Raw genomic sequence first — 288,358 nt, forward strand, 5'->3', positions numbered from 1 at the left:
CTGGAATTAGAAAAGGCAAGAAGAATAAACACATAATTATAAGCAGCATTGCCTGACACCGTCCTATGTGTCATCCCATGTAATCCTCTGAACCATACTACGATCATAATATTATGATCTCAGGTACTACTATCCACATCGTATATATGAGAAAACTGAGGCTCTAAATGATTATAAAAGCTGCCTTAGGACACTGCTAATAAGTGACACAATTGGGAGAGAAACCGCCAGAACTATCTAGATGCAAATAGTTTTTCTAAGATTCTCTGGAATTAAGGAATAAAGTCAGAGAATCACAAGAAAACACACAAACTTATCCTCAGTGGTTACCTTCTTGGGACTTCCCTGGTGATCCAGTGGTTAAGACTCAGCTCTTCTAATGCAGAGAGTCCTGGTTCCATCCCCTATGGGGGAAACTAACATCCTGCATGTCACGTGGAACAGCCAAAAAAAAAAAAAGGTTATCTTCTTTGGAATTCAGTCACTCATTCCTTCAATAACAGCTTGCTATTTACCAAGCTCCTGGATTCTTTCTGGAGGTGGAGATTAGGAGATGAATAAGACATAATCCTTTCCTTCTAGGAGTTCACAGTCTAGCAGGAAAATCAAGTCATACATTATTATTTGTTACAAGTGCTTTAGGTGAAGTTGATTAAAAATGCTATGGGGTGTCAGCAGGAAGGATGGAACAATGTATCGCACCATATGTCTCAGTTTTAGAGTATGTACATTAAAAGAGCTGTGGGAGCTCAGAGGAAAGTTAAAAGGTCCAGGAAGATCCGGGAAGGCTTCCCTGAGGAGGTGAGATAAGTTCCCTTTCTATTCCCTCTCAAGTCTCTGAAATACAGTTGGCTTGCAATCATGTTCAAACCGATGCCTCACTAGAGCACTGAGGTCCCTATTCACGCTGATGGTCCTTCCTAGTGCCTTCCTTTCCTCTGTACAGGCTTTCCATTACATTGACAGAATTCTTCAAGCTCTACCTGTTCATCCTTCCTTCAGTGGGAATTTCTTCTACATCTGAATATATTTTTTGTAACCTTTTAAAAATCACTATTTAATAGACATTTTTTTTTTTTGGCCACACCACATGGCATGAAGGATCTTCCCTACGAGGGATGCAACCTGGGCCCCCCACAGTGGAAGTACAGTGTTAACCACTGGGCTGCCAGGGAAGTCCTTTAATAGACATCTTGCATGAGAATTTTCACATCTTCCCCATGTTTAAGGCTGGGCCAGGGTCGGGGAGAGTCAGTCCATGTAAAAGAAGAGGTGTGCTAGGGGCTGAGTGTCAAGGCGCAAGGGGCGTTATCCTGTGACTTGTAGCATGGTTTTGCAACACACTATGGTTGCACCAGAGTCACATGCTTTAAAAACAATGCTGATAAGGAAACCATGGCCTAATGCCAGGATCCATTAGGTTGTGTTATTGATCAGAATGGGTTCAGAACAACAAATAGTGGTGGAAGCATCCAAGGGGTACCATGGAAGGAGCATAGGTTTGGAGATGGGCTGGGAGGAGCAAAGTCCTAACTCTAGGTCCTGGAGGAAGGAGCATTCATCTTTAGAACAGGAATTGCCCTCTCGCCTTGCCCCTCCCTGCCCCGCACCACTGTCTGGATCTTAATATCGTTGAGCTTTGAGAAAGTCATACTATTTTAGCTAGGCTGTTTTTGAGATGTGAAAGGAGCCATTGCTCTAAGGCCGTTAGGGTTGAAATAACAAATGGAAAGAAAGAAATCCTGTAAGCTGAGGCAGGACGCACTGATCAGACCACCACACAGGTCTGTTTACAGATTTTGGACTTCACACTAATTGGAAAGAATAGAAGGGGGTTAAACACAGGTCAATATGATAAAATTTATAGTTTGACATTCTGCCACAAAGAAGAGTTTTTGTTAGGAAGAGTGGATGCAGGGGATCAGTTAAAGGCTATTTATAGACATCCAGGGAAAACATGGTGGAAACTTGGACTGTAATGAGGGCAGTGCAAGTGGAGAAAAGAACTGGAGGGTGGATGGGTTTCCAGGGGAAGATTATATGCTTGGCCTGAGATTGTTGTGGTGAAATGTCTATGTGAGGCCAAGCCGAGATGAAGAGAGGGTGATTAAATATAAGGATTTGGAACTCAGAGATGTCAGGATAGGGATGCAGATGTGTACAACTTTGCCTACAGAGTTGATAACTTGAGCTGTAGTCCTGATGAGATTTCCCGGGAAACGATTATACATGGAGAAGAGGAAAGAGGTTCAACTGAGCCTTCGGGAACTCCAAGATATTTAATGGCCTGATGGAGGAGAAAAAGTCTTGAAAGGAGACAATGAATATCCAGAGTAACAGGGGAAAAAGAACCTAGAATGGGAGTGTCCAGAAGTAGAGGGAAGTGAGTGTGTCAAGAAGGAATGTGTGAAGTCAAGTAAGGATGGAAAAATGTATACTGGATTTCGTGACATGGTAGTGATCAAGATCTGATTAAGAACTGTCCCAATGAAGGGAAAATGGAAGCCAGACTGGAAATATAGGAGATTATTTCAAGAATTTTGACTGTGAAGTAAAAAAAGAGAAATAAGGTAATGTGGAGGAGAGAGGGAGCTCTGTGAACTCTTGTTTAAGAAGATTGAGATTTGGGAATTCTCTGGCAGTCCAATGGTTAAGAATTTGCCATTCAACGTAGGAGACGCGGGTTGGATCTTGGTAGGGGAATTAAGATCCCACTTGTAGAGCAACTGAGCCTACACTCTGCAAGCACTGAGCCTGTGTGCCCCTTCAAAGATCCCGCATGATGCAACGAAGATTTGAAGCAGCCAAATAAATAGAATAAATATTTTTTTAAAACAGGGATGAGACTTGAGCAAGCTTAAATATGAAGGGAGACTTGGATGTGCTTGTGGGTATACTGGCAACATTTATAAGGAAGCTCCCATTGGATGACTTCAATTTTCTTTGTGAAGGAGGAAATCTGCTATTAGCAAGGGAGGAAGTAAGAAGGTCAAAAGACTGGGGGAAAATGATAAGAATGAAGAAGATTTAAAATAAATGTTGAATTTACCAAAGAGGATTACAAATAAGCACATGAAAAGATGTTTAACATCATCAGGCATTAGGGAAATGCAAATTAAAACCATGAGAAGTGACAAAAAAACCACCCCAAAACCCATGAGAGAATTCTTGTTTCCAGGAAATTGGAATAGACATACGATTCCTTGTTCTTCTTGCCAAGTATAACTAAAAACCCCAGACGTTATGTATAAAACAAACAAAAGAAATCAGCAAAAAGAGGAGAGAAGGAAGACTGCTTAGAGACCTCAAGACCAAGAAATGACACAGCCGTAAGTTCCCTGGGTTTTCTTTCTTTTTTTTTAAATATGGAGGAAATCAGGGTGCATGATTGGGTCTTGTGTGTGTGTGTGTGTGTGTGTGTGTGTGTGTGTGTGTGTGTGTGTGTGTGTGTGTGACTGCTCTGGGTCTGTGCTGCACAGGCTTTCCTCTAGTTGCTGTGAGCAGGGGCTAGCCTCTAGTTACAGTACACGGCTTCTCATTCCTCTGGCTTCTCTTGTTGCAGAGCATGGACTGTAGGGCATACAGGCTTCAGTATTTGCAGTTTGCGGGCTTTAGGGCACAGCCTCAATAGTTGTGGTGCGTGGGCTTAGTTGCTCTGCGGCATGTGGGATCTTCCTAGAGCAGGGATTAAACCCATGTCTCCTGCATTGATTGGCAGGTGGATTCTTCACCACTGAACCACCAGGGAAGCCCTCCCTGGGTTTTCTTTTTGCTTCCTGTATCACAGATCCGAAGCTGAAGAAGCTAGCAACCTAGTCATGACAATTAGTGAAGAAAAAATAGAGCCCCAGTGTAACCCTGCTCTCTTTAGCCAAGTCAACAGGAAAGGTGAAAGCTGGCAAGACAGAAAACATTTAGAAAATAACCACCCCAATTTAATTAATACCATGGAAAGTTATATTTAAACACATAAATTTCACGACTTAAATTTTACCAATTCTTTAAAAAGTGCAAACTACCACAACATATTTGGTATGAAACAGATCATTTAAATAACCCTGTAACTTTGAAGGAAATTGAGTTTATAGCTTAAAAATTCCTATTAAAGAAATCTCCAGACCCAGAGAATAGCATTGAAACATGTATATTATCTATGGTGAAACAGATCACCAGCCCAGGTGGGATGCATGAGACAAGTGCTCAGGGCTGGTGCACTGGGACGACCCAGAGGGATGGGATGGGGAGGGAGGTGGGAGTCAGTATCAGGATGGGGAACACATGTAAATCCATGGATGATTCATGTCAATGTATGGCGAAAACCACTACAATATTGTAAAGTAATTAGTCTACAGCTAATAAAAATAAATGAAAAAAAAAAAATCTCCAGACCTAGAGAATTCTACCAAATGTTTAAAGAAGAATTAACACCAGTTGTATGCAATCCCTTTTATATAATAAAAGGGAAGCCTTCTCAATTCATTTTATGAAGCTGTCATTACCCTGATACCAAAACCAGACAAAGATAGCACAAGGAAACTACAGACTAATCAGTTCAGTTCAGTTCAGTTCAGTTGCTCAGTCGTGTCCAACTCTTTGCAACCCCATGGACTGCAGCATGCCAGGTCTCCCTGTCTATCACCAACTCCCTCCTGGAGTTGACTTAAACTCCTGTCCATTGAGTTGGTGATGCCATCTAATCATCTCATCCTCTGTCATCCCCTTCTCCTGCCACCTTCAATCTTTCCCAGCATCAGGGTCTTTTCAAATGAGTCAGTTCTTCCCATCAGGTGGCCAAAGTATTGGAGTTTCAGCTTCAGCGTCAGTCCTTCCAGTGAATATTCAGGACTGATTTCCTTTAGGATTGACTGATTGGATCTCCTTACAGTCCAAGGGACTCTCAAGAGTCTTCTCCAACACCACAGTTCAAAAGCACCAATTCTTCAGTGCTCAGCTTTCTCTATAGTCCAACTCTCACATCCATGCATGACTACTGGAAAAACCATAGCTTTGACTAAGATGGACCTTTGTTAGCAAAGTAATGTCTCTGCTTTGTAATATGCTGTCTAGGTTGGTCATAACTTTTCTTCCAAGGAGCAAGTATCTTTTAATTTCATGGCTGCAGTCACCATCTGCAGTGACTTTGGAGCCCCCAAAAATAGTCTGTCACTGTTTCCGCTGTTTCCCCATCTATTTTCCATGAAGTGATGGGACTGGATGCCATGATCTTAGTTTTCTGAATGCGAGTTTTAAGTCAACTTTTTCACTCTCCTCTTTCACTTTCATCAAGAGGCTCTTTAGTCCTTTGCTTTCCGCCATAAGGGTGGTGTCATCTGCATATCTGCGGTTATTGATATGTCTCCCGGAAATCTTGATTCCAACTTGTGCTTCATCCAGCCCAGCGTTTCTCATGATGTACTCTGCATGTAAGTTAAATAAGCAGGGTGACAATATACAGTCTTGAAGTACTCCTTTCCCAATTTGGAACTAGTCTGTTGTTCCTTGTCCAGTTCTAACTGTTGCTTCCTGACCTGCACACAGATTTTTCAGGAGGCGGGTCAGGTGGTCTGGTATTCCTATGTCTTAAAAGAATTTTCCACAGTTGGTTGTGATCCACACAGTCAAAGGCTTTGGTATAGCCAATAAAGCAGAGATAGATGTTTTTCGGGAATTCACTTGCTTTTTCGATGATCCACCAGATGTTGGCAATTTGATCTCTGGCTCCTCTGTCTTTTCTAAATCCAGCTTGAACATCTGGAAGTTCCTGGTTCACATATTGTTGAAGCCTGGCTTGGAGAATTTTGAGCATTACTTTACTAGCATGTGAGATGAGTGCAATTGTACAGTAGTTTGAACATTCTTTGGTGTTGCCTTTCTTTGGGATTGGAATGAAAACTGACCTTTTCCAGTCCTGTGGCCACTGCTGAGTTTTCCAAATTTGCTGGCATATTGAGTGCAGCACTTTGACAGCATCATCTTTCAGGATTTGAAATAGCTCAACTGGAATTTCATTGCCTCCACTAGCTTTGTTCATAATGATGCTTCCTAAAGCCCACTTGACTTCACATTCTAGGATATCTGACTGTAGGTGAGTGATCATACCATCATGATTATCTAGGTCATGAAGATCTTTTTTGTATAGTTCTTCTGTGTATTCTTGCCACCTCTGCTTAATATCTTATGCTTCTGTTAGGTCCATACCATTTCTGTTCTTTATTGTGCCCATCTTTGCATGAAATGTTCCCTTGGTATCTCTAATTTTCTTGAATAGATCTCTAGTCTTTCCCATCCAGTTGTTTTCATCTATTTCTTTGCACTGATCACTGAGGAAGCCTTTCTTATCTCTCCTTGCTATTCTTTGGACTTCTGCATTGAAATGGGTATATCTTTCCTTTTCTCCTTTGCTTTTCGCTTCTCTTCTTTTCACAGCTATTTGTAAGGCCTGCTCAGACAGCCATTTTGCTTTTTTGCATTTCTTTTTCTTGTGGATGGTCTTGATCCCTGCCTCCTGTACAATGTCACAAACCTCTGTCCATAATTCTTCAGGCACTCTGTCTGTCAGATCTAATCCCTTGAATCTATTTCTCACTTCCACTGTATAATTGTGAGGGATTTGATTTAGGTTATACCTGAATGGTTTAGTGGTTTTCCCTACTTTCTTCAATTTAAGTCTGAATTTGTCAATAAAGAGTTCATGATCTGAGCCACAGTCAGCTCCCAGTTTTGTTTTTGCTGACCATATAGAGCTTCTCCATCTTTGGCTGCAAAGAATATAATCAATATGATTGGAGATCAATGGAGAAATAACCCCAGGAAGATTGAAGAGGCAGAGCCAAAGCAAAAACAACACCCAGTTGTGGATGTGACTGGTGATAGAAGCAAAGTCCGATGCTGTAAAGGGCAATATTGCATAGAAACCTGGAATGTTAGGTCCATGAATCAATGCAAGTTGGAAGTGGTCAAACAGGAGATGACGAGAGTGAATGCCAACATTTTAGGAATCAGTGAACTAAAACGGACTGGAATGGGTGAATTTAACTCAGATGACCATTATATCTACTACTGTGGGCAAAAATCCCTTAGAAGTAATGGGGTAGCCATTGTAGTCAACAAGAGTATGAAATGAAGTACTTGGATGCAGTCTCAAGAATGATAGAATGATCTCTGTTTGTTTCCAAGGCAAACCATTCTATATCACAGTAATCCAAGTCTATGCCCTCACCAGTAATGCTGAAAAAGTTGAACGATTTTATGAAGACCTACAAGACCTTCTAGAACTAACATCTAAAAAAGATGTCCTTTTGGTTATAGGGAACTGGAATGCAAAAATAGAAAGTCAAGAGATACCTGGAGTAACAGGCAAATTTGGCCTTAGAGTACAGAATGAAACAGGGCAAAGGCTAATAGAGTTTTGCCGAGAGAATGCACTGGTCATAGCAAACACTCTCTTCAAGTAACACAAGAGAAAACTCTACACTTGGACATCACCAGATGGTCAATACAGACTAATATTCTTCATGAGTATAAGACACAAAAGCGCTTAACAGAATATCAGCAAATAGAAATCAACAACACTTAAAAACAATTATACCTAAAAACATGATCAAGAGGAGTTTATTCCCAGGGACATAAGGCTGGTTCAATATGGGAAAAATCTATCAATGTTACTGTGGACCAAGAATGTCATCTGCCCTTTCAGTAAACGAAGAATGCTGACTGCTATTCCAATAAACAGCAAATGTTGCCCACCATCAAGCCATCAGCCACTGCAGCTGCTACCTCCCTACGGTGCACCCTGAGGGGAATTCAGAATGGAGAAAAACAAGATACTGGCCCTAAATAGCTAAGTTGCATATCTAAGGAATAATTTCAGTGTGGCTCAAACTCTTTTTTTTTTTTTTAATTTACTTATTTTTTCAGTGGGTTTTGTCATACATTGACATGAATCAGCAATAGATTTACACACATTCCCCATCCCGATCCCCCCTCCCACCTCCCTCTCCACCCGATTCCTCTGGGTCTTCCCAGTGCACCAGGCCCGAGCACTTGTCTCATGCATCCCACCTGGGCTGGTGACCTGTTTCACCATGGATAGTATACATGCTTCACCAGAGATAATATACATGCTGTTCTTTCGAAACATCCCACCCTCACCTTCTCCCACAGAGTTCAAAAGTCTGTTCTGTACTTCTGTGTCTCTTTTTCTGTTTTGCATATAGGGTTGTCGTTACCATCTTTCTAAATTCCATATATATGTGTTAGTATGCTGTAATGTTCTTTATCTTTCTGGCTTACTTCACTCTGTATAATGGGCTCCAGTTTCATCCATCTCATTAGAACTGGTTCAAATGAATTCTTTTTAACGGCTGAGTAATATTCCATGGTGTATATGTACCACAGCTTCCTTATCCATTCATCTGCTGATGGGGGCTCAAACTCTTGTATCTTCCCATACATAGAAAAAGCACTAAAATCATCAACTTGAGATGTCTGGTTTTTTTGTGATTCAATTCAGATCAGTTCAGTCGCTCAGTCATATCCAACTCTTTGCAACCCCATGAACTGCAGCACGCCAGGCCTCCCTGTCCATCACCAACTCCCAGAGTCTACCCAAACCCATGTCCATCGAGTCGGTGATGCCATCCAGCCATCTCATCCTCTGTCGTCCCCTTCTCCTCCTGCCCTCAATCTTTCCCAGCATCAGGGTCTTTTCAAATGAGTCAGTTCTTCCCATCAGGTGGCCAAAGTATTGGAGTTTCAGCTTCAACATCAGTCCTTCCAATGAACACCGAGGACTGATCTCCTTTAGGATGGACTGGTTGGATCTCCTTGCAGTCCAAGGGACTCTCAAGAGTCTTCTCCAACACCACAGTTCAAAAGCATCAATTCTTCGGTGCTCAGTTTTCTTTATAGTTCAACTCTCACATCCATACATGACTACTGGAAAAACCATAGCCTTGACTAGACAGACCTTTGTTGGCAAAGTAATGTCTCTGTTTTTTAATATGCTGTCTGGGTTGGTCATAACTTTCCTTTCAAGGAGTAAGCGTCTTTTAATTTCATGGCTGCAGTCACCATCTGCCATGATTTTGGAGCCCAGAAAAATTAAGTCAGCCATTGTTTCCACTGTTTCCCCATCTATTTTCCATGAAGTGATGGGACTGGATGCCATGATCTTAGTTTTCTGAATGTTGAGCTTTAAGCCAACTTTTTCACTCTCCTCTTTCACTTTCATCAAGAGGTTCTTTAATTCTTTTTTACTTTCTGCCATAAGGGTAATTTTATGACCTTCAACTACATACTGATGTTGTTTTTCATGACAAACTCCTATCTATCCTGGCTTCTCTCTTACCTCTTAGGAGCAGTTCCTCAGAGCTGTCTGAAAGGCCGTCTTTCAGGCTTTGGTCCTCAGTAGGGTCCCTGAATGAAACATGACTCAGAAGTTTTAGGTTGAGCATTTTTCTTCAGTTGAAATAATCCACCATACTAACAGACTAAAGAATAAAAATCACATGATCATACCAATAGATGCAGAAAAAGCATTTGATGAAGTTCAACACCCATTCATAATAAAAATTCTCAGAAAAATAGAATAAAGTTCTTTAGGCCAGACAAATATCATTTCTTAATTTGGTAAGACATCTACAAAAACTTACAACTAACATTCTACTGTAAGGTGAAAAACTGAATGCTTTCTCCCTAAGATCATGAGCAAAGCAAGGATGTCCTCTTTCACATGTCCTGTTCAATATGACGCTAAAACTTCTCCCCCTTAAAGTCAAACTCAAGGAAAGGATATAGTTGGCGTAAAGATTGAAAAAGAAGAAATAAAACTACCTCTATTTGCAGAGGAAAGGATTGTCAATGTAGAAAATACCAACAAATATATAAATAAACACCTGGAACTAATAAGTGAGTTCCACAAGTTCACAAAATAAAAGAAAAACATAAAACAATTATAGTTCTATATACTAGCCACTAACATGTGGAACTGAAATTAAAATACAATACCATTGATAATTATTCAAAGACAATGGAATACTTAGTGGTGAATCTAACAAGACATACATAGGACCTGTTGATTTTTTTAAAATGCACAAGAAAGTTGCAAGTTAAGTTTTATTTGGGGCAAAATGAGGACTGCAACAGAAACAGCAGTTCAGATAGCTCTGAGAAACTGCTCTGAGGAGGTGTAAAGGGAGAAGCTAGCGTATACAAGAATTTTGCAACAAAGGGAAGGTAGTCAGGAACATCAAAAGATTACTGTTAAAGAAAACCAGATATCCTAAGTTAAGGAATTTAATGTCTTTGTATTTGTTGTTTAGTTGCTGTGTTCAACTCTTTTGTGACCCTGTGGACTATAGCCTACCAGGCTCCTAGGCAAGAATACTGGAGTGGGTTGCCAGGCCCTCTTCCAAGGAATCTTCCCAACCCAGATATCGAACCTTTGTCTCTACAGTTTTACAGTCAAAGGAGAAGTGGGGAGGGGGAGAAGACCTTCTTTGTCTTTCTCAAGTAGACTTCATGCTTCCATCATCATCAGTGCCTCCTGCAGGTTGGGCAGGGGAATTTTTTTGTCCCTACATGGTCAAGCTAGGTCCACAAATTATTGGGGTTTTTTTTTTTTTTTTAATGTGTTCAGAGAGCATGCCCTAGGGATCGCTAATTTACTGAGCTCCCTGGGCAGGATGTGGTTCTTATGCCACCACTGTTTTGTTGTTTGGGGGCGTGTCTCACACTTCTGTTGCATGGTTTTGTTGCTAAGCAAGCCAGCTTGGTTTTGTGGTTAAGCAAACCTGACTTCTTGAATGATCATTAATTTACAGGGGTATCCCATATTTTTTCTACTTACAGCCCCCTAGTGGGATTAACTATATAATTACCTCCTTTGTCCCTTCACTGTATCCCTATCAAAACAACCAATTATGACTCTCTCTACGATATTGCATCCAGCCCCACCCCTCACTTCCATCTCTGGGTAATTAGAATGTATTCATCTGTGCCTTGTGGAAGTCCAGATACCACTGTCTAAAGTAGTTCTTTAATCTGCCTTTCTAGTGATCCCATCACAAATGGCTCAATTGAGCCTGGCACGCCCCGTGCTTGGTGTGATTTTCTACACAGTACACTCATTATGGGTGGATAAGACAAATGATCTCATTAATAAAGAAAGCTACAATCAAAGCATTTTGTCCAAGACTCGGTAACCCCCATTAGAAGGAAAATACATTTTCTGTTTGAGAAACCTTGGATTTAAGTCTTCCATTTGGAGGATGGAGAGTATAAAGAACGGACTCTGTAGCAACAAATTCATCCAAATGTTTATACAAGGTAAAGATTTGCTACCAACCTATTGTTTGGAGCTCTTCATATTAAACTTTTAAGTGGAAAGCAGTCTGGGGTGTCAAGGTGACAGCATCTTCCTGCCTCAGAACTCCTGTGTGCCCTTTATATTATCAAGGAATCAAGTGTTAATAATCATAAACACTTTGTGACAGAAACCACTTTCACCCCTCTTGGCTTCATTACACACTGCTCTGAAAATGTTTCAAATTCTTCCAAAGACAACTGCCTGGGGAGTAGTCATAGAACATTCTCCTTCAACCTGCTTATTAACCCAGCAAGCAACAGCTTCGGAATTATGCACCTGTGATCAGGCCAAATGTGGTAGGAACATTATTTACCCCTGTCTCCTCAGAGACAAACAAACAAACAAACAAACAAACTCTGCGTTGCACATCAGCCTCATTTTTTTTTTCCTTGCTTTCTGCCCAGAGATCCAGCCCCACCCCTTAAAAGGCTGTTTATTCAGTCAGAGAGACACACATAGTTGGCTTGTGCAAACCAGGCGTAAAAGACACAAGAGCAATTTATTCTGGTTAATAAGCTGGGAAAAGACAGTTAGAGGTCAACTGTATGGTGGGCACAGAAGGGTGTCTTGTTGGTGGGTGTCTAATGTCATGGCAGATACTGTTAATTGTTTACATACCCAATAGCCACCCCCCACCCGCCTTCTTTATTGACTAGAAAAGAACTATTTGCTCCAGGTATCAGGCAGGTGGCCCTGGGATTTAGGAAAGAATGATTTGCTACCGGCCCTGACAGATGAACAAATGAGAATTTCTCTACACAAATGTTGGGAGGCAGCTTCGAGATCCTCAGGTGATTGTCAGCTCCTGGTCATCTTGCCCTTGTGTAATCGTCTCCTGCACTGAACCAGGCTGATGTGTGAACAACAGGCTACTGTGGAAATGGCAGGGAACACTGGCTGGCAGAGCTGAGGACCCCTAGAAATAAAACTCTTAAGACGAAACAAAACCTGAATCAGCCGAGGCCCTCTGGTCTAATGAGAGCTGCCTTTGGACCCACATAACCTTGTTAGCCAGGAGGAAGAAAAGAGTGGATACTCTTACAATGTATATACTCTGTGTTGTTACTGGACTAAGTGCTTTATTAAAATTATTTTAGTTCATTCTCACCACACTATGTGTGGGCATATGATATGTCGGCATTTTCCTCCTGATGAAGGACCCAAGGCACAGAGAATTTAAGTAACTTGCTGGAGGTCACCAATGAGCTAATCAGCAGTGGGGAAAGAAATTCATTCCAGGTCTCTCTCAGCCCAGAGCTCCAGCTCCTTACACTCTGGATGTTGCTATTTCCAAAAAAGTAAACAAACACAGTGGACCCTTGACTAATCTAAGAAGAACTAAAGAGCATTTGGATTAGATCATAAATATTGTGGATTCTTTATTCTTACAGTACTCTGCTTGAAGTCAGGAGATACTGCTCTTTCCATACCCACATCTTCAGCCTTCAAGGAAGCCCTTCTAGGTGCCAAAAAAAAGTCTGGAAATAGCAGTTTTGGAAAAAAAAAAATGAGACCATTCCTGAAAACTTGGACTGGCAATGCCCTGGAAAGTGACTTAAGCCAGAGAGCACCAGTGCTTGACTGCAACCTTGGGGTTACCTGGTGTGTGGTTATGTGCCAGTGAGCAGAAGTGGCTTCACACACTAGGACTTGAAGCCCATCTTGAAACCATTCCTGAGATATGGTCAGTTCAGCAAATAGCACACTTTGGTATAAGCCTTTTTTTTTTTTGGTATAAACCTTTTATAGTAAGATAATAGCCTGGTGGTTAAGTGCCAATTCAGGGTGTTTGCATGCACATTGTTTCCACTAGTGGCATAATCTGGGGTGCATTTGTTTAGCCCATAGGCCTCAGCTTTCCCATCTGTGAAATGGGGATAATTGGGTTGCTTGTATGCAATTATGTATGTCTTATGCTTGACTTATGGAAAGTATTCACTCATCTTTACGTATCTTTATAATCATCATTACTGTACAGTGACGCAGGTCACTGAAGGAAGAGGCAGGGTTTCAACAATAAAAGGGAGACAGTCCTTACTATGTCTCCATATTCCTTGAAGCAGAGCTGGAAAGACAGGATGGACTTGGCCTCCCTGCTGCCCTAGGCCCTCCCTGTTGGATTGTCATTCCTCTGCAGAAGCAGCCCCACCCATCTGCTGAACATTCCCAACCAGGACAGGAGGCTATCATGGCCTCAACCCTGCAGCTGTATCACAGCTGAACCTCTTGCCAGATTTCCAGTGAATCCCAGGCCACCGCTTCTCCCATCGTTGTCCATCCGACCTGGCTTCTGACTGGTTTTCCTTGCTGAACACTTGTGTGGGGCTGTGTCCCCAGCATGGATCTCACGGTCCCCTGCCCAGAGGCTGGGGGAAGAGGCTCCGACACGCTTAGATGACAGCTGAGCCCCGTCCCCTGTGAGGGCCGACTGTCGGAAGAATGATGGCCCTCTGTTTAACGGAGCAGTTGCCACCCTGACTCCCTCACCCGACGAGCACATGCCCTGCCCCCGCGGATCACCAGCTGCTTCGTAGAAAGGTTCTCCAGTCCTGTGATGACCTAATCTGGCTTCCTTATCATCCCCAAAATATGATACCGCCGAGGTCCCTGTGGATCTTGCAGATATACTGACAAATGACATTCTATACACAAGACAAGTTGCTTATAATTAAACAGACTTGCTTTTCAGTTCCTGGGCCCTACTTCACGACAGATGGCAGCCAGCCATCTGGCTTAGCCACATAGACCAAAGGGATTCAGAAGCTTTCCCACTCATTAGAGCTATAGTCTTCCATTCTAGACAACACCCCTTAGTGGATCTACTAAAACACAATCTCTCTGCTCCACCTGTTTGGTGTACCCCAGCAAGCCCATAGGCTCTTCTTGATTTCAGTTCCTATTACTGATTGCTATAGGAACACGGGAACTAGTAACCACATGAGAAACTGAGAATGCTCAAACTACCGCACAGTTGCAGTCTTATCACACGCTAGTAAAGTAATGCTCAAAATTTTCCAAGCCAGGCTTCAACAGTACATGAACCATGAACTTCCAGATGGTCAAGCTGAATTTAGAAAAGGCAGAGAGGAACCAGAGATCAAATTGCCAACATCCGTTAGATCATCAAAAAAGCAAGAGAGTTCCAGAAAAACATCTATTTCTGCTTTATTGACTATGCCAAAGCTTTTGATTGTGTGGACCACAACAAATTGGAAAATTCTTCAAGACATGGGAATATAAGACCACCTGACCTGCCTCCTGGGAAATCTGTATGCAGGTCAGGAGGCAACAGTTAGAACTGGACATGGAAAAAAAAGACATGCAAAAAAAAAAAAAAAAAGAACTGGACATGGAATAACAGAGTGGTTACAGATAGGGAAAGGAGTACGTCAAGGCTTATCTTGTCACCCTGCTTATTTAACTTATATGCAGAGTACATAATGAGAAACGCTGGGCTGGGTGAAGCACAAGCTGGAATCAAGATTGCTGGGAGAAATATCAATAACCTCAGATATGCAGATGACACCACCCTTATGGCAGAAAGCAAAAAAGAACTAAAGAGTCTCTTGAAGAAAGTGAAAGAGGAGAGTGAAAAAGTTGACCTAAAACTCAGCATTCAGAAAACTAAGATCATGGCATCTGGTCCTATCACTTCATGGCAAACAGATGGGGAAACAGTGGAAACAGAGAGAGACTTTATTTTCGGGGGCTCCAAAGTCACTGCAGATGGTGACTGCAGCCACAAGATTAAAAGATGCTTGCTCCTTGGAAGAAAAGTTATGGCTAACCTAGACAGCATAGCTATGATATTTCCAGTAGTCATGTATGGATGTGAGAGTTGGACTATAAAGAAAGCTGAGCACCGAAGAACTGAAGCTTTTGAACTGTGGTGTTGGAGAAGACTCTTGAGAGTCCCCTGGACTGTAAGGAGATCCAACCAGTCCATCCTAAAGGAAATCAGTCCTGAATATTCATTGGAAGGACTGATGTTGAAGCTGAAACTCCAATACTTTGGCCACCTGATGGAAAGAACTGACTCATTTGAAAAGACCCTGATGCTGGGAAAGATTGAAGGTGGGAGGAGAAGGGGATGACAGAGGATGAGATGGTTGGATGGCATCACCAACTCAATGGACATGAGTTTGAGTAAACTCCGGGAGTTGGTGATGGACAGGGAGGCCTGGCATGCTGCAGTTTCTGGGGTAGCAAAGAGTCAGACACGACTGAGCAACTGAACTGACTGAACTGAACTGAACTGAGAAACTGAGCTTGACTCTGGAATATTATAGAATCCAAATTTATAATAAATGGTCTTGGGCTTGGGTCTGTATTATTAAAGGGAAATGATTAGTGGATGCTTGTTAAAAAACAGCAAGACAGAGTTTATTCAAGACTATTGCAACAGAAGAGAGACTAAACTCAACTTTGAATATAAATGGAGATAGGAGGGGATTTATAACCAGGGCAGGATGAAGGAGACACTTGAGGAACTTGATGAAGTATCAAGAGTTGGGAAGAAGAGGAATTTGATTGGCTCTTGATAAAAGTGGAGCAAAAGGAGTTAGATTGGAAGTCAAGGGGTGATTGGGGAAAATTCTTCATAAACTGGCTTAGAAGGATTATTTGGTGAAACTAGACTTAGCAGGCCAAGGATGCACTCTAGTCAAGAAGATCAAGGAGGGAGTCTTTGTCAGTATCAGTCAGAATCCCTAGAGAAACAGAAGCAACAGGATATATGTATATGGAGAGGGGATGTGGGATGAGAAGGAGGGAGAGCAGGAAGGAAAAAAAAGAGAAAGAGATTTATTTTAAGGCATTGACTCATGTAATTATGGAGACTGGCCAGTTTGAAATCCATAAATCAGGCCAGCTGGCTGGAAAACCCAGGCTGAATGTCTATGTTACAGTCTTGAGGCAGAATGTCTTCTCTGGGAAATCTCAGTTATTTGCTCTTAAGGCCTTTCATGGATAGGTTGAAAACCACCCACATTATGGAGGGTAATCTGTTTGTTTATTTATGATTTTTTTTTTTACTGTACCACTCAGCATGTGGGATCTTAGTTCCCAGAACAGGGATCAAATCTGCACACCCTACTTTGGAAGTGCATAGTCTTAACCAGTGGACGTCTAGGGAAGTCCCCGCTTCATCCCTGCTTTATTTTTGTGATCTGCCTTTTTTTTCCCCAAGTCAATTCATTGTAACTGTCAATCATTATCTATAAGTCACGTTCGTAGCAATATCTAGACTAGTATTTAACTGGAAGACTGGCATCCTCTTTGAACCACCTTGACATAAAATCACAAGGTTCAAAGAAAGTACAGTATGTGGAAGGCCAGTGGGCATGTCCAGTCCCCTTTGACTTCTGAGGGGTGCTCACCAGCCTCCTGATCCCAGTTTTAGAGAAGATGATACAGAGGACCCCTCTCTACAATGGTCCTCTTTATAGCCCAGAGATTAAAGTGAGGTAGAGAATACTTATGCCTTTACACAAGTGGACATCTTTTGTTCGGGCACCCACTGTTCTGGGAACATCTGCCTCCCTCAGCAAAGGTGTTTTGAGCTGTTTCATACAGATGCACTGCCAAGGAAAGGGAAAAAATAGTCACTTGAACCTAAAAGCAAGGCCTCGTCCCTGAGACACTGAGGTTTGGCAAAAATGCTAAGAACACTGATGCAGGCACCACAGTGTTATTTAGAGGTAAGAGCAAGGAAGGATTAGGCCACAGACCTAATGATCAGGGACGATTGAAATGAAAAATCTCACTTCTCATATATGCTACTGTCTCCTGACTCAAAAATTAGCTTCTAGACTTGGCAGGTGGGAAAAAACACACAGATAGAAATGGCCATCATCCTCCCCCAAATAGGAAATTGGCATGAAGCATCTTACTGGTCTGCTGAATCTTCACAACAATAATCCACAGGGTGAAAGCTAAGCCGCTCAGGACCAAGTCCCCGTGGCTGGCTGGCTGCTGCTGCTGCTTCACCAGACACTTCAACTCCAGCAGGACGGGCTTGACTTTATTTCGCGGTGAGTCCCTCTAGTCAGAAGACTGAGATGGTCTTCAAGTAAGCAAGGGAGTGAATATAATTTTCCATCTGTGATGGATTTTCTTGCTGTTATTATAAAGCGGGATGTTTGTCTTTAGAAACACAGCTCCCTAGGCTTTACTTGCTACATCCCGTTCTCCCGGAACTTAGACATTAACAGTTGGGCTGAGGGACAAAGCTGAGAGACGCCAGGTCTGGCTCCTTCTTGATAACCAAGCCTGATTGGATCAGGCTAAACCTGTGGGAATGCCTCCCCTCTCATTCACTCACAAAGGCACTTTTAAAATGTATTTTGAATGCTTATTATGCACCAGGCACCACTCTGGGTGCTAGGCCATCAGCAGAGACCACACAGCCTCTACCATCCTGAACTGACCTGTCTTGTAGAACCTCTGCTCTCATGACCCCAGGGGTCAGATGTGTGCACATTGGCCTGTTTTCAGCCTGTTTTCAGTCCAGACTCAAGATGGGCTTTCTCACCCTAGCTATGTTTGAGCCATAAAGCAAAGCATGAGAAAACTTCCCCACCAGGAATGGAATCTGCACCCCCTGCAGTGGAAGCTTGGGGTCTTAATCACTGGAGCGTCAGGGAATTCCTTGCATATTTTAAATAATATTTTGAAAGATTTGTCAAATAGCACTTCATGGTATATAGAGATCTTTAAAATAGGAAAATGCAGAATAGTATAAAAAAGAAAAGTAATCCTTCCCATTGATACATCCATACCCAGAGATAACAACTATTAACATTAGTATATCGGTATATTTCCTTCCAATTTTTTTCCAATATGTATAAAATTGAAAACATACTACCCATCTTTGTAGTGGGAAGAATTGGCTATTATCTCCATTTCCTCCAGAAGGACTTGGAGGATCAAAAGCCCTTGGCTGAGGATGAAGCGAAGGCATTGTTAGAAGCATCATTTCACAGCTCTTTTCCGAGTAACCAAGGGAGCTTCCTCTGGGGCATAATGTGGCTCCTTTAGTTTTCAGGCCAGGCCCAAGGAGAGGCAGGAAATAAACCAGGCATGACACAGCCTGACAATGTGGCATACAGACTCCCAGGAAATAGGGAGGTGCACTTCTAATTAGGGAGCTGCTCAGGGAAGAAGTCCCTGCTCATTGTGGGTTTGGACACTGTCTCTGACTACTAGCATTGCTGTTTGTCCTTGGGACATATGGGTGTTGACGCTGGGTTTAACAGCTGCTTCATTTGAGGAAGCTGGATGTAACAGGTGCATCCCTGGTAGGAATGTGGCAAAGGAAAGCTGACCCAATGACGGCATCCACCTCGACCCTTGACATCTGAGGACCAAAGTCCCTCCCGGCCCAGGATGTGCAGGGGACTAGATTATGGGGTAGGAGCTCCCCATCATCCTTGCAAAGCCCAGCGGATGACAGACTTGGGCCTGGGGAAAAGGCATGGGTGTGGGGAGTGAGAGGGCTTCCTCAGTGGCTCAGCAGTCAAGAATCTGCCTGCAATGCTGGAGATGCAGGAGACTCAGGTTCAATCCTTGGGTGGGGAAGACCCCCCTGGAGAAGGGCGTGGCAACCCACTCCACTATTCTTGCCTGGAGAATCCTATGGACAGATGATCCTGGCGGGCTACAGTTCATAGGGTCGCAAAGAGTTAAACATGACTGAGCATGCACGTGTGCATGCACACGTGGGCAATGGTATACTGTTCCTCAGATGGGAGCTGTGTTGCTCAAAAGTTGAGTGGGGGTTTAAAGAAGGAGGCATCACCACAGCGTGGTGCAAGAAGGGGACCTAAAGCTAAATTAGGACCTGGGTCATGCTCTGAGGGGCCCCTCTGTGAGCAGCTCCTCTCTTTAGTACTGTTTCTTTGGATTCTGGGGAGAAATGCTAATTACCACCTTCCATGAGACAAATCCTCTTCTTTTATGCCCTAATCAAAGGCCCTGAATGACATCAGGGGTCAGGAGGCCCAGGTCAGAGTAGACAGATGCCATTGCAAGGAGAAGGCTCTGCCTTCTGGAAAAAAAAGGAGATAACTGCATACCTGTACCACAGAAGCCTTGCTTTTGTGGTTACTGTTTAAAAGAAGAAAAGAAAGAATGTGAGGACTTCAGGAAAGAAAGACACAAAGAAAGGAAATCTACTGATAACATACTCCCCCTCTAAGGAGAACATTGTCAACATGGACATAATCAGGTAGCCTGTTTATTGATTTAACCAAAATAGTAATGGAACTATATTGGGAGAATGGAAGGAGGGAACGATGACGCAAGAAAGCTAAATCATGATCCGAAGGAAGTAAAGAGAGAATGTCTAAAATTAATAAATGATGATTAAAAGTGCTCGTCCAGGGAGAGCTGGGCTGTGGTCAGTGGCGGTGCAAGATACTGCTTTATCATCCTCCCCTTCCTTCTCCTTCTCCTCTTAATTCTCTTAGCCATGTTTGTGCATAACTTTTACCAAGCAATTACAATCTAAGAAATTATTTGGGAAATGGAAATGTGCTTGTTTATATGGCTGGTACATGGAGAGAAAGTCTTGGGGACTACAGGAGGGAGGTAGAAGAGGGGGCTTCCTGCATGACTCCCCACCTGCCAGCCCCCATGTGTGAGCTGTCTTGGAGGACGACCAACAAGCAGCCACCTAGTCGATAGAATCTAGGAACAGCTCGAATGCTGAGGACGTCCAGCAAGGACCCCTCCTGAGATACCCAGGTCAGACCTTCTCCTGACTTGTGTAAGTGAGAGGAAGCTGGTCTTAGATGGGGAGGTTGAGGCTGACCCTGATGTTTCACATAACTCTATGACTTGCTTTTTTCACTTATCTTACAGGCATTTTTTCATTATATATATATATATATATATATATATATATGTATGTCCACTTATCTTTTCAAATTTCCCTTTGGACATTAGATTGAAATGATACCTGGTCTCCTGTTGTGACTATTCCATGTTCCTGGCAGAGCCCAAAGCAGCTCTGCTGGGTAAGAGCGCAGGAGTACCAGTCCCATCTTCTGGGCTGCAGTCCTGGCTCTGCCACTTTCTAGACGTGTGACTTTGGGGACACAGCTTCAGTTCCCGCCTCTGTAAAATGACCTACTTCACAGGGCAGTTGTGAGATTTAAATAAACGGATACATGCCAAGTGCTTAAAATAGCATCTGTTCCATAATAAGCACTCAATAAATTGTAGCTATCACTTTAAAAATATTTAACCATCCTCATTTTTAAATTTAGGTTTTTTTTCACTAAAACTCACTTTGATAAACATCCTTGTACAATTTTTTTTGTGAAACAACACAATTAATTTATATATATTATAGAAAAAATCAACAATGCGGATGAACAAAAAAAGGAAAAAGAAAAGAAGAAAAGCTGCTTGTAACATTATGCCTCAAGACAACCAAAATATGTTTGGTAGATAAATTTCATGTGTTTTTCCTATATATGTGTACACACACACACAACTCTTTACAAAATGAATCTTGTGATACTGTTTTATGATTTTCTTTCTACCAATTAAGAATAATCATGAACACTTGTCAGGAAAAAAAGGCAACCACCTAGTTTTTATTAGCTGCCTAGTATTCCCTTGTATATTTATATCATTCTTTATTAGCACTCACTGTTTCAATTGCAAACAACATTTTATTATTCAAATTGTTTATATATGGTGGGATAAGAAGATAAGCAGTCTCCTCAGGTGCAGAAGAATACAGTTTAAAATTTTCTCTTTAATTATCACAAAGTAGTCTCTATCAAGTGGAGCAATGACAAGAATTTAGACCTGCCATTTAAAAAGTTCTGCCATCTCTTCTGGTCTGTATCTCTTATTAGAGGTATTAATATATTGCCAGTCAATATTTAGTCATCTTCTGAAATGGGTATCTGGGTTGATGGGAGCATGGTGTGTGTTGGGAGGAAGGGGCTAGTTCTGAGGCAGACCTTGGAGCTCTGTTTAGCATGAAGCCTCTGGGGGTCCCTCTCTACCACCTGAGCCCTTGACCCCTGACTTCTGCAAACCCTCTGAGCCTAGCCACTTTCTCCATTAGTCTCCTGGACAGTCTGTCTTCACCAGTACTCATCAATCTTCAGTACATAGAGCAATTAACTGGAGAGCTTGTCAAAACAGATTCCTGGTATCACACCCAGAGGTTCTGATTATAGGTCTGAGCTAGGGCCGAGAGTGTGCATTTGTAACAAACTCCCAGGTAAGGCAGGTCCAAAGCCCATAATTTGCATAGCCCTGGTCCACATCTCCATTACAACCTCTGCTTTGGGGTCACTTTGCGAGCAAAGTTGTCCTATGGCTGGCTCATTGATTTCCAGCTCAGCTGCCTACCCCATGTGTCAGTGCATGCCTGCTCAATCACGTCCTAGTCTTTGCAACCCCATGGACTGTAGCCCACCAGGCTTCTCTGTCCAGTGGAATTTTCCAGACAAGAATACTGGAATGGGTTGCCATTTCCTTCCCCACGGGATCTTCCTGACCCAGGGATCACACCCACGTCTCCTGAATTGCAGGTAGATTCTTTATCATCTGAGCCAACAGGGGAGCCCAGAGAACAGTATGGAGGTTCCTTAAAAAACTAAAAATAGAGCTACCATGCATGCATGCATGCTCAGTTGCTTCAGCCTTGTCCAACTCTTTGCAACCCTGTGGACTGTAGCCTGCCAGGCTCCTCTGTCCATGGGATTCTCCAGCTAAGAATACTGCAGTGGGCTACCATTTCCTCCTCCAGGGGATCTTCCTGATCTGGGGATCAAACCCAAGTCTCCTGCATTGGCAGGAGGATTCTTTACCACTGTGCCCTGGGGAAGCCCACCCCATGTGTTAGTGGGAACTTCAGAGGATTTCTGGATTCCTTGCATTCTACAAGAGAAGCAGGAGATGGGGCTGGGGACATGCTTCCTCTAGCTCCCCCTTGGATGAGCATTCCGTGCTGCCTCTTCTCCCTAGAATGAGGGGGGAACTCCCTCTGAGAAGCATCCTTACAAGGTACTAGTTGGGAGGAGAAACACAAGCTCCCTGTGCTTTAGGCTTTTGAACAGAAGAGGCAGTTTATCTCAATGAATCTTCCCCCATTTTAACATTAAGATCAAATGTAGGGAGGGGTAACACAAGGACCCTGGCATTGTTTGTATCTCTCTCGGTCCTCTCCTTTCCTCCTCGTCCTTTTGAAAGAACCAAAAAGGTCTTTTTTTCATTTCTCCCTTTGTCTGAAAATCACTTTCCCATTTCTAATGCCTCCTTCTTCCTATGGTGGACATTTGACTGCCTTCCCTTGGGCCATAATGGCAGAGTGGCTTCTGGGAAACATGAATTAGAGAATATTAAAATATATACAGTTTAATGTTTTCAAAAAAGATTGTCTCTGATACAAGCATAATTGTGTTGTCTTTTTTTTTATTACATTTGCCAGACATTTGTCTATTTGTTTATGCTTCTTTATTTGGTTTGATTTATTACTTCTACTTTTTTTTTCCTATTTTCAAATTCAATAATACTGTTACTTTTTTTTTTTGGTTGCTCTGCGCAGTTTGTGGGATCTTAGTTCTCTGACCAAGGATGGAAACTGTGCCCCCTGTAGTTGAGTCTTGGTGTTCTAACCAAAGGACCACAGGAAATTCCCAATATTTTTACCTTTATGACATTCTTCCATTTTATATTTTTATTTATTTTTTTCTAACATCTTGAACAGAAAGCTTAGTTTATTAGATTTCACCATCTTGAACTTTAAAAAATATATTTCAGTTACATATGGTACAATAGATGGGATATGTCTGCATACGGTGCACAGATGGGATCATGTCACATGGACACCATCTCTACTCCCCTCAGTTACATCATGCCTTTGCATCAGCCTGCATCCCTTTGCCTTTTTCTTCTTATAGAGCATCTGAGGCTAGAAGTTTATCCCTTTAAATAGTTTTGGTTTTATCCTATTAGTTCAACATATAGCATTCTCACTGTCTTTAATTTCTATAAGCATTAAACTCTAGCTGTAGGTTGCCACATAAATAATGTGAATTTGAACATAATGCAAATTTAGATCTATTGAGATGGTGCTTTGCTCCTCCCTTCCGCTGAGCCCTCTTCTTCCTTCTCAAATAGGGGGCAGCTAGAATTCTTTCACTTTGCACCTGGCTTTTTCCCCTTGACATTGTGACTTAAAGGAAGCCCCATTCCAACACATGGAGACTTGCTCATTGCTATTAACACCATTACATTTCTTTCACCTTAACTTTTGGAAAGACATCTTGGGTCATTCTTGGAAACCCCCAAAGCTGCCTCCTGCTCCCCACACTGTAGCTTCCAGTAAGAGATACCCTGTGCAGTCCCCGTGCCCTCAGGGACTGGCTCACCCTGGCTTTCCTGCCACTGGTGGAGAGGAACGAGCCAGTTCTAGCCACAGCGCTCTATTTCTCCCACAGAACAGATCAGCTGAAAAGGGAAATGGCTTTTTCTGGAAGGGAGTTTGTGGACCTTCAACAATGACATGCTGACGCCTGGCAAGGAGCCCAGAGTCACAAATCCTCCCCAGTCATAGCAGGCAAATAGTGTTTATATGGGGAGGGCAAGCCTCAGTAATATCAAATCAGCAATCCTTTCTGCTTTATCTGCGTGTTTATCCTGTAAGAAAAACAAAGGGTCACTTTCCACAAGGACCTGTCAGCATCCTTCTCAGGGCCCAGAGCTGCAGAATAGCTCAGTTTCCTGACTCCTTGATCATACAGGTTATTGTGTTCTCACTTCCTAAAAATCAGCCTTTTTCTACCTAATTCAACAAATATTTTTGAGTACTCACTATCGTATTCTAGGCATCAAGAATATACCCATACAGGAAGATCTTTGCTTTCAGTCTAGTTTCCTTATTTTTTAATTCTTCAGACTTCTCTCTTACATACTCTAAAACCTGTTGGCCACTTCTTTTTTTTTTTTTTTTTAATTCGCAACCCCATGGACTGTAGCCTACCACGTTCCTCCGGCCATGGGATTTTCCAGGCAAGAACACTGGAGTAAGTTGCCATTTCTTTCTCCATGTTGGCCACTTCTTGTATGATACGTTCATGAAGTGAAATGAAGTGTTAGTTGCTCAGTTGTGTCCCACTCTTTGCAACCCCATGGTATGTCCATATCCATAGAATTCTCCAGGCAAGAATACTGGACTGGGTTGACATTCCCTTCTCCAGGGGATCATCCTGACCTAGGGATCAGACCCAAGGATCAAACCCAGGTCTTCTGCATTGCAGGCAGATTCTTTATCATCTGAGCTATCATAATATGTTCATTGGAAAGTAATTTCGTGGGAAGGATTAAAAAACTTTGTTCAATTTCCTGCTTGCTTTTAGTTCCTATGCCTTCTTCCAGACATGTCCTTGGATCAGGTTTTTCAAGCAAAATCTCCTGGCTTTCTTGGCTTAGTGCCTTGGTGCTCTGGATGATGCAGAGGAGGAAGCTGAAGGGAGAAGGGATCAGACACTTCACTGAAGTTGCCTATGGCAGAGATTGCCTCTAATACACATTCTCCTTTTCTTTGTAGGCATAGATTTTTTTTTTTTTTAATCTGAGCACAGAACTATAGAGAGGAATGAATGCATTTGCCAGCCTCCCTACAATTAGGTGTGGTCAGGATCTAAAGTTTGGCTGAGGAAATATAAGAGGAAGTGTCCTGTCCACTTTCCGGAATCTTCCTTAAGAGACTGCTGGAGCAGGGATTTGCCCTGTCTTCATTTTTTTCTCCATCTTACTGTTTAGAACACAGTTGTTGACTTAGATCTTGAAGATGGGAGCCACATCCTAGGGATGGTAGGGGAACTTCAAGAGAAACTGATGGTGCCAAGCCCCCATACCAGCTGATACTGGGCTACATACACCTTGACTTTTCCTTGAAGAAGAAAGAAATTCTGGTGTAGTTGTAACCTCTGTCAGGTTGAATTTTGCTGATTTTTTTTCCTGTCCCTACTGTATTCTATATCATAAACTGCCATCCACTCAAAATTCTCGAGAAATATATTTTCAGGTTTATTTTTAAATCTCTGCTATTACTAATGGCAAGGGTTGATTTATAAATGTTGATTTAAAAGCTATCAGCTTGGGACTTCCCTGGTGGTTCAGTGGCTAAGACTCCACACTCCCAATGCAGGGGGCCCTGGTCAGGGAAGTAGATCTCACATTCTACAGCTAAAGATCCTGTGTGCTGAAACTAAGACCCAACACAGCCAAATGAATAATCAAATAAATAAAAAAATAATAAAAGCTATCAGCAATTCTCAGCCCCCTGCCTTTCCAACCTATTCAGTAAATTCTCCAACTTGAAACCTCAGGCCTCACCTCAGTCTTACCCAGTGTGGGTGAGCCTGAGAGGGGGGTATGGAGTGTTCCTGTGGAGCAGGGCAGGGAGTACAGAGGAGTTTGGAATTGTCTCTTTCAGAAGCTTGGATTCCAGTTTGCCCAGGTTACTCAGGTGATACTCTGGACGCCATGTTCTCAGCCCAGCGCCTGCCTGACCCTTGGTGTTTTGCTTTTCCATCATGGGCAAGTCACTTACTCCTCAAGGGTGCACTTCCTCTTCCACGTCTGTTGTAAGAACTAGCTGCCGGTCAGTGCCCTCGGATGGGAATCCTCTCCATGACTGGTCCTGAGTACCAGGGAAATTGGAAACAGAATTGACACAGGAGCCAGTTGGGGAGAAAGGAAGAAGGCAGCCCATGGGTCACTAAGCAGACGGTTTCCTATCAGTGGCACATTATTGGCTGGAGGTTCATGGGCCCTTTTACCCAGCTGAAAAGTCCAGGCTAGCTTGTATAGTTTCTGACAGAAGCCTCTATGGGTTGTTGGTGCCTGGTCCCTGCACTCTGCCCAGCTCTAAACCAGATGGGTCACTTGGAAGTGCTCAGATGCTGCCAACTGGCTTAGAGTGTCCATGTTGTTTAGAGAAGCTGCTTCTGGGCTCCATCACTATATCAGAGTGGGATGGATGCTAGCTCAGAATGTAACTCATATTTGCTCTTTACTGTGTATGCTGATTTGGAATCACTGCTCCCTGTTATTGGAAGTCCTCTCTACAATGTCCTCAGTGACCTGAGCCTTGGGATTACTCATCATCCCTTTCCTTCCTGATGCACTGTTGAGCCAATTGCCCGGGATCACAGATTTTAGAAGCTCTGTGGTGTTTGCAGGAGCTGAGGTGAAGCCAAGTCATTCAGAAAGAGCTACTGAACCCGAACAAGCCAAGAGGACTGTATCTCCTGCTACCTAATCTGGAGTCTTCCACCTGGAAGGTTAAACAAGGGATATAGCTCCAGTGACTAGAGAAGGCAGGAGACAGCATCTTTGAAGACCCCAATTCTTCCCCACGACCATAAGGTCTTAAAAGCTATAGCCCCCCACCACCATCCCCCATAAATTCAGATACTTTCTTACAGAGAGAAGCAGGGAATGGATGCTGCCATTGAGATATTGGGCCTTTTAACTGAGAGATAATCAAGGTATTTAAAAGATCAGCTATGTCCAAGTCTTAAGCAGATTGATAATTTTTTTCCCCTAAAACAAGCAGATAAGGAGTCAGAGGAAAAGTCAGATTAGTTATAATCAAATAAAGGAGTTGAACTTTCTCTGCTATTATGGGTTAAATTGTGTCCCCCTAAAATTCATATGCTAAAGTCCTAACCACAGTGCTGAGTGTATATGGATTGGTAAGTAAGTATTAATCTGTATTTAAAGTGGTAGTGTATTTCCAATAAAATGATTTCAGTTAAGGTAAAATGAAATCATTAGTGTGGGCCCTAATTCAACATGCTGGTGTGCTTTTAAGAAGAAGAGAATAGGACGTAGACATAGAGGGACACAGGAAGAAGATGATCTACAAGCCAAGCAGCCGGGCCTTAGAAGAAACCAACACTGCAGACACCTTGATCTTGGACTTCCAGCCTTCAGAAGATGAGAAAAAAATTTTATTGTTTAAGCCACACAGTCTTTAGTACTTTGTTATGCAGCCCTAGAAAACTAATATATCTACACATCTGAATAACAGTGTAAATAAATTTATATTCCCATAACAACCTTAATTTTTATGTAAATTGAAGTGTGTTATAATAACATCTAATTATTTAACACTTCCTCTGTGTCAGGCTTTGTTCTAAGGGCTTACATATATTCATTTTATTCTTTTTTTAAAATTTGTTTGCAATTGGAGGATAATTGCTTTACAATGTTGTGTTGGTTTCTGCCATATGACAATGTGAATCAGCCATAAGTATACACATGTTCCCTCCCTCTTGAACCTCCCTCCCACCCCCAACTCATCTCATTCCTCTAGGTTGTCACAGAAGAAAAGGTTCATTCTATTCTTATAAGAATAACCTCATTTGATCTCTGTTTACAGATAGGAACACTGAAGGACCAAAAATGTAGCTTCTAAAGCCCCACAAAGTATCCGTGGCATGTGACAGAGCCAGGATTCCAAGCTAGATAGTTAGGCTCCAGAACTACTGCTCCATCAGCATGGGGAAACTTGGTTTTTCACTGAAACATAATGCTTCCTGGTAGTTTCCCATGTCAGTACATGCATACCTATTGTGTTTATTTAAAGAGCCACATGAAATTATAGTCTTATTCTAGGGTAGGGAAATTAAAGCTGCATTAGTGTTTTTGCTGCTTTAACAAGTAGCCTTTTGTTCAGTCTCAGGAACAGTGATTCATCCGGAAAGACTTAAGGTATTTTCTCTCAGCCTGAAGGAGCAGGGTGGCTTTTGTGCTGCTAAAAATTGGTGGACCCTGGCTTCCCCGCTGCCTCAGCAGTAAAAAATTCACCTTCAGTTTAGGAGTCCCGGATGATCCCTGGGTTGGGAAGATCACCTGGAGAAGAGCTTGGCAACCCACTCCAGTATTCTTGCCTGGAGAATGCCATGGACAGAGGAGCCTGGCAGGCTACAGTCCACGGGATGGCAAAGACTTGGACACGACTGAAGCGATGGAACACGTATGCACCTTCCCTTTGCAGGGCTCCTTTTTGAGAAGCTTTGCTTGAAAGGAATTTAAACCATATTATGACAAAAAAGAAGCAAAATAAAGATTTGTAGGAGAAGTCCTAGATGGATTTTTCTGGCACCCTGAGAAATGCCTGGGAGCAGGGGATAGGAAGAAGTCCTTTGAAAGGTCTTGGGGCCCATACTTGTATGGTCCTATCTGTGGCATATAGTCTGGAGAGAATCAGGTTTAATGTGAATGGGGTCAGAGGACTGTAGGAGGTTCTGCTGGAATGGCCAGGGTGGATGTCAGACTAGAGATGTGCTATTCTGCAACAGAGGCAAAAAGCCAGGGTGGGCCACACAGGTGGGGTGTTTGTCCTGTCTGGGTGCTAAGATACTGCCTGTCCAGCCTCCTGGGAGAGTCTATGAAACCCACATTCCCCAGTGAATCATTTGCCAGAGAGGGCTTCCTCTTCATACTCTAGGAATCTGGCATGCCTTCAGGAGATTTCATTGAATTATTTAATCTCTTGTCTTCAATCTTTTTCTTCTTTCATCAATTTCTGAGCAGTTTCCTCAACTTTATTTTTTATCCCTTTTACTGTGTTTTTTTCCTTGGTGCTATATCTTTTTCATTTCCAATGACTCTTTAAGAGTTTTTTCAGAACATTTCTTTCTTTATGACATGTATTCTTGTTTCATGGATGCAATGATATTTCTTATTTCTCTCCTAATTCCTTAAATATATTATTTATACTTTTTTAAAATGAGGCAAGTGAATGGGGGATAGTTTTTTCTTTTTCTCCAGAGTTTCTGGTTCCTTTCAGGTCTATTTGTTTGAGTCTCTGTTTTCTGTGTTAGAGGTTATCTTCCAGTATCCTGAAATTTTGGTTTCCTGTTCATTGTTAAGCAGGAAGGGGCAACTAAGGAATCCTATAAAATGATACTGAATTCTATACCTATAGAAAATATAACTTTTTTTGAAGTGCACAATGGAAAATTCAAGAAAATTACCCAAATATTAGGATCACCAAGAAAATCTCAAGCAATCCTAAAGAATAGAACTATACAAATGACATTCTCTGATCATAATGCTGTAAAACTTTGAGAAATTAATGACAATTTCTGAAAAATAAAAAATTCCCTTTAACCCATTAATTAACTACTGGATTGAAGAGAAAATAATACATGAAATTGCAAAATTTCTTGAAAATAGTAATGAAAACGTGACATAGAATCTCTGTGATACCACTAAGGCAGTTATTACAGGAAAACTTAGAGCTTTAAAACACCCTGATTGCAATAGAAATAAAAACATCAATATAATGAATTTAACATCCAAAATGGGAAACTAGGAAAGTAAGCTAAAAGAAAGGAGAAAGAAGTTAATAAAGATAAAATTATAAAATAATGATTTGGAAAACAGTGAAGAGTAGAACTAATAGATCCAAGGGCTTTCCTGGAGGCTCAGACGGTAAAGAATCTGCCTGCAATGCGGGAGACCGGGGTTTGAACCCTAGGTTGGGAAGATCCCCTGGAGGAGGGCATGGCCACGCACTCTAGTATTCTTGCCTGGAGAATCCCATGGACAGAGGAACCTGGCGGGCTGCAGTCCATGGGGTCACAAAGAGTCGGACACGACTGGGTGACTAAGCACAATAAATCCAAAAGCAGGTTATTTGAAAAACACAACAAAATACATGAACCATTAGCTAACTTAAGCTTTATAAAAGGAGAAATGGCTCAAGCGATAGAGAATCTGCCAGCTAATGCAGGAGCATGTAGGAAACACAGTTTCAATCCCTGGCTTGGGAAGATCCCCTGGGGGAGGAAATGGCAACCCATCCTGGGATAATCCCATGGACAGAGGAGCCTGGCAGGTTACAGTCCCCAGAGTTGCAGAGAGTCAGATACAACTGAAGAGGCCAAGCATGCAAGCACACACCAATACAAGAGAGAAATTGCATTAAAGGGGATAAACCGTTAGCTAAGCTACGATTTAAAAAGAGAAATCACAAAAATAAGAGGAAAATCACATAAAAACAGAGAAAACAATTTTTAAGAAAAAAGCACTTTGTGCAACTCTATGCAGGTAAACATGAAAACTTAGAAGAAATGGGTATGTTTTCAGGCAAAGAGAAGCTTCCCAAATTGATCCTAATAGAGACAGAAAGTCTAAACAAGTGAATTACTATAAAAGAAATGGAAAGGCCAAAGAGGTATTGCATAAAAACTAACACACAAAAATCACTAAGTCAAATGGTTTCGTAAAGAGATTCCACATAATCTTTAAAGGCCAAATAATTTCGTTGTTACTTAAATTACTTCAGAGAGTTTCTTTTTAGGAAGCACATATAATCTTAATCTCCAAGCCTGATGGAGACTGCCAGATTTTTATTTCAGTACATTTCAACTTATTTGGAATAAATTCCAAAGATTTTTAGTCCGATAAAAGGAAACCATAGACCATTTTCACTTAAGAATTTCCTTATCTATTCATCCATGTTTTGGTTGTTGTGAATTATGTTGTGACTAACACTGAAGTACAGACAGAGCTTCACGATAGTGCTTCAGTGTCCTTCAAATATATACCCAGAAGTGGGATTTCTGGGTCACATGATAGTTCTATTTTTAATTTTTTGAGGAAACACTGTAGTTTTTTCCATACTGGCTGTACCAAGTTACATTCCCACCAATACTACACACGTATTTTCTTTTCTCCAAATCCTTGCCAGCAATTTTTTAATCTGATTTTTTCTTTTTTTTGATAATAGCCATTTTAAGAGGTATGAGGTAATATCTTATTGTGGTTTCGAAGTGCCTTTCACTGATGATTAGGGATGTTGAGTATGCTTTCAAAGATAATAGTGTGTATTATAGTCCTTGAGCAATAAATTAATACAGAAAGTCCCTAGGAATACTAACTCCAAACTAGTAAAACATATTAAAATGTCTATAAAATTAAGAAAATACACTGAAATATTATGATTGCATCAAGTGTGTTCATTATTGTATAATATTATTGTATTAAGTGTGTTTGAGAATTGTGAGAAAAGTCTTTGCTTTATCTGTTATGATTCTACTATAGATACTTTTTAATCTAATAAACATGCATGGTAAAAATATATAAATATGCTTGCTGGTTCTTCTCTAGATTCATTCCCATACAGACATCCATAAGTCAGACACCTCACCTCCCAGACATTCTGTGTTGTCATACCATTTTTCTTAATAAGCAAGTCCAGACTGCAATTGGAAGGATCATCCAATTCCCTGTTTCTGTGCCCTGATAGCATTGGGTCCATCCCACAAAACAAGGAAGGTTTGTCACAACACCAACATTCCCACCTCAGCATTTTATACACCCACCCCTGACTCTTCATCTCCTGTTCTATTCCTCCTGCTCCTGGGGCTGGGCTCATACCCTGGACTTCTCATCTGTTCTCTGCTGCCTAGCTTGTGTTGAAGGCTGTTACAGTTATGATATTTATCCACATGATAACACATGATGCTTAAACCTTTGTCTCTCATCAGTGATTCATGGGTTCCTGGGAGATGGTCATCTCCTACCTGAGTAGGATGACAGTTGCATAGATTGTTGTTAGTAACAATGGTTCTAAAGGTGTGGACATTATTCCTTCCAGGAACTTATTAGAAATACAAATTCTTGGGTACCACCCAAGCCTTCTGAATCAGAAACTCTGGGGGTGGTGACCAGCCATCTATGGTTTACTAAGCTCCCCAAGTGATTCTGGTGCATGCTAAAATTTGTGAACCACTGCTCATCTTCATCTGCCCTCTCACCTTTAACCTCTGTCATAAACTGGCTTTAGAGTCTCAGAGGTTAGACTTCCATGGATATATATAATAAGTATATACAATATATTTGTATTTGATATTAAAAGCTTTTCTATATATAGCTTATGTGCCTGACAGAATTAATGATAACAACCAAGTAAATGAAATAGGGATTTAGAGTAAACAGCACTTTTCCCAGTAAGGAAAATTAGATGAAACTGGGAACTATTCATACATAGCAAGCACTCAGTAACCTTTGTAGAGGAGGAAGGGAAAGGGGACAGTACTTAAGAGCTTCCAAACAAAAGAGAAAACATGATCAACTCAAGTCTTTAGAGAATCACAAGAGAGCAACCTAGCAGTTTTGAGAAGCATAGCTCTTTCTGGTTTTTAAAACTGAGAGATGTTCCTTTCCCTGGCCCTCGAATGCATACTATCGAGTATGTAGCATTTTCCCCAGTTCCTATGTATACAAGCCATGAGGAGCCATTTTTTGTACCACCTCTCAGTTTAGCTGATGGCATAACTCCCAAAGCACATGTTAGTAAGTGCATCTCTTGAGGATGTTCTTGAGGGCTGTGTTCAAGGGTTCAGTCTGGTGTTTGTCTCGTTACCTTACTTAATCCAAAGATAAATTACAGAGTGTTTAGATCTAGTCTTTCTAAACATTTTAAACATACATCTTATCATCCAAGAAATTCAATCTTTAACTTTAGGGGTTGATGTTAAAAATGACACTTTATTTTCCAAATATAAAAGTGTTAGATCATATTAAGAGAAATGTGGTTCTACAAGTCAGGCATGCTCCCTGGTATCAGTCTGGCAATTTTCATTCCCTTTCCCCTTGGAGTATCACTCATCTGGAGGATGGAAGAAATAAGTATTTTTCCAAGAAATTCTTCTTAAATATTATTTACAGTGGAGATGTTGATAAGGCTGGCCCCCAAGAATTTCAGGTAGAAGCTAGCTTATTGCTACATAAGGGCAGCTCCAGGGCTTTTACATCCAGTCACATCCAGGGCAGAGGTTTCCAGGCGCAAGGACACTAACAGGCCCAGCCATCAAGAAAGAAAGGAGAAGAGAAGGCCTACGCGTGATTTAAGTCCCAAAGGGAAGGAGGACCTGGTCCCAGGCAAAGGAAACCCAGATTGATAGTGTCCTGAATTTGTTTCCATTCTCAGCACTCCGGTGTGCCTCTTCCTTCCCCTCAATCTCAGCAAGATCTGGCAGAGTGTGTGGTTCTGACACTACCCAGAGCAAGCACGGGAGGGAGGGCAGAGAACACGGATGGACTTAGAAATACAAACTGTTAGAGGTGTCTTGTCTATCGAAAGGTGGGAGAGGAGCCCATGTCTGACCCAAAGCTCAGACTACTCCTAACTTCTCAGGATCAGGAGGTTGAATTGCCGGGTTTGACCGCGGTCAGGCGACAAATGTTGGTTCAGGAGGCCGGCTATAGGTGGGTCATCCTGTTAGAGGCATCACAGGTTTGGATCCAGCAAAGGCCTGAGTCAGGGGGCAGAGAGGCAAGGTCAGTGGAAGGGGGCGGGTCCCGAGTGGGGGCGTAGCCTGGGAAAGGCTGGCGTGAGGGCGGGGGCGGTGCCAGAGGTGGGCCGAGGCTGGAGTCAGACGGCGGGGGCGGGCCCAGAGGCGGGGCCTAGCCCCAGAAGGTTCGCGCCTGCGCATGGGGGTTCCGGGGGGGCGGGGCTGCGCGCGCGCGGTGCGCGGGCTCCGGAGGGCGGAGTCCAGGCAGGCGCCGGCCGAGGGAGGGGGCGCGGTGGCTTTGGAGTCCTGCGCTCCCTCAGGCCGTGGAGGCGATGGTGGCTGCTGCGGGGCAGGCGGTGGGACCGGCGTGGATGTGATGGGTGGCCCCTTGCTTCACCTGCTGTCCTTGGGCCTGTAGGTCGCTGGGCGACCCATAGCCGGGCCGCGGCTGAGGAGGCAGCGCGACCTCCGCACGGTGAGAGCCGGGGTCGGGGCGAGAGCCTGGGAGCGAAGTCGGGGGCGGGAGACGAGGGGCGGCGAGCCCCCACGGCAACGCTGAGCAGGGGTCGCGGCCCTGGGCCCAGACCTGGGCTCTTGGGATGGGGCTGTGGCGTCTTCCGGCCTCCTGCCTTCCGGAGGACCCTCTGGAGCCCCCGCGAGCCGCCTGAGGCCGGGCAGCTGTGGAGCGGGGAGGCCAGACGCCCCTCGCCCCTGGGGCTGTGACAGGCTCATCGGGGGCCTTGGGCCGCTGGGGTTGCGGCCCTTCGCTCAGGAGAAATCAGGGGGAAGCTGAGATACCCAGTGATTTCAGAGTCAGGATGCTTGTGAGGGCTGATAGGGGAAAGTACCGGGGTGCCCCGAATGACTGTGGGTTTTTTTTTTTTTTTTCCTTTTTAAAATGACTGGACCCAAACAAAGACACACCCTAAAAACACATCTTGAGGAAAAACTTTGGTGGCCCACACCGTTGCATAGGTTCAGATTCTTCTCTTCTTTTTACACATCTACTGTTTTTCTATATATATGTTTTTAATGCACCTTACTTTTTTTGTCAGGCAAAGGGAGAATGAATCCTTTGGGGGAGCGTTTGATAGCCAAGCTTGAGTTTGAATTTCAATAATTGCAAATTCATCTTTGTAGGCTATCCAGCCAATTAGGGTTGCTGTTCCTAGGCTAGGCCTGAGCAGTGTGGAAATTACTGATGCAGGGACTCTTTGCAGTCCCAAATTGAAGTGTGTATGTTTCACTTCCACTGGTAAAATAACTGGAAGGTAGCTTTTTCAAAATATTATTTTGAAAGACATTCCTTTTCACCCCCCCCCCCAGCGTTGAAATATTAATCGAACCTATTAATTTTGCCATTTAAAAAATTTTAAGTGTAATCTTTTAGACTAGTTTAAAGAGAGTTTGGTTGTGGCACTTCTTTAACCTAAAGGAATTTAAGATACTTGCTTTCTGCAGAAGATAGTCACAAAAAACATGTTTTATCTGTAATTGAGTTATATATTACAAGAATTTAAGCATTCCTCCCCGTTTGGCCTGAAGTCAGACGTTATTATTGTTTACCTCTTCATTTACTACTTAGTATATTTAGTAGTTTCTTGCTTGTTTTCTTTGGTGGTTCATCAACAATGATGTCAAATAATCTTTAGGTAACACACACACTTTATTGAACCTATTAGCTGTAATTCATACTCTTTTACTTCATTGTTGTATTAATATGCCATAGTAACAAACCGCTGGAAGCCATCCTGAACAGCAGGAGCTCTCCATTTAACAAAAACATAAGACTATTTATTCTACCTTTCCTCACTCAGACCTATATTTTCTGTTTGACTCAACTTTGAATGGGGGAAGAAGGGGAGACTTATTAATTTCATGTTTAAAAATCCATCATGTGACTCTTCATAATTTGTATTTGATAAAAGTCAGAGTCCTTCACAGTTTCTGGTACTTGTCTATATTTCTGATTTCATTTTCTACCATTTTGCCTGCCCTCTCTGTACAAAGACTACTTAGAGTTTTCTGAAGATGTCCTCTTCCTTTGTGGTTTTACCTCTATTGAGAATTTACCTGTTGCCTCTATTGAGAATTTTTCTCTAGTGAACAACTTGCTCTTCAAGACCTGACCAAATTATCACCTCTGAATCTTGTCCAGACATCTTATCCCACTTGTCTCCACTGATCCATTAGTACATTGCAAAACTAATTCTGCAATTAGTACTTGTCAATTGGTAGTTAATGATTTCTTAATATGTCTGTGTCCAGTAGACTTTTGGGCTTAAGGGAAGAGACATTTGCAACTCCTAACACATGCTGTTGTATGGCACAGGTGCTCACAAACTGTTCATTGAATGAATTTTTGAGGAATGCTCCTAATCTTGAATATAGTTTCTAGGCAAAGCATGTTAGCTACCTCTTTCCATATTAGAAAACTTAGAAGAGATGACTGCACAAGGTACTTTAAAATTTCTAAGAATAAAGTGAAACTTACTGTTGCTAGTTAGGAATGAAACCCTATTTATGAAAACCCTATTCATAAACCCTATTAGGAAACGCTTTATAAAAAATGCCAATGTGTTTTATGATACAAGAATGACAAAGAGTATGACCAGTAAGGATTGCTGCTTTTTAAATTTAGGCCTTTATTTTAAGACAAATTTGGCCAAGGTCATGCAGGTAGAACGGGACAGAACTGGGATACAATCCAGGTCTTTTGACCATCTGTGTCCTTGCCCCCAGTTTCTTCTTTCTAACTCTTGTCACAATCGGAGTAGGAGATTTTGAGAGGTTTGGACGTATTTAGTTAAGGGAGTCTATTCGTGGAATATTGTACGTGAAAGAATTAATAGATTATTTGGTTCAACTTTAAAATTTTCACTCATTAAACAACTAAAGCCCCAAAGGGCAAGAATCTTACTTGAGGTTACTTAGAGTTACTTGTATCCCATATCTCCTGACATCATGCTTGTGTATTTTTTATTATTCCATGGTGCTCTAGGGGAAAATGAGGAAGTTACCAATTTTCAGAGGGAGAGCAAATCAGCTTCAACCTCCTTGACTGCTTAGCTGCCTGCCACTCTTAGGGTCTTAGAACCCTTGAGGCTAAGAAACATGATGATTCATTTGGGAATATAGGAGAAACCTAATCTCACTATTCCATTTGTCTAGAGAGTTTTGGATTTCATTGCTTGACAGAGTGCCCTATAATAAGTGGCTTCTGCTCACCATATGGAGACCCCACATAAAGTTATATTTTGATGGTAAAATAAGATTTAATAAAATAAGGTTGCAGCTGGCTAATAGCATGGTTAAAATTACATGTGTGGCTAGCTGTACGTGAGAAGAGCTATCTGATTACACCTACATGATAGGTTTTTTGGGAAAGAAAAATTGGTTTTATGCCTTTGAAAACTTAGTTTCGAAATGTGTACTTAGTATAATAGGCCTGATCAATATCAGCAGGCTACTTAATGGTCAAGAAATTAAAAAAAAAAATTAAAATAAAGTTTTTTTCTCATTTGTTACATATACATGATTTTGTACTGTAATCAAAGCATAGATATAGTGTTTAATATTTGCTTTTGTATTTAATGTTTTCTTATTGTTATGGTTTTTATGCATTTAAATTATTATACAGTGTTACAGTGAATTTATTTATTTATAATAATTGGATATCTAAGCTGCTTCCCATTTTTCACAGGATGCAGTTAATTAACTTGTAGAGGTCCTTTGTTTTGCTTCTTACCTTTAGGCTAAAGTTTCAGGAAGAGGATTATAAGGTCAAAAGGTGTGAAGGTTTTTGTCATCTTTGAAAAATATTGCTAGATTTATTTCTGAATGTAGTATTTATCTACACTGCTTCCAGCAGCTTGGTTGACCAGTTTTATTTTTAGATTTTACAGGCTTTTGTTTTTAACTTTTTTTCACCAAATAAGAGTATCTGGTGTCTAAGATCACTGTTCACAATAGAAAAGGAAGTGCAGTGTTTTTCTCATTGTATTTTCTTCTTTGTAGGATTGATTGTCTTTTGCCTATAAGTTTGCTGGAATCTTCTTACTAATTTTCATTAGCACTTAGCCTCATAAATATATTATTCTCTTGAAATATGTTTGTGATGCGTTTTATTTTTGTTATTTTTATTGCTGTAGACTTTCAGTTGGTTTTTTTTTTTTGACTTTCAGTTTTAAAATTATTGAAATCATTGACTTAAATTTTTTTGTGTGAGATTTCATCTTTTGGTTGTGAGGTCTGAGAAAAATGTCATTCCACCATGTGATGCATATTTTTATTTTCTTAAGCTTGTAGAGTTTGTTTTGTTTTATATATATATATATCTTTAACTGTAATATATGCAGTTGTAATTGCATTTAAGTTATGTGGATTTTATACTAAAGAGAATCATCACATTCTTATGAATATCTGAGTTTCTGTTGCTAAACTACTGTCTTTTTTCTTCTTGAACTTGGATAGGAAACAAAATGAAGCTAATGTAGTTATGTTTTTTTAATGGATTTAAAAAAAATAAAGTATATTTAGATCAAAAATTTCATGAAAGCAATATTTTGGTTAATTGAAATTTTTCTTGGTTCAGGATTAACTAGAAGATCATTTTCGATTTAACTTTTATTGTTAATCGTTCTAAAATATATGAAAATAAAATTTCGGTTACCTTCTTTTGGGAGTAAGACAGTCTAGATAGATGAGACAATCTTAGCATAATAGTTAACATTGATTGCCGGTACTTTGCTGGCACTTGAATAGAACTTCTTACTTAATCTTCATAATGATCCTAAGATGTGGGTTCTTTTCATATTTTCATTTTGCAAATGAGAAAGAGAGGTAAGGTGACCTGCCAAAGGTAACACAGCTAGTAAGCATTGGAACTAGAACTCAAGCAGTCTGCCTGCTTTTGAAGTTCATTTGAAAAATATATTATTTTCCCTGCTAAGGATTTGAACTTTATCTTTCAGGTCCTGGAAGCATATTAGATGTTTCAAAGCAAGGGGATGATACAGGATGTTAAAACTTTTAGGGAGATGTCTGCTGTATCATTGGATACATGTTGACATACGTATGTTGACATATCGTGGATATATATTGAATTGTGTTTCTGTTTTTTTTTTTTTTTAATTAATTAATTAATTTATTTTTTTCAGTGGGTTTTGTCATACATTGACATGAACCAGCAATAGATTTACACGTATTCCCCATCCCGATCCCCCCTCCCACCCCCCTCTCCACCCGACTCCTCTGGGTCTTCCCAATGCACCAGGCTCGAGCACTTGTCTCATGCATCCCACCTGGGCTGGTGACCTGTTTCACCATAGATAATATACATGTTGTTCTTTCGCAACATCCCACCCTCATCTTCTCCCACAGAGTTCAAAAGTCTGTTCTGTACTTCTGTGTCTCTTTTTCTGTTGTGCATATAGGGTTGTCGTTACCATCTTTCTAAATTCCATATATATGTGTTAGTATGCTGTAATGTTCTTTATCTTTCTGGAAGATGAATTGTGTTTCTGATAGGAAGTAGTTGAAATAGGTCTAATGAGAAATGAAGCCTAAACTGTAAGTTGGAAGTAGAGATCAAGGGATATTATGGAAATATATGGAGCTTAGTAACTGATAAGAGAGTGGGAAGCTGGAGTGTTGATTTGGACGTTATCGAGTGGGGTAATGACAGACGACTGTGTGCTCACAGCACTTTGTTCTGTTTTGTTCGTAGCACTGACTGAGATTTATTGTACCGAACTTAGTGACACATCTGCCTCCCCTATTGGGTTATGTACTTGTCAAGGACAGGAACTGAGTAGAAGGCATGAGCTAATACGGGAAGATGACAAGAAACTGAACTGGGGGTAGGAAACATGAAATCACCAAAATAAAAAAGTGGCTGCAGGAAGAGAAGCTCTAGAGAGTGAAAGCCATCAGGGAGAAGGGGGAAAAGCCATCAGTGCAGGATTAGGTGTGTTAAGGACAGGGAAGTGTTAGTACTGAAGTGAATACAGAATGCCACCTCCAGCTAGAAATGGTTTTGGTTTGTGTGCCCTCTTGTGATTTGCTGGTGGCCAGTGGCTCTATGGAATTAAATAGTCTTTCCTTTGTTTCTGACCTTTTCCCCTCCTCGGTACCTTTTTCAGAGTATGCTGCGTCTTCTTTATAGCTTCTGCCATCTGCTTGCTGCAGGCGCTGATGCTAGGGCCTGACTCAGCCTATAGAGAGCAACCAATCAGAATGGCCCTTTCTTTTTAAGTGAATTGACCAAGCAAGAGTATGATAGGTGTAGTATCTTGAGTTTTCAGTTCTTTTCTCCTGAGTTGGTTGCCTTGAATGCTTCCAGAATTACCTCTCTGACTTGGTTACTACCTCTGATTGGTTGAGATTTGGAGTCGTTTGGCAGCCAGAGGACTCTTAAAGCCTGCATCCATGGAAGATTTTCACATTTTCCACATCAATCAGAAAGTTAATTTGAAAATATTTAGATCATTTTTGAGGATTGTTGACCATCATTCCAAATAATTAAGAATCTGTGTTCTCTTGGTATAGTTCTATCATTATCTAAGGTGTGGGAACTTGTTTTAAATTTCCGTGATCAGTTCCTAACTTACTTCATTTGTCTGTTTTTTGAAGAGTCACTTAGAAAAGGAATTTGTGCATGATGTCGTCTGCTGCCATTTGCTTCAGAGCATCCTTTCCTTCACTGTCTGCACTGTCCTTTCTCTTATCCTTCTGCCCAGTTTCTGTACTTGGTAAGTAGAATAGGAAGTGGAAAAGAGAAAAAATATGGGTAATTATTCCTCCCTCCCGCCTTTCCAGTTGTTACTCTTTTCCCTCCCCCATTACTGCTCCCAGCTGTCCATTTTGGCGTGATCTCCTGCCCCATCTCTTCAACTCTCTGTGTGGTAATGGGAGATGCAAGACAGCTCTTTAATTGAGGGGTGCTGGATTTCTTAGGGTTTTGGTTCCTTTGTGATCTCTGTTTTGGTGTTATATTGAAGAGCCTAGGTGACATCTTATATCTTAACAGATGTTTCAATTCCCCAGCAATCTACTTCTCTTTAAAATGGAAAAAAATAAATGCAAGTCCTGTTTCTTTGACTCCCTCCCGCCTCCCTCCCCCCCGCCCCCCTCCCCCCACCCCCAACACATACACCCGTCCTCCCCTATCAAGATGCCAGAATCTTTTGATGATGGAGCCCCTAGTGGATACACTAGAGACAATGAAGATAGGCAGTCACCAGAAGCTACTTTGAATTGTTGTTGTCATTATATTAATGAGACTTGGTTGCAGCCTGAGTGCTTTGGGGAAATTTGAGAGCTTTCTCTGACCATTATGTCTTGGCAGCCAGTGTTAGGGTTGGGAGTTACAATTTTCTCAGAAGACCATAGCTCAGAAAAGCTGGGACTATTCATAAGAGCTGTTGAAGTGTATAGAATGGATCTGGTGATATTTTGATCTGAATTGATAGGCCAGCCTACAGGAAACATATCCAGGTGGTGTTTCCTTACAGGGAGGCAGGGATGGCCATTTCTTCTTCGTTTATTTAAATATTTTATCTCAGGCTTATTTTAAAATAGTGTGGACTTGTCAGCCCTTATTTATAATTGGCATCAGCTAGAGATGCAGATTTGGTTGTTCTTGTGGCTAGTTTTGCAGTTGACTTTTTTTTTTTTTTAATGACGTGAGGATTTCTTCATGGTAAGGTTCCTCAGCCCAGACTTTGAGACCAGTTCCTGAATCTGGATTTTCTTCATTCATGCCATCTAGCCATTCAACAAATACCAGCTGGGCGCTTGCTAGTAATGTTGCAGTGAAGAAAACACATTTTCTGATCTTGTAGGAACTTACATTCTAGTAACAAAATACAGGAAGTATATATGTAACATGTCAAGTACTTTTGTTGTTGTTGTTTAGTTGCTAAGTCATGTTTGACTCTTTGTGACCCCATGAACTGTAGCCTGCCAAGCTCCTCCATGCATGGGATTTTCTAGACAAGAATACTGGAGTGGATTGCCTTTTCCTTCTCCAGGGGATCTTCCTGACCTAGGGGTCGAACCTGAGTCTCCTGCATTGGCAGGTGGATTCTTTACCACTGAGCTACCAGGGAAGCCAATCAGCTACTATATTGCTGTGGAAAAAAGCAAAGCAAAATAAGGTGGAAAGAACATGCAGGGGGGGATGCTTCCGTTTTATTTAAGGTGGCTAGAGGAGGCTGCAGTGATGAGTGGTGAACAGAGATGTGGAAGAAGTGAGGTTGTGATTAATTTGTGCTTATATTAGGGGAGAGAATTTGAGGAAGATGAAATAAGAGCGCAGTCTTTTGTCTGAAGCATGCTTGTCCTATTTGAGGAGTTGAAGGTAGATCCTTTTTTTGTTTTTGTAGTGTGGTGAGGAACAGGGGTGCCTGGTGTGCTGCAGTTTATGGGGTCGCAAAGAGTCAGACACGACATAGCGACTGAACAACAACCACAAGTAGATCATTGGAGGCATTGAGGGAAAGGACATGAAGGTGGACGGTGAGGTCAGAGAGGTGGGGGAGGGGCCGAAGGGATGGCAGTGGGTGTGCGAAATAGATCATATATGACGTTGTAGGCCAATAGAACTTACCAGTTTTTACCCTGGAAGTGGGAAGCTATTGGTTGATTTTGACTTGTTTTAAATAGACCTCTTCAGCTGCTGTGTAGAGAATGTCAAAGGCATAATCAGATAATTCAGCAGGCTCCTGCAATAACCCTCAGTGGGAGATGATGGTGATTTTAGGCAGGGTTGGGAGAAGTGCGCATGTTCTGTATACAGTACATTTTGAAGGTAGAGCCAACAGAATTTGGTGGTGGATTGGATGTGGGTTGTAGGTTTTGACCTGAAAACCTGAAAGAATGGCATTGTCCTTTACTGGCATGGGGAAAACTGCAGGAGAAGCAGGTTTTAGGGGTAAGTAATAATGAATTCAGTTTTGGATTTGTTAGCAGTCCAAGTGGAGATACGGTCTAGACAGGTAGGTATACTTGAGCCTGCAGTTCAGGTCAGAGAAGTGACTGGAGATAGAAGTTTCCTGTCATTGGCATAGAGGTAGTATTTAATACTATTAAAACTGATTGAGATAATCCAGGGAGTGAGAGACTTCTCCACTGGAGAAGTCAAGAGACTTTGCCTTGGCGTCCTGTAACGCTGTTGGAGAGAGAGGGACCTAGAGAGGGAGAGTTAGTGCTAGAGTTAAAAAAGGAGAGTGGATCACAAAGAGTCAGATATGGCTGAAGACTGAGGAGGTGTGTGTGCACACACACACACCCAATTTTATCCTAATCTGTGACCCTAAGGTCTGTCATTATCATGTATGTGTCTTTATGTATTGACCTATTTTTTTCCCAAGTGAAGACAGTGGCTCCTGGAGAGAGAGATAAAAGAGTGTCTCTTCCCTCCAGTTTGGTGAGTTTTCTTCAGTTCAAAACTGTAATTTTTGTATGTAGGTAGCAACATTTTTAATGAGTTACTAGGAATCTGTTAAGTTTTTTTTTGGTTGTTGTTATTTTGACCAGTTTTTCTTTGGTAATTTTTACTAATTATCATTCTCAGTAGTTTTGCACAGTGCTAGCCGTGTGGTTTGTGTGTTAGTCGCTTAGTCATGTCTGACTCTTTGCAACTCCATGGACTGTAACTCAGCAGAATACTGGAGTGGGTTGCCATTCCCTTCTCCAGGGGGATCTTCCCAATCCAGGAATTGAACCAAAGTCTCCTGCATTGCAGGTAGATTCTTTATTGTCTGAGCCACCAAGGAAGCCCTTAGCCATGTGATAGGTTCTGAATTTTGATTTGTTTTTTTCTGTCTGGTCTTGTAGTTTTATTATGAAGTACCTTAAATTTTTTTTTAAGTAATAAAAGCCTTTTAAAGTATAAGCAAAATGCTTCTAAGGGAAAAACACAGTGGCCACTCTTTCTCCTTTTTTTCTAACGTCTCTGGTTGCACTTGTACTGTAATTGTTTCTGTTTATTGAGTTATCTGAGATGAGTTCTGAAACTCATGTTGAAAGCCCATTTTACAGTTATAGCACTTTACCTCTTTCTGTGGTTCACTTATGCTTGAGTAAGTAGTTGTCAATATTTAGTGCTGGAGCATTAATGCAGTTGTTTCTTAATCTTTAGTTTTCTTCCAGATTTTCTTTCCTAAGCCACTGATCCATGCTACTGACTTGGATTTCTGAAGTAAGTTTTGTAAATATTGCTTAAAAATCTTCTGTGTCTCCGCCCTGTGTTTTTCTTTTTTTCCTTCCCCTGCCGGCACTTGCACTCTGCTTTAGGGATTGAGAGTGCTCCTTAGGGAATTCTAATGCACATTTGAGGTTTCTTACCACTGGACGACAGGGTGAGGGTCAGATTCCTTATCAGCGTACAGAAAGTCCTTCATGAGCTGTGGCCCTCACCTCTGTCATGGTTCCATGAAGATGAGAAACTCTTTGACCTCTCCATGCTTTTGCATATACTATTTCTTATTTTTCCAGAATACTATTCAACTTCGTAGCTCTGTCTTGTTAAGTGACTTCATCTTTTGAAAAGCTCAGCATAGACATCTCCTTTTCCAGGATAGCTTCTAGGTCTATTTTTATCATGTCTCCTCTCCCCATCCTCCATTATCTTCTCTGTTCTGTTACCTGTGTTCCTTTACATTTTGCAGTTATTTTGTTGTAGTATTTGCTGTATGTTACTTTGCTTTTTGTCTGGTCTTCTTTGTTCTAATGCAAACTGATAGTCCCTCAATAAATTTTTGTTGAATGAATGATTGAATAAAGCAAGTAATTATTCAGTATTGACCCAGTTTAGATTGACCTATTTGGTTGGACTTTTCAGTTCAGTTCAGTCACTCAGTCATGTCCGACTCTTTGTGACCCCATGAACAACAGCACGCCAGGCCTCCCTGTCCATCACCAACTCCCGGAGTTCACCCAAACTCATGTCCATTGAGTTGGTGATGCCATCCAACCATCTCATCCTCTGTCGTCCCCTTCTCCTTCTGCTGTCAATCTTTCCCAGCATCAGGGTCTTTTCAGATGAGTCGGCTCTTCCCATCAGGTGGCCAAAGTATTGGAGTTTCAGCTTCAACATCAATCCTTCCAATGAACACCCAGGACTGATCTCCTTTAGGATGGATTGGTTGGATCTCCTTGCAGTCCAAGGGACTCTCAAGAGTCCTCTCCAACACCACAGTTCAAAAGCATCAATTCTTTGGTGCTCAGCTTTCTTTATAGTCCAACTCTCACATCCATCCATGACTACTGGAAAAACCATAGCCTTGACTAGACGGACCTTTGTTGGCAAAGTAATGTCTCTGCTTTTAATATGCTGTCTAGATTGGTCATAACTTTCCTTCTAAGGAGTAAGTGTCTTTTAAGATTTCATGGCTGTAGTCACCATCTGCAGTGACTTTGGAGCCCAAAAAACTAAAGTCAGCCACTGTTTCCACTGTTTACCCATCTGTTTGCCATGAAGTGATGGGACTGGATGCCATGATCTTAGTTTTCTGAATGTTGAGTGTTAAGGCAACTTTTTACTCTCCTGTTTCACTTTCATCAAGAGGCTCTTTAATTCTTCTTCACTTTCTGTCATAAGGGTGGTGTCATCTGCATATCTGCGGTTATTGATATTTCTCCCGGCATTCTTGATTCCAACTTGTGCTTCTTCCAGCCCAGCATTTCTCATGATGTACTCTGCATGTAAGTTAAATAAGCAGGGTGACAAAATACAGCCTTGACGTACTCCTTTTCCTATTTGGAACCAGTCTGTTGTTCCATGTCCAGTTCTAACTGTTGCTTCCTGACCTGCACACAGATTTCCCAGGAGGCAGGTCAGGTGGTCTGGTATTCCTATGTCTTGAAGAATTTTCCACAGTTTATTGTGATCCACACAGTCAAAGGCTTTGGCATAGTCAATAAAGCAGAAATAGATGTTTTTCTGGAACTTTCTTGCTTTTTTGATGATCCAGAAAATGTTGGCAGTTTGATCTCTGGTTCTTCTGCCTTTTCTAAGTCCAGCTTGAACATCTGGGATTTCATGTTTCACGTATTGCTGAAGCCTGGCTTGGAGAATTTTGAGCATTACTTTACTAGCTTGTGAGGTGAGTGCAATTGTGCGGTAGTTTGAGCATTCTTTGGCATTTCCTTTCTTTGGGATTGGACATCAGTTTAATTTTGACAGACTATGCAAATAAACAATTCAGACAGCATTGTTAAAGCCAAAGACTCACCCTCATAGTGTCTTAGGAAGTAGACATTTTGTTAAATATTTGTTCTTATGAGCAAATAATAAGATTTGTTGAAGATTTCATTATGTAGCTCAAATTTCTCTTCTTGTCTGAATATCAGAATGTAGCTGACTTGCAGAATACAGGTTTGAACTGCGTGTCCACTTATGTGTGGAATTTTTTCAAAAGTAGATACTGTAGTACGGTACCATCTTGGTTGGTAACATCTGCAGATTCAGAGGGACCAATTATAGGGAAAGTTGACTTTAAATTGTACTTGATTTTCAGCTGCATGGAGGTTGGCACGCTTAGCCCCTGTGGTTTCATTTTTTTCTCTTTGATGTTTCTGTTTGGATGTTGTCCTTAGACACCTCTCATCTGAACCATATCTTAAACTCATTCCCTAGACTTTATCTTGACTTCTCCATTAGTGTTTTCTATATTACCATCTTGTAGTCACTTAGGTTTCTCTGTGCTAACTTTGAGTCATCCTTCTATATCTTGTCATTACTGAGTTCTTTTGTAATTCAACAAAATTTTTTTGGCCACTTCCTGTGTTCCTGTTTTGTTCTAATCGTGAGAGGCCTAATAAGAGAGGGTCCCAGTCCACAAATGATTATGATGCGATGTGATGGGTATAATAATTTAGTAATAGTGGAATATCTAGGGCACCCTGGGATTAGAGAATATCTCTCTTTCATGTATCTCTTTAATTCTTATTTTGTCTACTGCCAGCATCTTTCAGGCCCTTATTATTAACGTTTAGATAAGACTGCTTAATAGCTTGTAACTCTCTTGTCATTCCAGTTCATCATGAAATTTGTCACCAGGCTAGTTGTTTCAAAAAGAAAAAAGAAAGCTACTTGTCTTTCTTTTTTCTCACAGAAAAAAATCTAAAATAGAATAAAATCTGGAATGCGAAGTCTTTGGCCCAGACTTCCTTTCTTGTCTTCTGCTACATGAACCTTTAATTCCAGCAAAACTCTCCCACATTCTGTTCCAAATTCACTTTGCACTCTTCCTTTTCTGTTTCCTCCTCCCAACAATGTTTTTTTTTTTTCTCTTGCTCCTTCTACTTATTGAGATTGTATCTATCCTTGGACATGATTACTAATTGTTAAATCCTGTGTGAACTGTTTAGATGATCACACCCATATTCTTGACACCCTCTTTTTCTTGGCTTCCGTGATATCACTCTCTCCTGTTTTTCTTACCTCTTCTTTCTCAGCTGTCATTAACTAACTGCTGTCCCTTAATGTTCATGTTTTCTAAAGTTTCAGCCTGACCTCTTTTTTTCTTCATTGTTATACTTTCTTGAAGACACATTATTTTTTGTTATCTCATATGTGTTCATTTATTCACCCTGGTTTCTCTCTTGAGCACTCCAGTCCTTAAGTTTGCTGTTTAGAATGTCCACCTGATTGTTCAGCAGAAAATCTGAAACTTAAAACATCAAAAATTTGTACATGGTCTTCTCCGGACTCATGTATTTACTTCATTTCCTGACTTGGCTAGTGATGTTGCCAGTCACTCAGTTACCCAAGTTATAAACCTGAGAATCATCTTGACTTCTGTTCGTTTTCCTGTGGCTTTCAAGTTCTGCTGATGGAGCTTTTCCTTCTCCATTCCCCTGACTGTTTCCTTGGGCTAGGTTCTAATATTCTGAGTAGACCATTGTAAAAAGTCCTTTTGAAAGTGATTCTTCTCCTTGTGTCCTGGATATTCTACAGGAAATGCATGTTGGTTGTATCCAGCAGGAATGTCAAAGGCAAAATCATTTTGAATCTGCCATCCTAGAATAGCACTTGAACCAAGGACTAAACGTTGTGTATCCATTAAAGGTCTTTTTCCTAAATATCTCTGTTAGGTGACATTGTTATATGCTTTTTACAAGAAATTTGCTTAAGGGTTAATAATATAATCTGTAAGGATTAATGGGAAAAAGCAAGAAAAGATACATGGATAAGTGCCAGATATAACTTATAGGACATTTTCTTAATGAGGTAGGAAAAGAGATTAAAAGTTTGAAAGTAATACTTGCTGCTCTGTGTCCAAATGCCAGTTAAAGAACAATTGAGTTTAGGAAGATCTTGAGGCTGTGGAAAATAGGAGCTTTAGTGTGGAGAATTGTAAGCTAATATATTTGAGTAGTACTTTGAAGAGATGCTGTTTAACTGTCAGTTAATACCCAGAAGAGACTGCTGATATCATTGTTGCGTGTTCCTGGAAGATGCTGGCCTAATGTGCTGATGCTGCAGATAGGATAACATAACCAATATACCTCTACATCCTTTAATATGATTCACAAGCACAAGTTGTTTAGTATTGAATCATCATTTTCTGAACCCAGATATAGCCATAGAAGAGCTCTTTAGTTTCCTGAACTTTTTCTTGATTTGCTAACAGATTTTGTAAAATTTTATGGTATTTGTCTTGCTTGTAACATTTAAAGAATTACACATTTGCAGAAGAAAGTATTTTAGAATTTGAATCCTTTATATTCTGGATGCTTTAGTACATATTTCAAAATAATTGAATTTTACATGTTGGTGAATATTTTGCAAAAATATTAAGTGTATTTTTATTAGCCTTTGCTGTTGCTACGTTGTTGATCTTTATTTACTTTTTGGATAAATTTAGGGTTTGTGAGGCTGGCAGTAGATTCTCACTTGAAAATTATGTTAGAAAGTCTTTGAGCATCTGTAATGTAGCATTTTGACATTTAGAGTGGGGTGTGTGTATCATTTTGGCTTATATTGTTCTGCCTAGAGGGTACCCTTGTGGAGGAAGTAAAAAAGAAAGGTAAAAAGTCTTCAGAGAGAGTCCCTAAGGTGGACCAAGGTGAGTGAGTGGGCATTTTGAGCCAAGGTGGGTAGTATGGCTTCAAGACTGATAAAAAGTCCTGAAAGATCATAGTATTGTCACAGATCCTTGGGCGGTTTGGTATAAGTGGAAGACAGGGTTTATTGTGCAGTGATGAGACAGAGCTGCTGCAAGAGAATGAAAGCCAGATTTTGAAGGGTTTTTTGTCTTAACTGCATTTTCTTTTAATTTTTATTTTTAGTTGGAGGATAATTGCTCCACAGTGTTGTGTTGGATTCTGCTGTTCAACATCGTGAATCAGCCAGAGGTATACACGTATCCCCTCCTTCCTGAGCCTCCCTCGCAGGTGAGGGAGCCTCTCTCCCTCCCTCCTCACCCCCTAGGTCCTCTCAGAGCACCATGCTGAGCGCCGTGTGTTATGTTTAGTTGCATTTTCTTAGTGTCTGTGTGTCTATGGATAGGTAGTGTGATTTCTCCAGTTTCATTTTGCTTAAATTTGCAAAATGAGAATAATGAAAATATCTATATTGTGGGATAGTTGTGAGGTTTAAATGAGGTATTGTAGGTACCTGGGATACAAGTCCTCAGTAGATGTCACCTGCTGTTGTTAGTACTGTTTTAAAGGGTTTGTTCTTTGGAGGGCCATTGAAAGAGTTTGAGTTGAAGAGGGAAATGATCAGATTTGTGATTTTAAATGTCTGGGAAAGCTATAGGGATGAAATGAAGGGGAAGAAATTGAAGGTAGGGAATTGGGAAAAAATTATGCTAGAATACTGGCTAGAGATGGTAAGATTCTAGATTAGGAAATGAGGTAGTGTTGGAGAAGACAGGATGGAGTTGAGAATTATTACAAATTGACATGCACATTGTATTCCATGAGTTGGAGAGACCTAAAGAAAACTAGGAGAACAGACAGCCATCATAGAGTACCCAGCTGAGTAGGAAGCACTGTACTCTGCTACTCATAAGAGAGTGCAGAGAGGGTGGTTAGAAGCCAGCACTTGTCATTGCCAAGGAGCTAATGACTGAGCTGGGTTGCCTACTTTTCCTCAGTGGGGCTGGAGCATTTGGGCAAGTCTGGATGAGTCCAGAACAGTGACTCTGGGCAGCTCACTGGGATAATGTGCCTACTGTCAGGAAACTCTCATGAGTGGAGAAGAATGACATTGACTATAAGTAGACCTAAGTAGTGGGGCTTCCCAGGTGATGCTAGTGGTGAAGAACCTGCCTACCAGTGCAGGAGACATAAGAGGCATGAGTTTGATTCCTGGGTGGGGAAGATCCCTTGGAGGAGGAAATGACAACCCACTCCAGTAATCTTGCCTGGAGAAACCCGAGGACAGAGAAGCCTGGCAGGCTACAGTCCGTAGGATCGCAGAGTCAGATACAACTGAAGCAACTTAGTGTACATAGCCCTAAGCAGTACCAGGTATGAAACAGGAAAAGAGCTAATTCCTGAGGAGTTGGAATGACTAACTGACAGTGTTGTGCTGTATTATTATTTGGATTTTCTAAGTACTAAAAGAGGATCACACCCTACTAGAGACTCACCGAAGGTGGTTTTGTTAATTTTGCAAGCCCAGAAGTATCCTTCAGGCATTTGGTATTTTAACATTTGATAGTGAGACCTTTTGAAGTATTACTTTATAGTCATTTTGGGTAAAGATGTATTTCTGTTTTTTAGTTGTGTTTTTTCGGAAATACTTTATGCTGTTTATGTTTGTGTATTTTCGTTTAGTTGTGTTGTGTCTGGCAAGTTTAATTGTAGCATTTGAAAAACTACCTTTCACAGTAAAATGATTAGTTTTTAATTTGTTTACTAACTTGACTATTCTTACCTGACATAATTTTACTTAAACGTTCTTTCGTAACAGAGAACAAAGTTCTATCTAGAATCTTATGACATGTATTTTCTTGTTACTGAACTATGCGTTGTATTGACCAGTTGCCAGTATAGGTTAAATATAAATGTACTTTGATTTTAAGGTGTGGTTTTAAGACTTCAGACTTGTGTGGTTTTAATACTCAGACTTCAGCCTTTAACTTTTTTCAGTCATAGTTTATGAAATTATCTACTGTTTGTGTCTTTAAGGTAAACATGATTTTGGGATTGTTCATATAGTGATATTAATATTTTCATTTCTTTATCAGCAACTCCTAGTTGTTATGTTTCTTTTGCTATGGAATTAGAATAAGACTCCTACATATTGCTATGTCCAAGGTAAAAAAAACCAAACAAACCCAAAACACCCTTTTACTAGAATTGTAGTCATAACATATTTATTTTCTTCAGTAACTTTCATTTCTTCACTCAGTAGCTTTTACTGTTTTTCCTACATCTTTAAGAATGAAAATTATTCAAATATGTTGTGGTCCTTGTTTTCAAGGAGCTTCCAGTCTAGTAGAGAAAGTAGAATACATGTAGACATGATTTTAAAGATAAAATAGTGTGATACTTGCTATATACTTAGAGAGGTATGGGAGTGTTTAGGAGGAACAATTAATCCGGGTAGAGATCACATGAACATGCTAATTCTACAGTAAGGTTTATTATTTATATTACATGAAAAGAGAAAATACAGAAGCATAGAGCTGTCATGTAGTAGCCTGATATAGATTAGAACATAAGGCATAGAACATTCCAGAGAGCAGAAGTATAGATATTGTACTTCATGTGAGGTTACAAATTGCAAAAACCCTGTTCTGGTCCTTCACCTCTTCTCATGCCATCTCTTTGTAGAGCTGTGTATGCTTCTTGTCTCCCTGATGGGGATACTGCTCTGGGTAGTAGAAGAGACAAGTTGGCTTATTGAGGGGAAATAACATGTGAGATGGGTTGATTATTTAGCATGAATAAGAGAAATTTAGGACTGACTGCTTAAAACTTTTTTTTTTTTTAATTTGGTAATTTCATACTCAGAAAAGTTACAAGAATAAGAATAATACAGAGACTGAGTAGTCTTTATCTAGTAGTCTTTATGTTGTTAATATTCTATGCCATTTGCTTATCATTTGCTCTCTCACATATGGACATAAATACATATATGTATACATATGTCTGTGTATGTGTATGTGTTCTTGCACATGCCCACATGTGCTAAGCATCTGGGAGTAAGTTGCATATGTCATGTGTACGTGCTGAGTCGCTTCAGTTGTGTCACTCTGTGTGACACCATGGACTGTAACCCAGCAGGGTCCTCTGTCCATGGGCTTCTCCAGGCAAGAATACTGGAGGGGGCAAGAATAGTGAATATAAACTACTTCACTAAATTTTACATTGATACAATAATTTGATCTACCATTTGTATTCCAGTTTTAAAAAAATTGACTGAGTCTCTTTTATAGCTTTAACCCACTTCCACAGACTGCCTTTTAAAGAGCAGAGGATGAATCTTGAGAGATTTTTGGTAGCAGTTTTCTATTAAAGGTCTAAAGGAAATCATGGAGACTCAAGTTGGATTCCCCTTTTATTCTGCATCTTGTCTTTGCCCCGGTCTTTCTGTCTCAGAAAATGGCAGCACCATTAGAACAACCATAAGTTGTTCCATTTAATCTATCACCAAATGCTATGGCTCCTATCTCCCCGGTCACCTTGAACTCCTTCTGTCCATCTACTTCATCCTGCCACTCCATATTTCTCATCTGAATCCTTCCTGCCTAGCTTCTAAACTGATTTCCTGCTTCCATCTTTTCTCTCTTACTATTCATTCTCCACATAACAGCCAGAATAATCTTTTAGAAATGCAAATTGGATTGTGTCACTCTCTTGCTTATAACCTTGATTGGCTTTTCATTGCATCAGACTGCTAGCTCCTTTTGGGTAACAACTTAAATATTATCCCTCTAAGATGTTTTCCTTGATGCCCAGTCTGCTCTTTTCTCCTATAGCATTTCACTGTTTTCCTTCATATGATTTATGATTCATAATTGTTTACTTGTGGTTTTTTTTTCTTTTTCTCTGTTTCCTACACCAGACTAATTGCAAAAACCGTAACAGTCATGTCTGTTCTGTCAACTTTTGTATACCTAGCACTTAGTATATTGCTAGGATCTTAGCAAGTCATTAATAAATACTTGAATACTCCAGTAAAAGGAAACCTGTGAGGTTTTACTGCCCACTCAGTGTAAGAGTCTGCACTGTCTCTGGCAAGTGATTATCTATCTTGTTTTTGAATGCATTAACTTGTTGAGTAAATTCTGACAGTTTGAAAAGTTTTCATTGTTTTGGACTGAAAACTACCTTTCTGTTATTTCCATCCACTGATCCTAGTTCTGCCTCTTTTTGGCTTAAACTACTTGACAACAGTAATAATACATTGTCTTGGTTTTGCTAGGCTAAAACATTTGTAAATGCTTTGTTTTTCATCTTGACATGATTCTTCACCCTTACACCAGGGTAGCTCTAAATAAAAGTAATTTTTGAAAGATAAATATACTCATAATTGGTACAGTAATTTGTGGTAAAATATAGCATATAAATTTGGTATAGTATATTGTAGCCATTAAAATAATAACTATAACTGTATATATATGGGGATTATTTATAAAATAATGATATTTAAAGAGTAGGAAAAAAGTAGAATAGTAAATTGTTTCTAGATATTTATCATAGCTGACTTTGGCATGCAGATGTAATTGAAAAGAGAAATAAAGTAATGAGAACAGGGGATTATTTATAAAATAATGATATTTAAAGAGTAGGAAAAAAAGTAGAATATTAAATTGTTTCTAGATACTTATCATAGCTGACTTTGGCATACAGATGTAATTGAAAAGAGAAATAAAGTAATGAGAACAGTTTTGTTAGGGTAGTAGAATTACAGGAAGACGTTTTTAAGAGTTAATAGTAATAGTTTAATAAAAAAGGATAGAATGTGCTGCTCATAATGTCATTCCAACTAGAGTTAATTCAGTTCAGTCGCTCAGTCGTGTCAACTTTTTGCAACCCCAATGACTGCAGCATGCCAGGCTTCCCTGTCACCAGCTCGTGGAGCTTACTCAAACTCACGTCCATCGAGGCAGTGATGCCATCCAACCACCTCATCCTCTGTCATCCCCTTCTCCTCCTGCCTTCAATCTTTCCCAGCATCAGGGTCTTTTCTAGTGAGTCAGTTTGTCACATCAGGTGGCCAAAGTATTGGCGTTTCAGCTTCAGCGTCAGTTCTTCCAATGAATATTCAGGACTGATTTTCTTTAGGATTGACTGGTTAGATCTCCTTGCAGTCCAAGGGGCTCTCAAGAGTCTTCTCTAACACCACAGTTCAAAAGCATCAGTTCTTCGGTGCTCAGCTTTCTTTATATCCATACATGACTACTGGAAAAACCATAGCTTTGACTAGACGGACCTTTGTCAGCAAAGTAATGTCTCGGCTTTTTCTTATGCTGTCTAGGTTGGTCATAGCTTTTCTTCCAAGGAGCAAGTGTCTTTTAATTTCATGGCTGCAGTCACCATCTGCAGTGACTTTGGAGACCCCCAATATGTAGTCTCTCACTATTTCCATTGTTTCCCCATCAATTTTCCATGAAGTGATGGGACCGGATGGCATAATCTTAGTTTTCTGAATGTTGAGTGTTAAGGCAACTTATTCACTCTCTTCTTTAAGAGGCTTTTTAGTTCTTTGCTTTCTGCCATCAAGGTGGTGTCATCTGCATATCTGAGGTTATTGATATTTCTCATGGCAATCTTGATTCCAGCTTGTGCTTCATCCAGCCTGGCATTTCGCATGATGTACTCTGCATTTAAGTTAAATAAGCAGGGTGAGAATATGCAGCCTTGACATGCTCCTTTCCTGATTTGGAAACAGTCTGTTGTTCCATGTCCAATTCTAACTGTTGCTTCTTTACCAGCATACAGATTTCTCAGGAGGCAGGTCAGATGGTCTGGTATTTCCATCTCTTGAAGAATTTTCTACAGTTTGTTGTGATTTTCACAGTCAAAGGCTTTGGTGTAGTCAATAAAGCAGAAGTAGATGTTTTCCTGGAACTCTCTTGCTTTTTTGATGATCCAGCAGATGTTGGCAATTTGATCTCTGGTTTCTCTGCCTGTTCTAACTCCAGCTTGAACTTCTGGAAGTTCACGGTACACATACTGTTGAAGCCTGGCTTGGAGAATTTTGAGCATTACTTTGCTAGTGTGTGAGATGAGTGCAATTATGTGGTAGTTTGAATATTCTTTGGTATTGCCTTTCTTTGGGATTGGAATGAAAACTGACCTTTTCTAGTCCTGTGGCCACTGTTGAGTTTTCCAACTTTGCTGGAGTATTGAGTGCAGCACTTTCATAGTATCATCTTTTAGGATTTGAACTAGTTCATCTGGAATTCCATCACCCCCACTGGCTTTGTTTGTAGTGGTGCTTCCTAAGGCCCACTTGACTTCGCATTCCAGGTTGTCTAGCTCTAGGTGAGTGATGACACCATCGTGGTTATCTGGGTCCTGAAGATCTTTTTTGTATAGTTCTTCTGTGTATTATTGCCACTTCTTCTTAATACCTTCTGCTTCTGTTAGGTCCATACCATTTCTGTCTTTTATTGTGCCCATCTTTGCATGAAATGTTCCCTTGGTATCTCTGATTTTCTTGAAGAGATCTCTAGTCTTTCTCATTCTATTGTTTTCCTCTGTTTCTTTGCAGTGATCAGTGAGGAAGCCTTTCTTATCTTTCCGTGCTGTTCTTTGGAACTCTGCATTCAAATGGATGGACTCAATCTTTGCTTTTCTCCTTTTTCTTTAGCTTCTCTTCTTTTCTCAGCTATTTGTAAGACCTCCTCAGACAACCATTTTGCCTTTTTGCATTTCTTTTTCTTGGGGGTCATCTTGATCCCTGCCTCCTATACAATGTCAAAAACCTCTGTCCATAGTTCTTCAGACACTCCATCAGATCTAATCCCTTGAATCTGTTTGTCACTTCCACTGTATAATTGTGACGGATTTGATTTAGGTCATACCTGAATAATCTAGTGCTTTTCCCTACTTTCTTCAATTTAAGTCTGAATTTGTCAATAAGGAGTTCATGGTCTGAGCCACAATCAGTTCCTGGTCTTGTATTTGCTGACTGTATAGAGCTTCTCCACCTTTGGCTGCAAGGAATATAGTCAATCTGATTTTGGTATTGACCATCTTGTGATGTCCATGTGTAGAGTCTTCTCTTGTATTGTTGGAAGAGGGTGTTTGCTATGACCAGTGTGTTCTCTTGGCAAAACTCTATTAGCCTTTGCCCACTTCTGTACTCCAAGACCAAATTTTCCTGTTATTCCAAGTGTTTCTTGACTTCCTACTTTTGCATTCCAGTCCCCTATAATGAAAAGGACATCTTTTTTGGGTGTTAGTTCTAGAAGGTCTTGTAGGTCTTCATAGAACTGTTCAACTTCAGCTTCTTCCACATTACTGGTCAGGGCATAGATGTGGATTACCATGATATTGAATGGTTTGCTTTGGGAATGAACAGAGATCCTTCTGTCATTTTTGAGATTGCATCCAAGTACTGCATTTTGGAGTCTTGTTGACTACAATGGCTACTCCATTTCTCCTAAGGGATTCTTGCCCACAGTAGTAGATATAATGGTCATGAGTTAAATTCACCCCTTCCAGTCCATTTTAGTTCACTGCTTCCTAAAATGTCAACGTTCACTCTCACCATCTCCTGTTTGACCGCTTCCAATTTGCCTTGATTCATGGACCTGACATTCAGGTTCCTATGCAGTATTGCACTTTACAGCATCAGACTTTACTTCCATCACCAGTCACATCCACAACTGGGTGTTTTCTTGCTTTGGCTATTTCTCATCCTTTCTTTCTGGAGTTACTTCTCCACTGATCTCCAGTAGCATATTGGGCACCTAACCAACCTGGGGAATTCATGTTTCTGTGTCCTATCTTTTTCCCATTTCATGCTGTTCACGGGGTTCTCAAGGCAGGAATACTGAAGTGGTTTGCCATTCCCTTCTCCAGTGGACCACATTTTGTCAGAACTTTTCACCATGGCCTGTCCGTCGTGGGTGGCCCTACACTGCATGGCTCGTAGTTTCGTTGAATTGCAGGAGGCTATGATCCATGTAATCAGTTTGGTCAGTTTTCTGTGATTGTGGGTTCCATTCTGTCTGCCCTCTGATGGAGAAGAATAAGAGGCTTATGGGAGTTTACTGATGGGAGAGACTGACTGAGAGGGAAACTCTTTTGTTCTGATGGGTGGGGCCATGCTCAGTAGATCTTTAATCCAATTTTCTGTTGTTTGTCAGTGTTGTTTGACCTGAGCCCACACTATGGTGGAGGTAATGAAGATAATGATGACCTCCTTCAAAAGGTCCCTTGCAGGCACTGCTTCAGGCCACTGCTGAACCCCACCTCCACCAGAGACTCTGGACACTCACGGGCAAGTCTGGAGCAGTCTCTTTGGGGTCACTGCTCCTTTTTTCTGGGCCCTGATGCACACCAGGTTTTGTTTGTGCCCTCTAAGAGTCTATTTCCCCAGTCCTGTCTAAGCTCTGGTGGGTCTATGTTGGGTTAATGGCGACCTCCTCCAAGAGGGCTTATGCCATACCCAGGTCTGCTGCACCCAGAGTCCCGGCCCCTGCGGCAGACCATTGCTGACCCTTACCTCCCCAGGCTACACTCAGACACAGTTCTGTCTCAGTCTCTGTGGGTTCTCTGGGTCCTGGTGCACACAAGGTTGTCTGAGCCATCTGAGGATCTCTGGCGCGTGTGGGGTTTGATTCTAAATGTGATTTCACCCCTCCTGCCATCTTGCTGGGGCTTTTCCTTTGCCCTTGGACATAAGTTATCTGTTTTTGGTGGGATCCAACATTCTCTTGTCAATGGTTGGTCAGCAGTGAGTTGTAATTTTCTAGTTCCTGCAGGAAAAGATGAGGACACATCCTTCTACTTCGCCATCTACAAAAAGCAGCCCAGAAAGCCAGCTTCCTAAGTTAGAGTTAATAGTTTGCATTAACTCTTCTGCTTTATGTAGTGCATTTCTTTTAGTGGTCTTCCCTGGTGGCTCAGAGGTTAAAGTGTCTGCCTCTAGTGCGGGAGACCCAGGTTTGATCCCTGGATCGGGAAGATCCCCTGGAGAAGGAAGTGGCAACCCACTCCAGTATTCGTGCCTGGAGAATCCCATCGACGGAGGAGCCTGGTAGGCTACAGTCCACAGGGTCACAAAGAGTTGGACTGGACTGAGTGACTTCACTTTCTTTTAGTGCAGTCTAAGATTACCTGTTGTATGGCTTTATCACATTGTTAACCCTTTTGAGCACATCAACTGAAATTGCTAAAGTTAAACTAAGGCCCGACTTTTATTTCCTTGAAATATAAACACATTTTAATTTTTCTGCAGTAATGTATTAAATTGGCTTAGAGACTTGAGATAGTTTGAATGACTGAGATTGGTGGGTATTCTTTCCTGTCTAAATTGTTTCTTGAAGGTACCAAGACAGACTGCTAGTACATTATTTGACTTTTTCCTATCAATACTATAATTCCTACTTTCCTGAAATAGGATACTATTTTGATATTACTTTCAGTTAAAACTAATAATTAGGTGGTAATTATAACAAAAGTTTAGAAAGCTTTTTTTTCCTGAGAAAAATCTTATGTAACTAACATATTTGAAAGTAGACTTAAAAATAAATGCATACTTTGTTTTTACAGAGACATGTCTTAGAATTGAATTATAGTAGTGTCCAAACTTCAAGATGTTTATTTGAATACTTAGAAAGCTGTTTTCTTATAAAACATTATTTTATGTTTGTACAACCCAAAATAATAGACAGTAACACCATTGGCTGTTAGTAGTTAAATTCAGAAAGTAAAATTGATTGAAATTATTCTTTTGAATTAATATGTGAAAAGAATCAAGTTTTATTAGATGAACATTAAGGACATTTAAAGAGAATGAGGGAACTGACAAAGGATTAATTTCCAACATACACAAGCAGCTCATACAATCCAATACCAGAAAAACAAACAACTCAGTCAAAAAGTGGGCAAAAGACCTAAACAGACATTTCTCCAAAGAAGACATACAGGTGGCTAATAAACACATGAAAAGATGTCCAACACTGCTCATTATTAGAGAAATGCTAATCAAAAACTACAATGAGATATCACCTCACACCGATCAGAATGGCTATCATAAAAAAATCCACAAACAACAAATGCTGGAGAGGGTGTGGAGAAAAGGGAACCCTCTTGTACTGCTGGTAGGAATGTAAATTGATACAGCCACTGTGGAAGACAGTATGGAGATTCCTTAAGGAGCTAGGAATAAAACTATCATATGACCCAGCAATACCACTTCTAGGCATACACTCTTGAGGAAAACAAAACTGAAAAAGACACATGTACCTCAGTGTTCATTGCAGCACTATTTACAATAGCTAGGAAATGGAAGTAACCTAGATGTCCATCCACAGATGAATGGGTAAACTTTTTGACCAACCCAGTATAGTTCTTTACATTGGCCATCATGTGACAATGTCTACTCAGGTCTGGGGAAAGGGGAAGTATGAGGGGAGCAATTCTCTGGATGACTGACAGCCAGTATGTGAAGTTTTATGTATATGCAAAAGCTTGTTGGTAGGGTCTTTACATTTTAAAAGTTTCTAAGACGTTGCAGTGAAATGTTTTATCCTTGTGTATTTTAACATATAATGTTCAGAACATTTTACATGCTGCATACACACACAGATGCGCATAACTGAAACTATAGTGTCATGAAATACTTCCATGATGCATGATGCCTTCTGCTCTTTTCTGTTCTATTCTTATTGTTGAGTCTGTAGCGAGGGCATCGATTAAGTAGAAAAAAACTGCTTTAGGACTATAATAAATCTATAATTTCTAAAATTTAATATAAAGATGACTCTGAAATGTTGCAAAATTAATTTAAAAAAATCCAGCTGAGCTTTATAAAAACTGCTGAAGCTGTAACTATCTTGGGTTCTACATTGATTTTCCTTATATGAGACACTTACAAAACAAAAATGTTTACATAAAATAATTACATTTTATAGTACTATTTCAGGTGTTAAAAACATTGAAGGCATGTTTCTTGGTCTAAATCCGCTGAATGTGACATGCCTCATTTCTTTGACCTGACAAATAAGACCATTACTACCCACAAATGGTATCACTCCATAGGAAGAGTCTGTCACCATTTTACAGTCTTTTTCTGCCTTAGTCTTTCATCAGCAGCTTGATTATAGAATTCAGATAAACCCTTTTGAGGTTATCTGCAACTTCTGTCTTCCTTTGCTGGCATATTCCCTCACGGTGGTCCATTCCAGTATTATTTTGCTGTTGTTCAGTCGCTAAGTTGTGTCAGGCTCTTTGAGACCCCATGGATTTTGTAATTCATCCCAAATAACAATTGTTTTTCACCTTCAGACAGTTTTGATTTTTATTTCTCAATTATATCAGTGTGAATTTCTATTTGCTGTTTTTCTCCTTTAGTAATCATTGCCTGCTTGTATTTGTATTCTTTTCCAACGTCTCCTTGCCTTTTATTTATTCTTTAATAAATTTTAGATTTCCCTGAAGTTCACCTACTACTTCTTGGCAAAAACATGTCTTCTTTCATCTGTCTTGTCTCACTTAAAATTTCCCAGTTGTCATTTTATAACTTCTTTCTTTATTTGTTCCTTAATTTCCTTTTAATGATCAAGCTAACTGGCTTCCAGTTCATTATCTCTCCTTTTACTTAAGATTTCTTCCCCAACTGCTTTTAGAATTTCTTTCTGCATCATTTGAATCAGACAGTTCAACTTCCAGTGTTCTAATGGCATGTTCCTATATAGAGAATTGCTTTTCATTTTCCTGTCTTGGTTTCTTAGCCAGCTCTGATACCTTTAGGTGGTGAGAAGTATTTCTTAGACTTAAGTACAAGTGTTGAGTTCAGCCTATCAATCATGTCTGACTCTTTGTGACCCCATGGACTGCAGCACGCCAGGCCTCCCTGTCCATCACCAACTCCCAGAGCTTGCTCAAACTCTTGTCTATTGAGTTGGTGATGCCATCCAACCATCTTGTCCTCTGTAGTCCCCTTCTCCTGCCTTCAATCTTTCCTAGCACCAGGAGCTTTTGTAATGAATCAGTTCTCATCAGGTGGCCAAATTATTGGAGCTTCATCTTCAGTCCTTCCAATGAATATTCAGGACTGATTTCTTTTTAGGTTGGACTGGTTTGATCTCCTTGCAGTCCAAAGGACTCTAAAGAGTCTTCTCTAACACCGCAGTTCAAAAGCATCAATTCTTTGGTGCTCAGCTTTCTTTATAGTCCAACTCTCACATCCATACATGACTACTGGAAAAACCATAGCTTTGACTAGATGACCCTTTGTCGAAAACTAGAAAAAAACCCAAACTATTACCTTTATATCCTCTCAAGTTATTGCCTTTTTCTTTCTAGTCTTTGAAAGAATGGGTCACATTTCCTGACTCCATTTTTTATCTTTTATTTACTCTTGAGATTTCTATAGTTAGTTTTCTGTGCCTCATCGTATCCCCTGAACCTCCTCTGGCAAAGGTGACCAAATTTGCAAACTGCCAAGGGGTGATCATTCATTTCAGTATTTAGTTTTTCTTTGCTTATCCGTGAAATTTGACACTCCTGCCTTGTTATCATTTTCAGATTCTCTTCCAGTTCTTTTCTTTGCTCTGGATTATGCATCCTCAGCTGCCTTTTTGTTCTTGCTGTTGTTTTCCTCTCCGTTTCTTAAATGCTGGTGATACCCTGGACTGTGCCCTCAGTCTTTTTTTCCTTTTCTACATTTTCCCCAGGTGACCTCACCTGTTGCTGGTGGAACATTGACAGTTATCTCTACAGCCACAAATCCCAAATCTTCATCTCTCATTTGGACCTTGCCCTTGCATTTCATACTCCTTTCCATGGCTAGTAAACACCCCTACTAGCACCCTCTGTAGGTCCCTCAAGGTCAGCTTGGCATGCTAAGTTCATGGTCTGTTTCCCCATGTATATATAATACTTGCCTTCAATTAAAGGTACCACCCTCTGTTCAGCCAGACAGACCTGGAATCCTGAATCCTTTCCTCTCTACATCTAATCAGTCAATCAGTTATTCATCCATTTCCATCTCCTATACCTAATCAGTCAGTCAATTATTCATTAAATATTGTGCTCTCATTTTGTGTCTACAATTGTGATAAAGTTCTCAAAATTCAGTATTGCTGCTGATAAGTCACTTCAGTCGTGTCCGACTCTGTGCGACCCCATAGACGGCAGCCCACCAGGCTCCCCTGTCCCTGGGATTCTCCGGGCAAGAACACTGGGAGTGGGTTGCCATTTCCTTCTCCAGTGCATGAAAGTGAAAAATGAAACTGAAGTCGCTCAGTCATGTCTGACTCTTAGTGACCCCATGGACTGCAGCCTACCAGGCTCCTCCGTCCATGGGATTTTCCAGGCAAGAGTACTGGAGTGGGGTGCTCAGTATTGCTAATATCTTTTTTATTTGTACCTTTCCCCCTAACCTTTTTGCTAGAATTGTTGCCATCTTTCTTACGTTAAAACCTCTTATTCTGTCTCCCTTCTTTGATCCAAACTTCATACTGAAATCTGAGTCAGTTTTCAAAATTCAGATCAGATCATTGTTGTTTTCTGGCTTAAAACCCTTTGACTTCCTAACTGCCCATAAAGTGAAAGTGAAAGTGAAGTCGCTCCGTCCATGGGATTTTCCAGTTCAGATTCTTAATATGGCATTTAAAGCCTTTCACAGATTGTATTTTCCCCATTCACCTTCTCTTTTTTCCTGTGGCATCTTTGAACCCTGTTCACTACCCTTGTTTAATAAGTTTCCTGAATGTGCCATGCTGGTTCTTTGCTTTTGTTTATGCTTCTAGGCTGTATTGGTTCTCATATTAAGTGTCTTTTTATTATTTTCTATGTATCATTCGAGATTCACGTCAAGCATTGACTTCCTCTATGACACCACTTGTGAAAAGCCCTTCTGCCAATTAAGTGCTTTTGTTTTTGTGCCCCGATGGTATGCTCTCCTGTAGCAATTATAGTACTTTGTTGCCTTTTTCTTGTCTGTATGTCTTTTCTCTGTATTGGAATGTCTGTTGTATCTACAGCCTCTAGCACAGCCTGATTTGTAGTTTGTTTCAGTGAAAGTGAAGTTGCTCAGTTGTGTCCTACTCTTTGTGACCCCATGGACTGTAGCCCACCAGGCTCCTCTGTACATGGAATTTTCCAGGCAAGAATACTGGAGTGGGTTGCCACTGGGGATCTTCCCGACCCAGGGATCGAACGTGGGTCTCCCACATTGCAGGCAGACACTTTACCATCTGAGCCACCAGGAAAGTCTTTAAAAAGGCTTTCAAAACATGTTTGATGACTGAATTAATGTGTTCTAAGTTATTGCCATGATGAAAACTTTCCTTCCTTTGCCAGAGCATAAGCTCCTCCTGGCAGGCATTATATCTTAACCTATATACCTTATCTTGTCTCATTGATGCTTAATAAAAATGTGTTGTAGTAATCTGAGGTGGAGGTATGCAGTGATATAAGTGGGGCTTCCCTGCAGAGGAAGAAGTTGAATTGTGTTAGTCCTAAGCTCAATAAGATTGCTCTTATATTCACTGGTCCTTATGCCTTACCTCATAATCAACTTATAGATGCAAATACTGTAAAATTTGGAGTGCCAATACCTCAGGGGATTGATTAACTGCTGTTAACTAGCTTGAGGATTTTTACTTTTTAAAAATGTTAAAGGAGTTCCCTGCTAGTCCAGTGGTCAGGACTTCACGCTTCCACTGCAGGGAATGTGGGCTTGATCCCTGATTGGAGAACTAAGATCCAACAAGCTGTGCGGCCAAAAGGAAAAAAAAAAAGTTAAAATATGACTATCCTAGTTCTATTAAAAGTTTTAGAGTAATTATCTCAAATACTTTGTAATTAAGTCACAAAAAGAGTCAGCATTTAAAGAGTACAGTCAGACTAAGACTGATTGTGTCATCCCATTTCTTCTGTAATTTATTTATTTATTTATTTTTGTAATTTTTTTAAAATGAAGTTTTAGGCCAAAAGTTACAGGTTCCTTGGAAAAAACCAAAGAGTTAGGTATACATGGGTATGGATAGGGAATGAGATTCCAAACTGGAATAAATTCTTAAGAAGAAATCTATCAAGGAAGAGATTGGCTTCTTTACTGGGTTTAATAACGAAGTGTGGTTTGAGGAGGGGTGGAGAAAAAAGCTAGTGTCATGAATTTGGGTACCTGTTCTACCTAGGAAAGTAGGAGTTTATAAATAGAAGCTTACATTTGTGCCACGTTGTATGTTTTATACACATAGATGTTTATATTGTTGATTTGAGGTAAAACTTAACACAGTTCTCAGAAAGTCACTGTTAAGGAATATGCTTTTCTTGCTTTCAACCTGCATTTATAAAATGCCAGTTATGTGCCAGCCACTTAATTTAATTTCCTCACTAAGACCACAGTGAGGAAACAAATGAGTGAAAGGCATAGTTTGTATTCTTAAAGAACTTGGTCTCCAGTGAAGGGAACATAAACCTGGAGTGGTCTGAGGAATGCTTCTTGGCTTGTTGATAAGAAGTAGGAGTCCACCTTCATTTGGATACCCTATGCAGTTATTGAGTTTTATCTGAACTAAATAGTAAAATTTGGAGAGAGAACTTTTGTGGTTTGGCCAAAGGAGCTTGCAGTTAGTTCTTCTTTACCTACTAGTATTCTCTTTGTTCCTTAAATTTAAGTTTCAGGAAGTAATATACTTAGTATCTACATTTAATAACATCATTTAATGTTCTTAAACCACAAATTCATTTTGAGACTTTGAATCCCAAGTTGCTTTGATCCCCATCTGCCTGAGAAAAAGTTGTAACTTGAGGACAGAAGGTTCAGCTTGACTTAAAAAACTGTGGAGTTTTGTGTTGAGCTTGGTGTGCACTCTTTAAAGCCATGAAGAAGCTGGAATGAAGTTGTATTGTTTTAAACCTTTATTTTTGAGGATGCCATTTTTGCTTATTTAATTGCTGTAATCAAGTCTTTGAATCAACTTGACATAGATGACAGCCAGAAAAAAACAAGGGAGAAGGGGATTTGGTTGAGTGACACAAGGTAAAAAAAAAAATTCTTTTTAAAAATTAAGATGTAGTTATCTGAATGTGAAAGCAAGTTTCCAGAATTGACTGGTAGGGGCAAGTAGTCATCAGCATTGTTGTTCAGTTAATTGCTCTTGGACCCTGGAATGAATTTATGCCTATGTAAAAGCTCTGAAATGCATTCAAATTCATACCTTCTAAAAAGCTACTTGAAAAACTAAAAAAAGAATTTGAGTAGGTGGTTCCTCAGATGATAGGGTAATGGATATGAAAGGAATTTGAAAAAGTGAAAGCTCTTACTTGTTTCTCTCTCTGCAAAAACTTCTTTGATCATTACCTACATTCTTTGCGGTCTTCATGCTTCTCCTCTAACCTCCGCTGTCCGGTGCCTTCACTCTTGTCCCAAGCTATCAGTAGACTTAGAATACTTCATTCCTTTGTCTGGAAGGCAGTCTGCATGGATCCTGAAGTCAGGTGGACTTGAACCTGAATTCTCTTCAGTAATTTATGAACTTGTGACTTTGGACAGGTGTTTCAGCTTTTCTGAATCTTGGTTTATCTATTTAAAATAGGATGAAATCTACCACCTTATAATATTAGGAAGATTAAGCAATTAACAGGGACAAAGTGATAAGGATGATACCTGTCATATAAGTGCTCAGTAATATTAGCTCCTTCTTTTCCCCTCTTATCCAATTGTGGATTCCTTGTGAAAGCAAAAAACTTTGATTTGCAATTTTTTAAATTAGGAATTTATAAGTAGTTTTGGGAATTCTTTTAAATGTGATTTGTTGTTCAGTTGCCCAGTTGTGTCTGACTGTTTGTGACAACATGGACTACAGCATGCCAGGCCTCTCTGTCTCTCACCATCTCCCAAAGTTTGCCCAAGTTCATGTCCACTTCATTGGTGATGCCATCCAGCCATTTCATTCTTTGATGCCCTCTTCTCTTTCTGCCCTCAATCTTGCCCAGCATCAGGGACTTTTCCATTGAGTCAGCTGTTTGCATCAGATGACCAAAATACTGCAGTTTCAACTTCAGCATCAGTCCTTCCAACGAGTATTCAGGGTTGATTTCTCTTAAGACTGACTGGTTTGATCTCCTTGCTGTCCAGGGGACTCTCAGGAGTCTTCTACAGCACCAAAGTTTGAAGGCATCAATTCTTTGGTGCTCTGCCTTCTTTACAGTCCAGTTCTCACAACCATATGTGACCACTGGGAAGACCATAGCCTTGACTATATGGACCTTTGTTGGCAGAGTAATGTCTCTGCTTTTCAACACACAGTTCGGGTTTGTCATAGCTTTCCTGTCAAGAAGCAAATGTCTCTGATTTCATGGCTGTAGTCACCATCCACAGTGATTTTAGAGCCCAAGGAGAGGAAATCTGTTACTACGTCCACCTTTTCCCCCTCTATTTGCCTTGAAGTAATGGGTCCGGATGCCATGATCTTAGTTTTTTTAATGTTTGATTTTAAGCCGGCTTTTTCACTCCCCTCCTTCACCCTCATTAAGAGACTCTTTAGTTCCTCTTTGCTTTCTGCCATTAGAGTGGTATCAGCCATGTATCTGAGTTTGTTGATATTTCTCCCGCTTATCTTTTTTTTTTTTTTTTGCTTTAATGCATTTCATTTTTCATTTATTTATTTTATAATTGAAGGATAATTGCTTTATAGAATTTTGTTGTTTTCTGCCAGATATCAACATGAATCTCATTTACCTTGATTCCAGCTTGTAACTCATCCAGCCCGGCATTTCTCATGATGTGCTCAACATAGATTAAACAAACAGGGTGACAGCAGACAGCCCTGTTGTACCGCTGTCTCAGTCTTGAACCAATCAGTTGTTCCATACAGGATTCTAACTGTTGCTTCTTGACCCACATACAGGTTTCTGCCATACAGAATTACCATACTTTAAATGTATTATACTTAAGAAAAGATTACTCTTATGGAAAGTAACTCAGAAAATCTCAGACATTTCCAAATCCTGTACCATGAATTATTCTTAGTTCAACATTAAATTAAAACTCAAAGACAACTGTTAAGTATTTCAGAGATTATATCATTAGATTGTGTAGCCAACATGGACTTTTTCAAATCGTTATGACTGCCTTTTTAAATTGCTTAACGGGGACTGCGTATCAGGTAAAGTGTATGAAAGACATCACAGCTCCTAAAGTGAAGCCGACTCACAATGTCTGCTTCAAAGTTATAAACAAATATAGGAGAGAGTTTCATGAATATTTGAAGACCAGAAGTTAGCTTATCAACAAGTGAAGTGATGGCATTCATAATGCAAGCAAATAAGGAAACTTTATAGCTGAGCTGTCAGATTAGCTTTGGAGAAGGCAGTGGCACCCCACTCCAGTACCCTTGCCTGGAAAATCCCATGGATGGCGGAGCCTGGTAGGCTGCAGTCCATGGGGTCGCTAAGAGTCGGACCTGCTGAGCGACTTCACTTTCACTTTTCACTTTCATGCATTGGAGAAGGAAATGGCAACCCACTCCAGTGTTCTTGCCTGGAGAATCCCAGGGTTGGGGGAGCCTGGTGGGCTGCCATCTATGGGGTTGCACAGAGTTGGACATGACTGAAGTGACTTAGCAGCTTAGCAGCAGATTAGCTTTGTCTTCAGAAAGACCAAGGTCCAAGATGATTGATATCATTTATGTTCCAATTATTTGTGCATTTAGAAATCAATAAATATTCTTGGTAGGAAGTAGTACATTCAGGTTCTAATCCTTTTTTTCCCCCAAGTGGAAGCACCCTAAACATTCTGTAGTAACAGTGTCTTTCTTGTGGACTTGTGCCTGTCAGTTATTAATTCTTAAGATGTTCTTGGGAGATAACATATATTACCCTTATTTCCGACTGCCAAGTAGAAGTATAGAGATGTGAAAGAATGTTCCGTTCCTGTCTACTCGTGACTGGCAGGAGAATATTAAAGCCACTCTGACTCACAGATGACTCGCCAGAGGACAGAGTCATTAATGTGGGTTCTCTAATGATTTGCAGGATGGCCCTGATATCTGCTATTGTTACCAGTGTTCTTATGGTCATCCTGAAAGGATTTGTACGTGTGGAGTGTGTTTTGTGGTAAAGGTTATTATCAGAAAATGGGGATGGCAGTCAGCTGGCATAGGTATGCTGTCTCTTTTCCTGCTCATGGCAGATATTGCTGTTTGATCACAGATCTTTACTGCAGAGTCTAGATTTCACCTCAGAATCCTTCTGAATGGATTGCTCAGGGCCATTACCACAAAATGAAATGATTACTTTTCAGCCTTGACTTACTATTTATTAAATTAATTTTCACTAAGATTATGAGTTTACTTAAAAGTTGAGGATCTGTCATATTTGTGCTCCTATAGTAGGCACCAGGTATGCCCTCATACCTTCTTATGGGTCAGACAGACATGCATGCAGTTAGAAGACAGACTCAGCTCTATTAGTGGTGTGAAGGGAATAGAGAAGGATGCAAGATTAGTTTTAACTGGAAAGGTTTGTGAGTGTAGTGCTGTTTTACTTGGAGGGTGGGGTTTTCCAAGTGGTTTTCGCAACTTTAGCAAGGGCATAGAAGGTAGAAAGTAGAGGATAGATGTTGAGGAATGATAGAAATGTATCTTGGCTTGAATGTACGGTACTGCAGCGATAGGGTAGAACCTAACAGAGAAGCTTGATCTCTGTACAGTGGGTTTGGGTTTTATTTTATTGTTCCTGGGCCACTTGTGGTTTTTAATCTGTAGAATGATATGATCAAATCTGTGCTTTGAGAGAATAACTGTTGACAGTCTGTATAGAAGTGAAGTGGAAATGTTGATAACGGAGGAAGCCTTTGTAGTCATGCAGAAAGAGGTGAGGGTAAGAACTAGAATTGTGAAATGGAAATGCTGAATTTAGTATAAAATTTTAAAGATAAAAATCAATGTGAAACATTAAATTGAGGTTGAAGTTTGAAGAGCTTGAAATGGTATCTGTTGACTAAAAGAACCTTTTCTGCTTTTTAATTCAGACTTCTATTTTATGTCTTTTAAAGTATATTCTTGTACTATTAAACTTAATTTTAAATAATTTTTAAGAACTTGTTTGATACTGAATAAATTTTTAAAAAATTTTAATGCGGTTTTTTGGTTAAAGCATTTTAAGTGGCAAATATATGGGCATATCTAAAGTACATAAGCAATAATGATTAAAAGTAAAAGAAGGCTTCTTTCCACCAAATTCTCACTTCCCTTATGGTAGTCACCATTAACAATTTTTTTGTGTTTAAATATACAGGTGTACACATATCTCTATGTGATATCTTTATCTGTTTATCATGTTACTTTTATAAAAATGGGAATCACTGTACAGATTCTGTAAGTAACAGAAATGAACATGTTCATTTACATGCCCAAAGATAGAGTCTTTCTGTAGCATACAATAACAAGAAGCAAAATATGCAAACTTGAAATTATTCTTAGTAATCAAAGTTTTAGTATTCTTACTTAGAAATGGTGTAGCAAGCCAATGATTATCCATTAATTAATTTAGTTTGCCTAAGCTTTTGTTACCTTAAGTTTCTTGGAAATTATCTGTAAGCTGATGTTTAAGTATATATTTTCTATAAACATAATTATTGTTGAAATAAAATGTTTGTTGGAATAGTCATTCAGTTTAAACAGTTTTGCATTTTCATAATCTCAAACATTGTGTATGAGTAATATTGGCTTATTTGATCAGTAAGCCTATATACATTTTAGAAAGTTGTTCTAATGTGATAGTCACTCTGCCTGCTTCAGCTTAGGTTTCAAAGCTGTGCTGATGATGTTTTCCTGGACTTTTCTAGGGCATGCCTGATCAGGTCTTTCCATCCAAACTAGAGGATATTTATTAGTTTCCAAGTTTTATTAACTCACCAGTTTTCTCTCATTACTCCTTCTAGGCAGTGTAATCAGGCTAGGAGCAACCACACTATACGGAATCTTTTTCTGGCCACTACTTTTTAAAGTTTAGAGATTTTTTGTTTAAGCAATTTCTTGTTTGATTGTAGCTGGTGGGTTTTTGGCTGAAAAATTACACACAGACAAACATACATTTTTGTATACTCTGTCCCTTTTATTTATTATTGGGGATAGGAAGTTCTGTAATTCTGTTTCACCCCACTATCTTTTATTTATTTATTTATTTTTATTTAAATGTTTGTATGATTTTCTAACTATGTACATTTGACATGACTAATAACTAACACATACATACTTTAGAAACTCTAATTCTTAAGGTCAGAAATTAGAATCAGTTTTTTTTCATTGAAAAAATAAAACCAACAAATTAAAGACAATGTCTAAGATACATAGTTAAAAAAAATCAGTGACCCTAAGGCATGTGTTTTGCTTTTATTTGAATTTTGCTCTTGTATGTGGTCTTATAACCACAGAGATCATATAGTGGCCATATTAAATTTTTGTTAGTGTTGGGACATCTTAATATTTTTAATATTTAATATTAATCTCAGTTGTAATGTCATCACATGACATATTGTAGTATAGTAAATAATTACTCAGATAGAGGACTCTGTTTCTGATTTTATGCTCTTGTGTGTACTTTGAACCTTTTTATTGTTTTTTTAATTACCTTTAAAATAAATCTTAAGAGGTTGAGATTAATGGATTAGCCAATGTTACTAAATGATTTTGCTTCTCACTCTGGCACTAACTGTAGTATATGTTTAATATTCCTGGATAGATATACTTTTGAGATACTTTTAAAATGACAGGTGACATTTTATTCCTTAATGCCAGAATAATTTTTTTGCTGCTATTGGATTCTTTATCTGCATCCTTCCCATGAACTTTAATAATGAAAGTTTAAAGTTTTTGTAAGAGCATGTGTGCTTAAAAACAACAACAGAATCACACATTTTTATTTTTAAAGGAGATGTTGTTGTTTAGTCACTCTTTACGACCCTATGGACTGCAGGTTTCCCTGTCCTTCACCATCTCCTGGAGTCTGCTCGAACTCATGTCCATTGAGTTGATGATGCCATCCAATCATCTCATCCTCTGTCGCCTCCTTCTCCTCCTGCCCTCTGTCTTTGCCAGCATCAGGGTCTTTTCCAGTGAGTTGGCTCTTCGCATCAGGTGGCCAAAATATTGGAGCTTCAGCTTCAGCATCAGTCCTTCCAATGAATATTTAGTGTTGATTTCCTTCAGGATTGACTGGTTTGATCTTGCTGTCCAAGGGACTCTCAAGAGTCTTCTCCAGCACCACAGTTTAAAAGTATCAATTCTTCAGTGCTCAGCCTTCTTTATGGTACAACTCTCACATCTGTACATGACTACTGGAAAAACCATAGCTTTGATGCTATGGACCTTTGTTGGCAAAGTAATGTTTCTCCTTTAATGTGCTGTCTAGATTTATCATAGCTTTTGTTAAAAGGAGCAAGCATCTTTTCATTTCATGGCTGCAGTCACTGTCTGTAGTGATTTGGAGCCCAAGAAAATAAAGTCTTCCTAAACAGAAAAATAATTTGGATTAGAAATTGGAAGTTGTGCTATAGAAATGTTATTTTCTATACAGATTTGTAGTCTAATATTATTATTTCTGGATTTGCTATCATCATCCATAGCCAAAGTTTATACAAGTGCTTATAAAGATGTTCTTTATTTTCTTATAATATTGTTATTAATTACTGCATTCAGTAGTTATTAAGAGTTCTATAGGAATCATGAGTAGCATTTGGGCTTTCCTGCATATAATTATTTAAGAATATGCATTCATATTATGTGATAATCCATGTTATTATCTTTATTTAGGAATGTTTAATCTATTCTTTTGTCTCCTCAGATTCTGTCAAATTTTAAGAACAGATGCACCGTGTAGCTCATGGAAGAGAAAACACAAAGCAAGACTTTTTTGGGTTCCAGGTTGCCAAAGTATGGAACAAAATCTGTAAGAAGTACACTGCAGCCAATGCCAAATGGGAAACCTGTTAATTTGTTGGGAACTTCCAAGAGTAGCAGCGTCAAAAGTTACATCAAAAATAATGGCTCTGATTGTTCATCATCCCATTCATTTAACTGGAGAACAGCAAATAAATATGAGTTTAGTGCACAAAGTCCTGAAGAGCTTAATAATACTCAGAGTTCACATGCTAAAGTAATTGATCCTGAAAAAATTGTACCTACTCAAGGAGTGTTTGATAAAAATGGGATGAAGGGAGGTTTGAAAAATATTTCTCTACTCACATCAAAGTTAGCAAAGCCATCTACTATGTTTGTGTCATCTACAGAGGAGTTAAACCAAAAGTCTTTGTCTGGACCATCTAATTTGGGTAAATTCACCAAAGGCACATTGTTAGGAAGGACTTCATATGCTTCAGTCAGTGCTCCAAAATCTCAGTTGAATGGGTTTTATGGAAACCGATCAGCCGGTAGCATACAGAGGCCTAGAGCAAACTCCTGTGCCACCAGAGGCAGTTCTGGAGAAAGCTTAGCACAGTCTCTAGATAATATCAAATCGCTTGCTTGTGAAAAAATGGTAAGGTCACAGAGTTTTTCACATTCCATTCAGAATTCATTCCTTCCACCTTCATCTATAACCAGATCACATTCCTTCAATAGAGCTGCAGATCTTACAAAGCCTTATCAGAACCAACAGCTACCCATTAGAGTGCCTCTGAGGTCAAGCATGCTGACAAGAAATTCCCGGCAGTCAGAAGTCCTCAATGGGAATGAACATTTAGGATATGGATTTAATAGGCCTTATGCTGCTGGTGGAAAGAAGTTGGCTTTACCAAATGGCCAGGGTGTAACTACCACTTTTGGTTATAGGATGGTTCATCCCGCTCTTCTGAAATCTAGCCGACCTCCGTTTTCTGGGACTCTCACAGTTGATGGTAATAAAAATTCACCTGCTGACACATGTATAGAGGAAGACGCTGCACTTGGGGCTAAGGACAGAGCTGTGGATAAGGACCAAGAACTAATTGAAAATGATAGTTATAGAACAGAAAATGACCAGACCATGAAGCGTGATGCTAAAATTAGATACCTGAGTGATGATGTGGATGACATTTCCTTGTCTTCTTTGTCATCTTCTGATAAGAATGATTTAAGTGAAGACTTTAGTGATGATTTTATAGATATAGAAGACTCCAACAGAACTAGAATAACTCCAGAGGAAATTTCTCTCAAAGAAGAAAAGTGTGAAAATGTGCCACCAAAAGATATATTTGATTCCCCCAAGGAAAATGAAAAATCCTTCAGTAAAACTGATGAATGGATAGATATAAGTGTCTCTGGTAAATATTAATGTCCTTAATTTTTTTGCTTTCTTCTAGATAGTATAGCTGAATTTATACTTAGGATTATCTTCTGATTAATTTCAAAATACTAACAATTTCATGGAAGGATGGATCCAGACAGAATTGGAATGGAGCAACATTTACTTTCCTTGTGACTTTTGTTCCTTGTCCTATTTTTCATGCTAAAACAACATCCATAAAACATCCATTCCCCTGTAGTATCTTACCTTTGTTCTTTGTCATACACATGCTTTTTCCTGCTTGTTTCAAAATTATTTTTTTCCCTGCTTCCTCCAATCAGTGGCATCCTATTTTAAACCATCTCTTCCCTTAGGAACTAGATCACTGCTGTGTGTTGAGTAAAGCTGTACCGCAGGTTAAATGGACTCATAGACCTTATGTCCAGTCTAATGAATTTTTTTATCCTAGACAGTTTTCATTTTTTTAAAGGAAGACTTAGATTTTCTTGCTTAGCAAATCTAATGGTTATACTTTTGCAGGAACTTTTTTTTTAAATGAGAGGAGAGAGGTAGCACCTGTTTGACATTTCTTACACTTGGTCATCCTGGTGCTGAATCCTGGAGAAAATATATCTCTTTGCCCATCTGGTCTTGAAAAAAGAACAAACTATAGAGGCGTATAGTCTGATCAAGGGAGTAGGCCATCCCTGAAGATAGGTATAAACTCTTGACTGTCTTGAGGGTCTTCTAGTTAGGAATGACTGCTGGAGCAGTTTATTTCCTTATTAGGAAGCAACTGCAAGATTAAATGATGAATACAAGAGTAAGGAGTTTCCTGGGCAGTGCTTAAAAATGAATACCCTAGGAACTATTCAAAGAATATTAGGCTTTATTTACATTTCCAGAAATACTGCAGAAGTGAAAGATGGCTCAATGAAATTTATTGGGAAATATTTCAATAGGTTATTTTTAAGATTTTTACATCTTGATTTTTTTATTGTTTAGATTTAGAATATACTAATTATGAATACTTTTGCCAACTCTTTTGCTATATCAATTTATTACAGTTTATAGTTTTGAAACAAATAATTATATTTTGTGAACTAATAACTTTTTTTCCCCCTTCTCTTTTAAAAATTCAATTGAAGACAGGAGTGAATGTTCAAAACATGCCTCTGGAAATAACTTGATTTCACCAGACACAGATTACAGAGCTGGTTCTTCATTTGAACTCTCTCCATCTGATAGCTCTGATGGAACATACATGTGGGATGAAGAGGGCTTGGAGCCCATTGGAAATGTCCACCCAGTTGGGAGCTATGAGTCCTCCGAAATGAACAGCATAGTATGTATGGATTTATGTACCATTTGGAAACAGTTTGTTTACTTTGCTGTAGAGAGACTTGGGATGTTTGGATTTTTGTAAGTTTATGAATTAACTCTTCTAGTCTGAGAAATGGGAATTGATATTTCTTAAGGATCTACAAAATATCTGGTCTTAAATACATAATAAAGCATATATTTGTGTCATATAAAGATTGAGTTAATTATGGTCTCATATACATTCATAATATAGTTGACCTTTGAACAACATGGGTTTGAATTATGAGGGTCTACTTATCTGTGAATTTATTTCAGTAGTAGAAACACTACAGTACTACGCAGTCTGGTTGGTTGGATTTGTGGACACGGAACTGTGGATGTGAACAGCATGTATGGGGTGCCGGCTGTAAGCTGACCACGGATTTTTAGCTGTGCTGAGGGTCAGCACCTCTGCTTGTGTTGTTCAGAGGTCAGCTCTACATAAATAAATGTGCATGCATATATTCACACAGGCATGTTGTATTTTTCAGTTTCTCAAGGTAGGGGAAGGCAATGTCTAGAGATGTTTTTGTCACATTGAGGAATGCTGCTGGTAACTAATGGGTAGACACTGGGATACTGTTTAACTTCCTGTAATACACAGGACAACACCCACAACAAAGAATTATCCAGCCCAAGATGTCCGTAGTGCTGCTGTTGAGAAACCCTGGGCTAGGCTGTGCTGTGGTAGCATTCTCAATGCCAGTTTGCAGTGACCTAACAAAATGAACTGAACCGAACAAAATGAAAGTTTATTTTTTACTCTTACAAAGTCTGTTGTAGCTCTGGACAACTCTGTAGGGCAGCTGTCTTCAGTGTTCTGAGCCACTTTGATCTAGGGGCTTCATCGTGGCCTTCTGAGACCCTTTGTCCCTCTGGTAATGAGGATGTCACACAAGCAGTTTACTGAGAGGATTTACACATGCAGTTACTGCTTTGGCCTGCAGATGGCATATGGCACTTTTACTCACAATTTACTAAACTGAGTTAATCTCATGTATTGAGTGGGCAGAAAGTGTAATTTTCCTGTGTGCCTGGTAGGCAAGGGAACCAGACATGAATGGGCACTGGAAGACCTACCATATATTTATACATGCATATTTTAAGAAAATTTGCTAGTAATGTGGATTATATGCAATGTGAATAAAGTATAATTGGTGTGATTAAAATTATTCTCTATGATTACTTAGTACATAAAATACAATTTTCCAATAGTTGTAAGGAAAACTGGTAGTCCTTGTGGATATATTAAATTCCAGGAAGATTTTAGGTGATGGAATTTTCTATCTCCATGTAAACCTGTGACTTGGAAAAAAAATAAAGGTCATTACCAGAAGCTTGTTAAATTGCACAGACATGGAACGTACACATACTTAATTTAGAGGCATCATCTCTTATTTCTTTAGATAAAGGAAGTTCAGAAAAGGTTACAGTTTAAGAGCGTTATGGGCTGTCTTACTAGATAGAACTTTTTAAGCGAGTATGATTTGAGTTGAAATGAGCATTGAGTCCAGCAGATGGCAGCAGTCAGCCACCTGGTACTGGACATTTTTCAGACAGTTCATTGTTCTTATTACTTAAATGATGAGATAGCCTCTGGAAGAGTTCAGTACATATCTGAATTGACCATTAGTCTCTACAATTCACGAATTTCCTTCTTGGTTATTTGGCCTGTGTATATGAGATGGTAAACAACAAAAATATTCATTCTGTGCTTTGGAGTGGAATTGGTGTCTATGTGTCATTCTCTTTGGATCTAAGAGGAAAACAGTTTGAGAAAGAATGGAGAAGTGATTAAGTTGAAAAGACTGTGATAGTGGGTTTATCATTTTTCTCTAAAAGTCTACCAACTTTTTGCTTTTTCTACTTTAAATGAATTTTATTAGGTGTATACTTGTTTAGGGTTGTTTCCTTGGTAAAGTGGACTTTCAGTCATGGTGTAGTGCTCTTCTCTAACCCTCATTATGCCTTTTGTCTTAAGGCCTCTTTTTTTCAGAATTAGTATATTTTACCAGTTTTAATTATATTTTTGTTGCCTTTATCATGTATGGTTTTAGATTTTCGTGTAAATAAGTTTAGTAATGTTTTTCTTTACAGCTTTTATTGTGTGTGTGTGTGTAAGACATCGTTTTCTGGTCCTGGGGCCACACAAAGTACTTAGTATGTTGAGAGCAGCTGCTGCTGCTACTGCTAAGTTGCTTCAGTTATGTCTGACTCTGTGCGATCCCGTAGATGGCAGCCCACCAGGCTCCCCCGTCCCTGGGATTCTCCAGGCAAGGACACTGGAGCAGGTTGCCATTTCCTTCTCCAGTGCATGAAAGTGAAAAGTGAAAGTGAAGTTGCTCAGTTGTGTCTGACTCTTAGCAACTCCATGGACTGCAGCCTACCAGGCCCCTCTGTCCATGGGATTTTCCAGGCAAGAGTACTGGAGTGGGGTGCCATTGCCTTCTCCGACTATGTTGAGAGGCAATATAGCAAATAATTAAGAACCAGGACTATGAAGCAAATTAGATTAAAAATCCCATTACTGTCTTGTACTAATTGTATACCTTTGGATTCTCTGTTCCCTTTTTTTTTTTTTTTTGTAATAGAATGGGGATAATAACAGCACGTATCTCTAGGGCTAATATTGGGAAGTAGATGCCTGAATGTTTTAACAGCCATGTGATAGTGGTTGTTGAGTATTTTTGAGTGTCATCTCAGACTACCCCATGGGATTGCTGTGAACCTTAAATAAGGTCATACATATAAAATAATTAATGCCAGGGAAATAGTAAGAGCTCAGTAAATGTTATTTATTTTTATCCTGTTGTTTTCATTTTTTTTTTTTAACATTTAAGACTTCCATCTGAAGTTGGTATGAGGCATAATAATTTACCCTCATTAATATTCTTTCATAATATACTTGGGGTGCTATGCAGAAAAAAAAGGCTTAATTAACATAGCAGCTGAGATTGCCTATCCTTAGAAAGGCTGACCCTTTGCTGGTAAACAGTTCCCTTACTGTGATACAAAGCTTTCCCTTAAGTGGTAAGAGTGGTTCACTGTGCCTCAGCTGTACTATGTGGTTTATGCTGTGTACCTGCTTTATTTCTGGGGTTCTGAAATTTTCGTATATCATAGGCAGAGGGTGCCCATGTCACCAGCCCTCAATTAAAAACAACTGAATTTCTTAGGGACGTGTGTAACAGACAACACTTTTCATGTGTTGTTGCAATTTGTTGGAGGGATTGAGCATGTGCATTGATTCTACTGGGAGAGGACTGAAAGCTAATGCTTCATTTCTTCAATTTTGCCCCATCTGACTTTTCCTTTTCTCATTTTGTTTCATGTCCTTGTGCTGGAACACATCTTAGTTGTGAATATATATGACTGCTGAGTCCTGTGAGTCCTTCTTGTGAACCATCTAACTTTGGGGATGGTCTTGAGGACTCTGACATAGGTACTGATTCTAAGTTATCTTTGTTCACTGCAGTATCCTTTTTATTTATCATCTTTTCATATTTCTATAATAATCCTTTGAAGTAGCTATGGACCAGTTAGTAACTCTTTCTTCAGATTTGGTTGAATTTAGGTGGGTTGAGTAAATTGATACTGAGGTTGGGAACTAGCTTACTGACTATTGTACTCAGTCTGGTATTCTTGATTTTCAGCCTTATGTCTATTCAGGATAACCGAGCATTTTAAAACTCAGTAAACTTTTAGTTGATATTTAACTTTTTTGAACAGGAAATACAGCCTTTTTTTTTTTTTTTTTGCTAGTAAATGTTGTCAGAATCATACTTTATGTGCACAGGTTTGAGCGGAAGCATTTTCTGCTGTTGTGAGTACAGCGAACCATACTCAGATCATCTTTGCTGTGGTGCTGTGACCAATATAAGAGCTCCCATTGCAGGGGAATTGAATTAAAATGTCACAATGACTGATTTCCTGACCCTTAAATATTTAGGGATTGATAATTTTAAATCATCACATGGACTGCTTTTATTTTTGGAAGGATTTTTATGGAAGACTAAAGAAGTGGTTGAATCAGATGTTCCTGGCTTTCTTTTTCTGTTCTATCAGCCTTGACTTATCTTCATATAGTAGACAGGTTTAACATCTTTATCATTTAGATAGAACCTTTTTCATTTTAAAATGTAAATTCAAACTCTAGCTTGGAAGCTTTTGACAATCAGTAAGTAGTTCCGACTCATGATGCCAACACCCTTTATTGCATGTTTCTTTACCTGTGCATTTGTAAAGGAACAACTGGCTAGGTTTGGGTTGCTACCTTGGTGACTGATGTTACTAGACTTTATTGAAACTTAAATGTATGCTAAATGTCATAATATTCCTTGCAGTAACTTACATGGGAATGGGACTCCGCTCGGACTCCCCTCGGTTTTTTTTTGCATTGAATTTTGAAATTACCTGTGGCCTAGAAATGTAGCAGAGGAATACCAGAATATCAATTTGGTTTGTATTTGTCATGTTTAGTTTCACTGTGCTTTGTTTAATCTCTGTGTACTGTTTCTTTGGGGTGTATTAACAGGAGTCAGCAGGCTACAGCCTTGAGGCTGTCCACTCATTTTTGTAAATCAGTTCAGTTCAGTTCTCAGTCATGTCTGACTCCTTGCGACCCCATGGACTGAAGCATGCCAGGCTTCCTTGTCCATCACCAATTCCCATCGAGTCGGTGATGCCATCCAACCATCACATCCTCTGTCGTCCCCTTCTCCTCCTGCTTTCAATCTTTCCCAGCATCAAGGTCTTTTCCAATGAGTCAGTTCTTCGCATCAGGTGGCCAAAGTATTGGAGTTTCAGCTTCAGCATCAGCCCTTCCAGTGAATATTTTTGTAAATAAATTTATGTATATTATATATGTAGATAAACTTTTGTAATAAATTTACATGTGGTCTGGCTGCTTTTGTGCTACTCTGGCAGTGCTGAGTAGTTACAACAGAGACTGTATTGCACACAAACCTAAAATACTTACTCTCTGAGCTTTAAGAAGAAGTTTGCTGACCCTTATATTAGAACACTGCAAATAAATTTTAAAGATTCAGAGATTAACTTTTTAAACCAAATAAAAGTCTATGGAAACCTCTTAGGCATTCAGTTTTCTCTGTGTTATCCTTGCTAAGCCATCATCCTCTGGCTCCCAGTGGGAGGCATCCATTGATACATTTAACATATTTGACTGTCATGGGCAGAGCACTGTGGATACAATGATCCAGAGGGTTGCAGGTTCTGTTTTAGTGCTTACATTCTGTTGAGGCACATGTAGTTGAAGGATGTAGCTAATTCATTAATTATCTTCAATTGATAAGTGAGGAAAGTGCTGCAAAGGAAAATTACCAAGTGAAAGTATATTGCTGGAACTCCTGGTCTGGTGTGGGTGTTAAATAAGGCTATTTTAGAAAATAATGGTTAGGCTTAGTTGGCCCAGGGAATACAGTAAGTTGGTTAAAAGGATATATGTGATTGGAAGAATGTTGGTTTTAAGCTGGAAAGGGGCATAACTTGATTTACATGTTCAAAATAACTTTGTATAAAGATTGAACTAGAAGAGAAGCCAACAGTATGCTGGAAGCTGCCATTCATGTGAGGGGTGGTAGTGCTTGGACTAAAGTGGTGGCAGAGGGGAGCTTAGAGGAACCTGCAGTTTTGAAAGTGGATTTAGAGGGTACAAGTGATTAAATTCCATTGCTCGTTGACTGTAAGGGAGAAAAGTGTTACCTCCTCACTTTGAAAGTTATGATTAGTACTGCTGCTCTCATTCATTCTGCCAGAATCATCCTAAATTGCCAGTTTGACTTATTTTCCTGATGGTTTTCCCATTCCTTATAATGTCAAACCTAAACTACTTGACTGGCTCTCCATGGCCTGTTCTACTTTATACAGGTCTATCTAGTTGCTTTTAATCTCCAGATCCTACTACATGTCTTGAATATAGTGATAACATCTCTATCACATCACTCTTCTAGGTTTCTGGCACTAAATAAGGACTCAATATATACTTGTTGAAACAGTGCCATGATGATGTGCCATTTAATTCAAAATAAATAGAAACACTTAAAACTAAATAAAATGTTTAATATTATTCAATAGTTTTTCTGTACACATTGTGACATAACCTATTTACAGAGTAAGTTTCTAAGGTACCACGTGTCATAATAGCAAGTTGCAAGTAGCTAAAAATGTGACATTAGCATAGACTGATAGTGGAGGGACAGCTTACAGAAAGTTGAGACTGACCTAATATAGGTAAATGAACATGTCAAACTGACAGTGATACTTTCAGTATGCTCTGATACAGAATGCAGAACTTGAACTCATGGAAGGGATCTATTACAAATAAGGGGACAGAATGAGTTGAGGAAACTACATTTTTCTTAATTTCCTTTTTATTGGCTAGACTAGTGAATCTACCATGCCCATTTAATTACTAGCATAACTTCTTGGCCTGTTAATGTAGCTTTCAGGTTTAAAAACAAAGTTTAAATTTATTTTATATAGTTGTTGTGACCCTTTAAACATAATATTTTTCTTCATTTTGTATTATTATTTCTTGTAGATTAAATCTCTTTAATATGAAGTTCAATTCAGTAATGATTTATTGAGCTTCTGGTATGTCTCAGGCATACTGTTCAGTGCTGAAGTTACTGAATATATGTAAGGCTGTCTTTATTCTTTATGGATTTGAAATCTAGTATGATAAGCGATTATAAATATATAGTCATAGTGTAGTTTTTAAGTGATATAATGCATGCTGTGTTAGCATATTTATGATATACTATGAGGAAGTGACAGCTGGGTTGAGTTTTGAAGAATGGATACAAAGTGGACCAGTTGGTCAAAGAAAAGGGAAGGTGAGTGTTTTGGGCTAAAGAATAGCATGTACGTGGAGGGACCACAAAATCATGATGTATGAGAGGAATATCTGCATTGCTAAGAATATGATGTGTGAAGTAGAGAGTGGTTAGAGATGAAGCTATGAAATTAAGAAAGTGGAAAGGAAGAAAAATCTTGTATCTCAAATCAGAAAGACACATGTTTACAAATCAGATTTTAGAATAAGGCAGATAGAATTTAAATTTTATATCAATATCTGTATTTCAGATCTTTATATACACTTCCAGTCTGTATATTAAGACCATGAGTAGAGTGTTTTTTCTGCACATTTTTTCATTTTTCATAAACATGGAATTACTGGATTATCTAAAACTTCTGGGTCAAAGCCCCCATTTCAGAGAAAAAGTGAGTGAATTTAAAAGTAGTTTGTTAACGAAAAAGAAAAAGAATAAGTAGTTCACTATGAAGTTCTTTTTACCTAGCAGAGAACCTGGCATAGAGTAGATGCATAATTAGTAATATTTATGAATAAAATATTGAATTCCATGAGTTGGATCAGATAGACCTTATGAACTAGTTATAGTTAATGAGGATGCTGAGGCAGAGTAGTTAAATGCGTTTACTAATTAAATGAAATTTGGGCTTCCCTGGTGGCCCAAATGGTTAAGAGTCTGCCTGCAATGCAGGAGACCCAGGTTCAATCCCTGGGTCCGGAAGATCCCCTGGAGAAGGGAATGGCTACCCGCTCCAGTATTCTTGCCTGGAGAACCCCATGGACAGAGGAGCTTGTTGGTCTACAGTCCATGAGGTCAGAAAGAGTTGGATATGACTGAGCAACTAACACAGGAGTTATTGAAGTTGCTGTTCTAACCTAAATGAGTAGTCACTTCAGAATTGTTAATTTGTACCCTCACAGGACATACCTTTATCAGTTAGAGTATGGTGCTTACGTAGAATTCCTTTGCCTTTAGCCTTTTGGACTCCATTCATTTCCACAGTTACTTAGGATAGTGTTTTATTCCTCTCACCTCCTTCAGTGAGGTGGTTTCATAAACTTAAAAAAAAAATCGTATGCATTAAGATTTAATCTGTGCTATAAAGATCACTGAATTTTGACAAATGCTTAATGTCTTATTTCATAAAGAATAATTTCACCATCCTAAAATGTCCCTATATTTCATGTGTTTATCCCTCCCTGCAATGAACCCCTTGCAAACACTAATGTATATAGAACATCTGTATTATAATTTTGCCTTTTAAAGAATGCCATATAATTAAAATCATACACCATATAGCTTTTTCATATTGGCTTCTTTCATTTAGCAATATGTGTTTAAGACTGATCCATATCTTTTTATGGCTTGCTACTTCATTTCTTTTTATTGATGAGTAATATTACACTGTATGGATTACCACAGCTATCAAAGGACATTTTGGTTGCTTCATTTTTGGCCATTATGAATAAAGCTGCTATAATTGACCTGCAGGTATTTATGTGGACAGGTGTTTTCATTTCATTTGGGAAAATACCAGAGTGCAATTGCTCAATCATGTGGTGAGACTGTTGAGCCTTATAAGAAATTACCAATCTGTTTTGCAAAGTGGCTGTACCAGATTGCATCCCTGCTAAGACTGTGTGAGCGTTCTAGTTCTCTGCTCTCACCAGCAGTTGGTATTGTCAGTGTTCTGTTTTTAGGCATTCTAATAGGTATACAGTAGTATTCTGTTATTGTTTTAAATTTGGAAATTCCCTAACAACAGAACGTTTATCATGTGTTTGTCATCTGTATATCTTTAAGTGTCAGTTTAGTATCTTTTGTCCATTTTTAAATTGATTTCTTACTGAATTTTGAGAGTTCTTTGTATACTTCAGATGTCTTTTATTAGATACGTGATTTGCGTGTGTCTCTCCCAGCCTATGCCTTGTCTTTCATCCTCTTTAAAGTGTCTTTCACAGAGCAAACTTTTAATAAATTCCAACTTAATTTTTTTTCTTTCACAGATCATGCTGTAGGTTGTATTGTTAAAAATCATCACCAAACTCAAGGTCATGTAGTTTTTCTACTTTGTTTACGTCAGTAAGTTTTATAGCCTTATACTTTGTATTTTCATCTGTGGTCCATATTGAGTTAGTTTTTGTGTAACACTCATGTTTGTGTTAATTTTTTTGCATGAAGTTTTTTCTAAGAGTTCGAGCACTGTTTGTTGAAACGACTATACTTTCTGCATTGAATTGCCATTGCTCTTTTGTCAGAATCAGTTGCGTGTATGTGTGTGGGCCTCCTTTTGAGCTCATTGTTTTGTTTTGTTGATCTGTGTGTCTATTCTTTCGCCAGTAACACAGTGTCTTAATTATTGCCTTGTTATGTCTTATACTAAGTCTTGTGTTGTATAATAAAGAATTCAGCTGACTTTTGTTTCAGTTTTTGTGTGGGCGCCTCTACATCTTTGGAATTTCCCAAGTGATAGGGGTGTTTTTGTTCATGGTGGGTCCTGATAGTTTATGCTAACAAGGTGACTCAGGCTGGGGGTAGGGCATGCAAGAAGAACCAGACATGCAGTTAGAATGTTGGGGTCTTGAGCCCTCTGATAGTTTGACCTCTAGGGAGCAAGGGAACTGGGCTGGAGATTGTGTGTAGTCATGTCGCTCGTGATTCAACCTTGCATGCCTTTGTAACGAAACTCCAATGAAAACTCGGGATACTGAATCCCAGGTGAATGTCCCTGGTTAACCATACTTTCTGCCTATTGTTATTCATCAGTTTGCCAAGGAGGTGACCTGTTCTGACTCCATGGAGAGGGAACATGGAAGCTTCACATTTGGGACCTCCCTAGACTTGGCCCTTGTGTCTCTTCTTTCGGCTGATCATGATTTATACCATGTGGGCTATAATACAAGTGTAATCATAAAGTATAATCCTTTGCTGAGTGTTGTAAGTTGTTCTGGTGAACAACCTGATGGAGTAGTTTGTCGTTTAGTTGCTGAGTCAGGCCCGACTCTTTTGCGACCCCATGGACTGTAGCCCACCAGTCTCCTCTGTCCGTGGGATTTCCCAGGTAAGAACACCGGAATGGGTTGCCATTTCCTCCTCCAGGGGATCTTCCTGACCCAGGGATCAAATCAGTGTCTCCCGTGTTTTTGTAGGCAGATTCTTTACCGCTGAGCCACCAGGGAAGCCTTGAGGGAGTATTGGGAACCTCTGAGTTTGTAGTCAGTTAGTAGGAAGTACACAGCCTGGGAACCCTGAGATTTTTTGGCCAGTGGTGTCTGAATTAAATGTTAGTCTTGTGTAAGACTGTGCCATTAACCTGTGAAGTTTGTGCTGACTCTGGATAGCTAATGTCGAAAGTCATTGTAGCTGGTGTCAGAAAAAAATGAAATATGCTACATCTAATTTGATTGACTGAAACATGTGGGAAGTAAAACGATTAAAGGACTGGGAATGAAGAAATTTTGATTCTTGGATGGCTGTGTAGTCAGTGATCATATGAAAGTGCAGCTGTGCTGTGATCTGTTACTAAAGGCAAAAGTTTTGGAATATTATTTAGAAATGGTGGTAGCCACACCCCCAATGAGGTGACTCACTGGATACAGAAGAAAATGCAGAATAAGAAACAAACTGAATATATTATCCGTTGGCTATTGTTACTTGTAATAGCTAAACTGAAAGTAATACAGAGTGCTGGGGCTGATCGTGATGCTGGGCCAAGCTTAGATTTCAGTCTGGTCTACTACCAGTAGCTTTAAAGCCAACCCTAATGGGAACGATTATTCTAGGACAAAAGGCAGTACTCTTATGAACACAGGTTACCAGGAAGGTAGTAAAGTTAGGGAGAGGATGAGACCATAAAGCTACTGAAACCAGGGGTTATAGTGCCAGGGAGTAGTCTTATATTGTGGTCTGTGTCATCAACTTCCTGAAGAACTTTTATTAAATGGATTGTGAGAGTGACTAATTTAGGAGTAGTATCTTTGGTTTTAAGTGCTGCAGAGTGGAAGAGAGTATTGGGTTGATATAGGTAGGACCCACAACTCACTATAGAACCATCACAGATGGCTGTTCATAGTAGGTTACCTGGGGGAGTGGGTAGCCTGGTGGACTGGATAAAACCTACTGTAGTCTGTGTCCCTGAGAAGAGAGACTGTTTATTCTATAAATGCCAAGTGGAACATCACAGATGACGGGGCTGTGCCCTCTATAGCAAGCCATGCTGGATTGACTTTATAATGATTGTACTATTTTTCTATTGAATATGCCCCATAGTTAGGTCATATCAACTCTTGTGATTAAGAGGACTCCTTTTACATGGGCACCTCATGAAACCATACTGTTGTAAAACCAAGCAGCTGTCTGAGAAACATTATTAGATTTGCTGTCTCAGTTTCCCTTATCAATATTAAAGGTAAAAAAACAAAAGTCATTAACAAGAAAAAGGAGGAAAACAAAAGGGGAGAGCCAAGGGATTTGTCCCAGTAGGGATTGATGTTTATGAGAAGTGGGGTGAATATATGGGACACTGATGAGGTTAAGACAAAGATGTGAATGCAGCACTGTTGAACATTGAGTGTCTCAATAGGAGCCAATGCTGGTTCTACAGCTCCAGAGGGACCTCAGCAACACCATTCTATTTATCTCAGTTTGAAAGAATTTTAAAAGCTGACAAAGATGAAAATGAGGACTCTGACCTGGAATCACCTGGGACAATAATCTGGTAGATTAGTCAAAATGAAGACAGATGGAAAAAAGGTACAGGGTCCCTTGGCTCTTACCCTCTGGGGAAGAGTGAGTGGGTGAAAGAGTCACCAGCTGTAGAAGAGACCTTTCTGTACTCCTTGACACAGACATCCATGTACTTTGGTATCAAAATGTGTTGATGAACAAGTCCTAAACTGGGGCCCCTTTTAGATTGAGAGAAGATAGTAATGCTTGGGTTGATGGATCAAGGTGAAAGTTCCACGTGAAAGTTTAATCAGGTTTTATGTAAAGTAATTGGTCCTCTTAGCTGAATGTTTTATGGAAAAGGATATTATGCCCACGGTAGTAGTGTGAAGCCAAAAGTTTGATAAAATCTTGATAGAGGCTACTGTTAGGAATGCATAGTTGATGGTCCTGTGAAGGTCTGAGAGTAATAATTCCGCCACCAAAAATACAATTCTTAAAAACAGCTTGAGGATTTTTATCTTTACCTATTTGAAATAGTTTCTCTCTGAATGGTTATTCCATGAACTTGATACACAAGTTAGATTTGTGAATATTATTTTACTTTTGATTTTTAGGGATTCGTTTAAGTATTATTTGCAATAGTAGAATATTGAAAACAGCATAAACCCCCAAATAACATTCATAATACATAAGAATAGCATTTATAGAGGCTAAGTAGTGGAAAGAGTATGAAAATATAGATATTTGTTTAAAAGTTTCAAAATTTTATTTTTTAATTAAATTAAAAACTAAAAACGTATTTATAAAATAATTTAATTGTAATTTATTTATTAAATTTATTTTTAAAATAAATTAAAAATTAAATAAGTATTTAATTTTAAATCAGTAATTTATTAATTACTTATTTAATTTTATATTAACTTTAGTTAAATTAATACTTTATTTTAAATCAATAAATCTTAACAATTATGAATAATTTAATTATTTTATGATCAATGATTTATTTCAAATTAATAATTTATTATTTAATTTTTAGAAAAAGTAAGCAAATATGAATATATTTACCACCCTTCAACTTCTAAGCATATACATTATGCTTTTGCTATTACAATTAGTTCTTTAATAAATAGCCTTGGCTTTTTGTATTTTAGGGATAGATATATAGAATTGTGATACTGTATTAAAGGTTAGATTTACAAGCAATTTTCTTAGATATCTGAGTAATATTTTTAAATTTTCAAAAGCTCTTTTTTATTCTTGAATGAAATTTCTTTCAACATTTATGGTTAATTTTATGTTGAATGAAATTTCATTAGAAATGGATTTAGAAAAGGCAGAGGAACCAGAGATCAAATTGCCAATATCTGCTGGATCATCGAAAAAAGCAGGAGAGTCCCAGAAAACATCTGTTTCTGCTTTATTGACTACACAAAGCCTTTGACTCTGTGGATCACAACAAACAGTGTAAAATTCTTCAACAGATGGGAATACCAGACCATCTGACCTGCCTTCTGAGAAATCGTATGCTGGTCAAGAAGCAACAGTTAGAACTAGACATGGAACAACAGACTGGTTCCAAATCAGGAAAGGAGTACGTCAAGACTGCATGTTGTCACCCTGCTTATTTAACTTAAATGCAGAGTACATCATGCGAAATGCTGGGCTGGATGAAGCATAAGCTGGAATGAAGATTGCCAGGAGAAATAACCTCAGATAGGCAGATGACACCACCCTTATGGCAGAAAGTGAAGAACTAAAGAGCCTCTTGATGAAAGTGAAAGAGGAGAGTGAAAAAGTTGGCTTAAAACTCAGCATTCAGAATACTAAGATCATGGTATCCAGTCCCATCACTTCATGGCAAATAGATTGGGAAACAATGGAGACAGTGAGAGACTTTATTTTTTTGGGCTCCAAAATCACTGCAGATGGTGACTGCAGCCATGAAATCAAAAGATGGCTTGCTCCTTGGATGAAAAGCTATGACCAACCTAGATAGCATTTTAGAAAGCAAAGATTTACTTTGTCAACAAAGGCCCATCTAGTCAAAGCTATGGTTTTTCCAGTAGTCATGTATGGATGTGAGAGTTGGACTATAAAGCTGAGTGCCTAAGCATTGATGCTTTTGAACTGTGGTGTTGGAGAAGACTCTTGAGAGTCCCTTGGACTGCAAGGAGATCCAACCAGTCCATCCTAGAGGAGATCAGTCCTGGGTGTTCATTGGAAGGACTGATGCTGAAACTGAAACTCCAATACTTTGGCCACCTGATACTAAGAACTGACTCACTGGAAAAGACCCTGATGCTGGGAGAGATTGAAGGCAGGAGGAGAAGGGGACGACAGAGGATGAGATGGTTGGATGGCATCACTGACTCAATGGATTTGAGTTTGAGAAAGCTCCGGGAGTTGGTGATAGCCAGGGAGGCCTGGCGTGCTGCAGTCCATGGGATTGCAAAGTGTTGACACAACTGAGTGAGTGAACTAAACTGAAAGTGAATATTTCAGTGGCAGTTAGTGTGTTTGCAATATTTTGTGTAACCACTACCTCTCTTTAGTTCCAAAACACTTTATCAGCCCTCAGTAAACTTTGTACTCATTTATTAAGTAGTTACTCCCCATTCACCCCTTCCCAGCCTCTGAAAACCATCAATCTACTTTTTGTATGAATTTATCTACTTTGGATATTTCATATATGGAATCATACAACATGTGACCTTTTGTGCCTAGATCTTTTACTTAGTGTGATGTTTTTGAGGTTCTTGTATATTTTTGTAGCATGTATTAAGAGTCCATTCCTTTTTAAAGTTGAATAATATTCCATCATATGTACATGCCGTTCATCCATTGATGGATATAGTACGTATGGGCTGTTTCTGCCATTTCGTTGTGAATAATACTGCTGTGAACATGTATGTACATGTGTTAGCTTAAGTATCTGCTTCAGATTTTTAAGGTATATATATCTTTGAGTGAGATTGCTAGACTATATAGTAATTCTGTGTTTAACTTTCTGAGGAGCTGCTAAACTGTGTTTTTATTTTTTTTAACTATAGCTGAATCATTTTACATTCCCACCAGCAAAGTATAAGTCTTCTAGTTGTTCTGCATACTTGATGGCACTTGCTTACTATTTTTTATTCTTGCTTTTTTATTATAGTCAACCTACAGGATATTAAGTGGCATTCCATTGTGGTTTTGATTTATTTACATTTCCTAAATAATTATAGTAATATTGAACATCTTTTTGTGTGCTTATTGGATATTTGTATATCCTTTCCAGTTAAAGTCTATTTAAGTCCTTTGCTCACTTAAAAAACTGGGTTATTTGTGGTTTTATATATCCTGGATACTAGATTCTCATTTGATACAATTTGCAAGTATTTTCTTTCATCTTATAGGTTGTCTTTTCACTTTATTGATAATGTCCTTTGATGCACAAAAGTTTTTTTTTTTTTTTTCACAAAAGTTTGTAATTTTGATGAACCCAATTTATTTTTTGTTTTATTGCTTCCACTTTTGATATTGTACCTAAGAATTTATTGCCCAACGCAAAGTCATGAAGATTCAGGTTCTTTCGTGCTACCACACACATTTTATAATTATTTGTTCTAGTTCTATGAAAAATGGTGTTAGTATTTTGATAGTGATTGCATTCAATCTGTAGATTGCCTTGGGTAGTATGATTATTTTAACAATGTTAATTCTTCCAGTCCATGAACACATATATCTCTCCATTTGTCTGTGTCATCTTCAGTTTCTTCACTGTCTTATAGTTTTCAGAGTAAAAGTCATATTCCTATATACTTTATTCTTTTTGATGCAATTGTAAATGGGATTGTTTTCTTAATTTTTCTTTTTGATAGTTTGCTGTTAGTGTACAGAAATGCAACAGATTTCTGTATATTAATTTTATATCCTAACACTTCATTTATTCTCAGTTTTTTGGTGGTGTCCTTAGAATTTTCTAAATATAGTATCATGTCATCTATAAACAGTGACAGTTTTATGTTTTACTTTCCAATTTGATTTCCATTTATTATTTCTTTTCCTTGTCTGATTGCTGTGTCTTGGACTTCTAATACTATGTTAAATAAAAGTGGCAAGAGTGGGCATCTTTGTCTTGTTCCTGATCTTAGAGAAAATGCTTTCAACTTTTCACTACTGAGTATGATATAAGCTTTAGGTCTATCATATGTAGTTTTTATTATGTTGAGGTATGTTCTCTCTATACCCACTTTCTGGAGAGTTTTTAATGTAAGTAGATGTTGAATTTTGTTAAAAGCTTTTTCTGTGTCTATTGAGATGGCCATATGGTTTTTATTCATCAGTTTGTTAGTTATTATATCACATTCATTGATTTGCATATATTAAGCCATCTTTGCATCTCTGGGATAAATCCCACTTGATCAAAGTGTATGATCCTTTTAATGTGTTGTTGAATTTGGTTTGCTAGTGTTTTGTTGAGGATTTTTTTCTTGTATTGCTATAAATTTCCTTTCTAGAGCTGCTTTTGCTGCATCTCATAGATTGGAACATTATGTTTCCATTTTTATTTGTTTCCAGTTCTTTGTTTTTTTTTTTAACTTTGATTTCTTCTGTGACCCAGTGTTTGTTCAGTAGCATATTCTTTAACTTCATGTGTTGTAGCTGTTTTTTTTTCTTTTTGTAGTTGATATCTAGTGTCATAGCGTTATGATGGGAAAAAATACTTTATGTGATTTCAGTTTTCTTAAATTTGTTGATACTAGTTTTGTGTCCTAAGATATGATCTAACCTGGAGAATGTTGTATGTGCACTGGAAGGGGATGTGTATCTTGCTCTTTTGAACGGCATGTCCTGTAGATAATTATTAAGTTCAGAGACTAATGCATTCTTTAAAGCCAGTGTTTCCTTACTAATTTTCTATCTGGATGATCTGTCTATTGATGCACATGGGGTTTTAAAGTCCTCAATTATTACTGTATTACTGTCAGTTTCTCCTTTTGTGTTTGTTAATAATTATTTCCAGTATTTAGGAGTTTTTCACTTAAATTGTTACATTTTCACCTCCAGAATTTTTATTTTTCATTCCCTTATGTTTTCTATCTTCCCTGATATCCCATACTGAGATTTGAGCATATTTAAGATAGTTGATTTAAAGACTTTGTCTATTAAGTTCAGTGCTTGTGCTTCCTCAGGGATCAGTTTTGTTAATTTTTTCTTTTTCCTTTCCGTGATAGATGCTGCTTTCTTTGCATGTCTCTAAAAAGGTTTTTGTTGAAAACTAATCATTTTAAATATATTAATTTAGCAACACTGGAAATCATAGCCTTTGTCTCCCTTAGGGTTTGTTTTTGTTACGTTTTTGCAGGCTTATGGTATAGCGTTTATTTTAATGACTTCTAAAATAGAGAAGAGAGTGTGAATTTCCTCTCTTCTTGTCATGTGTGGTCTATGAAGTGTGTGCTACTTTAGTTTATGTTTATTGAGTGTTTTATGCAGAGATTTCCTTGAATACCAAATGGCAAATAAAAAGAAAGAAAAAAAGAGGGCGAGTGAGAGTAAGAGAAAGGGATTAAGGGAAAGAAGAAGAAAAGGAGGCAGGGAAAGAAAAAGAATTAAAAGGAAAATGAATTAAAAGATCTTACAGTCAAATTGAAGAAAAAAAAAAAATCCTCCCAGTGACTCTGTCTGCACATTGGCTCAGTGTTGGGACAGTCCTTCAATACTAGCCTGACCATTTACAATTCTACCTTCATCTTCATTTGCTCGTTTTTTCCTGGGCTAGAGATCAGCCAGAGGTGAAAGTTTTGGGTTTTCTTACTTAGGTCTTTACTGAGAATACATTCTGCCCTGGGCATTTTTTGTGGCTTCTGAAATTCACAACATACATGGCACTTTTGAATTACCTAATTTCCCAAAGAAATTCTCTCCCCAGCCTTTTTTTCTCAGTCTTTTAGTATTCTATGTTTCAACTATAATCTCTTGTCCCAGGGTGATATGGATTATTTATTTGACTTAAAATGTTTTTGACTAGTGCTCACAGCTTTTCTGCCTGAGTGAATTACAAGTTGGGCAAAGCAATGATAAGCACTTTGTATTAGTCATTCAGGTAACCTCAGACAGGTTAGAGCAGACAGATACAATATTTCATGAAAAAGTTGCCACCGTGCTGTTTGGAACCAGTAGCAGAATCCCACACTAGAAACAAGGTCTGCTTAAGTCTGCCGTCAAGCCGGGGAGGAGCATATGGGAAAGGCCAATCTCAATAGTGATTGGAATGCAAATAATTACAGCAGGTCTGGGAAATGGTTTGGCAGCTCCTTATGAACTTAAACATAGACTCACTATATCACCCAACAATCCTACTCACCTGGGTATTTACGCTAGAGAAATGAAAGCTTATGTTCACACAGAAACCTGTACGTGAATGTTCATAGTAGCTTTATTTATAATAACTGAAAACTTGAAAAACCAAAACATCCTTCAGTGAGTAAATGGATATACAAACTGGTATGTTCATGCAGTGGAATACTTAGTTTTGTTTAGTTGCTAAGTTATGTCCAACTCTTTGCGACCTCATGGACTGTAGCCTGCCAGGCTCCTCTGTCTTTGGAATTTCCCAGGCAAGAATACTGGAGTGGGTTGCCATTTCCTCCTCCAAGGGATTTTCCCGACCCAAGGATTGAACCCATGTCTCCTGCGTCTCCAACAATGGCAGGCAGATTCTTTACACTGAACCACCAGGGAAGCCCTACTCATCAGTTAAAAAGTAACGAGTTATTGATATATTCAGTCAATTTAGATTAATCATAAAGGCATTTTGCTGAGTGAAATAAGCCAGCTCTAAAAGGTTACATACTGAATGATTCCATTTATGTGATATCCTTAAAAGACAAAATTGTAGTGATGGAGAACAGATCACTGTTTGCTAGGGGTGATGAGTGGAAGAGAGTGTAATTATAGCTGGATAGTATAAGGAAGTTTCTTTGGGTGAAGAGATTATGTGTCTTGATTACATTGGTGTTTACACAAACTTATATGTGTTTTAAAATTCATAAACTATATAACAAAAGAAAAAATTAATTTTACCACATGGTGATTAATAGAAACTGGTGATGGTGTCCTTCGTTTGTCAAAATCATTTAGGCTTTCTCCAATTTATTAATGAAGGAGAAATTCATTGAAAGATTTCATAGATGGCCCACCATCTCTTGGTTCACTCTTCTTTAATGGAGAAGCATTCTCAGAGACCAAGCAAGTTCTGTGCACTTCTGCTAATATGTGTTCAGTCAGGGTTTGAATTCCAGTGGGGCTTGGGGGAAGCCTCTGAAAGCCAGAGAGTATACAAATTTAGCTTTTCATTATCATATTCTCAGCCAATGGTTGTGCTAGATGGTCTCCCAACTAAAACAGGTGTATGTGGATGTTGGCTCCCAACAAATGCAAGCTTGCCAGTGAGAGGAAGAGCCTGCCATCACAAACATGGGACAGAAACTCTTTCAGATGTTAAGCAGGCTCCATGCTTATATGGCTTCCTTTCTTCCTATAATAATGCATTTCCTGGGAAGTACAGATGACAGATTCCCAAACAAGTGAAGAAAAATTACAATAGATTTTTTCCCCTTATCTCTTTGCTTGAATCCTTTCTGAAAGGTCTAATAATATCTCTGATACAGCTCTTCTCAAAATCTGATATTGGAGAAGCAGAGACCTTCTATAAAAATGAATATGGGAAAGACTGTCTAAGAAAGATCTTAGAATCCTGTCTTCTCAGTCAGCCTTGTCTCTCTTGTCAGACTCATTATTTAATAGCTTTCAGTTGTCATTATGTCAGTGACTCCCACACCTCCAGATTTTTTTGCTCAACTCCACTCCCCTATATATTTAGTTGTCTGGTGTACATCTCTTCTTGAAGATGTAGCAGGTTTGTCAGACTTGTCAGGTTCTAATAGTGTATATTAATTTTTTATCTCTTATCAGATCTGGTTATCCTTTCCTAATGCTTTATTTCAGCAAATGGAAATCACCCATCTGTTTCTAAATCTAGGAACCAAGGAGTCATTCATGGCTCTTTTTTTACTTCTTAGTGAATTTTGGTCCTTTAGATTCTGACTTTTCTGTATGTCTTGTAATTGTTTATTCTTTCATTGTCGACATTGTTTATCATCAGGTTGTGTCATATGTTACATGGATTCTGCAATAACTGCTAAACTGTTTTCCCCCCATTTAAATCCATTGTCTATACTGCAAACAGAATAATGTTTCTTTAATGCAGATCTCAGTTTGTCACTTCTTAAAATAAAGCTCAACAGTCATAACCTGTCATTGAAATACAGTCCAAATTCCTTAAGATGGCTTAAGTAGTGGTTCATGATGTAGATGTACTTTTGGCCCTTCCACTTACACTTTGTGTTTGAATGTTGTCTTAGTTCCAGTTACTAAAACAAAATACCATAGACTGGGTGGCTCAATCAACAGACAGTTATTTTGTACGGTATTGGAACCTGGAAATTCTAGATGAAGGTATTGGCAGATTCAGTTCCAAGTGAAGGTCTCTTCACCTTTTAACAGAATCCTCACATGTGTGTGCTCCTGTCTCTTTTACTTCTTCTAAGTGCTGCACTCAATATGTCAGCAAATCTGCAAAACTCAGCAGTGGCCATAGGACTGGAAAAGGTCAGTTTTCATTCCAATCCCAAAGAAAGGCAATGCCAAAGAATGTTCAAACTACCACGCAGTTGCACTCATCTCACATGCAAACAAAGTAATGCTCCAAATTCTCCAAGCCAGACTTCAGCAGTACGTGAAGTGTGAACTTTCATGTGTTCAAGCTGGATTTAGAAAAGACAAAATTGCCAACATCCGTTGGATCATTGAAAAAGCAAGAGTTCCAGCAAAGCATCTACTTTTGCTTTATTGACTACGCCAAAGCCTTTGACTTTGTGCATCACAACAAACTGGAAAATTCTTCAAGAGATGGAAATACCAGACCACCTGACCTGCCTCCTGATAAACTGTATGCAGGTCAAGAAGCAACAGTTAGAGCTAGACATGGAACAACAGACTGGTTCTAAATTGGGAAAGGAGTATGTCAAGACTGCATATTGTCACCCTGCTTATTTAACTTATATGCAGAGTATATCATGTGAAACATGGGGCTGGATGAATCATAAGCTGAAATCAAGATTGCTGGGAGAAATATCAATAACCTCAGATATGCAGATGACACCACCCTTATAGCAGAAAGTGAAGAAGAACTAAAGAGCCTCTTGATGAAAGTGAAAGAGGGAGGAGAGTGAAAAGTTGGCTTAACGCTCAACATTCAGAAAACTAAGATCATGGCATCTGGTCCCATCACTTCATGGCAAATATATGGAGAAACAATGGAAACAGTGAGAGACTTTATTTTTTTGGGCTTCAAAATCACTGCAGATGGTGACTGCAGCCATGAAATTAAAAGATGCTTGCTCCTTAGAAGAAAAGCTATTACCAACCTAGACAGCATATTAAAAAGCATATTGTGTTGCCAACAAAGGTCCGTCTAGTCAAAGCTATGGTTTTTCCAGTAGTCATGTATGGATATGAGAGTTGGACTATAAACAAAGCTGAGTGCTGAAGTATTGATGCTTTTGATCTGTAGTGTTGGAGAAGATGGTTGAGAGTCTCTTGGACTGCAAGGAAATCCAACCAGTCAATCCTGAAGGAAATCAGTTCTGAGTATTCATTGGAAGGACTGATGCTGAAGCTGAAACTCCAGTACTTTGACCACCTGATGCAAAGAACCAACTCTTTGGAAAAGACCCTGATGCTGGGAAAGATTCAAGGTGGAAGGAGAAGAGGACGACAGAGGATGAAGTGGTTGGATGGCATCACCGATGCAATGGACATGAGTTTGAGAAAGCTCCGGGAGTTGGTGATGGACAGGGAAGCCTGGCGTGCTGCAGTCCATGGGGTTGCAAAGCATTGGACATGACTGAGCAACTGAACTGAAGGACAACTAATCCCATTATCGGACCCTGACCATCATGACTTTGTCTAAACCTATTAATAATTATCTCTCAAAAGCCCTATTTCCAAATATCCTCATATTGGGGGTTAGAACTTCAACTTATGAATTTTGGGGAATGTACACATCCCCAAAGCAGTTACAAACATCCAGTCTGTAACTAGTTTTAATGGTCTACTTGAAGTTATTTGAATAAAACAGGTTAGCAGACTGTCCTGTATGCCAGATTTGACCAATCACCTGGTTTTTCACAGCCTGAAAACTCAGAATGTTTTTTACACCTTCAGAGGTTACACTTTAAATGGTTTTATAAATATCTACATAATATACTTGATTCTGTCTGTAAGCTTGTAAAATCTGTAATACTTACTTTTCATCTTTTAAAAAAGTTTTTGCCAACATTTAGAGTGATTATGTGTTTTGCTTCCTTGCCCTTACTATACTGTTATTGCAGAAGGTAGTTTCTTCTTCCATGTTCTAGAGGCCAAATTTGTTGTTCCTTAGGTTGTCTCGACTTGAATTTGTATTATGTTGACTCTAATTTGCTAAAACTTAGATCCATCTGATGAACCCTCGTGACACTCAGACAGTACCATTCTATGAAGAACTGTCTGTTTGAAGAAAGGTAACCTTGGAAGGTTGTTGTGACTTTGTTAAATTAACATTTGTTAACTAGAGCCCCAAGGTGTTGGCTGGTGAACCCCAATTCAACAAAAAATCACATGGGAAATTGAAGTAGAAAAGTTTATTGCTCACAGGTTCTGGAGGAAGGACATAGCATGCGTTGAGGAGCCATACAAGGGCAGACAGTGACAGGAACCTGGGGCACATGCTTTTATTATTAGGGTCCATGGCTGGAGTGCGTTGAAGGTTCCAGTGCTGTGGCTGGATTGGTCAGTTCAAACCAGAAAGTGCAGGGTTTTCATAAGCTCTGTGGTTAGTCTTGTCTAAGGTTGCGTAAGGGGCAGTACCTGGGAGACAGGGGAGACCGTTGCTCAGAAGGGCTGCTGGAGAAGCCCTGTTAGGACCTTATATTTGCTTGTGACTCTGGCTGTTATCTGGGGATGAGCTTGGGGAAGGGGCCACTTTCAGTCCAAGACCCCTGCAGGCTGCTTGGCCACACAAAAATGGATGCCACGGCAGCAATATCATGGAGTAGTTTAGCTAAACTCAACTAAGATAGGGATTGTCTTTTACCCAGGGTTGTGCCTTGTGTATATTGGTTTTTATATGTGTTGAATTTTTGAAGGTGTGTCTTGTGGTTGCCTCATGGAGGCGGGATCAACTCCCCTCCACCCAGGTTAGTTTTTGTGTGAGGAAAGATGGTGCTACACATGTAGCAAGAGAATGTGGAAAGACTTACACAATGAGACTTTCTGGGAACACTAGGGCAGGCACCCAAACTAGTCCAGACTGGCTTGAGTGAAGAGGGAAGAGGCAGGTGGTTGTGGTTATTATTGTGGTTAGTGGAGGGGCTGAACTGAGGATTCCCATGTGGAGGCTAGCTATGTGTGGTGTGAACTTATGCTCTTGCTATAAGAGGTTGACTTTTTTCATTGTCAAGTTTTGCTTATTATAAAAGCAGTGTCCTTATTATGAAATAAAAAAAAGTGTAAAAAGTCATAATCAAAAAGAACACAGAGCATAAGCACATGTTGTCTTATGTAGTGGAAAATAACAATTCTTTGGTATATCACCATTTGGACATTTAAATATGTTTTTCAGCATTAAAGATGAGGTCACATTGTACAGATGTAATTGCTTCCCCCCCACCATTTTACAGAATGTCTTTCCATGTCTCTAGATAAATTTCTGAAACATCATATATAATGATTTATTATTGATGAGTGTTAATGTGATTTTCTGTGCATTAGTTTTCTCATCTATAATATGGAGATTATATTAGTCACAAAATCAAAGTGAAGACTAAAATTAATTAATACCTGTAAAGTGCTTAGAACAATATCCTACAGGTGATGAACACTGTGTAAGGTTTTAAAATGCAAATGAAAACCAACTGGTGGGGAAGAAGACTAGGGAAAGGATGTTAAAATAGCTTAACCAAGCAAACCAGTTGAATTTATTTATGTTTTTTCATTTAAAAATTGTATCTTTAAAATCTTTTCTTAACCACACAAACATTGAGTAAAATGAAATTCTCATATATTGATGTTCAGAAATAATGATTATACTGAGCATTATTTTTTTTTGCCTTTGTTGCCAGGATATTCTGAATAATCTTGAATCATGTGACCTTGAGGATGATGACCTTATGCTTGATGTGGATCTGCCTGAGGATACACCTCTTGAAAATGGTGAGTGGGGATAATATTGAACCTCCAGAGCTACTTGACAATACCCAGTTTGGTATTTGTTATCTACAGACTTCCTAATCTCTATGGAAGTAGCCTTTTCAGACTGAGAGTCCGTCTTAAGTGACATAAAATAGGTTCATTTGCGCACTTGTTTAAATGTTTAAGACCTGACTTTGTAGGTCTTAGGTATATACTCTGTGACCCAATAAAGTTGTGTACCTGTGTTATAAAGTAACTGGTAGATACTGTTTGTCCTTTTGTTCCCTTTGTGCCTGCTCACTTTTTCTTCCCTTTGTCTCATTTGGATTTTAAGGAGAAATACATTTAGAGAAAAAGAGATATCTTTTGTCTTATGAAACGGTAGTAAAGACCATTAAGTTAATAAATATTTTTTAAAAAATCAAGATGGTGACCTGAATGAGTCACTCTATTCTTTTTACTCCCCAATTCAGTCTGTCTTTGTCTCTGGATCCCAGTAACTTCTGAAGTGGGGCTTTAGATAATCTGTGTAAAAGACGGGTCTGGATGCTCTTGCCTCCACTGATGCAGCATTTGTAGGATTTTCTGTCTTGAAGACTGGTTAAGAACCAGAGACTAGCCTAGCAAGCCCCTGGGGCAAAGATTGAAATGGGATCCTCCTGGTAAGAAGAATCTCAGAGAGCTGTGGCTTCCTTCTCAATCAGCACTTGCCAGGTTTCTTTGACTTTCTGGGGCAGGGGTGAACTAAAAAGGATAGTAAAGTCCTTTTTATACCCAATGCTAGAAGAATACAAGGGTATTTTTCAGAGAGGCTGGATGGTTGTTCTAGTGCTTCACTGAGGTTCTAGGAGCCTGCTTGCTGCTTGCTTTTGTCATATTAGTCAGGCTTATTTTTTCTCCCTTACTGCCAGGATGCTGCATAATAATCACTCTCAGAATCTCAGTGGCTTTCAAAATTAATTTTTTTGTTTTCTTGAATTTGTGGATTAGCTGGGACAATTCAGGCTGTGGGACTGAGTTTAGGTCTACTCATTGCTTCTTCATTTTGAAACCAGGACTCCTTGGAGCAGGTCGTGCTCATGGCAAATAGCAAGCAGAAGGACAACAGGGAGAGCAGAAATATGCATGTAATATCTCTTAAAACTAATCACTTAGAACCAGTACACTGTTACTTCTACCCAGATTCTGTTGGCTAAAGCAAGTTACATGGCCAAGCCTAACAGCAATGGGACTGGGAAGTGTACTCTGCTCACTGTGTGAATCTCTGTGGTGGAGGACGTTGGATCCGTGAGTCTGTTGAAGGATGGTGTGGAGCTGAGAACAGTATCTGTTCCTCCACAGGGACGGAGACTGTTGCATCTTCTTGTGGTTCTGCTGTCACTTGGGATACTCCAGCAGTCAGTGCTCGGTTCTCGTCAACTGAGAAAGAAAGGTCACAGCCAACACCCAGGAAGAGGAACAGGGAAAACAGCGGAATGGGACTAGAGTGGCCCAAAGAGATAATAACAAGGGCATTTAGATTCCACTGCAGCACAGTGCTTTCTGGAGCTTATAAAAGATTTCCCAACAGAACAATAGATGACAGAAAGCATAGCCATGTTTGCAATCTAAATTAGTGTCCTGGAAGATCAAGTGGAAAAAATATTATAGAATACAGACGAAAAGCATAAACCATTAACAATTATAGGAGAAAAGATAATGAGACTTTGTGATCTAAAAGATTTAATGTGAAGATTTTAGGGCTGGTATTGAGGGTGGCTCAGCTGGTAAAGAATCCTCCTGCAATACGGGAGACCCCAGTTCGATTCCTGGGTTGGAAGATCCCCTGGAGAAGGGATAAGTTAACCACCCCAGTATTCTTGGGCTTTCTTGGTGGTTCAGATGGTAAAGAATATGCCTGTAGTGTGGGAGACCAGGGCTCAATCCCTGGGTTGCAAAGATCTCCTGGAGGGGAGGGCATGGCAACCCACTCTAGTATACTTGCCTGGAGAATCCTCATGGACAGAGGAGCCTGGTGGGCTTCAGTCCATGGGGGCGCAAAGATTTGGACATGACTCAGCAACTAGGCACACAAACAGACACAGTGAGAAATGAAGGATTTACCTCCATGAAATAAATTATATCCTTGATAATGGATTTTACTTTGATAGAGCTATAACAACTTCTCTCTGGAAGCCTGAGCTAAATCAGGAAGCAGAGAGATGATGTTGGTCTTAGAGCCTGCCTCATCTTTCAGTTCAGTTCAGTTTAGTCGCTCAGTCATGTCCGACTCTTTGCGACCCCAGGGACTGCAGCACGCCAGGCCTCCCTGTCTGTCACTGACTCCTGGAGACTACTCAGGCTCATGTCCATTGAGTCAGTGATGGCATCCAACCATCTCATCCTCTGTCGTCCCTTCTCCTCCCACCTTCAATCTTTACCAGCATCAGGGTCTTTTCAGATGAGTCAGTTCTTCACATCAGGTGGACAAAGTATTGGAGCTTCAGCTTCAACATCAGTCCTTCCAATGAATACTCAGGACTGATCTTCTTTAGGACGGACTGGTTGGATCTCCTTGGAGTCCAAGGGACTCTCAAGAGTCTTCTCCAACACCGCAGATCAAAAGCATCAACTCTTTGGCACTCAGCTTTCTTTATAGTCCAACTCTCACATCCATACATGACTACTGGAAAAACCATAGCCTTGGCTAGATGGGCCTTTGTTGGCAAAGTAACGTCTCTGCTTTTTAATATGCAGTCTAGGTTGGTCATAGCTTTTTTTCCAAAGAGCAAGCATCTTTTAATTTCATAGCTGCAGTCACCATCTGCAGTGATTTTGGAGCCCCCCAAAATAAAGTCTGCCACTGTTTTCACTGTTTCCCCATCTATTTGACGAGAAGTGATGGGACCAGATGCCATGATCTTCGTTTTCTGAATGTTGAGCGTTAAGCCAACTTTTTCACTCTCCTCTTTCACTTTCATCAAGAGGCTTTTTAGTTCTTCACTTTCTGCCATAAGGGTGGTGTCATCTGCATATCTGAGGTTATTGATATTTCTCCCAGCAACCTTGATTCCAGCTTGTGCTTCATCCAGCCCAGCATTTCTGATGATGTACTCTGCATATAAGTTAAATAAGCAGGGTGACAATATACAGCCTTGATGTACTCCTTTTCCTATTTGGAACCAGTCTGTTGTTCCATGTCCAGTTTGAACTGTTGCTTCCTGACCTGCATACAGATTTCTCAAGAGGCAGGTCAGGTGGTCTGGTATTCCCATCTCTTTTAAGAATTTTCCACAGTTTGTTGTGATCCACACAATCAAAGGCTTTGGCATAGTCAATAAAGCAGAAGTAGATGTTTTTCTGGAACTCTCTTGCTTTTTCAATGATCCAGCAAATGTTGGTAATTTGATCTCTGGTTCCTCTGTCTTTTCTAAATCCAGCTTGAATATCTGGAAGTTCACGGTTCTTGTATTGTTGAAGCCTGGCTTGGAGAATTTTGAGTGTTACTCTGCTAGCATGCAAGATGAGTGCAATTGTGCAGTAGTTTGAGAATTCTTTGGCATTGCCTTTCTTGGGATTGAAAACTGACCTTTTCCAGTCCTGTGGCCACTGCTGCATTTTCCAAATTTGCTGACATATTGAGTGCAGCATCTTCACAGCATCATCTTTTAGGATTTGAAATGGCTCAACTGGAATTCCATCATCTCCACTAGCTTTGTTCGTAGTGATGCTTCCTAAGGCCCACTTGACTTCACATTCCATGTTGTCTGGCTCTAGGTGAGTGATCACACAATCATGATTATCTGGGTCATGAAGATCTTTTTTGTATAGTTCTTCTGTGTATTCTTGCCACCTCTTCTTAATATCTTTTGCTTCTGTTAGGTCCATACCATTTCTGTCCTTTATTGAGCCCGTCTTTGCATGAAATGTTCCCTTGGTATGTCAGATTTTCTTGAAGAGATCTCTAGTCTTTCCCATTCTTTTGTTTTCCTCTATTTCTTTGCAATGATCACTGAGGAAGAGTTTCTTATCTCTCCTTGCTATTCTTTGGAACTCTGCATTCAAATGGGTATATCTTATCCTTTTCTTCTTTGCTTTTAGCTTCTCTTCTGTTCACAGCTATTTGTAAGGCCTCCTCAGACAGCCATCTTGCTTTTTTGGATTTCTTTTTCTTGGGGGTGTTCTTGATCCCTGTCTCCTGTACAGTGTCATGAACCTCTGTCCATAGTTCATCAGGCACTCTATCAGATCTAGTACCTTAAATCTGTTTCTCACTTCCACTGTATAATTGTAAGGGATTTGATTTAGGTCATACCTGAATGGTCTAGTGGTTTTCCCTACTTCAATTTAAGTCTGAATTTGGCAATAAGGAATTTATCTGAGCCACAGTCAGCTCCTGGTCTTGTTTTTGCTGACTGTATAGAGCTTCTCCACCTTTGGCTGCAAAGAATATAATCAGTCTGATTTCAGTGTTGACCATCTGGTGATGTCCCTGTGTAGAGTCTTCTCTTGTGTTGTTTGCTTTGTTCTCTTGGCAAAACTGTTAGCCTTTGCCCTGCTTCGTTTTGTACCCTAAGGCCAAATTTGCCTGTTACTCCAGGTGTTTCTTGACTTCCTACTTTTGCATTCCATTGCCTCGTCTTTAGAGCATAGCAAAAAGGTATCCCTTTAAAGTAGAATCAGAAGAAAGTTTAAAGTTTTTGAGGTTTTGTTTGTGAAGTCGCTCAGTTATGTCCGACTATTTGCGATCCCATGGACTGTAGGCTCCTCTGTCCATGGGATTTTCTAGGAAAGAGTACTGGAATGGGTTGCCATTCCCTTCTCCAAGGGATCTTCCCGACCCAGGGATTGAACCCGGGTCTGCCACATTGCAGGCAGACGCTTTTACCACCTGAGCCACCAGGGAAGTCTTTCATAGGTTTTGTTTGGGGACCTGTGAAAAATTGGAGGGAAATCCTGAGATAAAACATCTCTCATATTACAGATTTTCTGAGGAGAAGGCAAACAAGTATTGACTATTTTGTGCTAATTGAACACTAAAGGAAACAGAGCCTGGGTGTAAAATAGGTAGCCTTAAGAGGCATCAAAGATAAAACAGTATTTAGGTTTGGTATTATTGGGAAGGAGGGAATGACTTTTCTCTTTATAGCTCTGAAGTCCTAAATGACTATACCCACTGCCTCTGAGGTTTTCTGTTGGGAGGATAGGAATGTTAAAAGGATTAGTACAAAATTTAAGGAGTCTTCTAATATGTTTTGACTGTTGGTTTTATTTTCTTTGAGCTTCTGGTGTTTGAAGCTCTTGTGCAAATTTGAGTAGAGTTTGGGATGGATCACTCTGGATTTGATGGGTTCAGCCCCGCTATTTCTGCCAGTATCAGTGGTGTTTTTGTCAATAAGAAGACTGGCACCTTCTTGAGATCTTCAGTTTGGGTTTGATTTGGACACAAGTTTGCTGTGACTTCATTATGAAAAGAGGAGTCTTCTGGGATTTTCAAGGAGGAGGCCATGAGGAGAATATTTCTCTGGCAGTTATATTTCTGTACATATGAAGGTAGCATATATGGTAGCACAGACAAGGAAGGAAGATTTGTGGTCAGATGTTCCTTGGACAGTTTTGGGCTAGGATTTGAGATCTGTCTGAGTTATTGGAGATAGCTACACTGGGTGGTTTTGTGACACTGAAGGGGAGGTTATATAACAGTCAAGGGGTTAAAAGTTGGTATTATAGTGCCTATATCAATGATATATTTGCAAGGTTGTCCTTTACTGTTTAGAAAAATTTATCTTTGAATTTAAGGGTAAAGCCAGAAATTGGGGGCTTGATTTCCCCCTCAGAATACTCTGGTTAGTCACTCACTTACTTTTTCTCTTTTATTTCCTAGGCAATGCAAGATACGTTATTTATTTATTTTTTTTAGTGCCCTGCTGTTTATATTATATTAATAGTATCTATAAGTATATTAAGAGACTACTTTCTCCAATGTTTAATTTATTGGAGTTATTTATTTAACATAGTTGTTACATGTGAAAGACATAATTTATTCTGAGCCTTATTCTGCTTTTTCCTAAGGCTCTTTCTAAGCATTGGAAGTCTGTCAGTGAGGCTGTTTACCCAATTTCTGCCTTAAAATCTTTTATAGAAAGTGAGGAGGGAGACATCATATCACTTTCAGAATCTACTCCTGAATGCTCTCTAAGGGTGGTCAGTCTAAATTTGTAGTGGATTTTGAAATCTGTGGTGGATTTTAATCTTTCTTTGCTTATAGAACTGAATCAGAGCCCATTCTGTGTTCACAGAAAATTCTTTGTTGGCAGCTTCTGAAAGTCCTTTTCTAACTTCATCTGATTTCAACTGCAGTTGATGTAGTTTATGACACACGACCCCCAAATATGGCACCTTGGCATACTGAATATTTTAAGCTGAAGGAGTTTGAGAAAGGGGCAGAAACAGGAAAGTGATTCTGATTTTCTCCTCCTATTGTCCATCTTCCCTGAAACGGGTCATAAAATCCTCATGTGAGAGGTGCCTTCCCCATAGCTGTAGGAAAAGACCATCCTTCTCTCTGAAGACAGTTAGATTAAGATCCTAACAAACAGACCTCTGCTAAGTTTCCCCAGTCTACCACACTTGTTCATACTTCCTGCCATATTCCTTCTCCACTCTTCTTCGAGCCTAGCATAAAAATACACAGGTCTAACTGTTTCTTTGGGTCTTGTCTTCATTTCCTCAAGAAGGCTCGCATGTCACGTGTTAGATAAGTCTGTATGCTTTTTTTTTCCCGTTAATATATCTTGTCTGTTTTATTTTCAGACCCAAAGAGAGTTGAGAAAAACTTCCCTCCTCTACACAATCATGGGTTCGTAAGTCCACTTTAGGTTTTTCACACTGTGACTTTTCCATTCTTTTTTTTTTTTTTTGCTCCTAAAGTTCCCTCTTATGTAGGAATTAATTGGTATAGACATAGGGGCCCTGGATAATCAGTTCCTAAAACTATTTTAAATTCCTCTGCATATATCTCCAAAACTTGTTTAGACCTTAGAAAGTATATAGCCATGGCTCTCAGCCCAGAATGAGACCAGATCTAAAAATTCACCTTAAGGAGTTTTCCCCTCTTCTGCAGGAAGATTAAGTTTAAGAGGTATAGAGCTTCTGAGGCTTCTGGCCAGCTTGAGGGGGTCGGGAAAGGGGGATAGAGGGAGAGATGGTGCAGAAGGAAATTGAACACAGAATGAAGGAAGGAGTAAAAGGCAAAAAGACTTTGTATTTGAGTTGTGATTTGGGAGGATCGAAAGAGAGAGATTGTTTTCTTCTGCATTTTTCTTTTACCTTGGTCAAGGAATCTTTTAAGGAAATAGTTTTGGAATCTGAATTTCTTTTAGCAAACCAGCGGGTATTTGAGATTTGCTTCCTTTTTGTTCTAAAGTGTCTCTCGAATGAACAGTTGTGTTATATATGTGTATTGCTTTATTTTCTTGCTCAGGCACTTCTAATGGTCACTCAGTGCCTACAGATCAGTGCCTAACATTTGGCACATTCATAGTGTCATCTTAAGGTTTATGAAATTTTCATAGTGTATGTTTTCTTAGATGTACTCTTTACACGTTCTGTTTTAAACTTTTCTCTGTTGAAAAAGATGTCTTTCATTGCTTCCTGGATCCTACCCCACTTAAGTTATGGTGCCTATTAAATTATACATATTTCATGTTGTTTCCTAAGGCCACATTTTTGTTAAACATTTTATTGGGGTAATAATCGTAGGAGGTCAGTAGTACTGTTTTTGATCACTTTTTAATTACTGTATTTTCTTCTGGAAATTTTCTTTTTCAGTACTGATGGTGTTTAGTAATAACAAGTTCATGATTTTTTTTTTAACATGAGCTTTTCTTCTTTCAAGCCAAATTTCATCTAAAAGCTTTCCTGTTCAGATTGTAAAACCTCCTGTGCAATACATTTTTTCCAGACTTTGTGATGTATATAATTTCTTCCTGCTATCTTCATAGCCAGTTGTTAGTCATAAATAGAAATACTATGTGTTATCAGTCATTATTTTCTTAGAAGTTTAAGTTATCAGAGAAAGAATCTAGGTTACTTTTGGCATCACGTTTTATCCCTTATCAAATTAGTAGAAATGGATATGATGAATGTTAGATGTAGACATCTCCATATCTTGTACCTTTCAATTAGCTATATTAGATTCCCTTTCCCTCTTCAGAGGGTACACATCCTAGTATTATTTGTCTCTTACTCATAGTAAAAGAACTACTAAAATCTGTTGCCTTTTACTTTTGTAGCTAGAAAGCCCCTTCAGAAGGCCTTTATTTATTCTCCATCCCTAAACTCACAGGGTCAAATCTGGTGTGTAGATAGTTTTGATCAGCATATTGGTTAAAAATTTTTTGAACTGGAATACCTTTAGGGCTGCCCCATCCTTCCCTACGATATTACACATTCAGAAGGGTTTATTCCCTTTCTTAGTCTTGTTTGTCCTGTTCCTTCATTGACTCTGGAAACTTGCTTTAAATTAACTCCATCTTGTAATTTTATTGGCTCTGCATTTTATTTCTATGTTATTTCTTTCCCTCTTGTCACAGAACCCTTAGCTTTTTCTAAGAAACCACAACTAATGTTATTAAGTACTTTTGTCTCAGTAACATTTTAAAGTATATCAAAACATGATTGATGGATGCTGTAGGTAGGTAGTATAAGCAGGACTGTTTCTTCATTCAGAGTCTCAGAGCAGTCATTTTTCTGAGAGTTTAAGCCTTCTCTATCGCAGTTTTAACAATAGTCCTCTGTGGTTCTGGAAAATACTTGTTTCCAGTTCTTATTTGCCATTATGCTGATGGTTGAATTCATGTTTCAGTAAAAGTGCTCTATTTGGAGCCTGTGTGTAGTACTAGCAATCCTTAGTAAATACAGCACGTCAATTTAGTAAGAGCAGCACATTGATTATAATTTCCCACAGTATTTAACCCCATCTCCAGGCCTTGTTATTTTGCTTTTTAATACTCTGTGTACTCTGTGTTGATGGTATCATATTTCAGATTCTTATTACAAAATTTCTTGTTTGGGGAGTGGAATTTTACCTAAGTGAATAGGAACTTTCATAGTGGTCCAGTGGTTAAGACTCCCATGTTTCTACTGCAGGGCTTGCAGGTTTGTTCCCTAGTTGGGGAAGTAAGATGCTGCATGGAGCAGCCAAAAAAACCTGAAGGCTTTACCTGCATGAATTAAGAATTTAAAGTAGATATAGATTATCCCTCAGCTATATAGAGTTGCTTAAACTAAAATAACATTTTAATGCCATGTAGAAATACTTAAGGAACTTAACTGTGTCTATGAGTATAATGCAAATGTGAACTGAAAACATTTTTAAGCCTTTGTATGGGTTATTTTTCAATTTATTTTTGTTTTTTGCAGTCTTATTTTCTATTCCTAATTTTTTTTGGCATAATGGTCACCATACTTTTATTTACCTAACAGTCAGGTTTTCATTATTGAACTTTAAAATTTATATATAAATATATCTTAATTTATCCCAATAAGATGATAAGAAATCATTTAAAATCTAAGACTTCTTTAAAAAAATTTTAAAACTATAAAACCTATAATTTTTTCCCAAAATTGGTTCCGCTAATGGAAATTTTCTAATAAACAAAATATCAATATCTTTTGAAACTTCATTTAACTTTAACTGCATCAGCCTTTCTTTTTTGGAGTGGGGAAGTTTGTATTTATTTGGTATACTATGCTTCTGCATATCAAATTCAGGTTTGAATTACGTGAAAACAAATCATTTAAATAATGAGGTTTTGTTTTTTTTTTTCCATTGGGGAGGATTTTTGATTTCTGAAGCTTTCTTATCACAAGGAATTCTGAACATGCAGGATTTGAACTTTCTCATGTAATAATTGTTCTACTGGAAAACCCTTTCCTGTTCCTGGCTTGGGTTAGTGTTTAGCTGTATTTTTAGTAACAGTCCTAACTCAGAGGCTGTGTAAGCACTGAGCGAGGATGGAGTCACAGGGTAAACTGGGCTTGCTTCCCACAGGGAGGGCTGGGAGTTGGGCAGGAAGGAAGGCCTGTTTGTCAGTGCGACTATGTCTGAGTAGGCAGCAGGCAACACAATGTCTCCCTTGTACAAAGTAACTCTTTTAGTGAGTGCTCAGATATGTGAGGAAGAAGTGTTTGGGTAAGTGAAGGAGAAGCCTGGGATATTTCAAAGAGATTCTTTTCATGTTTTTGTGGCATTTGGATTTCAGGGAGTGTACTATTTGTTGCAGCAAAGTACTGGCTTTGTTTTCTGTGGCATTTTAGAATTTTTGAACAAGCTCTACTATCGGTAGTTTGGAACGTTTTACTTTCTAAAACTGTGAGCTTAATTTAAAAAATATGATTTGTTTGTGATGAAAAGTTAATTTGTACTTCTTGAAATCAGTAAAAAATTAACTGTGGCATTCATTTTTAGGAATGAGTTCTTTCCCAGACTTAAAATCTTCTACTTTTTATTGTCATTTTCACTCTGAAGTCTGAGCCAACTACTGATAATGATGAAAACCACTTAGAGCTGATTACTGGTGTTTAAAATGTATAATGTTGATTTCAAGGATAATTTGCTTGTTTTAAAACAGTGGGGCTGTTGTTACTTCAGTGACTGTGATAAAAAAGTTTTTAAAATTTACTTCAGTTTGAATAATATAAAGTTCAGTTTTTAACAAAAGAACTAGTCATTTTTCTTAGGGAAATCCTGATTTTTTTGTGGTCAGCTAACATAAATGGCTGTTATTTTTAGAATACCGCTTTTATATTTTCAGCAGCCTTTAATTATCAAGCTATAAGTAGTTAACGTTTATAGAGTGTATGTACATGTTTCTAGTGTTTTGCTTTTGGATTTGTCTAGTGGAGTGTGACAATATGAACCGCTTTGACCGATCAGACAGAAATGTTCGACAGTCTCAAGAAGGATTTTGGAAAAGGCCACCCCAGAGGTGGAGTGGACAGGAACATTACCACCTTAGCCATCCTGACCACTATCATCACCATGGAAAAAGTGACTTGAGCAGGTGAGTCTAATTTAAAATGTTTTCTGTCTTAAATAGTTTTGAATCGTATTTCCCCCCAACCTCTCAGAACTGTTTTTTGCCTTTATTTTTAGAGGCACCGAAAAACATTTCAAGTTATGTGTGGTATTAATTGGAATAATATGTCTAATTCTTTTGTTTTGGCCTAAATCTTTTTTTCTTAGCTTTGTCATGAATATAAGTATCTATGTCTGCTGTTTGAACTTTAAAGTTTGGTGTTATTGTCTGGTTCTCATTTGGAAATGATCAGGTGTTTACTTTGTTAAAGTTTATTATGTTTCAGATATTAATGTGTGAAATTAATGCCAAGTGATTTGTCTTCTTTTGTTCATATAATAAATTGAAATTTAAAAATTCCTCAAATATGATGATAGAATTCTTTTTCTTTTGAAGTGTAATGTAGTCTTTAATTTGGCCAGACCTAATGTATAATGTGACTATGTAGTCATTCAAAGCTGGGATCACACTCTGGCCTGGTACACTGTAGTTTTGTTAGCTTAGATAATTTTTTAACCTCTCTCTACTTCAGTTTACCATCTGTAAAGCATACTTAATAATACCTTTCTCTCAGGCTCAAGGATCAGGGATAAATGTGCCTGGAGCAGTGTCTGACTTACTGTAGGCGCCCAATGGCAGTTATTAATTCTTTTCCTTTTTATTCTTTCATCTCATTCCCCTAGGGACTTAAAGTCCTTTTGGAGCACATTATTAATACAAATAGTAAATTTGGGATAAAGAAATAGTGGAAAGGGGGAAATGTGAGGTACTGTAGAGTTCTTGAAGAAAGAAAGAAATTTCTCTCTAAGATTCCTTGTAGCAAACAAGGAGCAAAAAAACAAAAGAGCAAAAAGCAAAGAACAAAACTTGATCCATTACAAGATTTATAATGTACATGGATAAAGGATATGTTTCTCAGTTGATCTGCTTTTATGAGACAGAAACCTATAAAGGATTGCTTTGCATGAGTTCTTAAAAGGAGAACACCTTGTGATGTAGTGGAAAGGTCTCAGAATCCCAAAGTAGAATTAATGATAAATCCATTAAATCTTTAATTCCTTAAATTAATGATAAATTCCATAAATAAAAAATCCTTTTTTATTTGTGTTCTTCAGCCCATGCTACAAAGAACTCTAGACTGAGAAAAAGGAGTTCTACAAGTGAATCATTGGAGTTCTGCAATGAACTCCAACTAAAGTTCGTTCTTTAGTTGGTAAAGTCTGATGCCAGGATGAAATTTATGGAGTACCTGGAAGAATATATGTAGTACATATCTTCCCAGACATTATTTTGGCTGTTCTGTTCCTTACATCTGGGCTTTTGATAAGTAATGAACATCAGAGAGTTGGTACTATCAGACAAGAATCTGATGTAAAGATAGTCTTCATTGCTAATGATGATGATGCTTCCTTCATCTTTGATGGTTGGTTTGTAAGGAGGTAAATTTAAGGCTAACTTAGGAAAATTTAGAAGCCTACCTAAAATGTGAACCTTGCTTACAAGATAAGGTTTATTCAACCATTTAACAGGTATTTATTGAGAACCTGTATGTTGAGTTCTGTGCTAAACTGTTAAATTGGAATGAATTTGGAGATGGTGTGAGAGGTGAAAGCTGTAGATTGGTAATGGCTACTTGAGCATTGGTTTGAGAAGGATAAAACAAATTACGCAGTGTGTGAGCTTAGTTGGAATCATTGCAGTTATCAGGTTGATAGAAGATTTTTGTGCCTTTTCCATCCCATAAAAAGATGAGTAGTAAATATTTCCTGCTGCCAGGGTGTTTAGAGTATGGGAGAGAGAGGTATATAGATAGTTATAATGCGGTAGTACAGTGTAATGGTGATAAGTGCCTTGAAGTGATGTATACAGGACTCCAGGAGCATGCAATTTTTTGCTTAGGATATTGGTATATCAAGAAAGTTACTGTTGAACTGATTACTTGACTGTAGCAATTGCAGAGGATTAGTTTCTATATAGGGGCTTCCCAGGTGGTGCTCGGAGAAGGCAGTGGCACCCCACTCCAGTACTCTTGCCTGGAAAATCCCATGGATGGAGGAGCCTGGTAGGCTGCAGTCTATGGGGTTGCTAAGAGTTGGACATGACTGAGTGACTTCACTTTCACTTTTCACTTTCATGCATTGGAGAAGGAAATGGCAATCCACTCCAGTTTTCTTGCCTGGAGAATCCCAGGGACGGGGGAGCCTGGTGGGCTGCTGTCATAGGGTCGCACAGAGTCGGACACGACTAAAGCGACTTGGCAGCAGCAGCAGGTGGTGCTAGTGGTCAAGAACCTGCCTGCCAATGCAAGAGACATAAAAGACCGTGGCTTTGATCCCTGGGTTGGGAAGATCACCTGGAGGAGGGCATGGCAGCCTACTCCAGTATTCTTGCCTGGAGAATCCCTTGGACACAGGATCCTGGCAGGCTACAGTCCATAGGATTGCAAAGAGTCAGCCACAACTGAAGCGGCTTAACATGCACACAATGCAGTTTCTTTCTAAGGATGAGTATTCAGATGGAAAAAATAATGTGTACAAAGCCATGTATGAAACACTATGGCATTTTCAGAGAACTGCTCTTAGGTTCATAGCTGAATTGGTAGGTCATTTGGAGGAGTGAATAAATGTGATCTCTAACTATAGATAGCAAAAACTATCCATGTATTTTAAGATAACGGGTGACAAGTTTCAACTTTGTGAGACTGTTAATAAGAATGTCCAAAATGGAATGAATTACCTGGAGATAGCAATCTCTGTCCTTGGGAATGATCAAGCTGTGACTGATTATTTATCTGTCAGAAAAGTTAAACATTTTTCAAAAACTGTATTCCTGGATGTCAGTAGGTGTAGAAAAGAGAACCTTTGATCAGATGACTATAGGAAGGACAAGTTAAATGATGATTTTTTTTAAATAGTAGACTCCAGTGCCTTTAATATATAATGATAGCACTGTGATGTTGCAAAAAGTGGTAAAGAAAAATATGGAGCCATTTCCCAAAACACATGATAACAAATCCCTTCTCCGCAGTGTACTTTGAGGTACTAGTGATTTGTGGGTCATCCACACTCTTGAGTCTGAATGAGGAGAGAGAAATGCATAATACTGTTGACGGTTGCTGATTTGACTTAGGGCAGAACTTCCCAACAAGTGAATTGACACACACTGGTTTGTTGCGACTAGTTATAAGTTAACTAGCTTATTGATTGATCCCCTCAGGCTTTTGGGTAGCTGTGTGAGGTTTAGGACTCTTAGATTTCTTAGAGCCAGTTATGAGGTGGGTGGTAGAGAGAAAAACCTCATCCAAGATAAGCCTTACTCGAGCAAACCTTAGAACTATTCTTTTCTTTCTATACCTTGATTTAAAAGATTTGGATGTGCTAACCCCAGGGCCTTTTAATATATAACATGTGTAAAAGTTCCTCTTCCCATTCTTTGACTTCTTAAATGTTGCTGGTTCCCTTTCTTGTATGTCCTTCAATTCTCATCATTGTCATAGTTAATTATAGGATTGTGTCGTATCTGTAACTCAGGGGACTGGTGGTTCAGAACCACTCATCTACTTTCTCTGTATTTTTGTCAGTACTGCTTTCTCTTTTCACCTTACCTAACCTGTTATTCCTTTTTTTCTCTCCAGACCTCCCCTTTTCCCTACAGTTTTACTAGCCAAATGAAATTCTCTTACCTCTTAATAAACCCACATCCTTGACCTCTTCCCCTACATTTTCCTGATTGTAACTTTTTCCCGAGTGTACTAATTCCTCAGTAGCATTCTTAGATGAAGGATTCTTATTTTCTAGTCACTCTAGAACTGTTATGTTTAGGGGTGAGGTTTTGTCTCCATTCCTCATCTTCACTTCTGAATTAAGTGTTCTTAAACCTCTTTCCTTTGACACTTAGGGCATGTGTCTTTATCAGCTTCTCCTTAATGGTCCCATTCCCTAGCTCACGAAAATCTTGGCCCTGGGCTCACTTTCCCTTTACACTGTAAGTTTTGCTACAGCTCTAAATGTAGCCTCCAGTGTTCCTGTACACGATTCATTTAAACTTCTGGCTCCCTAGTTCCTCTTAAATTAATATGTAAAATCTGTCATCTGAGAATGCAGATAGTTTTACCTTTTTCTTTCCAGTCTGAATACTCCCTCCCCCTCCATCCCCCGGCCCCACATGATTGCTGTGGCCGGAACCTCTAGTACAAGTTGAGTGATAAGAGCAGTCATCTGTGTCTTGTTTCTGATCGTAGGATCAAAGCATTTAATCTTTTACTGTTAAATATGATGTTCACTGTAGGTTTTCGTAGATGGTCCTTATCAGATTGAGGAAGTTCCCATCTGTTCATATTTTGTTGAGTGTTTTTTAGTCATGAAAGGGTATTCGATTTTGTCAAATGCTACTGCTGCGTCTTTTGATATAATTATTTTTCCTTTCATGCTGTTAATGTGATGTATGCCTTTGATTGATTTTCAGATGTTGTACTAACCTTACATTTCTCAAATATATCCCACTTGGTCATGATATCCTTTTAGATGTTGCTAGATTCAATTTGCTAAGTGTTTTGTTGACGATTTTCTATATACATTCATAACAAATATTTGTAGTTTTCTTGAGATTTTTTTTGTGTTTTTCATATTATCACACAAATTGAATTGGGAAGTGTTTCTCTCATTTATATTTTTGGAAGAGTTTGGGAAGGAGTTTTGTTAACTCTTCATTTAATGTTTTGTAGAATTAACTGTTGAGGTTATTTGGGCCTGGGACTTTTTTTTTGCAGTGAGTGTTTTGATTACTAATTTAACCTCTTAGATGTTCCGTGGATGTCTGTTAGGTTTTCTTAGTTTGTAGTGTTGTTCACGTCTTCTGTTTCTTTGTTGACCTTCTTAGTTGTTTTATCTGTTAATGAGGAGGAAACATTAAAGTCTCCAACTTAAGTATATCTTGTAGGGAAGGTTTGATGGCAACAAATTCACTTAGGTTGTTATCTGGGGATGTTTTAGTTTGTCTTTAATTTTAAAGGATAGTTTTGCTGCATATAGGATTCTTGGTTGACAGTCTTTCTTTTATAACTCCTATGCTTTCTGTTGAAAAATCAGCTGTTAATCTTATTGAGCATGTCTTCTAACACAATAAAATAACTTTTTTTCTTGTTGTGTTCAGGATTCTTACTTTTTATTTGGCTCTTGTTGGTTTGAATATGATGTGTCTCTCTTTTAGTTTATCACATTCGGGAACTAATGATTAGAAAGCAGTTTCCTTAAATGCCTTGCACCAATAAGTTTCCCAGCCTTTTCCAAGGGGCTGTGTGTGTGTGTGTGTGTGTGTGTGTGTGTGTATTCAGGGATGCCTTCAACAACCTGATAAGCAGTTTGCAATACTGCCTTAGCCTTTATTTCCTTTTTGTTCAGAGGCTCAACATCAGCCAAAGGTGAGGGATTAAGACCTTCTTAGGTATTTCCTTGACTTCCACACGTGTATGGCCCTCTCTGTACCCAGGAATATGTTAGAGCTTTCCAAAGTTTCTTGTGGACATGTGATTCCACAGGTTTTTCCTTTTAAAATTTTCACTTTCTTCTTTGTCCCAACTGGTATTGCCATCTCAGGCAGCTGAGGTTTTTAAACCACTGTCACTAGTTTTCTTTTCTTTTCTCTTTTAAAACATATTAGAGTTAAGGCTGTTCCCACTGAGGGAGCTCTGAATCAGGTCAAATAAAACAACTGCTGAGAGTGGACCTTTTCTAGGGAGGTACCATTTAGGTCAAATAGTAACACTTCTCTGGAAATGGTGCAGCTTGGAGAGTTCCAAGCCCAGTTTCCCTCCCATCTTACCCTTAGAGATTGCTGAATGTCACAGCTACTGCACTTGTAAAGCTGTTGCTTTTCAAGCTGCCACAGAGCTAGGAAGATAGACAAGGAAATAGAATAAATTAAATGTCACAGAGTTTGTTCTCAGGAAAGTCAGTTGGTTTTCTTCAGTAAGTGCTTTTTAGTTGTTAATTCCAGAGTTGATTTGGTTGTTCCTAGAGTTCTGAAAAAGTTGATTCTGCCAAATTTGCCAGTGTTCTGGATAGCTCAAATGGTAAAGAATCTGTCTGCAATGTGGGAGACCTGTGTTCAATCACTGGGTTGGGAAGATCCCCTGGAGAATGGCATGTTGACTCACTCCAGTATTCTTGCCTGGAGAATTCCATGGACAGAGGAGCCTGGAGGGCTACAGTCCTTGGATTTGCAAAGAGTTGTACACGACTGAGCAATTAATACACACATACTCTTAGAGTTTCTATGTAGCAGTGGATTTTTGGAGATCTTTGATTATGCCATTCTGTAAGTACTTCCTTCTTTTCCTTTTGTCATGACTGTTCAAAAAAAATTAATGACCTTTCTTTTTTAGAGCAGGTGTAGGTTTAGAAATTTTTGGCAGAAGGTACAGAATTCTTATATATTCCCTTAACTCTTATACACAGTTTCTCTATTATTAACATCTTGGATTAATGGGGAATATTTGTTGCAATTAATGAGTTAATATTGACACATTATTATTAACTAAAATTTATAGTTTACATTCAGTTCAGTTCAGTTCAGTCTCTCAGTAGTGCCGACTCTTTGCAACCCCATGAATCGCAGCGTGCCAGGCCTCCCTGTCCATCACCAACTCCCGGAGCTTACCCAAACTCATGTCCATCGAGTCGGTGATGCCATCCAGCCATCTCATCCTCTGTTGTCCCCTTCTCCTCCTGCCCCCAATCCCTCCCAGCATCAGGGTCTTTTCCATTGAGTTAACTCTTCGCATGAGGTGGCCAAAGGATTCACTTAAAATGCTTTGAACCAGTAAGTTGTGTGTACATTCTATGGACTGACAAATGCATAATGGTATGTATCTACTGTTACTGTATCATATGGAATAATTTCAGTGTCCTTGAAATCCTCCATCCTCCATCTATTCATCCTTTTCTTCTCCTCTCTACCTCTGCCCCCCCCGGAAACATTCTTGACAAACAGTGAAACTGATCTTTTTACTGTCTCCATAGCTTTGCCTTTTAAACAGAATGCCGTCCAGTTGGAAACAGGATGTAGCCTTTTCAGATCAGCTGCTTTTAGCAGTACGTATTGGAGGTTCCTCCATGTCTTCCTGTGGCTTTATTTCATGTAAGAGTAGTCATTTCTCTTTATCACTAAGTAAGAGTCCATTGTATGGATGAACTAAAATGGACTCTTATGTAATGATGAAGAACCCACCTACCAGTGAAGATAGACATAAGAGTTGTGGATTCGATCCCTTGTTCGCTAAAATCCCCTGGAGCAGGGCCAGACAACCCACTTCGGTATTCTTGCTTGGAGAATCCCATGGATAGAGGAGCCTGGCAGGCTGCAGTCCATAGGGTTGTGAAGAGTTGGACACAACTGAAGTGACTTAGCACACTCGCACACGCACATATGGATGAACTACAATTTGTTTATCCGTTTACCTACTGAAGGACGTCTTGATTGCTTCCGAATTTGGTAATTGTGAATAAAGCTGCTCTAAACATTTGTGTGGGTAATTATTCAGCTCATTTTGGTAAATATTAAGAAGCATGATTGTGGCATTATATTGTAAGAATATATTTAGTTTGGGGTTCCCAGATGGTGCTTGTGGTAAAGAACCCGCCTACCAATACAGGAGACAGAAGAGACCAGGGTTTGATCCCTGGGTCCAGAAGATCCCCTGGAGGGGAGGGCATGGCAGTCCACTAAGTATTCTGGTTTGGAGAATCCCATGGACAGAGGAGCCTGGCAGGCTGTAGTCCATAGGGTCGCACAGAGTCGGACTCAACTGACGCGACTTAGCATGAATACACATATGCATACATGTTTAATTTGGTAAGAAATTGCCATGGTTGTACATTTGCTTTTCTTCCAGCAATGAGTAGGAGCTCCTATTGATACATACCCTTGTCAGCATTTGGTGTTGTGGATTTTGATCATTCTGATAGGTGTTCAGTGGCATTTCATTGTTATTTCAATTTGCAGTTCTCTAATGGTATGATTTTGGGCATTTTTTCATATACTTATTGGCTATATATGTGTTTTGTCTTAGTGAGATGTCTGTTTAGATCTTTTGCTCATTCTTAAAATTGGGTTATCTGTTTTCTTGTTGAACTTTAGGAGTTCTTTATATATTTTACATACCAATCCTCTGTCAGATACATTTATTACAGATATTTTCTCCAGTCTGTGTTTTGCATCTTCATTCTGATAATGATATTTTTCACAGAGCATATATTTTTAATTTTATGCAGGACCACTTGTCAGTCTTTTCTTTCATAGGTTGTACTTTTTGTGTCATATCCAAAAACATATTGCCAAAGTCACCTAAATTTTCATTGTTATTTTGTAGTCTTGCATTTTACATTTAGATCTTTGCCCAGTCAGTGTTCAGTTAACTTTTGTGAAAGGTGTGCAAGGTTTTTTTTTTTGGTGTATAAATGTCTAATTGTTTCAGTACTATTTGTTGAAAAGATTGTCCTCTCTCCTTTGAATTGCCGTTGCTCCTTTACCAAGGATCAGTTCAGTTCAGTTCAGTTGCTCAGTCACATCTGACTCTTTGTGACCCTATGAACTGCAGCATGCCAGGCTTCCTTGTCCATCACCAACTCCCGGAGCCTGCTCAAACTCATGTCCATCATGTCGGTGATGCCATCCAACCATCTCATCCTCTGTCCCCTTCTTCTCCTGCTTTCAGTCTTTCCCAGCATCAGGGTCTTTTCCAGTGAGTCAGTTCTTTGCATCAGGTGGCCAAAGTATTGGAGCTTCAGCTTCAGCTTCAGTCCTTCCAATGATTATTCAGGACTGATTTCCTTTAGGAAGATGGTTTGATCTCCTTGCAGTCCACGGGACTCTCAAGAGTCTTCTCCAACACCACAGATCAAAAGTATTAATTCTTCAGTGCTTAGCTTTCTTTATAGTCCAACTCTCATATCCATACATGACTACTGGAAAAACCATAACTTTCACTAGATGAACCTTTTGTCAGCAACGTAATGTCTCTGCTTTAGGTTGGTCATAGCTTTTCTTCCAAGGAGCAAACATCTTTTGATTTCATGGCTGCAGTCACCGTCTGCAGTGATTTTGGAGCCCCCCAGAATAAAGTCTCTCACTGTTTCCATTGTTTTCCCATCTATTTGCCATGAAGTGATGGGACTGGATGCCATGATCTTAGTTTTTTGAATGTTGCGTTTTAAGCCAACTTTTTCACTCTCCTCTTTCACTTTCATCAAGAGACTCATTAGTTCTTCGCTTTCTGCCATAAGGGTGGTGTCATCTGCATATCTGAGGTTATTGATATTTTTCCCGGCAGTCTTGATTCCAGCTTGTGCTTCATCCAGTCTGGCATTTTGGGTGATGTACTCTGCATATAAGTTAAATAAGGAGGGTGACAAAATACAGCCTTGATGTACTCTTTTCCCAATTTGGAACCAGTCTGTTGATCCATGTCCAGTTCTAACTGTTGCTTCTTGACCAACATAACAGATTTCTCAGAAGGCAGGTCAGGTGGTCTGGGATTCCCATCTCTTGAAGAACTTTCCACAGTTTATTGTGATCTACACAGTCAAAGGCTTTGGTGTAGTCAATAAAACAGAAGTAGATGTTTTTCTGGAACTCTCTTGCTTACCAAGGATCAGTTGACTGTATGTATGGGTGAATTTTTGGACCCTCTGTTCTGTCCCATTAATCTTTTTGTCTCTACCACTGATTACTGTCAGTTGATAAAGAAAGTCTGTAAGATAGTATCAGTGTTCTGACTTTCTTCTTCTTCAGTATTGTGTTGGTTATTCTGGGTCTTTTGCCTGTTCATATAAACTTGAGAATCCCTCTGTTAATATCCACAGAATATCTTGGGATTTTAATTGAGATTATGTTGAATCTAGCATTAAAGATGTTTTAACCATGATGTTAAAAATAATATGCGTTTAACTTTTAATATACCATTTTAATTAATAGTGAGAAAAAAGCTAAAGGTTTTGTGAAGTCAAACTGTGATTGAGATTAGGAGGTAAATGAGAAAGAAAAATCCCCAATCTCTCTCTTTCTCTCTCTCTCTCTCACACACACACAGAGTATCTCCACTCACCATTCTAACCTATGAATCACAAATCTTCAATTTCACACAAAAGTCACATATTTTAGTCATAAAGAAACTCTGATAGAAGTAGAGAAGAATGTAAATGTATGGATAGAGCCATATAATTTGGGGAGATTACTTTGAAATTGCAATAAGTGATTATGCAGCCAAGTGATTATTTAATGTGTGAATTGAATATCAGGTGCTGCTCCTGTATATGGTTTAAATTTAAATTGGTTTTGAAAAAGCTTATTTCTTACAGATTCGTTTCTGTAGTTATTCTGATCCTTTTTTGTTGTTGTTGTTGATTTTACTGGGTGTACTTATAGAACAATGTTAAATTATACTAATGATAGTGAGCATTTCATTCTTATGCTTCTTAACCGTTGAGGTAATTTTTACCTTCATCCATACCTCTATTGGTTCAATTCTTCATATCCACCAGCCTATTTGGCCTGTGGTTGACCACATAGGTTCTGCCTTTGCAAACACACTGCTCACCTTCCAGTGTTTTCTCCAAAGCAGCTTGAAGTCTTCTGCTGCTCTCATGACCTAATTTCTCTTCTAGAAGTCAATGATTGTTAAAATGTGTACAAAAGTACAAATTTATGGCTGTCAAGCTAACATAAGGTATTTTGTCCAGTTCTCTTTGTCTCATGTTTTTACCTCTCATTCTTTTTCAAAGCTTCAGATTTTCCTTTGTTAACTGCATCATCTTCTCAGAATGTGAAATCTCAAAATCTTCATTATCTTGTTTTTTCCTTCTTTTTTAAACAGTCTCTTTTTATTTTCTGAAAATAGCCTCTCATAAAATTGCTTTCTGTTTCAGTTTTGTCTTCTTCTGTCTCTGTACTTTCTCAATTATATATAATTATATCCATTTTTTTCCCAGCAACCTTCAAATGGCCCTCATTGAGATGTTATGTTATTTCCAGTTTACTGTCATATGGTTTAGTAACAATTTACACACATATTAATAGAGCATTGTGTCAACATTTATGAATTGGGTAATCTAGGAGAAGGGTATATGGCATTATAGTGTTGTTTTGACATTTGTGTTAGAAAAAATTTTCAGAATAAAGAAGTTAGAAATTATTGATAGTAATAATAATAGTAATACATCAGTAATTGGTTTTTGCCTAACAATTATTATATATCAAGCACCATTCCAAGCACTTTAACATTTAATCCTTTTACCAGCCTAGTGAGATACTCGTATTCTCATTTCTTAGGTTAGGAAAATGAAGCATAGGTAAAGAAACTTGTCCTTTGTGTTATAGACCTAGTGAGTGACAGAGCTGAGATTTGAACTCAGATAATCTGCATTAATTGGATAATGTAGAAATGAATAAGTCCTTGTTTTCAAAGGGCTTATAATCAATTAGAGGTGACATGTATGCAGGTTTCTTTCATTTATGCTATAAAATAAGTTATGGATCATAAAACAGTTTTATCTAGTTGAGGGGCATTAAGACTTGGACGAGATATGAGTTTAGTTTTGGGTCTCATGGTGGAAGTATTAGAAATGCAACTTAAGGCATATGAACTTTATTTGGTAGGTGCTGGACAGCACTGAGAATCTGTGGCCCAAAGATACTGAGTATTTTCAATAGCTAGTTACTATCAGCCAACATAAAAACTTAAGTTCTAGGCTGGAGCAGTGTCTTTTATACTATTTTGGCTTCTCTAGGTACCAGTTCTTTGTCCCCATATTCAGTTAGTGATCAAGACCTTTTGACCTTTTCTTTGAGATGTTTTTAATTCACCACTTCCTTACATGTGGTTCACATTTATGCTGAAATCTAATATAAGCCATTATTCCATTCCTCATTCATGCTTTGGCAGTCTCTGGTAATTGGCTATGGATTAAATTGTTGGTCTGAGGGAGGCAGGTATATTGAGGGATGAAGTAGAAGAATGAATTGGATTCAGGCTGTTTGTGGTCCCCTAAGCCACATATGTGGAGAAGGAAATGGCAACCCACTCCAGTATTCTTGCCTGGAGAATCCCGTGGACAAAGGAGCCTGGCGGGCTGCTGTCCATAGGGTCGCACAGAGTTGGACACGACTGAAGCGACTTAGCAGCGGTAGCAGCAGCAAGCCATATATGAGTCTCCTTGTCCCTGAAAAACATGCACTTTTGTGCCATTTCTTTTCATTTTCTTTTTCTAGAAAGCTTTCACCTTTCATTTCTGTCCAACTCAAACCTCATACTTTATAGTTCATCCCAAGTTCTTTCCTATTCAAAACCATTTCCCAAAGTATGTCAACTGTTTCTCCAAAAACATAACTCTTGTCTCTACTATTCATTTGCCAAATGATTCTTTTTGCTTACTACTTGAAAAATGTTTCATCTTGTCTATTCAGTTACAGATGGTAAAGTCATAGTAATAATTATCAATATTTAAAATTTAATAATTCAACTATATTTTGAATCAATAAAGATAAAATAGTTAAATGTGAACAAATTAGGGTCTTATCTGTGGATCAGCAATTTAAATGTTCTTAAAAATCTCTTTCTTGGGTTGAAAGAAAAATCAGGCCTGAAATCAAGTATGAGAAGTAGCTTCAGAGAAGAATAATAACCTTCTGAAAACCAAGCTCATATTGAATATTTGAGAATTTAGAGATTTGGGAATATTTGTTAAAACCTAGAAAACTTATTAGAAAATGTATTTCTACTTTCGAAATTTAATGCATCCATTAGTTTAACTTTAATCCTGATATGTTAATTTAGATGTTATATTGGAGAGAATGCTTTTTTAGTGTATTATTTTAAATATTGAAATTTCACATATATCACAAGTTCTTATATTAAAAAGTAACTGGGATTATGTGTAATGTGAATGCAGTATTTTTAGATTGCTATAGCTATGACTTCTGGTTAAAAAATTGTGTTTTTCATGTCCATGAAACACATTACCCCTAGTTTTTATTTCCTCTTATTCAACATGTGTATTATGTGGAACAAAGGAAACTTTAAAATTTTTAAAAAGAGTAGATATTTTTAAAGGTAGTTTAAGATTAGGAAATATGTGGTGTGTATAACTTTGTTAAAACCTTGTTTAATCTTTACTGGAAAAGATGGTTTATCAGCAATGTAAAAACAAAAGAAGAATAGCACTGTATTTATCTTAACTATCTGCTGGAACTTCCCAGAAATAGGAGCCCAGAGGTATATCCAAACTGGGAATTAATGAGGGTAACAGCTAAAAAATGATGTGAAGTGTAAGAGAGTAATTAAAATTAAAAGCTAAAGATCAATCAGTGCAGAAAAGTAAAATAAATATAATTTTTTCTAGGCAAGGCCTTTTCCCAGAGGTTTCTGTTTCTACTCTAGTTCCTAAGGAGTAAGATTTACTTAACCAACGTGTAAAATACACGAAAGGAGGGAGTGCAGATGATAACTGTGTTAATGACAACTAGAATTGATGGAAATTTTCGTGAAAACAATTTACTATCTGAGATGAGTAAAAGTCATAAGGCTTTGTGATAATAAATAGTTTGTAATAATCACTGTAATAATTTCATAATCTTTATTTCTTTCTGAAATTATATTGTATATCTTTTTCCTCCAACTTCTTCCCCTGCCCTTCCAGAGGCTCTCCCTATAGAGAATCTCCCTTGGGTCATTTTGAAAGCTTTGGAGGGACCCCCTTTTTCCAGGCTCAGAAGATGTTTGTAGATGTACCAGAAAATACGGTGATACTGGATGAGATGACCCTTCGGCATATGGTTCAGGATTGCACTGCTGTAAAAACTCAGTTACTCAAGCTGAAACGGCTGCTGCATCAGGTTAGTACATAGGGAATATTTTCAACTCTGATATTTTGAATTGCAAATGGATTGACTTTACTTTTTTTTTAAAGTAAAGTTGAGTTTCTAATGACTATTTAGATTTGTGGAGAAACAATGGTCGTAAATAGTACCTAACAGAAACTCTTCTGAGGAAAAACACTTGGGGTTTTGCATGATGGTCTCTGTAAAGTCATCAACATTTATGAGCTATATAATATTTGGTGAGCTCTCTGCTTCTGTTTCCTCATTTTTATAGTACCTATGTTATAAAGTTGTTAAGAGAGCTAGAGTTCATGGTTACAAATTGAGTGACTTAATACCTGAAACATAGTAGGTGTTCAGTCATCAGTGGCTGCTACTGTAAGTTCAGCTAAGTGAGAAATAAGAAACAGCATTTTATATAATCATAGTCACATAATCCCACTTTGGCTTAAAACCTTCAAGTTTAAACTTCCCCAGTCTTCTCATTTTTTGGAGAAAACATAGACTCAGAGCAGTGATGTGGTTGTCCACGTGGTGAGCTGATAGTAGAAGCTGACTTCTGATTCAGTAGTATTTTCTTGGTTTGAACAGTTAACACAGACAGAAAGGGTCCAATGTAAATAAAAAAACTAAGGAATAAAATACTATAAGTCAGGAATATCTTTAGTTTTAAATCTATATTTGTGTTTTGTAGACTGGGCAAGTTTAACTTAAAATTATGGTTGAGAAAGAACAGTCTGGATTCTCTGCACAACTTACTTTTTGAGTTACCTTCCTCAGGATTGTATGTTCTAGCTTGTATGAGCAGGGACCACGTTTTAGAATTTCTGGTGGCCATCTAAACCATTTGGAGGCCGTTGAGATAAATGCCCAGTAAAGGCTATTTGAAATGAAATGTGGCTCCTCTGTTAGTAACTACAATTACTGTGAATATCTTTAGTCATGTAAATCATTTTATGTTACTCAATTAGGGCTTTGCTGGACTGCTCTTCTCTATTCTTGTAGATATTTGAGTAGTTTGAGTAGTCCCCCTTTTAAAAAAGATTTATTCATATATTTTTGACTTTCTGTTGCTATGCATGGACTTTCTGTAGTTGTGGTGAGGGGGGTGCGCCTCTCCATTGCAGTGCAGGGGCTTCTCATTGCGGTAGCTTCTCTTGCCGTGGAGCACAGGCTCTAGTGCACAGGGTCAAGAGCACTGACTCAGTAGTTGTGGTGCGCAGGCTTAGTTGCTCCGCGGCATGTGAGATCTTCCTGCACCAGGGATCAAAACCATGTCGCCTGCTTTGGCAGGAGGATTCTTCACCACTGGACCACTAGGGAAGCCCTGATATTTGACTGCCTTCTTAAAAGACACCTATCTGTGTAAGGCCAGGTGGAAGAAAGTGGAGAATCCTTTTTGGATCTGAGATTCTTAGATTTCTCTTAAGGCAGAAAGAGATTCAATCAAATACCCAGACAGAGTTTACACCTTAGTTTAACTGTAACTAGGAGATAGATTCAGTTCATAGTGTTTCCCTGTTTGCTGGTCTGGGGAGAAGATTTTTTGATCAGGAGCTTCAGCGACATTGGAAAGAAAAGGTAGAAGAGGTGAGAAGTAGCTGAAATGTGTTAAATATGTATTTGGAGTTAGTACTAGCTTTACCCTGTTTTATGTCTGGGTGTTTTGCCCTGAAACATGAAGCATGATTGAAATCATCTAATTAAGGCTGAGCCACCTCTAGTAATGAGAGAAGTAGCATAATACAGGAGAGTCTAGGTGGATTGGTAACCAATGATAAATACCATAAATGCAGAAAACTATTTTTTGGATACTTTATGAAAAAACTGTGAATATTTTAGTGGCTTTTTTCTGTCATAATGAAATTTTAGATAGTACACGTTGATCAAATTGACTTTATCCTTTGTTTATGCAGTGAAAACAAGTTGTGAGAAGAAAACTGCAGAATCTGTTTAGGACATCTTTAACATTTCCCAAAATGCTGATAGAAGTTAAAAGCTGAATTAGTCCAGTATTAGGCAGTATAACTGCCTCTTAATTTTTCTCTTTTAGTAATTATAAAAACTTCAGTGTGATATGTGTACATGGTTTTTAAAAAATCACATAGTATCCAGAAGCTTAATGAAAAAAGCAATATTTCTCTCCTTCTCCACTTTAGCCAGTCTTTTCTAATCTGAACAGGTTACTAAGTGTCTTTAGAATTATCATACAGAGATTTTTTTCATCATCTTCTGGGATTGGGACTGTTATTTCTTGGATAACTTCTTTTCTTTTTTCTTAGTTTGCTCTCATATTTAGCAGAAATATATCGTTAATTTACTTCCTAAGAGAGGGCAAATGGATGGTACTTTTTTCCCTAGCTGATATGTCATTGAAATCTCTTAACTACTTTCATATTTAGTTTATATTAATAGTTTGGCAGGGGTGGAATACTTTGGCTGGTATAGAAATGAGTTTTTCCTTAGAAATTTGAAGTCATTACTTTTCTAGGATCCAGTTTAGCCACTGAGAAAAGTCTTCTACATTCTAATCCATTTTACCTTGTGTTTTGTATGCTTTTAATCTCTCTGAGAGATTTTTAGTCTTTTATTTCTGGCATTCTGCAGTTTCAGTGATGTCCTAGGATTTAAATTTTGTTGTACTTGTTCATTTTCCACTTAATGTATTGGTAATCACTGAGTTTCATGAAGATTCATGTAGTGTGAAATTTCCTTAAGTCATTTCTATGATTATTTTATTTATCCTGTTTTCTCTGGGTGTCTGAGTGTATCTTTCTGGAATTCTTGGAAATCCAAACTAGAACTTATGAGTTACGTTTTCAGTCCTTCTTTCTTTCATATTTTCCTTTTCTTTGAGTTTGATTACATTTTCTGGTGTATTTCCTCACCTTCATATTCCAGCTCCCTGTTTCTGTTGAATTATTTACCTTGGCAGTTGTATTTTCAGTTTCTAAGAGCTCTTTATTGTATGCCTTTCCTTTTTCATATCATTCAGTTCTTATTTTGTCTTATTTTGTTAGTAAATATATTAAGTAGCTTGCTTCTGTTCTGTTTTGTTAAGATTTCTCAAGTTCCTTACATTATTATCTCTTTCTAAATGGTCATTTTGTTTTTTGTGTTTTAGTTTCTCTTTCTTTTGGAATATTTCTTCAGATATATAATGAGTCTTTGTTGTTTATTAATATTTAAGGTTAAAGGGTAAAAAAGTTGATTCAGGACTCTTTACACATGGGTTGGTCTTGTCACTTTACAGTGACACATGAATGTTAGTGGACCCTCAGTACTTAACTAAGTAGAGTGTTTTTCCTTCTCAGGTTGTTACTGTTTCTCCAGAGAAGAAACTTCTGCTTTTTTTTCTTCTTAGAATAGAGTTAGAAGATTGAGAATCTATTCTTGCCTTATGCAGACTTCCAGTTAATTCCCGTATTTCTTACTCACATGAGCATGAGTGGTTTTGGTCATCCATTTTCTTCACTCTTAGTTCATTATTTTCCCTGTTTGCTTTTATCATATTATCACATTCAGCGTCTGTTTTAACCTTGGAGTGAGAAATGAAAAATCTAATGTGGAGTAGTGAGAAGTACATGATGGTATCTCTTTGATATTTTCTTTGGGATTACAAAATATTTGATCTTGATGATTCATACCTGTCTAGCTATTTGATCCTGGTGATTCATACCCTGTCTCCCTGGCATGAGCATGAGTGTTTTATGAACTATCAGGTATGCCATACAAATGTTTTGTTTTGTTGTTTCCTCTCAGCTCCAGTGTTGAGAATAAAACCAGTAGTGTGTCTCTCACATAATTCTCTTGTCTGTCGGTCTCTGTCACTTTCTCTTTGTTCCTCTCTCTCTCTCTCTGTCTCTGTGTGTGGGGGGAATGGGTGCATGGGTGCAGTGCCGGGTGGATGGACCATTTACAGCAGTAGCATCCTGGATGAGTGCACTAAAAGTTGAGGAGCTGCTGAATGATTGCCACCTGGTGGCAGAGAACCACAGAAAAGTCAGGGAACTCAAGGTTCTCTATCCCCAGACTTTTTTTCATCATAACAGGAAAAATAAGTTCATGAAATATACATAAAAAGAGCGTATACAGTTTAAGGGTACCTTTTAATGAATAACGTGACCCAGTTTTATACTCGCCACCCAGGTTAAGGAATGAGACATTAAGAAGTGTTCATTTTCATTCTTCATTGCAGTATGTTCCCTTTCCAGAATCTAGTATTCCCTGCATTTATTTTTCTGTTAATTTTTGGCCATCTCTGTTGGCTCACATGGTTAAGTATCTGCCTGCAGTGCAGGGGACCCAGGTTCTTTTCCTGGATTGGAAAGATCCCCTGGAGAAGGGAATGGCAACCCACTCCAGTATTCTTGACCTGGAGAATATTATGGACAGAGGAACCTGGCAGGCTACAGTTCATGGGGTCACAGAGTTGGACACGACTGAGTGACTAACACTTTCACCGTCTGTGTCCCTATAAATATACTAGTTTTGTCTCTTAGAACTTTATATAAATGAAATTATACTGTAAGTATTTCTCTGTGAATTGCTTCTTCCATTCAGCAACTTCTTTAAGGTTCTTTAATATTTATGTTTAGTTCTGCTTCATTAATTTTCATTTTTGTAGTGTCCAATTCTGAGCAGTTTCTTTTTCCATTTTACTATTGATGTCCATTTTGGTTCTTTCCAGGGTTTTTTTTTGCTATGACAGATATTATTGATATGAAGTATTCCTGGTATACATGTATGAAAATTCTTCTGGAATAACTAACTAGGAGTGGAATTTCTGTGTCTTGGGGCATAGAAATATTCCAGAAATACAAAACTGTTTCCCAAAATTGTTCAATCTGTTTCACTCTCTTCAAGTAGTAGATGCTTTTTTGCATTGTTCTGCATCTGAGCAACACTTGGTATTATCAGACTTCTTAATTTTTGTCATGTGATGGGACTCTAGTAGTATTTAGTTGTGGCTTTATTCTGCATTTCAAAATCAGGAAATTCTGAAACATTGACATATTACTATCATTTAATCCTCAGAGCCCATTCAGATTTTGCCCTTTGTCCTGGTGTAGTATTTTTTTATAACAAAAAGATCTGGTTTACCATCACATGTTGCTTTTAAAAGTTGTCACGTTTTTGTAGATTTCTTCAAACTGTGGTACTTGCTCAGTTTTCTTTTCACTTTGTTGACCATAATATATTTACTCTTTTAACCAATTCTCCTGACTATAATCAGCTTCTCACTGCCTCTCCTGTACACTTGACCTCCTCACCCCTCCAGGGTTCTGAATCTCCATGCCTGGCTCCTCTCCCGTGCACACACCTTCCTCACCCTATGTGGGCGCTGACTCCTTGTCAGCCTCGTGGATTCTGACACTCCACGCCAGTCTCCTCTTCCTGTGGATGCCGCTTCACTCTGCTTGGCCTTGACACTACAGATGTCAGTTGATGCCTGCACGTGGGTGCCGTCTTAACCCTACTTGGGTCTGACACCTGACACTGGGCCTTTTCCTGCAGAGATACCCTCTTCCTGCTGCTTGAGCTCTGGTAGCTCTCTAAAGGCCCTCCTATGGGAGTGTGCCCACTCCACGCCACTCTGCTTAGACTTACAGCCCACACCAGGCTGCACATATATCCTCCTCATTCTATTCAGATTTGACTCTGGTATCAAATTGTTCTCCCATCCCCTCTGTATGTGCCCTTTTCAGTCTTCTAAGCTCTGACATGCCTTGGTAAGCTGGCCACCAGCAGGGACCTGTTCAACCTCCTTAGATTCTGAAACCCTGTGCTGGGCTGTCCTTTTTGGTTGGAGACGTATTTATTTATTTATTTTTGCCTCATTCAGGAAGATAAAGGAAAGTGAGGAGGAAAAAGAAGCAAATTTTAAAAAAATGATTGACTTCATCAAGGTAGAATTTGCCTTCAAATGAAGTGTGCCTATTTTAAGTATATAATTTGAGTTTTGATGAATATATACAGCTGTGTAACCACTACCACAACAATCAAGATATAAGACATTTCTGTCACTGCTAAAATTCTCTCATGTCCCTTTGTAATCAGTCTTCTCTCAAACCTGGCCCAGGCAGCCATTGCTCTGCTTTCTGTTACTAAGGTTTTGTCCTTTCTAGAATTTCATCTGAAAGGTTTGTCTTCCTCTAAACTATACAATGTGTGCTTTTTTGTTGCTGGATTTTTTCACTTACCATAATGATTTTGATACTCATCTGTGTTTTGTGAGTTTCAGTATATTACTTTTTATTGTTGGATAACATTCCATTATGTGTGTGTGTGTATACCACAGTTTTATTTTCATCCATTTACTTATTGATAGACATTTGAGTTATTTTTAGTTGTGGGTTAATTGAGACAATGTTAAGTTTCCAGAATAATGATGAAAGTTAATGATAATAGATGTATTCAAAAATTAGAATTTGAATTCAGGACATTTTTTCCACTTGTCTGTTGTGTGATCTTGGATAAGTTAAATTACTTAAACTTCTTATGCCTAGATTTCCTCATAAAAGAAGTAGAAATTATAGTAGCTCCTGTTTCAGGACTGTTGTAAAGAAAACATGAGGAAATTTAGATCAAGTGCTAAGCATAGTGTCTGATGCATAGAAAGCAGTTAATAATATTAGCTGTTATATTACTGACAGTAGCAACATCAACAATGATAAAAATGTGGTCAAGAATTTTTAATTACTTGTAGTGCTTATAATTTTATGTAGCTGCCTAAAAAGCTAATTCTTTCTACTTTAGAATCCATGGATTGTTATTTCATCATTCAATATACTTTATTAAGCACTTGTTGAGTTTTAAGGATTGTGCTGGTAATGAAGATAAAAAGAAGGAAGATGTAATTCTTCTCCTGTGTCTAGTACATTGTTCTTAAAACTATGTGTTACAGCTGGTTAGTAGATTTTGAAATAAATTTTGTCCATCGTAACTATTTTTCCTAATAAAGTAGAATAGTATAGAAACTATGCTGTGCTTAGTCACTCAGTCATGTCCAAATCTTTGCGACCCCATGGACTTAAGCCCACCAGGCTCCTCTGTCCACGGGGATTCTCCAGGCAAGAATACTGGAGTGAGTTGCCATGCCTTCCTCCATGGGATCTTTCCTAACCCAGGGATCGAATCCAGGTCTCCCACACTGTATGCATGTTCTTTATAGTCTGAGCCACCAGGGAAGCCCAAGAATACTGGAGTGGGTAGCCTATCCCTTCTCCGGGGGATCGTCCCGACCCGTCAATTGAGCCGGGGTCTCTTGCTTTGCAGGCAGGTTCTTTACCAGATGAACTACCAGGGAAGCCAGTAAACCAGATGGTTTGAAGAGTTAAATATTTTTTCAAATGTGGAAAGATTAGAAGAAATCTACAACTAGTATTTTTAAATGTAAAAATAAACCTATAGAAAAAGGTATCTATATGTACAAGTTGAACACTTAGGTTTAATAAAAAAGTTTAAACTGATGAAATTTATAAATAAAGTTTGCTTATAATATTACAGATTTTAGCCATATATAACAATGTTCTAGTTAATTTGAATGTCAATAAAATTTTTCTGTTTTGAGAATGTCTTTGCCCCAAGCATCTGTGAGGATCAACTCATTTCTTAAACTTATTGAAAATCAGACTTTATATTTTTATAATCTTTCCAAATATAGTTTGAGTCTTTTGATTTTAAATCCCATAGGTGAATTACAGCATTACTCAAAGATTTATCTTAGCGCACATTCTACAGTTTTTGTGATGTGATAGGATGTTCGTCCATTTACTTCTGCTTTTTAAAAAAGTGACTTATGAAAAGAAAATGAAAAAAATCTCTCCTCTTCCTCCACTCCCTTTCTTAGGATGCCTCTTATGATTGTGTTGTAGCATATCAGAAACACAAGAGAGCTTTGTTGACATCACTGATGCTGCTTGTCAGCAGAGATTGGTCAGTGCTGCCAGGCTTTTGGTTAGTTCATTTCAAGTGTCCATGTCCGTTGCAGCTGCTTTGGAACTTATAGGAAGATCCCAGTTTTTGCAAACTAATGGAAGACCCACCTGGGTAAGATGGAATTTGTTACAGGGTTTCCTACATGTTAATATGTGAAGAGTTTAAATATTGAAACAAAAGTTTACTTTAATGCTTTGTTGAAAAAGAAAAATGGTAGATGGTGGAAGTCTTCCTCTTAGAACAGAGGAAGGTTTACCTGTCTTTTTGAATCTTTAATAAAATGCTAATGACATAAGAGTTAATCAACTTAAGGTTAATTGCATTCAGAGCTCAGAAATCCTAACTAGGACTTCCTTGGTGGTCTAGTGGTTAAGACTTTGCCTTACAATGAAGGGGTCATGGGTTCCATTCTTGGTCGGGGAACTAAAATCTCACATGCCTCATGGCCAAAAACCCAAAATATAAAGTGCAAGCAATATTGTTACAAGTTCAACTAGAACCCACAGAAACTGCTAAAACACTTCTCTTAATAAAGCAGCTAGAATACTTGGATAATCAGTTAGCTATGAATTGTTTACTTTTGTGCAGTGGTGTGTTATAGTTTTTATGTTTTTGCATCTATGCATTTATTAAATATGTTTATACAAAATGCTTAGAACAGTGCCCAACACTGGTCAATAAATATTAGCTCCTGAGGTGGTGCTAGTGGTAAAGAACCTGCCTGCCAATTCAGGAGACATAAGAGACATGGGTCAGGAAGATCCTGACCTGATCCTGGGTCAGGAAGATCCCCTGGAGGAGGAAATGGCAACCCACTCCAGTATTCGTGCCTGAAATCCTATCGACAGGGGAGCCTGGTGGGCTATAGTCCATGGGGTCACAGAGTCAGACATGACTGAAGTGACTGAGCACGGCGCTAGTGTGTGTAGTGTGAAGCATGGTTGTTATTCAGTGATTCTTAAAAAGGGAATGTTTTCTGTACATTTTATGATTCTCCCCCACCACCCCCAAAGCTTAAAAGGACTTCTCTCAAAATGTTTCCTAATTTTGGCCTGAATACTTTTCATCTAAGTCAAGGTTTTATAGAGAGTACTAATATTATTTAGTGTCAAAGTTATTTGGAGGGTATGTGGTTTTATTATAGATAGAATTGGAGATTATATTCGTGATCTTTAAACTCTGGTGCCTTGATGGAAATAATAGCCTTTTCTTTCTTTGATCTCTTGAATCTATACTATTAGCCTGTTAAAAATTGGAAGGCTCTGAGACATGCCTTTGAGACATGTGGTTGTTCAGTCGTTCAGTTGTGTCTAATAACTCGTAGCGATATGCCAGTAACTTAAACATTGATGAATCCCGGTTGTCTTGGGCCATGCTATAAATTTATTTTATTTAGAATAATTTTTTTAATTTTCAAAAATGCGGGTTTGGTATACAAGACTTCTTTTTTAATTAATTTCTAATCTGGCGGCTCAGCAGTAAAAAAAAAAAAACCCCTGCAGTGCAGGAGCTAATGGGATCGATCCCTGGGCTGGGTATATCCTTTGGAGAAGGAAATGGTAACCCACTCTAGTATTCTTGCCTGGGAAATCACACGGACAGAGGAGCTTGGCGGGCTACAGTCTATGGGGTTGCAGAGAGTCAGACACGACTTAGCAACTAAATAACAACAAATCTTAAAACTTTAAGTAAAGAATAATGTCTGTAGGATATAAATTCTTTGGAATGTATTGATATTTCCTTTGTGTCCTAAAGCAAAACTTCTGAAACTTTTGAAAACTTTTCCTTTGGCCATATAGTAAATATATTTTAGCCCTTTTAAATAAGAGGCAAAATTGATGTTGTATTTGTTGTTCAGTCACTCAGTCATGTCCGCCTCTTTCTGACCCAGTGGGTTGCAGCTTGCCAAGCTTCCCTATCCACTATCTCCAGCTTCTGTCGCCCCCTACTCTTCATGCCTCTAATCTTTCCCAGCATCAGGGTCTTATTCACTGACTCAGCTGTTTGTATCAAGTGGCCAAAGTATTGGAGCTTCAGCTTCAACACCATTCAGTGAATATTGAGGGTTGATTTTCTTTAAGATTGACTGGTTTGATCTCCTTGCAGTCCAAGGGACCCTCAAGAGTCTTCTCTTTTGAATAATACAGTTGGAAAGCATCAATTCTTTGGCAGTCAATCTTCTTTATGGTCCAACTCTCACATCCTTACATGACCACTGGAGAAATCATAGCTTTGACTATATGGGCCTTTGTTGATAAAGTGATGCCTCTGCCTCTTAATACACTGTCTCAGCTTGTCATAGCTTTTCTTCCAAGGAGCAAGCATCTTCTAATTTCATGGCTGCAGTCACTGCATCCAGTAACATGCTGATGTTAGAGCTCAAGAAAATAACGTCTATCACTGTTTCCATTTTCTTCCCCATCTGTTTGCCATGAAGTGATGGGACCAGATGCCATGATCTTAGTTTTTGGAATGTTGAATTTTAAGCCAGCTTTTTCACTCTCCTCTTTCAACCTTCATCAAGAGGCTTTTTTTTTAGTTCCTCTTCACTTTGTGCCATAAGGGTGGTGTCATCTGCATATCTGAGGTTATTGATATTTCTCCTGGTAGTCTTGATTCCAGCTTGTGATTCATCCAGCCCAGTGTTTCACATGATATACTCTGCATATAAGTTAAATAAGCAGGGCATCAATATACAGCCTTGATGTACTCCTTTCCCATTTTGAACCAGTCCATTGTTCCATGTCTGGTTCTAACTATTGCTTCTTGACCTGCATACAGATTTCTCAGCAAACAAGTAAGGTCGTGTGCTAGTCCCATATCTTTAAGAATTTTCCGTGGTTTATTGTGATCCACACAGTCAAAGGCTTGAGTATAGTCAATAAAGCAGAAGTAGATTTTTTTCTGGAATTCTGTTGCTTTTTCTGTTATCCAGCAGATGTTGGCAATTTGATGTCTGGTTCCTCTGCCTTTTCTAAATCCAGCTTGTACATTTGGAAGTTCTAGGTTTATATACTGTTGAAGTCCAGCATGAAGAACTTTGAACATTATCTGCTAGTGTGTGAAGTAAACCTGTGAGTTGTATGGTAGTTTGCAGAATCTTTGGCATTGCCCTTCTTAGTAGTATTATACTGTATACATATGTCATAGCCTGTTTATCTGTTTAGCAGTTGAAGGATATTTGTGTCTTTCCAGTTTTTGGCAGTTATGAATAAAGCCACTATAAACATTCGTGCACAGATTTTCATGTGAGGATGTTTTAATTTCTCACCTGGGCATGGGAATGCTGGGTGATAAGTATATATCTAACTTCTTGGGAAATCTCCAAGCTGTTTTCCAAAGTGGTTATTTGATTTTGTATTCCTACTATGATTAATGAGAGTTCCAAGTATTCTGCATCGTGGTCCACACTGATATTGTCAATATTTTTCAAAAGCCCTTCCCATAGGTATGCATTGGTATCTCACTCTGGTTTTAATTTGCATTTGCCTAATGACTAATGACATTTAGCATCTTTTCTTATGCTTATTTTCCAATTGTATATCTTCTTTCATGAAGTGTCTATTTTTTTGCTAACAAAATTTTTGTTTGTTTTATTTTTGATTATTGATAGTTCTTTATATATATGTTTTTTATCAGTTATGTAAATAATGAGACAAATGGATATTGAAAAAATTGAATGTACTTTTTGGGCAAGTATTTAAAATTTGAGTTAATGAAGTCAGTTAAAACCCTAGGTTTTCACATTATCATTATTTTTGTTGTTGCTCTTGTTAAAAGTAGTCACTTTATAAATGCCTCTTGCCTGTTTTGGTGATGGTTTGCAGTTGTCAAAAAACCTGCTTGGCTTCATTGATTTCTTTTTTTTCCCTGCATGTTTTAAATTGGCTTCACTGATTTCTGTTTCTTGATTTTCAATTTCATTAATTTCCATACTCTTATTTTCATCTTTCTGTTTGTGCTGGCTTTATTTTGCTCCAGTTATGGATTTGACAACTTTGCTTTAATATAAGTATCTGGTACAATAATTTTTCCTTCTAAGCACTGCTTTAATTGTGTTCCACAGATTTTGATATGTGGTTTCATTTTCCTTTCAACTCAAATGGCAACCCACTCCAGTACTCTTGCCTGGAAAATCCCATGGACAGAGGAGCCTTTTAGGCTACAGTCCATGGGGTTGCAAAGAGTTGGACACGACTGAGCGACTTCACTTCACTTCAAAATATTTTCTTATTTACCTTGGTACTTCTTTTGACCCATGGATCAAAGAAGTTTCTTGTGTTTGAAGATTTTTTTTCTGGTTTTGATTCTCTATTTAACATTCTATTATGTTCAGAGAGCACATTCTATTTTCTGTTCTTTTAAATTGAACTATTCAAATATGTAGGTTCATGTCTTTTGCCAGATATGCAGTGTATTTATCCATTATTTCTTGAAAAATTTTTGCCCCGAGCCCTACCTTCTATGACTTCAGTGATATAAATATTAGGTCTCTTGTTATTGTCCTATAGCTCCTGCACCAAGCTCTGTTTTTTACCCCTCCCCCAACTTTTTTTCTCTTTATTGTTCAGATTGGATTTCTGTTGATCTATCTTTGTGTTCAATCTGTAACTCAAATGCTGATACTGTATTTAGTCTGTCTAAGTACCATATTATTTAGTGCATTTAGTATCTAATGCATCTAGTGCATTAAAATTTTTTGGTTATTGAATCTTTGCAGTTCTAACATTGTCATTTTCCGCTTTGTGTGTTGTCTTTGCTGAGACTTTCTGTTCCCTTTAAGAGTTCACCCTGACTTTTGGAGAATTTTTATAATGGCTCTATTAAAATCTCTTGTAGTTAGTTTTAATTTTTTTTGTCATTTAATTTTAACTTTCTAATTTTGTCATTGATGTTAATTGTCTTTTTCTGTGCTTCTTGAGGTTTTCTTTCTTTGTACATTGAGTAGTTTTGGATTATATCTTAGATGCTTGAATGTTGTATTATGAGACTCTTAATATTGTTTAAATGAAAATATTGTTTTCCATTTAAAACAAAAATATTGTTTATGGAAAATGTTGATTTTTTTTTTTTTTTTCCTTTTCTTTTAAGCAGATAGATTATTTGGTTGGGATCACATGGCAAGTTCTGATTAGCCACCTTTGGGTTGTGGTTGTAATGTCGGTTGTTTCCAAAGCCTTTGTCGTGCCTTCCAGGTCTGTTTTGAGTGTACACCTTCCAGTGGCCAGCTTGGGACTTAGGCAGTGTGGTCTTGGTTTATTTCTCAAACTCTTTGAAATGCTTCTTAGGATCAGATCCAAGCAAGTGTTATGCTCAGGAGTGGTGAACCTAGACATTTATATACAATTTTCTAGAGTTACTTTCTTCATGACATCCTGGTATTTTCTATTTCTATGGGCTTGCCTTTTTTCCTCTACAGTGAAAGTTCCTGTTCTAGTGCAAACCCACAACTAAATCCATGTCCAAGGCAAAGCAATGTGAGCTTGTGTTGTCTCCTATTCCTTGGGGTTCCTGCTTTGCAGTGGGCAGGAAGGTATTGTAGATGTTGGAAAATAAGTCAAGTTTTATAGTTCCTCTTTTATCAAATATATACTTATATATAGGACTGGCCTTGTTATTTTTTTTGTAACTTTTAAAAGATTTTGTATTGGGGTATAGCTGATTAATATTGTTGCGTTAGTTTCAGATGAACAGTGGAGGGACTCAGCCATCCATATACATTTATCCATTCTCCCCCAGATTCCTCTCCCATCCAGGCTGCCACATAACCAGAGTTCCATGTGCTATGCAGTAGGTTATCTGAAGTATATAGTTGGTTATCTGTTTTAAATATAGCAGTGTGTACAGGCAACCATAAGTTCATTCTCTAAGTCTATGAATCTCTTTTTCTTTTTTTAGGTAAGTTCCTTTGTATAATTTTTTTTTTTTTTAGATCCCACATACAAGTCATCGTCAAATGACATTTTTCCTTCTCTGTCTTACTTACATCACTCATTATGACAGTCTTTAGGTCCATCCATATTGCTGCAAATAGCGTTATTTCATTCTTTTTAATGGCTAATACTCCACTGTATATGTGTACCACATCTTCTTTATCCATTTCTCTGTCAAAGGACATTTAGGTTGATTACATGTCTTCGCTATTGTAAACAGTGCTACAGTGAACTTTGGGGTGCATGTATCTTTTCAGATCATGTTTTTCTCCAGATATACGCCCAGGAGTGGGATTGCAGGGTCATAAGGTAGATCTGCTTTTAGTTTTTTAAGGAACCTCTATACTATTCTCTTTAGTGGCTGTACCAATTTACAGTCCCACCAACAGTGTAGGAGGGTTTCCTTTTCTCCACATCCTCTCCAACATTTATTATTAGTGGATTTTTTGATGATAGTCATTCTGGCTGGTGTGAGGTGATATATCATTGTAGTTCTGACTTGCAGTTCTCTAATAATTAGCTATGTTGAGCATCTTTTCATATGCCTCTTGGTCATCTGTATGTCTTTGGAGAAATTTCTGTTTCGTTCTTCTGCCCATTTGTCAGTTGAGTTGTTTGTTTTGATATTGTTAAGTCTCGTGAGCTGTTGTAAGTTTTGGAGACTAATCCCTTGTTGGTCGCATCATTTGCAAATATTTTCTCCTAATCTGTGGGTTGTCTTTTCGTTTTGTTTTTTGTTTCCTTTGCTGTGCAAAAGCTTTAGAGTTTAATTAGGTCCCATTTGTTTATTTTTGTCTTTATTTCCATTATTCTGGGAGTTGGCTCGAAAAGGATATTGCTGCGATTTATGTCAGAGTGTTCTGCCTGTGTTTTCCTCCAGGAGTTTAGTAGTATCTGGTCTCACATTTAGGTCTATAATCCACTTTGAGCTTACTTTTGTGTGTGGTGTTAAAGAATGATCTAATTTCTTTCTTTCTTCTTTTTTTTTGTCTGTAGCCGTCTGGTTTTTAGGAATGGCTCTGTCTTTATAGTTCAAGGCAGAGATAAACTTTACTAAAATGAGTCTTGTATATTCCTTATTTTTTTAAAAAACATTTTTAATGTATTCTGTAAACACTTGTTACTCATTAGGATGATGCATTCTTTCTCAGGTCGAATCCTTAATGTCTATGGCATCACCAATAAAAATGTAATTTATCTCTGCTGAAAATTTGACAAATGCTAATACTTCACTGTCAAGTCACTCTCACTTGTTGCGTTTTTCTAAATACTCATTCCTAGGCCCCATCACTAGAGTTTCTGATTCAGTAGGTATATACAGTACCATAAATAAAGAAGATGATGATCTGTATACTTGTGCCTTTTAGCACTTCTGTTCCAGTGTAGGAGATTGCCATGTCTGGGAGATTTCCTTCAGGACAGATAGGTGCTGTGGTAGTGCTCCTTGAAGGCTGTTGATTCAGTGGGTATCACAGGGCAGCCAGGTACCATCTGAACAAATAAGATATTGAGCTGCAGTTGTACTGCATTGGTCAGGGTCTAGGTCCCTCACCATCATCCCAGGCATATTCTTTTCTAGTTCATCTTTTTTAAGGTTGTCTGTGAATCATTGGATATGCCATGTTTTATCTGATTATTCCTAAACTATTTCAGTAATGGGTAGGACTTAATGATACCCTGTTATTTTTTTAAAAATTGGGTTTAAGGACAAAAACTTTAATTTTTTCAATTTTTAAAATTCAGGTATAGCGTATATCCGGTGAAGTGCTTGAGGTGTACCAGTCTTAAGTGTAAAGCTTGTACTTTTCACTTGTATGTACCCGTGTAACTGCCATACAGAGAGGACATAAAACATTTCCAGCATCTTTATGGGTTATAATGCACTTTACTGTCAATAACCGCTTTCTCCTAAGTCAGCCACTGTTGTGATTTTTAGCACCATAAATTAATTTTACCTTTTCTCAAACTTGATAGAGTCATGCAGTATGTATACTCATGTGTCTGTTTTTAATCAAATGTTTTCTGTGGTCAGATCTTTTTGAGTCATTTAATATTATTGTTTCTGACTCCTTTGTACTCAAAGCACCAGATCTGATTCAGATCAGGTTTAATTTGACTTTTATTTTACATTTTTCCTAGGTGAAGTAATCTTAACATTTTTAAGGAATTGTGCCATATTTCTTTTCCCATTCTAAAACTTTCAGTGGCTTTCTCACCATCAACTTATATAGTGAATGTTCCACAAAATATTCTTTCTTGAACTCTGTTTCCTCTTCTATGTTTGTTTCTATCAGTGCATGGAGGTAAAAAGGAGATTTCTAAAATCTTAATTTATTACCATTCTAGCATTTGGTCTGGGGTGAGTTCAGGTTGAGCAGAATGTCTGCAGTTAATTGTATTACTCTTGCGTTTTCCTTTTCTTTCTGACAGCATGATGGAAGTGGTTCATTGCATGATGTTCAACTCTCATTGCCATCTAGTCCGGAACCAGAAGATGGTGATCAAATATGCAAGGTACGATGACTAGGTAGTCATGCTGAATTTTAAAAAAAAGTCTTTTTATTACTAAAATTATAAGGCAGTAATAAAACTTCTAATAATAAATCTATTTAACCCTGCAATTTTGTTATCTTTGGTTTTGGTCAGATTTGCTTTTCATTTTTACTCACTTTTTAAGTTAAATTTATATCCCTGTGGTACTTTAATTTGAGTTTGTTTTATCAGTTGGATAGTCATCTGTCCCTGTATTAATATTGGTATAGGATTCTTTTTTAAAAATTAATTAAATAATTAAATCTTTTTTCCCCAGAATTATGAATAACAATTTAAAATATGACTACCAATAAAAATTAAAACTGTTAATAGGTACTTCTCTCATATGTGTGTGTGTATATAAAATCACAATATTGAAGAACTATTAGCTGAAAATGACATGTTTTTTTTTTTTTAATGTTTAAAGATATATAGAATGCAGATGCATTTTGTACTTGAAGGTATATTTTTTTATAGTTCTCATCTTTAGTCTTGTTTTAGTTGAAGGAAGTTCTTTTTGTATCTTCCTGAATCACATATTTATTTCTTAAGGACATACAAGTATTCTTGTCTTTCCTAGTTGCAGGTAAAATTATTGTTTCCTTTCACATTCAGTTTTCAAAGTATTGTAGTCACTGTGTTCTACTTGTCTCTGTAGTAACAGCCTCAAGATATTGGTGGCTTACAATAACAAAAGTTTCTTTCTTTTTTTTGTTTGTTTTTAACAAAAGTTTATTTCTTATTATTTCTCATTATGTTGCATTTTGGTTGTAGATTAGTGAGACTTCATGTTTTTTCTTCTTTCTGGGATTCTGGATGAGGGACATGCTTTATGTACCTGAGGGAAAGTAGTATTGGCAGAATACATTGGTTGCATGTAACATATGTTGCTTCCAAAACAGGTCAAATGACCAGGCTTGATATTAAGCGTCAGGGAAGCACAGTTTTCTCATAGAATATGGAGTGACTTTTGGGGAACAAAGTTTTGTATAAAACACAAAATCAAAAAATATCGGATAATAGTCACATCTGGTTATCTGATCTTGGCTTTTCAGTGTGTTACCTACCTGTTATATAAATTTCTTCCCAACTCCAGGTTTCCATCCTGTTGTGAGTATAATAATAGGTTTGCAGGAGGACATCTCTTTTTGAAAAACTTACTTGTGTACTCCCTTGAGAGCCATTGATTTAGATGATTTCTGGTTGTCTCTCAGTTGTTTTTGTTTGTTTGTTTTGTGATTGCTGCTTTAAAAGTAAAAATTGACTTTTTTCTAAATTTTTTTGTGAGAAGTTTTTTACATATAAATAAATTCTTTTTAAAGAAAAAATTGAATTCCAACCTTTTTTGCAGAACTAGTGTCTTTTTTTTCCCATCTTCCTTTAAAGTTTGTCTGTATGTTTAATACTATAAGATAGACATACCATGGATTTATTTCTTGGCCTCAATGCCTTTCCTTTCAGGCAGATCTTTCCTAGTCTTTCTTCCTTCTTCTTGAGGTTAGGTGCAGTTTCTCATTGGGCTTCCTAGGTGGTGCCAATAGTCAAGAATCTGCCTTCCATTGTAGGAGGTATAAGAGATGGGCTTCAATCCCTGGATCAGGAAGATCTCCTATGTGTAGGAAATGGCAATCCATTACAGTATTCTTGCTTGGAAAATTCCAAAGACAGAGGAGCCTGGCCACCGGGTCACAAACAGTCAGACACAACTGAGCACGCATGCATGCAATAGCTCATACTTACTCTTTCTAGTGCACTAGACAGTCCTTCACTTTCATCAGCAAATCCTCAAATCTTCTCATTGAAGATGGTTTTGCAGTTCAATTTCAAGTGAAACAAATATTGTGACTTATACCATTAGAACTTTAGGGCCTAAAATCTCCACTAGACCTGCCATGTCACCAGTCTCTCCTTTATCCCAGGACAGCTCCCTCTCCCATGTCCTGATGAGCTGTTTCAGACATTGACTACTTGTCTCAGTCCCTTTCTCAGCCCCTCTTCTCAGCTGCTGCATTTGCCTTGTGTTCATCTTTGCCTTTCTGCCTCCCAACTATCTGTGTCTGTGTCACTCTGATTTACTTTATTTCAGTTACAGGGAAAAGTGACCACTGTGCTGTGGAAGACTTCCCTTTCTTGTTCTCAGCTCTTATCTCCTTCTGCAGTGAAAGACCAAACTTTGTCTGCCTCCTCTCTCATGTCTCATTAGTATGCTTTCTTTACTTCCTCTTCATCCTCACTTTATAAATTTCTGTATGTTACCTATCCTAAATTCAGTAAATCAGATAAACCTTTCCTTGACTCTCTAGTTGTTGTGGAAACCTGGAAAAATACACGTTTGGCACGGCCTTTGTCATAAAAGCTTTATCCCTTGGTTTTTGTGTCAGTTCTTTCTTAATTCCCTTACCCCTTAATATCCCCTCTCCTCCTCCATACCACCTGCCTGCCCACCTTTCTTGGATTCTTTTCTTTTTTAGAATGTAGGTTTGTATCCTTAGTCCAGTGTTCATTGAACTTTCTATTCTCATGATTTCACTTGTAACATGTGTTGTTAGTCACTCAGTCGTGTCCAGCTCTTTGCAACCCCATGGACTGTAGCCTGCCAGGCTCCTCTGTCCATGGAATTCTCCAGGCAAGAATACTGCAGTGGGTACCCATTCCCTTCTCCAGGGGATCTTCCCAACCCAGGGATTGAACCCAGGTCTTCATTGCAGGCAGACTCTTTACCATCTGATCCACCAGGGAAGCCCCAACACGGGTTTCCCATTGTGAGTGGGACACATTGGAAATGTCCAGTGGACAACGAGATTACCAAATATGAGAGACAGTGATTTTTATATGTATCAATACAATCATTGTCTCTCATACTTGGTAATCTGGTTATCCACTGGACATTTCCAGTGTCCCACTCATAGTGGGACACTTCAAACACATCTCTCACAGATGTGTGTACTTCTAACAATATTTTTAAAACTGAAAAACATTTTTCTTTGGACATATTTCTCTTCCTTCATTCTGTTTCTTTATGTTTACTATGTCATCCAAGCTAGAAATGGAGATGTCACTCTTGACTGTTCTTCTGTGCTCTTCTCTCACATGCAGTGAACTGCCAAAATCTCTTTTCCTCTTTCTTCTCCTCCCTATTATCGCTCTCTTGGGTCAGGCTCCTGCTCTCACCTGGAGTACTGCAACATCTTGATAACCAGTTTCTTAGCCTAGGTTTGTTGTTATCCTTGTCAAATATATCTTTCAAACAGCTGTCAAAGCCATCTCCAATGCAGATCTATCTGTTACTCCCTGGCTGAAGCATGCTTGATGTTCAGGCCCTCTGTGACCTGTCCCTTGCCTAGTTTACTAACCACATTGCTCCCCACTGTTCACCACAGCCTTCGTGTGACAGTATTACTGCTTATAATTCTCCAAATATGCTATGCTTGTCCCCATCTCTGTATTTTCTTACAGAATCCCTAAACCTAAAGTCAAAAGTTTGCCACACTGTGTTGTTAGAACTTCTTACTTACCCTTTAAAACCCCATTGGGGTTAACCATTTCCTGGTATGTTTTCCTTTTCCTATCTTTATGTGTAAAATCTTTAGAGCAGTGCTTATGATATAAATAATGCTATAAGCATGTTGGCTCTAAATGTTTTATCATACTCACATTTTGATTTCACTTTTGAGTTCTTTTTCTCTAATATCAGTAGAACCTAGCAGTGACTGAATGATGGCTGTATAGTATTCCATCAAGTTGGTACATTGTATTTCAGTTGTCCTCTTATAAGGCAGTTCTAAGTTTGTGAACTAGAAGATATCTTGTTATAGGTTTTCTTGTACTTGGGATCATTTCTTTGGCATAAGAGTTGCATAACTGAAACTGGAGTGCAAGTAATTTTTGTAACTGTTTTATATACAGGTGTATGTTTGAACAAAAAGATAAATCTTTATGTCTGATAATGTACCTTTTTTCTGCAGTCTTATTAATCACATTGAGTACTCCGACTAATTTAACTCATGATTTGCAATCCATCTTTTTTTGGTCTTGATTTATGATTTTTTTTAAGTCCCTGAACATTTTTAAAATTCAACTGAAAGTCATTTTTTCATACATAATAAATAGTTCTTTGCCATTGCTGTGTGCATAACAACTGCAAAATTAAAAAAATATTTTCTTCTCTTGTTTCTTCCCCATTCTTATGCTTATTTGATACATCAGAGCCTTCATAAAATGTTTCTTTTTGATCTCTTATTAATGAGATTGCAATATTTTTTGTTCCCAACCTATCTGAAGAAGATGGTATATTTTGCTCATTACCAACACATTATATTTGCTTATTTATTATTCTCTCTGGAAAGATGTATCACTTATGTGTATATTCTACAGATGACCCTTGAACAAGTTTTGAACTGCATGGGTCCACTTATACTTGGATTGTTAAAAAAATACTCTAGTACTACATGGATCTGCAGTTGGTTGAATACAAGGATGTGAACCTTCTGGTTATGGAGGATGTGGAGCACTGACTAAAAGTTATACCCAGATCTTTTTACTTTGCATAGAGTGGGCACCCCGAACACCTGTGTTGTTCAACAGTTAACTTTAATTTCCCTTGGCAGTACTATTTCATCAGTATATATTTCTGGATAATTAAATAGCAGTAAACAAAATGGTCTAACTATAAGATAATGATACCTTACATGTGACAATATAATTGAATTCCTGCTTACCTTGACAATAGATTTGTGTTCAGTTCAGTTCATTTGCTCAGTCGTGTCCGACTCTTTGCGACCCCATGAACTGCAGCATGCCAGGCCTTCCTGTCCATCACCAACTCCCGGAGTTCACCCAAACTCATGTCCATTGAGTTGGTGATGCCATCCAGCCATCTCATCCTCTGTTGTCCCCTTCTCCTCCTGCCCTCAATCTTTCCCTGGCATCAGGGTCTTTTCAAATAAGTCAGCTCTTCACATCAGGTGGCCAAAGTATTGGAGTTTCAGCTTCAACATCAATCCTTCCAATGAACACCCAGGACTGATCTCTTTTAGGATGGACTGGTTGGATCTCCTTGCAGTCCAAGGGACTCTCAAGAGTCCTCTCCAACACCACAGTTCAAAAGCATCAATTCTTTGGTGCCCAGCTTTCTTTATAGTCCAACTCTCACATCCATACATGACTACTGGTAAAACCATAGCCTTGACTATAGACGAGGTTTGCTAATACCTGTTAATACTTTCAGGAATTTCTTTCTTTCTTTCTTTCTTTTTTAAATTTTGGGAAAGGGATTGGCCTTAATAGAAATTTCCTATAAACTAAGTTGACACGGTATTTATTCTTTGATTCAGGCAGTTATGAAAGTAGCTCAAAGAAAAAGAATCTTCCTTGATACCCTTTCAGGCACATTTACCTTTCTACTGATTTCTGCACCAACCACGAAAATGACACTGTGCCTTTAATGATGCAATTTCCTCTACTTGTGTCCTTCGTTTCCTCTGACAGGCAGCTCATATATTCCTTGAAATCTAGCTGAAGTTATTATTTTGTGTATAATTTATTTTACTTACGTGGTTTAGTTCCTCTTATCTTTGAAATGGGGATAATAGTAGCTACCTCAGAGTTGCAGTTGGAATCAATTACTTAGATACCCAAAAGTACTTAGCTCTTGGCACCTGATTAGTACTCAGTGAATGTTAGCTGTTGCTGCCCTTATTGTTTATTGTTTATGTGTCAGACTCCATTAAACTGTGAGTTCCTAGAAGACCAAACTGGGTTTTTTGTAATGGATAGATAGCTGGGATATTTAAGAAGAATCTTCAGGTTAAATAAACAAACAGTTCATTGCTTAGTCTGCATCATTAATTTAACGTTTTTCATTAGTGTTTTAAAATACAATTAAATATTTCACATTGAATCTTTTAAAATATTTCAGAATGAAGATTTACTAAATGAAATAAAACAACTTAAAGAGGAACTAAAGAAAAAAGATGAAAAAATCCAACTATTAGAACATCAGCTTGTAAGTATTATAGTGTGGTATGTAAAGTGACACCTTTTCAAACTGGGCAATATATATATTTTCTATAAAACTAGCAAGAATTGAAATTGGACTTTATTTTTTGGCTTTTAAAATTGTACTATGGTATTGATTTTACATTATATGCACTCTATAAAAGTATGTGGTTTAACTTTCAGTCTAAATAATTTTTCAAAGTGAAAAACTCAATCCATTTTCAGTTGTGTCTGCTTTGGAGATTTGAAATTCACCAAGTTGCCTTCACGTTACTGAGGAATGAAACTGGGTATTCAGTCTTAGAAATTTGAATGGCTATCTTGTTAGAAGAAGGTTATTCTAAAGAGATGTTTCCCCATGGATGATGTTCTGTGATTTCTCAGAGCCATATGATTCTTTATAATTTTATAATCGTTACAGTGTCAGATACTAGTTGCATATGAAAACTGTATGTGCTGTGTGTTGAATTTAATTATAATTTAGTTTGTAACAATAAAAGGCCAGGATAACAAGAACATAATGGCATAACAACCACAGTAGGCCAAAGCTTTCTTGGAAGTTAAAAACTTACATTGGCAAAGCAAAGTAATTCGGCAATATGAAATAGTAATTTCACTCAGAATATAAAAAATCAAACATACTGAACTTTGAGCCACTGGGGTCAAATCAGAGATCCAGCTTATGAATAAATAGTAAGGATAGATGCAGCTTTCTCCTGGTACTTGAGCCCGGCCAAAACCCAGGATGCCTGACCTCAAGACCTAATAAAGCTCAGGCTCTGATGTCTCATTGCAAAAATTCAGTGAGAGACAAAGCAATAAGTCAGAGGTGGATTTGTTAGGATTCAGAGAGAAGCTACACGCTTCAGGGTGTAGGCCATTGCCCTACGCTAGGGCTCCGGCCATGGAATGAGCCCTGGGTAGGTTTCACTATGGGGTGAATTCATATGCTGATGAGGGGGAGGATCATCCCAACCATTGGGGAACCACCCAATCCTCCATCTTTTGACAGTGTCTTGACTTCCCTTGTGACTCAGACAGTAAAACGTCTGCCTACAATGCGAAAGACCTGGTTTCTATCCCTGGGTGGGGAAGATCCCCTGGAGAAGGAAATGGCAACCCACTCCAGTATTCTTGCCTGGAAAATCCCATGGACGGAGGAGCCTGGCATGCTACAGTCCATGGGGTCGCAAAGAGTCTGACACGACTGAGCGACTTCACTTTCACTTTTCACTTTCACTTTCATAGATGGATCAGATGTTATGATTAAGGGTATCAGAGGAAAGTAATGAACCTGAAAAAAAAGGATAACCCAATACTGCAAATTGAGGGCCTACCAAGTATAAAATTTAGAAGGACAAGAGTAAGACTAGTTTTTGTATTTCAAAACTAAAGACAGAGAAGAAGATGGTGGAGCAGTAGGTGGACGTGGAGTACATCTCTCTCCACGGAGACATCAGGAATACACATTCAGACACAGAAGTGCATGCAGAATACCAACTGAGAGTGAACAGGAGTAGCTGACAAGAGGAAAAGAACATATAGAACCACACAAAACTTGGTAGGACAAAGGAACTAGGGGAAAATGCAGAAGTGTTAGGACTGGACCTGCCCTCAGCAGGTAGGGGAACTAAAACAGAGATCTGATCCCCACATTGTCTGAGTTGGAGGAGAAACATTTAAGGCTGCGAGTGAAACAGCTGATCTCTGGCAGCCTCAATGGAATGAGAATCAGATAGTCCTTGCCAGAGCTGTATATACCCCGGACAGGGACTCAGGTCCCCTGGAAGGCTTGGTGGCTGGGAGCTGGAGTTTAGGGATTGTGAAGCAATCCCAGGGCGAGGGCTGCTGATGACTCCGGAGAGCTGAATCGAAGGGATGTGAGGGAGGAGATTGTGGTGGGAAATACCTGTGGAGGAAATCCAAGCAGCCATGGAAGCAAGGCGATTGTGCTGAGTCACGTATAGGGTATGGAGCCATCACCGTAGCCTCTCTCTCCCTACAAGCCAGCATTGGCAGCTGAACAGTAGAGAGGCTGGCCCATCAAACGCCTGATGCACTGAACTACAGAGCAAGACCCCACCCAGGGTGCTCCTTTAAGTACCTGATGCGCCAATCTACAGACTAGGACCCCAGCCAGGGGGACCCCTCTTTGTCCCTGACCCATGGAACAACAGAGAAGGACCTCAGGCAAGGGAGCCCTTGGAGTGCCTGAATGGGTGGAGCTGTGGAGAAAGACTGGCCACAGAGGCCTTCTGATTGCCAGCTACAAGAGGCTTGAAAAAAGACTCTGATAGGGCCATAACTCCTGCCACAGAGGCAGTCTGTGTCCCTGCACATATGGTACCACCAGAGTCCCCACAAGCCAAGCAGCTGCGCCACCTTCATGCTCAGCTGTCACTGGGGCAGAACTGCCACAGGCAAAAACAGTCTTGCATCTATGCATGCAGGGTCATTTTGGTAGTGTCTGACTCTTTGCAACCCTGTAGACCTTGGCCTTCCAGGCTTCTTTGTCAGGGAAAGGGTTTCTCCAGGCAAGAATACTGGAGCATATTGGCCAATATTGGTTGCCATACCCTTCTAGAGCACTGTATTTCCTGCTGCCCTAGCTGCCAACTCCCCTGAGTACTTGGTGCTGCCAGAACCTCTGCGACGCAAGCAGCTGGACCACCTCCACACCTGGCCCTCGCAGGGGCAAACCCAAGTCCTCCAGGGCAGCCTTAGGAGCAAATTGCAGTGGACAACCCACATGTGGAGGTGGAAATAAAACAATTGAAACCAAGGGGCAGTGTGGCTAAGGAAGAAGATCCAAAACGTTTCCACCAGCTATACAAGCTGCAGATTAAATTCACACGATCAACTAGACTCTCTGCCTATGGAATATATAAAAGATCATTGAGAGCTCCCGCAAAAGGAAACGGAGTAGTTCTGACAGCTGTGGACTTTGGAAGCAATAACACACAGGAGCAAGACCAGATTAGAATCTGAGCTGCCCCCACAGCAGGTCCAGAGATCAGCCCAGTGCTGGAGGACATCCTGGGGAGGTGAGGCGGACTGTGACTTCCAGCGAGGGGAAGGATGTTGACAGCAGTGACTCAAGAAAAAGGTTCATTATTCTTATGTTTTGACTTGTCCTGTAGATTCTTTTGGATTGTTTTTTTCTTTTTTGTTCCTCTCTTTCCCCCTCCATTGTAGTTGTTGATTTTATTGGCACTATGAAATCCATTTAAGCTTTTGAGCTTTTTTTTTCTTCTCAGTCATATTTTTATTGTTGTTATAAACCTCTGCTCTTTTGTTGGTGGGCTTTTGCAGTTCTGTAGCATTTTCCTTTTTTTTTTTTCTTTTCTCTTTTTTTAATTTTAATTTTTTAAACCTATTATTTTTTTACATTTATTCCTTTGTTTGCTTTTCCTATTGTTCTTTTCCCCTTGCAGTCAATCTTTAAAACATATATAAATCTTCATCTACCTGTATTTAACTTTGCATATCTATTCTTTCTTTCCTTTCCTCTCAACATATTTGTTAGTTTTATTTTCATTGCTTTATTCCCCAATTGGCACCTTGCTTTAGTTTTGTTTTTCAGTTTGTGCTTTAGGTAGTTTTGTTCTTAACTTGTTAATATAAGTTTTGGTTTCCTTTGTTTGCCAGGTCAATCTGTTCTACTTTATTTTTGTTGGACTGTTTCAATTTATCTTATGGTTGTATAAGTATTATTCAGTCATACATTTTATTGTTGTTATAAACCTCTGCCTCTATGTTGGGCTTTTGAAGTTCTGTGGAGTTTTCCTGTTTTCTTTCTTCTCTGAGAGTTTTTCTTTTTTTTTAAAATAATTTTAATTTTTTTAAACCTACTATATTTTTTCTACATTTATTCCTTTATTTGCCTTTCCTACTGTTCTTTTCCCCTTGCAATTAATCTTTAATGTATATAAATCTTCTTCATCTACTCCTATTTAAGTTTGCATATTTATTCTTTCTTTTCTTTCCTCTCAATATATTTGTTAGTTTTGTTTTCATTGCTTTATTCCCCACTTGGCACCTTGCTTTAGTTTTGTTTTCCAGTTTGTGCTTTAGTTTTGTTCTTAACTGGTTAATATAATTTTTGATTTCCTTTGTTTGCCGGGTCATTTTACTGTACTTTTATTTTTTGTTGGACTGTTTTGACTTTGCTCATGGGTGTATATGTATATGTGTATATTCCATTATTTTAATTATTATTTGTCTGATTTTGTAACTGCCATTTGTCTGGAGTTCATCTTTGGTTTTTCATTTTAGGATATTTGTTCTAATCTCACTTAATACCATAATAGACCACTTTGGAATCTTCGTTCCTGACCAGAGATCAAGCCCTGAGCCTTTGGAGTGGGAGTACTGACTCCAAGACCCTAGACTACCAGAGAACTAACCCTGCTGCTAAGTCACGTCAGTCATGTCCAACTCTGTGTGACCCCATAGACGGCAGCTCACCAGGCTCCCCCGTCCCTGGGATTCTCCAGGCAAGAATACTGGAATGGGTTGCCATTTCCTTCTCCAGTGCATGAAAGTGAAAAATGAAAGTAAAGTCGCTCAGTTGTGTCTGACTCTCAGCGACCCCATGGATTGCAGCCTACCAGGCTCCTCCGTCCATGGGATTTTCCGCAAGAGTACTGGAGTGGGGTGCCATTACCTTCTCTGGAGAACTAACCATAGGGAGTATCAAATAGTGAGAACTCACACAAAGGAAACTACTTGAATAGAAGACCCAACATCACCCAACCACCAGTAGCACCTTGTACAGGATGCCTCATCTAAACAACAAACAAAACAAAAATACAAACCCAATCATCAGCAGATAGGATTACCACCTCACTCAACCTTGCCCATCAGAGGAAAAGCAAACAGACACTCAGCACCGATCTCACCCTATATGAAGCTTACACAAACCACTGGACCAAACTTAGGAGGGCAGAATCCAAAAGGAAGAAAGAATTCAACCTTGAAGCCTCGGAAAAAGAGTCCTCAAACACAATAAGTTAAAAGCAAAATAATGAAAAGGCAAAGAAAGACTACACAAATGAAGTAAACTAGAAACAGAGAAGTCCAAATAAATGAAGAGGAAGTAGGCAGACCACCTGAAAACGAATTCAGAGTAATGATAGTAAAGATGATCGAAAACCTTGAAAGCAAAATGGAGAAAATGCAATAATCAATTAACAAAGACCTAGAAGAATTAAGGAATAAACATACAGAGACAACAACACAATTACTGAAATGAAAAGTACTCTAGAAGGAATCAATAGAATATCTGACGCAGAAGAACGACTCAGTGAGCTGGAAGATAAAATGGTGGAAATAACTTCTGAATAGCAAAATAACGTAAAGAGAATGAAAAGAACTGAGGATAGTCTCAGAGACCTCTGGGACAGTATCAAATGTACCAACATTTGAATTATAGGGATCCCAGAAGAAGAAGGGGAAAAGAAAGGGTATGAGAAAATTTTTGAAGAGATTATAGTTGAAAATTTTCCCAACATGGAAAAGGAAATAGTCATCCAAGTCCAAGAGGCACAGAGTCCCATACAGGATAAACTGAAGGAGAAACATGTCAAGACACATACTAATCAAGCTAAAAAGGAATAAACACAAAGAAAGAATATTAAAAGCCACACGGGTGAAGTAATAAGTAACATACCAGGGAAATCCCATATACTTAACAGCTGATCTTTCAGCAGAAACTCTGCAGGTCAGAAGGGAATGGCAAGATATATTTAAAGTACTGAAAGGGAAAAATCTGTAGCGAAGATTACTGTACCTGGCAAGAACCTCATTCAAAATTGATGGAGAAATATAAAGCTTTTCAGACAAGGAAAAGTTAAGAGAATTCAGTACCACCAAACCAGCTTTACAACAAATGTTAAAGGGATGTATATAGTCAAGAAATACAATAGAAGAAAAATGATCTACAAAATCAACCCCAAACAATTAAGAAAATGGCAATAGGAACATATATATTGATAATTACTTTAAATGTAAATGGAGTAAATGCTCCAACCAAAAGACACAGACTGGCTGATTGAACACAAAAACAAGACCCATATATATGCTGACAAGAAACTCACTTCAGGCCTAAAGACAAATAATAGACTGAAAGTGAGAGGATGGAAAAATATATTCCATGCCAATGGGAAGCAAAAGAAAACGAGTAGCAGTCCACATATCAGACATAATAGACCTTAAAATATTAAGAGTATTACAAGAGATAAGGAAGGACACTACATAATGATCATGGGACTAATCTTAAGAGGAAGACAGAACAATTCTAAATATCTGTGCACCCATCATAGGAGCACCTCCATACATAAGACAAACACTAACAGACATAAAAGGTGAAATTGACAACAACATAATAATAGTAGGAGACTTTAACACCCCAGACACACAGATGGACAGATCATCAAAACAAAATTAATAAGGAAACACAAGTCTTCAGTGACACATTAGATGAGATGGATCTCACTGATATATCTTCAGGACATTCCATCCAAATGTAGAAGAACACCTTCTCAAGTGTACATGGAACATTTTCCAGGATAGACCACATCTTGGGTCACAAATCAAACCTCAGTAAATTTAAGAAGATTGAAATCGTATCAAGCATCTTCTCCGACAGCAGTGCTATGAGTCTAGATATCAATTACAAGAAAAAAAACTGCAAGAAACACAAACACATGGAAATTAAACAACATGTTTCTAAATAACCAACAGATTACTGAGGAAATCAAATGGGAAATGAAAAAATTTCTAGAAACAAATGCCAATGAAAACATGACAACTCAAAGCCTATGGTATGCAGCCAAAGCAGTCCTAAGAGGGAAGTTTATAGCAATACAATCCTACCTCAAGAAACAAGAAAAACATCAAATAAACAATTTACACCTAAAACAACTAGAAAAAGAACAAAAATCCCCACAAAATCAGTGGAAGGAAAGAAATAAATGTAAAAGAAATGAAAGAAACAATAATAAAGATTAATAAAACTAAAAGCTGGTTCTTTTAGAAGATAAAATTGACAAGTCTTTAGCCAGACTCATCAAGAAAAAAAGAAGAATCAATGCAGCAAAATTAGAAACGAAGAAGGAGAGGTTACAACAGACAGTGCAGAAATGCAGAGGATTATGAGACTATTATTAACAACTATATGGCAATAAAATGGATAACCTGGAAGAAATGGACAGATTCTTAGAAAAGTTCAATCTTCCAAGACTGAACCAGTAAGAAATAGAAATTATGAACAACCCAATTACAAGCACTGAAATTGGAGCTGTGATTTAAAAAATCTCCCAGAAAACAAAAGCCAAGGACCAGATGGCTTCAAAGGAGAATTCTATCAAACTTTTAGAGAAGAGCTAATACCTATCCTTCTAAAACTCTTTCAAAAAATTGCAAACCCATTCTACGAGGTCACCATCACCAGACAAAGACAAAGACAAAACCAGACAAAGACAACACGAAAAAAGAAAACTGCAGGCCAATATCACTGATGAACATAGATGCAAAAATCCTCAAAAAATTTTAGCAAACAGATTACAGCAATACATCAAAAGCTCATACATCATGAATAAGTTGGGTTTATTCCAGGAATGCAATGATTCTTCAATATATGCAAATCAATCAGTGTGATACACCATGTTATCAATTTGAAAGATAAAACCATATGATAATCTCAATAGATGGAGAAAAAGCCTTTGACAAAATTCAGTACCCATTTATGAATAAAACTTTTCAAAAAATGGGCATAGAAGGAACTTAACATAGTAAAGGCCACATATGCCAAGCCTACAGCAGACATTATTCTCAATGATGAAAAACTGAAAGCATTCCCCCTAAGATCAAGAACAAGACAAGGGTGTCCACTTTCACTACTGTTATTCAACATAATTCTGGAAGTCCTACCTACAGCAATCAGAGAGGAAAAAGAAAGGAATCCAGATCAGAGAAGAAGAAGTAAAGCTTTCACTGTTTGCAGATGATGTGATATTGTATATAGAAAACCCTAAAGATAGTGTCAGAAAATTACTGGCACTAATCAGTGAATTTAGCAGAGTTGCAGGATACAAAATCAGTACACAGAAATCACTTACATGTCTATATGCTAACAATGAAAAATCAGAGAAATTAAGGAATCAATCCCATTCACCATTGCAACAAAAAGAATTAAATATCTAGGAATAAACTTACCTAAGGAGACAAAAGAACTGTACACAGAAAATTATAAGACACTAATGAAAGAAATCAAAGATGACATAAACAGATGGAGGGATATGCCGTGTTCCTGGGTAGGAAGAATCAATATTGTGAAAATGACTATACTACCAAATGCAGTCTACAGATTCAGTGTGATCTCTATCAAATTACCAGTGGTATTTTTCAGAGAACTAGAACAAAAAATTTCACAATTCATATGGAAATTCAAAAGACCCTGAATAGCCAAAGTAGTCTTGAGAAAGAAGAATGGAGCTGGATGAATCAACCTTCCTGACTTCAGATTATACTACAAAGCCACAGTCATCAAGACAGTATGGTACTGGCACAAAAACAGAAATATAGACCAGTGGAACAAGATAGAAAGCCCAGAAATAAACCCATGTACCTATGGGTGTGTTATTTTTGACAAAAATAGGCAAGAATATACAATGGGGCAAAGACAGCCTCTTCAATAAATGGTGCTGGGAAAACTGGACAGCTACATGTAAAAGCATGAAATTAGAACACTTCCTAACACTATACACAAAGATAAATTCAAAATGGATTAAAGACCTAAATGTAAAACCAGACGCTATAAACCTCTTAGAGGAAAGCATCAGCACAACAGTAATGACATTGATCAAAGCAAGATCCTCTATGACCCACCTCCTACATTAACAGAAATAAAAACAAAAGTAAACAAGTGGGACCTGATTAAACTTAAAAGCTTTTGCACAGCAAAGGAAACTATAGCAGAGGTGAAAGGACAACCCTCTGAATGGGAGAAAATAATAGCAAATGAAACAACTGACAAAGGATTTATTTCCAAAATGTGCAAGCAGCTCATACAACTCAATACCAGAAAAACAAACAGCCCAGTCAAAAAGTGGGAAAAAGACCTAAACAGACATTTCTCCAAAGAAGACATACAGATGCCTAACAAACACATGAAAAGATGCTCAACATCACTCATTATTAGAGAAATGCAAATCAAAACTACAGTGATGTATCACCTCACAGCAATCAGAATGGCCATTATCAAAAAATCTAGAAACAGTAAGTGCTGGAGAGGGTGTGGAGAAAAGGGAACGCTCTAACACTGTTGGTGGGAATGTAAATTGATACAGCCACTTTGGAAGACCATATGGAGATTCCTTAAAAAAAGTAGGGATAAAACCACCATATGACCAAGCAGTCTAACTCCTAGGCATATACTGTGAGGAAACCAAAATTGACAAAGGCACATGTATTCTATTGTTGATTGCAGCACTATTTACAATAGTTAGAACATGGAAGCAACATAGATGTCCAACAGATGAATAGATAAAGAAGTGGTGGTACATATACACAATGGAATATTACTTAGCCATAAAAAGGAATGCATTTGAGTCAGTTTTGATGAGGTGGATGAAGCTACAGCCTATTATACAGAGTGAAATGAGTCAGAAAGAAAGATATAAATATCATATTCTAATGTGTATATACGGAATCTAGAAGAATGGTACTGAAGAATTTATTCACAGATCAGCAATGGAGAAACAAACAGAGAATAGATATGGACATGGGGAGAGGGTAGGAGGGGGTGAGATGTATGGAAGAGTAACATGGAAACTTACATTACCATATGTAAAGATAGCCAACAGGAATGTGCTGTATGGCTCAGGAAACTCAAATGGGTGCTCTTATTTGTATCAATCTAGAGGGGTGGGATGTGGCGGGAAATGGGAGGAAGTTTCAAAAGGGAGGGGATATATGTATACCTATGGCTGATTCATTGTTGAGGTTTGACAGAAAACAATAAAATTCTGCAAAGCAATTATCCTTCAATTAAAAAAAAAAAAAAACAAAGACAAACCCAACCAGTGTAGCCAATTTTCAGGGAAAAGAAAAGGTAGCTTTAGGAAATTAAGCTTCAGATTTTACAGAAATGTATTATAGAGCACAAAAATTGTATCTAGTGACTTTAGAAAAAGAGATTATGACCCTCATATTCTGTAGCTAAACACATTTTTATTTATATACAAAGGTACATTCTCTGACCTTTAATGTATTGAAAAATATGCTACACATTTATCTTTGTAAAATTATTTAATGATGCATCCCAAATACTTTGAGAGAGAAATTTTAAAATAACTCAGGAATAAGAAAGTAAAGATTAAAATGAATGAATGGTGAAATGGAAACCCATCTTTAGAGAGACTCGATGGGATAATCTTCCCAATTACTAACAGGAGAAAACTTGAGGCTCATTATTTAATCATATGTCATTGTATATCATTTGAATGTTAAGTTTAATTTATAAATTAAAACATTTTTAAATAAACATTTTTTAAAATGTAAATTGCTATTTCTGTAGATATTTAGATAAAATAGGTTTCAGGAAAGAGATAAAGGGTATACTGAAGAAGTACTGAATTATTTATCTACAAATAAGTATCTAAAATTATTATTTTTATATACTTAGATAAAATGTTTGTGAACTGCTCTAACGTAACTATTAGTAGATTAGAATAATGTATCTTGCAAAAGATAAAAGTAAAAGAGGACATAGAGGAATACTAAGGATATCTAAAAATAGCAAAACTAAGGTGACAGAAATTCGACCAAATGTATGTAATAAGTATTAATATAATAATAAATGGAAATGGCATTATCTCATGTAGAGAGCTTTGTTAAGGATTTAAAGCAAAATCTGTTAATTTCTTTATATAAAGGAAATTTAGGTAAAGTAAAATGGCATAATAATATTGAATATAAAAGGTTGGGAGTTTCAATATTAAAATTAAAAAAATAAATCTAAGACTGAAGTAATTATGAAAAAGTCACTTTATATTGATACATGATTAATAAATAATGAAAGATACAGCTTTTTATGCTGAGAAGTTTTAATAATTCTAACTTCAGTATGCCCTTTAAAAAATACTTTTCTCATTTATAATATTACCCTTAACCAGTTAACAGTAACTTTTAAATATTTTCTAACATTCAGTCCATATTCTGATTTCTCCAGTTCTGAAAATATCTCATACGTTTATATAGTACATCAAGTTATATCTCTTTAAGTCTCTTTTACTTTAGAATCATTCTTTTTTTTCCATTGTACTCTCTTATTAAAGAGACTGGGTCAGTTATCCTGAAGAATATCTCACCTTACAAATAACATTTAGAAAGGTTTTAGAAATATCTAAGAGAATCCTACATGGACTTCCCTGGTAGCTCAGATGGTAAAGCGTCTGCCTACAATGCGGGAGACCTGGGTTCAATCCCTGGGTTGGGAAGATCCTCTGGAGAAGGAAATGGCAACCCACTCCAATACTCTTGCCCGGAAAATCCCATGGATGGAGGAGCGTGGTAGGCTACAGTCCATGGGGTCGCAAAGAGTCGGACATGACTGAGCGACGTCACTATGGAAAGAGAATCCTAAAGAAAGAAAAACACAAGCAAAAACATTACTCTTTATTGATATGTGAAATTGTCTGTATTTGATATATTAAATTTAGAAATTATTTATTTCAGAAGAGCCCATCACCTATCTTTAGTTATGGTCTAGAAAGTCTCTTGTTCAAATCAAGAATTTAAAAGGATATAAACTATTGAAAGAGATACGCAACTGTATTTTTCAGATTACCAAAATTGCACTTCTTTTTATAGTCTTTTTCTTTCTTTATATCCCTTAATTAGTTTTCTTAAAAACAGCAAAATGTCATCAGAGGAGCCATGGAATAGGAATTAGAGAACTTTTCTTGTTGTCTGTATTAATTAGCTGAATGACATTGGCAGTTTCTATCACTCTAGTGCTTTCTTTATAAAAAACGTGGAGGTTTTTCTAGGTGATTTCAAAGTCCTTTTCCATTTCTAGCTTGCTATACTTTTAATCTTTTTTCAGAAATAGACACTCAGCTCTAACCTCTGTTTATGTGTAAACTTAAAAAATTACGTTGACAATATAATGTGTTAAATTCTTATTTTATGAGAAATATGCAGATATAAAATCAGATTGCAGTGCTCCAAAAATTAAGCCAAAAAGTATAGAGGCTTGACTATTTAAACCTTATTCCAAATGCTTGGAATGTCTGTATATATTTTCACCTCAGTATACTGTAGTTAAATAATAATTGATTTAGATATATTTGTTCTTTGAGTCCTCAGAGTAATCCTGTGAAAGTACTGGTGTAGAATTTTCTTTGTGGAGACATAGAAAGTGGAATTCAGCTTAAGTAGGCTAGCTGTGTATTTGAGTATTTGAGAAGCCATGACCAGACTGAAGCTGCATAGACCTAGGTTCAAATTCTGGCTCTGAAACTTAGTAAGCATACTCTCTTAGGGAAGTTAATTTCTTTTAAGACTCTTCTGTGTGTGGGGATAGTAAAATAATACCGACTGTATAGTGTTGTATTATAAACGAAATGAACTATGTATGTAAACTCCTTAATGCTATAATTGGCCCATGGGTACATGATAAATAATAACTTTTACTTGATGATTTGCTCCAAATTACCCATCTAGTGAATCAGTGCCTGTCTTGTGATGTTTTAAGTTTTAAGTAAAAGTCTGACTAAAGTGACTTGAAAATAAGAATGTTTATAAATTTAAATAACAAGAAAGTGTACTGGCCCATCTGTTTTCATGGTTTCTTAAGTGGTCATATGGGTAATGGTAAAGTTCTCACATGAATTTTCTGAAATCCTCTTGGATTCTTGCGTGTCCTTTCATGGTCACAAGATGTTTGTGGTAACTCTGTGTCACGTACTCACGCGTGGTCCCCAAAGATAGGAAAAGCACCTGTTTTTCTTAAGCATATCCATTTTAAAAATTAAGATCACTTTCTTAGAAATAACCCAGAAGTGCCTCATGTTTTATTGGCTAGATTTGGGTTCTTTGTCCCTTAAGCATTGAGGAGTAGGATTAATTGGATTGGTTCAGACTAATCAAAATCTATCATTGAGTCAAGAGAGGACACATACTTCCTGAAATACAGGACCACATAGAAGGTGAGCCTCTGAAAGAATCTGTCAGCAATAAAGAACACAGATGGAGAGGGAATGATATGATTAGCTGTTGTCTGTCTATTGAAATGTCCCTAAAAGCTATATTTTCCGAATTATGAAAAATTCAAATATTTGCCAGTTATTGTCCTATGTATGTTAACACATAGGCTGCAGAAAGGAAATTGTTTCTGGAATTGCAGTAGTCAAGATAAAATAAGTAATGTGTTTGCATTAAGATAAATGTTTTATCTTTTTTCTGCTTTCATACCTCCCATGTTAAAAGTTAAGTCTTATTGAATTCCAAGAGATCTAAGTTGACCCGCTTATATATTGAATTTCATTTCAATGACTGTCCCATGTTTTGGAATGGAAAATATGTACATACTACAAAGAATAGGAAACATGTCTGTACTACAGAGATTTTTCTTTTGACTAGATTTTGATTAAGGAAATTGTAATGATTTGATTTTGCAATTAAGAAAAAATTTGAATATTGGTAAGTATTTTAAAAGTAGAAACGTCATTTTAGCTTGATGAAATAATCAAGAATTTGTTATGGTTTTCCTATAAAAGAGTATATTTACCACCAGTGAGGTTGTTTGATGCATAATACAGCTGTATTCCAGCTTCACACTAAGGAGAAATTCTCATGATCAGTTTTTTCATTTTTTAAGAAAGCTTGATGTTTATTTGAGAGACCATAGTTTTACACAGTAGGCATGTTGCTTTGTGTTGTGTAAATGATTGAATGAGTATGTTCTGAATGAAGTAATAAGAAGAGAATTTATTTACGAACTGAGATGGTCAGATGGATTTTGTCAAAGGACAGAAATCCTATAAAATATTCCAGTCCAATAAAGTTAACACATCTTTAAAGAGGCAATAAAGTTAACACATCTTTAAAGAGGCTTTTAAATGCATTGCATGAGTGAAGAGACAACTTTTCTGGAGGACTGGTGATATTTAATATCTGAGTCCCATCAAAAATGAGTTTAAGAGACTGGGTGCAGTGATTGTAGTACCATTTTAGGGAAATATTTAGTTTTGCAATTATATTATTTATATGCTTATATATTGCTATATATATTCTATATCTGTATACATGTATATTTATATACATAAAACCATACGTAGTGTGTTTCATGGTATGAGATTGCCAAGGGTAGTTTTGACTATTTAAAATTTTGCCTTGGTGGGTGAATGTAAAACCTAGTCTATGGATAAGATGGGAGACTACTGAGTAGATTTTGATTTTTTCTTTTATTTTAACCTCCTAAGAGAGACCCTAATTGCTTTGTTTGTATGTATAAGTGTATATGTAAAATCACACTAATTTTACATATACAAGTTTTTAATGTAAAAATTTGTGTTTTTGTTTAGGCAACTCGGTGTAACTGCCATAAAAAATCTAAAGAGGAAAAATGTACATATGCTGATAAATATACCCAAACACCCTGGAGAAGAATTCCTGTAAGTAACACATGCTCTTATCCTCTTTTCTTGTCATTTTCTATTGTGATGTTTTGTTCTACTTTTTTACTCTAATAATTTTGCATCTGCCATGACTGTCAAATTTTTTTTTTTAAGGTAAGTGGATTTTTCTTGTCTCCCAGTTGTTTCTGTGCTTTCTAAAGTTTCTATTCTGTGTCTTATATGAATGAATGTGCTTTAATAGCTTTTCCATTCTGCATACTGTAGGTCATTTTATTTGAGTGTCTAGTCTCCCTCTCATTGCATGTATTCATGAGAGTGGTGTTTCCCCATGCCTACAAGAAAAAGAAGTCCAAAATATAGTCTTCCCTCTTCAATGGCATTTGACTCTGAAAATATATTATGTAGCATATTCTTTTTATTTGTTGAGATTTTTCAAATACATTCTCTTATTATGATTACCCAAATGTTGAGGCTGTTAGGAAGCATAAATGCATTAAGATATAGACAGTAAAGGTTATGTTTTAGGCATAGAGTAAGGAATAGTTTCTTCTAAACAGTAGAAAATAACCATGCATTCTGTGCTGCTTCATTGTTTTTCAAACATATTACATTTCAAAACATACTAAGCGCTAAAATACACTTTCTGAAGTCAGTTCAGGATATGCCTGAGCCAAAGAGCCACCATGGCTATCAGTCATTATTATCCTATGATATGGTGCCAAGTAATAAGTACTTCTTGGTAAGAGAATGCCTGATAAGCCAGCCTTGACCCTGCTTTTGCCTTGTATTAATCTGTGGAATCCTAGTAACACAAATGAACAGGGAATTATAATGTTTAATTAATCAACAGTCTGATTTTTTAAACTTAGTTATTGGCCTTTAAAGTTTATAAAATACATATTTCTTTTCATTTAATAAGTAGTTTCTTTTGTGTGCTCTGGATAAAGTGCGATGCTAATAATTTCAGCAAAGGTTTGCTGAGCCTTTCCTATCTCAGTTATTAGCCTCTTGAAGTGTGGAATTGGGGAAGAAGACACACAGACAAATAGAGATTCTTCCATTAAAGTACTTAGTAAAGGAACTGGCAAGATGATATAGTTAAACTGTAGAAAGTGCTGTTAGGTTCAAAGGATTGGGAAAGTCTAGAAAAAAGAATCAAACTTAGTGAAAAGAGTAAATATGGTGGTTGAACCATAGAAAGCAAAGCTGTCAGTAGACAGAGGTGAGTTCTAGAATTGAGAATGAGAGGCTCTTCTCCATTAACACTCTTCCATAGAATTTCCTTGTTGTCTAGTGCAGTTGCCTCTAGGTGAATGTGACTATTGAATACTTGAAAATGTGGCTAGTGTGACTGCAGAAGAGAATTTTAAGAAATACTCAGTTGTAATTAATTTAAATATAAATAGCCACATATGGCTAGTAGATATTGGACAGAACATCTCTAGAGTTAATGATGAAGTAGACCTAGATGTATATGGGAAAACTGTGCTGTGCGTCTTTGCTCAGTTGTGTCCGACTCGTTGCAACACCATGGACTGTAGCCTTCTAGGCTCTTCTGTCCGTGGGGATTCTCCAGGCAAGAATACTGGAGTGGGTTGCCTGGAGCAATATGTAACAGGGAAGTCAGTGAAGGCAATTTTTGTAAGAAATGAAGGACAATTAAAAAAAATGGAGTTTATATTTAGGTAGTGGAAAAAAAGAAAGAAAGAGATAAGAATGAGTTGTGGGAAAAGATGGTACCTTCGGAAGAAGAGTGGATAAGTCAGTTTCTGACCAAATGTTCTCATCTGAGGGATGGAATACTCAGATAAAATGGTGAAATGGATAATGTGGTGAGAAGAATAAAAACTTGAAAGGTACCTAATCATTCATACAAAAATACTTGGAAGACTAGGAATATGCAGGAAAATGGTGATTTTGTGAGAAAGAAGGATTCACTTTAGACATAAAAACTTAATGAAACTTACTTTTAAATATTACTGTCCAGGTGCAAGCATGTTTTTATAAATAGCATTCTCTTGGACTGAATTATAAGTTTTTTAAAATGTATTTTCAATGTCATTTTTTAAATGCTACTCTATTTATTTATGACTGCACTGGGTCTTTGTTGCTGCAAGCAAGCTTTCTTCAGTTGTGGTGAGTGAGGGCTGTTCTCCAGTTGCAGTAGGTGGCCTTCTCATTGTGGTAGCTTCTCCTGTTGCGGAGCATGGCTTCTGGAGCTTGGTCTCAGTAGTTGTGGCCCATGGGCTTAGTTGCCCTGAGGCATGTGAAATCTTCCCAGACTAGGAATTGAACCCATGTCTCCTGCATTGGCAGGCAGATTCTTAACCACTGGACCAACAGGGAAGTCCTACAGTATCATCTTAAAAGCATGTAGCATCAGTATTTGAAGATTCTAAGTTAGTTTGCACATTAAGTAAATTCTAAATTTTCATGATATATATTTTTATAAAGTATTTGTTCAAACATCTTAACTATAGAAGCCACAATACCAGAATGCATTTCTAGACTTACACATCAGAACTTAATATTTTGCCCTTTAATCTCAAAGAAGGGATTGCAAGATGGACCCAAAGGATTCACATAATGACCCAACCTGGATTACTTGGAAAATTGAGTGTAGTGTTTTATCAATATCAGTGGTGAAGCTGCCTATCAGTTAAAACTTAGATTGTGCACGGTTTGACCTGATACTAGTTTTCTCTCATATTTTAAGAATTCTTATTAAAAAAAAGTTAGGCTTAAACAGTACGTGAACCAAGAACTTCCAGATATACAAGCTGGATTTAGAAAAGGCAGAGGAATCAGAGATCAAATTGGCAACATCCATTGGGTCATAGAAAAAGCAAGAGGATTACAGAAAGATACTTACTTCTGCTTCGTTGATTACACTCAAGCCTTTGACTGTGTGGATCACAACAAACTGTAAAAGTCTTCAAGACATGGAATACTGGACCACCTTACCTGCCTTCTAAGAAATCTGTATGTAGGTTAAGAAGCAATAGTTAGAACCAGACATGGAGCAACAGACTGTTTCAGAATTGGAAAAGGAGTACGTCAAGGCTGTGTATTGTCACCCTGCTTATTCAACTTAATATGCAGAGTATATCATGTGAAATGCTGGGTTGGATGAAGCACAAGCTGGAATCAAGACTTCCAGGAGAAATATCAATAACCTCAGATACACAGATGACACCACCCTTATGGCAGAAAACGAAGAGGAACTAAAGGGCCTCTTGATGAAGGTGAAAGAGGAGAGTGAAAAAGTTGGCTTAAAGCTTAACATTCAAAAAACTGAGATCATGGCGTCTGGTCCCATCACTTCATGGCAAATAGATGGGGAAACAATGGACACAGTGTCAGACTTTATTTTTTTGGGCTCCAAAATCACTGCAGATGGTAACTGCAGCCATGAAATTAAAAGACGCTTGCTCCTTGGAAGAAAAGCTATGACCAGCCCAGACAACGTATTAAAAAGCAGAGACATTACTTTGCCATTAAAGGTCTGTCTAGTCAAAGCTATGGTTTTTCCAGTGGTCATGTATGGATATGAGAGTTGAGAGTTGAACCATAATGAAGGCTGAGTGCCGAAGAATTGATGCTTTTGAACTGTGGTGTTGAAGAATACTCTTGAGAGTCCCTTGGACAGCAAAGAGATCCAACCAGTCCATCCTAAATGAAATCAGTCTTGAATATTCATTGGAAGGACTGATGCTGAAGCTAAAACTCCAGAATTTTGGCTACCTGAGGCGAAGAGCTGACTCATTGAAAAAGACCCTGATGCTGGGAAAGATTGAAGGCAGGAGAGAAGAAGATGACAGAGAATGAGATGGTTGGATGGCATCACTGACTCAATGGATATGGTTTAGAGCAGGCTCCACAAGATGGTGAAAGATAGGGAAGCCAGGCACACTGCATGCAGTCCAAGGGGTCGCAAAGATTTGGACACGACTGAGCAACAGAAAAACAATTACATGTAGCAAAGGAATGAAAAAAAAGATGCTTTTAATATAAATCTTAAATGCTCTGTTGGACTTAGTTTCTAGTACTGAATTAATCTACTTTATAGCATATTTAATAGATATGAATAAAATTTATATAAATTTAATATTGGAATATGGTCAACATCATCCACAGTCCTTTGTGCTTATGCCTCAGATTTATTGGATCATTCATATATTTCAAAATATCATTGTCAACTAAGTTAGCTGTTTATAAAGTAGAAAATAGTCAGGAAAGTTTGTAAGAGACATACCACAAAAAAACCCTATCGATTGTTCATAATTCCAAAAGGAGACAGAATTTACCTTGCTCTTACAGTCGTGATGTATGGGCTAGTAAAGAACTCCGATCCTTTTTTTTTCTTGCCCAGGATATAAGGTGAATGTTAAATGTGAGGATTAATGTAGCCGAAAGATTTGTCTTGGGTACATTTTCCTAAGTCCTTTTTATCAGAAAAATGCCTTTCTGATTTGGAAGTGGGCAGCATTATATTTATTTTTTTGTAAGGTTAATGTCCTGATTTTAAACGTAGATGTGCCATTTTCTCCCAGTTGGTGAGATGTTCCATTAGTGTTAATATATATTTCCAAAGGGACTTAAGGGATTTATTTCTTTGCCAAATTCTTTATTTATATTCACTATTGCTTATATCTAAAATATGCCACTGGAAAAAGTATTTTAAGCAAAAAAATATATTGCATTATATGTATATACACATACATACTTTGGTGTATAAACATGTGCTATTTATGATGTGGTCATGCAATAATGTTTAGTCAGTACTAGACATTGAACATTAAATATGACCAATGTTTCAGTGAGCTAAATGTTGATAGGAACCATCTTTGTACCAAGATAGCATTCTGGCCTGCATTTGTACATGACAACACACCAAAAATTCTATTATATATGGCTTTTACACTGGGTTTTATAAGCAATAGCATCTGAAACTAATAATTGAAAAAATGTAATTATTTCAAGGCTAGGGACCAATAAAATTTAGATATCATAACAGTTGAGTGACTTATTTGTTCATAAATTTAAGGATATTTAAATTCATATGTCTAATACCAAAGTCCAGAACTAAAATAGGAACTTTGTTTAGAAATAGCCACTGAAAGGAGAAAAGTTTGTGTGCACAGCAGTTAGAAAACAAAAGACAACACCAATGTTTTCCATTGCTGGGAAAATTTCATATAGTGAGGGCAGGACATAGATTTTATTCTTAGAATTTAATGTTAGGAACTTCCCGAGTGGTCCAGTGGTTAAAAATCCACCTTGCAATGCAGAAGATGGGGGTTAATCCCTGGTAAAGGAACTAAGATCTCACATACAGAGGAGCAACTAAACCTGCATGCTCTAGAGGCCGGCCAAGTGATACAGTTAAAAAGTCTGTGTGCTGCAATGAAAGATCCCATGTGCCACAGCTGAGACCACAACTATATGGCCAAATAAATAAAGGTTTTTTTTTTTTTCTTTTTTTTAAAGAATTTAATGTGAGGTAGTGAGGAATGTATGATCCTCCTAATAACTTTCTAAGAAGCAGCATGATTAAATCTGCCTTTTAGAAAAAATTAATCAGCTTCCATAAGAGATAATAAGAGAGATGATAAAAGCTGCTCTTCTTTTAGTTTGTGTTAGCAGAGTGTTAATTTATTAGGGTTTCGTTTGTTGGAGCATTCTAGCTTTTCATTTTCTTAGGTAGTTACAAAAACATTTTTCCAGATGTTTTAGAAAATTCCTTTTTTAAAAAATGTCATATGTAACTAAAATTTTTTCCCTAGAGAATGTCTCTTTAGTATTATGCTTGGAAGCTTCTTTCGGAAAATAACATTGACATTCCTGACATAGCAGAGAATAATATCTAGTCCTAAAATTTCTCAACAAATGTAGCTACCCTGATGATTCAGAGCAGTAAAGTGCCAGTGACCTTCAGCCAAAGCCCACCTGTTACATACCTCTGAAACAGGGTGGGTGGATTACTTCTTGTGGCCAGGAAGAACACACGTCATGAAGAATGATCTCAAGCATGTGCCAGAAAGAATCTTTTACAATATTTCAGCTTTTCTTGGATGGTTTGAGGGGAGATCTACGGAAGCAGGAGTTTGCTCAGATTAAATACTAACAGAAGGTAGAAAAGTCTAGAGTATTTCCTGTAGGAAACAGTATAACCTTGCTTTTATCTGTACTTAGGTACGATTATAAAGTGACCTTCTGTTGTTTCATGTTACCATGGTCCTGGAATAACTGTGGTACTCTGTGAGATTGTTGATGAGGTCACTGAGCACCACAGGCTGCTTGTTCTCTTTCTCAGAAGGAATACCTGGGCATGGATTAAATAAAAATTTACCAAGCAGATGAAATTTCTTCTGTTGTTAAAACTCTGTAACTTTTGGATTGTTACCTCTCTGTTTTTAAAAATCAGTTACTGTACTTTGCCATGTTTTAGTGTAGTTATTGGTGATGGTAGTAGTAATGATTACATTGAGAATATTATGAGGAAGAGAGAAGTTTGGAGAATTACACTTGGATGGCATTATGGAGAGACTTAGATGTTAGACTGAGAACTTTCAACCTAATTCTGTAACCGGAAGTTTCTAGCAGGGACCAGACTTAATTTTTGCTATAGGAAGAGTAATATGAGAGGAGAAACTGAACATCTTGAGGCAGGGGCTGTGTCTCATTCCTTCCTGTGTGCTCAGTGTCTTAGCGCATGGCCCAGTAGGACATAATGAAGGTAAGGAAAACTTATTAGACGATTATTATAACAGCCCAGGCATGAGGAGATGAGGGCTAACTTATGATTTTTGGTCTCATGGAATGGAGAGACGGTCACTGAGGCAGAATCTGTTGTCTTGATAGGTGATGAGATGAAAAAGATGTGAAGAATGGAAAGAAGATGAGTGTAAGTTATCAAATGTGGGTGACAGGGTAGATGGCATGTCAGTTAAGAAAATGGGAGAACTGAGAGAAAAAATTTTATTAGGGAAGGAAGACTGCTAAAGGTTTTATTTATATTTTAATCACTTGAACTTGCGATTCTGGCAGGACCGAAGGGTAGAGGAATTTGAATATGTAGGAATGGAACTTGAAAGATGCCAGAGAAATTAGGTACAGGTATAGATTCAAAATGGGGCAGGTTGGAGGGGATGTGTGTGTGAGTGTATGGAAGACAGTTTCATCCACAAGAAAGCTCAGTGCTTTAGTGCCAAGTGCCCAGACTCCTTTTGAAGCAAGTAAGAAGACCATTCCAGGAGACTTCCTAGGCTCTCGCAGAAGAGGGAGACACAAGCAAACTAATCTTCATGAATCAGAGTTTTATCTCTTCAGTGTTAAAATTAAAAGTCCCCCATCCTCTAAGCTCATGGTGACTCTCATCTGTCCTCATCTCTGCTTCAAGAAAAAGCAGCTGCTGAGGAAAGCGTGGCAGGTGTTCTGAAGGATTTGGCCCACAGTTCCTTATCTTGTTCCACAGGGTCAGAGACGGAAGAATGTTTTTACTTGGTCTCTGTAGGCTTTATCTTGAGAGAAATGAAATTTTCTCTCAAACCCTGAGTCCAGATACTCTTCGTTTTTTGTTTTCATATTCCTTTGTTCTTGTTTGTGTGTGTATGTGTGTGTTGTCCCACCAGTTTAAAGTGTAACTTGAGTGTTACGCATATGGTTAAGCTATATGTCAGACACCCTATGTTTTCCTACAAGTACTTTATTTTTTTCCCTTGGATGTAATATATTCATATGCATTCCTACTGCTTTTTGTTTTTATACACGTTTACTGTGATTCTCTAGCAGAAAGCATCTGATATCAACCATTTCATCTTAAAAGTCATCAGAAGATTTAAGGTAGACTCAGATGAGCAAAAGGCTCTTTCCTGGGCAGAGCTTAACTAAGAAAGCACCAACTAAGAAAGAATTATGTGCTTTCCTGCCCTCTGGTTAGTGCTCCAATATAAATATGATGTGAACTGCATATATAAATGCTTTAGTATCCAAATTAAAGGAGAAACACACAAAATTAATTTTAATAAAATATTCTGTTTAACCTGGTAGTACCATTTGAACATGTAATCAAAATAAAGATACTGAGATAGATTGCATGCCAATTTTTGTTTTTGTACTAAGTCTGTGACATCTTGTGTGTGTTTTACATTTATAACACGTTTCAATTCAGAAATGTGTCTGCTTGGCCCCATGTAGTTGCTAGCAACCATATTGGACAGGGCCAGCTCTGTATGGAGGTCACTGGGTTTGGCTTTAAACCTGAACTAAGTAACAGGAATTGACCAAAAAACCAAAATAGAAAATTCCTTCAACTTAAACCATAGATCCATTTGTTCATTTATTCAGTGAACTTTGACTAGTTTTTTCTGTATTTCAATCCCAGCACTAAGGTCTTTGGATACTAAATAAAAGGCGTTGCCTGATTTTTAGCTTGTGATACTCATGGACAGACAGCAAGATGTAAATCTGATGATAGGCTTTGTTTCTGGACCAGAGGACGGTAGACATGTCGTCCAGGTATGGGGACTAGACCTTCTGACCCTCTAACCTGCCTTCATGCTGCCGTGACTTCTGCAGTTTTCGGTTCAGGAGTACAGGGTATTCCAGCACTCACTGCTAGAACAGACCAGTCATCTGGGAACTTTTTCTTTCTTTGGTAATGCTGTCTTTTTGCTCAAAATTAAGTTTCCCACCCTTTGCTTATTAAATCATACATCCTCTAAGTTTCTAAGTTAAACTCTTGTCTACAAGTTCTAGAAACACTTCCAGTAGACATGGAATCATGGGCTTGGAGTTGGTCACATGTCTGCTGTCTCTGAACTTGCCTGGTCTCATTTATCGTTTAGTCAGTCATATTTTACAGCTATTTCAGTTGTTTTTAACTACTGAAAGGAATATATAATTTTCTTATTATCGTGGAAGTTAGTTTATAGACTTGAGAAGGTCCTTAAACATATTTCTCTTCTCTCCCCAAGAAAATATCAATATAATTAGCATTTCAAATAATTTTCTGCTATGTTACTCTACAGTGCATTTTTTTTTACTTCTCTATTTATGCTTTTACTTTTTATTTTAAATTCTTATAAATTCATAGGAAGTTGCAAAAATAGACTCTTATTTCTTTCACCCAGTATCTCACAGTAGTTACATTTTATATAACTATAGTAGAGTATCAAAACCAGGAAATTGACATTTAGAGTATGTACTATTGCATTTTGTCACTTGTGTAGATTCCTACAATGACTGCCATATTTAAGGCACGGAATTATTGCATCACTACAGAGTTCTCCCTGTGTGCTGCCTTTTAACAGTCATAGCCACTTCTTCCCTGCCTGTCTTAACCCCTGAAAACTACAGTGTTTTCCATATCTAATCTTGTCATTTCAAGAATTTTATATAAATGGTGTTATATAAATGGTGTTATATAGGTGTGTGAGCTTTTGAGACTGGCTTATTTCATCTAGCATAATACCCTGGAGACCCATCCAAGTAGTTATGTCTTTCAATAATTTGTTCTTTTTATTGCCAAGTAGTATTCCATAGTAGGGATGTTCCAGTTTGTTTAACCATTCATCTATTGATAGACATTTTGGTAGTTCCCAGTTTTTCGCTGTTACAAATAAAGTGAATATTTGTGTTGATGTAAAAATTTTCATTTCTCTAGGGTAAATGCCCAGTAGTGTGATTTCTGGGTAATATTGTATCTGTATATTTAGTTTTCAAAGAAAGTTTATCAGAGCATCTGTGCTGTTTTAGATTCTCATCAGTATTGTATGAGTGACCTGGTTTCTCTATATCCTCATTAGTACTTAGTGTTGGTATTATTTTAATTTTAGCCATTCTAGTTAGGTATGTAGTTGATATCTCATTGTGATTTTAATTTATATTTTCCTAATGGCTAATAGTGTTTGTCTTTTCATGTGGTTATTAGCCATCATTACTGAAATGTCTCTTCAGATCTTTTATAATTGGATTTCTAATTGGATTGGATTTTTCTACTATTAAATATATATACTTTTTATATTCTTGATATGAGTCCTTTTTCAGGTATGTGGCTTGCAAGTTTTTACCCTCAATAGCTTGTTTTTTCATCCTATTGACAGTCTTTCACAGAGCATAAAATTTTAATTTTGATGATGTACAATTTACTGATGTGATGCTATCCAACCATCTCGTCCTCTGTCATCCCCTTGCCTCCTGCCTTCAATCTTTCCCAGCATCAGGGTCTATTCAAATGAGTCAGTTCTTCCCATCAGGTGGCCAGAGTATTGGAGTTTCAGCTTCAGCCTCAGTCTTTCCAATGAAGGACTGATATCGTTTAGGATGGACTGGTTGGATTTCCTTGCTCTCTAAGGGACTCTCAAGAGTCTTCTTCAACACCACAGTTCAAAAGCATCAATTCTTCAACATTCACCCTTCTTTACAGCCCAACTCTCACACTCTGGGCTTCCCTGGTGGCTCAGCTGGTAAAGAATCCACCTACAATGCAGGAGACCTGGGTTCGATCCCTGGGTTGGGAAGATCCCTTGGAAAAAGGAAAGGCTACTCATTCCAGTATTCTGGCCTGGAGAATTCCATGGATTGTATAGTCCATGGGGTCGTAAAGAATCAGACATGACTGAGCGACTTTCACTCTCACACTATATAATAAGTTTTAAATTGAAAACTGATACATCCTACTTTATTATTATTATTTTTAAAAAATGTTGCCTTTTGATGTAATTTTAGAATAAGATTGTCTGTATCTGAAAAAACAAATCTTGGCCAGGATTTTGAAGGAAATGTGTTAATACCTAAATATCATTTTGGGGAGAATTAACATCTTTAATATGTTGAGTCTTCCAATCCATAACGAAGATAGATCTCTCCATTAGTTTAAGACTTCTTTTGATTTCTTTCATCACCATTTTAGTTTTCAGAATACAAGTTCCTGTATATGTTCTTAGATTTATTATTTCATCTTTTGAGTGATCATAGATGATATTATATTTTAAATTCCAGTTTCCATGTGTTCACTGTTGGTATTTAGAAGCACAATTTATTTTTGTGTATTTATCTTGTATCCTGTGAACTTATTGAACTCACTTATTATTTCTGGGGGTTTTTCTTTAGATTGGGATTTTCTTTGTAGACCATCATGCCATCTGCAAATAGGAATGCTTTTCTTTCTTTTTGATCTACATGTCTTTACTTCCTTTTCTTGCATTATGCCACTGGCTAGAACTTCCAATACTATGTTGAATAAGAATGGTGAGAGTGAGCATTCTTGCCCTGTTCTTGATCTAAGGGGGAGAGCACTCAGTCTTTCACTATTAAGTAAATTTTAGCTGTAGGTGTATCATGGAGGGAAGGCTGAGGAAATTTTCCTCTATTCCTGGTTTGCTGAGAGGTTTAATCATGAAATGTGCTGAATTTTGTTAAATGCTTTTACTCTACTAATATAGTATGAGCATGTGATTTTTGCACTTTAGCCTGTTGATTGCATTGATTGATTTTTGAATAGTGAATCAGTCTGGTTAACCTAAATCCTACCTGGTCATGGTGTAAAATTCTTTTATATACACTATTTCTTAATTATATACACTAGTGTTTTGTTAAAGATAGTTTACATCTATATTCATAATGGATAATGGTCTGTACTTTTTTCTTTTTTTTGATGCTATTTTTGTCTGGTTTTGTGTTATTAGGTAATTCTGTCCTCATAAATGAGTTGGAAAGCATTCTTCTACTTTCTGGAAGAGATTGTGTAGAATTATTGTTAATTCTTTGAAATATTTGCTAGCATTCGTCAGTGAAACCATCTGGGCCTGACAATTTCTTTTTTGGCAGTTTTTAAATTTTTATAGGCCTATTCAAATGATCTCTTTCATCTCTGATGACTTTTGATAGTTGGTGATTTTGAGGAATTAGTCCATTTCTTCTCAAATTTATGACTAAAAAGTTGTTCATAATATTCCCTTGTCTTTTTAATGGCTGGGAGACCTGTATTGATATCTCACCTGATTTTGTTAATTTGTGTATTCTCTGTTTTTCTTTGTCAGTCTTTGGTGTGTTGATTTTATTGACTTCCTTGTTAATTTTCTTTGCTCAATTTCAGTAGTTTCTGTTCTTTGTTGTATTCTTCTTTCTACCAACTTTTGGTTTATTTTGATCTTCACCCCCTCCCAAGTTTCTTCAGGTATGAAGTTTTAGCTTATTGATTTAACATTTATTGTTTCTGTTTTTTCTGCAATTTTTGAAATTTTGTCACTGTGTCAGCTGTGTGTTTTGCCAAAAGTTCTTCTGTCTCAAAGGATTTGTTAACAAAATAAGCCACTCGTTATATACAGTTACATAATATAAATATTTGTTAGAGAGTTATCTAGCTTACTTTCAATATACTAACATTAAAAGAAAAGAGAAATAGAAACAGCAGAGGATACATCACCAAATTGGGTTTTGACCAACATCCAGACTTAAACAGTGCTGTGAAGTCCCGTGTCACAGCACATTTGGAGTCCCATTTGGGAAAAGGTCCCAGGCAATACATCTGCTCTGTGGGTGAGATTTAAGATTGCAGTTCAGGGTTCCTGTTTATAATCCCAGGATGCAAACTGATATCATCATCAATCTGTGACCAAATTGGAGCTCTCATTTCATATTAATGCTGTTTTGTTGTGTAAAACTTGCAATGTAATTAAGCCTGGGGCTTGGTTGGCCAGGCCCCTCCAGGGGCTCACCAATCTAAAGGTTTCTCCCCCATCTTAGCTGTGGTACTGCAAGTTTTGCAGTCACTCCCAGTCACTCCCAGTCAGGGCAGAGTCCAGACAGGTTAGAAGCAAGGTCTGAGGCCTGCTCTGCTTTGTCTCTGAAGTCTAAACAGGACTATTTATTTACTTTCCCTAACACTGTGTCCTGCAACTTCTGATATTTTGTCACTGCTTTAGCTGTGTCCTACATCTTTTGATAATATGTATTTACTTTTGTATTCATATGTGTTTTTTTTTTTTTTTTAATTTCCCTTGAGAGGACTTCTTTGACCCATGAATTACATTGTTTAGTATCTGAGTGTTTGGAAATTTTCCTGTCCTCTGTTTGTTACTGATTTCTCCTTTGATTCCTTTATGCTCAGAGAACACATTCTGTGTAATTTTAGTTCTTTTAGGTTTGTTGTGGTTTATTTCATGGCCTAGGCTATGCTATTTTGGTAAATGTCCTGTGGACTCTTGAAAATAATATGTATTTTGTTGTTAGATGGAGCGTTCTATAAATGTTGAGTAGATCCTGTTTGTTGATGGTGTCCTTGAGTTCTTCATATCGTTGCTGATTTTATTGTCTAGTTGTTTTATCAATTGTTGAGAGAGAAGTGTTGGACTCTCCAACTGTAATTTTGAATTTGGTTATTCTCATTTCAGTTGTGTCAGTTTTGTTTCATGTACAGTTGGTGTGTACACATTTAGGCTTGTTTTGTCTTCTTGGTGAATTGATTCTTTTATCATTTTATAAGATTCATTTTATATTTTATCTCTATTTGGTAATTTGCTCTGAATCCTCCTTTATCTGATAATAATATAGCCACTCTTGCTTTTTTTTTTTTTTTTTTTTTAATTTTTTTGCCTGGTATATACTTTTACTATTTTACTTAAAAATACTTACACTTTTATATCTAAGGTGGATTTCCTGTATGCAGCATATAGTTGGGTCATGATTTTTTTTTTTTTTATCCATTCTGCCAATCTGTCTTTTCATTTGTGTCTGAGCACCCTTTATATTAATAGAATTATTGATAACATTAGGGTTTAAGTCTACCATTTCTTTGGTTTCATTTTTTTTCTCTTTTATTTTCCATTTTCTTGCCTTTCTCTGTGTTATTTTTAGTTCTTTTAGAAGCCATTTTGATTTATATATAGTGTTTTGAGTGTATCTGCTTATAGAGAAATATTATGGTTGCTCTTGGTATTATGTTATATATATATAACTTTATGTGGTTTATTTACTAAGCATAGAAATCTTACTTTCATTAGGTCTCTTCTTCTCCCCATTTATAATATAAATGTCTTAAATATTTCCTGTACTTAAGAACTTGCTAACTGAAAGGACCACAAACTGTACAGAGGCAAAAAGACAGTTTCTTGGGGAGGGGGGCAGTCTTCAGAGTTGCAATTTGGTGGTCGCAGATTTCTAGAGGAAACGAGAATATTATCCCACTGGAGAAAAATGGGCAGAGGTTTTTATAGGAAAAAGATGGAAGTTAATGCACAAGTTATTTACCAAGAGTTTGTACTGGAAGGTAAAATTATTCTATACATACAATAGGGTTATGGAATGCATCTCATTCATTATGAGGGAAAAGTATGTTTTCTTTAGTTCAGAAGATGTCCAGTTCTCAGCGTTATTCTTCTCTTTTAGCAACTATTCAGCAGTTTTAATTTGGGATCTGTGGCAGGAGTCCAGGATGTGCAGGAAACATAGATTAGAGGTCTTCAGGCCACATCACCGTCAAACCTGACTTAGTTCATTTCACAGACTCTGTAAGACGTTAGGAGTAGAGCCAGTGAGGGTGGAAGCCTAGGTTCCCCAGTTGGTCTTTCCCAATGGGAATGGGAGTGTTTGTCCCATGGCGCTTAGCAGTTTATTGTGCACAAGTTTTGTGTGTTGCCAGGCCACCTCTTTCCTGGTCCTTTGGCAGGGTGCAGCTTTTCCTTGAGACTTTGTTGATTTTGTTTATGTGTGTGCCCATTGGCTTTTCCAGATGCTGGCTTCTTCATCACCTAGTCTGGGATACATTTGGGGGGAAATAAAAAAAAACCCAGGGAATTTTCTACGATGTTTTTTTGGGAGGTTGAACTTCCAGGACCCTAGCTGGTCCGTCTTCTCAACTATACCTTTCAGAGTTCTTTGTTTTAGATTTAATGTCTAGAGTTTTTAGCTGTACTTTGCAGAAGAAAAGGAGAGTGTATCTGTTGCATCTTGTGTGGAAGTAGAATTCTCTCTTCTATTAAATTTTAATCATAGCATATTACTTTGATTCTGTGAAAGTCAAGAAGATATACTTGACACCAAGAAAAGTAAGTAAGCTGTTATTATCGGGTGGTTATCTTTAATAGAAGAATAAGGAAAATACTCAAATCAACATAATGAAAAGAAGAAGAAAAATTCTGTGAGGTATCCACCAAGAGATACAGATGCTTATAAACAAAATGATTATAATTTATTTAGGTAGGCTCAGGAAAAGCTTTTACAAAATGGTTTGAAATGGATTGGGAAGACTGGATAGGATTATGACAACTCGGGTTTTGGAAGTGAAAGGAAGCATTTTTAAGTGGCAAAAATAGAACAAGTAATGTTCTTTGCCTTTTTAGGTAGAAACTCAAATGTTCGACAACTGTTAAGTCAACTTAATAGAGGAGTGCCCCTTAGCAGTCACAGGCAAAAGTGTTTTTATGTTTAATTCACAAGATTCTTTCTCCTTCTCATGCTCAGGTCCATCCCAGAGATCATGACTTGTTGGTCTTGGGGGAATTAAGAATGGGTATCATTGTGTTTGTTTTTTTGATTCTTAGGTACTTGCAATGTGTGTCCATGCCTGGCAGATTGTTTTATCTTCATCTCCAGTTAAACACAATAACTTAATTTATTTCAGTTTGAATTAGTAAAGAGAGTCTGCTGTGTGTTGAGGATGGTTAGGCAGAGAATGTGGGACATTTAACATTTTGTAAACTCCTGCCAGGTTCTAGGTATTCTCCCAGATATTTTCACTTAAGTTATTGTAAAGAGCTAATGATTTATTAGGAGAGACAATTTAATACGAAGTTGATTGTTTTAAGTGCCACATAAATAGAGTTATAAGGTTAAAGAATCACAATGACTGTGGAGTGGGGATATGGAGCAACTGAATTATAACAACTAAAAGTGAGAAGTTCCTTTAGGCACTTATAACAGAATACCATAGACTGACTGGCTTATAAACAATAGAAATTTATTTCTTATAGTTTTGGAGGCTGGTAGTTCCAAGATCAAGGTACCTGCCTGCTTTCAGATCATAGACAGCTGTCTTTTCACTGTGTCCTCACATGGAGAAGGGACGAGTGAGTTTTCTGTGATTTCTTTTACAGGGTACTAATCTGGTTCATGAGGGTTCACACCCTCGTGACCTAATCACCACCCAAAGGCCCACCTCCAAACTATCACACTGGGGCAATAGGTTTCAACATGTGAAACTTGGGGATAGGGACACAAATTCCAACCCTGCATCTTACAAATGAAGACTGAGATTTAGAGATCAATGGCTTTCTCAAGGTTACAGGACTCTTAGAAGATACGGGGAAAAACACAGTTCCCTGATTCCCAGTGGATACTATTTCCATAAACCTCCAGAGAGAACTTTGAGAGAGAATCTCTTGACTGCTGGTTTAGCTTGTATACAAAATCCTTATCTGAAAGTTTCTTTAGCCAGTGCAGTGAGTAGAAGAAGCTCACCCTGCTGAAACCCATAGGGAGGGAAGGGCATGCTCCTTCTTGGCTGTGGACCTGCTTTGTGTAAATGTTTTGGGTCAGAACATCTCTTAAGCAGCAAAATGGAGTTCTCAAGTAACATCTGTGGAGAGTGCCTGAGATCATCACCCTATTAAATATTTCCTAATCTATTTCCAAAAATATCTGTTGCTAAATTAGTGGAGAAATTACAATAACTTAAAAAGACAGGATCTCTATTTACTAGGATACTCTAAAGATTGTTAATTGTATTTAGTTTCTTATGGCTATTTGTTACCTTAATCAACATAGAAAACGAGTCTTCTCTTTTGGTTTTTGCTTTATGGTGAGCAGCGTAGAATTACTCATAAATTTAAATAAGTGTTTGGTTATACTGAGCCATAGCCAAGGAATGCTGGTATGGGGGTGGAAATAAGTTTTCTATTTGGACCTGAATGTTCCTGAAATCTCTAAACATCAGTAAAATACACTTGTAATCCTTTAGTACTTCATTTTCATATCAGATTAATTGGTGTGAAAAATTATGCATGCTTTCTTTTTGCAAATTGAGCTAGGTATGGTGGTATTTTACGGGCTCATTTTTCTTGATGCTATCATGAGTGTTTCTGTAGTTTAATGGGTCTCATCAGTGAGGAGGCAAGGAACAGAGAGACATGAGACCCAATCTGGTTCTATTTGTGTGAAGAAATTCCCTCTAGGAGATCCAGTTTTACCTGGAATGTGAGGAAATTGAAGTAAATGACATTTCAGTTGTATTCCAGTTCTTATAAGCTGATAAAAATAAGTAAAGCTAAGAAGCCACAAGTTTTTAAAATTAAAAGGTTTGCATGTGTAATCCATGGCCTGTATGTCACATTCTTGATATGGTACTCACTCTTGCAACTTTCTAAGTCTTTTGAGTGCTCTGGTGGTTCTACTATCTTCACTAATGTTCTTTATTTTTCTTGCTAATCCCTTGAAAACCTAGGATTTAAAAAAGAAATAAAAAATTTTTGAATGGTAATTTTTAATTGCGTGATTTATTATTGATGGAATTCCTGTGTGTTTAACACCTAAAGTCTGTCTTCCCTTTTAAGTGCTTTCATTTTTGCCAAAAACTGTGTACTACTTTAAAAAGAGAGATAAGCTGATAAATGTTTACCAAAAAAAGTGTTACTTCATATGCATTAACCACAAATATTAGAGGAAATAATTTTTTCTTCATATATGAAAAATAACTAGGTTTGGATTAAGATATATTTTTAGTAATTTGGGCTACCTGTATTTTAAAAAATGGAATCTGTCTTTTCATTAACACTGTTGTTATTTTTTTTTAAAGTATGACTGTGGTGTCTCTATGTTTTGGTTCCCTTTTTTATTATGCCTCCCACCCCCATCTCTCTCTGCACAGGGTGGGTATTCTGCTCCCTCCTTCTCTCCTTGGCAGGGCTCCTTCCAAGGGATCCCACGGACTGTTCCGCCGCACCGCAGACAGAGTGAGTCTGTGTCTCTCACTCCTATCCTGCTCTGCTTCCTGTTCACGTATCCCCTTTCTGCATGACCGTCCCTCCCCAGCACCTCCTCTCAGTCCAGAGTGATTTGCAGGCATATGTTAAACCAGCACTCCCTGGGCTCTCCTCTCTCAATTAATATTTCCTACATCTGCATGTGAACAGACTTTTCCACGTAGAGCCTCAGGAAAGCTGTCTGAAGTTAATGTCATTCTAATGCCATTTAAACTTGTTGCCAGTGACCCTATACCTACCGACATGCATCTGTCTTTAATATATTTTCTATTTTCATGACCTTGAGATAATATGAATAAAGCTTGTTTTTTAAATATAGTCATGTTAAAAATGTACACTCTAAATGCAGTGGTATAATGGACAGATGCATATTGTTTAGGGAGCAGGCTTACTAGACCATTGCACATTTCTTTAAATATTTCCTAATCAAAAGGCTTTGATTGCGTTTCACTGTTTTCTAATACAGAAATCTTTTAAGTCATTTAAAGGGTGTTTTAAAATAACTAATATGTCTTTATTATTTATCAGCCGCTTTACAGTACAGAAGAAATGACTTTTGAATATGCATGGTTTACTAACATTTCTAATGATTTAGTAATTGTTTGACTTCAAAAAAAATCTTTGTTTACATTGAATCTGCTTTCCAAAACAGTGTTTATTTGTGTTATATACTTACCTGGTAAGTTGGTTATATTTTATCTTTTTTGAAAAGTCACCAGAGAAGCTAATATTAATGAAAAACATATTTAAATATTGTCAGTCACAGTCACTTTTATGCCTTCTCCATGGATTTGCCCTAATTTGTAATTCATATCAATTTTTTCTTAAATTATCCTTACCTAAATAATGTGAAGTATCAAAGATCTAAAAGGGGGAAATTTTAAGCAATTAAAATTTTTAAGTGTGATTTATTCAAATAAAAATTTATTTCTTGAATTAGTCAATAGGAAGTATCAACATGAATTTGAGACAAGGTTTGAAATGTATGTTTTGGTCATTATGCCTTTCCTTCCCTTTTGCACTTTTTAAAGAATAGTGGGTTAGAGTTTGCATAGGCTTTCATATCAAGTTATTTAGTAGCAAGTTAATTTGCTCAAAGCATTCCTCCCTTCTCCTTCTTTATTTTTTTTGGAAGGAAGTTCCTGCCTGTAATATTAATAGTATGGCTTGGGCAATAACTTAAAATGAAATACTAAGCAGTACTGTCCTAAAATCCACAGCGTTTCTCTGTCATTGGGAATTTCTCCCATCTCTAGGTTACCTTCTTCAAACTTTCTTTCTTTCTCCATCAGCACCTTAGTCTTCAGTAGCCTTCAAATTTCCAATATTTCTCATAAAGATCAGCTTGAATTTCTATCCTGTACCCAAATTGAGTTCCGAAGTTCTGTTAAAGAAGGACAACTCCTTGGTGCATCCACAGCATAAAACACAGAGAGAAACTTTGAAATTAGTTTCTCCTCCAACCTGATCACATATTTTAGCCTGAACTCCCATCCCTGAAGACATGTTAGGGGACAGAGAGAAGTATACAGGTATAAAAGCAACATAAATTATCTCTCTGTTTAGAGGGAGCTATTGTAGGCTGAGATGATCCCTTCTCCTTCTTTCCCACCTCCCACCACCTTTGTAAATCCTCCTTTTTACTTCCCTTGCTTCAATTAAGTTGCTTTCGTTTCTCCTCTAAAGATTGCTAGCACGTAAAGAATTATACTAAATTGCTAGTGAACTAATCTGAATTACAAAGGGCAGTTTTGATAATGTATTCTTAGGCTGTAGCCACTATACTGCATGGTTGACAGATTTACCTCAGAGGGACGCACCTACCTTGAATTTTCTGAAGCCTCCTTTTAGTCCCCGTTCTTTTTCCCCACTGTTTTTCTCTCCTATTCTTCTTCCTCTTGTATAGATGCAGTATGTAATTGGAGTTTACAGTTAACTATTCAGTATTACAGATAGTTTTAGATTTAAAACATGTTTCCCAGAAGCACCCATTTCACTAGTTTCTTATTTGCATACCTTTAGAAATTTCTTGTCCCTCACCTGAGTCGTTGGCCCTTCATTTCCAAATGCTTCTTTCTCCTTTGGATTTAGACCTACTTTTTAAATTTCTAACTGTGTCTTGAAAGAACTGTCTGTTCTTCCATACTACCATCAAGATCTGTCTTTCTAGCTTTTCTGTAGATCAAACCTCCTTTCTCTGCATCTCCAAGTTAGCAAAAACAAAGTAAGTTTGGTTCTCCAGCATTTGAATGTGCTGGCCTCAGTATACATTGAGTTTTTTCTTCATCATTGAGACCTTTAGGACTCTGTTTGTGGAAAGTGATAGACTTGTTCACAGCTTTTTGACAGGTCTTCTTGAACTTTTAAGGTTCCTTTAAAGGAAATATGTATTAACTACTACATTATTTGAATTTACCCTGAGAACAGCTGACGGGAATATAAAAATAATAAGTATAAAATAATAACATTATTATTATATAATGACAAAATAATAGAGGAGAAGGTTATGAAACATGGATAAATCCAGTGGTTTTCCAGAGAGTTTGGGAATAGGTCTCCCCTTTTCCTACACTGAACTGCTTATGTAGTCAGCGATACAGTATTTGTCTCCACGTTTAGTCAGCATGTAACTTCTAGTGCTGATTTTTGGAGAGGTTAATTCTGTAAGTGATGGCATGTAGTTGAGAGAGTTCTCCTATATTATTGTATTTCAGTAGTAAGTTCTTTCTGATGCCCTCCTGAACATCAGCTTAAGCGAACTGCCTTTTTTGGTAAATGCAGAAGCCAGGTAAGCTTGGCTTATTAGTTTTCAGTAAGATAGTCTGTGTTTGGTTTTATATTTTAAAGTGTGTAAGAGCAGTGAACCTAACACAGGCATAAAGAGATAGCTTGTAGATATTGCAGAGCGTGAAATAACTGATGTTTATGGGACTGTTTAGTTCTGATAACTCTAGAAAGCTGCAGTGACTAAGAATGTTCTTGGTTAATGTAACAATATCTCTCAGAAAGATAAAGGAGATAAAAGGAAAATCTTGCTCTTAGTTTAAGTGTCTTTTTTTTTTCCCTCTCAGGAAATTTTGACTTACATTTCTTTTCTCAGATATATTACTAATCTTAACTTGATGATGCTTGTCTTCCAGTTTCAAATTGAATTTTCTCTAGGTTTAGAAAATATCTACATTTAGACATTCGAAGGTCTTCCTGTTGTCAGTAGGCGCTTCAACTTTTATCCAAATTGATAAATTTGGTATTTAGTATTTCTAATTTCCAGCTGTGTAAAAGTAGGAATGATAGTTTTATATGTATATGTATAAAAGTTTACATATATATATATGTAAAACCTACTTCACAGTATGAAAATTTAATAAAAAAATTTAATAAAATAATAACTTCTGGCAAGTAAAAGTCTTAGTAGTAATCTTAAATAACAGTTCTTGCCAGAGCATACTGCTTCTAGAAATACTTGACTTTTTCCAAAGTGTATTGAATACTGCCTATTTCTTATCATGCCTAAAGAGACTTTTAAAATTTGCTCTTTAACACCTTCCTCGAAAGAATTTAGAAATCTTACTTCCTTTAGCTTCCATGTGCAGTAACTTAAATTGGAAGAGAAAAGGTACTTTTAAGCAACAGAAGTCATTAATAATGTTTACATATTAAAAGCCCTGTTAAGCCCAAAGTTTCTTTTTTAAAACATTTTATTGAAGTGCAGTTGGTTTATAGTGTGTGTTTAGCTTCTGCTGTAGAGCAGAGTGACTCAGTTATACATACATGTTCTTTCATGTTTTCTTTGATTTATCACATGATATTAAGTTCCCTGAGCTATACAGTAGGACCTTGTTGTTTATCCATCTTATACATAATAGCTTGCATCTGCTGATTCCAAATGCCCAATCCAGACCAGTACTTTCTTGATATAGTTTTGCCTGGCTTGTAAATTTATATAATAATTATAATTAGTTATACTCACCAGAATTATGTTAAGAATAACAATTATATTGTCTTATATTTTCCTCCTCCTCTTATAATCTTCAGTGGTTGTTTTACAAACCTTTTTTGACAACTGACATTTTACATCATAACCCGGTATGTACTTATTGAATGAAACTATACAACCCAATATATGCATCTGTGTATATTTAAAATTCAGATAAAAGATTCATAAAATATTACTTTCTCTTAGGATATTTGATACACTCATATTTTCAGTTTTTGTTTTGCTTTTTTCCAAATAGTATTATTTGAGCATTTTTCATACAGGAAATATTTCTTGAAAACATAATTTTAATGACTGCGTGGTAATATGTTATCATGTGATTATGATATGCCTTATTGTTTTCCTGTTGTTTGACATTGATACTGTTTCCATTTCCCCCTATTAAATAGAGATACTAGAGATATTATTGTAGTGCAGTTTATTCTTGTGTATAGATCAGTGTTAGCACTAGAAGGATGGTCGTTAAAGGGCATGTGCTTTTTAGAATGCTTGATGTGTATTGCTGAACTGACAAACATGTTCATAATGTATATCTTAGCGTGGCTCAATCCGATTGGCTTCACCATGTGACTGTAATCAATTTTATATGTAAAGATAGCATGTCAGTGCTTTAATGAGAAATTAGCTCGGAGAGTGACTTTTCATAAAAATAAAATATTTTTCAGTGAAGTAGAAAAGGGTAGTAACTCAGTAAGAACAGAACAATTTGATTTTACAGTAGGCTATTTTTTTAAAGTGTAGTTAATATAGAATATGTGTCCACTTTTTTCCAAGTGCATATTAGTCATTGGGTAATTGACTAGAAATGTGCATCAAACATGGTCCTGGAAGCTGCCCTGTAAACGTCGGCACGGGTTAGTTTCTTTCTCAATAGCTTGCAATTATGAGAAACAAAGCAGTTGCTGTTGTCTGCATAAGCCGTTGATGACGCTCCGCAGGTTTGGGGTGGTTTTGCTAGCTGTGTTTGTTGTCCTGTCATGGTGCCTGCAGCCCCCTGCTCTGGATAAGTATACTGTGCATATTGGTCACCAGTGGAACTGTTCTATTGTGATATTTAGTTTTTTCTTTTTTTCCTGAAGTATTCTGCATCCCAGAGGTAGATTCCGATGGGTTTTACATCTCAGAGATGTAAACTCATGAAATTTAAGCATCTCATACTGATTATGCCTGTGTGGTAAATGGCTTAAGTCACTATTATTCACTTTGTTAGTTTTTAAAAGCTGTTAACTGATTAACTTAGAAAAGCCATTGAACTGCTTATTTCAGAAATTGCTTATTTTTAATTTGTATTTTTAAGTCAGGTATCTTCCTTAAGTTCTCTTGAGATTTGGGGACATTACTCTGACATCTAGGGAATAAGACATTCCTGGTCTCCCCAAGTCCCTGAAAACTTTGATTGGGTTCATGTGAATTATAGAGCAGAATTCACTGGACCCAGTTATGCTAGGGATCCAGTCCTGTCTTCCATCTCTCTAGTGATGTATGGAACCTTGCTTATAATGTGGAACATCATATTTAAAACATACATGAAGATCAGATTAGTCTTTTATTGCTCTTTAATGCAGCAGCATAAACTGAGTTGTGTTTGTAATGTGCAAGACTGAAGTTATTAAAAATAATTTCTATTTCCTTTATAAGGGATTACATGCAGTTAAACCTTTTTAGATCTTTGGAGTATGAATATTAATTGTGTCAAAATTCTTTTCAGTATTTTATTTGTTTAAGATTCTTCACGTGATTCCTTTTAAGGGTAAGAAGTTTATATACACTGTGCTGTGGATAGGAATATTTGTATTAACTTATAAACCACTTCAGAAAGTATAAATCTATTAAGAATATGTTTTTTCATTTTATACAAATATATTAGAATAATGCCTGAAAAAATACAACAAAAGCAAATACTGTTGGCTGCTACCCAGTCACGGCAGTTCCTTGGTGTTGTATGTGGTCTCTGACACCATTGTCCTGTCTTTTTCTTGTCTCTGCTCTCCCATTATGCTATTGGCAAGGAGTTGAGAAGTTAGTCCATTACTTCTCTGACAAAGCGTGGTACAGTACAATTTCAGATTTTTTCCTACCACCTTCCTCATTGTCACTTTTTTCTCCCCCAGTTTGCATGATGCATGTCAGAGCCTGCATGAAATTACAGGCATGTTACAAGTGGCTCCATTACCATCTTCCTTTTAACCTTTAAAATGTATTTAATAATGATAATAAAGTTATATGTACCAAGGAAAAATAATATTGGTAATTCCTGTGTCTGTCATGCAGTAGCATTATTATGCTTTAGGACATTTTCTTCTTTCTACCTTACATAGTTTGACACACTTTTATTCCATCAGGACTTGATATTTCTAGCTGCCCTCTTACTACTGGCGACTTTAGAACATGAAAGTTTACAGAAACTGATACTACTTTTCCTTATGTTAAAATGCTCGAAATCTTTGAAGTGGTGTGAAGCAGAGGTGACAGTTTTTCTCAGTGATGTGTGCTGATGTGCATTTTCTTGTGTTCAGTGTGTTTCCCCCAGTGGATCACTTGGAACCACTTTTTCCTGGAAACACTTGAGTTTGGTGTCTGAGCCCTTTCCTGTGTAGGTCAGGTCAGCTAAGAAGGCAATAGGGTGTCATCGAAGAGTTAATACCTGAGTGTTGGTGTTGAATCTGCCTTTTGAGTTTTTAAAATAATCAGCTGGCTATCTTGCATATTCTGAGAGTCTGTGAGCTCATGGGACTTAACTCAGTATACATAGAATAGTGGAGCTTCCCAGGTGGCACATTGGTACAGAGTCAAGCAGGAGACATGGGTTCAGTCTCCGGGTTGGAAAGATCCCCTGGAGGAGGAAATGGCAACCATTCCAGCATTCTTGCTTAGAAAATCCCATGGACAGAGGAGCCTGGCTGGCTACAGTTGAGGGGGTCGCAGAGTCTGACATGACTGAGTGACTGAGCGTGCACACACAGGATAGTCAAGTTTTACTGCTGCATTTTAAATTCTCTGTCAGCTAAAATTCTGGCTTTGCTGTTTGCTCAAGTGTATGAATTTGAACAACTACTTAATTTCATTGAACCTCAGTTTACTCATTTACAAAAAGATTATACCTTCCACCTAGGGTCTTATGATAATCAGATAATGCATGCTATGTATAGTTTAGCTGTCTAGGACTGGGAAGAAGGGAAACCCTTCTTTTACAGTCTGAAGTATATTTCTCAAGTATTTGGAATGTGTCAGTCTTTATATTGATACTGAGTACTTTGTATGCATGTTATCATTGTGATTAACAGCAATTCACTGAGGTGTAGGTACTGATATTATCCTCGTTTTACAAGTTATGAAATTCCATCTCAGAGGAGTAAGATAGTTTACCCAGTATCTCATTGATAGATTGAGAAGCCAGAACTTAAACCCAAATCAGTCTGTCTTCAAAACCTAAGTGGTTCAGTACTGTGTTGTCCTGGCTCCTTCATATAGCCACATGTAAATTCTCTCTAAATGTTAAATTGCCTTGCATTTCCTAGCTTTGGTTTATCTCCAGGAGGGCACTTGAGGATCTGTGTTGTATCAGATATGCCTCCTGTGAATTTAAAATATTTAAGTATGACCAACATTATTGAAATATGTATTTGGATTCTAGAAACCTTGTAATCTGTAACAACTAGTGTATTATAATACTATTACAGAATTTGCTTTTCCCCCCTCCAGACCTAGCTACTGAAGAGTCATAGCTTGAATTAATCATTTTCATACCTTTTAACAATCATAAGTGACATTTATTGAGCCATTTTGATGTGCTCTGGGAGGTTCTATCCTAAGTGTTTTACATGTTATAGTCATTTTAATTATTAGAATTAGAAATGGAAAATAGTTGAATGCTTGTTAAGATAGTTTCCCTAACACATTTCATCCAGAAATGTCTAGTTTCCAACTAAAAAGCACCTCTGGCATAGCTGGTAAGTCACTATGGTGGGTTCAGGTCATATGGGAGGTGCTGTGTTCAAATTAACATGTAATGAATCCTTCATGCTGTGCTTCTAAACTTGAATCATTAAGCTGACCCCAAACTTAGAGAACACATTTTTTAAATTATAAAATTTCTTGTCCATCAGTGATTTTTAAAAAATTTGTTTAAATTAGTGCTGTATCATTGACCTATGGTAATTTATTACCAAAGAGGCAATTTTGGAATGTATTACTTATTAATAGTTATTTATTCATTTATCCTATAAATATATATTTAATCCCCATTATGTGGGCTTCCCAAATGGTGCTTGTAAAGAACTGCCTGCCAGTGCCGGAGATACAATAGACGTGGGTTCGATCCCTGGGTCAGGTAGATCCCCTAGAGGAGGAAATGGCAACCCACTCCAGTACTCTTGCCTGGAGAATCCCATGGACAGAGGAGCCTGGCAGGCTGCATTCCATAGAGTCACAAAAAGTTGGATGTGACTGAAGCGACTTGCGCACACACATGTGCGAAATACTGAGGATGCCAACTACAGCAACAACAAAAAATTATGAATAATGCATGGTACATGCCTTAAGGAGCTCATAGTCTTTGGTTATCTTTGTAAGCAGCACAGAACAGACTTTTAAGATTATCATTGAAGATGCCTGTCAGCCCCTTGCATAATTACTTGGTAGTGTGTATTGCTGGCACTGTGGACCTTAACGACTGTAGCCGTTGCATTTGAGAATTCTCAGAATAGTGCGTTGAAGTGTATGTATTCAACGACTAAAGTAAGATTTGAAGTTGCTGAGTTCAGTGAGAAGCACTGAGCTCTTTCAGTCTAGGAATGGGTCTCCATTTTTAAACTTTAGCAACCCACTTTTCTGTAAATTATAAGGATGGAGTACTAAAACTCTACTTATTTGTGACTACAGGGAGTTTCCTGAGATCCCCCAGGAGTAGGGGGAATTCCTCCTGCCCTCTGAGTCTCGTGGGCTGCTGAGGCTATGCAATGAAAGGGCTGGTGGGCAGCTTACCCAGAGGTCTTTTGTTTCTGGATACAGGGCAGTATCCTGTCATTCATCTTCAAAGCCAGAAACCTGGAACTCACCTTAAACTTCTCTGTTTCACCTTCAAAATCTTTTTCAATCCTTTCCCTTTTTTTTTTTTACACTAATATCCTAACTTAAAACCCATATATTAATAATTCACCTGGGTGTTAGCAGTGGCATACTGTCTGGGTATTCTGCTTGACAATCTCATCCCCTTCTGTTACCTTCCTCATTGATTCCACCAGAATGACATTGTAATGACATTGGGTCTTAGAATTCCTTTGCTTAAAATTCCTCAATGTCTCCCATCACCTACTGTACAGAGTCAAAACTACTCAGCCTGATGTGAGTTCCTTTATGAGCTGGCCCTTGCCCACACCTTCTCACCAGCACTGTGCTTGCCAATTCAGGCTAACAATTTGAAGTTGCTAGAACCTATCATGTTCTTTTTTTGCCTTTGTATTTCATGTGTTCTGGCCCTCTATCCTGACTGGCACACTCCTGCTCTTCTTAAAACTCAGTTCAGATGTTGGTATTTCTTGGATGCCTTCTGTAACCTCTCTAATCAGGCATGTTTTGCTTCTACATGTTGTTATGCTTGAGACACGGTCTCATCTTTTGTTTACCTGACTCTTTCTCATGAGGCCTCTCAACCACAGGAAAAGCATTGTGTTCAGGTTCATATTTTCCTGTACCTACTACAGTGCGTGACATGTCAGAAATTTAAAAAAAGAATATGTGGGAGTGTGTATGTATGTGTGTGCATTTAAAACATCTATAGCAACCATCCCTGTATCATGATAGGACCAATAGGCTTTGCCCTATATACTTTAGCTATTTGGGCCATAGAAAGATAACTTTAAAAGTCATATTTTCTTTACTGACTGCCCAAAAGTAATAGAAATGGTATGTTTCCCTTGATTTGTATAGAATATAATCGCACAGTGGGCTCCAGAGAAGTGTGTGCAAGGCATGTCAGCCTCAAGAACTTTTCTATTGTAGGCTTCTGAGCTTTAGTTCAGGTTACAGGCAACTTGAAATCTGTTTTACTCTCAGACATCATCCAAAAAAGCTGACTATTTTTAATTTATTAATGGACATTTATTCCTGGGAAGGGTAAATCCATTTTTCACTTATCAGCCATAACAGAGCCTTAGTTGATCCCTCAAATGGCAGTGAGACAGAACGAATGAGCTGTGAAAGCCTTAAATTCCGAAACTTCAGTAGGAATGTTAAAAGTAACATAACATTAGCTTAAGACATTAACCTATTTTTGTGTAAGTGATCTCATATCAACTTAGAATATAATCTTCATTCTAAATTGTGTTTATCTGCTGGTAATTTTAATTCTCAAAGTTTAGAGCTACAGCACCTGACACTTTTAAATTAATACTTCTTCTAATAAATTGAAGTGGAATACAGCTTTCCTTTTTTAAAAAAAACTTTAAAATGGGTAATATTCTGAAATTCTTAGTTATTATCTGAATGTTTTATAGAGATTAAACCAAATGACTATATAGAAATCATTCTGTCAAGCTCTGTTTATATATCAAGTTTTAAATAATTATTGAATCAAGATAGGAATCTTTTTTCTTCAATAAACCAGTACTTTAATATTTTTCTTTTATCCTGTTTGATTTTGGATCTTGTTTAGTGTTTACTGCTTATACCATTTTTTGTTTGCATCATCACTCATATGTGTCTCATAAATTACTTGAATATTACAGCTTATTTTTTAATTAAAAAAACCCTACATGCTTCTCATATTAAAACATAATAAGTGCCAGCACAGCCTAATTGGAACATATTAATTCTGGGTGGTGTTTCTAAAATGAATTGTTGCTAATGTTGTTTTTAATTTTAATAGCCTCAAGTACTACAGCCTTCCAGCAGCCTTCCCAGACCCACAGACCACACCCAGGGAAAACTAGCAAAGCCGCAGCATACCGAGGCCCACAGTGAGTGCACGGTCCAGGGCACACGTCAGGGTGTTGTACCTCCAGATGAACGCTTGACACACGGCTCGCAGCAAGAAAGCAGCAATGGTCTGGAAGACCAGCCTTTTTCTTCAAGCCCGGAATTCACTAAGGATGTGGTGAAGAGTACGCCTTCTGAAGCAAACTTGAACACGACCTTGAATGCTCAAGAGCCTTATCATCTGGCAAATAATCAAATCAGTGACATGCAGTTTGTGCCCACTTCTCTTCAGACACTTCCCCAGTCAAGTACAGATGACCAGGCTAAGAGAGTTGGAAGAAATCGGTCTTCTCCAGAGGGCTACACATCTCAGCCCAAGTCCTCACAGCTTTTTAAGCCACCCATCTTGAATTCTTTGGTATCTCCTCCAGTTCCTGAAACATCTCCAAATAGGACTCCCACTTATAAGAAATCACCAATAATCACACAATGTAATTCCGCAAAACTCCAGCCAGCATCTAGTCAAACAGATCTTGCAAGTAATCCAAATCCAAAAGCGTCTAAGCTCCGCCCCCCCTCTGGCTCTTTCAAACAGAAACACACAAGCAGCCCCCGACTAGAACCTCAAAACTTGCAGGCCAAGACAAGCATCCCAAGGCCACTAATAAGAAGAAAAGAAATCATGCAGAATCCTAATGACAATTTGAATTCTGGGGATTGTTTGGCTTCTAATCAATACTCTCGTCTTCCTAAACCAAAGATACATTAAGTGCATGGCCGTCACCTGCCAATTTGTTTTTTTTAAAAAAACAATCTGTTCCGTAATAGCTTTATGTGTGCAGTTTGCTACCATGATGGAGGTTCCATTGAAAGCTTGCAAATCTTAAAATTAAAACATGGAAGCTTCTACTGGTTTGGCTCTTCCGTTTTATATCCTGGTTGAAGTACATACCATTTGAGCATATTTGTCTCAGGTAAACACGAAAGTTTGCTTACTCATTCAGAGGTCTACAGAAGGCTCTAATCATGTCATCCATTCCTCTGCACATCAGAAAATTCATAATATTCTACTTAGCAGGCAACAAGTGTGCTTGCTGAGGTAGTCCTTTTAAGGTCTGTATTAATTGTGGTTCTCAGAGCCTCACCCTTTTCCACTTGTCCCTCCGTGAATATGGTTATTATTTTAACTAAAGACTTGGTGATAATGAAAGATGATAGTCTGTAAGCAGAGGTCTGGCCAGTGATTTGTATATTTTAAAGGTCTATGCAAAAGCTCTGTGATGAATAAAGGAGATCAGGCTTTTAATGGAAAGTAAATGAAAGTTTTATTTTTCCTTGTTATAGTCTCAGTATTTATTTATTTACCAGACAAATTCCCCTGGCTAAAGTGCTTCATATTACGTATATAAACCAATTGTATGTTGCTTTAACATCTTGTTAAACACACACACACAGAAATTCACACATAATTTGTATTTGTTCTTATTACTGGATAAATTTTGGAAGGCTTGAGTGAAGATACATCTTGAAACCTGACCTAAAGATATATTCATTTGTAACATATGTTGGTGCTAGAGTTTTGCTGGTAATTCCATTTTGAATCCTATAGGCTTATGGATCCATGCTAGCTGTTTTGAGGTTCCACAGTATATATTTTAAATTAAGTCTTTATTGTAATATTTATATTTATTGACTTTCTGCTAATATCCGAAGACTGGAATAATGGACTTGAAATGTTTGCACAGAACTTTGATGGGATATAAATGTCTCATACATGGGGATTTAAAACTATTTTCTATAGCAAAACGAGTTAAAATATTTTGAGTATAATTATAAATTTAAGTAAGACTATCTTGAGAAAACTAGAATTCATAATAGTTGTGTTCTTCTGAGTTTTCCAGGTTTTCCTTTTATGTTGGTGTGTATTTGAACGACAGTTTCTTGAAAAGTAGATTTGGGAAGAAAACTAAAATTGGAAAGGGGAAATTGCGTTTTATTAAAATGTATTAAAAGATATTTCAATGGCAAATGCTTATTTATTTTAATGTGCTAGGAAGGCAGCTGTGGAACTGCCAAGGGACCATACACGTTAACCTAAATCATGCTGCTGACCGCTCGTCAGGTGGTTCAGTCAATGTGCCCTCCTGTTCTCCCAAACCATGGTGTCTCTAGGCCGTTCATCTGCTGCTGCTTTTGTTAGGATTAATGTCTTTCAGACAGACAGTATTTACAAAGTCAATTTTTGTTGTGATCAGCTGACCGAAAATTTATCATAAGGGATCATGGCCAAAAAGTCAGTCACTCAGATTTCTAGGGGTCCCTTTATAAAATGTACATTGCCCCATTTTAGAGAAACAACACAGCAAGAGCGCTAGTGGAAATTTGAAAAGAGGTGTTTACTGCCATTTGACGCAGTCATCCCTTCCCTGTCAGGGAACCATTTTAGTGGGTTTGCCACTTCACCAGATACCAGCCCTTCTTGGACTTGGTAATAGATGAGCAACCCAAATCTCGAATCAGGCTCTCATCCGACAGCACTTCTGCCAGAGAAGCACTAGAGTTTAGAAAGTTTTCACATAATGCAGGTATTGTTACTATGCTAAGTGATGAGGTATATCAGGAAGGCTCTTTTTTTACTTCATAGAGCAAGCAGTCATAGCTGAAGCTGTAAGTGGGTACGTGTGGTCTTTCATTTTGAGGAAGAAAGAATACTGTTCTCAGATAGAGCAAATGAGGTGTTTCCCTAAAGTAGAACATACTGATTAATAGGTTATGGTTTATTTGGAAATTGAACCAAACTCTTGAGAAATGTTACCTTTATCTTTAGGGAAAAAATTTTTAAATATTTACTTTAACCCCCTAATCTGAGGGTAATGTCTTTGTGTATTAAAATGTTTACTCCTGCAGTATGTTTATTCTAATCCTTTTCCTGGTCTGTTTTTTATTCCTGATGAAATTGCAGAAATATTAATCCATCGGTTCAATTTCTGTGTACCTTTGTTGAGCCTTAATCTTGGCAAAAGGCTCATCAATATAATTTTGAAGCATACTATTATATTTAAGAGAAAAAAATCTAGGATGCTTGCACGAAACAACAAAGTATTTGCCTGCAGTTTTCTTTAAAAACTGCAAGAATATTATGCTAGTCTGCTCCTTAGTAAATGTTAAATCAAAAGTGAGGTGGGGCAGTAGCTCACCTGAATAATCAGAAATCACTGTCTCAGATTTGGCTTGATCTCTCTGTAGTGCTTCTGTAAGTCAACTCTGTGCCAAATACTTCTCCATAGGAACTCAAATCCTTGGTTCTTGTGATTTTGGTGAAGAAGGTTGCAGTGTATGAATTTATAATCCTGAGGAAGAAGTTTTTATGGGTGTTAAGTTTCACATTTGTGAAAGAGAAAATAAGAGTATGTGGAATTATATATTTGGCTGTTAATGGGATGCATATCAAATTCCTTAAAGACAGCTTGGCCTAAGGAGTTAATCAGTACAGCTGCAGATGATTTTAAAGGCGCTAAAGAATTATATAGTTAATATAATTTAGAATGTTTCTAATAACTGAGACCCTCTAGCTTTGTTCTTTAGGAGTCTCATTTTAATTTGTGCAATATTTTCAGGCATACAACTACTGTTCATTGTATTTATATAGATATTAGAGAACCTTACTAAGTATTTTAACAAGTAAAAATCTGAATATGAGAGAAACTATCAGATTTGCACTTTAAATGAGCTTAATTGCTTGGAGTTGTGCCTGAAGTATCGAAATGCCTCCTATTGGGTGTGGCTTTCTTTGTTGAAATGAATTTCTCTGTAATTGTTGCTGTTAGAAGGACAGTCGTTCACAGTTGTATTCTAAGCATGTCACTTTTTCCATTGAAGCACTAAGTTCTTTGAATGTCTCATTGTCCCATTAAGTATTTTACTCAGACGCATCAAGGAGAACACAGTCCCCCTATAGCTGTCACTTCTAAATCTTCCTGTAGCGTAGATGGTACAACAGACACACAGATGCACTCTTCCTCTCTGAGTGGAGTTGTCATGGTGGATTCCTGGTCTCGGGGGCACTGAGGATGTAATTTGGAGTCACCGAACACGCTTGCAATGGAGCAATAAGACTGCAGCAGAGTTCCGTTTACTCTCAATCTTAAGTTTTCATGTTTTTGAATTATTTGGGGTAGTTATGTTTGCATGCTTATCCATACATTTGAACATTAATAATTATAGCTGTAATACAAATACCTGATGTTTTTCCTTGGGGATGATGGCCTTGCTATTTTACTTAATTCTGATGCCTGAATTATATTTTAAAACTTTCTTTTCACACCTCCCTTCGATTTTTCTGCTGCAGCAATTTGAAAGAGTATGTTTGGATAAATAATTATGATGGTGAGCACCAATCTACAACTGTGCTGTTAAGTAAAGATACATCGTATGTTTTAACCTTATTGGGGGAAAGCTACCCACTTTCTCCTTGGTAGAGCATCACCACAACAAAGTAAAACTGACCCTAAGAATTTAAAATCTCTTCATCACTGCTGACTAAAAACAGAACACCACAGTCTCTATCTGCAGTATTGTTTTTCCCATTGACTTAAAAAATCAGTTCAGAGTAAATACTGTATATTAGAATTTGCTTGTAAAATGAATTATAAAAACTGGATGTAAAGTCTCTTTCCTGAAAATGTTGGCATAGTAAATAAAAATAAAGTTCATAATTATAAAAATGTTCTTGTCTTTCTCAACATTGACATCCACAATGTACTTTTTCTCATACCTTTTTTCCACAGAGATCTAAAATGTTCGTTTGGTTGATTTTTTTTTTTTTTTTCCAAACTGTATTATTTCACACACTCCCAGCCCTCACTGAGTAAAAGCAACAAATAAATAAATAAATAATAATTTATTTTATTTTCCAATTTAGCTCTATGTGATAGACATTATATCTAGGATGTTAGAAGTTGCTGCAGTGATATGTCACATTGTTAACCCAAAATGGTTACATAAATGCCAGAAAAGGAGTGAATGAAATTTTATTAGTAATAAATGGGACGGTGGCATTTACCACATGGTAAGACACCTGTATCAGCTTTAAGGCCCTCGGTGGTGTGAGCAAGTATTCTGTTAGGTTAACTCAAAAATTTTCCCTTTTAATCTTTATCAAGTGCAGTCATTGTTATTTCCCGTTATGTTGTTTTTTTCCACAGTTTTCATTCTGAAAATGTTTTTCTTCCCCCAAAGCAAAGAAAGAAGTTGATTGGGTTTAAGTAGTTTTGGTGGCATGTGTTATTTGTGCCATCCCTGTGCGGGCTGCTGGGTGTGCAGACATGAAGACCACATGTTCTCTGTCTCCTGGAGCTTAAGGACCCACAGGTGGTTTCTAACACCATCTCATCTAGTTCATCATCTTGTTCTGAACTTAAGAGTTAACCCCTTTCCTGTTTCTTTCATTTCATTCTGGGCTTTAATTCCCTTGTGCTATCCTTAGCTTTGCTTCTGTGTTACCTTCCTAGTTACAGCCCTTTATTTCCTTTTGAAAACCCAGCCTTTTATAATCTGATTTTTATTCAAGAACTCCTTTTTCAACAGTCTTGGATAGTCTTAAATATTCTGTGTTCATTTCCATAGGTGATTAATCAAGATTTAATATTGAGGTTTTTCAGCTGTCTTAAGATGCCTTCCTTTTCTGACCTTAGCCCATAACATCTCTTGCTTACAGGGGGACAGACACCGAGTTAGCAGTCTTAATTCACAGTATGCTGTTAAAGCAGCAGGGCCAGGAGTCAATCCTGCAGCCTCATACACAGAAGAGCCTGTGGGCCAAATGGAGGTCCCATTTCAAACATCTTAGATTCTCACAGGCATAGTAGTACAAACCTTGGTAGTATAAACCTTAGTACTTTACCATGCCAGCTATGCTGATGGGTGCTGTATGTGTTATTAAAATACCAGTCATCATTCTAAGCACTTTATACACTACTGTTTAATTCTAGTAACCATCCTATGAAGCAAACACTAATATCTCCATTTTACAGAGAGGAAGGTAAAGCTCAGAGAAGTTAAATAAGCTGCCTAAAATCTCAACAGCTATTGAAATGGCACAATAGAATTTGAAACCAGACCCATCTGTTTCAGAGTCCATGCAATTAATCACAAGGCCATTATAATTTCCTAAGATATATTTCACCTGTTTCTTTCTCACATGATAGGACAGACTCAGGGTGTTAAAAGTCACTTGCCCAAGTCACAGTTATTAAATAGAATTGGTTCTGGTTGGGGTGGGGAAGTTGAAGCTAATATTGAGCTATGCTGCCGTCTAGTGGTAAATTTTGAGAAGGTCCTTTTACATATGTTGCCCGTTTCCAAAAGACTTCAGAGTTGTGTAACATTTCAGAAGAGAGAAACCCTGCAAAATCCCTAAAGCATTCAATTAAGAGTGAAGGGACAACAACTGGACAATAATGGAGGTATGAAGGAGACAGTATCTTTAAACAGAGTCGACATGGTTCTGAGTTTCCTGGTAGCCAAGGCAAAGAGAAAATTTTAGTGAAAATGTTACTCGCTCATTCGTGGCCAACTCTGCAACCCCACAGACTGTAGCCCGCCAGGTTCCTCTGTCCACGTAATTCTCCAGGCAAGGATACTGGAGTGGGTTGCCATTTCCTACTCCAGAGGATCTTCCTGACCCAGGGATTGAACCTGGGTCTCCCACATTGCAGGCAGATTTCTTTACCACCCGAGAGACCATGGAGAAGCGTCCATTTTTCTCACTATCAAAGGGGAAAAAAGTAATACACCACCAGAGTTTTCCCGGTCTTGGGTTTCATTAGTAATTCAACAACAGCGCTGAAAACACTGGAGGTGCCCTCCGTGTGGACATTCATTTACTGGAAAGGCCAACCTAGAGTCTCAATAGAACAGGTGTGCCTGGCTCAGCCGCCTCCTCTCCCCAGGCAGTCTCTCCTGGGATGGGACTGCCTTGTGAAGCCTTCAGCAAACTACCCACTAGACCATTCAGGCCCAGGTACCCATGTGTATGGTACTTTTGGCCCAGTTAGATTTCAAAAGCAGCAATGAGAACCTGACATGCTCAGTTGTGTCGGAGCCCACGGAGATGAACTCTAGACCTGACAGTCCAGTAAAGTAGCTGGGAGCCACTCGTGGCTGCTGAGCACTTGAAATGTGGCCAGTCTGAATTTGAGATGTCCTGTAAGTATAGAATCCGATTCCATATAAAAAGGGTAAAATCTCATTAATAATAATTATCCTCATTACTTTTTGAAATAAAGTATTTCATATTGGGTTAAATAAAACATGTCATTAAAATTAAGTTCATTTATTTCTTCTACAATCTTTAAATGTGTCTTTTAAAAAATTTTAAATAACATATGAGGCTAACGTTGTATTTCTCTTAGAGCCGGTCCAGACCATTTGCCATCCTCTTCTTGGCTCCTAACAGGGAGCAGGTGGACTTGACACTGTGGTTGCCCTGTGATGCCCAGGACCCTTCAGACTCTTCTGTGCCATCAAGAGGAGAAACCTTGTTCCTGTCTTCCAAATACAGGCTGACTCCAGAGGGGATTTTCAAGACCCTAATACTAACCATACCAAAGCTGAGTTAGTGATGGAGAATTTGACTAAAATGTTCAATAGTCCCAAATAACTTTGCTTTGCTGGTTGGGACATCTTGTTCTCTAGAAACAATTCTAGGAGGGGGTGTAGGGGGTCGGGTGGGGTGGGAGGCAGGTATTGCCAGCAGCGGGAGAGGAGGAAGCAGAAAGCAGGTCTTTTTTTGGAGCCCAGAGTGAACAACCCTCTGTACCTAAACAAGGTCTCTCTTTTGTAAAATGTCCTGCAGTCTCCAGGTGTATATTTCTCAGTCCTCTGCTGGGTCTAGGGCATACTCTAGGGTCTACCCACTAAGGCATACTCTCATTTGCTTTTGCATTGGTCATAGCTTTCAGAGGCCAATCTCTGCAGATTTCCTTTGGAGGCAGCATGAAGTTTTTGTCCATTATCAAAATCCCAAGAATAAACAAGTGCCCACATTTTCACAGGAACCCCAAGTCTCCAATCAGATAACAGCTCATCATCACTGTGACTCCATTTCTTCCTAATGTGGTGTGTTACAATATCGAGTCAATTTCCCAGAAGTTTCAGCTGTTTTGCTCTGACTGTGCCAATTATACCAATAAGGAACCCTCACAGTCACATCAGGTGAAAGTCAACAGATCCCAGTGTGCTGTGCGCTACATAATGGATACATGAAGCCAAATTTCTTTATAGAGAGTTGTTGGGGGACAATAGGAATTTTTGGCAAAATCTAAGAGATGGCATCAAGCTCTTCCATGTGCCCTGGGCAGCCTGGACTGAACGTGATGGCCTGGATGGTTGGATGGGTTTCTTCAGATTGTCCAGTCTACTCCTAAAGCATCTAAGGGTACCCTCCAACTCTTAGGTAGGATTAGGTAGGATGAATGCCCACCTGAGTTATTGGATGGGTGTATGTGCCTCCCACACAGTAACTCCTCAAGTGTGAGTCTCTATATCAAGGAAGCCAGAGGTACATGAAGCCTTTTCCTGGGGCTCGAAGTTGGGGAGGGATCAGTGAGAAACCTCCTGCTGAGGTGCACAGGGTTCATTATGGGGGCTTGCTCCTTGGTAAGTCTGAATTTTGGGGGGTAGATCTGAAAGCTATCCATAGAGGACACAGCATAGAAGCCAGGAAGGTGACTGGCTCTTGGCGGGACTCCCATCAGCCCCGCTGAATGACTGCAAGAGAAGTTGCGTGAGCTGTGCTGGTCTTGCTGCCTGTTACTCTGGGCCACTTTTGTACTGCCCCAACCCTTCAGGGCAGCCCTGGAGGGGCCCTGCACCCAGCCCAGCTGAAACTCTCATGGGAGGCCGAAGCCCCTGGGCCAGTAGCTGCTTCCTGAGTCCCCAAAGGGAAGGGGAGAGGATGCTCCCCAGGGGGAGTGACTATCATAGGAGGTCCGGTTCTATCAAGTGTCTTTCAGAGTGAGGAAGTCCTGTCGAAGGGCTCCAGGCACCTCCCCTCTTTCATCTCCTGCCCAGGGGCGGTGCTTTCTCCCCGGGTCCTTTGCCTGCCGGTTCTGAGCCTGGGGTGGCCAGATTCCAGGACCTGCGTTCCCAGAAATGGCCACACGGGGGCGCGCGGCTCCCGTTCCGAAGCAGCTCCTGCGTCTGGGAAGGAGAAAGGCAGACGGGCGTGGGGCCGAGGACGACTACTTCTTAGGGTCTCAGGAGCCCTGGGCCCCCTGGGCCCCCTCCTCGTCCGCCTGTCTTAGGGCAGGATTTCCTTTGAGCTTCTAAGAGGCGACGCCGCTGAGCCTGGAGGTGTCCTCCGACTTCGTTTCCAAGGACGCTCCCGCGGGGACCGCTGGTGCAGCCTGGGTTCCCGCCTGTCGACTGGGAACAGTGACAGCAGTTTTTTTCCTGCAGGGTTGTTGAGAGATGGAAAACGTTAACAGGGCCCAATTAGTCTCTTTCAGGTGCAGGGGAGATGGATGCGGGTCTCTTCTGCCTGCGGCGGGGGTGAGGGGGTTGTAGCAGAGGCGGAGACAGTGCCGCGGAGGCCTGGGAAGCCCAGGCGGGCTGGGGGCTCCCTCAGGAACCCTCCCTCTGCGGTCCTCGCCTGTCTCCTCCTCCCGCCTCTGAGCATGGGTCTGTCTGTCCGTAGTTCGCGGGGCTGCAGCGTTTGCCCCCAGCTGGGAGCCTCCACTGTGAGAGAAATGGGCTGGCCACAAACTCGACCACTGAAGAAGGGGTTCCTGACCTTCAGTCCGGTCCTGAGTCATAAAGGCAAGCAGCCTCCAGACTCTGACAGGAGAGGCTGGGGTGACCAGCCCGGCCCAGATAGAGACCTGGGAAAGAGGGGCTGGGCCCGTGTAGCAGCAGTTCCAGCATCTGGCGCTCACTCCAGGCCGGGCCCTCCATGCCTCAGACGGTACCTCACTTAACCCCACTGCCACTCGGGGACAGAGGAGCTCATGGTCCTGGTTGGACAGATGAGAAAAAGGAAGCACAGTCAGCTTAAGGAACTGGCCCACAGCTATACCCAACTGTAGAGGGTTACAGGGCTGTGAGGCTGATCTAAACCACTGCAATCCCGTGGCCCCAGGACCTAGCCTCACGTGAGGGTTCAATGTGCTCTCCTGGCAGCTTTTCCGTTTTCCTATCAGGGCTTCCCAGATGGCATTGGGGGGTAGATCTGAAAGCTATCCATAGAGGACACAGCATAGAAGCCAGGAAGGTGACTGGCTTCTATGGTAAAGAACCCTCCTGCCAATGCAGGAGACATAAAAGACACAGGTTCGATCCCTGGATTAGGAAGATTCCCCTGGAGGAGGGCATCGCAACCCACTCCAGCATTCTTCCCTGGAGAATCCCATAGAGAAGTGTGACAGGCACCAGTCTGTAAAGAGTCGGACATGACTGAAGCGACTTAGCTGGTACGTCCTCTCATCTGGGCTGAGCATCCTTGTCTAACACATCTAGGTCTTCCAGCACACTGCTGGGGGGAAATGAGTTTCTTGTAAGACATCTGGGGCAGGTCCAGGCCCAGAGTAAAGGTTCAGGGAGCCCATAGGTGGCTGACCCAGTGCACAGAATTCCCATTGTGAGGGGCCAGGAAAGTGTCTCATAACTCCTGGGGGATTCTTCTGTGTTTTTGTGAAGGTCTGGCATGCTTTTTTCAACAAATATTTTTAAAGTGTTTGCCCTCTATCTGCCCCAGTTCAAGGTGTTAGTGATGTACCAGTGTGGAGAAAAAAAGACACAAATCCCTACCTTCATGAAACGTACATTCTGGTGGGAAAGACAGAATAGAAGATAAATAGACCTTTAAATGGTGATGTGTGCTAGAGGAAAAAAAAGCACACATCAGTGTGAATGTGTAATTTTGTTTTTGATTGGGGTAGGACTTCCTGAGAAGATGCCATTTCACTTGCTCCCTGAGGAAACCAGGTGACCCACCCTCTGACCTGAAGCTGCAGGGACTAGAGAAGCAAGCTAACAAGACCTGAAGCAGATGGGGTACATATGGAGGGCCCCCCAGAGTCCTCAGCACTGACATCTGTAGGAAAATGACCAGTCATATTCTCAAAGGCTCCAGGGATAGCAATTCCTGTTAAAACAAGGCCAGGGACATGGAGACAAGAAAATCGACAAAAAGGTGAATGTCCTCTAGATGAGTAACTGGTTACAGTTGTAGTACATTTGAATATATGATAACGTGGAATTTAAACCTTTGGGTAGCAGCAGGCAGAAATGTTGAATTTGACCTTCATAAAGTGTTTTACTTAAAATCACTAGATGTTCTGCCAGTTAATGTGCTGAGGAGGCAGCAAAAAGGCTTCCAAATGCATGAGTGTCCCTAGGGCCCTGCTTCGGGAACTCCTTAGGTCTCCTATGGGTGGGCCTGCTAGGGGTCAGGCTGCAGCCCTGGAAGCTGGGCTCCTGGCCAGCACAGTGCTCATTATCTGCTTGGCCCGTGGAAGCCCCAGCCCCATGGGCACAAGTGTCCGTCTCTGTGTGGTGAGATTCCAGAGCCCATGTCTCAGCACAATCCTGTGCTGACTGCCCAGAGGTTGGCCATCTTGTGATTCGGTCTGGCTCTTGGACTGAAAGTCTCACCACGAGAGAGGTCCCTTCAGTCCCAGGAAAACTTGGAAGGCTGGTCATCTGTTGGAGGGCCAGGCACCCTCCCTGGGTCTCTGCCTGCTCCTTCCCCCTTCTGTAGCCTATAGATGATCTGTGAGGACCTGCTGATTAATGCTATGTTCCTGCTAGGGCCCTGAAATTCACCAGATGCAGCCAGGCACTCAGCTCAATTTCACGCTTTTTCCCTGGCCTTTGGGCACGGTGGCTTGCTAGCCTCAGTGTGGGACTCCCAAGGGAGGGCTCCGATTGGGCCATCTAGATCTGCGGACGATGACCAGCCAGGAGAGGGTGCAAGGGACTGTCACAGAGCGACTTCTATGGTAGAGACCATATCTACAAAATGGTATCCCCATTTTACAGAGGAGGAAATTGAGGCTCAGGGAGGAAATAATACTTAATCCGCATCACATGGCTGGAAGCAATGAGCTGAGATTTGAACTCAAGTCCAAATGACTGCTAAGAGCTTGCCCCTCGGTATTCCAGGCTTGTTTTGTGGGGAGCCACGTGGAGAGTCCCTGGGCTCTTGACAGACACCTTAGGACAAAGGAGGCTGCTGCTGCTGCTAAGTCGCTTCCGTCATGTCCGACTCTGTGTGATGCGACCCCATAGACGGCAGCCCACCAGGCTCCTCTATCCCTGGGATTCTCCAGGCAAGAATATTGGAGTGGGCTGCCATTTCCTTCTCCGACAAAGGAGGCTGGGCCATCCCTTTTGTGCCCTTGGCGTCAAGTCCTGGCTTTCCAGGTGTCATTCCTGTCTCGGCCTGTAGGTGTCGCCCTCCTCCAACGTCCAGTTTGAACGCGGTTTCCCCGAGTTGGCCAACACAGCCAACAAACTGTGCCGGACCCCGCCAAGTACAGGATCTGGGTCTCCCTCCCACAGGCCCCTGAGGTCCTAAACGCTGTCCGCACCCTACGGTAGGCTGCGCATCTGGGCGGCTGGGAGGGTGGGAGGAGTGGGTGGGGCCTTGATCCCCCCTCCTCTGAGCGGAAAGGCCGCCCCCCCACCCCCCGCCCCCGCTCCCACAGGCCTTTGCGCGTCCCACTGGTTCGGGTGGATCCCTCAGGCACACTGGCCGGTCTCTGATGGGGCCGCTCCAATGATGAGCAGGTCCCCACTTATCGTTACGCTGGGGCTCTGGGTCCTCTGCAGACCGTTCAGCTCTCCCCTGTTGACCCCGCTGCGCCTGCCCACGGGGGCCGGAGGAGACCTGGACATTCGGGTCCCTGCCAGCAGGCCCCATCAGCGGGGCCCAAGACCACCCTCTGTGCCGTCCCGGCACGCCCATCGAGACTGCCGCTTGAGTTCCTTCCCGGCACGCGGCAGTCGTGAATTTGACCGTCCTGGACCGAAATAGTCGTGTTGTTTCTTAAGGAAGTAGTTCTGCCTGCTCAGAGCCAACGGTTTCCATCAGAGAGCCACGCGTTGACAACCTGAGGTAAGTCTGTGGCTTTTCACTTAAACGCAGTCACTTTGGGTGGACGCCACTGTAGGTTGGCTGGGAAAGCTTGTCCCCTCTTTTTTTCCCCTCCAGGCCCTGGGGGTGACTTTGTTGGGGAAAGCTGGGGTAGAGGGGCATCGGGGTCTCAGGGCATCTTCTGTCCTCCTCCACCTCACCTGAGGGGTCCAAGGAGTCCAACCAGGGTCAGGTGGGCCCTGTGTCCCCTGCTTCACTGGTCCCACCACCGTCTCCACTTTGCCGTCCCTTCATCCCAACCATGAGGCCTCTCCCACTGCCTGGGTCCTGAGGAGGGGTACACAGGTATTCTGGAGGGGTGTCCCCAAGGCTTTGGACTGGGTCCGAAACAAAGCCCTTCTCCTCCACTGTTTGACGTTTCAACTAGTAAAAACCCAAACTGCTAGCCATCCTCTCTCATGTAACAAACCCAAACTCAGGACACCAGCAACATTAAATTATGCCTTCCTGGTGCTCCGTCCACATGCACCTAATTCTCAGCAGCTCAGCGAGGCCAGTACTGTGATTGTTGTTGCCTGTGTCACCTGCCAAGCGGGGCGAGCAGGTTATGGTCAAATCCAGACCCGCCTGGCTCCAAGTCCATGTTTTTCCCATCCCCACAGGGCTGCATGGAGGGGAGCAGATCAGAGAGAACTCGAGCAAGAAACTGTAGCAGTGTTACAGAAGGCTGAGCACAGAGGGAGCTCCCGCGGGTGCCCTCTCAGCCTCAGTCCCTGGCCATCACAGACTGGGGGAGAACAGGGTGGTATAGAAGAGAGAAAGTGAGCAAAACGTCGGGGAAGAAATAAAAGAGCCCAATGATGATCATCCTTCCTCCCTCTGAGGGTGGTTCAGTTATGTTTTTCTTTTTGGAGGAGGGGGGTTAACACAGGGTGACTGTCTTTGTCTGTTTGGGCTGCTACAACAGAACAGGGGTATAAACAATGGAAGTTGATTTCTCACGGTTTTGGAGGCTGAAAGTCTGGGATGAAGGTGCTTAGTCGGGTTCTGTGACTTCCTAATTTGAATTCTGTCTTCTCACTATAACCTCACTTGGCAGAAGGGGTGGGGGAGCTCTCTGGGGTCTCTGCGTTAAGGGCATTAATCCCATTCACACGAGTTCCACCTGCATGGCTTAGTCACCTCCCAGAGGCCCTGTTCTGAATACCATCACATTGGGGATTAGGAATTCAGTATATGAAATTTTGAGACTTCCTAGATGGCGCTAGTGGTAAAGAAGGCACCTTCCAATGCAGGATACATGGATTGGTTCCCTGGCTTGGGAAGATCCCCTGGAGGAGGGCCTGGCAACCCACTCCTGCTTCTTGCCTGGAAAATTCCGTGGACAGAGGAGTCTCTCGGGCTGCAGTCCATGTGCTCGCAAAAGAGTCGGGCATGATTAAGCACGCACACATACATACATATTAAATTTTCAGGGGACACCAGCAATTCAGCCAGTTAAAATTCATGTGGTCTAAAACAGCAGCAGATCTGGGACTCATCCCTTGCCCATCTGTGAGGGGTTGGTTGCCTGGGGATGGTCTTTTCCTCAGCTCCAGGCTTAGGTTTGTTTATCCCTGGGGGTTTAAGTTGCAGCCTGAGTAATGTCTGCAGTCAGTTTAGGTGGATCTGGCAGGTCCAGATGAACCCCTTACATTCCTTCCCTTAACCTCTGCCTGACCCAATAGACTTTTCCATGCTTCCCAAGTCTAGACTCAGCTCTGCCCCCCCTCCCCCACTGCACACAGACACCCACACAATCCACAGCTCACCTCTGGGGCAGCTAGACCTAGTTGAGTCCCTTTTTTTCCTTTAGTTTGAGCCAGGAAGGTGTGTATGTATACAGGGTCCCAGGGCTGGTTATGGGGTTGTCTGTTGTCCCCCTCATCTTAATTTACAACCTGGACTGTCCATGCCACCTTCTAACCCCATGGCCATGACCCATGGTGATAACATTCCCCTGACTCTGAGTTCTTGAGCTCAAGTCCTACAACAGGTACCCCAGTTAAAGACTTGATTTTCTCCATTATCCTCAATTTTAAACTCCTGTGTTCTTGTGAAAGAAACTAGTTGCCAATTGACTGCTTAGAAATCTGAGGATCTCACCCCTAATAGCCCTGAGAATGCTCTCGAGGTAGATTGAAGTATTGGTAATAGGATCCTACATCCACCCTCACCGGGCCTCCATGCTGTTTGGAGTGTTCTTCCTGGTCCCTGACTTTGGCCTTGGCTATGTAACTTTGGCCAGTGGAATGCTAGCAGACGTGAGGTTAGCAGAGGCTTCATGATGTGCTTGGCAGATTACCTCTGTCTCCTGCTCTCCGAAGATGAAACACGAGACTCGTTTCTCCTGTATCTGCTGCCATTTCATGCTGGGCTTCAGGGCGAGCACGTGCAGAGCAGGTGCCAGCTCACAGTGGGGAGATCACGGCTGAAGCAGAGCTGCCCTGTGAGCCCAGCCTCCACCAGTGTCTTCATGGGTCACACGCATAAGCACGAGCAGTGCACACTGTCACACGCCGCTGAGGGTTTGTGGTGGCTGTCCAGCAAAGCTGAACAGTTACTGCTATTGTGGGGTCAGAGTTAGAGCCTGATTCCACGATATGAACAACTTCACAGTAGTGCCTGCATGTGCAGTTGTGTCTGACTCTTTGGGACCCCGTGGACAGTAGCCCATGACGCTCCTCTGTCTGTGGTATTTTCCAGGCAAGAATACTGGAACGGATTGCCATTTCCTTCTCCAGGAGATCAAACCTGAGTCTCTTGCATCTGCCGCATTGGCAGGTGGATTCTTTATCACTGCACCATGACTTCATGGTGACACTAAGATTTTGAAGATTGTACAAGCCAGACTGCTGTTGGTTTCTTTGGGGGAGGCAGATTTGTGTGTGTGTTGCATGGGGTATGTATGTAGTATGTGTATGTGATGTGTGTATATGTATGGTATACATGTAGTGTGTATTGTGTGCATATGTGGTGTGTGTGTGATAAGTGTGAGGTATATATAGTGTATGTGTATGGTACATGTGTGTGGTGAGAATGTGTGTGTGTGGTGTGTGTATGAGTGGTGTGTATATGTGATGTGTGTGGTGTGTGTGTTAGGTATCTATGGTATGTATGTGTGGTGTGTATGTGTTCAGTTCAGTTCAGTCGCTCAGTTGTGTCTGACTCTTTGCAACTTATGAACCACAGCACGCCAGGCCTTCCTGTCCATCACCAACTCCCGGAGCCCACCCAAACCCATGTCCATTGAGCTGGTGATGCCATCCAGCCAACTCATCCTGTGTCATTCCCTTCTCCTGCCCTCAATCTTTCCAAGCATCAGGGTCTTTTCCAATGAGTCAGCTCTTTGCATCAGATGGCCAAAGTATTGTAGTTTCAGCTTCAACATCAGTCCTTCCAATGAACACCCAGGACTGATCTCCTTTAGGATGGACTGGTTGGATCTCCTGGCAGTCCAAGGGACTCTCAAGAGTCTTCTCCAACACCACAGTTCAAAAGCATCAATTCTTCTGTGCTCAGCTTTCTTTATAGTCCAACTCTCACATCCATCCATGACTACTGGGAAAACCATAGCCTTGACTAGACAGACCTTTGTTGGCAAAGTAATGTCTCTGCTTTTTAATATGATGTCCACGTTGGTCATAACTTTTCTTCCAAGGAGTAAGCGTCTTTTAATTTCATGGCTGCAGTCGCCATCTGCAGTGATTTTGGAGCCCAGAAAAATAAAGTCAGCCACTGTTTCCACTGTTTCCCCATCTACTTGCCATGAAGTGATGGGACCATGATCTTAGTTTTCTGAATGTTGAGCTTTAAGCCAACTTTATACTCTCCTCTTTTACTTTCATCAAGAGGCTCTTTCACTTTCTGCCATAAGGGTGGTGTCATCTGCATATTTGAGGTTATTGATATTTCTCCTGGCAATCTTGATTCCAGCTTGTGCTTCATCCAGCTCAGCATTTCTCATGATGTACTCTGCATATAAGTTAAATAAGCAGGTGACAATATACAGTCTTGATGTACTCCTTTTCCTATTTGGAACCGGTCTGTTGTTCCATGTCCAGTTCTAACTGTTGCTTCCTGACCTGCATACAGGTTCCTTAAGAGGCAGGTCAGGTGGTCTGGTATTCCTGTCTCTTGAAGAATTTTCCACAGTTTATTATGATCCACACAGTCAAAGGCTTTGGCGTAGTCAATAAAGCAGAAATAGATGTTTTTCTGGAACTCTCTTGCTTTTTCAATGATCCAGCAAATGTTGGCAATTTGATCTCTGGTTCCTCTGTCTTTTCTAAATCCAGCTTGAACATCTGGAAGTTCACGGTTCACATATTGCTGAAGCCTGGCTTGGAGAATTTTGAGCATTATTGTACTAGCGTGTGAGATGAGTGCAATTGTGAGGTAGTTTGAGCATTCTTTGGCATTGCCTTTCTTAGGGATTGGAATGAAAACTGACCTTTTCCAGTCCTGTGGCCACTACTGAGTTTTCCAAATTTGCTGACATATTGAATATAGCACCTTCACAACATCATCTTTCAGGATTTGAAATAGCTCAACTGGAATTCTATCACCTCCACTAACTTTGTTCATAGTGATGCTTCCTGAGGCCCACCTGACTTCACATTCCAGGATGTCTGACTCTAGGTAAGTGATCACACCATCGTGATTATCTGGGTTGTGAAGTTCTTTTTTATACAGTTCTTCTGTGTATTCTTGCCACCTCTTCTTAATATCTTCTGCTTCCGTTAGGTCCATATCATTTCTTTAATTTATTGTGCCCATCTTTGCATGAAATGTTCCCTTGGTATCTCTAATTTTCTTGAAGTGATCTCTAGTTTTTCCCATTCTAATGTTTTCCTCTATTTCTTTGCACTGATCACTGAGGAAGGCTTTCTCATCTCTCCTTGCTATTCTTTGGAGCTCTGCATTCAAATGGGGATATCTTTCCTTTTCTCCTTTGCTTTTCGCTTCTCATCTTTTTACAACTATTTGTAACGTCTCCTCAGACAGCCATTTTGCTTTTTTGCATTGTGTAGTGTGTGTGAGTATCTATGGTGTGTGTGATGTGTGTGTGTTTGGCGGGGGAAGAGGACATTCTCTCCTGTGGAACTCAGGCAAATGACCTCACACTTGTCCAAGGTGAGGGGCCAGGTTCCCACCTAGCGTCACTCTGGATGGAATGCCTCCTTGACTTTATAGACAAGTCGGCTTGACCCCGCAGCCTCAGCGTTAGTCGTCTCCCAGTCCCGTAAGCCTTCTTCTTAAGGAGCTGTTGATGCCTGTGGGTAGATACCAATTTTGTTTCCTTTTTCCTGTTGGGTGGAGGCAGGGTCCTGTCTCCGTTCCGCTGCCACTGCAGGTACTGCCACCAGTGAAGTCAGTTGTTTGCAAGCATCACAGATTTCCTGGTCCTCCTGTAGTTTAAGTACAGCATCATGGTCTGAAGATCCTGATTTGCCTCGAGTTTCCATACCAGAAAGAGGTATCCTCCCCCAGACCCCAAAAGCACTGCAGATGGAGCCCTGAGCACCCTGCACAGGTGTCCATAGTAGCCAGCCACCAGCCTGTAGGCTGCATCTCGTTGAGGCAGGTTCTCCAGGGTTTACCCTCTGGTTTGATAGGGTAGGTAGAAGCCTCTGGGGGCTTCCCGCTGGGCATTAACAGCTGGCCTTTAGCCATCACTGTGGGCTGCCCTTCCTCGCTTGCTACCCACTTAGACGTGGTGGGTGACCGGGGGGAATTTCTGGTCAGCTCTGGACCCCTTCCCTAGCTCCAGCCCCTTTTCATCCTTCACCACCACATCTTCCCTGGCCATTGTTTTGTGCAAAGAAAGAAAATATCAGGGAGTTGTCAGAAAATGCAGGGGTCTCATAGGACCCACTGGCTTTGATATCTGAGCTTCTTTTCTGAAATGTTGCTTCTAAAACTCAAAAATCGAAGCAGATTTTTAGCAACCGCTCCAACTCCTTTCGATATGATGAAATAATGAGAAGCAATTGCCCCGTGACATCTGACACAAAACGTTTCTGTTTCTAGTTTACCCAAATAACTAGATAGTTTCATTTATAATGAGATAAACGGAAAGGATGCACGGTAAGGCTTGGTGTCATTATAGAGCTATTTCTATGTTAATGGCGATGGGAAGAGAATGCAGAAATGGCTGTCACAGATTGAAAGGGGTGATGTTAAATTTGTCTGTTGTAATGCAGCCAAGGTGGAAGGCCCCATTTCAATAAGGAGGATGAGCAAGTGCTGTGTGCCTTGTGTGTTTCCTGGAGAAGAGGGTGTTTGTGGCCCTTTTAGCCCCCTCCCCATTGTCTTTCCAACAATTACTCTGGTCGTCTCACACCAGACATTTGACCCTTTAGTGCAGGGGTTTGGGGGATGACCCCACAGATTCTATGGGATGCAAACCTCAGGTGGTCAAGCTGGTCACCAGCAGGCCTAGGGGGAGACAGACCATGGTCTCAGGGGCCAAGGAAGGAACCTGACATTGAAGACAGGGCAACTGGCTCCAAGCTGGGCTGGGGACAAAGCCATGGGATTGACTCAAGTAGGTAATGAGAAACTAGATACAAATTGGCTTAAGCAGAAGGGGTTCAGATGTGGCTTGATTTGGGCTTAAAGGAAGCCATATGAGTGCCGTTTCTTTTTTCCTGCTTTGTGCTCCAATCTCTTCCATGGTGGGTCTTATCTCAGGCTTCCCATTGTGGTCAGGCCCCTACCCCTAGCAGTGCAGTCACATCCTGGCAGGCTCTGGGGAAAGAGGAAGAATCCTTTTCTAGGGTAGCTAGGAGCATGTCATTGCCTACCTTTGACTCTAATTGGCCCCTTTGCCCATCCCTGAAGCCCCCCTCCCCCCGCCCCATGCCAATTGAAATGCCGTACCCTGGTCAGGCCTGGGCCATGGACTCCACCTGAATCCCATGATCTCCACCTGAATCCCATGGTCCCCAAATGATGGTCCTCTGTGAGTCCTTGTCCATGTCTGGGGATTTCATGCTCCCCAACAGTGCTGATAAGGGGACAGGTTGGGTGAAGCAGGGTCCAGCACGGAGCCCACCAGGGGGTTTTAGGAAGGCAAATCAGCCTGGGTCCCACATGTGTGGGAGTACCTTCCATGTAACTGGTAGGCTCATCCCCTCTTTCTGCCTGCATTGCTGCTGCTTTATTTTGAGTCCCCATTTTTCTTTTTTCCGTACCAAATCATTATGGTCTGAGACCTTTTTGTGGAACACAAAACCTGAGTATGCCACATCCATGCCAGGATGAGGCCAGAGTCCTTAGTGTGGCAACAAAGCCTTTCCTTCTTTGGCCTCTGCCCCTTCCTACCAGCCTCCTTGGACCAATCCAGGACCCCAAAACATCATGCTTATGTTTTGCAGATGCATCTCCCTGAGGTGCTCAGTCACCCCTGCCTGCAGCTAGAAAACTCCTGTGTATCCCTCAGGACCCAGATCACATTGTCTGTTCTGCGATGTCTCCCCATGTCCTCCCAGACATTTGTCTGTCTGTGCTCAGGCTCTCTGTGTCTGCTTTTTCTTTATCAGTTTTAACAGCTGCCTCCTTGTCTCATGTCCCCAGAAGCCTGGAAGTTCCTTTAGGACTGTGCTATGAACTATTCTTTTAAATTTTTTATTACGAAACATTTCAAACATTGGAAAACTACAGAAAATAACAAATATGTATTCACAACCCAGATTTCATAGATAACAACAGCTTGCCACATTTGTTTTAGATTTCTCTTTGAAGAAATAAATATTAAAAAATATCACCAAAGCCCCAATTCCCATTCCCTTTCCCCTCGCTCCTAAGCTCCTGGAATTGGAATGAATCTCTATTCAACACTACACTCCTGAGAATCATTCATGTTGATTTGTGTAAATATGTTTGGCTCATTTGTACCACAATGGAGGGCTTTTGATTTTAAGAATAAACTAGTTTGTTTATCCTTTTTCTCCTCCCAGTGAGTGGCCTTGTTTTTGCTTTTTCAATGTTCTAAATGTACCACAGGAAGGTTCTTGTGCGTGTCTCCTGAGATCGCATGCAGGAAGCTATCAGCAGATAACCCAGTGGTGGAGTTGTTGGTTCATACATATGTAGAGTCCATGCATCCTTACCTTTGATGAACTCTGCCTGAGTTCTCACCAGGGTATTCTCACCAGATGTACCTGCTTAATGCGCCCGAGGGATTTCAGCCCTGGGCTGATCTCAAACCTCCCCGACACTGACTATTGCGAGGCTTTTAAATGTTATTTGGACCAGAAGAAAAGAAAGTTTTGTTTCATTTGCCTTGCCCCATGACGGATGAGGCTGAACATCTTTTCATATGATTGTTTTGAGTTGTTGGTTTTCCTAGTGGCTTGCTTGTCGCTCTGCGTCCTGGAGTGGACTCCTTTTTCTGCTGGACACATCGTGTCTTATCCATCAGTAAGTCCCTGCATCCCTCCCCTGGCTGCCCCTGGTGAATGTTTGCCAGAAAGAGAGAATGGAGGAGGTGAACTGTGGGAACCAGGGAAGCTGGCCCGACTGTACAGGATGGAGGAGATGGGTCTGCTGGGAAGCGAGGTGCTGGGGGCTAGAATCAGAGTGAACGGAAAGGAGGCGATGGCAGGCAGTGCAGGAGGATGGATGTTGAGGCCCTGAGACGGGATGTGAGCCAAGGGTCCAAGGCTGTGCTTTAAAGAAAGCCTCCTAGGAGTGAGGTGGGGAGGAGAAGCTGGGGAAGGGTCTTAGCAGGAGTGATCGACTCACCCACGAGGAGTGAGGACATCACAGCTGCCTGAAGGCCAGAGGTAGGAGTCAGGGAGACTGCCGAGTCTGGTGACCCTTCTCAACTCCACCTTCCGCAGAGCAAAGGGTCTCCGAGTCTTCCTGACTCTGTTGACAACAGTTCCTCTGAGGCCTCGCTAAGCTCCTTGGGGGCAGTGAGAAGTGAGCCACGGCTCTCAGTCCTCTTCTCAAGATGAGCCTGTTAGCAGCGACCTTCAGGACTTTATTTCCAATTCCTCCTGTACTGAGTCATTCAGCAGGCTCCCGGGCTGTCTCCACTTGGACACACTCGAGGGAGGGCAGCCCCTGGGGGCTTTGCAGAGACAGTGGAGGACGGTCCTGGGCTTTAGCACTCACTGGGAGAAGTGGGCACTGTAGTCTCGAGTCCTCCTCATGTCCTTATTCGCAAAGATCCACTTGGCAGCCACTCTGTGGCCACAGTTCAATTCTCATCTATGCATAAGTGATTCTTTAAATAAAGTTCAGAATAATCTTTGAGAGGACAGGGGTCATGGCCGACAGCATGCCAGCACCTTCAATACACCTAGCACATAGGAGGCTGCACTAATGAGTTTTTTCAATAAATGAATGAAAAGATCAGATCACCCGACACTTCAAAGATGGCAGCTCTCCCCGAGTTTGTCTATACACAGAATTCCAGTTCAATTAAAATATCATCAGGGTCTTATTTTATTTTTTAAACACTTAATCAAATTATTCTTAAAGTTCATCTGAAATCATGAACATAAAATAGCCAAGAAAATCCTGAGATGAAAAATTTCCACAAATTAAATTTCCTTCCTATAATAAAACCTATCATAAAGGGACAGTAATTGAAAGGATATGGTACTGGCCCAGAAATGGATATATTAATGGACAATATTAAAATGCAGAAATGTATTCAAGTAATATTGGAATTTTGGTCATAATAAAAATGGCATATCAAAACAGTGGAAAGATGATTATCTAATTGATGGTGTTGCAACCTCTGCCAGAATATTTAAAAAACCAGAAGAGTTAAATCTTGGCTTCACACCATGCACAAAATTAAGATCCAGGTGCTGGGGGAAGTTTTCCAGAGTGCATTTCCAGTTTCCGTTGGACCAAGCTGTCTTGTTCCTTACCTCTAAGCCCTCTCAACAGAGGGGTCTTGGTCCAGCCTCACTACCTTGGCCTGTCATGAGAAGCCACTGCTCTTGCTGGATGTGGGTCCTTGGGTCCACTCTTGCCGTTTCTGCTCAGGAGGTTGCCGTCCTGTAGGACTGTGAGGATTTGAGGTGCTAATGTCAGTAAAAGATATGACCATGAGAGGCAGCAACACACAGCAAACTTTGTTGGGTGATGCTTGGACAGGGTTGCATGTGGGGGAAAGGAGTCGTAGCAGGAGCCTGGATAGAAGGCCTGGCAGCTCAGGGTTGCTGCTCAGAGGGGAGGAGGGCAAGGGACATCTCCAGGAGAGAAGGGAATCGAGGGGGCGGCTTATGTATCTGAGGTCTCTCAGCAGCGTGGGCCTTAGCAGCTTGGGGGCTTATGACTGCAAAGCCCCATCTTATCAATAGGTAGCAGCTGCTGGGTGAGCTGGTTTGCAAAGCAGGCATTCTCTAAATGGCTAAAAAGGTGCTTGTTTGGACTATATTAAAAATAATTGAATGTGTAAGAATTTGTATTTAGCAATGGCAAGCTTTTGAGCTCAGGGGTCTCAGTCTGCAGTGAAGAAATAAAGCCCCATGGAGACCAGTACACAGAGGCCACCTTTGGCTCATTTATATAGCAAGTCCCTATCTGCAGCTTCACTGGCGGTGACTGGTGGGGCCCCCTCCCTTACCAGAGAAGCTGTGTATGAGCAGATCCTCTGAGTAGGGTCCAGAAGCCAGGATTTTTTTTTTTCTTTAAGCTCCCCAGGTGATTCTACTGTTTCACTGGAAACCACCAACATAGGTCCATGGTTCTCAGACCTAGCTGCCTATTAGACTATTTGGGTGAAAGTGAGAAGGGTGATAGCATCTACCAGGAGGGCCCCAATGCCCACGTGGACAGGGAGTGGGAGTGTCCAGTGAGTGGCTGCCTGGGCCTTCGCAGGTGGCTCAGTGGTAAAAGAATCTGTCTGCCAGTGCAACAGACTCAGGAGATGCACGTTTGATCCCTGGGTCGGGAAGATCCCCTGGAGTAGGAAATGGCAACCCCTTCTAGTATTCTTGCCTGGGAAATCCCATGGAGGATTTCCTGGTGGGCAACAGTCTGTGGGGTTGTGAAGAGTCAGACACGACTGAGCACACACTCAGGCACTTGCATGATTTCCTGTGTCCTTGCCTCATTTCAGACAGGAAACCAGGCCACCCGGCCTTCCACTCCCTCCGATTCTCTTCTTCATGTCACTCAGGCTTTGCCAAGACTTTTCCTTGACTGGCAGTGACCTGGGATTACCTGTAGCGATCATGTCCGTTTACCTCCCACTCCTGTGGTGTCTGACAGAGCTCGCCCTTGGCCTGTAGAGCTGAGTTAGAAAGGTGACTTTCCAGCTGAAAGGCACTGGAATTACTGGCACGTCTTCCAGTGGCCCTGATTGAGGCCTTGTCTCTCAGAGCTCAGGACGTGCCCCTTCCCCACTTCCTCTCACAGGCCAGGTGGGCTCCCCTCAGCTCTCTCGTTGCTGCACAGATTCAGAATCTGATCTCGGATTCTCACGTAGCCAGTGTACTGTTCTGTGGGGTGCGGATGGCTGAGGGCCAAGGTCCCTCTCCAGACTGAGCTGGGAAGAGGGCATAGTCCGTGCTCTGTGCTCAGGGCCTGGGACTCAGCCTTGCACACATCTGCTCTCCTGGCTGCTCCTGAGCCCATGTTCTGCTGACTCCCAGGCAGTTTGTGAGCTTCTTCCTGGGACATGTGGGCTGGGCAGGGAGGGAGGGGTGCCGAGCCCACCTGAGTTGTCTCTCTTCGCTCCTCGCCTGCCCCCAGCTCCTTCCTGTCACACGTGTGCCCGAGCGAGGCACCAACTCCTCCAGTGGAGTTTGACCTTTACAGAAAGGAAAGGAATGATTTGATTTTCCAGGGAAGGTGGTGAGCATCAGATAGACTTTAGCCATATCAAAGCAGCATATCAATTAAATATCTGCCAAAGAGTCCTCTCTGGGTTTCCATCTTCTAAAAGGCTCACAATAAAATTAACTCCAAAGTTACTGAACTGAAAAGTGTACAATTACTGTCTTGTTGGTAGAATAAAACAGGAAGGATTGTTTAGGCACTTAATTGGCATCCAACAACAGGCGATGGTATGTTAATTAGATGTCAATTACGACAGAGCGCTAATTGACATTTGATAAGCATTCTGACTGATAAGCAATGTTTGCTCTGCCAAATTAAATGGCTCAGTGGACTGCACTTGACGGCTGGGAGGGGGCTTATCTAAGGGTTGCAAGTGCCTGGCGGCCTCCAGGAGGCAGAGACTGCCTCTGGGGTGCCCTTCCCTTCATTCAGAAACACTTCCAAGAGCCAAGTGATTGCATCCTAGTCTTGAGTTTTCTTCAAATGTTGCCTCTGGGAAAAGAGATGGTTCTCCTGATGGAACCAGGTTTCGCCTGCCTCACTTGCAGATCATCTTCCCATTTTCTGTCTTTCCTTCTCAGCCTGTTTGCCCCAGTGTGAGTCCAGTTTCTTTACAGTCATACCTATTTGAATGCTAAACCTGCATCCACCTCTTCAATGCTGTGAGCCCTGGGCAAGGGTAGTTGACTTCTCTGGACCTCATTTTCCTTCTCACTGCCACGGGGACATTGCCTCAGTATCAACACCATTGGCAGAAAAGTGTCAGCCAAATTTCTAGCACAGAGAAGGAGCTCAGTAATTCTAATTCCTCTTTTTCTCTCTCCTCACTTTCCCTTCTGGTCTCCAATTCCTACTCCTGGGCTATGGCTTTGTTCCATTCTGTTGCACTGTGGCCTGATTGCCATCATTCCAGTGCTCCATCTTAGCTGAGACCCAGGTTGACAACCACCAGAGAAACAGTGGCTTGGTTTAAATGCTGGTTCCGCCACTCGTTAGCTATGTGACACTGAGCCAGTTACTTCCCTTCTCTGTTCTTTGGTTTTCTCCTCTGTGTTGCAGGAATAATTGACAGTGCTTATCTTCTAGAGTTGATGGAATGACTTAAGATGAAGCCTGTGCTCTCAAGTGTTCAGTGTACATTGGCTGTTGTAGTCATCAGACCCAGTCGTCTAGAGTGAAGCCATTGAACTTGATTCTCTTATTCAGTAACCAACTCTTGAGTATATTCAGGCTTCCACAATCCTTTTTTAAATGGATGGCAGCATGCCAAATGGCCTTATTCCATCCTCTTTACCTCCTTTCTCTTGAGGACTGCTGGATTGGTTCAGATAAACTCCGGCTGCTGTATGTGGCAACTGCATGGCATCCTTTGTTAAAGAGCGTATTTGCGTGTGTGTGTGTGTGTGTGTGTGTGTGTACTTGCACATGGGCCCGCAGACTGATTAAGTGTTAGTGAGTCCTCGTTCTCTTGTAATAAAAAAAAAATGTGAATCTTTCTTTGCTACCAGTTGGCATTTTATTCTAAAATATCACTTGGGAACTTAGCTTGCCGATGGAACTAGGTCAATTTGATGAAAGCTAATTTATTGAATGGCTAATTTGCCAAAAGCCAATTCACCAGAAGTTAATTTGCTGAAAATAAGTTTGCTGAATCATTAAATCACTGAATGACCAGTTCACTGAAAACTGTCAAACCCTCCACCCTGTTTAGGAGTGGTATCTGTAGATGTTTTGTGGTCAGAACCAGAGGCACATGTGGAAAAGACTCAGAGGCAAAGCCAGGGGTTAGACAAAGATCCTTAAAAATAAAGAAGCTAGAAACTGGAATTAAAGGGAAAGCCCCTCTTCTTTCAGCTAAATACCTTCCATTAAAAAGTGCTCTGCCTTTGAGCTTTGAAACCATACACATAGCTGACCTAGGCTGCTCTGTGGTTCAATGGCTGCAAGCAAGCTATGATGAAATAGTAACAACAATTCATACTCAAATATTTATGACTAAATCACTTACAGATTGGCTTTGGCAAACTGATTTTCAGTGAACCCGTGAGAATGGCCAACTGAGAGAGGCCAGTCATCCATCCATAGAGAACAAGAGGCTGATGGTGGCCTCTGGTCCACATCTGCATCTCAGCTGGGGATGGGACAGGGGAACTGGGACAGGGAGCAGGTCAAGCAGCCTGTGCCTCTGGAGCAGTAGGATTGATAATTAAGCCAGTAGTGGTTCTTAGTTCTGGGGCATGCTTAGAAGGATGCCAGAGGCAGACACTGCTAAGAATGGGACAGGCAGAAGCTCAGAATTGACCTGGGCCCAAGGCAATAGGCAGGGCTCTGGGGAGGTGCCCTCCACAGCACCAGGCCTTCTATGAGGAGCAAAACAGAATTGGCAGGGGCCTGGGGACAGCCCCCGCACACCAGGTTAAGGTGGGGGCCCTGGGTTCCCTGAATGTAGGCTCACTTATCAACTAAAAAACAAAACAAAACAAAACAAACTATCATGTGCTCATAACAGTAAAAAGAAATAATATTAGCTGAATATGTTCTCAGTCGTGCCTGACTCTTTGCAACCCTATGGACTGTGACCCACCAGGCTCCTCTGTCCATGGGATTTTCCATGCAAGAATACTGGAGTGGGTTGCCATTCCCTTCTCCAGGGGATCTTCCTGACCCAGGGATTGAACCCAAGTCTCCTGCATTGCAGGCAGATTCTTGCCCGTCTGAGCTACCAGGGAAGCCCCTGAATATATTGAACATTTACTATGTCCTAGAACCATGCTAAGCACTTGTACATAAGATCACAGAGCTAACAAGAGTCAGAGAGTGTCTTTACAACTAGCTCTGTCTGGTTGCAGATCTATGCCCTTGACTCAAAAAAGTTTATACGATTATCAGAGTGCTAAGTTGCTTCAGTGGTATATGACTCTTTACAACCCTATGGACTGTAGCTTGCCAGGCTACTCTGTCCATGGGATTCTCCAGGCAAGAATACTGGAATGAGCTGCCATTTCCTTCTCCAGGGGACCTCCCAACCCAAGGACTGAACCCGCGTGTCCTGGACTCCTGCATTGCAGGTGGCTCCTTTACTGCTGAGCCACTGGGGAAGGCTCATATGTAATTATATGTAAACATATATGCATGGTATATCCTTTATTTTTAAGATATGTATAAGATAATATACTGTTCTTTTTACTCTTTTCATTTAAGTACATGAATTGAAATTCTTTCTATATATACATATATATACATACTTCATTCTTTTTAAAAAACTGAGTGGTATTCCATTGTGTAGAGCTGTTGAATCATAGTTTATTTAAAGAAGTATGAGGTTCCGATTGCTATATTTGATAGTTCTTGTTATTACTCATTCTTTTAAGTTTAGCCATTCTGGTGGGTGTGAAATCATGTTTCATTGTGGTTTTATTTTTAAATTTCATTTATTTATTTTTGGTTGTGCTGAGTCTCTGTTGTTGTATGAGGACTTTCTCTAGGTGCGGCAAGTGGGGGCGACTCTTCCTTGCAGTGCATGGGCTTCCCATTGCAGTGGGTGCTCTCGTTGCAGAGCACAGACTCTCGGGGTACGGGCTTCAGTAGCTGCAGCACATGGACTCAGCAGTTGCAGCTTGCGGGCTCTAGGGCTTGGGTTTGTTGTTGTGGTGCACGGGCTTAGCTGCTCCGCAGCAAGTGGAATCTTCCCAGGCTAGGGATTGAACCCTTATCCTCTGCATTGGCAGGTGGATTCTTACCCATTGTACCACCAGGAAAGTCCTCATTGTGGTTTTAGTGTACAATTTTGTGATGACTATTGGAATTGAGTACATTTTCATATATCTATTGGGTATTTTTCTACACTTTTTTGTGCCTGCTCAAGAGTTTCCTATTTTTCTATTGCAGTGTCTTATTTTTGTTTACTTGTAGTAAATCTTTGTATATTCTGGATTCAGGTCTTTTGTTACTTACATATGTATATTACAGAAGTTCTTGCAGCCTCTGACTTGTTTTTGATTCTTTGAATAGTGAAAGTGAAAGTGAAGTTGCTCAGTGGTGTCTGACTCTTTGCAACCCGTGGACTGTAGCCCACCAGGCTCCTCCGTCCATGGGATTCTCTAGCCAAGAATACTGGAGTGGGTTGCCATTTCCTTCTCCAGGGGATCTTCCCAACACAGGGATCGAACCCAGGTCTCCCACATTGGGGACAGATGCTTTAACCTCTGAGCCACCAGGGAAGCCTTGAATAGTATCTTTTGGAAATAAGAGGGTTTTTGTTTGTTTGTTTGTTTTGTTTTTGTGTTTCTTTTTTGGCTAAGCCACCAGGTGGGTTGTGGGATCTTAGTTCCTGAGGAGGGATTGAACCTAGGCCCCCTCACCCTCCAACCCCAGCAGCGGGAGTGCCAAATACAGGATTACCAGACAATTCCAAGAATTCTCAGTTTTAACCAGGTTGAACCTAGGAATTGCTTCCTTTAAAGTTGGTGTCTTTTGGGTCCTGTTTAAACATAATTCTTTATTCCAAGATAATGAAGAAATTTTCCCATATTATCTTCTAGAAGTTTTATTGCTTTGTGTTTTTATTTATATGTACAATCCACGTTTAATTTTTGTTGATGACGTAGAGGTCCAGATTCCACTTTTTTTCCAAATGTTTATCAAATTGCTGATGTATCCATGGAGAGAGATGTACTCCACGTCAACCTACTCCTCTGCCATCTAGTTCTTCCTCCATCACTGTTTATCAAATTGACCCAATGCCAGGTTGATTAAAAGGCCATTGTTTTTCCCTCTGCTATATAAAGTTACCTTTGTTGTAAACCAGGGAGTCATTGGATTGACTGTTTCTGGACTCATATTCTGTTTCATTGTTTAATTACTGCCTTAATTATTTTGGCTTTCTAAATCTTTATAATGAGTAGCTCCTATTATTCCATCTGGCTTCAAGAGATTCTTCATTTTTCTCCACCCTTCGTATTTCTATATAAATTTTAAAATTGTCTTGCCGACTTCCAAGCTGAATAAGAAAAGCATGCTGGAATTTTGATAGGAGTTCATAATGGGGTATATCCCTCCTTTTGTTTAGGTGATCTTCAATTTCTCACAGTATTTTGTAGTTTTGTGCATAAACTAGAATTATTGTACCTTCTTTGTTCAATTTATTCTCACGTTTATTTATTTTTCTTACCATACTATAATTGGAGTATTTTAAAGTTTTGTTTTCTACTTGTTCATTGGACTGTAAAGCTACAATTACTTTTTGTGGGTTGATTTTATACAGTGACTTTGCTAAATATATTAATCCTAGCAGTTTGTCTGTAGATTTTTGTGTATTTTCTCTCACACTGTCTTTACTGCAGTCTATATTTTATTTTATGTCCTTTATATTTTCTTTTCCAAATTTTAAATATTTCATTTTTGGTTATGGCTTAATTGTACTGTAGTATCTCTAGCATAATGTTGAATAGGTGCTGTGACAACAAGAATTCTTTTCTCATTTCCAACTTCAGGGGAAAAGTGTTTAGAATTTCATGGTTACATGTAATGTTGTTTGTAGATTTTTTTGTACCTATAAATTAATAGATTAAGAAAATTTCATTTTAGTCCCAATTTGCTAAGATTTTTAAAAAAATCATGAGTGTTGAATTTATCAAATGATTTGTTTTTATTAAAGTGATCATGTGGGTTTTCTGCTCTTGTTTATGTAGTAAATTAAATTCATTGATTCTCTAGTAGTAAATTCCTGTCAGCAGAACAAACACATCTTCGTTGTGGTGTGTTATTATTTTTATGTCACTAAATTTCTATGATTTTTGATTCTGTGTTTATAACAGAGATTAACTTGTGATTTTCTTTTCTTGTAATCACTGTCAGATTTTGGAATCAAAACCTGTGCTTGCTACATAGAACACATAGGGAAGCATTTTCTATTTGGTGTTTTCTGGAAGAGTTTAGGTGTGTCTGACATTATTTCTTCTTTAAATATTTTGAAGAATTCACCAGTGCAGCTGTCTGGGCCTGAAGTTTTGTTTGAGGAAATATTTTTCATTATGGATTTAATTTCTTTAAAATGCCATAGAACACTTTATATTTCCTATTTTGGGTGTATATTCTTAGATATTTATCCTTTTCATCTAAATATTTAAATATATTGGCTAAAGGTTGCTCATTATTTTCACATTTCTTTTTCATGCCTGGCAGATATGAAGTCATATCAATCTTTTCATTTTTGATATTGATTCTTGTACCCCTCCACCCCAGATTTAGTCTTCCTAGGGATTTATAAATTTTATTAACGCTTTCAAGGAGCAAACTTTACTTTAGAACTTTGGCTGTCTTGATTTTCCTCTGTCCTATGTTTGTTTTCTCTTTTATTAATTTCTGTTCTTTATTATCTTCCTTGACTTTAAGCTTGATTTGCTGCTCTTTTGCTGACTTAAGATGGATGTTAGATCCTTGTCGTTTGGCATTTCATCCTGTCTCATGAGTACATTTAATGGTAAACATTTTCTTCTGTTTATAGTTTTAACTGAATTCCATACATTTTGACATGCCACGAATCACTGCCATTCAGCTCCAAATATTTTCTAATTTCCATTGGTATTTTTTCTTTTACTATGTACTATTTAGAAGTATATGGCTTAATTTCTAAATATTTGAGAAATTTCTAGTTACTTTGTTACTCATTTCTAGTTTACTTCCATTATAGTCAAAGGTTATACTCTGTGAAAATTTAATCTCTTTACATGTTTTGATATTTGGTTTATGGACAATATATGGTTGGTACTGGTAAATTTTCTGTGTGCCCTTTGAAAATAATTGTATATGTTGCAGTTTGAGATATAGTGTTGTATCTATGTCAATTAGCTAAAATGTCTTAAATAAGTTTAAATACTCTATCTGGAGTTTTGTCTACTTACCTTTTCAGTTATAAAGAGATGTATATGAAAAATTTTCACGCTAAAATTGTGGATTCATTTACTTTTTTTCCTTTTAGATTTGTCAATTCCTATGTTATGAATTTTGAATCTATGCCACTAGGTACATATAATTTTAGATTTTTTTCCAATTTTACTGATTGTTTACTCTTTTATCGTTATGAAATATCCCACATTCTCATTTGTAATGTGTTGTCCCTAAAGTTTATTTTGTCTGATATTACTATAGCAGTCAGCTTTCTGATACTGTTTACTTGGTACCTTTTCTAGTTTTTTACTTTCATCCTTTCTATATCCATATATTTGGAGTGTGTCTCTTATAAGAAGCACATAGTAATTGATTTTTAATCCCTATGATAACCTTTACCTTTTAATTGGAATATTTAACGTACTTAATTTTAATACATTTACTTATATAAATGTATTTCTTGATACGATTGGGTGTAAATCTGTCATCCTGATTTTTTTTTTTTCTATTGATTCTGGCAGTTCTATGTTCCTTTCCCTGTGTTTTCTTGCTTTCTTATAGATTCATCAAGTAGTTTTTATTCCCTTCTCTATTAGTTTGGTGGCTTTTATGTTCCTTTACTGTTTTTTAAATGGTTACTTTAGACGTTACAGTAAGTGTCCTTGATTTTTTAAGCTCTAATAAATTATCTTACACATCTCAGTAATTCAAAGAGTTTAAGATACTTTAACTTGATGTATTTCTTGCCTTTCGTACTGCTTACCTCTTGTATCTTAATTGTGTAAAATTTTAAACTGTTCATGACATCATTATTATTGTTGTTTCATACAGTCATTTAGATCTATCTATCTTTTAGTCTGTCCGTATGTATACCCTTTCGAATTCTTTTTGTTTTTTCCTGGAAGTCCATGCTTCCATTTAGAATTATTTCTCTTCTGCTTAAAGATCTGTAGTGTTTCATGTAATGCTGGTATCTTTCATGAAAAAATGTCTGTACTTTGTCTTTATTTTGAAGAACATAAAGAATTTTTTTGCTGGTGTCAACACTTAGTTGTCGGTTAGCACTTTGAATATATCATACCACTATTTCAGACATTCCCCTCCTTGTCTCCAGTGGGAAGCAGCAGTTTTATTTCCCCTTAATAATCAGGATCATGTAACCCAGTCTGTGTAGTTAGGCCCCCTTGTTGCTTAGTGGTTTAATGGCATGTGGAGCTCAAAGTTGCCATGTGGGAATCTCAACTCCTAGTGTCTCTGGTAGAATAATCTCTTCCTTAGTAACTATGAGCTTGAAGCCAGCAGAGCTCCATTTTTCTGCCATACTTGGGCTCATGCCCCTGAGTTATGCTGTGATCTTATCCTAGAAGTGGGTCTTCAGGCAAGAAGGAGTAGTGGTGGTAGGGCTGTGGATCTTAAGAAGACTGAGTCTCCTTTTGCAATTAATCCTCTTGATGCCAGGTAGTCAAGATCCTTTAATCAAGGCAGAACTATGTAATCATCACTGAGGAGAGAGGGGAGACTTCTCTTGGCAAAGGATGACTCAAAAGGATCTGGGAGTTTGAGTTTTTTGGTTTCATCCAAGTCTACCCAAATGACCCCATTCTCAGGGTCCAACCCAATCATCCTAACTTTATCATGAGAAATCTGGTGATAGTGTGATTCTTATTCTCAAGCTGTTTATCCTTTGATTGAGAACACTGCAGGAGACTCTTGCTTACCTCACAGTAATTACAAAACCATAGGTTGGATGAAGCATAAAGTTATTTCCAAGTCTGAAGAGAGCAGACTCATAAACAACATAAACAAATAGTAGGTTTAAAGAATGTGTGCAACATTTGTGCTGACAATGGGCAAAAATCCTTTTCAAAAAAATTACTTCCATACTTTTTAGTAGGTAGAATCATGGTCCATAAAAAGATATCCACACCTAATCCCTCAAACCTATTCAAACATAAAGAAGTTTGGTTTATGTGACAGAAGGACTTTGCAGACATCTTTAATGGGCCTTGAGATGGAAAGCTATGCCTGGACCATCTAGGAGGCCTCAATCCAGTGCATCATTAAAAGCAAAGAATCTGTCCTGGTTGCAGGGAACCAGAAAGATGACAGCATCAGGACTTAGATAATTACTGTTGGTTTCGAAGATGGGTGAAGCAGCCATAAGCCAAGAAATGTGGGTTGCCTCTAGAAGGTGAAGAAAGAAAAGAAACAAATTCTCCCCTAGAACCTTTAGATAGGAACATAATCTAGCCAACAACTTGATTTTAGCTCATTGAGACCCGTTTCTCACTTCTGACCTTTATAACTGGAAGATAAGTTTGTGTTTTTTAAGCTACCAAGTTTGTGGTAATTTGTTATGGCAGCAGTAGAAAACTAATACAGTGAGAAAAAGACAAATAACTCAACAGGAAAATAGGCAGAGAATATGAAGAGATAATTCACAGTATTATCCAATTAACATTTGGAGAGATGCTTAATCTTACTAATGAAGCAGGTAAATGCAAACAGAAACAAGATATCATTCTTCACTCCTCAAATTGGCAAATGTTAAAGCAATTGGTAATACACCCTAATAGTGAGAAATAAGTACTTTTAAACATTGCTGGTGGGAGTTGAATTTCTGTAACTTTGGGGAAAGTAATATGGTGATATCTAATAATATAAATAACATACACATTTTCTTTTTTTAAAGATCTTCCCTCTTTACCTATGGCCTTCCCTGGTGGCTCAGATGGTAAAGAATCAGCATGTAATGCAGGAGACCTGGGTTCAATCCCTGGGTCAGGCAGATCCCCTGGAGAAGGGCATGGCAACCCACTCCAGTATTCTTGCCTGGAGAATCCCATGGACAGAGGGGCCTGGCAGGCTACAGTCTATGGGGTCACAAAGAGCCGGACATGACTGAGCAGCCAAGCCCACACTCTTTACCTGTAACACATAGTCCCTCCTGATTTTCTTATATATATTTAGGTATTTTTCAAATTATTTTTGACTGTGTTGGATCTTTGTTGTTGCTCAAGAGCTTTCTCTAGTTGCAAAGAGTGGGGACTTCTCTCCAGTTGCGGTGCACGGTTCTCTCATTGCAGTAGCTTTTCTTGTTGCAGAGCATGGCCTCTAGAAGCTGGGCTTAGTAGTTGTGGCCTACGGGCTTAGTTGCCCCTAGGCATGTGAAATCTTCCAGGACCAGGGATCGAACCACCAGCCCTTGCATTGCAAGGTGGATTCTTAAGCACTGGACCCTCAGAAAAGCCCCAACACACAAATCTCTTGACTTAGTAAATAAGTCCAATTTCAGCCATCTTTCTTTTACAGAAATAATAGGCCAATTTTTTTCTGTAATATAAAAGAAAATTTGGTGTCAAAAAGCTGGAACTAATCTGAAGTTTCATCTTGGGTAGTGGTTAAATAAATTTTGATAAATTCATGATATGAACTATTATGCATAAAGTAATATTAACTAGATCTCTATGCAGAGGTCTATAAGGTGGTCTCTTGTGTACTATTGAATAAATATGTTGCAAGATAATGCTCATAATGTGAATCCATTGAGATGCAAAATAATACAACAAAGCATAAAGTAACATTTGCCTGCGTATGTTTTTATATATTTCTATTTGTGTAGAGAAATATGTGTAAAGATATACACAGAGCAGTTAACATTGATTATCTCCAGAAATGGCATTGGAGGTGGGGGAGTAAGTTAACTTTTTCTTCATACAACTCTATTGTTCATCTTTTTACAGTGAGCACATGTAACTTTTAACTAAACATTTAAACATTTCTAATACAGCATTTAAGAAAGGGATGAAGCCTTGCATTGTTGAACTTCACGATCGCCCATCAGCTGACAAATGGCCCTTTCAGCTGGTGCTGGGGGCACTGCCTCCCGGCCACCAGTCCAATTTTGGCCACAGCATACCTTTGTGTCTACACAGCAGTGTACCTTTATGTAGCTACTTCAGAGTTTTGTCCCTCTTTTATAAAAATGAGGGGAAGATGGGAAAAAATGAAAGTGCAGATAAGAAGTGTAGGTTTCATAAATTTAAAACAATAGAATCCAAGATGGAAATCGTTAGATGTGCTGAAAATAATAAATCTCTTGCCTGAATCAGATACTCACTGGACTTGAAGCAGTTGATGGTGAGTTTGGTTGTGAAAGAAAAGAATAAAATTAAGGATAAGAGGCAGAGGTCTTATATCTTTTGAGACAAGTAATTTGGGGTCACATGATATATTTTTTTCTCTCCAAGATGGAGCCACCTCTAAACACACTTAAAACTGATAGGTCTATTGCAGGTTATTCTCATAATTACACTGTTTTTCAGGTACACTTTGGATGTGTACAATAATAACTTATGCTCTTACTGCTTCTTCCTGGCATTTCTTTGTACACATGTCCTGATCCTCACCTCTGGTCAGGTAAGACCCTCATGTGGTCTTCAGGATGGATAAGATAAATAGGAATAAAAAGAGCAAGAAATAGTCAAATTTCAACTATTTGTTTCCCCAAATGGGCTTTTAAGATTCAAAGGGGCAAACCCAAGTGAGACAAGGGACAGAATTTATATCACAAGAAAAGACTTGGAGAGAAGTCACAAGGAGAGTGAAAAAAGGAAGGAGCAGGCTACCCCTCTCATGCTAACTGGGAGCAGAGAGAAGGGTGGCTCAGGCCGGAGAGGAGAAGGGTGACAGTGAGTCTGTCTCTCTGTGACCCCGGCAGGGACCGTGACAGCCTTTGGTCTTTGCTAGATCCAGAGTGAATATGCACATTATTTCTTTTTTAAACAAAACAGCTTTGTTTATTTGTCTAGAGGCAACACTAAGGTGCTCAATGACATTATTTATTCTTCAGTATTATTTGGATTTTTTTTCACTTCACACCACCAGAAGCACTAGTGATCTGGGGACCCCTTTGCTTGCCTGTTGCCCACCTTCTCACATGTGTTGACAGAGGGGTGGTGAGCTATGTCCCCTCTACCCTTGCCTGTAACTGAGTGAGTCAGTGGTGTACACAAGACCCAGATTTGTTCATCATGGAATTTGCAGTAGTAACTCAGAGACTCTGCTTCCATAGTGCTTCAGCACTACGGAAGAGTAGTGCAGAGAAAGAAAGCTGAGGTTGGGCTTCTAGGAGATGAAGGGCTGAGAGAGAAAGGGGACTCGTCCGTGGACGGACGGGGAAATCTAGTTCCAGACTTTTCCATCTCTGACTCCCTCCTAAGCCTTGACTGTATTCATCAACTTTTTTTGCCATGAAATCACAGGCTATTAGGATACTTATACTTCCTTTTACTGCCTGCCTCCTCTCCACTATTTAAAAAAAAAAATTTTTTTTTTTTTTGGCTGCATCTCTTGGCTAGTGGGATATTAGTTCCCCAATCAGGGGTCAAACCTGTGCCTCCTGCATTGGAAGCCTGAGTCTTAACTGCTGGACTGCCAGGGAAGCCCCCCCTCCCCACTCTTTTTATTAGTTCAGTTTTTTGTTTTATTTTAACCTTTTTACTTGGAAATAATTTTAGATTTACCAAAGAGCTGGAAGAGTGGTACAGAATGTTCTTGCATGCCCTTCATCAGCTACCACTAATGTCACTATTTATATCTCCAGGATACACTTAAGTCAAAAGTAAGAAATGAACCTGGTAACCCAATCATCCAGGTTTTTCTGAGACTTGCCTGGTTTTAGCACTGAAAGCCTCCTGCACCAGAAAGCCTCCAGTTCCAGACAAACTAGGGCTATCCTGATTTTTAAAACTGGAAGTCCCATGCCTAAGAGACTCCTTCAGTCTTGACAAACCAGGATGGTTGGGCACTCTATTACCTAATGTCCAGACTTCATTTGGATTTCCCCAGTTTTTCCACTGATGTCCTTTTCCTATTCTGGGATCCAGTACAAGAGATCACTTTGCACTTGGTTGTCCTGTCGCCTTAGTCTCCTCTGATTTGTGACTATTTTCAGTCTTTCCTTGATTTACATGACCTTGACACTTTTAAAAAATTGATTAACTTATTTTAATTGGAAGATAATTACTTTATAATATTGTGATGGTTTTTGCTATACTTCAGCATGAATCAGCCACGGGTATACCTGTGTCCCCACATACTGAACCCCATCTCCCACCTCCCTTCCCACCCTATCCCTCTGGGTTGTCATAGAGAACTGGCTTTTGGTGCCTTGCTTTATGCATTGAACTTGCACTGGTCATCTATTTTACATATGGTAATATACATGTTTCAATGCTATTCACTCATATCATTCCACCCTCTCCTTCTCCCACAGAGTCCAAAAGCCTGTTCTTTACATCTGTGTCTCTTTTGCTGCCCTGTGTGTAGGATAGTTGTTATTGTCTTTCTAAATTCCATCTGTATGCATTAATATACAGTATTTGGGTTTCTCTTTCTGACTTACTTCACTCTGTATAATAGGCTCCAGTTTCATCCACCTCATTAGAACTGACTCAAATGCATTCCTTTCATAGCCCAGTAATATTCCATTGTGTATATTGTACCACAGCTTCCTTAACCATTCATCTGCCAATGGATATCCAGGTTCCCCCCATGTCCTAGCCATTGTAAACAGTGCGTCAGTGAGCATTGGGGTACAAACAAATGTTTCTTTCAATTCTGGTTCCCTTGGGGTGTATGCTCAGCAGTGGGGATTGCTGGGTCACATGGTAGTTCTATTCCCAGTTTTTTAAGCAATTTCCACACTGTTCTCCATAGTGGCTATTCCAATAGTGCAAGAGGGCTCCCTCTTCTCCGCACCCTCCCCAGCATTTATCATTTGCAGACCCTTTGATGACAGCCACTCCGACCAGCGTGAGATGATACCTCATTGTGGTTTTGATCTGTATTTCTCCAATAATGAGTGATGCTGAGCATCTTTTCATGTGTTTATTAGCCATCTGTTTGTCTTCTTTGGAGAAATATATGTCTTCTTTGGAGACACTTTTAAACAGCAGTGGTCAAGTACTTTAATGGTAGCTTTAAAAAAATTATTTATATTTTATTTTTGGCTGTGTCATGTCTTAGTTGCAGCATGTGGGCTCTCCATTGGGGTGCACAGGCTTCTTTCTAGCTGTGGCATGCAGGCTTTAGTAGTTGTGGTGCATGGGCTTTAGTTACACAGAGGCCTGTGGGATCTTAGTTCTCTGACCAGCATTTGAATCCACTTCCCCTGCATTGAAGGGCAGATTCTTAACCACTGGACCACCAGGGAAGTCCCTGGTCAAGTATTTTATAGAATGTTCCTGAACTTGGGTTTGTCTGATATTTTCTCATGAATGGTCTGGGGTTATGAATAAAAGAGAATGAAGGAGGCAGTGCCCTTTCTGTCATATCACGTCAGGGGCACATGACATCAACACAGCTTATTACTGGTGATTTAACCTTGACTGCTTGTTTAAGGTGATGTCTGTCAGTTTTTTCTACTGTAAAGTTATCTTCCCCCCCCCCCCCCCTTTCATAGTCTGTTCTTTGAAATTGACTCAGTATATCCAGCCCACACCCAAGAGAGAGGAGTACCAAAGAATTTCTGGACATATGCTAAAATCACCAAAGCAATGTTTGGTGGAGATTCTTTGAGGCTGGGAAAATATCTTTGTTTCTCCTAAAAAACTGGCCCACTAATTCTTAGCATGCATCAGTGGGTCTTGCTTGTAAGTAATTGTTACTGTGGTGTTCTAGTGGTGATTTTCTATCCTTTCATTAATTTAATTGTTGAAGTTTATAATATTGGTACTCTGTCCAGGGTGCATCTTCTCCTCTTTAATTTTGTGAGCTTCCCCTGAATTTTTGCATTGATTCTCCATTTTGCCAGGGTTAGCTCAGCTGGATTCTTCTTCTTACAAGCCAAGTGAAGCCTTCAAGAGTGAGTACTTAAGATGTAGAAGAGGCTCAATAAATAATTTTTCGCTATTGTCTTTCTCCCCAAGGATAACAGGGATCTATGCAAAAAAATAGCATCTCACTTGGAGCCCTAGTGGCTGAGGATTCTGGAGGAAGAGGGATTGAGGACTTAGATGCCACTTCCCAGAATTTCTCTCCCATCTTAGTAGAGGACTGACCCAAACATGGAAGCACTTCCATTCTTCCTTCCCGTTCCCTATACTAAGTTCTCCTCCATAGACCTTTCACATGGCTGCCAGAGTTCCAAGCTGTCTTCCTCAAACACAACACTGATCATGGTTCTCTCTTGAAGGCTATTCATTGCAAACAGAGTTACATTCTAATTTGTCACAAGACAAATGTATACCCTCTATATACTGCCCTTTACTTCCCCCTTCATCATCTTTCACTGTCCTTCTCTTTAGATCTAAAACTGGAACCACACTGTACATCTCTCCTTTTCCTAAAACACTGTTGTTATTCCATGGCTCTGTGACTTTGCATAGCATGACCTCTCCAGATGGAATGTCTTTCTGTGATATCTTCCTAGACTTTCCCAAGATCTAGTTTCCAATGTTCCTATAGCAGCTTTCACCTATAAACCTCTGTCATGGATCGTGTTGTTTTGCAATTTATCCGTGTTTATTTCTGTCTTTTCTACTAGGTCATCTTGTTTGTTATTTATGTATTTTCATCACAGAGCCTGACAACTAAAAATATGAGCTAACATTTTTCAAGTGCCTGCTTTATACCTGACAAGACAAATTATATAATTGATTCCATTTAAGAACTCTCTAAGGGAGGTATTTTTTTTAACAATTCAATGGGGGCAAGAATAGTCTTTTCAATAAATATTTCTGGGAGAACTAGATATCCATATGTAAAAGAATGAAGTTGAACCCCCTACCTCATACCATATACATATTAAATTAGATCACAGACCTAAATGTAAAAGAAATTGCACAACTCTTAGATTAAAACATAGGGGTAAATCTACCTGAACTTGGGTCAGGCAGTGGTTTATTAGATATAGGGCACAAGCAACAAAAGAAAAACAGATAAATTGGACTTCATCAAAATTAAAAACTGTTAGGCTTCAGAGCACATTATCGAGAAAGTGAAATGGCAGTTCACAGAATAGGAGAAAGCACATGCAAATCATATATCTGACAAGGGACTTGTATTCAGAATATAAAAGTAATCATGTATGTGTGTGTGCTAAGTTGCTTTAGTTGTGTCCGACTCTGCAACCCTATGGACTGTAGCCCCAGGCTTCTCTGTCCCTGGGATTCTCCAGGCAAGAATACTGGAGTGGGTTGCCATGCCCTCCTCCAGTGGATCTTCCCCACCCAGGGATAGAACCGGCATCTCTTACATCTCCTGCATTGGCACGCTTATTCTTTACCACTAGCGCCATGTGGGAAGCTCTTGTACAACTTAATAATTCAAAGACAGTGGCGCCAGCAGTTTGGACAGGTGTCTTGGTCACCTGTAGTCACCGATGAGACCAGAAACACGATAAACAGTACAAGAAAGCCCATCTGGGCAAAGCCATGAAGGCCAACCCTCTTGGAGTCACTTCTCATGTAAAAGGAACTGCTCTCAAAAATGTGGAGTTTGGAGCCAAACAACCAAAATCTGCCATCAGGTAGTGTGTTCAGCTAATCAAGAATGGCAGAAATACCACAGCGTTTGTACCCAGTGATGGTTGTTTGAATTTTATTGAGGAAAATGTGAAGTTTCAGTTGCTAGATTTGGTAAAAGATCATCCTGTTGCTGACATTCCTGGAGTCTGCTTTAAGATTGTCAAAGTAGCCAGGGTCTGTCTTTTAGCTTTGTACAAAGGCAGAAAGGAAAATCCAAGACCATAAGTTTTTTTTCCAAGATCATAAGTTTTGATGGTGAAAGTGTGATAGTAATAAATTTTCGTGTGCCAAAATAATTATTAAATTATTAAATAATAATTAAAAGAATACCCAATTAAAAATGGGCAAAATATTTTAATAGATATTTCTCCAAAGAAAATATACAGATGATCAATAAGCACATGAAAAAATACTCAGTATCATTAATAGTTGTGAAAATACATATCAAAAACAAAATGAAATGCTGCTTCATGCTTATTGGGATGGCTGTAATCAAGAGGACCAGTAATAACAAATATTCATGAGGATATGGAGAAATTTGGAACCCTCATATACTGCTGGTGAGAATGTAAAATGGTAAGTCACTTTGCAAAACACTGAAAGCTTCTCAAGAAGTTAAACATGAAGATACCATATGACCCCACAAGTTCCTATATATAATTGTCCTATGTACAATTGTCCCTCTGTATTCATGAGGGATCAGTTCCAGAACCCTGCTGATACCAAACTCCTTGGACATTCAAGTTGTTTTTATAAAACTGTGTAGTATTTGCATATTACCTATGCACATCTTCCTGTATACTTTTCATCATCTCTAGATTACTTGTAATACCTAATATGATATAAATGTCGTTTAAATAGTTGTTGAGAGTGAAAGTTGCTCTGTTGTGTGTTGGTGCACTGCAAATTCAAGTTTTGCTCTTAGAAACTTTCTGGAACTAAATAGTTTTTTTTTCTGGATCCGTGGGTTCACAGATAAAGAACCCATGGATATGGAGAGCCAACTGAATATATTCAAAAGAAATGAAAATGTGTCTGCACAAAACCGTGTGCATGAATGTTCATAACAGCCTTATGCATAATATCCAAAAAAGTAGAAACAACCTAATGTTCATCAATTAGTGAATGGGTAAACAAGATGTAGTATAGCCGTTAAAATGGAATAATTATTCACAATAAAAAAGAATAAAATATGGATACATGCTACAACTATTGATAGATGGACTTTGAAAACACTATTCTAAGCTACAGAATATGGTCACTAAAGATCATATGGTTTCCCTCATAGCTCATTTGATAAAGAATCTGCCTGCAATGCAGGAGACCTGGGTTCAATTCCTGGGTTGGGAAAATCCCCTGGAGAAGGAAATGGCAATCCACTCCAGTATCTTGCCTGGAAAATCCCATGGACAGAGGAGCCTGGCGGACTACAGCCCGTGGGGTCACAAGAGTCAGACTTAGCGACTAAACCACCACCAAAGATCATATATTGTATGATTATATTTGCATGAGTATTCAGAATAGGCAAATCCATTGAGAGAGAAACATAGGTTAGTGTTTACTTGAACTTGAGGAGGAGTGACTGCTAATGAGTGCTGGGTTTCTTTTTGGGGGTAATGAAAGTATTCTAGTATTAGTAGTAATGGTTGCACTACTAAACCTGTGAATATACTAAAACCCAGTGAATAGTATACTTTAAAGGGACTAATATGCAATGTGGATTATATCTCAATTAAGCTGATATGTGCCATAATATATCTGGCTTAAAACTCAACATTTGAAAAAATAAAATCATGGCATCTAGTCCCATTACTTCACGGCAAATAGATGGGGAAACAACGGAAACAGTGACAGACTTTATTTTCTTGGGCTCCAAAATCACTGCAGATGGTGACTGCACCCATGAAATTAAAAGACACTTTCCTTGGAAGAAAAGCTATGACAAACCTAGATAGCATATTAAAAGCAGAGACATTACTTTGCTGACAAAGGTCCGTCTAGTCAAAGCTGTGGTTTTTCCAGTAGTCATGTATGGATGTGATAGCTGGACCAGAAAGAAGGCTGAGAGCCAAAGAATTGATGCTTTTGAATTGTGGTGCTGGAGAAGACTCTTGAGAGTCCTTTGGACTGCAAGGAGATCAAACCAGTCCATCCTAAAGGAAATCAACCCTGACTTGGAAGGATTGAAGCTGAAACTCCAATACTTTGGGCTCCTGATGTGAAGAGCTGACTTATTGGAAAAGACCCCGAGGCTGGGAAAGATTGAAGGCAGGAGGAGAAGGGGCTGACAGAGGATGAATTGGTTGGATGACATCACCAATTCAATGGATATGAGTTTGAGCAAGCTCTGAGAGATGGTGAAGGACAGGGAAGCCTGGTGTGCTGCAGTCCATGTGGTCGCAAAAAGTCTGACAGGACTGAGTCACTGAACAACTGCAAATGTCATAATATATGTATGTGCACACACACACTTAAAGATATGAGGTAGAGGTAGCCTGTGATTATGTCAACAGTAATTGAAACTAAGTTATTAGTTACTAAGAAATTTCTTCTACTTAAAAAAATTGAATATGTATATCAATGCTATGTTTCTAAGAGTTTAATCAAATAATAATAGGTATTTTGAGAATGTTTGCTTATCCAGGGGCTTAATTAATTCAAAAGGTAAAAAAACTCCTTTTCTTCCTAGTAAGAATTTTGAGAAACTATGGAAGAAGTGAAAATGAAGTATTAGAGATGTGATAAAATAAACCCAGACACTTAAATGAAGTGCTGGAGCCATGACTTTGGGCAGAGCACATTGAATAAAGAGAAGTATACTTGGAAAGAGAATTGTGAAGAGTCCCTTAGGAGCCATCCAGTAAAAATCATGGGGCTGCAGTTGTTAGCAAGCTGGAAGGAGCAGAGAAGGGTAACCAGGGGAATACATGTGTAACTGGGAGATTGGCAATGCTTGGTGTGGGAGACCAAAGCCAGACACACCCAGTACCTGGAGAACGATCTCATGAATGACCACTGAGATCTGCAGGACTGTGTAAGTTACACTCGGTGCATCTACTTAGATAATGAGAGGTCTGGAGAGAAAGTATTCAGTAATGGTTAGTTATTTCTCTCCCTCCCCTCTGTGCACACTTTCCTCGTTTCATTTCCTACAGTTAATGTTTTATGTCCTTTAAGTGTTCCATGTAACAGGAGGTGCTTTAAGCCATTGTCTGTGAGCTTGTTCTTCAGTGACAATGGCCAGAAAACTCTCCTTGGCTTCAGTTGGGGGAAAAAAATTAATGGAAATTTGAGGGTAGAGCTGCAGTATGAGTAGAAATGGCTGGTGGTTCTGAAGACTTGGTGAACTGGACTTTTGTGCATTTTCATGTTTCCTTTCAGGCAAACTCAAAATAGTTGTACCTCTGAAAGCTTTGGCAGTTGCAAGGCTTGCTCTTGTCCATGGTCTTCCAGGCCACCCATTCTCCTCATCCTCTCCCCCTCCTGATGGCCTTTTGGGGAATGTGCCCTCTGGGGAAGAGGGTCACCTTGACAGCAGTCTCCACTGCTCAGGAACTCTATATAGGGACAGTGTGAAGCAACAGTCTTGAGTGTGGCCAATCAGTATTGCATCTATTGCTTCCTGGCCAGTCCCCAGAAAGTTTTCCAAGTTACTAAGGAGAGGAGGTATCCAATGATCTCAAACTGAGTCAAATGAAAGAGCTGTAAGAAAAGACACTGGTCCTCCCTGACTGGGGAAGAGAACACCCAAAGCTGGCGTGTCCAGACACTACACTGAGTGTAGTGATTAGAAATGAAATGAAAGCATCACAGGTCTGCACTGGGGTGGCAACAAGAGCTTCAGCTTCAGCCATGATGGGTGAGGTCCGCTTCATGGCCATGAGCCCACGGCCACCTGGGAGAAGCAGTATGGGCAGGGACAGTGAAGACAGGAGTGTGACACCCACCCACCCAGAAACACCCCAGGGCACCAAGAGGTAGGTCCTTGTCTGAGGGGCTAATGAGGGTTTTACACCTGGGGCTGAAGTCAGAGACTCTTGTGACTGGGACCCACATTTCATGATTTTGGTTTTTCAGTCTGGCCTGTGGGAATGGGTGCTATTTCTGGCCCTGCTGAATGCTCATCCCTATAATACTTGAAGGTGCCTCCCATGCAAGCTTCCAGTGGTTTACACACACACACACACACACACACACACATACACACACATACACACACACACACCTTGCTGAGTACTCGTGGGGATGGGCTGCACATCTCTACATTTCCTTCTCTATGCCCCTCTGTCCTCCTCCCCACTCTGTCCTGGAGATTCTGATCACCCTGGTCCCTCTGGACTCTTACTGCTGTCTCCTCACCTCATAGAGCCAGGGCCCTGCATGGACCCCACCCCGCTTCCTCCCTTGAAACTCTCTCAAGGCAGGAAGCTCACCATGTCTCTTTCCCATCTCTCTTGGGTCACCATTCTTCATGGCCAGATATCCAGGGTCTTGAAAACCATTATCTTATACATCTAATGTGTTGTTGCTGTTTCAAAGGAGGGGAAATACAGTCCCTGTTACTCCATCTTTTCCAGAAGCAGGAGAAATCATGTTTGAACTTGGACCCAGTCCACCCCAGTGCATGCTTCACCCCCACCACGCCTCAAGTCTCAGGCAGAAACAGACTGCTTCTGAGCCAGCAGACGTCAGTCCAGCAAATCTCAGTCAATGTGTCTCCTCCTCAGGTCCTTCCTGGCCTCCTGAATTTGAGTTTGGACTCCTCCTGCTGTGCCCCAGGACCTCCCCGTGGCCCCGTGGGCTGTTCCCTGACTCTCGTCAGCATCTCCCCTACCTGAGCTCTGGAGCTCACCACCTCTTCCAGTGCTCAGCCAAGACCGGTCCTATGGATGACTAAGGGGATGAATGAGTGAAGGAACCCTGCTCCTTGGTCAGCTGAGCCCTGGTAGACTGGATGGGAGGCAGCTTAGGGAGGGAAATGATCTAAGTCTGGCCGAGTAATTCTGGCAGAAATTCCCTCTGGAATCCCATTTCTAGGCTGCTTGACCAAGTGTGGGGACTTGAACCTGTAAAAACAAACAGAGTGGCATTTTATAGAGAAGAAACTTAGCCTTCTTAGTTGGCATATTTTCAAGCGAGAAAGGCACCATCTAGTGAGGTCCGGATTGTGGTTCATAAAAAGGTCTGTTTTCATGGCCACTTTCTCATGAGGGCTGGGGAAGAGGGCTCAGACTCAGGGATGTTTGGCGTGATTCTCAGCATCCAGGAAAAATCAGGAAATGCATTGCTGATAATGACAAAGCCAGGTCTTAGGGGAGGGGGAAGGGGGAAGAGACCTGTGCAGAGTGGTGTGGATTTGGGAAAATAAGAGAAAGATGAGAATGATTTGTTTTTAGACAAGGACAGTGTCATTTCATGGGCTTCCCAGGTGGCTCAGTGGTAAAGAATCCACCTGCAATGCAAGAGACGCAGGGACATGGGTTTGGTTCCTGGGTCGGGAAGATCCCCTGGGGGAGGACATGGCAACTCACTTCAGTATTCTTGCATAGTGAATCCCGTGGGCAGAGGAGCCTGATGGGCTGCAGTTCATAGGGTTGCAAAGAGTCGGACAGGACTGATGTGACTTAGCATGCACGCACGCCGTGTTATCTCATACCTTTGTCACATAGAGGAAGGAGTATGGCTTGTGTCATACACACTTGGTATAAAGTTAAGAACACTTGGACTCATTGCTTCACTTCCAAGAGACTCGGTTTTGCTCTCTGTTGACTGGGTGCCTGGCTCGGGGAGACAATGTATGGGAAGCATGAAGCCCAACACCATGTGCCTTTTCTTCCTCTTCTCACCTCTTGCCAGCTCCTGCTCCTTACACAAGATGGGAAAAGACAGGCCAGAGGTATATGGTTTCAGTTCCTTAAGAAAATTAGGACATGGGAGCATGTTGTCTCTACCAGCCTGTCTGGAGCTTTAGGGTGACTGAGATGAGGCTGCCCCATCATTGGCTGGTTGAGGATGATCAGCCCAGAGTAGTGTAAGCATGAGCAGTTTTATTTTTCCCCAGCCGTTTCTCTTATCCGCACCCTGCTGAATCTCTTTTGCATCCTTGATAGCATCTTGGTGAGATTCTGTAACTTTCAAGTCTCTTTTGGATATTTAAATTTAATCCCAATTTACACCTTCAACCTCAACCTTGATTTGAACTCACCTCCTTGGAATGTAGGACATGTTTTTATTTTGTTTTGTTTTGTTTTTTTGCTTTTTGCCTTGCCTTGTGGCATGCGGGATTTTAGTTCCCCAACCAGCGGTCATTGAACCTGTGCCCCCTGCATTGGGAGCATGGAGTCTTAACCACTGGACTGCCAAGGAAGTTCCTAGGACATTTTTCAGTGGGAAGCCTGACTGCTAATTCTCACGCAATGGGGAGACTATCCCTCAACAGGAGGTTTTGCTCCTTTATGATGGAAGGGCAGGGATGGGCTTTTGGGAGCTGGTTAGAGGGACTTGTCATCTTCAGCTGCTGGTGTCTGCCCTGGAGTGAGGAACTGGCTGTCGGGTGTGGTTGTGAGTGAGGAGAACGCTGTTGGCCTGCTCTCTCTCCTTGTCCTCAGACATGTGCTGTCCATCTAAGGGTTTGGGAACATCATTTAAGAGCTATTGAAATCATCTCCACCCCTGAGTTCTAGCTAGATAGTCCAGTTGTCTTTGTTTTTGGGCCACACTTCTATTGAACCATTAAGAAATGTACCTCTTAGGTAGAGGGGGGTCTGATTCACAGCCCCACCTCCCTTATTTCCTGTCTGCTGTTGAATGGGGAGTCTGGCAAGGGTCCTAGGAGGCCATTTGGTCCTCTTTTCCCCTACTTCCAGGTGCCCACACTCTTTCCTGAGTCAAAGCTGACCATCCTAGCTATATGGGGGCTCCTGTCATCATCCTGTGATCTTTCCTTCATCAGCTCCATTTTTTTTCTTCATCACTCCTCTAAGATGCTGTCCCCTTGCTGACCACCTCTCCAGCAGGCTGGGCCCACATGTCAGGGCAGATGCCTGGCCCCTGGGTTGGTGGTGGGGACAGCAGTGGGGTGGTGCAGGGCACTAAGGAGAGTGGTCCAAAGGCAACATCATAAATGGCAAGGAAGACAGTGGGATTCTGAGCAAAAGGGAAGACTACAGGGTTGTTGTAAAAGATAAGAAATCTCAAGAAAAGAGAAAGGTGTTTTCCAGCTCCAGGCCACAAGTCCTCAGGGGAGACTGTTTCCCATCAGCAGTAAGGGAGGGCTTCAGGTCTGGGGGCCACTCCCCGGCCACGGCTGAGTTCCTTCCTCCCGAACCCACTCATGGCCATGCACTGTGCCCAGATGCGCAATGACTTCTTTCTAGATCCCTGCTTGGAGGCTCTTTACACTTAATTTTAATCTCACTATCTACATCAGACATACAACAATCTCATTGTTTGTATCACTGAACTGAACATGCTTATGAGACCTCATTTTCATTGAAGGCAGGACCATCCCTCTCACTATGTATCAACCAACCAACTTTAACCTTGGTAGTGCAGTTTCTTCTGGTATAAGACATTGTACATTTGGTTATGTATTCAGCCAAATTCAGAAATGAACCTTTCTCCTCCCCCTGTCCTCACTTCTGGGGAGAAGTAAGTTCTCAGTGGGCGTGCCTGTGCCATCTCAGCTTCAGAGAAGGCAGGGTGCCATGAGACAGACAGCTGACAACTGAGCCCTATTCACCTTGGCCATGGGCATTGCTGCTCCCAGACTGCTGGACTTTATCCCACCTCTGCCACCATGGAAACCAGCTACCTGATCGTGAGGTCCTGCATCATGCAGGAGCCAAGATCCGGTGGTAGCACCTGATTGGCCACACTCAGGTCACATGTCCACCCTGTGGGCTGGCAGGCGGGGAGAGGGAGGACCTGCTTCCCTTCTCTTCTACTGCATGGCTTTAGAGGTAAAGCTATTTCCTTTTTATCTTGGGATTCCCCCAGATAGGAAATATTTTTGGGAACCCAAAATGAGAAATATTTTCTGGAGCCATTGAGGGCCTGAGCAAGCGTCTGTCTGTGTCCCTTCCCTCCCCCTAGTCTCTCTCAGTTCTTGCAGAGCCAGGAGAAAGTCTACAATGATTCCCTGGTAACTCAGGTGGTAAAGAAACTGTCTGCAATATGGGAGACCTGGGTTCAATCCCTGGGTCGGGAAAATCCTCTGGAAGAGGGAATGGCACCCCACTCCAGTATTCTTGCCTGGAGAATCCCATGGATAGAGGAGCCTGGTGGGCTACAGTTCATGGGGTTGCAAAGAGTTGGACATGACTGAGCAACTAACCTTTCATTTCTTTTGGAGAGGGATGCAGACATTGGGCAGGGACTCTGAGATAGTGTGCCGGCCAGAGGTCACTGTGGGGTGGGGCATGGTCCTCCCAGTGAGTGAGGAGCGGGCTGGGAACAAGAGTGGGCCTGACTGGTGGTGAGTCTCAGAGAATTAGCCATGTGAGAATGATGGAATCATCTGTAGAAGGACATGGGCCAGCTTTGTGCAGCCAGTGGAGAGCATGAGTTGACCAGCTTTAGACACTTGGCCATGGCATCTGCATGGGCAGAGGCCAAAGGCCAGAGATCGCCCAGCTGACTGCCCAACTGAGGCCTCATGTCCCGTGTTCCTTCTGTCCATTACTGGATGCTCTGTTACCCTGCCGATAAATGTCTCTTCTGATTATTTAGCCAGAATTGGTTTCTTTGTTTTAAACCAAGAATCTTGACAAATATGTTACTAAACATGCTGTGCCACCAGCTCTATTTTCCAGGGGTCCCACGATGCTGTAAAGCATCTGGGTGATACTATTTCAGAATTTCAGCACAAAGCGGGGAAGCCTTCTGTCCTCTCCTTTCAGGTTCCCCTCCAGGTAACTCAGCTCTCTCAGTCCCTTCAAAGGCACGCAGGTAATGTCCCACATTTGGTGTCACCACTTCCAAATCCTCTTGATGACCTCCAGGCCCATCTCAGCAGGGAGATGGTTCTTTATCCTATCCTGTTTCCTTCTCTACATTCACCTCCTCCACTCTGGGACTTTAACTCCAGGCTGCATTCACAGAGCTCTGGTTCCACATCTTCCAAATCAAATACATCCTTTGAAATTCAAAGGGAAATCAGTTCTCTTTTAAGCACCCAGCTCTTGGAATTGAGCTCAAAGGTGAGAATTTAACTCTTTGACTGGTCTGAATCTCTTGTCCCCCTTCCCTCCTGCTGAAGGCACTGCTGAGAAAAAGCGAAGGTTCCCTGAAAGGTGGGAAAAGATCACAGGACAGGACCCCTGGGAGCTGCCTTTTAATAATTGAAGATATTATAGCACTACATTTTACTTTTTAAGTTAGGTCACACTTTTATTAATTATCTCTGGAGGGCTTATTAAATTTTGAAGATTATGGTATGAAATTATTAAAGATGACTTTATAAATGGTAATGCATTTTCGAGTCCAGATATTAAACTCTATCAAAGACTCTCAATCCCAGATGGAGATGAGGAGATGTGTTTGTAGAGAGGTCAGCTGAAGACTCAGTTTGCCTCCAGGGAGCAAATGTGCAGGAGCCGGGAGTTTCCACAGTCGATGCTCCCTCCTTGAGACCCCAAACGAGGGAGCAGCTGCTGCCTTTGACAGGCAGCCGCTGCTCACTCAGCATCCCTCCTCTCCCCTCCCCCAGGGAAAGCCTCTGAGTTTTGCAGAAGTGGATTCTACCTACTCTACCAAAAGTAGTAGCAGAGCCTCTGCAGGGGGAAACTGAGGACGGAGGGTAGGCAGCAGTGCTGAGGGACCTGAGGATCCTGGAGGAAGTTCTAGGCCTGCCTCTTGGGTTCTCAACCCACAGATAGCTGAGGCCAGAGTGACTCTCTGCATGGAGGCAAGACACTCTTGGTGGTGTCCTTTTAGTTCTGTTGGGGAGTGATATTTGTATGGATCTATGGGCTTCTTGCGGAGAAGGCAATGGCACCCCACTGCAGTACTCTTGCCTGGAAAATCCCATGGACGGAGGAGCCTGGTAGGCTGTAGTCCATGGGGTCGCTAAGAATCGGACACGACTGAGTGACCTCACTTTCACTTTTCAGTTTCATGCATTGGAGAAGGAAATGGCAGCCCACTCCAGTGTTCTTGCCTGGAGAATCCCAGGGATGGCGGAGCCTGGTGGGCTGCCGTCTATGGGATCACACAGTCGGACACAACTGAAGCGACTTAGCAGCAGCAGCAGCATGGGCTATCCGGGTGGCGCCGGTGGTAAAGAACCCTCCTGTCAATGCAGGAGACACAAGAGACCTGGGTATTATCCCTGGGTCAGGAAGATCCCCTGGAGGAGGGCATGGCAACCCGCTCCAGTATTCTTGCCTGGAGAATCCCCATGGACAGAGGAGCCTGGCGGGTTATAGTCCACAGGGTCACAAAGAGTTGGACATGACTGAAGTGACTCAGCACACACTCAGGGGTGATCAGGAACATTGCATCTTGATAATGTGAGCTGGCTGGGACCTCAGTGACTGGGGATGGCATGACCATGGGAGGTCCTAGAGCTGGGGGTGGAGCGAGGGGCTTGGACAGTGAGTTGAGGCTGGCAGCACAAGAGAGTCCTGATCCAGGAGATGGAAGGGGTGAGCTTTCTAATGACAGCATCTGAAGAGCTGGTTATCACTGTGGGTGGTACAAGCCTGAATTGACCTGGATGCGGTTTCCTCCCAGCCCTAAAGGGAAGGGGCTGTGATCTCTGCAGAGTCTTTGACAAAGAGTGACTTGGCTTATGAGGAACAAGGTCTAAGCTAGACAAAGGGGACTGGGCAGGTGGGCAGGGTGTCAGCCTCCATCTGGCACCTGACATCCAGGATAGATCCTGCCCTGTCGGGGTTAGGGTGCAGGAAGTGGAAAGAGGCACACATGTCAAGGTGCAGTCAACCTCAGGGGGCCAAGTCCTCTGACTTTCTCCTCACCTGGGAAGAGTCACAGGCAGCAGACCCGCCTGGAGGTCCCCCTTTCCGCATTTAGGGACCCTTCTGCCCTGGAGGTCACTGGACAGATGTGATCAAAGGTCAAACCCATCCTTCCACTCCTCTTACTACACCTCCTCTCCTACAGTCCTTGTATTTTCAGAAGGCTGAGCCCCAAGAGCTGTTCTTGAAAATATCCAAGCAGAAACTTCTTGTCCAGTCCTGTGCTCCTTCAAATACTGTTGAAGCCTGGCTTGGAGAATTTTGAGCATTACTTTACTAGCGTGTGAAATGAGTGCAATTGTGCAATAGTTTGAGCATTCTTTGGCATTGCCTTTCTCTGGGACTGGAATGAAAACTGACCTTTTCAAGTCCTGTGGCCACTGCTGAGTTTTCCAAATTTGCTGGCAAAATGAGTGCAGCACTTTCACAGCATCAGCTTTTAGGATTTGAACTAGCTCAACTGGAATTCCATCACCTCCACTAGCTTTGTTTGTAGTGATACTCCTAAGACCCACTTGCCTTCGCATTCCATGATGTCTGGCTCTAGGTTGGTGACCACACCATTGTGATTATCTGGGTCATGAAGGTCTTTTTTGTATAGTTCTTCTGTGTATTCTTGCCACTTCTTCTTAATATCTTCTGCTTCTGTTAGGTCCACACCATTTCTATCCTTTATTGTGCCCATCTTTGTATGAAATGTTTCCCTGGTATCTCTAATTTTCTTGAAGAGATCTCTAGACTTTCCCATTCTATTGTTTTCCTCTATTTCTTTGCACTGATCACTGAGGAAGGCTTTCTTATCTCTCTTTGTTATTCTTTGGAACTGTGCATTCAAATGGGTATATCTTTCCTTTTCTCTGTTGCCTTTCACTTCTCTTCTATTCACAGTTATTTGTAAGGCCTCCTTGAACAGCCATTTTGCCTTCTTGCATTTCTTTTCTCTGGGGATGGTCTTGATCCCTGTCTCCTGTACAATGTCATGAACCTCTGTCCATAGTTCTTCAGGCACTCTGTTTATCAGATTTTATTTCTTGAATCTATTTGTCACTTCCACTGTATAATCGTAAGGGATTTGATTCAGTTCATACCTGAATGGTCTAGTGGTTTTCCCTACTTTCTTCAATTTCAGTCTGAATTTGGCAATAAGGAGTTCATGGTCCATGCCACAGTCAGCTCCTGGTTTTGTTTTTGCTGACTGTACAGAGCTTCTCCATCTTTGGCTGCAAAGAATATGATCAGTCTGATTTTGGTATTGACCATCTGGTGATGTCCATGTGTAGAGTCTTCTCTTGTGTTGTTGGAAGAGGGTGTTTGCTATGACCAGTGCATTCTCTTGGCAAAACTCTATTAGGCTTTGCCCTGCTTCATTCTGAACTCCAAGGCCAAATTTGGCTGTTACTCCAGATGTTTCTTGACTTCCTACTTTTGCATTTCAGTCCCCTACAATGAAAAGGACATCTTTTTGGGGTGTTAATTCTAGAAGGTCTTGTAGGTTTTCATAGAACCATTTAGCTTCAGCTTCTTCAGCATTACTGGTCGGGGCATAGACTTGGATTACTGTGATATTGAATGGTTTGCCTTGGAAATGAACAGAGATCATTCTTTCGTTTTTGAGATTGCATCCAAGTACTGCATTTGGGACTCTCTTGTTGACTATGAGGGCTACTCCATTTCTTCTAAGGGATTCTTGCCCACAGTAGTAGATATAATGGTCATCTGAGTTAAATTCACCCATTCAGGTCCATTTTGGTTCACTGCTTCCTAAAATGTCAATGTTCACTCTTGCCGTCTCCTGTTTGACCACTTCTAATTTGCCTTGATTCATGGACATAACATTCCAGGTTCCTATGCAACATTGCTCTTTACAGCATTGGACTTTCTTCCATCGCCAGTCACATCCACAACTGGGTGTTGTTTTTGCTTTGGCTCTGTCTCTTCATTCTTTCTGGAGTTACTTCTCCACTGATCTCCTGTAGCATATTGGGCACCTACTGACTTGGGGAGTTCATATTTCAGTGTCCTATCTTTTTGCCTTTTCATACTGTTCATGGGGTTCTCAAGGGAAGAATACTCGGGTGGTTTGCCATTCCCTTCTCCAGTGGACCATGTTTTGTCAGAACGTTCCACCATGACGCATCTTGGGTGGCCCTACATGGCATGGCTCATAGTTTTGTTGAGTTAGACAAGGCTAACGCAAGTGGTTCTAACTAACCACAAGTGGTTCATGTGACCAGATTGGTTAGTTTCCTATGATTGTGGTTTTCAGTCTATCTGCCCTCTGGTGGAGAAGGGTAAGAGGCTTACGGAAGCTTCCTGATGGGAGGGACTGACTGGGGAAATTGGGGCTTGTTCTGATGGGTGGGGCCATGTTCAGTAAATCTTTAATCCAATTTTCTGTTGAAGGGTGGGGCTGTGTTCCCTCCCTGTTGTTTGACCTGAGGACAAACTATGGTGGAGGTGATGAAGATAATGGTGACCTCCTTCAAAAGGTCCCAGGCATGCACTGCTACACTCAGTGCCCCCAGCCCTGTAGCGGGCCACTGCCAACCCACGCCTCTGCTGGAGATTCCTGGACACTCCTGGGCAAGTCTGGGTCAGTCTCTTGTGGGGTCACTGCTCCTTTCTCCTGTGTCCTGGTGCGCACAAGGTTCTATTTGTGCCTAGAGTTTGTTTCCCAGTCCTGTGTAAGCTCTGGAGGGTCTATGGTGGGAAATGGCTACCTCCTCCAAGAGGGCTTATGCCACACCCAGGTCTGCTGCACCCAGAGCCCCTGCCTCTGCAGCAGGCCACTGCTGACACTTACCTCCCCAGGCTGCACTCAAACACATTTCTGTCTCAGTCTCTGTGGGGTCGCTGGGTCCTGGTGCACACAAGGTTTGTTTGAGCCCTTTGAGTGTTTCTGGTGGGTATGGGGTTTGATTCTAAATGTGATTTCCTATCCTTCTACCATCTTGCTGGGACTTTTCCTTTGTTCTTGGATGTGGGGTATTTCCTCACAGTCGCTCAAGCGCCGTGTAGCTGCCGCTCCAGCGCCTACCATCTTGCTGGGGCTTCTCTGCCCTTGGACATGAACTTTCAGATGTTCAAGCTGGATTTAGAAAAGGCAGAGGAACCAGAGATCAAACTGCCAACATTTGTTGGATCATCAAAAAAGCAAGAGAGTTCCAGGAAAAGCATCTACTTCTGCCTTATTGACTATGTCAAAGCATTTGCCTGTGTGGATCACAATAAACTGTGGAAAATTTTTCAAGAGATGGGAATACCAGACCACTTGACCTGCCTCTTGAGAAATCTGTATGCAGGTCAGGAAGCAACAGTTAGAACTGGACATGGAACAACAAACTGGTTCCAAATCAGGAAAGGAGTACGTCAAGGCTCTATATGGTCACCCTGCTTATTTAACTTATATGCAGAGTACATCATGAGAAACGCTGGGCTGGATGAAGCACAAGCTGGAATCAAGATTGCCAGGAGAAATATCAATAACCTCAGATATGCAGATGACACCACCCTTATGGCAGAAAGCGAAAAGGAACTAAAGAGCCTATTGATGAAGGTGAAAGAGGAGAGTGAAAAAGTTGGCTTAAAACTCACCATTCAGAAAACTAACATCATGGCATTTGGTCCCATAACTTCATGGCAAATAGATGGGAAAACAGTGAAAACAGTGACAGACTTTAATTTGGAGAGCTCCAGAATCACTGCAGATGGTGACTGCAGCCATGAAATTAAGACACTTTCTCCTTGAAAGAAAAGTTATGACCAACCTATACAGCATATTAGAAAGCAGAGACATTACTTTGCCAACAAAAGTCCGTCTAGTCAAAGATATGGTTTTTCCAGTAGTCCTGTATGGATGTGAGAGTTGGACTATAAAGAAAGCTGAGTGCCGAAGAACTGATGCTTTTGAACTGTGGTGTTGGAGAAGACTCTTGAGAGTCCCTTGGACTGCAAGGAGATCCAACCAGTCCATCCTAAAGGAAATCAGTCCTGAATATTAGACTAGAAGGACTGACGCTGAAGGTGAAACTCCAATACCTTGGCCACCTGATGGGAAGAACTGACTCATTTGAAAAGACCCTGATGCTGGGAAAGATTGAAGGCGGGAGAAGGGTACGACAGAGGATGAGATGGTTGGATGGCATCACCAACTCAATGGACATGAGGTTGAGTAAACTCTGGGAGCTGGTGATGGACAGGGAGGCCTGGTGTGCTGCAGTCCATGGGGTCGCAAAGAGTCAGACATGACTGAGCAACTGAACTGAACTGAACTGTACTGCTTAAGAATCATTATAAGTACAAGAGCATGAGTCAAAACCATTTAAATGAAAAGAGGGTAATACTTGTTAAATCCCTGGTGACTTCCCTTATGATAGAACACCTTTTCTGTGTCAAATCTAACACTAAGGCTGGACTTTGAGACTCAGAGGTCTAGGGAGTAGGAAACAGGGGCTCCTGGGAGAAGGGTGCTCTTTGGGCAGGTAAGAGGAGAATGAGATGTAGGGGTGTTCCATTCCCTGGTGGTGATGAGGATGGAGGGTTTGGGGAGAATCCTGCCTGGGGTCTGGGGAACACAGCCCCCGCCTTACTCCTTGACCTGTTGGGCAATGGGCAGGAGAGGGGGCTGAGAGAGGAGGAGGAGCTTGGGCTTCTGAGGGAAACCAGAAGTGCAGCTAGTTCTGGAACTACATCTGTCACTTGCTGATCCTTTGAAAAGTGCTAGTCTCCTCTCCCCCTGCTGGGAGGAGACACCTTTGTCATCCAAAATAAGAATCAGAAGAATATCATTGTGTGCTCACTCTTGAGGGAGAAGAATGTATTTTTTCTGGAATGTCTTACAATTCTGACTTCTTACTGATAATAATGAAGTTTGCTTACGGCTCATTCAGATTCTGAATGAGCGCCATGGACCTCAGCCACGGGGGACACCCCACTTTCTTCTGCTCTGCTCTCCAAGTCAGACTAGCTCCACCAGGGCCCCCTGGGTCAGTGGCTGCTGATGCGGCCCAGGCTACAGAGGGGCAGAGGGCATTGCTGAAGAAAAGGCTGGAATTCAGACCTCCGGAAGAGAAGGCTAAAATGGGATTGTTTTTTGAAAGCACCCAGGACTAGTTGGAATTCAGATGCCTGAAAGGAAGCCCATAGAATCAAAAAAGGGAGGCTGCTTTGTCCTCCCTGGAGCGGCTTCCTGCTGAAAGAGGCTTTCAGTTCTGCATTACCAGCCGCCTGAAACATCAAACCCCTAGAAACCAGTTTTACTGCATCAGAAAATGATTTATTCTCTGGAGTTAATGATCTGGAACAATAGATGGGCCTTGGTCAAAAATCAATTTTTATTATTTGGAGAAAGGGTTGGATAAAGTCTCCTTTTCATTATCAGGCCCACAGATGACAATCCTAAATTACGATTGTTCAAGGACAAAACTTCATTTGGATTGTGGTTTGGGCACATTCGCAATTTTTTCCTTTCATTAATTCTTAAAGCTGAAATCCATACTTGGTGATGACTTGTGTAACTCTCACTTAAAATAAATCAGCTAGATTTGGTTTCTACCTAGAAAAGAGGAGCCTGGCACTCTTGGATACAGTTCTGAGTGAATAGTTATTAAGTGGGTTCATTGTTTGTGTGACGCTGCCTGGAACATACTGGGTTGGCTCTGAGACCTCACAGCAGGGCTGCTTCGGCACTTGTGTGGTGTGCGTGCCTGCTCAGTCACGGCAGTCATGTCTGAACCTTTGTGACTCCACGGACTATAGCCCGCCAGGCTCCTCTCTCCATGGAATTCTCCAGGCAAGAATACTGGAGTGGGTTGCCATGTCCTCCTCCAGGGGATCTTCCCAACCCAGGAGCTGAACCCGCGTCTCTTGCTTTGGCAGACAGGTTCTTTTTTGGAACTAGTCTCAGGACCCTACAAATCACAATTCTCTGGGTCTTTGTATCTGTGGTGAGAAGTGGGAGGAGCAAGAGGGCTCCTACTCAAAGGGGAAAGGGAAGGAGCCCGGGGAAAGGTGACAGACCGACTTCCAAGATGACCCCTCTCAGTCCTGATACTCTGGGTCCTCCCTCTGACTGATGAACCGCATTCATTTTCTCTTTTCCCCAGAGCCAGAAATCCCATGGCATTTCTGACACTTTCTGCCTTATTAAGGCTCAAAGACCCTTGGGGTCTGGCTCCCGCCTTTACTTCTCACCCCACAGACCTTCCATGAACAGACCCTCAGAGCGCAGGGGCTTTGCCGCTCCTGTCTGCCTGCGTGCACCGGCCCTGCTCCTTGAATTTAAGCTCGGAGCAATCGTCACCTCAGCAAGACTGCATACTTCCCTGTTTGCCGTCACTTTGTCCCTGTAGGGTTAGTTAGAGAGGCATCCAGTCAGCCTTCATTTCTTCATCTCTACTTTTCTCTTTTGTCTAGAGACTTAGGTGCCAGTGCATGCAAATATGTCCCAGGGCAGGGTAGGGGCTCCTGCAGAGGAGGAAGCCATCTGGACTGGGAATCCCTGTTCATGCCTGAGTGGCAAGGACGCCTGCTCGGTGTGGATGGGGCATGCCTGTAGCTTTTGATCCTCAGAATCTGATTTCATGGATCTTTGAAATGTATCTAAGCTTTTTTTTTTTTGTCTTGCCTGAAACCCATGGATAAGGTTATTACGTACAAAGAGGTTGTGCTAGGAAAAAATGTCAGTTGGAGTTTGCAAGTGACACGGGGAGGAATCTCAAAGGATGAGCCACACACTGGGGAGGCTGAGCTGTCTGGGTGCTGAGCTGCAGGGGGTGGGTGCCAGGAGGCCAGGTACAAGGTGTGGAGCAGGTGTCTGGAGACAGCAGGTCAGGAATGAACAGTGGCCCTATATTCCCCATGGGGTCACCATCTCACTGTGATCGCCCCATCTTCTGGGACCTGGTGACCTACTTTTTGGGTCACTAAGATTTCTCAGACTGGCTCCAAATAGGAAAAGGAGCACATCAAGGCTGTTTATTGTCACTCTGCTTATATAACTTATATGCAGAGTACATCATGAGAAACGCTGGGCTGGAGGAAGCACAAGCTGGAATCAAGATTGCCAGGAGAAATATCAATAACCTCAGATATGCAGATGACACCACCCTTACGGCAGAAAGTGAAGAGGAACTAAAAAGCCTCTTGATGAAAGTGAAAGAGAAGAGTGAATAAGTTGGCTTAAAGCTCAACATTCAGAAAACTAAGATCATGGCATCGGGTCCCATCACTTCATGGCAAGTAGATGGGGAAACAGTGGAAACAGTGGCAGACTTTATTTTTGGGGGCTCCAAAATCACTGCAGATGGTGATTGCAGCCATGAAATTAAAAGACACTTTCTCCTTGGAAGGAAAGTTATGACCAACCTAGACAGCATATTGAAAAGCAGAGACATTACTTTGCCAACAAAGGTCTGTCTAGTCAAGGCTATGGTTTTTCCAGTGGTCATGTATGGATGTGAGAGTTGGACTATAAAGAAAGCTGAGCACCAAAGAATTGATGCTTTTGAATTGTGGTGTTGGAGAAGACTCTTGAGAGTCCCTTGGGCTGTAAGGAGATCCAACCAGTCCATCCTAAAGGAGATCAGTCCTGGGTGTTCATTGGAAGGACTGATGCTGAAGCTGAAACTTCAGTACTTTGGCCACCTCATGCAAAGAGTTGACTCATTGGAAAAGACCCTGATGCTTGGAGGAATTGGGGGCAGGAGGAGAAGGGGACGACAGAGGATGAGATTGCTGGATGGCATCACCGACTCGATGGACATGAGTTTGAATAAACTCCGGGAGTTTGTGGTGGACAGGGAGGCCTGGTGTGCTGCGATTCATGGGGTCGCAAAGAGCCGGACACGGCTGAGCGACTGAACTGAACTGAACTGAAGATTTCTCATTGTCCCAACTTGACTATATCCTAAGTAGTTTTCTTCTTTTATCACCATAGTCATTGTACCTGTGCTTTGAACATTGTCTCTGGGCTCCCTTGACTTCTTGGGTACCTCCTCTTTACTGCCACTGGGGTTCCCTCTGAGGTCTTTGCTGGCCTCTGTTTCCAATGGGAAGTTCAGTTCAGTCACTCAGTCATGTCTGACTCTTTGCGACCCCATAGACTGAAGTACACCAGAATTTCCTGTCCATCACCAACTCCTGGTGATTCCATCCAACCATCTCATCCTCTGTCATTCCCTTCTCCTCCTGCGTTCAATCTTTCCCAGCATCAGGGTCTTTTTCCAGTGAGTCAGTTCTTTGCATCAGGTGGCCAAAGTATTGGAGCTTCAGCTTCTGGTGGGAAGAAATCTTGCCAATTTAGGGCACTTTTTCTATGTCTGGACCTCTTTTTAATACTTACATGCATTATCTTATTCTCCATGAAGACGCTATGAAGGGGTGAAAGTGAAAGTTGCTTAGTCGTGTCTGACTCTTTGTGACCCCATGGACAGTCCATGGAATTCTCCAGGCCAGAATACTGGAGTGGGTAGCTGTTCCCTTCTCCAGGGGATCTTCCCAACCCAGGGATTGAACCCAGGTCTCCCACATTGCAGGCGGATTCTTTACCAGCTGAACCACCCAGGAAGCCCAAGAATACTGGAGTGGGTAGCCTATCCCTTCTCCAGCGGATCTTCCTGACCCAGGAATCGAACTGTGATCTCCTGCATCGCAGGCAGATTCTTTACAGGCTGAGCTACCAGGAAAGCCTATGAGGGGGAAAAAGAGATAAAATAGTCTGCCCAGAAAACAGAGTATAGAGGTAGGTCAACTGGAAGGCAAAGTACCACCACCAGCTCCTCTTCCTCCTATTCCGGACTGGTGATTGTCCATCACTGTTATTTAGTGAAGCACTGGTAACCTTCGAGTTGTAGTACTTCTAGATTGGGGGATATTGACAGGAAATGAGTCAGGAAGCCATTCAGCAATTGGTTCCTCTTATGAAATGATCATATGTTTGAAAAGATACCTGCAACAGGGGTTGGGAAGTGGATGATAAAAAATGCTAATCAAAAAAGAACTTTGAGAAAATTAAGTATGACATTTTTAGGTTAGGTAATATGATTGGGGAATTGATCTTATCAGATGTTTGTGTTTAGAAATATTTTGGGTATGATCCTTGTCTTAGGAGTAGAATTAGAATGTACTGATTCAGCTGAATCAGAAAAATAGATCTAGGTCAACAATACAGTAAGGAAGACAGGCATGAAAAAGTGGAAGACACTATCTTTTTATTTTTTCAACCTTTTGTGTTTGACCACTTTAGTAATTACACAAAAATGGATAAGAGCAATTCATATTCTCTGTGTATTCATCACTTAGCTTTTCAATGATCAACCATGGTCAACCTTGTTTCTTTTTCTGAATACTCTTTTTAAAAAAGAAAAGTATTTGTTTATTTGGCTGCACCAGGTCTTAGTTGTGGCTTGCAAACCCTTAGTTGCAGCATGTGGGATCTAGTTCTGCTACCAGGGATTGAACCTGGGCCCCTTGCATTGGGAGCATGGAGTCTTAGCCCCTGGACAATCAGGGAAGTCCCTCTTTCTGAATACTTTTGAAGCAACTCCCTGACAAGTAATATGGATGTTAGAAAATAACCCAAACACAGTCATTATGTCTAAGAATTTAATAATAATACTTGCAACACCAATATCCAGTCAATGTTTAAATGCCCCTGTATTAACAAATGTGACTTTTAATTAGTTTATTTGAATCAGGATCCAGATAAGGTCCACATCTTGAGATTAGCTAATTTCTTCTAAGCCTCTCAATTCTGTTGTTGTCTTTCCTATAAAGTTTCCACAGTCAGTTTGGTTGATAGCATCCTCACAATCGATGACATTGTTCCTTGTCTCTTGTATTGCCTACAAATAGATCTAGAAGCGTGCCCAGATTCAGGAGATGTTTGTCGGCAAGACTGCTTCCTAGGTGGTGGTGTGACTTCCGTTAGGAGTCATGGAGTGTCTGGTTGTTTATTTTCATGATTAGCAGCCGTGATGATTGTACCTTAGGACCATTAATTCATTAGAAGGAGCAACACAGTGTCATCCTATTTTTTAATCTTTTTTTTTTTCATTTATAAACTGGAAAATCATCTACAAAGAAAAACCTCACTTCATTGGCTGTTGGAATACCCAGAAATCTAGGTGTATGGGAAAGAGAAATAGCCTTAATTCTTCCCCTTTACTTATAAGGCTTCAAAACTGAGCTGATTTCAGAACATTATCCAAATGTGTCCAGTGTAGATTTTTCTCTTTGTGAGCATTATTATGGAACTCATAGGTTGAAACATATCAAATATGTGTCAATCCATTGTAGCTCTTAGCCTTGCTGATGCCCAAATTGTCCCTTCTTTGTTGGAAGATCCCCAGTCTGTTCAAACTGGCTCTGAGTCCTGTGGATGTGACTGATCACTTTCTTACTTTCTAGTTTAATGAGGTGTAACATTCTCATCTTGTTCATGTCCTAATCTGGAATGCACACTTCTCCTTGGAACCCTGCTTCCCTTTAGTCGGATTTGGAGACTACCATCTGAATGCTAAGGATGCTCATTGCTATCGGGTTGGTTATTGTTTCTAGACCTTCTCATTAAGCATAGCTAGGAAACATGTATTTGTTTTTAAATAAATTACATCATGAAATCATATTGCTACTTCCAGTTCTAATTGAGGATTGTTGAATTTTTACTTAACCATATCAATTTGACATCCATGTCTCCTCTTATGCTGAATATCCCAAGTTTTCACCTGGGATTTCACTTGCTTCCCAACACCCGTTGCAGGTGTCTTTCTAAACGTGTGATCATACCGACATAATCTTTTGCTTTTTCTCACAATATCCACAACAACAGAGGCTGGGTTAATTTTCTGGCTATCACATGAGTGAGAGGAAATGGTTTTCAGTTTGAGAGGAGTGCTTGGAGAATCTAATGACTCCATATATATGTGAAAAGTTTGATTCGAGGATAAGGAGGAAGGCGTTCACTGGACCCGAGATATTGAAAACTCTTGGGCACTTCCTGTCTGTGGTTTATCCTACTGGGTGTTCTGAATCTACCTGTCCTACCTACTGGCTCTAACTATACAAGGAAGCTTTGTCCTGGGAGCAGGAAGGCTTATGCTTCTGGTTACTCTAGTGAGTACGACTCATGATTGTAGTAGGTTAGCTGCCTTGGTTTACCTTTTCCCCTCTGTTTTCAGCAAAGGGAGGTGAGCTTATTCCTCTCTCAGGGGTAGGATAAATAGGATGAATCCCTTTCAGTCCCTGAACAGACACACTATTTGTTTCACATTGCTAGTTTTTTCCTACACAAACCATCCTTTGTTGCCTCTCTGGGTATCGTTACCATTCACAAACGTGCCATGAGTCTTTGGGTCCACTTTTCGTGCAATTGTGTACTTAGTCGCTTCAGTCATGTCCAACTCTTTGTGACCCCATGCACCTGGCCCTCCAGGCTCCTCCGTCCATGGGATTCTCCAGGCAAGAATACTGGAGTGGGTTGCCATGACCTCCTTCAGGGGATCTTCCCGATCCAGGGATTGAACCGGCGTCTCTATGTCTCCTGCATTGGCAGGCAGGTTCTTTACCACTAGCGCCACCTGGGAAGTCCTTCATGCTATTAAAATAGTTGAATATTAAAGTAGGATTGGAAACACACTGTTAACCTTCCCATGCGCCAAGCCTTTCTCTCGGCTTACAATCTTCTTAGGTTTTCTTTGAGGGAGGAAGAAGAAAGACACTGATTTTTCCTGGTTTGCTAGGGGGCAGGCTTGTTATTCTCTGGTGGCCATGTGATTATACATGGAGCGGGGAAGTCCCCTGTGGCATTTTCATGTTACCTTCTGTAAGATCACTCACTCCTACTGTAGGATCCTGATCATAGCTGCACGTGGTGAACAGATGATAATAAGGGAATGAGATTTGTTTTCTGACGTAGAAGAGATTTGAAGGACTGTCTTGGGCTCATTCTTAAGCCAAATGTTGGGACTTGATTTATTAGATCTCTACTCTGTGGGCTCTTGGCACCACCAATAACAAAGTGACATTCTGCTTCCTGTTTTCTGCTGTCATCATCTGCGTCGGCAGGATCCTTGGACCTGTACTTCTATTCCCTGAATGTGGTATCATTTAATAGTCTCAAGATATAATTCTTATTTTTAATATAAAACTCTACAAGGTTCGAGTCTCAAAGGAGATAGGTAATAAATATCAGATCTACTTTGTGGGTTAGGACATCATGAGCTGTGGAGGTGGCACTGGTCTGTCAGTGTGTGTTTGGGGTGGAATAGAATGAAGATGGATTCTGACACTGCTGCTTACCGGCTGGGTGACCTTGGATCAATCAGCTGGCCTCATCAAGTTCCACTTCCTGGTGTTTAAATAGGAATGCTGGTACTCCACAAGGTCCTGAGAATTCAGTGAGTCAGTGGCACAGCACAGGTGCACGTTCAGCAGATGTGTTTCTTCCTGATCTTGATTACCACCTGAATTATTGAATAGAAACAATACATTCATTGAATAAAATAGTTCCCACTTGTGACCCACCCAAAGCATACTCACCTTGCTCTGGCAGAGTCAGTTGAAGGCATCATTGATCTCATCCTTCCATCCCTAAACGTGCCAGGCAGGTCTGAGTTCACTCTCTGTTTCTTGCTCTGAGGCCACACTTTCTTCTGTCCGTTACTTCTTCTTCCATGTCTCCTCTTAACCTCCTCTTTCTGACTCGGTTATCTTCCTTCGTCCTCTCCCCCCACCTACTGAAGGTGACTAGAACCATATGACACATGACGATATGGCTCTTGATATGTTTTTTCAGTAAAGCAATAGCACTGTGAGCTCAGGGGATACCGAGTTCTAGGGGCTTTCTGGAATTTCCAAGGTGAAATCTAGTAAGTTTCCCTGCTGCCTTTCTTTGCTAGAGACTCAATGGATTTGTTGGTATCACAGTGCAGGCTGTGCGGAAATACCACATTCCACAACAGAGCCACTTAGATTGTGACTTATTTTCCAGGCTCCCTTTCCTCTGGGCGCAGGACAGTGGCTGAAGTCCTGCCAGCGTTGCTTCCTGAGTCCCCAACTCTTATTTGTCCCTTTTGTAGGAAGGTTTGACTTCCACCCAGCCTTCCTGGGTGAAAAGTCAGAGACCCATCTACATAGGAACTGAGAAATGAAGTCAAACCCATGTCTTCTCAAACTCAAAGAGCAGAAGTATCTGTTCAGTACTCTCCTGTCCCCACCCCATCATCATAGGTGAGGTCTTCCCAATCCTGGGCTTCACACTTGCATGGGGAGGTCTTTTTGGACACTAAGTTAGGGGCATGCAAAGCTAAGCTCTGATTTTGCTTTATATATAGGATTATTGGACCACTCCATCCATCCATGTCACCCAAGTTCTACTTGTCTGTTCACTCATGGAATCATTCATTAATGCATTGAACAAAGATTTACTCTGAATCTGTGCTGTACCGGACACTGCCCTAGGTGCTGAAAGTTCATACAGAATAAAATTCATGCTTATACTTCCATTAAGGAGTTTTCAACCTGGTAGGGAAGTGGGGGCAAGTGTGCAGTTGTCTTTACTGAGACAGACTGTGATAAATGTCACAGGGGTAGCAACAAGCATAGATGGGGGTACAAACAAGGGAGAGAGCATGTCAGTCTGGAGATAAAATCCAGTTGTGTGCCTTAAAATAGGTACCCCATGAGTTTGAAACTGGGAAGAATTTCAACAGATGGCAGAGGGATGAAGTGCATTCCTTGCCGAGGAAATGAATTTGTAAAGGCAAAAGTGGGAGAAAGCAGAAGGTATGTTTAAAGATGGTATGTGATAGATGTTAGGCAGTGGAGGGGTGGGTTAGACTAGAAATGCAGGGTGGGATCTGATCATGGAGAGCTGCAAGCATTCAGCCAGGGAGTTCTGATGTATCCTGACAGTCAGTCCACAGCAACAGAAGGTGTGACATGCCATGTTCCTTTATTTCTCTAAATCAGATTTAATTTGCTCAGAGACCCCCTGCCTGTCTGCTGGCAGGAGACCTGGTAGCAATTATAATGAGGCTTCATTCCCTCCTCCAGGGTTTCATCAAGGAATCTCAGGTACATCTGGTGTCAGAAAAAATTTGAGAGAGGACCCACTTCCATCTTTTGCATGGTGGTCCTGCTGATTATCCAGCTCCTTAAGGCAGCTCTGGGGTTCTTATCCCTGTCTCCTCTTTGCCTGCTTCTGTTTCTGTCTTAAAGAACTCTCACTTTTATCCTCTTCTTTTATAGGACCAACTAAATATTAATTCTCTTTGAAGGACCTAAACCATACACACCCAAACATACCTACACATCCCACAAACATGTACACGTATAAACTTGCATACACACACATGCACCCGTACACTCACACAAAACTCTTAAGCTATCTCAACAGTAGAGAGAGGGGAAGGTAAAGACAGATCAGAGTCTCAGGAACATGGCTGGGCTTGTGTTCCTGGAGAGGGGGACTAAGAAAGGATATGCTAACACTGGTTAGTTTCTTTCTTAGTAACCTTGGGTATTGGAGAAGGAAATGGCAACCCACTCCAACCTGGAAAATTCCTTGGACAGAGGAGCCTAGCGGGTTACAGTCCATGGGTTCACAATGAGTTGGACATGACTGAGTGACTAACACTAGGTATTTCATGAGATAAAGGGGATGATCTAGAGATCTGGAGTAGGACAGTGACAAGTTTGTGGTGATTTTTGATGCTATCCACCTGGCATCACTTGCTCCTTGGTTTGCAGTGGCAGGAGAAGCAATGTTCCCTAGTCCCTGGTGCAGGGCCTGGCCTGCAGTCTCAGCTCAATGCGTGCTTATTCAGTGAACCTGTGAGCAAAGGACTGGCCAACCATAGTGATGGTTCAGAAGAGAGAGCCAATCCCAGAGTCATGAAGATGACCATGCAAGTGGAGACAGAATATTGAACGTGACATTGCAGAGAAGTGAAAGGACAGATTAGAAATGAAGGGTGATGGCCACAATCTCTGGAATTCAGTTCCCTGTGGGATGGGGCTTTAGAGACCCTCTGACTATCTGCTGGAGACCCCTCCCTGCCCTTTGTTGCTTCTCAGCATGGAATCTGTGCTGGGCTATGAATGACTTAAACATGGAACTGAAAGCTGGGAGGGACCAGGGAAATGGGAGAATGTGAAAAGGAAAAGGAGGCTTCTCTGCAGAGAGAATCTGGACCAAACCAACAAGAGGTGGAGGGGGAGTTAGGAGGAGCCAGCTCTGACTTGGCAACCCCTGCTCCTAAAGTCCTGAGGTTAGCGCTGGGGGTGGGCTCTGCCGGCAGTGGCATTGATGGCTCCATTTGGGAAGAGCCAAGAATATAAAGGAAATGAGATGGGCTCTCAGACCCCTCTCAGAGTTCATGGAAGTGTCAGGATCCAGGGAACCATGCTTCCACCATCTCAGTGGAAAGTTTTACTCTCTAATTCCACTGGCAGGTCGCTTTGGAGTGGTTCTTGGCTGAGGTCTTAGACTAAGAATGAGAAACTTAACATCTGTCTAGAGGGGAGTCACGGACTATTGTCAGGGGCTCTGGCCAAGGCTGTTTGGTCCTCATGCTCGCTTCCTGGTCTTTCGTCAGAGACTGCTGCAGGGGCCCACCATTGGGCTTACCTTCCCTCTCCTCTCGGGTACAGAGGAGCCCTTTCAGGGACTTCCTGACCATAGCAGGTGTCGTAAGTCCTCTAGGACTCTATCTTCCCTTGATCCTCTACTCAGATTTGCAAGTTGGGTTTAAGATCAGAGCATTCCTATCTGGGGAAGGACCAGAGCATCAGATGGCAAGAAATGTACTGTCTTTGCCTCCTGCCTGAGCAGTCATCCTGGTTCCCCTCCTTGAACCCTCAGATCTCCCCCAGGCCCGGGTATACCCTCACCTCCACCACTGGTCATCTGGAGGTCAGGTGTTGATTCCAGACCTGGGCATACATTCAGCTCACGAATGGTCCAGGACCATAAATAGGTCATTCTGAAAGAGGATGTATAGGCTTTCATAAAGGTAGAAATATATGCTGTGACTTAAGATCATTAACAAGAAGGATTAGCAATAAACAACGTTGGTAGTGAAGCTAAGGGAATGGACATTTTTTATTCTGCTTCTGGTCTGATTATCTGGGCTTCAGAAAATCTTCCAATGACCCATGACCAGGGACCTGCTCAGGGGCTTTTCTCTCCTTCCTCCCCATTTCCTCCTCTTCTTCCCCCTTCTCTTGCTCTCTATCTCTCATTGATTTAGAAACCCTTTGTTATTTCTTGGACTTTTTGGCTATGTAAACAGCCCCAAACATACATAAAGTTTAAATACCTTGGGATCCCAGAAGCATATTTGTGAGCTTACTGATGGGGTTGAAAATTAAGAATATCCTAAAGGGAGATGAATCTCCTGGGCAAGATTTCACCAAGGCCTTCTTCTGATGCCTTCTTGTTTTCGTGGAAGAAAGATGGGACACCTGAGAATAGTGACTGGCTGGGTCCCAGGTTTGCCCTTCTGTTCCCTGTTCTCAGACAGGAATTTCTCTGATATATTGTTTTATTTAATCTGCCCCAAATCAGCAAATGGGGTGTTTATTTAAAGCCTTTCCCCATAACTTTTTATTATGCCAACCTGTAAAGTATAGGGAATTTAAGAGAATAGTATAGTGAACACCTATACATCTCAGCTGGATTCAACAATTGTTAACATTTTGCAGAGTTTGCTTCTTGTTTCATTTTTTTCTCCCCTCTGAACCATCTCACAGAATATTGCAGGCATCATAAAACTTCACCTCTAAATACTTCAGCATGTATCTCCTGAAAGTAAGTAAGTTCTCCCATGGAACCACTATACTACTTTTACACCTGAGGCAGTTAATAATATCCCAACATAGTTTAAAACTCAATCTATGCACAGAATGTCTCCAGTCGTTACCCAGATTTTTTTTTGGGCGGGGGTCTGGTGTTTTTTTTTTTAAATCAAGATCTAATTAAGTTTTGTGCTTTGAAGGATGTGGAAACTAAGGCCTCCCCTGGAAGTGAATAAGCTATCAGCCAGTGGACAGTGAGCCTGGGGTTCCCGGCTGTGCCTGTAGAAATTCAAGTCCACACACTCCCTTGTATTAGATATCCCCAGATCTGGTTTTCACGGGCCAGTTCCATTTCCAAAAAGGATTTTAGATACCATCCGAACCATCTATCTTAGCAAATGTTAGCATTAAAAAAAACCTAGGTGTTAATCTTCATCACTTAACATAAAGAATAACATTTTAATGCCAAGATCAAGGACACAATTTCAGAATATAGGATTATCTTGCCAGAGTCCAGTTACCATGTTGGCTGTGGAATTACAGGGCTGGAAGGGAGAAAACTATACCTGCTAGACAGCTGAGCTTGCAGAGAGGGCCTCTGAGGACCAGGAGCTGAGAGGTTGGTGGTGGAGCCTATGGAGCAGGGGCTGAGGACTCAGGGGCTTTCATATAAAGTACTGTCACCCTATCTTCCCCATCCTCTGCAGGTGAAAATGCCCCCCCCCCCCCAGCCTCTCAACATTGTATTATAACAATTTTCTAACAGTATTCTTACTGAGAAGATTCCATGGACAGAGGAACCTGGCATGCTACCGTCCATGGAGTCGCAAAGAGTTGGACACAACTGAGTGAGCACACACAAAACTCACAAGCACAATATACTACACACAGTTTAGACATTACACGCACACACCAGAATATTTCTCTCTCCTTATCCCTTGGCCTTCCAGAGCTGATCTGTCTCTAGTGTAAATTTTGTGACATGCACATAAATAAACCGAATGTAGCAACCATGGGCCAACACCCCTAAGCCTGAGACCAAGGATCAGACAGCTGCCTGAATCTGGCAGTAAGTGTTGCCTGAAATCCTGAGACCTAAGGATGCATGACTCCCAGGAAGAAGGCAATTATTTTTTCTCTAATTTTTAAATTCAAGAAGGTGTCTTTTCAGAAAATTGCACAGCCCCACAAACAAATAAACATCCAAGTCAAGAACGAGGACGACAGCCAACAAAATATTTTGCTGAGGTAAATGCCAGGGAAAAACAACCTTTAAATATATCTTCAACCAGATTTTATAACTGTTTTCTTGTGAGTTATCTTCATCTCCTGCGAGTGTAACTAATGCTTTTGAGAAAGGTGCAGAAAAATTGAGAATCCAGAGAGACAATCTCAAATTTGTTAAAATGTTATGCAATGTTCTGTAGATACAAGTAATCTTTTCTTCGGAAGAGAAAGAAGCATATGATTTGTCTTAACAGAAAATTTGTTTTGCTTTCTTATTCTACCATGTTGAATAAGTTTTAAAAATTGGTTTGAAGGGGCTCTGTGAAATTGGCCCACCTAGAATTTGCATCCCCAGGGGCCCTGGTGAAGCCAGCCTCATCATCACCTGCTCAGCTTCTCCCTCAGCCTGACTCTCAGTGGCCGACCACCCCAGGCCTTGTGTTCCTGTGGTGAGTTCCTTGCTCCGTGGGGTCGTTTGCTCCTGCGTCACTGAGAGGGCTTGGTCCCCCACCTGTGTCCCATGGAGGAGACAAGGAGATAGAGGGGACCCATGGAGGTGACAAGTAATCTAAGTGTGTTGGTCGCCCTGTCCCTGGCAGGCTGGGTCTGCCCTTCAGGTGTAGGCTCCCAGGTGTGGAGCCGGGGCCTGCAGTAGGCCAGGGAGAGGCTGTGGCACCTGGAGAGGGGAGGGGCCGCAGTACTTCTTGGGGTCCCCCGAGCTTCTAGAAGGGGCCAGTCCTGGTGCTGGTTAGGAAGCTGGGCTTCCAGCAGGCAACTTCTCTGAGTCCATCTCAAGGTGCAGCCATAGTCCCCAGTGTCTCTTTCTTGGCTGGTTGTGCCTGACCCCACAAAGCTGACCATTTGGCTGCCCCTGGGCAAAGCTGGACAGGATATTCATCATGGTCTTAGTGTGGCATTCTTCACTGGAGGTGTTTGAGGGGCAAAGAGGCTGGAGTCCTGAAAACTCTTGGCTGCTTTGGAGTGGTTGTCATTGTTCAGTTGCTGAGTCAGGTCTGACTCTTTGTGACCCCATGGGCTGCAGCACGCCAGACTTCCCTAACCTTCATTTTCTCTATGCGTTTGCTCAAACTCATGTCCATTTAGTCGGTGATGCCATCCAACCATTTCATCCTCTTTTGCCCCCTTCTCGTCCTGCCCTCAATCTTTCCCAGCATAGCGTCTTTTCCGATGAGTTGGCTCTTCACATCTGGTGGCCAAAGTATGGAGCTTAAGCTTCAGTGTCAGTCCTTCCAATGAATATTCAAGGTTGATTTCCTTTAGGATTGACTGGTTTGATCTCTTTGCAGTCCAAGGGACTCTCAAGTGTCTTCTCCAACACCACAGTTCAAAAGCATCAATTCTTCAGCGCTCAGCCTTGCTTTATGGTCCAACTCTCACATCTGTACATGATTACTGGAAAAACCATAGCTTTGAGTAGACAGACCTTTGTTGGCAAAGTGATGTCTCTGCTTTTTAATACACTGTCTAGGGTTGTCATAGCTTTTCTTCCAAGGAGCAAGCGTCTTTTAATTTCATGGCTGCAGTCACCATCTGCAGTGATTTTGGAGCCAAGAAAATAAAATCTGCCACTTGTTTCCACTTTTCCCCCATCTATTTGCCATGACATGATGGGACCAGATGCCATGATTTTTTTTTTTTTTTTTTTTGAATGTTGAGTTTTAAGCCAGCTTTTTCACTCTCCTCTTTGATCTTCATCAAGAGGACCTTTAGTTCCTCTTCACTTTCTGCCATTACGGTGGTATCATCTGCTTTGGAGTGGAGAAAGAAACAGTGTCATAAATGTTGGAATGATGAGGGCATCTGGTACTTACTAACTGTCCAGTAAACATTCAGTAAAGGCACAGAGGAGAGCAACTTCATCAGAGGAGATAAAAAGAACCTGTGTGTTTGCAGCTGACAGCCACCCTGAGGGGCTTCGCACACCTCATGGAGGAGACGAGATGGACACTTTGATGGGTTGCGGAGACCACCTTCATTGAACCAACAGCGCCTCCTTCCTGCCTGCAGTCTTGGCAGCTGTGTGGGCCCCTCCAGTGGGGTCCACATGTCATGTCTGCTCTGAGCTTTGAGGCTGCTTCAGTGAAACAGCTTCAGGGCATTCAGTAGAAAAGGGTTTGGGGGCCCAGGCAGGGAGGGGATTTCTGTACAAACCAGGATAACTGGCCTCATAGTTTATTCTACCTGCAATCAGAGAGAGGAAAAAAATGAAGTTTTTTTCTCTTCTGTTCTGCAAGAGTGGAAGCAAGACCTTTTATCTTAGGGAAGAAGGACATTTATGCTTAACTATTTACTGAACCTTTGGGAAGTTATCAAAAGGAGAAATTCTACTACAACCCTATCGTCTGATCCTGTGAGTGGAGGTAGGTCTTTGTCTTGGCTGATATGGAAACTGCTTCTTCAGAAACCCAGGGGATGGAGGGACTTGGGGTGATGGCCAAGCTTTTCACAGAAGAATTGGGCTTTTCCCAGTGCCCCCCAGGCTGCACAAATTCTCCCTATTTACCCATCATACCTGGTTTAGGTCAGAGTTGGCTGAACTCCATCCACCTGAGAAAGCTACACCTTTAATTTAGCATGGAGCCTGTTTCCAGAAGATGCCTGTGCTAAATTGTGCCAGGCTGAAGCTTGGCGGAGCCCTCTTCCTGTTCTCTTAAATGAGGCCAACCAATATGCTGCTGCACTGAAATCTGGAAATCTGTATCAGATGAAAAATTTGGGTAAGGTTTTTTTTTTTTTTTTTTTTAAGATGGAAAACTTCCCAAGCTTTAAAATGAAGCTACTAAACTTGGCAGATGAAGTGTGAGTACAGAGGTTCCTGATTGAAGGGATCATTGACTTCTGAGTGACATTTAAAAAAATAGGAGGGGGGATTTCTCTGGTGGTCCAGTGGCTAAGAGTCCATGCTCCCAGTGCAGGAGGCCTGGGTTCGATCCCTGGTCAGGGAACTGGATCCCACATGCCGCAACTAAGAGTTTGCATGCCACTGCAACTAAAAGATCCCTCATGCCACTACTAAGACTTGGTGCAGCCAAATAAGTAAATAAATATTAGAAAAAACCAAAACAAAACTAGACCAGCCATACAGCTCCATCCTGCCCTGGACTTCTACCATCTCTTCTCTGTTCCTGGCTGCAGTGGTGCCTGAAGTCTCATTAACTGGCTACAGGCAACTTGCTTCCCGACAAAGGCGGTGATGCCATTTATCCCTGGGCCTCAGAAAACTCAATCTGGAGATGTTTGACAGTGCTAGTTACTCAACCATCCTCTAAGTGGCTGTAGGGCCCAGAGTGCTCACTGGATGACCAGGACCTTCCATCCTCTTATTGCCAAGATGCCTTGCTTGTCCTTCCTGAGCTGTCCAGGCATCTGCTTGTGGATGGGTGGTTCCTAGATAGTAAGAGCCAATGCCTTCTCTTTTTGAAGCCCATGGATGCCTTTGGAGGGTGTGCAAAAGAGGCCAGCTGTCAGTAATTGAACTTGGCTCACTGACAAAGCACCCAGTTTCCTGTCTGGTTGACTTCATCGTCTAAGGAGTTCCCAAATAACTCTTGTTCTCTACAACTCCACTACATTGCTCAAGCTTTTGCATAAAACTTTATTAGGACTTCTGGGTTACAAGTAATAGAGTTTCAACTTTCAACCTTAACAAAAAAAAAAAAAAAAAAAAAAAAAAAATCACTCTCCTTCCAACTCCATGGAATGCAAAGGAAGGCTGGGGCTAAAGTTGGGTCTCAGAAATGGGACTGGAGATTGGGCAGTGCAGGGCCCAGACAGCTTTCCACTGTGACCTCTCTCCTCTGTTTCTCCTGTATTGTTTGCCTCCTTTCTTGCAGAATAGCTCCCTCTATGCTCTATCCCATGACAAACGGGACCGCTACCAGCTTCTTTCAGGTTCATAATCATAGACCAGGGCCTCCAAGAAGATGGGATTAAGCTTTTCCAGTTCCCTGGGCTTCCCTGGTGGCTCAGATGGTAAAGAATCCACCTGCAGTGCAGGAGACCCAGGTTCAGTCCCTGGGTTGGGAAGATTCCCTGGAGAAGGGACTGGCCACTCACTCCAGTATTCTTGCCTGGAGAATTCTATGGACAGAGGAGCTTGGTGGGCTACAGTCCTTGAGGTTGCAAAGACGATTGAGCGACTAACACACTTCTCTGGTTCCCAGGTGTGGGCCTCCCTGGCCAGCTGCAGGCAATTTCTCCCACAGGACCGGGACTGTGAAAGGGTCTAAAATGTGCCCCGTTTATGTCACTGCTCATTATTGGACCAGGGCAGAACAAACATTTGCTCTGTGGTAGATTTCCATTGCAGGGCTAGGGAGCTGGGCAGGCCGAGTATCGACTGCAACCCTCGGCGGCTGATCTGCCTTCCATTTTTCTCTCCTGCACTGCCGCTGTCCCAGCCCCTCTACTCAGGGACCCGGCTGGCTCTGCTGGCCGAAAGGAGGGACGTCTACCTCCTGAGCCCTGCAGACAGGGTTGGTACCTTTTCAGCTCCCATAACCATCTTATTTCCCTTCAGTGATCTGAAACATGCTCTGATTTTGTGTCTGCTTCTTTTGCTCATGCTGTTTTCATCACACACAACGCTGACCTATGTCTCTTTTGTCCAGTCACTCCTTGTCTTTCAGAAATACGGCTCAGGTGCAGCTGCTCCTGACCAGCCTTTCCCAGATGCAGGGTCTGCTCTTCCCACTGCTGCTCCATGGACGTGGTGCGGATCCCTCCGTTCATGCAGCTTGTTGTCACAAGCCTGTCCACTGTGGGGCAGGTCAAGTGGAACTTGACCTCCTCCAGGCAGGGGCTGCTCAGCTTCGCCTATAGGAAAGTGAAAGTGATGGTTGCTCAGTCGTGTCCAACTTTTTGGGAGCCCATGGACTGTAGCCCACGAGGCTTTTCTGTCCATGGAATTCTCCAGGCAGGAATACTGGAGTGGATTGCCATTTCCTTCTCTACAGGATCTGCCCTATCCAGGGATCAAACCCGCATCTCCTGTATCTCCTGCATTAGCAGTCAGATTCTTTATCACAGAGCCACCTGGGAAGCGCTGATTAAATACTTGTGGAAGGAAGAAGTGAGTTGCTAGTGTCCCATATGTGATCCTGGGTGACAGCAATGCACAAAGAGGGAGGGGCGGGCACAGTCCATTTTATACTCTGGGTTCTTGGGTGCCTTTCTGGTTGTCTTCTCTGAGAGGGTTGGGTCCTTGCCAATAACGGGCCTGGGAAGGGCATTCTCTGAGCCCCCCAGGGATGAGGTCTGTCGCGGGGCAGGCTCGTTTTGCCAGGCAGTTAAGCTTGGTGTCTGGTTCGGCGGCGGCTGCGGAGCTGAGCTGGCTGGGAGGGAAGATTGGATTCAGGCTGCAGTCTGTGCCTTCTCCAGGGAAATTCAGGTGAAGCGAGAAGGGAGGACAGGAGGGAGGGCAGAGACATCAAACCAGAGGCCCACGCAGGGCTGCAGTGTTTTCCCAAGCGCGGAGCTCCTGCTGAGAGGCTTGGCAGGGCAGGCTCTGCAGATGGGGAACCGTGGTCGAGACCTGGGCCCTTTGAAGTGCGCAGGGGGAAGGGGCTCACACAGTTATCAAGGCAAGTCAGGTTTTAAATGTTGCCCCCTCACCCCATTGTAAAGCGACGTGTGTCTATTGTGAAAGATTGCAAAATATAGAAAAGTCAAAAGAAGAAGAAACAGGCACCCATAGGGCCATCATCCAGAAATAACCACTGTCAGCAGTAGGTGACTTCCCTGTTTGTCTTTTCCTCTATGACTGTTTTTTGTGTGTGTGTGTTGTTGATCTCTTCCTATGAATATCAATGTATCTATTGTTATTTATTTTTAATTTTACATATGACCATTTATTTCCATAGCCATAAAAACACTTTGTAAACTTGCTTTCAAGGTCTCTGTAATATCATATTTCTGGATGAGCCATGCTTTGCGGACTGATTTCAGGCCAGGATTTTAAAAGTATGTCCATAGGGCTGCTACCACCTTCGGGCTGTGAAGGGGTGGCAGTGGCTGGGCTCAGCTGAGTCAGGCTTGGTGCAGAGCAGAGCAGAGGATGCCTGGAGGCGAGGCCTTGGGGTCCAGCCTGCCTCTGCTCACATCCTGGTTGTGACTGAACACGAGACCCATCCAAAGAGCTGACACAGAGAAAAAGGGCATGATTCTAGTTTCAGGAAAATGTAGGTTTGCATTCTGTTTGTCACTTCCTAATAACAGGACTTTAGACAATTTATCTAAGCCTGATGGGCTTCAGATTTCTTGTCTGAAAATGGGGTGATAAGTAACTGATTCAAGTGATGGTACTAAAAATAAAACAGGTAATAAGCCACATGGGATGAATAACATGTAATATTTTTGTATTAAACATAGAAAATATTTCATTTTATTAATTATATTACCAAGTATATAAATAAAGATGTATTTCATTAAATATATTAAATATGTATTAAATATATAAAATATTTCTGTGTAAATATATAGTAAATGTGGATGAAATATGTAATATGTGATGTACAGTTTTACTTTATATGAAATGATACAGAAAATATAGTATAGCCTGTAGAAAACATGCATATTTAAGTGAGAGATTGTAGTGTCTGGCATAGGAAACACATCCTAATATCTGACAGAAGGAGGAGACCCCTGTTTTCATGTTGCAGATTAGATGCAGGGGTGCCCTGAGTCCAAGTCACCACTGCTCAGTAAGCGGTTTAACAGGAAGTAGGCCTGGCGGCACCAGGACAGTTCTGTGCTGAGCTAAACTGAGCGCTCGGTGACCCAGTCCAGCAGAGAGCATGTGATGGGACTCCTTCCCAGCTTGCTCATATCTTGACCTCCTGCTTCATTTATACACAGGCTGTCCTGAAAGACTGAAATCCTGGTTTGTGTTGTCCTGTTGGCTCTCCAAATTGCAAGAAAAGTTTTGTAAAAAAGTACTCGCTTCTGCCCCAGTGGCTGAGGTGCAGAGTTGCCCTGTGCAGGCTGGAGGAACTCTCTGGGAGATAAGTGTGGTCCCCTGAGGTTTTATCAGCAGAAAGCCAGGCATTCAGGGGTTCAGTGAGATACCACTTGAGAGGTGGGCACGTGGAAGAGCTGGGCTTCCAGACTCCGGTCCCCAAGTCTCAGGTCCTTGTGATTGGAGCTGGTTAGAGGTTTGGCCTGAGTTAGTTTCATCACCAGTTACTGATTTGCCCTTGAACAATTCACTAATCCTTTCTGTAGAACGGGTACCATGAAAGCCATGTTGCTAGATTGTGGTGAGGGCTAAATTAGAGAATGTGTGTAAGGCATCTAGCTCAATTCCCTTTCCCACTACTTCTTCCTCTCTCCCCCAAGAGACGCTCGTGCCTCTGCCTCGTCATCACCATGTTTACACACAGCAGACATCTGGACACGTGCACACACGTGCATACAAGGCACACACTCACAGTCACACATGCACATGCATGCACGCACTCAGGCATATGCGTGCACATACACACAGAGCCATACACACATGCTCACAGACATGCACACAGCACACACACACATATGCACATAGTAGTCTGTCCACGTTGATCTATTTAACTCCCTAAGCATGCTGTGCATTTTCACATTTGTGTGATGGCGAAAGGACTCTTCTCTCACCAGGAAAACATCTCCAGTTTTTCACCCCATACACACCTCCTCACTGTGTATAACTCATGTCAGATGTCACATCTTCTCTGAAGCGTTGCCCAGTTTTCCTAGACAGAACTGCTAGCTCATCTTCATTTCCCTGGAAACTGTGGGCAGGCTGAGGGACATTTCTTTCTCGTCTTTGGATCCTACACACATCACACATCAGTGTCTCACGTGGAGCTAGGGCTCTTGAAATGATGGCCAAATGATGAAGAGGCATGTGTGAGCTTCACTCTATCAGCTTCCTCAGTCTGTGACCCCCTTACAGAGGTTTGTGGGCCAGTCTCTGGGGAGAATGGCTGTTTTATTTTTTTAAATTAATTAATTTATTTTAACTGAAGGCTAAATACTTGCAATATTGTGGTGGTTTTCACCATACATCGACATGAATCAGTCACGGGTTGTTTTAGAAGGACTTGGAAGGAAGGAAGACAGGATACACGATAGCTTGCAGGATACAGGCTCCAGGGCTGCAGGAAGTGGCAGGAAAGCAGGAGAGAAGGGAGAAAGCCACTCTGTGCCCAGAACACTGTCAACTCAGCCCTGCCTGGGGCCAAGAGCAGAGTTGGGGTGAAGGGGGGGAGAGAAGAGAAAAAGAGAGAGAGAGAGAAATGCATCTGGTAGAATGTGCTGGGTGTCTGTCTGAGAACATAAGGGATGAGAGAGGAGGACCATCTGCTCTAAGTAGGGGACACGGACAAGGACCGGTGTCAGGGCAGGGAGCAGTACAGGGTGATAAGCTGGAAAGTCCAGTTAGAGGTTCCGAAATTTTTTCTGTCATAGGACTGCTTTACACTCCTAAAAATTAGTGGAGATTCTAAGGACTTTTTTATTTACATGGGTTATATCAGTCAATATTTATGATATTATAAATTAGAAAAGATAATTTTAAATGTATTTATGAGCTCATTAGAGTAACACAACAAACTGTAAACCTAACAATTAAAAATAACTCTATTTTCTAATTCAAAAATTAGAATAAATAATGAAAAGAGTGGCATTGTTTTATATTTTGCAACTTAATGTCTCCTCAACAGGAGACAGCTGGGTTCTCATCTCTGCCTTTGCAGGCAGTTGAATGGATTCAGGAGAATAAAGTTAGCATTTGTCTTTTCATCATTCAACAACCACTTTAGGAGCTCCATCCAGTCTGCTGTAACATCACATGTCAGGTTAACTCTGGAATAGTCCTCTGTATGCTCAGGCAAGAACGGGAATATGGAAGCCAAATTCTACCTTAATGTTACTGTACTGTGAAAATAGTTTTGACTTCACAAACCCACTGAAAGGGCCATGGGGACTTCCATGGGTCCTGGCACTGCATTTTGAGAACTGTTGAGTGCAATCATATGAAAATCCTGATATTCTGTGGTTTCCTTTTTCCAGTTGAACTTTACAGTATGTCTTAGTGTGATGGAGGAAATTTGACCTTAGCCTGTGGAAAGGCAGACCCACCGATAGAACTTGGCACTACTTTTGGAGCCTTGTAGAGCTGGGAGTCCTTACTGCGTGTGGCGAGCTTCTGGCCACCCAGGTTATGGGAGGTGGTAAGCAGCAGGGGAAGGGGAAAGGATCCTGAGTGGAAAGCAGGAGCTGAGCTCGAATCCTGAACTGTGAGGGGGCTGTGTGTCCTTGTGCAAGCCTGTCCTTCAGCAGACCTCATCTCCCTTGTCTGAAGTGCGAGTGTGGGTAGGTTCCCAAGGATTCTCCAGTGTGACAGATGCTGGTCTCTGATCCTGAGACCGACCATCACAGAGTGAGCCAGTCAGCAGTTCCCAAATCCTGTTATTCATATGCTTCATATAGTAACTTGCATTGTTTTTTCTTTCATCACAAAGGTAGTAAAAATTCATTAAAACAGAAAAATTAGATCTGTACAAAAGAAAGGAAAAATACACAAGTAGCACATGTCATCTGCCTAGAGAGAATCATTGCTGACATTATGGTGAATTATCTTTCCAGGTGTTTTCTATACCTATAGTTTGTGCTTTATCTTTGCCGGCTTATTTCTTTTTAAATACAGCTATGTTATGTGATTCTCAGCGATTGAATACAGTTTAAACTCTTTATTCTGGCATTTGAGGCTTTCTCCATCCAAAATTGTCTTCTATTCCTTCCATGCTGGATTATTTCTTCTTAAATACAACTTAATTATGTGATTCTTAGCACTCAAAAACAGTTTGAGCTCTTCATTTTGGCATTTGAAATGTTCTCTCTCCAGACTTGTCTTCCATCCTTTCCCTATCTCTGTCCCCTACTCTTGCCTCTCCCCAAATAAACCACGTGCCTGCCCCTCCATACTTTTAAAGTATCTTCCTAGTTTAGTACCCCATCTCTAAATTAAGTTTATTCTGAAAAATCAGTCATCCTAACTCGCTCATTCCTCAGTTTGCTTCCTTAATGGCTCCAACATATTCTTGGAGATTTTGAACCAATGTTGCTCCAAAAGTCTTGCTTCATCCTCAGGCTGTCTGCCCCTCCCTCCTCTGGGCTCCCACAGACAGCATGCCTACCTTAATTGGTACTTTGCTCACTGGATTGTCATTTCCTGCATGCTTTTTACTATCACCTGGTTCTGGAGCCGCCCACGGTGTTGCACGCTGATTATTTGCTGACTGTGTTGTAACCTGGATGTGTGGCAGGTCATATCACCTAGTGTATATACGTCTTTGGTTATGTGGGTGTCCTGTTGGACTGGGAGCCCCCTGCATGCAGGGTCCCCATCCTCACTTCTACTTGTTGGGAAAATCTTGTGAAGCCTGGGGGCAGCTTTGTCCTATGATTCTTGGGAGAGGCAGAATTCCAGACCACAAGATGTCAGTGTTGTCTCAGCTACCAATGAATGGCCAGGCCATGACTTCCATGCTTGCCTGGTGCTGGCAGAGCTGGGAGCTCACAGGAACTGACAGGGTTAGACAAATCCTCCTCCTGAGCCACAGGCCTGATCTGAAGGAAAGTGAGCTGCAGGACGAGGGTGGAACTCCATCATGGGAAAGGCCTGGATGGGGCAAGCTAGCGAGTGGTCTCAGGCTGCCTTCGACGTGGGAGATGGGTTAGCAGAGTTGGAACAGTAGAGGAAGGCCACTTATTATCCTGCTATGTATACAGCTGAGAGTGCTAGAGGATCAGAAAGAGTCATTCAATGAGTTGAGCAAAGGCGGGTTTAAACAATATCTGAGTGCATGTGTAAAATCTTTATCCTCAGATCCAACGCCAGCAGACTAGGTACTCACTGAATTCATTGCTGGTCACAGATCTCCTGAACCTACAGAAACAATTCATCTTTTAGAGGGAACTCGGGGGACCACTGTCCTTGGCCCTGACCTTCAGTGGCAGACCAAGTCAGTCAGCCCAAGGGGATTGCCTGGAATAGCATCCTTACTGGTAGCAGATAATGGAGCTTCTGAGGTTTTGCCTCTGAAGTGGAAAATGGGAAGGGTGCTGGGCAGAAAGCAAGGAGGGCTGGCTGCGTTCTGTTGCTGTGACCTAATGGCTTGAACGCTTGGGTGAGAAGCCTGCTTCTCCAAGTTTCTAACTTCTCATTTCCTTTCCTCCTCCCCTCTGCCCCTTCCCCTTCAGATACCTGCTCTTCAAGGATGTGGCTTCTGCCTTTGGCCTCTACTATTTCCACTGTGAGTGACTCACCTTGCTTCTTCTCACATGGCCTAGATATAAATTTTTCAGTGATCCAAAGCAACATTGTGTTCTAATCGATGTTTTGCTATTCATTAAATTGTAGGTAAAGTTAGGATTATTCCAAAGCTTATTCAAAAGCTATTTTTATTTTGAATGGGAAAAAAAGTCATTTCCAGTAAATCTGTTCATTTACATTGAATTTGTGCTTCATGTAAAAATTTTGCTGGTCTGAATGCTGTCTGTGAGCACTTCCACTACTGTTCTGGATCCTAAAGAGAAGTTTCCTGAAAGCCCAACACCTCAAGATCTCACAAATCCTGTGATTTTGTGCAGACACTGTTGAAAATCTTATTATCTTCATTGTTGTTCAGTTGCTAAGTTGTGTCTGACTCTTTGTAACCCCACTGACTGCAGCACACCAGGCTTCCCTGTCCTTCACTATCTCCAGGAGTTTGCTCAAACTCGTGTCCATTGAGTTGATGATGCCATCCAACCTTCTCATCCTCTGTCGTCCCCTTCACCTCCTGCCCCCAGTCTTTCCCAGCATTAGGGTCTTTTCCAATGAGTCAGCTCTTCTCATCAGGTGGCCAAAGTATTGGACCTCAGCTTCAGCATCAGTCCTTCCAATGAATATTCAGATCTGATCTCCTTTAGGAATGACTGAGTTGATCTCCTTATTGTCCAAGGGACTCTCAAGAGTCTTCTCCAGCACCACAGTTCAAAAGCATCAATTCTTCAGCGCTCAGCCATCTTTCTGGTCCAACTCTCATATCCATACATGACTACTGAAAAAAACATAGTTTTGACTGTACAGACCTTTGTTGGCGAAGTGATATCTCTTCTTCTTAATACACCATCTAGATTTATCATAGTTTTTCTTCCAAGGAGCAAGCATCTTTTAATTTCATGGTTATGGTCACTGTCTGCAGTAATTTTGGAGCTGAGAAATTAAAATCTGTAATTGTTTCCACTTTCCCCCATCTGTTTGTCATGAAGTGATGGGATCAGATGCCATGATTTTTGTTTTTTGAATGTTGAGCTTTAAGCCAGCTTTTCACTCTCTCACCTTCATCAAGAGGCTCTTTAGTTCTTCTTTACTTTCTGCCTTTAGAGTGGTATCATCTGCATATCTGAGCTTATTGATATTTCTCCAGTCTTGATTCCAGCCTGTGATTCATCCTGCCTGGCATTGTGCATGATGTACTCTGCATGTAAGTTAAATAAGCGGGGTGACAATGTACAGCCTTAATGTACTCCTTTCCCAGTTTTGAACCAGTCCAGTCCATTGTTCCATATCTGGTTCGAACTGTTGCTTCTTGTCCTGCATACATGTTTCTCAGTATGAAATCCAAGTTGATTGTGTTGTTTAATATCTTCTAGAGGCATCACACACTACTTATTGATTTTTAAAATTAAAATTAAGAAGAAAAACCTACACAGTTGTTTATCATTCACTAGGTGTTAGGATCTGGAATCTGCTGAAGCAAGAGTCTCATTTTAAAATGTTGGAAAAGAATTTCAATGCAGGATCAATAAAATAGATGACATTAATGAAAAGATGAATAATGATCAGAAACAGCCCTTGACCCCTGAGTCAGTGTCCTACACAAGCATTGAAAGCATCGTTTTCCTTGCCCTTAAGATGAAGGCTGGAAGTAGGAACAGGTAGAGCAGGAATGGCTGAGGGAAGACACAACATTTATTGGGTACCTTTTGTGCCAGATCCTGCGTGGGGTGCTCAGGATTCCCAGTTGTTTACAGTATGTCTTACTATTTTTTTCTTTTTTTAAATTTTTTTTTATTTGGAGAACAATTGCTTTACAGTATTATGTTGGTTTCTGTCCTACAACAACACGTATCAGCCATAATTATATTTATATCTCTTCCCTCTGGAACCTCCCACCCCATCCCATCCACCCCTGTAGGTCATCACAGAGTGCTTGGCTGGACTCCTGTGTTATATAGCAGCTTCACACTAGCTCTCTATTTTATGTATGAGAGTGTATGCTAAAACTACCACATGACCCAGCAGTCCCAATATTGGGCATATACCCTGAGAAAACCACAATTCAAAAAGGCACATGTACCCCACTGTAGCACTCTTTGCAATAGGCAGGACATGGAAGCAATCTAGATGTCCATCAACAGAAGAATGGGTATAGAAGATCTGGTGCATATATACAATGGAATATTACTCAGCAATAAAAGGGATGAATTTGGGTCAACTGTAGTGAGGTGGATGAACCGAGAGTTTGTGAAGTAAGTCAGAAGGAAAAATACAATATATTTTAAATGGGAACATGTGGTCTTATCTCCACTACTGCTGTGGTAGCTCCTATTCACCTACTCAGTTATATTTCCAGTGCCTCAGGTATCATCTGTGTAGACTGACTTGGTGAAGAAGAGCCGAAGACGCTCATCTAGAGTAAGAACCATAGTACCAGAGAAGCACTGACATGTCCTCACATGCCAGCTCCCTCTGCTAAGAACTCTAGCTATACCTACCCATTTGATTCTTAAAACGGAATGAGGGTAGGTAGGTTTACTATTATTTTCATTCCCATTTTTCAAGCCCTGGAGTTTCAGTATACTGTTTGACTCTTATAGTAGCCTAGGAGGACACAAGAGTGCTATTACTATGATTTCCATTCCATAGAGGGGAAAAATGTGACTTAGGGAGCTGTAGTAAGTTGTTTGAGATCACAGACCTAGAAAGAATTGAACCTGTCTTGAACCTGGGGAATCCAGCTCAAGGCTGTGTTACTGTACTGAGTAGTACGAGCTGATCACCTCTGTGGGAGAGGAAGTCCCCACCTGATCCACCACTTGGAGTATATACTCAGACTCTGAGGAGTGGAGATTTTTCAGAAGTATTTCTGTTTCTGGCAGACGGCCCAGGAGGAACTGGGTTACTCCCTTCACAGGTGATAGGCACTGATGCTAGTCTAAGCTTTTGCACAGCCTGGTGGACCTACCTTACTCCATCATTATTCTCTTTTTTTCTGAGAAAAAGCTATGAATTTCAGGGAAGGGTGTGTGTGTGTGTTTGGCCTTGGAGTACAAAATGAAGCAGGGCAAAGGCTAACAGAGCTTTGCCAAGAGAACGCACTGGTCATAGCAAACATCTTCTTCGAACAGCGTAAGAAATGACTCTACACGTGGACATCACCAGATTGGTGAAATCAGATTGATTATATTCTTTACAGCTGAAGATGGAGAAGCTCTATACACTCAGCAAAAACAAGACCAGGAGCTAACTGTGCTCAGATCATGAACTCTTTTATTACAAAATTCAGACTTAAATTGAAGAAAGTAGGGAAAACCACTAGACCATTCAGGTATGACCTAAATCAAATCCCTTACGATTATACAGTGGACATGACAAATAGATTCAAGGGATTAGATCTGATAGACACAGTGCCTGAAGAACTATGGACAGAGGCTTGAAACATTGTACAGGAGATGGTGATTAAGATCATCCCCAAGAAGAAGAAATGCAAAAAGGCAAAATGGTTGTCTGAGGAGGCTTTACAAATAGCTGAGAAAAGAAGAGAAGTGAAAGGCAAAGAAGAAAAGGAAAGCTATATCTATTTGAATGCAGAGTTCCAAAGATAGCAAGGAGAGAAGAGAAAGCCTTCCTCAGTGATCAGTGCAAAGAAATAAAAGGAAAAAATAGAATGGGAAAGACTAGAGATATCTTCAGGAAAATTAGAGATACCAAGGGAACATTTCATGCAAAGATGGGCACAATAAAGGACAAAAATGGTATGAACCTAACATAAGCAGAAGGTATTAAGAGGTGGCAAGAGTATACAGAAGAACTATACAAAAAAGATGTTAGTGAACCAGATAACCACAATGGTATAATCACTCACATAGAGTCAAACATCCTGGAGTGCAGAGTCAAGTGGGCCTTAGGAAGTATTGCTACAACGCTCATGGAGGTGATGGAATTCCAGCTGAACTATTTCAAATCCTAAAAGATGATGCTGTTAAAGTGCTGCACTCAGCATGCCAGTAAATTTGGAAAACTCAGCAGTGGCCACAGGACTGGAAAAGGTCAGTTTTCATTCCAATTCCCAAGAAAGGCAATGCCAAAGAATGTTTACATTACTGCACAATTGCACTCATCTCACACGCTAGCAAAATAATGCTCAAAATTCTCCAAGCTAGGCTTCAACAGTACATGAACCATGAACTTTCAGATATTCAAGCTGGATTTAGAAAAGGCAGAGGAACCAGAGTTCAAATTGCCAGCATCCATTGGATCCTAGAAAAAGCAAGAGAGTTCCAGGATAAACATCTACTTCTGCCTCATTGACTACACTAAAACTTTTGACTGTGTGGATCACAACAAACTGTGGAAAATTCTTCAAGAGATAGGAATACCAGACCACCTGACCTCCTTCTGAGAAATGTGTATGCAGGTCAAGAAGCAACAGTTAGAACTGAACATGGACCAACGGACTGGTTCCAAATTGGGAAAGGTGTACATCAAGGCTGTATATTGTCACCCAGCTTATATGGAGAGTACATCATATGAAATGCCAGACTGGATGAAGCACAAGCTGGAATCAAGATTGCTGGGAGAAATATCAATAGCCTCAGATATACAGATGACACCATCCTATGCTAGAAAGTGAAGAGGAACTAAAGAGCCTCTTGATGAAAGTGAAAGAGGAGAGTGAATAAGTTGGCTTAAAACTCAACTTTCAAAAAATTAAGATCATGCCATCTGGTCCCATCACTTCATGACAAATAGCTGGGGAAACAAGGGAAACAGTGACAGATTTTGTATTCTTGGGCTCCAAAATCATTGCAGATGGTGACTGCAACCATGAAATTAAAAGATTCTTGTTCCTTGGAAGAAAAGCTATGACCAACCTAGACAGCATATTAGAAAGCAGAGACATTACTTTACCGACAAAGTTCTGTCTAGTCAAAGCTATGATTTTTCCAGTAGTCATGTGTGGATGTGAGAGTTGGACCATAAGGTAAGCTGAGCACCAAAGATTTGATGCTTTTGAACTGTAGTGTTGGAGAAGACTCTTGAGAGTCCCTTGGACTGCAAGGAGATCCAACCAGTCAATCCTAAAGGAAATCAGTCCTGAATAGTCATTGAAGAACTAATGCTGAAGCTCCAATACTTTGGCCATGTGATATGAAGAGCTGACTCATTGGAAAAGACCCTGATGCTGGAAAAGATTGAAGGCAGGAGAAGGGGATGACAGAGAATGAGATGGTTGGATGACATCATCGACTCAATGGACATGAGTTTGAGCAAGCTCTGGGAGTTGGTGATGGACAGACAAGCCTGGTGTGCTGCAGCCCCTGGGGTGGCAGAGTTGGACAGGATTGAGTGACTGAACTGAACTGTGTGTTTGTATGTATGTTGGGTGTGTCAGGAAAGGCTTAAGGAATTGGCATTCGAATTACCTGGATTCATAGGGGATAACTTGGAGGAAAATGGGTTTAGAGAACAGGGCTGAGAAAGGATGTGTGTGCCAGCAAAAGGAGCAATTATGGCAGAGTTTTAAGGACGTGGAATAGTTGTATGTCACTAATCTAATGTCAAAACACAATATCCCCCAATACTCCAAACATATTATGGTCATGCATCAAAGATTCACTTAACACATTAAAGAGGGATCCAGAAGAACGGTAAAACTGGTCTAAAGGATAGTATGATAGCTTAAAGCATATTGTCAATGAAAGAAAGAATGCTGAAATATAATTGTTTGGTTAGCTACCTAACTGGTTAATATTCCACACGGCAGTGAAACCATAACTGTTGATGGTTTTCTGTTGGACAAAATTCGTATAGATTTCTACTAATTTTTTTGGTGACATCACTTTTCTGAAGTTAACATCTACTTTCACAGAGTCTGAGTCTTAATCAATGGGAAATAATAAGTCAAAATTACTTTTTCTTAGAACGTCAGGAGATCCTTTGGTGGACTTGCTAGGCTGTGTGCCAGAGTGACACTGAGAGGTATGAGAAGTCTTTTTGTCTTATTTCCAAGCTTGACATTGGTTTTTCTAAGTACCAAAAGGCTAGAACTAGGCAGAGGTTGGGGATGAGGTGGTGACATAGCCAGGGCTGATGCAGGGCTTTGCTTGCCATGGAAGGAGTGAAGATTGCATCCTAGTACAAGTTACTGGCTGGTTTTAATCAAGGAAGTGACACAGTCTACCCCCTTCCATCCACTTACTCAGTAAAACTTTATTGAAAGTGCCAAGTACTAGTCTCAGAGTCAGGAACAGAGGGGTGATCACGACAAGACAGCCGAGTTTCTGTTCTTGTGCAGCCGACGTTGGAAGGAGGAATAGAATAAATGTGTTGATTCCTGGGTGTTCCAACCTGAAAGATGGAGGAAGTCCTTTGGAGGAGTAATAGTGCAGAGAAGGGAAATCAGCTGCACAGGATCTGGAGAAGTGGATTCCAGCTTGGGAGGGTGACAAGGGCAGAGATTGGAATGAGGTTGGCCAGTCCCGCAAATGGAACTGCACATGTGGGGGCCCGAGTTCAGTGAGAGTCAAAGGGGCAGTAGGACTGGAGGGTGTTCCCAGCCCCTGCTCTGAATTCTTTTCTGAGTGTGATGGTGTTTAAGCTGGGAAATGACATGACCAGATTTCTGTTTTCTAATTTACCCTTTTTGCTCTTGGTAGAATGTGGATTATGGACTACAGCAAGAGAAGATATAAGGGGGCCAGTGTGGGTGGGTCTTGGAAAAGAAGATTGCATTCATATCCGTGGAAGCTGATGAGGTTACACCTCAGTGTTAGTTTGAGTGAGTTCTTACTTTTGAAAATTGACCTTCGCAGCTGAGGGCTGGTGCTTAGCGAGGAGTGAGGCTAGTGTTAGAAATTATCTGTGAGTTCAGAGGAGAAGTGATGAGTCTCCAGACTGGACAATAGTGTGAGGAGAAAGGAATGGATTGGAATGATGTTTAAGGCTTGAAAAAAACAATTCACAAGCTGCCCCTCAGGGTTCCTTTGTTGTCAGAGGGAGCCTCATTTCTCTGTGCAGAGCCCAGCTAGAGGTGGGCCAAGCTCCCATCCAGACCTGTTTCTCCCAGCCTGAAGAATGGAAGTTGTCCTGGAAGGAATACGAAGGGAGGTTGAGTTAGCATTCCAGAAAAGGACATCCTTTCTGCTGTTCCATGCTGCTCCTGGGGTCTTAGTAGGGCACCCAGGGGTTAACCCACACTTTTATAAGAATTTCTCCCATCATAATGATCTTGGAGGCACTTCCTAAGGTGGTAGCTGAATGTGTTGGCTAACCTGTGAATGATTTCAGAAGGAGAAAAGAGGCCCAGACATCTTCAAATCCATTCCTGCCCAGGGCCAGGCTTGTTTAGGATCCCACAGTCAATAGATAGTGGGACAGACATTTTCATCCAAGTCTCTGTCTCCCAGGCCCATGCTCCTCCATCACTCCAACCCAGCCCTCCAGGGTGAGTTGTTTTCAATTCTGTTTTTCAGTAAACTGCTGACTCTGGAGGCCCAGGCTGGAGGACAAAGTCCCAGGGGCTCATTTGGGTAGATTCCTGGAATGCCTCCTTGAGCTTCCTTTCTGACAACAGTATTCAAGCACCAGTCTGTTGTCCGGAAGTGGTATTTTCCCATTTCTGAGCAAGACTAGCATATGTTGAGCTTAGGGATGCTATTTATGCAGGAATGAAAATGCCAGGACTTGAGGAGCGCAGAAGAGTCCGATGTGGTCTCGGTTGTTCTAATAAGTAACAAGAAAATGTGATTGTATTTCCAAGTGCTCAACTGTCTGGGTAATTACTTACCGCATTCTATCCTCCAAGATTAAAGGGTGACTCTTTGGATCTGGGTTGCTGCACTTTGCAAGCTAACTGACTGCAGCCTAGGCCTGTTGTGAGCTGGGGCAGGTGTGCCAGGACACCAGGTCTCAAAGGATGACACAGCAAACCCAGTAAGGCAGGAAGCACAGCTTTAAAACAAATTGGAGGGGAGAAGGGCTTGAGAGTGGGAGAGGGGACACAGTCATTGAGTGCAAAAAAATCCCACGAAAGGAAGAAAGAAAAATCCCATTCTCAGGAAAATTTAGCTTGGAAGCAGTTCTAACATCCAAGGTAGAGGACTGTCAACCACCCTAATCCTCCATCCCAGTGTAGCAGCCAAGAGAAGGTGTTCTGCCGCTGATATTTGCAGGGTGGTTTGGAAGGAAGTGTTGTTCCTGAAGTTCCAGTAATTGCAGGCATCTGTCACTAACAAATGGAAAATGGAAATAGCTCAAGGAATAGACTTACACTTGCTGAAGTTAGTGCTTGCAAGGCTGAACTTGAAGCAATTTTAGACACAGACTTTGAAGACTTCAGTGAGTCTATCTATTGACCCTGATAGAGACAAGAGACCAATTCAGTATAGATCAGTGAGGGGATAGGGAACATGTGTGTGTGTTAAGTCGCTTCAGTCCTGCTCGACTTTGAACTACAGCCCGCCAGGCTCCTCTGTCCATGGGATTCTCCAGGCAAGAATATTGGAGTGGGTTGCCATTTGCTCCTTCAGGGCATCTTCCTGACCCAGGGATTGAACCCACATCTCTTATGTCTCCTGCACTGGCAGGCGGGTTCTTTATCACTAATGCCATGTGTTAAGAGAGACCAATTCAGTATCCATTAGGGGAAAGAGGAGATGGAGAGTGTGTTTGTGTATAGGAGAGGATATTTCGATAGTCAGGGCCATGCCAGGTATTCAGATAATATGCTGCTGATTTGACAGCATGCAATCTGATGCTCAGAGAAGTTGGCCCGCTTGTCCCTGTCAGACTTGGGCCCTTGTCTGCAGAGTCCAAACTGCCCTGCCCATTCATGAACTGGGGGCCAGGGCAGCCCTGAGGTGGGTGGGGAAGGTGAGAGGCAGACCAGACAGCCAAATAAAGGGAATTTGAGTGCCTGATCAGAGGAGGCCTGTTGCCTGGCATACTATTGTTTATATTTACCATTATGTACAGTAAATATCAGCCTTTCTCAAATTGTATTCTTTACCATATTACTCATATTTTATGAAACATTTAGAAGTGTCCTACATAAAAGGCATCTGTGTTCAAAGAAATTTGAGTTAAAAAATGGTCCTTTAACTGGAGGACTTTTCCAAGCCTAAGGCTTTTATGCGTGGTGAAGAGGAGATAGAGTATGTTCTGTTTCCTAAATTTATTTGATCTTAGTGCCTCTTCTTTTTTTGGATGGTCTCCATCTCTGTAGCTATATTCATGCATCAGTCTGCTTCATTATAGTAAAATGCATATGTAGTTGATTCTATGGAGTGATTTTGGTCTTTCTGCTTTTTTCTTGAAAAGTGTTCTGCATTACGAGAGCTTCTACACACTTGACAGTTCAGAATGTTGCTGGGGTACGTGGAAGGCAGAGGGAAAGGTCAGGGAAAGGGACTTAGACCGTGGGGGGTCAGCAGATTCAACTGCGTGGGAGGAGGATGCAAGCCTGGAAAAAGAATGGATTGTGGAGAGAAAATGATAAGGGAGTAGCCATTCAGACAAGGAGGGGAACAGGTATGGAAGGAATGATACGCTTGAAGTAAAGCAAAGAAAACAGAGGAGGATGAAAAGGGTGAGAGAAGGTGAGACTGCTGTTCCGTGAGCCTAGAAAGGGAGGATGTCAGAATGCCTTCTCACTGCTGGGCTCCCTGCTCCGCTGAGTGGCAGGAGTGCAGTGAGGTAATCAGGGGCTTTGCAACCGAGCAGGTTTGCATTCAAGTCCTCTCACCAATCCCTGCTTTGTGACTTTGAGTAAATCCCTTCAACTCTCATCTCTTGACTGCTCAGAACCATTGAGAGACTTTAATGAGAAAATGCAGCCAGCACAGCTCCTGCCCCTCACAGCCAGAACCCTTGGGTGGGCCTGACCTTCGGCCCTCTTGCTCTCTTCCTGGCTTAGCCTCCCTTTATCTATCATGGACTTGGCCTTGCTCACCTCTTCACCTTCCCCTTACTCAGCCTTACCTCTTCCTCCTTCAAGTCTCTATGTTGGGCTCAAGGCTGTTCAACCTTGAGGATTTCGGATAAACAGTTTCTTGATAAGAGGGCTCTGTTGCTCTGAGCACTAATTGCTTAAGCCAGTGCTCTGAGAAAACCCAGAGGGATAGGGTCAGGTGGGAGGTGGGGGGTGTGTGGTCCAGGATGGGGGGGACACATGTATACCTGTGGCCAATTCATGTTGATGTATGGCAAAAGCCATCAAAATATTGTAATTATCCTCTAATTAAAATAAATAAATAAACTGAAAAAAATCAAGCTGGGTAAATGGAGCAGCTCCCCATACCGCATGGCCCTGTCTCTTGGCAGCTTTCTCAGACTGAAGGAGGGCAGCACAGCTCTGGGATCTGGGAACCAATGGATGCTTGTGCTGGTTTATCTGTTTCTCTTTGCAGTGTTATATTCTGCCAAATAGTTTTAAAGACAATATGATGGACCTATTGGCAGTGTGGTGTTGGGAAATTTCTTATTGGTGTTTTTTTCTTTCTGTCACTTGACTCTATTTGTTACATACTTTCTTTCAAAATGTGACTCAAAACTCCCACAGTATACTTTCTTTCTGCCATTATTTTACATGATGATCACTTTCTATTATATCTGAGAGAAAGAGTTCTGGAAGGTCTGAAATGGCTGCTGTCAGCTTTCAAAATTCCAGACAAATGACTTCAATCTATCTGAAGGGACAATGGATTATTTAGGAGAATTGCTAAGATGCTAACCTTGGAGAACCCTGTGCTTTTAAAAAAAATGTTGAATGAGTAAATTTTGAAGATTTATTATTTTCTTTCTGATTTATAAATGTAATAGATGTTCATTGTAAGAACTAGAAATGCAGAAAAAAAGAACTATCACAATTAAAATTATGGCTTATTTTCTAAATCTCTCTCATAAATCAATAAGGTAATCATACTGCATGCATGCATTGGCTTTGCTTAGTTAAAATTATGTCATGAAAAATTCCTTATTAAATAATCTTTCATGCATGATTTTAATATCTTTTTCAGTATATAAATGTATCCCAGATAATTTACCTATTCCTTATTGCTCTAGTCCCCTATTGTTGGATATTTAGGTTGTTGCTAATTATGGTGAATGATACATATCACTGGGAGGAGCATCATCGTATAAACATCTCTGTGTGCATCTCTAATTATTTCCTTAGAATTAGTTCCTAAATAGCATGAGCTAATTTAAGGCTCTGGATCTGTGATTCCAAATGGCCCTCCAGAACTGCAGCACCAGCATACATTCTCATCAGAGACGGATGGCTGTTCTTATGCACCTTGCTAGCTTGGGTACCCAGAGAAGGCAATGGCACCCCTCTCCAGTATTCTTGCCTGGAAAATCCCGTGGATAAAGGAGCCTGGTAGGCTGCAGTCCATGGGGTCGCTAAGAGTCGGACACGACTGAGCAACTTCACTTTCACTTTTCATTTTCATGCGCTGGAGAAGGAAATGGCAACCCACTCCAGTGTTCTTGCCTGGAGAATCCCAGGGACGGGGGAGCCTGGTGGGCTGCCGTCTATGGGGTCGCACAGAGTCGGGCATGACTGAAGTGACTTAACAGCTTAGCAGCAGCAGCTTGGGTACCAAACAACACAAAGGAAAGCAAAAAACAAAGCAACATTTGCCTATTTGCTGTGGGAACCATGTCATCTCATTATTGTGTTATGTTCCATTTCTTTGATTTCACATGAGATTGACGATTTTATCTAGTGTTTATTTTCTATTGATTTTCTTATTTTATAAATTGGTTCATTTATGCCCTTTGCCCATTTGTTTATTGGAGTATTTGCTAAGCTGTAGAAGCACTGTCTCTATTATATATGAAATGTATTAACCCTTGATCTGGTGTATAGGTTATCCATATTTTTTCCTATTTTGTCAGTAGTCTTTTAATTTTGCTTATGGGTTTTTTTTTTCGATGTTCAGAAGTTTAAAAATCTGTTTAGTTTATTAAAATGCAGTAAAATCAATCAGACTTCATTTGCTCATATGATTACAAAGATCTTCCTACTTCTGAGTTTAGATAGCTATTTTCTTCAATGGTTTAGTTTCTTTTTTTTTTTTTTCTTCCCAATTATTTTTATTAGTTGGAGGCTAATTACTTTACAATATTATAGTGGTTTTTGCCATGCATTGACATGAATCAGCCATGGATTTACATGTGTTCCCCATCCTGAACCCCCTCCCACCTCCCTCCCCATCCCATCCCTCTGGGTACCAGTGTACCAGCCCCGAGCAGTTGTTTCATGCATCCAACCTGGGCTGGTGATCTGTTTCACTATAGATAATATACTTGTTTCGATGCTGTTCTCTTGAAACATCCCACCCTCGCCTTCTCCCACAGAGTCCAAAAGTCTATTCTATACATCTGTGTCTCTTTTGCTGTCTTGCATATAGGGTTATCGTTACCATCTTTCTAAATTCCATATATATGTGTTAGTATACTGTATTGGTGTTTATCTTTCTGGCTTACTTCACTCTGTATGATGGGCTCCAGTCTTATCCATCTCATTAGAATTGATTCAAATGTATTCTTTTTAATGGCTGAGTAATATTCCATTGTGTATATGTACCACAGCTTTCTTATCCATTTGTCTGCTGATGGGCATCTAGGTTGCTTCCATGTCCAGGTTTAGTTTCTTAGATTAAACTTTTTAACTGGTCAGAAATTATTTTTGTGTGTGGTAGGAAGTAGGGATCTAATTTATTATTTTTAAATGTTTAAACAATTGTCTTGTTACTGAACCGAACTTGGATCTGCTCAGCTGTGGGCAGTAAAGCCAATCTACTGACACCAGATTGTGTTGAAGAAAAGTACAGTGTTTATTGCAGGGCACCAGGCAAGGAGATTGGCAGTTCATGCTCAAAAGACCCAAGCTCCCCAATGGCTTTTGGGGGGGCAGTGGTTAAAGACAGTGTGAAGGAGGGGGCTGCAGGGTGCATGATCAGCTAGTGCACAGTTCTTGGACTGGTTGGCATCAAGGTGAGCTCTTAGGTGTCACCAAGCTTCTGGTTTCAACCAGTCTATGGCCTGTGTCCTTGTGGCCAGCAGCTTTCATCTGGTGGGAGTCTGCTTCCTATAAAAACAGCTTAGGAATGTGTTCAGGCCTTTATTTATATCTTTCGGAGAACTGTGAGTTCAGTGATTCTGCTCGATGGCGAATTTAGAGTCTAAATTGCTAGCAGTTTCTGGGCTCAACAGTTATTCTTTATATCTTCACATTCCCTAATCATTAACTGTTTTTTTAAAAAGAAGTAACTTTTTATCTTGGAGTCTAGTTTGTTGGCAATGTTGTTAGTTTGAGGTGTACAGCAAGGTGATTCAGTTGTACATATACATGTATCAGTTCTTTTTCAAATTCTCTTCCCGTTTAGGTTGTTGCATAAAACTGATCCTGAGCAGAGTTGCCTGTGCTCTACGGCAGGACCTTGTTAGTTATCTAGTTTAAATATAGCAGTGTGTCCATGTCCGTCCCGAACTTCCTAACCGTCCCTAGGCTAAACTTCCTAACCGTCCCTTTCCCCTCCTTCCCCCCAATCCCTGCCAGTAACCATGTTTGTGCTCTAAACTGTGAGTCTGTTTCTGTTTTGTAAATAAGTACTTTGGTATCATTTTCTTTTAGATTGCACATATAAATGATATCATATTTAACTTTCTCTATCTGACTGTCTTCACTCAGTATGACAGTCTCTAGGCCCATCCACGTTGCTGCAAAGGCATTATTTCATTCTTTTCAGTGGCTGAGTAACATATTGTGTATATGTAACACATCTTTATTTTGTTTGAGTGAATCTTTTGAGACATGGGAGGCCTAGGAGACTAAAGCAAAAGGACAGGCTCACAGGGGCTTGGACTTCAAAGGACAGAGTCACAGGGGCTTGGACACGATTTCAGTGTTAGTGTTACTATTTATTAAATAAAACTTCTGTTAGGCATTGGTTTCAAATGCCTCTGTTGTCGTATCAGCAGTACATATAAATACTTTATGTGAGTTCGTCAAATTTTTCCCCTCATTAAGGTGTTTTAATTCTTCATTAGTGTCACATTTATGTGGCTAGAAATATATAGTACACTTCTTTAACAGAATAGATGCTTTTCTTTATTATTATGACAAAATATATTTATTTTAGTGAGTGCCATGTAAACTTTATTATAATTTTGATTAGAATTCCATTAAAATAAAAAAAATTGTTTAATTTTTTTAATGTATATTTATGATATATTTGTTATTTAAGCTTTTTTAATTTTTACAGAAAACAGTAATTTTCTTCATATTTGGTAAATTGAATATTAAGTGTTTTACATTGGTTGTTACTATTATGAGTGACTTTTTCCACATTAATTGATCAGTTCTTTTCCTGGTTGTGTAAAAACCTAATGATTTATGCATATTTATATTGTAATTTAATGAGCTCTCTTACTGGTTCTAATAGGTTCTTGCTGATCTTTGAAAAGAATGAATTTTATATATTCCTATGTATGCTTATATGTAGTATATATATTATGTATATATCTTTATGTGTGCTACTTCATTTTCTTATTTTTTGGTTTCTCTTATCATACAGATTAGATTCCCAGACAGTGACAAAATAATGGTGGTCATGGCAGGAATTCTTTTCCTGCTCCTGAATTTGATGAGAATGCCTCTCAGTTGAATCATGAACAAATATATCTGTTCTTAGCTTAGCAGATATAATTTTTGTCACATTAAAGAAATAAGCTTTAATTTTTAATTTTTCTCAGAGTATTTTCCCACCGTATAAATGAGATCTTTATTTAATCATACATTGTTTTTCTGCTTCTGTCCAGTTGTAGTGTAGTTTTTCTTTTTATAACTTATTGATGTACCATAGTATTTTAATGGATTTGCAAGTATTAAACAACCCTTGAATTCATGGACGAGTTATGTTGTATATTTATTTGAGTGGATTCAATTTCACAGATAATTGCATTTATATTTGCAATTGATATATAGTTTTTCTCTGTGTGTGAAACTTTTCAAATTTCTCCTTTTGTCTTGGGTCAGTGTTGATGATTTATATTTGCTTTTGAAAGTTTCCCATTCCTTTAAGATTTCTAAATCCATATGCATGGACTTTTAAAAATGTAATTCTCTATTTTAAAAAAGTCCCCTACCTCTCTTTCTTTATCCTTTTCTCATATTATACATGTAAGCTATCTTTCTCTTTTTATTGGATATTTTTATTTCTTTCTAAAATTCAGCCTATAAATTTTTTGGTTAGCTGTATTATTTTCTGTTTTATAAATATTTATTTTGTTGTTATCTTTACTATTTTTTTTTCATTTTTAAGATGTGCTTTTCCCCTCTGATTTCTTAAGTCAAATAGGTCATATAATTTTATTACTTTGCAGTTAAATTATAGACTTGGCCACATCACACATGTATTCATATATAGTGATATTTTCCATTATGTTGTATTTAAAAATAGTTTATAATTGGGATTTTTATTTCTTTTTGACACCATATAATTATTTTGAAAAGCTTATTTTTTACATGATCAAGTCTTCTTTCCTTTTTGTTTTTAGAAGGAATGCCCTTCATTTTTTGTTTTCTTCTTTTGTGGCAAGGGTATACCTTATATGTTTTTGCTTTTTAATATTTATTGAAATTTAATTTGTTGGGTTAAAGTGAAGTCGCTCAGTCGTGTCCGACTTTTTGCGACCCTATGGGCTGTAGCCTACTAGTCCATGGAATTTTCCAGGCAAGAGTACTGGAGTGGGTTGCCATTTCTTTCTCCAGAGGATTTTCCTGAATCACAAGTATTCTCAGTAGGGCAAAAAATAAATCAATGTATCTACCTAATCATTAAAATTATTTAGACCCTTGAGAGCCAATAATATCAAAAGTGGTTTGTATGTATTTCAGAAGATATACAGGTTTTAGAAAGTAAATAATAAAATATTTATTTATTTTTATTTTAATAAAACAAATTAAGTTGTATTAGTATTTTCTGTATGCTTGATATGGTCACTCTGATTCTAGTAGATTGATTATAATGATAACCCAACTCTTTTCCCTTCCCTGCATCCATACTTTTGGTACTCTCTCACCCTGACCCAGAGCTCAGCCATGTGACTTACTTTGCCCAATGGGATGGGAGCAAACATGATGCACACAAGGCTTGAAAAGTGCTTACAGGATCGGGTTTGCTCATTTTTGCCTCTGTCATTGCCATGAGGATTTACTTGGGCTTGCCTGCTGGAAGATGAGAGGTAGTAAAGAGCCTCACTGCTCCAATAGTACTATCAGAGGCCTTGCTAGACCAGTTGACAGTCAGCCAACTCTCAGACATGACAGCCAGCCCAGCCAAGATCAGCAGAGCCTCCTAGCTGGGCTGCCGCTGACCTCAGAGGTAGGAGTGAGCCCAGCTGCAAATCAGTGGATCCTTTCAGATTTCTGAGTCAAATAAGTGTTTATTATCTTATGTCTTTAAGGTTTTGTGGCTGTTTATTATGCAGCTTCATTATGGCCAGAGATGACTGATGCCAGAAAGTTACATGCCATGGGTCATATGTAAGTTTTTCTAAAAGATGGTGGACATTTCCAAACAGGAGGATCAATACTATTTCAATTATTCTTTTATTAGTCTTTAACATATTTTGATGCATTGTAAGTTTACCTGTTCTGAGCTCGGTAGATTTAAAGATAACTTTTTAGTTTTAGCAAAATTAATTCTCCCTAAGTGGAAAAGTGGGTTATAAAGATTTGTGAAAAATGACACTATAGAATATTCTAATAATGAAAACACAGACAAACAAACAGCAAGACCACCCCCCCACCCCCTGCAAATGGTAGAGTAGGACTTCTTCTACTCCTAGTATTAATATAAGCCTTCCTCACCCTAAGAGGTAAAAGCAGTGATGATGTAATCAAGTCTCACCTAAGGGTGCCTAAGTATATCTTGCACAGGTCATGTAAAGCCCTCACAATGCACAGGTCATGTAAAGCCCTCACAACAGCAAGGCATTCAAACCTAAGTGTTCAAAACACGAGAACAAGCATCTGCATTTTCCTCAGCCATATTTAAGTCATACGATATACAACCCAAATGTATTCAAAATATAAAATTTGTTTTGAGATTTCTGTTTGTATAGTAAATGACAAAAAGCCTCACATCATAGGAAATGCACCTGTTCCTCCTTTCATGACAAAAATCACTGAAATTTTACCCAGAAAATCACCTTATGACAACCTTAAAGTATAATCCTTATTTAGCAAAGAGTATTTGAAGATAGGGAAAATGCATTGTTATATATTTGAAAAGACAAATTTTAGAACAAATTCTTCAGTATGGGAGGTTTTCTGTATTTAATTGGATAAAAGTACAGATGTCTCTAAGAAACTTCAACTAAGAGTGTGTACTAGATGATCTTTCAATATTTAAATGCACAAAAGCATATTTTGTGTGTGTTTGTGTGTTGAGCCCCTGAACACATTCTCTAAATGTACTAGAGAAAATAGTTTTCCAACGGTACCTTACTTCTTTAATAACAGTTTTTTAAAAACCTGCTGTTTTATGGGAAGTAGGAGAGTGGAAAACTGAGTAAGTGTAGTTACAGATGGAGCAGCTGCTTCTGCTGGA

The 288,358-nt window shown here is 40.1% G+C and overlaps 1 protein-coding gene across 8 annotated transcripts; it reads left to right on the forward strand.

The window, feature by feature from the left end:
* The first annotated feature begins 33,911 nt into the window (after positions 1 to 33,911).
* Positions 33,912 to 189,950, forward strand: CCSER2 (coiled-coil serine rich protein 2). 8 transcript variants are annotated; one of them, XM_061161956.1, is made up of 13 exons: positions 33,912 to 34,132; positions 48,958 to 49,023; positions 71,608 to 73,063; positions 74,175 to 74,371; positions 98,099 to 98,189; positions 109,051 to 109,213; positions 122,920 to 123,115; positions 139,405 to 139,488; positions 145,424 to 145,510; positions 160,095 to 160,184; positions 178,015 to 178,099; positions 183,835 to 183,876; positions 188,992 to 189,229. In XM_061161956.1, the coding sequence occupies exons 3-13, from the start codon at positions 71,647 to 71,649 to the stop codon at positions 189,084 to 189,086; spliced, it is 2,547 nt and encodes an 848-aa protein (XP_061017939.1). In that variant the 5' UTR covers positions 33,912 to 34,132; positions 48,958 to 49,023; positions 71,608 to 71,646; the 3' UTR covers positions 189,087 to 189,229. The 8 variants fall into 8 exon arrangements, 7 of the variants coding, with proteins under 7 accessions (XP_061017939.1, XP_061017941.1, XP_061017938.1 ...); XM_061161958.1 differs by lacking the exon at positions 183,835 to 183,876; XM_061161955.1 differs by lacking the exons at positions 183,835 to 183,876; positions 188,992 to 189,229 and adding an exon at positions 184,136 to 184,354.
* The last annotated feature ends 98,408 nt before the right edge of the window (positions 189,951 to 288,358 follow it).

Source organism: Dama dama, chromosome 15, assembly GCF_033118175.1.
Source record: "Dama dama isolate Ldn47 chromosome 15, ASM3311817v1, whole genome shotgun sequence".
In the NCBI taxonomy this organism is placed as follows: domain Eukaryota; kingdom Metazoa; phylum Chordata; class Mammalia; order Artiodactyla; family Cervidae; genus Dama; species Dama dama.

Coding starts and splice junctions, on each gene's coding strand:
- CCSER2 (XM_061161954.1), top strand. CDS start 71,647: ATGGAAGAGAAAACACAAAGCAAGACTTTTTTGGGTTCCAGGTTGCCA. Junction 98,190..109,050: donor GGATACACCTCTTGAAAATG/GTGAGTGGGGAT, acceptor GGATTTGTCTAG/TGGAGTGTGACAATATGAAC. Junction 109,214..122,919: donor GGAAAAAGTGACTTGAGCAG/GTGAGTCTAATT, acceptor CTGCCCTTCCAG/AGGCTCTCCCTATAGAGAAT.